We start from the raw sequence: 263959 nt of genomic DNA, 5'->3' as shown, positions 1-263959 counted from the left end.
CCAGGGATAGAATCCCGGGTCACCTGCATTGGGAGCAGCGAGTCTTAGCCACCAGACCATTAGCGAAGTCCCACTCCTTTCCTAATTTTAACACAAAGCAAGGAGGAGAAGATTCCAGCATGAGTGCCTGAGGAGAATGACATTATTCCCCACCCTTAGTATTTGCTTAAAAAAACATTCAATGTTTTTAATAAATTTCAGCTAAACCCAAAGCAGGAACAGCTGTGTTAAGATATTCGGTTTCTTCATGAGTGACACGGAGGCATTATAAATAAGTTCTTTATTATGAGTTTACATTGTGCTTGATACATGAAACACATTTCATTTAAAATATTTAAAATAAGTCTTGCTTATAAGCAATTTACTCTGATTATTGTTAAAATAATGTCCACATTCAAACCTTTCAATCCCAGCAAACCACTGCACACGCTCGGTCAGCAGTGCTTTCTACAGTAGCAGCGTAAACTTTTTTCAGAATAAGGGAATGATTCTAGGTTATCCATGGTGAACAGTGATTAGTTTCTCATGCCACCAGTGCTCACCTCTTGCTCAGATGTGCAAGAGGCACCATGTGTCTCCTTCCTCCCCTGACTTGAAGAGCCACAGAGTTAAATAAAGCTGCAGCGTCACATACCATGCCCTAGACTGATCTTCCGGGGTGTGTGCAGCCTCTCTACCAGTACCCCATCACATGCTGCATCAGAACAGGCCTTGGGCCCTTGCAGAGGAGCCTAATGATCCCACTCGTGGGGGCCCTGCTCATCGCCTTCCTCCTCCTCTTCCTCCGAGTCAGCAGACACCCTCTTGATTCTCTGCAGCGCTGCCTTGATGCTCTTCTCCAGGTCGCTGGTGGGTTTACTGCTGGGGCTCAGGCCAGGGGCAGGGTGGACCTTCTTCAGTTTGACCCCCTGCCTTATGGCAGCCAGAATGTGCTCGTTGACTGAGGCTCGGGGAGGGGGCAAAGCGGGCGCCTGCACCTTCTGCACCTCCCTGCCATGCCTTAGGGAGGCCAGCACTTCATCCATCGACCCTGAAATTGAGTAAACAGAGCAAGGAGTCAAGGAATCATACTCTTTCTCCCCAAAGTGCCAAGACGATTTTGTACTTGTTAAAGGTGTCAAGTCACCCATCAGTTAAGCCATGATTTAAACAAATGGTCATCATCCCATAGACAAATGCTCTGAGCATCTGATATCGGCTATCTGCTAGTATTGGCTCCCTGTTTGAATCCAGGATAGTCTCACCGCTAATATTTAACCTTAACCACTGATTTTCCACTACTTCCTCAAATCCACAGCAACTCCCAGGCACAGTTGAAAGTCACCATACCTCCTGGTTAGCACGGCTGTTTCTGAAGACACAGGTGTTATCACATTTCCAGGTGACTCTGAAGATAGTTATGAACAGCTGCGGTGTTTTAATCTGACCCAGTGTGCATCGATAGCTCTGACATTCTATCTCCTCCATTTCCTTTCCCACTTAAAAATCTTTTGACTGTACCCCGCCGTAATTCTCCAACTTCAGTCTTGGATATCAGTCAGTGATTGCTTGTTCTGTGACACTGAGTGAGTGGGTTTCCACACACAAAAAGGCTTAAAGGAAAACTTGAGTCGGTGAACCCAGAGCGGGTGGCTCTGGCATGTCTCTGTATATAGTGTGTTTTAATTCTACCTACATTATCCTGAGGTAACTTAATGTGCTCTCTACTTTCAAGGGTGTGAAATGCTGTCAAAACACAAATTAGATCAGAGTTTCAAAGCCTTGGTGAGAAGCTATTTTTCACTCTTGGCACCTTGAGCCCCCTGTGGTGGGTAAAATCTTTTACCACCTGCTGGAAGTATGTGACTGTGGCCACTAATTTAGGGATCTTCCATGTGAGACTTCAAGGTAAATAGTCATTTCTAGTTCAGAACTGAAAAGCTATGCCATGGCTAACAAAACACCTTAGATCTTAACCTATAACTGTTATTCCACTTCCCTTCTAGGAGTAATAAGATAGACTTGCACCATCGAGGGCATTTTATGGTGTTAACTCACACTTTCTTATTCTTTCAGTGCAGTGAGGCAGTGTGTGTGTTACGAGTCAGGTCAGGAAACAATGTGTGTACATGTGCTCAGCAGGTAAGTCATAACTGACTCTGCAACTCTATGGACTGCGGGCCGCAGTCCATAGGACTTCCCAGGCAAGAATACTGGAGTGGGCTGCCATTTCCTCCTCCAGGGGACCTTCCTGACCCAGGGATTGAACCCAGTCTGCACTGCAGACAGATTCTTTACCACTGAGCCACCAGGGAATCCCTGGTCGGGAACAAGGCACCCCCACAAAGACCTGCCATGTCCTATTTCTTGTCCAGGCCCGTGAGCTCTCACTTTCATTTACCACAGTGTTGCAGCAAAACCCATGGAAATGGGCCATCTGGTCTCCACTTAGTAGTGTGGACATTTTCATCTGGGCCTCGTTCTAGGTACAGTGAAACCTTAAACTCAGAATGACCAGAATACACATTAACCAGAACCATGGTTGGAACTGTCATATAATTCCCATCATGTCATAGGCCCCTTGTATTTGACCACTTCATTTTACAAAGATTTCCCACAGTAAGGTTTCTCTGACCACCACTCAGACTACAAGAACAGCCCTCCATAGTCTAAAATTCCTCCAAGATAATTCCAAACCACTATTCTGCTTAAGATGTAACCATTTAATTCCAAGAAGGACTCACAGATGCAACAGTGAGCTTAATTCAAAGCGACACTGAAACATATGGCAGAAATCAAACACTGATGTCTTAAGAACCTGAGACAGGGACTTCCCTAGTGGTCCAGTGGCTATGACTCTGAGCTCCCAATGCAGGCGGCCCACGTTCAAACCCTGGTCAGGGAACCAGATCGCACATGGCACAACTAAGAGTTTGTATGCTGCAACTAAAAAGATGCCACATGCTGCAACTCAGTCCTGGCTCAGCCAAATAAATAAATTAAAAAAAAAAAAAAAAAAAAGAACCTGAGACGGGTTGATTCTTGAACAGCCTCAGAGATCCCAAGTCATGTGACCATTAATTGTATAGAGATGTTTCTTCGATTTAGGCTCTGCTAATTTTGCAATAAAAGAGTGACAAGGTAACACATGTCAGAATATTTTAAGATTGCAGAGTGTTATGAAGAGATTTTGGTTTGAAGGTGATGGCTGCCAAAGCTGGAGCCCTCTAGCCACTTAACCACCCCGGGTGAGCGGGGACAGTTGGGAAGGTCACCTGGGCCACTGAGACTGTCTGCAGGGCCTCGTGGGCTCTCAGTGGGCGGCTCACACGCCAGTGGGAGTGGCTGGCCATCTTTCACTGACGTCCCGAAGCGTGAATTCCGATGATTTGCAGGTTGAGAAGAAAAGGGCTGAGCAGGGAGGGGCGGCGGCGGTGGGGGGGGAGGAGGTGGCGGGGGAGGCGGAGGCGGTGGCGGCAGTGGCAGTTCCTCACTTGACGTGGAATGTGTTTGGTCACTGGTTGGAACCAAAGTCGGAACAGGTATGTCTCCAGCACAGTCTTCACGCTCAGGGGTTTTCACAGTACTGACTTCAGACAAGGGAGCACTTCTGGTTTTCCTAGAGGATGGATGGATCACGGCTGTCATCTGAGAAGTCGGCGGGGGTATCTGCTTGGGTAGTCTGTTCAGCAGGTCTGGAGTCACAGGTTGTGAGCGAGAGCTCTTTAGGATAGGCTGGCCTGGACATCTCTGAAAATGAAAAACCATTGTCAGAAACTGGCTACGATCACAAACCATCAACATGCTAGAGCTTTCTATAAAGGACACCCAAAAAGTTTCTTTGTGTGGATCATCCTAATTCACGAAGTGGCTGCTTTTCACTTTGCACAGCCACCCTTGCTACTAAATCTATATATTGAGGAACAAGCATTCATATGCTTTCATATAATACTTTTCTCTGTAATAAAGACATGAAAGGATACATACAGATGAAAACACTCATCATATTTTTAGTATGAAAGATCAGACAACAAATACAAACAAAAGACAGTTGAAAAAATTATGGTGAGTTTAAAGTATCAGGCAGCCATGAAAAATCATAAATAGTACAAAGTCTGTGAAACATCTTTAAAAAAAATGCAGATGATATGGTGTGCAATGTATAACCATGTAAAAAACAGATCTATGAAAAATACCAGCAGTGTAGATCTCCAAGTGACAGTTAAAACAGGTATTACAGATTTCTCTAATGTTTAGTCTTAGAGTAAATTTTGTAATTTAAAAATATTAATTAAAGAAGTTGCAGTCTCACAGGTATAGTTTGCTAAAGAAAAACCTCACCTTACAAAGAACTAATCTTGAGGGGTGTACACCTCCATGGACCAAAAAACTGCAACTTTTACCAATTTAAGGTCAACTCCTTCCAGTTTGTTGATGGATTCTTTCACCTTCATACCACATAAATGTGAAAATCAGGGCTCTGACTAGTTCAGGGTCATGGAGCTGGACTTGGATCCCTTGAATCCCCTCCTGCACAGTGACTCTGCCGTGCTAATCAGTACCCTCTGGAATATGGATGAGCTTTGAAAACATTACGCTGAGAGACCACTCACCATGAAGGACCACTTATATGAAATGTCTACCGTAGGTAAATCCACAGAGACAGAAAGCAGATTAATAGTTGCCCAGACCCAGGGAGGTAGCAGGGAATAGCTACTGGATATGAGATTTCTTTGGGGAACAGTAAAGCTGTTCCAGACTGATTGTAGCGATGGTTGCACAACTCTGAATATAGTAAAACCTTTAAATGGAAGAACTGTATAGTGTGCAACCTACATGCATAAAGTTGCTTTAAAAAAAAAAGATAATGAGAATGAATGTAAATGCCTAGCACAGTGCCTGCCATACAGCAAGGATCAGAGTAGAAAGTCTATCAGGGACTTCCCTGGTGGTCCTGTGGTTAACAATCCACCTTCCAATGCAGGGAACGTGGATTTGATCCCGTCTAGGAACTAGATCCCACATGCCTGGGGCAACTAAGCCCACACATGGCAACTAGAGAAGCCGACTCACCACAGCAAAGACACAGTGCAGTCAAAATTTCACAAGAGAAAGAAGACAAGATGAAGTTGTAAAATATGATGTATTCACTCTGGTGGCCCCTGTTTTTCTTGTTGGTACTGCACTATGCATCTTCAATACCTCATCCCAGACTTTTGTCTGGGAGTGGGTGGTTTTCTCTTTGGGGTCATTATGAGGGTATATGACGAGAACAGGTTTACGCTTTTATGTTCAACAAGTTTAATGTTACTTTAAGTATCTATTTACTTTAAAAAAAAAAAACCTATTCACTTTTGAAGAAAAAAATGTACTGGAGTATAGTTGCTTTACAACGTTGTGTCAGTTTCTGCTATACTGCAAAGTGAATCGGCTTTACGCACACATATAGCCCACCTTTTTGGATTTCCTTCCCATTTTGGTCCCCACAGAGCTCTCAGAGGAGCTCACTGTGCTATGCGGTAGTTTCTCGTGAGCTATCTATTTTATATATGGTATCAACAGTATATATACGTCAGCCCAACCTCCCAGTTCTTCCCACACCCCCTTGGTGTCCGTGTTTGTTCTCCCTGTCTCTTAAACCTGTTCACTTTTAACAGGTCACTTAACTAATGTCACAATGTTTCCTCGACCAAATTTTAAAGCCTTCTTTATTATAAATGAGGAAAAGCCAGCTAGAGCTGAGGGCAATTTAACTATTTTTGGTTTTCCCTGCCAGTTAACAGCAGGGTGAGTGGCAAGGTCAAAAACATCTTGATATTTCTAATACTTTTGTTTTTTATTTATAGACTACAAATCATGGCATTTGGGGAACATTTTAGGTCCCAAATCATCTGTCCCTAATACTTCATTGGGACTTCCCTGGTGGCTCAGACAGTAAAGCGTCTGTCTACAATGTGGGAGACCTGGGTTTGATCCCTGGGTCGGGAAGATTCCCTGGAGAAGGAAACGGCAACCCCCTCCAGTACTCTTGCCTAGAAAATCCCATGGATGGAGGAGCTTGGTGCAGGCTACTGTCCATGGGGTCACAAAGAGTCAGGCACAACTCTATTTAACTATTTTTGGTTTTCCCTGCCAGTTAACAGCAGGGTGAGTGGCAAGGTCAAAAACATCTTGATATTTCTAATACTGTAGTTTTTTATTTATAGACTACAAATCATGGCATTTGGGGAACATTTTAGGTCCCAAATAATCTGTCCCTAATACTTCATATTTTTCTCCCAGGGCAGGTGATCTTCATTTATTTTTCCAGAAAACATAGGAGAAGCGAGGATTTATAGAACTCACCTCTTTAAATGCTCTTAATCTTTGGAGGGTTTTTTGGCGTTCTTGGTTTATCCATTCTCTTTTCTTTTGTTCCTCCTCTTTTTTCTTGTCTCTTTTCTATATTTAGACAAACACATATCTGTAAGCTTCCCAAAAATCTTGAGAGACTGTAACCTGACATTCTTGCCACCCCCCAGCCCACTGTCATATCCGTACCACCACCCCCACCCCGGCTGCAGGGCTACACTGCACCACACCCTCAGGATCCAGGCTGACCAGCAGTGGGGCTCCACTTTGTACAAACTGAAGCCCATGGGTCACATTATGCAAACATAAAACATTTTTCTTCGGCCACTCACCCTCTGAACACTGTGGTGCTGATGAGAATATTTTACTCTTTCTTCAGCCTGTTGAAGTCTGAGTCGATGATTTTCTTTGCATTGATCCTAGGGGAATAATGTAATTTCACTGATCTGTTTTTTTAACTTGGTTATAAATTGAACACTGCATGGCTTTTAATATTTCCATGGGGTAGCATAAAAGGTTAAAAGAAAAAAGCGCTGCGTTTGGGCTGCAGTATGAGGCATTTATTAATAGGAGTTACGGTGTGATTCAGTACGTCTGCCTCCTCCTCAGTCATGTGACATGGGCCGATTGGCTGCTTACAGAAATCCCTTGTTCCTGGTCAGGAAGGTCATGGCTGGGGTGCAGTGCTTTGGGAGATGAAAAAGCAAGTCCTCCAACCAAGTAGAAATGGGAGGACACACAGGCAGCCCCATATCCTTAAGTGGGAAGCGTCCTAAGGATCTGTTTCAGTGCAATTGTTATAAACACATTTCCCCCTAATGTTCTAAATATTTCCAAACATACCTACATAACACATCCAATCTATAATATCTAAAAAATTATATTAAAAACTGTATCATATAGGAATTCCCTGGTGGTCCAGTGGTTAAGAGTCTGCTTGCCAACACAAGGGACACAAGTTCAGTCCCTGGTCCAGGAAGACCCACATGCCACAGGGCAACTAGGGCCGAACACCACAGCTTCCATGCCTGTGCTCCAGAATCTGTGCTCCACAACAAGAGAAGCCCCCATTCACCACAACCGGGGAAAGCCCACTCAGCAATGAAGACTCAGTGCAACCAAAAATAAGTAAATAAATAACTTTAAAAAAACTGTATCTCAAGTATGCTTACCCCTTCTTAGTATGTTACCTTTTTATGTAATCACAGAGTTTTTAAAAATTAAGAAAAAAATCACTCACCAATTATAAGGACTGAAGTAAGCCGAATATTGTCTGACTGACATAATCAATTTAAAATAAAATTAATTTTATCATTTATTATAGCTTCTTAGACGTTTCTACCTATTGTGAGTTTTAAAAATGCCTATGTATGTCATAGACATTCAATCAATAGTTGTTGAAAGACTTAATTAAAATCTAAAGATGGTTAAATCCAAAAGGAAAAAAGAATCTTTTTAAGAAAAAAAAAACTGTAGTGTATTTTAATTGTAGCCACTGATATCTACATAAACACACATGAAATGAATCATTCATAAAAGCCTTATTTTCAAACCTATCTTTTGTAAAAGAAGAAATCCCCCAAAGCCGTGAGCCAAGAAGGCCGCCCAGGCATACCCACCTTTCTGTTCCTGAGACGGGCTCTCCTGGCACAGATGCTGCCCCGCTTTGACTCCAGCTGCTGGCACTGCCGGCTGAGCACGCCCACCTCCAGCTGCTTTCCTTCCTGTAGCCCCATTACACCATCCATGACCGTAAGTTCCTCTGGACTTTCACACGGGTCGTAGTAGATCACTTCATCCTGTTTATCTAGAAGCATATTAATGATTTTTAAACCGTATTTTATTAAAAATGATGCATACTTTGTTTTCTTTTGGCTGCACTGGGTCCTCATCGCTGCGCAGGCTTTCTCTAGGTGCAGAGAGTGGGGGCTACTCTCTAGCTGCAGTGCGTGGACTTCGCATTGCGGTGGCTTCTCTTGTGGCAGAGCACAGGCTCTGGGGCGCTCGGGCTCAGCAGCTGTGGTGCACAGGTTTAGCTGCTCTGCAGCATCTTCTCAGATCAGGGATCGAACCCCTGTCTCCTACATTGACAGGTGGATTCTTTACCACTGAGCCACCAGGGAAGCCCACGCATGTAAGGATATCCAATGTAAGGATAGTTATAGGTTCTTACAATTAACAGATATATATATGTGTCTATGTATACACACACACATGCAGCTTACATAGTTACGTGTATCAGTAAAGATAATTCTCAGAGAAACTTTTCCATGTGATAGAAATACAATTTTAATGGCAACACAGTATTCTCGAATTTAAGCACTCTCTGTTCTCAGAATGTCACAATGTTCCATTATTATCATTTCCACTGTGATGAACATCTTTGAATATAAATCTTTGTATACATTTTTTATTACTTCCTTTGCAGATGAATATTTAAGGCTCCTGATCACTGTTGTCAAAGCACCCTCCTCGAGAAAGGCAACATATGTTCTACCAGCAGCATGTCATTAAGGTGCCTTAATGATATTTAATCTTAATTACGTATTGATTTTTTTAAAAATACATGCTGATTGCAACAAACTCAAGTCCTACAGAAGTACACAGAAATAGAAAGTAAAATTTTCCTCTTTCCTCACCAAATCTTTGTCCTTTTGTTCCCAGAGGAAAATATGAATAGTTTGGCATGCATCCATCCAGACTAACCTTTTTCTAATAGAACTTCTTCCTAAATATGTAAAGTGCTTATAACATGAAGCTAAAGTTTTTTGAATACCTAGGATTATTCTTGCCTGGAAAATCCCATGGATGGAGGAGCCTGGTAGGCTGCAGTCCATGAGGTCGCTAAGAGTTGGACACAACTGAGTGACTTCACTTTCACTTTTCCCTTTCATGCATTGGGGAAGGAAATGGCAACCCACTCCAGTGTTCTTGCCAGGAGAAGGGCAGAGCTTGGTGGGCTGCCGTCTATGGGGTCGCACAGAGTCGGACACGACTGAAGCGACTTAGCAGCAGCAGGATTAAATTAAATGTTCAGGATCTATATGAAGAAAATAACTAAACTTGGAGGAACTTTAGGGAAAACAACAGACTTGAGTAAATGGAGAGACATACCATGTTCTTGGATGGGAAGATTCAAAATTGAAAAGACGGTAATTCTTCCCAAAGTAATCTCTAATGTTAACTGCAATCCCAATAAAAATTCCGAGTTTTTTGGGCTTTTTGTTTTGAGCTTGTCAAAATGATTCTAAAGTTCATCTGGAAGAATAAAGGAGTGATAAGGAGTCAGAAAGTTTTTGGAAAAGTAGATTGAGGGAAGGATTTGCTTTATGTAATAATAGGAACAGCATGGTACCAGCTACTAGGAGCCATTCACAAATCAGTGAAAGAAAATAAGAGTTCATAAATAGATCAAAGCAAGTATGATAATCCTGGATATGGGACAGGTGACAAGTCAAAGCAACAGGGGAAATGTTTTTAAAATCAGTGAGTGGGACTAAGAATTTGGAGGGGAAAGTTTAGATTGCTACCCCACATCAAAATAAGCTTCATCTGGATTAAAGAGCCAAATGTTTTTAAAAGCAAAATCATAAAAATACTAAAAACAAAAGTAAATACCTGTGTAATTCTGGGATAAAGGAGTTACAACACCAAAGCAGAAAGACTGAGAGAGGTGACTTCATAAAGATTAAATATTCCGAAAAAGCAAATGACAGAGCAATGATTTGCAACATAAGACAGATAATAAAGTAACATCTCTAATACAAAAAGGGAATATTCCAAAGAAAAATGGGCAAAGACCATGAATAGGCAGTAAATAAAAACAAATGACCAGTAAACATACAAAACTGTGTTCAACATCACTTGTAAATGAAACAAATGAAAATTAGAAGATGCCATTTTTTTTCCCATCACATAGGCAAAGAATTTAAATGAATAAGTACAGGGAAACATTTTCATCATCAGCTGATAGGAGCATCATTAAGTAGAATGAAATTTAGAAATTAGAAAATAATAGTGGTATGGGAAAATGTCTATCAAATGATTGTTATAGTGTTGTTTTAACAATTAGGTGTCAAAATGTAAAACGTACATTTTGTAAAATGTACCTGATTCCATCTTTAGAAATTTATTCCAAGGAAAGAATCTGTCCTACACACAAAGACATATGTAAAGGAAGGTTCTTCACTACATTGTTCACAACAGTGAAAAGTGGATATACCAGTATATCTATTTAATGGAATACTATGCAGCCATTAAAATTTTTGATTTTATAACTTTTTGAAATGGAAAGATGACTATTATATATTAAATGAAAAAGAGGTTACTGAACAGAATACTCAGTTTTGGTTTAAGAAATTGATAGATATTTCTAAACATTAGCATATAAAAAAGGCTACGAAACTACAGAGTCTACAAAGTATCTCTAGATGATGGAACTGGAGTAATAATAGTTTCCCTTTGTTTTGCTATATGTTTACCAATGAACGTATTATTTCAGTGACAAAAATACTGAAGGGAAACTGTATTAGAAAATTTCAGTATATAATATACAACAAATAATTGATAATATGGTATTTCCTTGAATCTGTAATTTAAACATACCAAGATATACACTGAAATATAAATTTTACCTTTTATAAGTCTTTTAATGGAGTCCAACTGAGTAACAAGCAGTATTTCTTCATATTTTAATATCTCAAATTTAACCTCGTATAATTCTAATTGAACTTCATAATATTGTATTTCTAAGTCATCGACAATGTTTATTTTTTTTTCTTGTTCTGGAAGATCTTCCATCTTGTTTTCATGAAAAAGATAAGAGCAAGTTAAAATAGGCCATTAAAAGCAAACTTTATAAGCATCTGAGTTATTTTCTATTCTGTGAAAGTGAAAGTGTTAGTTGCTCAACTGTGTTCAACTCTTTGGGATCCAATGGACTGCAGCCTGTGAGGCTCCTTGTCCCTGGATTCTCCAGACAAGAATACTGGAGTATTAATGATACTGGAGTGGGCTGCCATTCCTTCTCTGCTCAGTATCAAACGTGAAAAAAGCAAAGAGAGAAGAGACACTTTTCCATTTCACTTCATGGGATAAAAATGCCTTCTTCAGCATTGACCACAGATACTTTACCTCATCTCTGAAACATATGAAAACATTTAGGTTTTGAGAAAATAAATGGCAATGAAGTATTCACAGATGTTTTCTGCTTTAAAGTGATAATGTTATAGGAAATAAAACTGACTATGCTCCTAAGACAAAGCACCTCTTTAACTACTCTAAAATTGTGCTGAAAACATGGCTTGGCTTATTTTCAAGTATATTACCTGCCTTGGTTCTGAGGCCAATTCGATCATCAAGTGACTGACAATATAATATTTCAAAAACATTTTAACTGAAACTTCACGGCCAAACTTCCAGTCTCTAAATTCTGAAAAGACCCTGATGCTGGGAAAGATTGAGGGCAGGACGAGGAGGGGGTGAGAGAGGATGAGACAGTTGGATGGCATCACCAACTTCAGTGGACATGAGTTAAAGCAAACTCCAGGAGATGATGAACGACAGGGAAGCGAGGTGTGCCGCAGTCCATGGGGTTGCAAAGAGTTGGAACGACTCAGTGACTGGACAATAACAACAGAAGATGGTACTGGGGACTTCCCTTGTGGTCCAGTGGCAAAGACTCTCTGCTTGCAATGCAGAGAGCCTGCATTCAATCCCTGCTCTGGGAACTAGATCCCACATGCCACAGGTGAGAGTTCCCATGCTGCAAATAAAGTTCCTACATGCCACAAGGAAGGTCAGAGATCCCATGAGCCACAACTAAGACCCAGTGCAACCCAATAAATAAACAAAATGGTGAAACTTAGAAAAAATTTTTTTTAATTAACAAAATTTTTAAGATAAAAAAGATGGTGTTGGAACAAGTGAGTAAGGATGCTACCTAAAATAAAAGTGTATTTGTAAAACAAAGCTTCACTTATGTTTGTCTTACCTTGCCCTGAATTTCAGCTCTTCTGTGATTTAAACACAGCTCTTTGGCTCTCATGAGTTGTAGAGTCTCCCGGGCTAACATCAGCTTGAGTTTTTCCAACCTGGGAGTTGCTGTGGCCCAGGCAGCCTGGCCAAATCTCTTCTCATCCTGTGCCATCTGTTTCTTCATTCCTGTTGGATTATAATTAATAAAATAAAACATAATTACAACTCATAATAAAAAAAGAAACTTTTTTAAAAAGGAAAAATTCATCCTGAACAAATTCTGTTTATTGCCTTCCATGTTACCGGCAAAACATCCCTTTTAAAAGAAAACTTGTATGTTAGTGATTTTTTTATTGTCACAAAAATAATACATGGTTATTTAGTATAAAATTTTAGATGACTTCATTTAAAAAAAGAAAATCATGAATCTCACTTACTTAAAGCAATTGCTTCTTACATCTTGGTGCAAATACTTCTGGGCTGTTTCTGTGTCTAACTAGACAAACAGGAAGATACAGTTTGACCAAAACAAACCACCAACCCCCCCTCCCCCGTCCCAGGATATCATTCTGCTTTATACCTTGTTTATTTCACTTACTGTATCACAGAATTCTTGCTATTCATAAAAATTGTTATAGAGAATCATGTTTAATAGCTACATAGTATTCTACTTTATGAATGTACTATAATTTAACAAACTGGTAATAAGTTGTTGCTATTTGCAGCTACTATCAACAGTGACGGAAGATTAGACAAAAGCACCTCAATCCAGGGACTTCCCTACCAGTCCAGTGGTTAAGACTCTGCACTTCCACCTCAATGATGTGGCCGAAAAAAAACAATAAACAAAAAGTACTTCACCCAGCCTACAGGACCATATGGTCTTGTCCCTGCCTGTCTGCCAGCATTCTCTCACACCACATTCTCTGTACAGGCAGACCACAGAGGTAGTTCAGGTTCAATTCCAGATCAACACAGTAAAGTGAACACCACAATAAATCAGGTTGGATTTTCTTGTTTCCCACTGCATACAAAAGTTATGTTTACACTGTACTGTGGTCTATTAAGTGTGCAGGAATCTTATGTCTTAAAAAAAATGTACATACCTTAATTTAAAAATACTTTATTACTAAAAAGTGCTAACCATCATCTGAGCTTTGAGCTGTAATCGCTTTGGCATAGTAACATCAAATATCACTCACCACAGATCACCATAACAAAATGTAAAAGTTTGAAATATTGGGAAAATGACTAAAATGTGCAAAGTGGGACAAATGCTGTAGGAAAAACAGTAGTTGCTATTCTTAAAATTTATTTTATTTTTATCTTTTGACTGCACCACATGGCATATGAGATCTTAGTTCCCCAACCAGGAATCGAACCTGCACACCCCCCTGCATTAGCAGCACAGAATCTTAACCACTGGAGCACCAGGGAGGTCCCAGCACTTGCTATTTTATAATAGACTTGCTCAGTGTAGGACTATCACAAACCTTCAATCTGTAAAAATCATACTACCTGTGAAGTGGCGTAAGGTATAGCACCATGAAATGAGCAATGAGATGAGGTATGTCTGCGCTGTGCTCCAGCCCGTGGCTTCCTCATGCTTGTCAAGCTCCCTCATACCAGAGGGCCTTTGTAAATGCTACTCCTGCCTGGTACACCCTCTCATCAATTTTCTGCTCTCTCCACTTCCATTTACCCTTCAGATAGGAGGGCAAATGCCACTTCTCAGAGGCCTTCTGTGACCACTCTCATTGAGTCTCATTTTTCTCTCCTAGGCTCTCAGCGCCCCATGTTTCTCTTCTTCATATGGCTTGTTGCCACTGCCATTTTCCATGTGTTTGAATGAATAATATAATTAAGATTTCTCTTCCCTCATCTGACTTTACAGTGTCTATCCACTCCAGCACTCTTGCCTAGAAAATCCCATGGATGGAGGAGCCTGATAGGCTACAGTCCATGGGGTCGCAAAGAGTCGGACACGACTGAGCGACTTCACTTCACTTCACTTCATGCTTATCCTTATAGTGAATCCTTAGTACCTAGAAAATACAGAATCTGGTGCTTAAGAGGCACTCAAGTATCTTCTGAGTACAATGAAAATTACATGTATCTTAGTATAGCATTTTAAAATTATTACCTGCTAATGCTTCTACCGTTTTTTCAAAATAATTCACTGTAATATCTTGAACAGAGACTATAGCTTCTTCAGCCCGTCTGGTCCATTCTTGGGCTTCCTTCTGCAGGGAAACTATCCTTTTAGGACCCAGATCATCCTCATCCAAGGACTTCTACAGAAAGAAGGGAAAGTTGTATCAGTAAGAGAAAAGAGTCATGTAGAACCATTAGAAAATTGAAAGAAACTGGTCATGTGGATTATTTAAACTACTTTTATTACTACTACTTAGTCAATTAAATTTCATTCACTCATCAGTTCCTTACTGAGTATAAATAAGGCTCTAAGTGCAGCATCCTCTGGAAGACAAAGGGATACTCTGGAGCATAAAGGAAAAAATACCCTACTTTACTTTGTACTACTCGAATAACTTTTTCTAGAAGGGAATACTGTCAAGCTGTGTTTCTCTGTTAATATATATTGTTTGGAGACCTCCCTGGTGGTCCAGTGGCTCACCTGCCAATCCCAGGGACACTGGTTTTATCCCTGGTCTGAGAAGATCCCACATGCGGCGGGGCAACTAAGCCCGTGCAATCACAACACCTAGCCCATACTCTGGAGCCCACAAGCCACAAGAGAAGCCCGCACACCACAACTGGAGAGCAGCCCCCCGCTCACCTCAACTAGAGAAAGTCCATGCATGGCCCAGCACAGCCAAAAATAAATAAATACATTTTTCAAATGTCTTTGTCTTTCAATCAATTTAAAAAATAAATTGGATGTATCTACAATATTATCGAAACAAGGGGTGAACCCAAAGTGGAAACACAGATTGAATCATTAATGCAACTAAAGAAACAGCATGTCATAAACAGTAAATCTGATAAAGTAAAAACGTAAAACGTACCAAAATAGCAAGCTTACATGAAGTTGCAAGTTCTCGCATGTCCCTGAATGGCTGCAGTAAATACTGGAAGAACATAGTTGTCGCAGTGACTAATTCCTGGTACGCTTCATCTTCCTCTCGATACACTTTCATTAATGCTACCATGGTGTTGGCTTTTTCATGCCCTTGAAGCAACTAGAAGGCAAAATGTAAATAAAGTTCAAGTATGGACAGTATAAGATCATACCAAACCAACAGAGCTAAAGAAACCTGAATGTTCCTAACATTAACGCATCAATTTGATTAAACATGAAAATGTTACTGTCCTCCAACCAAAATGCCCAGTAAGAATGGTTAAATAAATCATGGTACATCCACAGTAGGAATATTATTATTGTAATCATTTATTCAGCACTGTGCTTTTGAAGACTGGTTCAGTAATCTGGGCACTTTTATAATAATAAATGGGAGATAGAGGAGGATGTAGAGTTGGTCCTAAGTATGTAGTACATGTACTAAGGACTCAGAGAAAAGGACCTGAGAGAGGATATTTTTCCATCACTTTTTTGACCATAAAGGTATTGTGAGAATGCACTCCTTTTTTAAAACTGCTGAGGGACTTCCCTGGTGGCCCAGTAGTTAAGACTGCATTTCCACTGCAGGCAGCATAGGTTCAATCTCCGGTCAGGGAACTAAGACCCTACATGCCGTGTGATACAATTAAACCAAAACAGACAGACAAACTCATAAAGACACAGAGATGATTCCAAGTAGTTCTCCAGCATGTTGACTCTCTTAATTCCCCCAGGTTAATATTCCCATCAATTCCCCAGCAAAGTAGACTCATTCACAGCATCACAAATGGGGCTCTAGCCTCTAAATAATGCTTCTGAGGCAGGGCAAGAAATAAATTGAGCACTTATAATCTAGAAAAACTCATTTGGTAAGAAACTAATTTACTGCCCAGGAGAAGAGAAATAAAATCAAGTAACAGTATAAACTCCCCACCCCCACCCCTTGGTCAGTACATCCTTAAATTCTTCTATTTCCTTCCCTCCAGTTAAGAATAAAGTAATCTATGTTCCATAGTCATTTTATCCAGGTGATAACAGTAGGATTACCCACCCCCCTCCAAAAAAAAAAAGCAAAAGTTTCCTTTAAGAAAATTAAAACACGTGAAAAAGTAAACTTAGGATAACTGATGTTTTTCAGCCTTATTTCTTAAGACTATTCAGACTTCAAAACATTCAGTTTCACTTTCTATATTCTAGCAATGTTACTAATTGGTCTAATTCTAGAATCAACTGCTTTCCTGTTCTACATATGAGCTGAGTACTAACATTATTACATGCACTTCCATGGATGCAGTGTATTTCATATTTAAGCCCTCACTCCACCCGCATGTTCCAGGTAAACAGGTGAACTATACCAGTGTCAACATCTAGCTTAACAGTATGAACTATACTAGTGCCATAATACCTCTGAATGAACTCAAACTTGGATAAAGTGTATACTGAAAAATAAGTGATTCAACATGGTAAAACTGAAGATCAAAAGCTAACTAGCCTGAAACTGCCCTGTGGTTTCCTCATATTATCAAGTGAAATAAACCCATGAGAAGTGGGTGTATAAAAAGCTCATTCTATATTTAGCTTGAGAGAATATAATTAAGATGTTGGAATGTGGATAAATTGTTCTTACACCTCCCCTTCCTCAAATGAATGCAGAGAAAAATCATTTGATTAAGAACGAAAGTGAGAAAGGGCTTCCCTCGTGGTGCGGTGGTAAAGAATCCGTCTGCAGTGCAGGAGAGGCAGGTTTGATCCCTGGGTGGGGAAGATCCCCTGGAGAAGGAAATAGCAAACCACTCCAGTATTCTTGCCTGGGAAATCCCATGGACAGAGGAGCCTGGTGAGCTACAGTCAATGGGGTCACACACGACTTAGCGACTAAAACAATAAATAGTGAGAAAGGGCCGGCAAGAGGCATGTCCGGGTGTAGCATAGAGAACTCAGTCTTGACTTAGGAATAGTCAGTTCGTTGTGGATATATGAGCCATGTTTTCCTCTGAAACCCTTTTTTGAATCCCCTTCAGTTCTGTAAACTCAGCGCTCAAAAAATGAATCGTTCAATCGCTCTAACAACCTCTTTCAAGCTTAAAACTGCTTTCCTATTGCTGCTGCTCCCAACTGATGAATACAGCTCATATCCTATCGGCTTTCCACTGGACCAAGTCTGTTTTGTTTTGTTGGCCACACTGGGCATGCGGGGGTCTTGGGAGCCAGTGGCCCCATCGCAGTGCAAAACGGGGAGTCCTTTCCTTGGACCACCAAGGAAATCACCTCACCAAGTCTTTCTTACCTCAAAAGCATAGGTCCTAGAAGCCCCTTCATCCTCTAACACATCTTGTCTCCCTTATGGGGCTTTCCCTCATACACGGAACCTGCTTTTGTTTACATCCAGTCCTTGTTATCACTTCCTACACTTATGGGATGTTTCTAGTTTCTCTTTCAGTATTCTCTGGCATTTCCGGTCACAACAGCCTGCTCCGCCAATATCTCCAGGCGAAAGGTTAAAGAGCCTACTCTGGCTCTGAACTGCGAATAAACTTTAACTCAGCCCTCTCGCCAGGCCCCGTGCGGGTTCCTCCGGAAGTCCCCTCGCTGCTGCGCGCCCCTTCCGCGCATCACGCAGATAACCGGAAGACCCCACTCTCGCACTCGTCCCTCCCCAGGCAAAGCAACACGGAAAGGACCCGCGTGGGCCCGGCGGGCGCGTACCTGGCGCAGCCGCGCGCTCGCCCCATCGCGCCGCGCGCGCAGGGCTCGCTCCCGGAATTCTCGCGTGCTCTCGCAGTCCGCCGCGCAGCGTTGGCCCGGGAAGAGCGCGTCGCGCACCGCCGCGCCGCCGCAGCCGTCGGCCGCCTGGCCGAGGTAGCGTTCCAGCTGCCCGCACAGCTCCTGCAGCGCCGCCTCGCCCGGGCCTGCGGGCGCCGACCACACCAGCGTCCACAGCCCGAGCCCCAGGCCCCAGGCCCCGCCGCCGCCTGCGTCTAGCTCCGGCGGCAACCGCGGGAAGCAGCGCTCGAGCGGCGGCCACAGCGCTGCCAGCTGCCGGTGCGCGCCGCGGAGCCCGGCAGCCGAGATCAGGCCCGCCCAACTGGGCGGGGGTGCGGCGGCCTCGGGCTCGGGCGCGGGTTCGGGCCCCGGCTGGCTCCCCTCGCGCCGCCGCCGCCGCTGCGCCGTGCGGTCGTGACAAGTCACGGCGAACTTGCCCTCCACATCATTCCAGGCCACCAGGAAGCGCAGCTGGTGCCGCTCGGGCTCGGCGAAGAGGTCCTCGCGGACCGGCACCCAGCCCTCCAAGCTGTCGGGCTGCTCGTCCTCCATGGCCGCCAGCGGTCAGCGCCCGGCGGGCTCGGCTCTCCAGAGCCTGGTCTCCTCGCACCAGCAGCCGCTGCACAGTCCGGACGGCGTCATTTTTCGCTGAACTGGAATCGGCGTCAGCACCCCCACCACCGCCACCCTCGGCACTTTTGATTGGCTGTCTGCTGCCTGGGAGGCTTCCAACAACGCTTCCGCGATTGGTTGGATGATAGATGGGAGGCTTCGCGACAACCAAAGAAATGGTCAGGAGGTCGCCGCTTGGAATCAACCAATGTCGCAACCTGGTCCTGATCCTGGGATTACCACTCTTGCCTCACCTTTTCCACCTATGTACGCACTGACATTGAAAAAATGTTTGTTAAACGAACTAGTTGTTGTCTTAGCCTCCTACACTAAACTGTGAGCCTCTTGAGAACGGAAACCCGGTTGACTTGGTCTTCTATCATCAGGGCCCTAGTGAATACATCGTTCCTGAGCTCAAGAACGGTGAGGTGTAACATTAAACTTAATAGTTACTTGTTGAGGGCGTAAGTGCCAGGCACTAGGTAGAAGCCACAAGTTTATTGGTATCAATTCAGCAAGCTTTTATGTAATGTATAATGTTTTGGGAGGCTGCGCACGAAGGGGTCATGCCCCCCCAAAAAGAAAAAAAGATACCTCCATCTTCAAATCCTTCCGGCTCCCAACCAACATGTTTAAATACAATCCATGTTCTAACTTGTCATTATAGAGATAAGGAAACTGAGATCCAGAAAAGAAACTTTTCTTGAGATACCCAGACACTCAGGCAATTCAGACACTTCAGACCACCTGGCTACTGAAGACCTGTTTAAGGAGATGGGGTGATGTACTTTCAGCTGGGGATGGAGTGTGGGTTGGAGCTGAACCTGTTCATACAGGGAATAAGGCAGCACTGGTCTCTACCTAGGAAATGTACAGGGTAGACGGAAATACAGTACATGTCAGCTCACATCCTGAGAGAGCTGATAGAGTGGTAGTGCGGTTGGAGGACAGAGCGGGAGGAACAAGAAGCTCAGGGAGCAGGGAAGAAGCCTTTCATCTAAACAAGATTTTCAAAAGTTTGATTCAGGAACCAGTGAAGGGATTGTTGAAGTTTTTGAGCTAGGAAAGCCTGGAATCAGATTTCCAACACTGACCACCCCCCCCCCCCCCCCAGCAAAGAAAAACAGGGCCAGGCTGAAACTATGGTTAGGGCATCTCCCAGCCTGAAGACAATCCCAAGGCAGATGATCTAGCCCCAGGGCAACTAGGACACTCTAGGAAAGTAGCTTGAAGGTAAAATTGCCTCTATCTGAAGGTCCCTCCCTTTAATACCAAAGAAAGGTGGGGCTCTGCTCTGGTTGTCATTTGGAGAGAACCTTTTAGCTGAAGTGATTTATTTTCCCTCAAACTATTTTTTACTGTATTAGCTAATATGATTTACTTACAATTCAGGTCTGTTTCTTCTAAGGGATTCTTAACCGCAGTAGCAGATATAATGGTCATCTGAGTTAAATTTACCCATTCCAGTCCATTTTAGTTCACTGATTCCTAAAATGTCGATGTTCACTCTTGCTGCCTCCTGTTTGACCACTTCCAATTTGCCTTGATTCATGGACCTAGTATTCCAGGTTCCTATGCAATATTGGTCTTTACAGCATTGGACTTTACTTTCATCACCAGTCACATCCACAGCTAGGTATTGTTTTTTTCTCTGGCTCCATCTCTTCATTCTTTCTGGAGTTATTTCTCCATTGATTTCCAGTAGTATATTGGACACCTACCGACCTGGGGAGTTCATCTTTCAGTGTCCTATCTTTTTGCCTTTTCATACTGTTCATGGGGTTCTCATGGCAAGAATACTGAAGTGGTTTGCCATTCCCTTCTCCAGTGGACCATGTTTTGTCAGAACTCTCCACCAAAAGTCCCTTAGAAGAAATGGAGTAGCCATCATAGTCAACAAAAGAGTCCAAACTGCAGTACTTGGATGCAATCTCAAAAGTAACGGAACAATCTCTGTTCGTGTCCAAGGCAAACCGTTCACTATCACAGTAATCGAGCCTGTGCCCTGCCCAGCAATGCTGAAGAAGCTAAAGTTGAATGGTTCTGTGAAGACCTACAAGACCTTCTAGAACTAACACCCAAAAAAGATGTGATTTTCATTATAGGGGACTGGAATGCAAAAGTCAAAAGTCAAAAGATACCTGGAGTAACAGGCAATTTGGCCTTGGAGTACAAAACGAAGCAGGTCAAAGACTTACAGAATTTTGCAAAGAGAATGTACTGGTCATAGCAAACATCCCCTTCCAACAACACAAGAGAAGACTCTACACATGCCATCACCAGATGGTCAATATCTAAATCCAGTTGATTATTTTCTTTGCAGCCAAAGGTGGAGAAGCTCTATATAGTCAGCAAAAACAAGACCAGGAGCTGACTGTGACTCTGATCATGAACTTCTTATTGCCAAATTCAGACTTAAAATGAAGAAAGTATGGAAAACCACTAGACCATCCAGGTATGACCTAAATCAAATCCCTTACAATTATACAGTGAAAGTGACAAATAGATTCAAGAGATTAAATCTGAAGAACTATGAGCGGAGGTTTGTGACCTTGTGCCAGAGGCAACGATCAAGACCATCCCCAAGAAAAAGAAATGTAAAAAGGCGAAATGGTTGTCTGAGGAGGCCTTCCAAATAGCTTGGAAAAGAAGAGAAGCTAAAGGCAAAGGAGAGAGGGAAAGATACATTCATCTGAATGCAGAGTTCCAAAGAATAGCAAGGAGAGATAAGAAAGCCTTCCTCAGTGATCAATGTAAAGAAATAGAGGAAAACAATAGAATGGGAAAGACTAGAGATCTCTTCAAGAAAATTAGAGATACCGAGGGAATATGTCATGCAAAGATGGGCACAATAAAGGATAGAAATGCTATGGACCTAACAGAAACAGAAGATATTAAGAAGAGGTGGCAAGAATACACAGAAGAACTGTACAAAAAAGATCTTCATGACCCAGATAACCACAATGGTGTGATCACTCACCTAGAGCCAGACATCCTGGAATGTGAAGTCAAGTGGGCCTTAAAAGCGTCATTACGAACAAAGCTAGTGGAGGTGATGGAATTTCAGTTGAGCTATTTCAAATCTTCAAAGATGATGCTGTGAAAGTGCTGCACTCAATATGCCAGCAAATTTGGAAAACTCAGCAGTGGCCACAGGACTGGAGAAGGTCAGTTTTCATTCCAATCCCAAAGAAAGGCAATGCCAAAGAATGTTCAAGCTACCACACAATTGCCCTCATCTCACACACTAGTAAAGTAATGCTCAAAATTCTCCAAGCCAGACTTCAACAGTACGAGAATTGTGAAATTGCAGATGTTCAAGCTGAATTTAGAAAAGGCAGAGGAACCACAGATCAAATTGCCAGTGTCCATTGGATCATAGAAAAAGCAAGAGAGTTCCAGAAAAACATCTCAGTCAGTCAGTTCAGTTGCTCAGTTGTGTCCAACTCTTTGCGACTCCATGGACTGCAGCATGCCAGGCCTACCTGTCCATCACCAACTCCCGAGTTTACTCAAACTCATGTCCACTGAGTCGGTGATGCCATCCAACCATCTCATCCTCCGTCGTCCCCTTCTCCTCTTGCCTTCAATCTTTCCCAGCATCAGAGTCTTTTCCAATGAATCAGTTCTTCACATCAGGTGGCCAAAGGAGTACATCAAAGCTGTGTATTGTCACCCTGCTGATTTAACTTATATGGAGAGTACATCATGCGAGATGCTGGTCTGGATGAAGCACAAGCCAGAATCAAGATTGCCAGGAGAAATACCAATAACCTCAGATATGCAGATGATATCACCCTTATGGCAGAAAGGGAAGAAAAACTAAAGAGCCTCTTGATGAAAGTGAAAGAGGGGAGTGAAAACGTTGGCTTAAAATTCAGCATTCAGAAAACGAAGATCATGGCATCTGGTCCCATCATTTCATGGCAAATAGATGGGGAAACAATGGAAACAGTGACAGACTTTATTTTGGGGGGCTCCAAAATCACTGCACATGGTGATTGCAGCCATGAAATTAAAAGGTGTTTGCTCCTCGGACAAAAAGCTATGATCAACCTAGACAGCATATTCAAAAGCAGAGACATTACTTTGCCAACAAAAGTCTATCTAGTCAAAGCTATGGTTTTTCCAGTAGTCATGTATGGATGTGAGAGTGGGATCATAAAGAACGCTGAGTGCCGAAGATTGATACTTTTGAACTGTGCTGTTGGAGAAGACTCTTGAGAGTCCCTTAGACAGCAAGGAAATCCAACCAGTCAATCGTAAAGGGAATCAGCCCTAAATATTCTTTGGAAGGACTGATACTGAAGCTGAAATTCCAATACTTTGGCCCACTCATGCAAAGAGCTGACTCATTTGAAAAGACCCTGATGCTGGGAAAGATTGAAGGCAGGAGAAGGGGACAACAGAGGATGAGGTGGTTGAATGGTATCACCGATTCAATGGACATGAGTTTGAGTAAGCTCCAGAAGTGGTGATGGACAGGGAAGCATTGTATGCTGCATTCCATGGGGTCACAAAGAGTTGGACATGACTGAATGACTGAACTGAACTAGTCTGTTTAATATCTTTTTGTATATATTTTTTAATAATTAATTCACTTGTTGGCAGTGCTGAGTCTTAATTGCTGAACGGACTTTTTCTCTAGATGCAATGAGCAGGGGCTACTCTCTAGTTGCAGCACCCTGGTTTTTCACTGTGGCGGCTTCTCTTGTTGCAGAGGACTGGCTCTAGGGCGTGCGGCCTTCAGGAGTTGTATCACATGGGCTCAGTAGTTGCGGCTCCCAGGCTCTGTAGCACAGGCTCAGTAGTTTTGGTGCATGGGTTTAGTGGCTCTGTGGCAAGTGTGATCTTCCCAGATCAGGGACTGAACCTATGTCTCCTGCATTGGCAGGTGAATTCTTGACCACTGAGCCACCAGGGAAGCCCCTGTATAGTCTTTATAGAATGTTTTTTAACTCTATTTTTTATATTATCATTTCTATTAGTCTTTCTAAATTATTTGCTTTTTCAAAATGAAATTAGGCTTTCTATAATTTTTATTTCATGTGAGGGGAATAAATGTATATATTCTTAGAAAAAATATGGATAAGTATACACCAAACCTAATAATTGTTTCCAGGATGTATGACTGGTATACATTCACTTCATTTTTTGGTTCTTTTGTAGTATTTGCTTTTTTCTAAGTCAAACACTATATACTATTTAAAACAAGAAATAAAGACTTTTTTAAAGTAGCACATGGTAAATATAATTATTATAAAATGGACACATCAGAGATAGAAAGATAAAAGTAATATAACTCAGAAGACGTAAACCTTGCTTTTACTTTGTGTGTGTATATATATATTTATTCAGTTCAGTTCAGTTCAGTCACTCAGTCATGTCTACCTCTTTGCGAACCCATGTACTGCAGCACACCAGGCTTCCCTGTCCATCACCAAATCCCGGAGCTTGTCATCTAGTCGGTAATGCTGTCCAACCATCTTATCCTCTGTCATCCCCTTCTCCTCCTGCCTTCAATCTTTCCCAGCATCAGAGTCTTTTCCAATAAGTCAGTTCTTTGCATCAGGTGGTTTTATACTGTAATAATATTTTGCATACTCTTTTAATTTATTTTTTTTAATTGAAGGATAATTGCTTTACAGTATTTTGTGGTTTTCTGTCATACATCAATAAGAATCAGCCATAGGTACACCCCTGCCCCTAATATTTTGCATAGTCTTTCTACTTTCTACTGTTTCTACAAATATATTGTGGGCATTTTCCACATTTAAAAAATAGGTATCTACATCATTATTTTAATACTTGCCAATACTGAGTTGACATTATTCTATTTTGGTAGAAATAGATTAACTTCAATTTTCTGCCAATAGAGATAACGCTGTGGTGAACCTTCTTGTACATAATGTATCTTTGCATAATTTATTCTTTCAGATTTTTTGCTTTTGATGTTTTATTTGCTTCCAATATTTTTGTTATATAGATACTTGGCAGTAACAATGTTTTTTAAAATAAAATTATGATTAAGATTTCAAAAAGCAGTAGATGTCAAATTCTAAGATCAAATCACCACATTCAGACTTTTAAAGGAAATGATCCAGAACCCTGCACCAGTGGAAAAAAATAAGGGATCAGAGTGAAGAAGAGAGGGCATCTCGGAGGGAGACTAGTGGAGCAATTTTTCTGGAGAGAGCTGTGGTTGGACTGGAAGGGGCAGGGGCAGTATTGGAAATGCTACCCTCTACCCCTAAGCCCCGTGAGGGGTGTTCAAAAACAGGACCCTTCAGAGAGTTTGCTGTATTTCCTGCAGGTGGGCCAATGGTGGCCAGAGGAGAGAGGACTGGCTTTTCTGGTGGCTGAGCTGGTGGAGTGGCTGTGTTGGAAGCGTCTGCATCCCAGAGTTTGCCAGGACCAAGGATGGAGCCTGCATCCCAAGATCCAGATGTGGGCCAGCTGAACCACCGAGCCAGCAAGGAGGCGCCTGTATCCTGCCTGAGAGAACCAGCTGCATGGGTGAGGAGACCTCATCTGAGGAATCTTAGAGGTGGTCCCCCAAAGCCTGGAGGAGGAGTACAAGGGATCCCTTGAAAAAGAGGAGTTCTCAGCCTGGCGGTGGGAACTCCAGGGGAGAGCATCATGGGGAACCCCAGAGATGTAGAAAAGCTCAGAGAGATCTGAGTGTCTGCCCCAGAGAAGCAGAAGCTACCACCCACCCTCGGTGGCATTAGCTCAGATAGGCGCTGCCTTATCACATTATCACCTCCTGTCCCTGGCGAACAAACCAGCAGCTTTGGGAGGAGGTGCAGGGAGAAAAGGCAGATTTCTAGCTGCAGAGGCCTCAGCTGGGGAACGGAGGAGATTTTGATGCTGGCCAAACTAATTTTCAGAGAAGGCAGTGGCACCCCACTCCAGCACTCTTGCCTGGAAAATCCCATGGACAGAGGAGCCTGGTGGGCTGCAGTCCATGGGGTTGCTAAGAGTAGGACATGACTGAGCGACTTCACTTTCACTTTTCACTTTCATGCATTGGAGAAGGAAATGGCAACCCACTCCAGTGTTCTTGCCTGGAGAATCCCAGGGACGGGGGAGCCTGGTGGGCTGCCATCTATGGGGTCGCACAGAGTTGGACACGACTGAAGCGACTTAGCAGCAGCAGCAAACTAATTCTGTGTGTTGTGCTAGGTGCTAAGTCACCTTAGTCATGTCCTACTCTTTGCAACCCTGTGGACTGTAGCCCACCAGGCTCCTCTGTCCATGGGATTTTCCAGGCAAGAATACTTCAGGGGGTTGCCATTCCTTCCTCCAGGGGATCTTCCCAACCCAGGAACTGAACTCACGACTCGTACATCTCCTGCATCTGCATTGGCAGGCAGGTTCTTTTCCGCAAGTGCCACCTGAAAAGTCCAAACTAAGTTTGACTTTTTAATTAACATATTGGACTGTACCTTCCATTACTGAATGGAGACTATGCCTTCAAATAACCCTAGGACTGTGTTACCTAAGAGGGAGCAGGAAGTCCCTGGTGTGCTTGATTTTTATCCTGAGAGAATACATGAGTAAATGTTCAAGGAATTGTGGGAGAAAAGAAGTAAGTTGTGTTTGATTACCTTCAGAGTTGCGCTTGTTGAAAAGACTCTGGATAAAGCCCCTCAGGCCAGGTGGATACCTGGGGGCTCCCCGAAGTCCTCCTCCTCTTTGTGGCCTGCAGCCAGCCTCCTGCCTTTGCTGTGACAGCCCTCCACCCTCTAGGCATAACTAGACATCTTAATCCCCTCCGTGGAGGCCCCAGACTCCAGTCCCCACGGTAATAGAAGTAATTCAGGGGACAGCATGTAACTTCTGCTGGTGACACTTGAGCAGTCAGCAGCGGGCAGGTCTATATTTGGGCTTTCACTCATGGCAGGCCTGTTGCTATTTGCAGCCGGAGCCAGCTCGTGTTACCATCACCTTCACCACTTGTAGAGCTGTGGCTAAAACGGGCAGGGGCAGCTTGCTGGGCACGCAGAGGTCACCAGGAGGGAAAGCCTGCTGAACGCGAATGCAGTTTCTAGCAGTTACCACAGCCTCCCAGTTAAAAGAAGACTTTATGGATCCGTAAATTAGCAGGCAAGTTTTTGTGTAGCCATTCTTCTAATGCAAAATGTTTACTAGAAACCCAGTAACTTAGTGCCACAATGTCGTCCTTCAGGTGGGAAAAGATGTCACCTTAAATTGCAGATGTGTGTACATTGCAGTAAACAATGTGAACATTTCCTGTGCCTTCTTATAGCAAGGATTTAAGAATGTGGCCTCAGTACAGAGCGTGAAAGCCTCAGATGCAGACAGAGAGAAGCTAGTGGTTCTTGCAGGTGTCCTTAGAGTATTTTTAGTGCAGGGGTCCACTTGTCAGAACAGTTTGGAACCTTGAATGTTGATACCATTTGGCTGTGGTATAAGGTTAATAAATACCTTTTATTTTAATCTGCATGTGTATGCTGCCAAACCATAATTTTAAGCTTTGATTCAAATACTGAAAAACAGCATCATAATCACTTTTTACTTGTTATGTATCCCCCCTCCTCCCTTAGAAAGTTTTCAGGTGTAGGCTGTGCAGATTTAAACCATCTTACAAAACTGTACCGCTGGGCACTTCCTGGTGGTCCAATGGTTAAGACTCCGTGCTCCCAATGTAGGGAGGGGTCCAGGGGACACAGGTTGAATCCCTGCTTGGGGAACTAAGATCCCACATGCCACACTGCCAGAATAAAAAAAAACACTGTACAGCTAACACTTTAAAGCAGGCTTCTTTAGCCTTGACTCAGAAATTGCCAGGAGATACATGGGTGAGCTTTTCAAACTGTACACAAAATTATATCTGTGCCCTTATCGGCTACTCTTGGGGAAAGAATTCACAGCTTTCAGTGAATTCTCAGGGATATCCATGACCCATAAAAGGTTAAAAGACTTGTTTTTATCAGGAATTTTCCTAATTAAAGTGCAGGAACACACTTCCTATGCAAAACTTAGGCAAAAGTCTCTTTTTTAACTGCAGATCAATTGCATAGAGTGGAAGCTACCCAACTAATGTATTTTTTAAACATTTATTTAATTTATTTATTTGGCTGTGGCAGGTCTTAGCTGTGGCACGTGGGATCTAGTGCCCCAACAAGGGATCTAACCTGGGCCCCCTGTGTTGGGAGTTCAGAGTCTTAGCCACTGGACCACCACGGAAATCCCTAATGCATTTTTTATAAATTATGATTTATCGCTGTATTTCTCTGAGCCTTGGTTTTGCACTTACCAAATGACGATTTAGTGTTAATATTCCTCTCTCCCCCAGCTCTGAATATTTTGTTAAGAAGTGGAAAGAGTCTAGATATTAAGGGGAAAGGTGAATGCAGCTGTGGGGTGTGTCACAATCCTTCTCCTTTTGCTGCCAAGCTCCCAAACCAGCTTGTGCTGGTTCATTCAAAGGACGAAAGCCGGTGTGCAAGAACTCCTCCTTCTTCTTCTTTTTTTAATCGTTGCTGTATTTCCCATATAATACTTTTATTTATTTGGTTCTTAAAAAAAATTGTTTTTATTGGCGATTTGCTTTGTATATATGTATATATACATATACGTGTGTGTGTATATATATATATATATATCCCTTTTCTCCTGAGCCTCCCTCCCACCCATCCCCGTCCCACCCTTCTCGGTCCTCACAGAGCACCAAGCTGAGCTCCTCGTGTTGTCCAGCAGCTTCCCGTGAGTTGTCTGTTTTACACACAGTAGTGTATATATGTCAGTGCTAATCTCCAGATTCATCCCATGCTCTTCTTCCCCCCATGTTCGCAAGTCCGTTCTCTACGTCTTCATCTCTCTTCCTGCCCTGCAAATAGTTTCATCAGTGCCATTTTCCTAGATTCCATATATATGTGTTAATATGTGGTATTTGTCTTTCTGACCTACTTCACTCTGTATAAGAGACTTCAGGTTCATCCACCTCAGTTCAGCTGACTGAAATTCTTTCCCTTTAATGGCTGCGTGATTTTCCATTGTGTGGGTGTGTGTTTCTTTACACATTCATCCATTGATGGACATGTCTTGACTATTGTGAATAAAGCTACAGTGAACATAGTGCAGATATCTCTTCAAGATTATGACTTCATTTCCTTTGGATCCATACACGAAAATGGGATTGCTGGATTGTATGATAGTTTTATTTTTAATTTTTTGAGGAGCCTCCATACTGTTTTTCATACTGGCTACACTACACTCAGGCCAACAGTGGACAAGAATTCCCCATTTTCCACATCCTTATCCACACTTCAGTTCAGTTCACTCACTCGGTGGTGTCCGACCCATGGACTGCAGTGTGCCAGGCTTGCCTGTCCATCACCAGCTCCCAAAGCTCATTCAAACCCATGTCCATCGAGTCGGTGATGCCATCCAACCGTCTCATCCTCTGTCGTCCCCTTCTCCTCCCGCCTTCAATCTTTCCCAGCATCAGGGTCTTTTCCAATGAGTCAGTTCTTCGCATCAGGTGGCCAAAGTATTGGAGCTTCAGCTTCAGTCCTTCCAGTGAATATTCAGGACTGATTTCCTTGGGATTGACTGGTTTGATCTCCTTGCAGTCCAAGGGACTCTCAAGAGTCTTCTCCAGCACCACAGCTCAAAAGCATCAATCTTCGGCACTCAACTTTCTTTATGGTCCAACTCTCATGTCCATACATGACTACTGGAAAAACCATAACTTTGACTAGATGGATCTTTGTCGGCGATGTAACGTCTCTGCTTTTTAATATGCTATCTAGATTGGTCATAGCTTTTCTTCCAAGAAGCAAGCACCTTTTAATTTCATGGCTGCAATCACCATCTGCAGTGATTCTGGAGCCCCAAAAAGTAAAGTCTGTCACCGTTTCCATTGTTTCCCCATTTGCCATGAAGTGATGGGACCAGATGCCATGATCTTAGTTTTCTGAATGGTGAGCTTTAAGCCAACTTTTTTACTCTCCTCTTTCACTTTCATCAAGAGGCTTTTTAGTTCTTCTTCGCTTTCTGCCATAAGGGTGGTGTCATCTGCATATCTGAGGTTATTGATATTTCTCCTGGCAATCTTGATTCCAGCTTGTGCTTCATGCAGCCCAGCATCTCGCATGATGTACTCTGCATATAAGTTAAATAAGCAGGGTGACAATACACAGCCTTGACATACTTCTTTCATGATTTGGAACCAGTCTGTTGTTCCATGTCTGTTTCTAACTGTTGCTTCTTGACCTGCATACAGATTTCTCAGGAGGCAGGTAAGGTGGTCTGGTATTCCCATCTCTTTCAGAATTTCCCACAGTTTGTTGTGATCCACATGGTCAAAGACTTTGGCATAGTCAATAAGGCAGAAGTAGATGTTTTTCTGGAACTCTTCTTTTTAGATGATCCAGCAGACAGTGGCAATTTGATCTCTGGTTCCTCTGCCTTTTCTAAATCCAACTTGAAATCTGGAAGTTCTCAGTTCACGTACTGTTGGAGCCTCATTTGGAGAAATTTTAGCTTTACTTTGCTAGCATCTGAGATGAGTGCGGTTGTGCGGTAGTTTGATTGAACATTCTTTGGCATTGCCTTTCTTTGGGATTGGAATGAAAACTGACCTTTTCCAGTCCTGTGGCCACTGATGAGTTCTCCAAATTTGCTGGCATATTGAGTTCAGCACTTTCATAGCATCATCTTTTAGGATTTGAAATAGCTCCACTGAAATTCCATCACCTCCACTAGCTTTGTTCATAGTGATGCTTCCTATGGCCCACTTGACTTCACATTCCAAGATTCTGGCTCTAGATGAGTGATCACACCATCATGGTTATCTTGGTCATGAAGATCTTTTTTGTATAGTTCTTCTGTGTATTCTTACCACCCCTTTTAATATCTTCTGCTTCTGTTAGGTCCATACCATTTCTGTACTTTATTGCACCCATCTTTGCATGAAATGTTCCCTTGGTATCTCTAATTTTCTTGAAGAGATCTCTAGTCTTTCCCATTCTATTGTTTTCTTCTATTTCTTTACATTGATCACTGAGGAAGGCTTTCTTATCTCTCCTTGCTATTCTTTGGAACTCTGCATTCAGATGGATGTATCTTTCCCTCTCTCCTTTGCCTTTAGCTTCTCTTCTTTTCCCAGCTATTTGGAAGACTTCCTCAGACAACCATTTTGCCTTTTTTGCATTTCTTTTTCTCGTGAATGGTCTTGATCACTGCCTCACTTATCTCTTGTCTTTTTTATAATAGCCATGCTAAGATGTAAGGTGAAAATCTATTTAAGTCCTCTGCCCAATTTTAAATCAAATTATTGGAGTGGTTTTTGCTGTTGGGTTGTATGATTTCCTTCCATGTTTTAGAAATTAACTCCTTATCATATAGATAGCTTCCAAATATTTTCTCCCATTCCATAGGTTGCCTTTTCATTTTATTGATTGTTTCTTTTGCTGTGCAAAAGCTTTTTGGTTGATGTAATCCCACTTGTCTATTTTTGCTTTTGTTGCTTGTGCTTTTGGTGTATACGTGGAAGTTTCCCCCTATGTGTTCTTCTAGGGGTTCTGTGGTTTTAGTTCTTACATTTAAGTCTTTAATCCATTTTGAGTTTATTTTGATGAGTGGCATAAGATAGGGGTCAAGTTTCATTCTTTTACATGTGATTATCCAGTTTCCCTTGGAGAAGGCAATGGCAACCCACTCCAGTACTCTTGCCTGGAAACTCCCATGGATGGAGGAGCCTGGTAGGCTGCAGTCCATGGGGTCGCTAAGAGTTGGACACGACTGAGCGACTTCACTTTCACTTTTCACTTTCATGCATTGGAGAAGGAAATGGCAACCCACTCTAGTGTTCTTGCCTGGAGAATTCCAAGGATGGGGGAGCCTCGTGGGCTGCTGTCTATGGGGTCGCACAGAGTCGGACACGACTGAAGTGACTTAGCAGCAGTAGCAACAGCATCCAGTTTCCCCAGTGCTGCTTATTGAAGAGTCTATCCCTTCGCACAATGGAATAATTTTGCTTAGTTACACAGACACACAGGAGAGTGAAGGTAGTACTTAGAGCCCCTTCGGACAGCAGGCTCTGATTGCTTTGTTGACCAAATAATGAATGTGGGGGCCTAGGATGGATCATAATCCAGGGAGAAGGCAAAGTGGTGCTTCCATAGTTGTACGACCCTGTTGGCCTTGTTGTTTAGTCGCTAAGTCATGTTCAACTGTTTGCGACCCCATGGACTGTAGGCTTCTCTGTCCATGGGATTTCCCAGGCAAGAATACTGTAGTTGGTTGCCATTCCCTTCTCTAGGAGGTCTTCCTGACCCAGGGATCGAACTCTTGTCTCCTGCATTGGCAGGTGGATTCTTTACCGTTGAGCTGCCAGGAAAGCCCCTCCCTCTTTGACTTTGGGGACATTTTAAAGGAGACCCTGGCTAAAGCAGTCCCTGGCAATGAACATGTTACCCAGGAAGAATTAGCAATCCTTTGGGTCTGTTGTGTGTGTGTGTCCCTGGCTTTTGTTTCTGTTGGGATACAGACTTATCATGAGATGTGTCCTGCTTCCCTTGATGCATCCGTACAACAGGCTGTGTTGATGAGGACATTCCAGGACCATCCAGCCAGGGTCTAGTAGTGAACAAGTTTCTTACCAGCAACCCCAAAGAACATCCAGACTCTCACCGTCTTCACTAGTCCCAGAGCCTCTTGCTTGGTGATGCTGCCTCTGGGAGTGACCTTCATTCATCCCTTCCTCCTCCCAGGAAGTGGCCAGGTGTCCTTGGACCTAGTGGTGGACCAGCACACTGTGGAGCCAGTATCTTTTGCATCAGTCCTGCGTAGTCATTGTACTCAGCCTCAGCAGACATGACTGAAGCAATGTTTACCATTCTTTTCCTAATGAAGAGTTTGGCAGCACTAGAGGATGGGACTGAAGCTTTTGTGGCCCCCAAGTGCTATGTGCCCTGTCCTGGAATTTCTGGAGTTAAATTTCCTGATGGGGATCCACAGCCTAGAAACCAGTTGCCTGTGTGGTATGGGGGTGGTTAGGATAGCAGCATCTTTGTCCCCTGATAGCTGCTGAAGTGACCTCTTTGTGTGGTACTGATGGAGGAGATGGAGGAATAGCATCCTATGGGCGCATCAGAATGAAGGAAGGAAGAGACAAGACCCACGGGAGCTCAGCAGGGCTGCGTCCGTGTGGTCACCTCCCCACTGTCCCCACCGTGGTCAGAGAGGGACACTTGGTTCTTGGGTTTTTGTCTTGCCATCAGCAAAACCAGGGTGACGCCATGGAGGGCTGTGTGAGGGGCTTCCCAGCAGGGTCGCGACCATGATGACTGGGAGAGCGACATTTGGTGCAACGCCTCAGATAAAGCGGGGCTTCCCAGGTGGCCCAGTGGTAAAGGGTCTGCCTGCCAGTGCAAGACACATAAGAGATGGGGTTTGATCCCTGGGAAGATCCCCTGGAGAAGGAAATGGCACCCCAGTGCAGTATTCTTGCCTGGGAAATCCCATGGACAGAGGAGCCTTGCAGGCTACAGTTCATGGGGTCACAAACAGTTGGACACAACTGAGCATGTGAGCACATTCACACAAGCAGTATGACATAACGCATTGCACATTTTGGCAAATAATTATTGAACAAAAGAAAAAAGTAAAATGGAAATGCATTTCTTAATAAAGTAGATGGGACTTCTTTTAAAGTTAATTCGTGCATCCATCGATGAAGATGACATATTCTAGAATGCAACAGAAATTAGTGCCAGTTGTCTTTCTGTTTTTCATTTTGTAGTTGTAAGCACCAAGCAAACTTGTTTACCTACAGAAGTAGATGGAAAATGAAGCTGTTTTATTATAGCAATGTCACTCAATTCTCTGAACTCTTCCTGAAGTGTATGTGAAAAACTACATAGTAATATATCATGAAAAATCATTTTAGACCATGTATGAGATGACACTTGATTAGATCTTCCTTCAGTTTTGTTGAAAGCAAAGAACTGGAAACCACTCAACTTACAAAAAATTTTCTTATCCATTCAATAAATGTCATTCACTCTTTCGACACCCTTTCATTTAGCCCACTGGGGTTTTTTTAATTCCAAAGCAATGAAATCTCACAGTGGAATGTAATATTCAGGATGAGTGAGAGTTATAGCTCTACATTTCCAATAAAAAGATGAAGGGCTATTGTGAAAAGATCACCTGCAGGAAGCCTCGACTGCTGGCTCATTGCCAGGCTGAGCAGCTCTGCGAAAGATTGAATATTATGTTGCACATCTGGAAACTGCTACTATTAAAACTATCCATGTCCGTGTCCCCCTTGGAAAGTCTTAGTGTACAAATGCTGTAGTCTGAAGATCAACAGTTTAACTGCTACCCTTTGGTGCTCAGTAGCTTGATTGCATCCAACTGTTAGAAACCCCATGGACTGTAGCCCACCAAGCTGCTCTGTCCCTGGGATTCTCCAGGCAAGAATACTGGAGTGGGTTGCCATTTCCTTCTCCAGGGATCTTCCTGACCCAGGGATCAAGCCCACATCTCCTGTGTCTCTGCTTTGGCAGGCAGATTCTGTACTACTGAGCCACCTGGGAAGCACAACTGCAACCCTTTAGAGAAGGCCAAATGTGAAAGAAAAACAAAAAAAATAGAGGACGGAGAGAAGTTTAGCAAGAGGGAAAAAGCTTATTTTAGGCTGGAACAGTATAGTAGTTGTCTATTGCTGCATGATAATTTTTTGCCAAAATTTCCTAGCTTCAAACAGTAAACAAATGTTCATTGTCTTGCATGGTTCCTGAGGGCCAGGAATCTGAAAGCAGCTCAACTGCCAGATTCTAGCTGAGGGTCTCTTGTGAGGCCTGATGACCACTCTCAATCATTCTTCCCACAGCAGTTCCCAACCTTTTTGGCACCAGGGGTGGTTTCATGGAAGACAATTTTCCCATGAACTGGGATCAGGGGATGGTTTCAGGATGATTCAAGGGCATAGTATTTACTGTGCAGTTTATTTCTTTTATTATTACATCAGCTCTACCTCAGATCATCAGGCATTAGATCCTGGAGTGCAGTGCACATTATGCCTGTACAGTGCTTCCTACTCTTCTTTGCTCACCTGCCTTCATGCTATGATAAAAAAAAAAATTGACAGTAACAAGTGTTGACAGGGATGTGGAGAAATCAGAGCCTTCATACAATGCTGGTAGAGATGTAAAATAATACAGCCACTTTGGAAAACCGTCTGGTATTCCTCCAAAAGTTAAACAGAGAGTTACTATTTTATTCAGAAATCCCACTCCTTGGCATCTACCTAAGGGAGATGAAACATATATGCACACAAAAACTTGTACATATTTTAGTAACATTATTTAGTATGGCCAAAAAGTGGAGTCAACCCAAATGAAATGGGAAGTGGTGCGAATCAACGGATGACTAAACAAAATATGATATATCCATACAATAGGATATTATTCAGCTCTACCAAGAAATGAAATGTTGACATATGCTACAACCTGGATGAACCTTGAAAACTATGCTAAGAAAGAGGCTCATCACCGAAGACCACATACTATACAATTCCATCTATATGAAATGTCCAAATAGGAGCATCTGTAGAGATAGAAAATAAATTTGTGGTTGCTTAGGGCTAGTGGAAATGAGGGGATGTGAGTCATGATAGCTAATGAGTGCAGAGTTTCTTAATATTTATTTATTTTGCTGTGCCAAGTCTTAATTGTAGCACACGAGATCACTGATCTTCATTGTAGTGTGTAAACCATGCACCATGTGGGATCTAGTTTCCTGGCCAGGGATCAAACCTGGGCCTGCTGCACTGGGAGCTCAGAGTCTTAACCACTGGACCACCAGGGATGTCCCCAGAGTTTCTTTTTGAGGTGATGAAAATGGCCTAAAATTAATTGTGGAGATCATTGCTCGTTTTTGTGACTATGCTAAAAACCACTGAAGTATAGCCTTTAGGCAAGTGGGCTGTTGTTTAGTCACTAAGACATGTCCAACTCTTGTGACCCCATGGACTGTAGCCTGCCAGGCTCCTCTGTTCATGTAAACTATGTATCAGTTAAAGCAAGGGGCTTCCCTGGTGACTCAGATGGTGAAGAATCTGCCTACAATGCAGGAGACTCACGTTTATTCCCCTGGAGAAGGAAATGGCAACCCACTCCAGTATTTTTGCCTTGAGAATCCCATGGACAGAGGAGCCTGGTGGGCTCCTGTGGGGTCACGAAGAGCTGGACACGACTGAGCAACAAACACTAAAGTATTACCAAAAAGTAATATAATGGCAGTTCTGTGCCAAGAAGCAAGCAGGGACTTTATAGTCCAACAGACTGTGTTAACAAGGCTTTCCAAGAAGCAGGCACCAAATTAGAAGTTAGATACACACTGTTTTATTAGGGGACTATAATCTAGGGGACTAGATAAATATAAATAAAACATAGGGGACTATGTTTTATTCAGTTCAGTTCAGTCCAGTCGCTCAGTCGTGTCCGACTCTTTGCGACCCCATGAATCGCAGCACGCCAGGCCTCCCTGTCCATCACCAACTCCCGGAGTTCACTCAGACTCACGTCCATCGAGTCAGTGATGCCATCCAGCCATCTCATCCTCTGTCGTCCCCTTCTCCTCCTGCCCCCAATCCCTCCCAGCATCAGAGTCTTTTCCAATGAGTCAACTCTTCGCATGAGGTGGCCAAAGTACTGGAGGTTCAGCTTCAGCATCATTCCTTCCAAAGAACACCCAGCGCTGATCTCCTTTAGAATGGACTAGTTGGATCTCCTTGCAGTCCAAGGGACTCTCAAGAGTCTTCTCCAACACCACAGTTCAAAAGCATCAATTCTTCGGCACTCAGCTTTCTTTATGGTCCAACCTTCATTTCCATACATGACTACTGGAAAAACCATAGCCTTGACTAGTGGACCTTTGTTGGCAAAGTAATGTCTCTGCTTTTGAATATGCTATCTAGGTTGGTCATAACTTTCCTTCCAAGGAGTAAGCGTCTTTTAATTTCATGGCTGCAATCACTATCTGCAGTGATTTTGGAGCCCCCCAAAATAAAGTCTGACACTGTTTCCACTGTTTCCCCATCTATTTCCCATGAAGTGATAGGACTGGATGCCATGATCTTCGTTTTCTGAATGTTGAGCTTTAAGCCAACTTTTTCACTCTCCTCTTTCACTTTCATCAAGAGGCTTTTTAGTTCCTCTTCACTTTCTGCCATAAGGGTGTTGTCATCTGCATATCTGAGGTTATTGATATTTCTCCCGGCAGTCTTGATTCCAGCTTGTGTTTCTTCCAGCCCAGCGTTTCTCATGATGTACTCTGCATAGAAGTTAAATAAGCAGGGTGACAATATACAGCCTTGACGTACTCCTTTTCCTATTTGGAACCAGTCTGTTGTTCCATGTCCAGTTCTAACTGTTGCTGCCTGATCTGCATACAGATTTCTCAAGAGGAAGGTCAGGTGGTCTGGTATTCCCATCTTTCTCAGAATCTTCCACAGTTTATTGTGATCCACACACTCAAAGGCTTTGGGATAGTCAATAAAGCAGAAATGGATGTTTTTCTGGAACTCTCTTGCTTTTTCCATGATCCAGCAGATGTTGGCAATTTGATCTCTGGTTCCTCTGCCTTTTCTAAAACCAGCTTGAACATCAGGAAGTTCACGGTTCACATATTGCTGAAGCCTGGCTTGGAGAATTTTGAGCATTACTTTACTAGTGTGTGAGATGAGTGCAATTGTGCAGTAGTGTGAGCATTCTTTGGCATTGCCTTTCTTTGGGATTGCAATGAAAACTGACCTTCTTCAGTCCTGTGGCCACTGCTAAGTTTTCCAAATTTGCTGGCATATTGAGTGCAGCACTTTGACAGCATCATCTTTCAGGATTTGAAATAGCTCCACTGGAATTCCATCACCTCCACTAGTTTTGTTTGTAGTGATGCTTCCTAAGGCCCACTTGACTTCACTTTCCAGGATGTCTGGCTCTAGGTGAGTGATCACACCATCGTGATTATCCGGGTCGTGAAGATCTTTTTTGTACGGTTCTTCTGTGTATTCTTGCCATCTCTTCTTAATATCTTCTGCTTCTGTTAGGTCCATACCATTTCTGTCCTTTATTGAGCCCATCTTTGCATGAGATATTCCCTTGGTATCTCTAATTTTCTTGAAGAGATCTCTAGTCTTTCCCATTCTGTTCTTTTCTTCTATTTCTTTGCATTGATCGCTGAAGAAGGCTTTCTTATCTCTTCTTGCTATTCTTTGGAACTCTAGGGGACTATAATTATAAACTATAATCTCACGCTGTTTTATTGTGTGAGATTATAAAGGGGAGAAAGATAGGAAAGACTGGGGTCAGATATGGATAGAAGGAAGGAAGGTTTGAAGAATCATCCTAGCCCACCACACACTCTAGGAAAGGTCTGGCATGGCTGTCAAGAAGTCCTGCAGCCAGGATTTGCCACCAGGGTGGTTTTGTGTCAATCAGAAATGGATCTGCCTTAGTGTCCCTGCTACGCTTTGTCATCGGATGGGAGATGCCAACAGGAAGTGTGTCTTCCGTGCGAATGTGACAGTGACTTTCAGAGTGTAGCTGAAACCCCTGGTCATGGCCCCTATAATTGGATGTCTGCGAGGCTCAGTCTCATGGCCACTACACACACTCAGATTCAAATCCCAGTTAAACAACTTATAGCCATGTGACCTTACTTGCACAAGATACCCTCTGGGAGCCAATTGTTTCCCAGTCTGTAAAATGGGGATAATAGTAGTGGCTACCGCACAGACAAATGTTTGTAAATTTTCTTAGCACAGAGACTTCCCTGGTGGTCCAGTGGCTCAGACTTTGCGCTTCCACTGCAGGGAGCACAGGTTCGATCCCTAGTCTGTGAGCTAAGATCTCACATGCCCTATGGCTAAAAAAAAATTAATTTATTGCCTAGCACAGGAGAAAATACACAGTAAGTGCTCAACATGCAGTAGCTACTACTGATATTGTATTTGCTGCTGTTATTTATTTCTAGATTTTATGCACCTCCATTAAAATAGTAGACCTCATAGTCTATTATAGTGAGTACTCTGTTTATTTTAGTTAGTATCGTATTATAAGTCTTTCCCCAAGGTATCATTTGCTCTCCCTAACATTTTAAAGGCTACATTATATTTTACAGGGTGTACATATTCTAGTTTTTTTATGATTCTCCTAATCATTAGGGCTTTACAGTTTTTATTTTTCAGCTATTATAAAAAAATTTTGTGGTGGACATTTTTATATAGAAATAATGTTTTGTGCTATATTTGAGACTTTTTCTTTAGGGTCCTAGAAAAGGTCAGTCAGGTTAGAAAGTGTGAACGTTTTTTACTTTTGGCTGTGCGGCATGTGGGATCTTAGCTCCTCCACCAAGGGTCAGACCTGCGCCGCGCGCACCAAGCACAGAGTCTTAACCGCTGGGCCACCAGGGAAGTCCCTGAGTGGCGGGAACATTCGCTCTCCAGAAAAGTGGGACTGTGTACATCCTAACCGACAACATGTAAGGGTATTCATTTCATGGGCCCTTCCCCCGTCTTGGGGTTCAGAAGGCAAAACAGCATCTACGTGTTTATTCTCTGTTATTCGTACATGAGTTTACGTGCTCAGTCATGCCTGACGCTTCGCAGCCCGCCAGGCTCCTCTGTCTGTGGGATTTTCCAGGCAAGAATACTGGAGTGGGTTGCCTTTTCCTCCTCCAGAGGACATTCCGACCCAGGGATCAAACTCAAGTCTCCCCCATCTGCTGTGTCTCTTGCACTGCAGGTGGATTGTTTACCCACTGAGTCACTGGGGAAGGCCCTGTTACTCATAAGGATGAACTATTTTCCAAATGGTTTTGTATAGGTAACATGATATGCAGAGGAAATTATTTTGTGAATATTCCTTACTACTGAGATTTTCCTTTTCAATTAATTTACGTAATTTATTTAATAATAATTGCCTGAAACACTTCCTATTATTTTGCCTTTGGGGATTTTTAGGTTTTTAAATGTATAGAGATCATTTGTTAATCAAATCAATTTATGGTTTGTTTGGTTTTTTCATAATTTCTCCTGTCTCTTTTAAGCTTTGGAAGCCCATAGTCCTGTAGAAAGCAAACCTTTCTTTACGGATTGTTTAAAGTGAAACTGCAACTGAGCTGCTCAGATAGTCTGTGTTTTTTTATTATTACTTATTTGTTTGTTTGTTTTTGGCTATGCAGTTTCTTCATTGCTGTGCAGGCTTTCTCTAGTTGCAGTGAGTAGGGGCTACTCTCTAGTTGTGACACACGGGCTTCTCACTGCGATGGCTTCTCGGATCATGGGCTCTAGCGCACGCGGGCTTCTGTAGTTTTGGGGCACAGGCTCAGTTGCTGCGCAGCATGTGGGATCTTCCAGCATCAGGTATTGAACCCGTGTCTCCTGCACTGGCATTCTACCAGTGCCAATTTAGGAAATGCCAAAATTTTTGTTCATAATTTCTCCTGTCTCTTTTAAGCTTTGTTGTCATTGTATAGTTGCTCAGTCGTGTCTGACTCTTTGCAGCCCCCATGGACTGTAGCGCACCAGGCTTCCCTGTCCTTCATTATTCTTCAGAGTTTGCTCAAACTCGTGTCCATTGAGTCAGTGACACCATCCAACCATCTCATTCTCTGTCGCCCCCTTCTCCTCCTGCCCTCAATCTTTCCCAGCATCAGAGTCTTCTTCCAGTGAGTCAGCTCTTGGCATCAGGTGGCCAGAGTATTCGAGCTTCAGGAAGTCCATCCTCCTGCAGAAAGCAAACCTTTCCTTACAGATTGTTTAAAGTGAAACTACAACTGAGCTGCTCAGATGAAATTATTTTCTTAATGCGACGAGTTGAGCGGAGTGAAATAACCATCTACTGCAGCAACCTTCTCAGAAATGGGGTTTTGTGTTCTAGGACCCAGGAGAGCCACTAAGGACTGTCCAGGAAGAGTCCTCCTTGTGCAGAGGTGCTGCCTGGAGCTGTGATGGAGGAGGGAGCTGGGGAGGCACCGGGGCTGGGCAGGTCTGCTGCTTCTAAGGATTTCCGCTTCTATCACATGGATCTGTATGACTCTGAAGACAGACTGCAGATCTTCCCAGAAGAGAGTGCTCGGATGAGAAGAGAAGGTGTCCACGCTGAAATGACCCATGAGCCCATGCGAGGGGGTGTGAAAGGGAAGGCTCTGGGAGACCTTGGAGAGGAAGTGGATGAACTTGTCCATCCCTATGGACTTGAAGATGATCACGAATTAGGGGATGAGTTTATTGAGGAAAACACACCCAGAATAGAGGTTTCAGAATATCCTTCTTATATGATGATGGGGAGTGAGCAGAGAGACTGGAGACTTACTGGTGAGACGGCTCAGGGTGAGGACCTGGGCTTCATGGGGTGGGGCTCAGCAGGCCAGTGCCAGGACTTGCGGGAAGCCTATAGGTACAGCCACGGCCGTGCCAGCGAGGAGTACGAGTGCTACGTCATCCCAGAGGAGGAGGACGAGGAAGAAGCGGCTGACATCTTCTGTGTCACTTGCAAAACTCCAGTAAGAGCATCAGAGAAGGATCAGGATGAACACAAGCAGCATGAGGTGACTCCGCTCAGTAAAGCCCTGGAGAGCGCCAAGGTAAGTAGGCCTGCTTAGGTCTTCTTTCCGTTGAGATTGTATTTGTATCTCAAGTATGTAGGCGGGGAATGAATCTAAAATGCCTTCTACGAGAGAGAAAAAACATGGTGTTAATGTCTTCTTGGGATTTGACAGGATGAAATTCACAAAAATATGTACAAGTTGGAAAAGCAAATTATGGAGATGGAAAACTTTGCAAGTCACTTAGAAGAGGTTTTCATCACAGTGGAGGTAAGAGCACGCTCAGTGACTCCGTCAGATACAGGCAGCCATGAGTGGTGAGTCAGCAGCTGTGTCTGGTATGAATTAGGGAAGCTATTTCTTGGAATGTATGATGTTGATGCAGCTCCTGTTCCCTCACCCCTCTGTCTACCTTCCCATAGCACAGGCATAAACCTGTAGAACCGACTACCTGGCAGCATTCCCTCCCGAACTCTTAGCCCTCATGGGCTGGGTCTTCAGTATCTTTACGTCTCCACTCACACTATCAGTTAGGACTCTTTCATGGGCCAGCCAAAAAGACATTGCAAAACACCCATCCTGTCACTGATGTGTTCTTTTCCTTAGATGTTACCTGTTTCTCACACCACCAGTAAGTTTCTGTGCCTGTCACCAAACATGTCACAGTTCCCTGGGTGTGCCTCGTAGGTGTATCATCTACTGCTGGACGCCAGCACACAACCTAGCCATTGGGATGAGGTAGCCCACGAATGGGACCAGAGGACTTCCTGTGTCCCCTCCCTTCATGTGGGTGCTCTGCCTCTTAATGCAGCTCAGATTGCATCAGTGGGAGCATCTTGTGTGAATGAACTAAGCCCTGGGCTCCTTTCCCATGAAGCTAGACTTTCCTCACCACCCCCAGTCTTGAAAGGGAGGGGAGCTGTTGCACTAATCTCCTATGGAAGACGCAGGGAAGGGACCAGCCCTTCCACATCCAAGCACTGGGTGGTGGGTGATAGGAGGGTGAGCGCACAGCAGCCAGGAAAAAGCGCCCTGCACTCCATGCTGCCCGCTGCGCTCAGTTCACAGTGTCTCCACCCTCTGCAAGGACCCTGGCCTCTTCCTTGGCACTCAGCACTGGTGGGGGTCGTCTACCGCTTCTCCCTCTCTTCAAGCATTCTGAGCAAGTCTTACATATACAGTCAATACTCAGTAAACACTCCCCGAACCCGCAGAGCTCTCCAGGGTTTCCAGTCCAAGTGGGACCAGGAGTTGATAAAGTTTAATTAATATTTCCCATCCATTGTATTCCAGGATTAAATACTGGCACAGCCAGTATCTCTCTGTCTTCCTGCTTTTTCTGATCTATTAGACGGCCCCACCTGGGTTATTCCCCTCCCCCTGCATCTTTTTCTTGGTTGTTATGAGGATCTGTGTGATCCTGATGTTTGTATAATTCAACCATCAAGGAGTGGAGGTGAATGTCATGAGATATTGAGAGCTCAAGAGGGAAAGCAAGTTAGGTAGGACTCTTCCAGGGCAGACGTCTTCACGTTAAGGTCCAGAGTCCCAGTGGCAGGCTGACTCATTATGGTAATGATAATCATAATAATCTTCCAAGTCGGTTGTCATGGTGATGGGAGGTGGCTACACCAGAGGTGGGTGGGGTATGGGGAAGAGGATTGTAAAATGCCACCAGCTAAGAAAGCAATACTTCTTGTTAAGATTATCCCTGGGGTTCTAGCTGGAGACTCCTGGTCCTAATTCCACCTTTGTCCACCTCAGCATCCTGGCAAGAGACAATAAGATTAACAGGGAGGGACCAAAACATCTCTGAGTAGATGCATTTTCATGCCCCAAATGACTCTTCAGTCAACATAAATGCACTGAAATGACAGCTGAGATCGACTGTATCTTGCAGGAGAATTTTGGAAGACAAGAACAAAACTTTGAGTCTCATTACAATGAGATCTTGGAAACACTTGCTCAAAAATATGAAGAAAAAATACAAGCTCTAGGGGAGAAAAAAAAAGAGAAACTGGAAGCTTTATATGGACAACTGGTCAGCTGTGGAGAAAATCTTGACACCTGCAAAGAACTGATGGAAACAATAGAGGAGATGTGTCATGAAGAGAAGGTTGATTTCATAAAGGTCAGTAATGAAGTGAAATGAAATAATGAGCTGGAATGACAGTCATGGCCAGAGTAGGTTAGGTTGTCCCCTCTCTGCCTGAAGGGGTTGGAACCGACTTTCATGGTCCGCATCCATCTGGTTCCACTGGATGTGTAACCATGACAACACATCCCCCATCTCACTGCCCAGCTTCACTGGGTAGCCAAGCAGGCTCGCACACAGCTGACCCTCCCCTCTACCACCGCTCAGCTAACGCCAGAGTCTGTGTTCCTCTGTCCTGGTTACCCAGAGATAGGTGCTCTCACCATGGAGTGGGGCAAAAACAGGACTCTGAGACTTCTCTGGCCATCTCAGATGATCTCTTAGAGGTCAGGGGAGAAAGATGTCCAGGCTAGAAAGGCACCTCCTGTTTCTCAGTTACAAGTGCCACCGCTAGACATCTTAATTCATAAGCTCAGACATGCAAAAAAAGTCCTTAAAATCCTCCTCAATCTGACTCCAAGTTCCCATGCAGCCAGACTGGGAATTTCAATCTCAGCCAGGGGTCTCCTTTCTTTAGCGTCCCACAGGAATATGGGGCAGACATGGGATCCAGGATGTGAAGGAGGGGCCTCTAGCCTCCAGCTGCCAAATATGCCCTTTCCATTGGCCATGCCCATAGTGGTCCTCCAAGCCCCACAGCCCCTCCCTCCTGCCATGCCTGGGGTGAGGGCGGGGTGCATGATGGAAGCTGGACAGCAGGTTGGCAGCCACCGTCAGAGCCCTCAACACTCAGACCATTTGAACCAATTTGTCCACAGTATCACTGTAGCTCACAGACATAATCTAGAACGTGGGGAAAGTGAGATACATGTCTTCTCTGTTATTTATAGTAGTGAGAAATTAGAAACAGCCAAAATGTGCAACAATAAAGTAAACGATGGAGTTCCCATTCGATGAACCGAGACGCAGTCTTTCAAATTGTTGATCCCCAAGACCATTTGTCACCTGGAAAGTGCTCACATCATGTTAATGGGAAGAAACTGCATAGGCGTCGTAAGAGTCGTTTTTGTTTAGGGTGTGGACGTGGCTGATTTTTCTCTTCTACTAACTTCCAAGTTTTAAGATACATTTATATTATTATATAGTTTGAAAAAGAAATTTATTTCCAAAATCAGTTTAATGTTTTTTTCTCTTTCTCCTCCTTTTTAGGATGCTGTGGCTATGGCTGACAGGTAATACTTTTATTCTGACATGTATTTTCTTTTTCAGTTCCTTTTACCTCTAGATACCTGACTAGGTATCAGTTCCCCTTGGTTATATGCTCCCAGGTTCAGCTTTTGTGTCTGCCCCTAAGAGTAAATAGCACTGGCTTTGGAATGACAGTGTGGGCCCACAAGGACCCTCTGGTACCAAATCTTAGAATCTCAGAGCTGGAAGGGAGCATATCGTGAGACTCAGCCTTCAAGCCGGGGTGGGGTTTTCCTGAGCCCCTCCTTTCACCAGGAGGAACAGAGATCCAGAGAGTGGGACTTCCCTGGTGGTCCAGTGATTAAGACTCCGCACTTCCACCACAGGGGACGTGGGTCGAGCCCTGTTTTGGGAACTATGATCCCACATGCCACGTGGTCAAAAAGCAAAAAAGTCAGAGTGTCCCCAGCATCCCCCAACTAAGCCAGGACCCAGACTGTATGCTGCAGAAAGCATGCCAATTATGGAGTCAGACAGGAATTTAAATCCTGATACCCCCATGACCTTGGGCAAGTCCAACCAGTCTAGGACTCACCTTCCTTACTGACAAACAGGGATAGCTTTGTGGGAATAAAATCAGACAATGTCTGTAAAGCAACACAAACAGTGAAGTTTAATAATGTCAGGGTTAAGAGCATAAGTTTTGGCAAAAGACAGACATGGTTTCAAATTCTGCCTCTGCTCCTTACAAACCCTGTGACAGCTGGGAGCAGGTGCAGGAGACTCAGAGCCCCAGTTCATGCTCCTCAACTTGAGGGTACTTGACCGTGTGGAGAGGCTGTGTGTCTCTGGGTCCTGGGGTGGTGTGGAGGTGGGAGCTCCCAGGTCAGCATCTAAAGATCTTCCAGAAGGTGTGGATCTGGGGCTTTTTGGCCCACATCCCCTAGCCCCCCAACCCTCTGATATGACCCTACCCCTTCTCAGAGGTGTAAACCAGCCACACCTATCCCTTCCAGTGACTTCATAGGTCAGTCACTGAAGCATAGGCCAGAAGGCCGCCTGCAGCATTTTAAAATAAGGAAATGAGAGTTCAGCTGGGGGACTTCCCTGGCAGATCCAATGGTTAAGATTCCACATTTCCAATGCAGGGGGTGCAGGTTCATTCGATTCCTGGTTGGGGAACTAAGATTGCACATGCCACCTGGTGCAGCCAAAAACAAAATATTTATTTTAAAAAAGAGTTCAGTAAAGAGGCCCTCATTGCTGGTCGCTAGTGACCCTGGGGAAGAGTATCCCTCCATTCTTGTTAGTGTGTCTTTTTATACCGATAGACTCGGAAAATTCCTGAAAACAAAAACAGATGTGGAGATCTCAGCGCAGCCCGACTTTGAAGACCAGACCTTGGATTTCTCTGATGTGGAGGAGCTGATGGGCTCCATAAATACCATCCCAGGTGCGTGTCTCACCGGGGTGCATACCTGACACCAGTTTCTCTGAGCTTTGAGTTAAAAACTTTCATGGCTAAAAAAAAATCATAAAGATCTAGAAACAGGCATTTTCCCTCACCAGCTGCATGAGCTTCGTGTTTCTGTCTTTATGGCTTGTAAGGGTGAAAACAGAGGTTGACCTTCCTGGAATAAATATCCTCCATCCCTCTCCAGGGTGCCAGCATCTGGTCCCCATCAGCCTATCTTACTCCAAACAAGTATCCCGAATTTTATTTCCTTGAATGTTGTATTTATGTCCCTCTCAAGTGGTTGTTTTTAGCATAGGATTAAAAGATGTATTTTGGAATCCTATGGAGCTGGTGAGAATCCCAGCCCTGCTACTTCCTACCTGTGTGACCCTGGGAAACTCACCTAACCTCTCTGAGCCTTGGTTTCCCTGGTAAAATGGATATAACAATGACTCATGAGGACATGGTGAAAAATAAATGAGTAATGTATGTATATAGCATGTCATATGGTGTCAGGTAGCTCTTAAAAATCTTATTGTGAGGACTCATTTTTTAAGACTGATACTAGAATTTAATACCATCTTTCCTTTCTCATCCAGCAACACCCAGCAACATTTTGGAAAAATGTTTTATATTATCATTTTAGATTTTCCTTCTTCAAAAGACTTTTTTACAATCTTTTAAAAAATTAATTTTTGGCCATGCTGGGTCTCCATGGCTGCGTGCAGGCTTTCTGTAGTGGCAGCAGGCAGGGACTACTCTCTAGCTGCAGCGCACAGGCTTCTCGTTGCAGTGGCTTCTTTTGTGGAGCCCGGGCTCATGGGCTCTAGAGCATGGGCTTAGTAGTTGTGGCACATGGGCCTAGGTGCCCTACAGCATGTGCAATCTTCCCGGACCAGGGATCAAACCCGTGTCTCCTAAACTAACAAGCAGATTCACAACCACTGAACCACCAGGGAAGTCTAGGTTTTTCCTTTATACAAGAGATTTTTTTTTTAATAAAAATGAAATCATCCTGTTTTATAATCTGCTTTTTTTTCCTAGTGAAACATTTGTGATGAATATTATTTTGCACTGATAAATTTTTCTATGACATCATTTTAATAGCTCTATATTTAATCTGTATCCTTAATTCTCACTGATAAATTCTTCTGCAACATCATTTTAATGGCTGTATACCTTAATCCTCAACTGTTGGTGCTGAGATGCTTCTAGGTTTTTCATCCTTATAAACCATACTACAATGAATATCCTTCATTGGAGTCTTGGAGGCCATTCTTAGACTCCCTGGGTTGAGGGGAGATTTTGCTGAGCTGTGAAGTCCTTTAGATGATCTGAGGACGATATTGCCCAAATAATCAGACCGAGTCATTTGGAAGGAAAGGCACTATTGCCTAAGTCAGTGCTTGAGACACGTAGTGGTGGTTTCTTCTCACCTTCCTGTGTCCGGGTCCCAGGCAGACCATCAGCCCCCAGCCTGTATCCAGGGCCATCCCTCTTCTCACTGCCTCCCCGGAGGGGCCTCTTCTTTGCAGGGCATAACAGGGCATCTGCTGTGCATCCCAAGCTACATCACGTGGGGATACAGGTTCTTTCTCTTCTCACTTTTGTCATGTTAGGGGCCTTTCACCCCCTAACCAGCAAGGAAAAGCTGAGTACGTTCCATGAAGTCCTACCTGGTCTGAACAATTTCAGAATTTGAAAATAAGGATGTTCTTGAAAGCCCTGGATGGAAGGAGATGCTGCCATGGGTGAAGAATTACAGAAGACACACAAGGAATGTTTCTTGGATGTGTGTGGGGGTGGGGTAGGAAGAATTCTTAACCCACAGAGAAGAAAAGTATTAACTCAGTAGATGGACTCAAAAGAAGCTGGTTCTGGGGACTTCCCTTGTGAGCCAGTGGTTAAGAATCCGCCTTCCGGGGCTTCTCTGGTTGCTCAGCGGTCAAGAATCCGCCTGCCAATGCAAGAAGCACGAGTCCGATCCCTGGGTCAAGAAGATCCTGCATGTCACAGAGCAACTAAGCCCATGCACCACAGCTACTAAGCCCGTGCTCTAGAGCCCAGAATGCATGACTACTGAGCCCATGCACCACAGCTACTGAGCCCGTGCTCTGGAGCCCAGAATGCATGACTACTGAGCCCATGTGCTGCAGCTACTGAAGCCAGTGTGCCCCGGAGCCTGCGCTCCACAATAAGAGAAGCCCCTGCAATGAGAATGGCCTGAGCACCCGCCACAGCTAGGGGAAAGCCTGTGCTGCAACAAAGATCCAACACAGCCATAAGTAAATAATTTTAAAAATCCACCTCCAATGCAGAGGACACAAGTTTGATCCCTGGTCAGGGAACTAAGATCCCACGTGCATCCGGGCCACTAAGCCCAAGCACCACAACTTCTGAACTGCTGAGCCCATGTGTTCTGGAGCCTGCACACCACAACTAGAGAAGCCCCCATGGCAAAATGAAGACAGCGCAGTCCAAAAAAAAAAAAAGTTGGTTCTGAAAAAGCATAGTTTTTCCAAACCTAATCATCTCTCATCGTAATGAAATCACAATGAAGGAGCCAGTTGTTGCAGGCTGTTTCCCTCCTCTGTTCGCTGTAGGACTGAGGGTGGCGGTGCTGTGGTCCTGGCTGTCCTGCCTCTTTGGATGGCATGGTGGGGTCCAAGGACCCATCCCTCCCTAGGGCAGGACTTGCAAACACCCCAGCCTGAGCTGCTGTCAGCAACCCCGCTTCCCTCAGCTCGTGTTGGGGGAAGTAAGATGGACACAACCGGTTTTTACTGAGGCTCCTGGTTGGGAGGTCTGGCCTGCCACCCGGGCTGCCTCTCCCATCTCTGAAGCCCAAGGGATGCTTTGAGGGATGGATTGTCCTATAAAAGCGGCCGTTCCCATTGGTGCCTCTAAGTGAAGGCTCCTCACTTGTCTTTTTTTTCCTCCCTTTTCCTCTTTTAGCTCCTTCTGCTCCAGTGATAAACCCACAGGCCCCTAACTCAGCCACGGGTTCCTCAGTCCGAGTGTGCTGGAGCTTGTACTCCGATGACACTGTGGAGAGCTATCAGCTATCCTACCGGCCAGTGCAGGACGGCTCGCCTGGGAAGGAACAAACAGGTGAGGTCTGCCAGGAGCAGAAACAAGCTCCAGCATGGGCCCTGGGGAGGCGGTGATGGGGTGAATCTGCACACCTAGCTCCTTGCAGGATGGCTTGCAGGCAGGTGGGCATGGCAGGAAAGGCTCAGAAGGCAAGTTGAGGCCTTGCTGGGGAGAATCATAGGGCTCAGATACGTGGAGCGTATCCACAGCCATCAGATCGGGGTTGCCCTGGGGATGATGGGTCTCTGGCTGCACCATGTGCAAGACGCGTGGGGACACCCCTCCTCGAGGAGGCCCAGCAGGACTGGCTGGGTTCTAGCAGGTCCTGGCATGTAAGGGTGGCCGGGCTTTCCTGGAGGTCACCCTGTGTTGGGAGAACCTGGGGTGCGGGGGGGGGCAGTTAGTCTGCAGACCCCCAGGGGGCCAAGGAGGGCTCTGCAGCCTGGAAGGGCTGCTACTAATCTGACCCACACTCCTAGGTGGAAAGAACCTGGCCTCCACTGCATGCAGTCCTCAGCCCGTCCTCTTCCCAGGGCAGTAGAGCTGGCTGGCGCAGGGTTAGGGCTGAGGGAGATGCCCCCTCTTTGTAGATAAGTCAGTCTCCTGTTGAGAAGGGGATCAGACAGCAGAGGAGCTCCAGCTGAGCATCTGAAGGATCAGGGCCAGCCTGGCTGGGCCTGTTCTGTGTGCATGGGGTCAGAGCAAGACTGTGGGAAAGGGATTCAGAGATCTCCATCCTGTGGATGACCTAGAGAGAGATGAGCGGACACGCGGGGACACCACAGGTTATGGCAGAACCAGAATGAGAGTTGAGTCCGCAGGCTCCCTGCCTGGAGCTCCTCCCCTTGTGCCTATTTATGCAGATAGAAGGCTTCTGAGTGCCAGAGGTGAGGACGATTTGTCTGCCCAGGGATTAGGAAGGAATGGGAGTTCTTGAGAAAAGTAAGTTTAATCCACAATGAGGGAGAGAATAAGGACTAAAGAGGGAATGGGAGGGGAGACTGAGGACCAGAAAGTCAGATCTGATTCATAGTTTTTGCCACAAATCAGCCCTGTTGGCACCCTCTGCAGAAAATGCCATTGTTAGGGGGCTTTGTCCTGGTGATTGATAAAGATCTTTTTTGTGTGTGTTTTGATCACAATTTTTTTAATTTTTAAAGTCTTTATTGAGTTTGTTACAATATTGTTTCTGTTTCATGTTTTGGTTTTTTGGACACGAGGTATGTGGGATCGAACCTGTGCCCCCTGCACTGGAAGGCGAAGTCTTAACCACCAGACTGCTGGGGACGTCCCAGTAAAGATCTTTTCAATGAGCACTTTGTTATAAAGGAACTGATATCAGAGAGTGGGTTAATGACCTGTCACTGCCTTAAGAGTCTGGGCATGTTTAGAGGTGTATCAGTTAGCTTTTGCTGTGTAACAACACCCCCCCACACACACACACATATACCCAACATATAAGCTAAAATGACAAATTTTATGTTCATTCATTTGTTGCTAGGGGCAGGAGAGCAGTAGGGAATTAAGAGGTACAAACTACTATGTATAAAAGAAACTACAAGGCAATATTGTACAGCACAGGGAATATATACAGTATTTTATGATAACTTTAACTGGAATATGATCTATAGAAATATTGAATCACTGTGTTGTACACCTGAAACTAATATTGTAAATCAATGATACTTCCACTTTTTAAATTACATTTATTATTTATTATAATTCTGTGAATTGGATAGTTGTATTAGAAACTATATCCAATTCTATGAAATGGATAGAATTTGTTATAATTCTATGAACAAGACAGTTCTAGTCTGTGCCAGCTTGGGAGGGTCTGGACAGGCTAGGATGGCCTTGCTGTTACGTCTAGGGCATCAGCTGCAATGCTGGGGGCCTCTGTTCACATCATGATCACATTCTTCAGGAGGCTAGCCCAGGGTCGTTTCATGGAAATGGAAGCATTCCTGGCAGGAAGAGGACAAGGCACCCATGCTCCAGCACTGCCCAAACCTCTGCTTGCACCATGTTTGAAGTGATCCCGTTGGCCAAGAAAGTCACGTGGTTAAGCTCAGCTGCAATGGATAGTGGGAAAGACCAGTCCTCTCAATGGAAGGATCCGCAGAGTCTCATTGCAGCGGGGCACGCATACACAGCCGATGGGGATTGGTAGCCAGTTCTGTATCTACCTCAGGGAAAATAGATTATAGTGCAGTGAACTTGGAGCCAGTTGGCCTATTTGGGGGGTTGAATTCCATTTATTTATTTATGTTTGTGCTAGGTCTTTGTTGCCGTGCACAGGCTTTCTCTAGTTGCAGCGAGTGGGGCCTACTCTCTAGCTGTGGTGTGCAGGCTTCTCATTGTAGTGGCTTCTCTTGTTGTGGCTCAAGGGCTCTAGAGCACAGGCTCAGCAGTTGTGGCACATGAGCTGAGCTGCCCTGCAGCATGTGGAATCCACCCAGACCAGGGATCAAACTGGTGTCCCCTGCATTTGCAGGTAGATTCCTAACCACTGGACTACCAGGGAAGTTCTAAGCTTTAATTCCTATCATTTTTCCCCCAGAGGTTACAATGACCATCAAAGAAACATACTGCTCAGTGACAAACCTGTTGCCAAACACGCAGTATGAATTTTGGGTCACAGCTCAGAACAGGGCCGGCCTCAGCCCCACCAGTGAGCGTGCGGTGTACATGACAGGTAAGGGGCCACTTGTAGGACCTTCACTGAAGGGGACCCAGAAGTCTCAGCTGTCTTGATGGGGGCAGGGCTTTGATGTCACTTGGAAGGACTAGAATAGCTTGGCACTTCTTTCCTTTTATTTAATATGCCAAATCTGTATGCCTGATATGGCAGGGACATTTTTTCACAGTTGGTCTCAAAAGAAGATAAAGTACTGCCCTTGGACACAGTTTCACAGACACATTTGAACCATGCAGCCATCCTCCACTCCAGAGATATCTGCAAGTGATTCCCTGGTGTTCCTTTGGGCTGTTAGAATACTGCACATTGAATGGCTTATAAACAACAGAAATTTATTCCTCATGGTTCTGGAGGCTGGGAAGTACAAGATCAAGGTGCCAGCAGATTCAGTGTCTAGGGAAGACACTTCCTGGTTCAGAGTGGCCTTTTTGTTGCTGTGTCCTCCTATGATGGAACTGGGCAAGAGAGTTCATTGGGTTTCCTTGTATAATAAACCCCTTCAACTCTCAGTACCTAGGCACTTCTCGGAGACTCCAGTTATCATCACACTGAGGGATAGGTTTCAACATATGAGTTTGGAGGGGGACATGATTGTCTAGGCTGAAACACCTGGTTTGCCTTTTATTGCACTGAACCTCTTGCAGGAAGAGAGGGGTCGTGGTGTGTGCTGTGTTCTGGAGCACTAGGCTGGATGTGAACAGAAGGGTTGTTCCTCTCTCCGTTTCCCCTGCATTTAGCGCCTTGTCCCCCCATTATAAAAAGCAAAGAGATAAGGAGCTGCGAGGAGGCTGCGCTCATCTCCTGGGAGTCTGGAAACCTGAACCCTGTGGACTCATACACGGTGGAGCTGACCCAGGCAGAGACGCCGGGGGCCTCGGGTGTAACTGAGTGAGTCACAAGGGGTGTTGGCTAGGCACGAGAGGCCTCGACGCAGTGGCACAGCTTAGGAGAAGTGTGGCATCTGGAGAGAAAGTTAAACACAGGAACCTTGATTTTAGATTGCTTAGTTTCGTGAGGAGTAACTGGAATGTTGTGATTGAAGATAAATGACGGATGAGTAAAGAAGTGAATAAGTGGTAAACCTCAGGGTTGCTTTCTTAGTCCAACCAGGGTTTCCCGTTATTCATTCAACAAGTATTGAGTGTACAGATGGTGCCTGGGCACTGGTGACCCAGAGAGAAAAATTCCCCACCCTGACAGAGCTGACAGTCTGAGTTGGGGGAAATAGACAAAAACCAAGAAAACAAATGCTTAAAACACACAGTAGCGTGAAGGGAAAAGATATGCAATGAAACAGGGAATGCAGTGGAGGTGGAGGCTTACTGTGGAGAGAGTGGACATTTGAACTGAGACCAGATGGATGGGAAGGGAGGAGGCCTGAGAAGAGTGGATGCAGGCAAGGCCTGGCTCCTGGGCAGGAGTGAGCTTCCTGCACGGGAGGAACCCAGAAACCCACCTGGCTGGAACTTGAGGAGGAGAAAGAACCAAGAAAAGCAGAAATGAAAGAGAATTGAATTCAATGTACAAAGAACATTGTGTCCCTGGTGGTCAGCTGCCTAGAGGCTCACGTTCCCCTCTGGTTGGCAGAGATCTGGAGGAGTTTACAGCTGGAAGAGGGCTGGACTCAGGACCCACAAGGGCCTGCAGACCCCGCAAATCTACAGCTGTATACAGTGGGGGAATTATGGCTAGGCCTCTGGATTAGAGCCAGGCGGTCCAGAAGCTTGTGAAAGGCAGTCAAGTCCAGGGGCTGCCCTACTGTGCACCAACCCAGCTTTAGACAAATGGAGGAGGAGGGGTTGGTGTCAACTGTTAGGGAGACAGATTGTTCTACACTAAATTCAGGGCTTGGGACCTGGCCATCTGCCCCCGACACCCGCCCCCCCCCCACCCCCCATCCCCAGCCGATTTGTCCCAGGTAGGTTTCATGTGTCCACAACCACATCAGGGCTTGCTAACCTGGGTTATCTACTTCCAGGGATCCTCAGGAGCAGGGAAGGGAGTTCAGTGGTCTGACCCCCCGCCCCAAATGGTTTGGATTTCCTTTGCAACTTGTGCTGATACTTTAAACCTTTTTCACGGGGGGTCATCAGAAGGCTGGTCAGGGACCAAGGTGACCTGGGCAGTGCCTACTCTCCTAGTATAGATCTAATCATGGCATCCCTGAAGAAGACAAAATTCCTTCACTGGCTCTAGCCCCTTCCTGCCCACCAGCTCGCCCTCCCTCAACCACATGGGTTATATTTTATTAACAGCTCCTTCTGCTGTCTATGCTTCTTCCTGCCACAGGGCCTTTGCGCATGCTTCTTCTATGAACGAGAATCCTCTGTTCTCCTTCTTATCCATTTACCTCCCAGTCATTCTTCAGAGTTCAGCTCAAAAACACCTCTCAGCTAGTGTACCTTCCATAATACACCATCAGCTTGTCATGTTACCATCTTATGTTTCGTCCAGTGATGGCTTGAGAAATGCCTTTCTTCTAGACTGGAAGCTCTATGAGGGCAGCGGCTACATTCAGTTTCCCCCAGGGCCCCTCTATATCAGCTCTAGTCAGATTATTTGTTCATAAACACAGATGGAGAGCCTGCTCTGAGCCCAGCGCTGTGCTTAGCTTGTGGTACTTGGCCCCTGCCCTCGGAGAGGCTGTGGTCCTGTGGATTCAACTGCATGCACGCCCCACTGATACACCGTTAGACCCAGACTGAGTGCAGTGCTGGATGCCTGGGACACAGAGTGGGGAGCTTGGAGGGGCGAGAGCCACAGACAGAAAGGATACAAGAAAATGAGAAAAGGGGACCCGACTGGGAGGGAGCACTGAGGAGAGCCTCACTCCTGCCTGTGCCGCTGCTGGGGGTCAGCGGGGAGGGGCTGGTGCTTGGGTCTGTCTGCCCCGGCCCCTCGGTGATGCCAGCGCGCCTCCTCACCCAGGTCTGTTGTGGGCATCCCGACCTGCGAGTGCCTGGTGCAGCTGCAGCCCCGGCAGGACTACACCATCTGTGTGAGAGCCCTCAACGTGGGCGGCCCCAGTGCGAGGAGTGAGCCCGCTACCGTCCATACCACAGGTCTGTGCCCCCACCACACACTCACTGGACCCAAAGATACCCCTTCGTGGCAGACCCAGTGCTGCTGTGACTTCACTGGAAAAACTGATGAACGTTCACTAATGTGAACACATGGCAAATTAGGCTAGGAAGGGGCTCAGGGGCGATCAAAGCCCTGGGGGCCCACTTTACAGAAGGGGGCCACTGTACTTTTTCTGGCCGCACCACCCATCATGTGGGAACTTGGTTCCCCATCCGGACATGGAACCCATGCCCCCTGCACTGGAAGGTGTCTTAACCCAGGGGCTGCCAGGGAAATCCCCATTGTGTAACTCTTTTTTTTTTTTTTTTGATGTGCTTTGTTTTAACCATAATTCAGAGAAGGTTCTACGATCTCCTCCCTTCTCTCTCACTGCCCTCATTGAAAGTTGGATTTTGCTAACCTTTGTCAAATTGATCCCTAGTAATTCCCTCAATTCCTATTCCCCTTGGAAAGCAGATTAGAAATTCCTGTTCACCTGCAGGTATTTACAGCCTCCCAGTGAAGAGCGCAGCCACTGGAATCAGATGGGCTTGGGGTTTGGGGTTGTTGTTATTTTTATGTTTATTTTTATTTTTTTTGAAGTATTTATTTATTTGACTGCACTGGGTCTCAGTTATAACACATGGGGTCTAGTTCCCTGACCAGGGATGGAACCCAGGCCCCCTGCATTGGGAGCATGGAGTCTTAGCCACCAGGGACATCTCTGGGGTTCCAATTTGAGTTCTAGCATCTACAGCTGATGATAGGACCACCCTGCCCCTCTGTTTCCTCTTCTACAAAATGGAAATACTAACACCTGGATACTTGTAAGGTGTGAATGAGATAAGACTCAACAAACTGCTTTGCTCAGTACTAGACACCCAGTAACGCCCGACCCATGTAAACTGCCATCATTATTAGCATGAGGGGCATCACCAGGCAAGGTCCAGGCTCACCACTGTCATACAGGGAGCTAATGCTGGCCATGGGTGGTGAGGCCCGGCCTGTGTAGAGTGCAACGTGGAGAAAGCAGTGGAGTGATTGGCTTGGGGGGGTCTCCATGTGCCTCTCCCCCTTGCAGGCAGCTACTTCCCCCTGGACAAGCACACCTGCCATCCACGGCTGACTGTATCCGAAGATGGGCTCACGGTTGTGCGAAGCGAGAGGAGAGGCCCCCCTAGGGAGCCAGTCCCCAGCGATGCCCACTTTACCAGGTACTGTATCAGCACCTCACCCGAACAGTTCATGAACTCCACTGATACGTGCTGTTATCCGGGTACTGGTGGATTATGACTGATGCAGCCTTGAAAGGGGCCTCAGGCTCTGACTCCCAGAAATGAGGGAGAGCGAGGGGAGGAGGGGAGGCTAGGGAGGGGGAGTAGGGGTCTGACCAATGTCAGAAGGGGAGACATGGCTTCTGAGTGGAGTCCCAGGCTCCCAGAGCAGTGTGAGAACAAGGACCCAGCCCCTCAGTGTGGAGCCCAGAGCTCTCTCTCCCACCGGGCAATGCTTTCTAACAAAACTCCTGGTAAAATACCAAAGCTGGTGGAAGGAATGATGATCATGCAAGCGCAAGACCTGAGGGAGGGGTGTCCATCAAAGATGCGCCCTGTCTGTCTGGATTGATGCTATTTTCAGAACTTAGTACTTAAGGTCAAAATGATGTATTAATACCTTGCTGCTGCTGCTGCTGCTAAGTCTCTTCAGTCGTGTCCGACTCTGTACGACCCCATAGACGGCAGCCCACCAGGCTCCCCCATCCCTGGGATTCTCCAGGCAAGGACACTGGAGTGGGTTGCCATTTCCTTCTCCAATGCATGAAAGTGAAAAGTGAAAGTGAAGTCACTCAGTTGTGTCCGACTCTCAGCGACCCCATGGACTGCAGCCTACCAGACTCCTCCATCCATGGGAGTTTCCAGGCAAGAGTACTGGAGTGGGGTGCCATTTATTAATACCTTGCATGCAGTGCTAAATTGCTTCAGTCATGTCCAACTCTGTGACGCTATGGACTGTAGCCCACCTCCTCTGTCCATGGTTCTTTACCACTGGTGCCACCTGGGAAGCCCCCATTTATACCTTACTTCTTTCCAAATACTTAAAGAAGACTTAAAATAGGGGCCAAGGAACTTCCCTGGCAGTGCAGTAGTTAAGACTGTGCCTTCTAGTGCAGGGAATGTGGGTTTGATCCCTTGTGGGGAAGCTAAGATACCACATGCCTCACTGCCCACCCCCCAAAAGAGGCAATATTGTAGCAAATTCAATAAAGACTTTTAAAGTGGTCCACATTAAAAAAAAATCTAAAAAAAGAGGGGGGGCAAATGTACCCTACTGAAATAGAAAAATCACAGCAGTGGATGAAAAAAAAAAAAGAACATGGCTTAACTTCAAGGGCTAATTTCTGTTTTTAAGATTAAATATTAAACACAGTTCTCAGCAACTTGGTAATCAGGATAGAAAGAATTAATGGTGGGCTGGTCTCAGAGTCAGGAGGATCTTCTAAGGAAGAAAGGACTTAAGCGGCCAGAGGGGCTGCCGATGAACAGCTGCATCTAGCCTCCCTGCCTGCGTCCTGGACTGTCTCGTAACTGTCTCTTCTCTGACGCTGGCTCCTGCTGGCCTTCTTACTGCATGTGTGTTACGCACCTACTGCCTGTCCCCTGGTGGCTCAGATGGTAAAGACCGCAGGAGACCCTGGTTCAATTCCTGGGTCGGGAAGACCCCTCGGAGAAGGGAATGGCTACCCACTGCAGTGTTCTTGCCTGGAGAATCCCACGGACAAAGGAGCTGGCGGGTTACAGTCCACGAGGTCACAGGGAGTTGGACACGACTGAGCGACCAGCACGCACGCCTGTGGCGGCTTGTGGCGGCAGAGCAGCACAGAGTACAGTGGAACCCAGCGTTACCCTTCCTTGCCTCCACCCATTCAGCGCGGGGTTGGCGGGGCAGAGAGGAACAAGAAGCAATCAAGTTCTTACCTGCGCTGAGAAACAAAATGAAACTGATCAAATCTGAAAGTGCTTACTGACTTTTTCCCAATAATTCTTGAGTTGGGCAGCCCCTAATCTAGCAGGTAGAAAGGAGGTCCAAGGAGCTGTACAGAATGAAAGACTTTTTCAGGTGGAAGGGATCAGGAACAAGGAAATTATATTTCCAGGCAAAAAAGGCAGGTTGGCTAAATGTCCACTGGCAGAGGAGTGCATAAAGAAGCTGTGGCCCATGCATACAAGAGAATACTACTCAGCCACTAGAAAGAATGGAATAATGCCATTCGCAACAACGTGGACGGATCTAGAGGTTGTCTTACTGAGGGAAGAGTCAGACAGAGGAGGAGAAATATCATATGACATCCCTTTTATGTGGAATCTAAAAAGAAATGACACAAAATTACAAAACAGAGACTCACAGACTGAGAGAACGAACTTATGGTTGTCAGGGGGTAAGGATGTGGGGAAGGGATAGTCAGGGAGTTTGGAATGCATGTGTATAGACTTCTATATTTAAGATGGATAATCAACAAGAACCTACTGTTATGCAGCAACCTGAATGGGAAGGGAGTTTGGGGGAGAATGGATACAGGTATATGTGTGGCTGAGTCCCTTCACTGTTCACCTGAAGCTATCACAACATTGTTTGTTAATTGGCTATACCCCAATACAAAATTTAAAAAAAAAAATTTTTTATTTTAAAAAGCAAGTTGGCTGTGGTAAGGTTACTTTCCTTTAGGAAAGGTCAGGGGTCTCTCAAGCATATTACCTAACTAGTGTTCTGATTGACTGGTTTAAAATTCCATTTAGGTGAAAGGTAAAACTGTAACTAAGTTGTTGCTTACTGGTGACATGGGGCTTGGCACACAGAACTCCAGTTTGGGCCTGTGGTCTTGTTCATTCAATATTTATTTATTTAGCTGCACTGAGCCTTAGTTGCAGCATGTGGACTGTTAGCTCCAGGGCAGGAATCAAACCTGGGCTCCCTGCATTGTGAGCACAGTCTTAACCACGGGACCACAAGGAAAGTCGTCAATCTCTTTCTTTTTTAAGGAACAAGTGAACCAAATCTTTTTGTTACTCTAAAAAGCCCGGTTGCCGAAAAAGCACACAGAGTGGGCTTGTCTCCTCCTCACCTGTGACCAGCAGTGTACTAACCTTCTTCTGATCTTCAGCATCGGGCAGCTGAGCTTTGAGAGCAAAGGTTGTGCCGCCTTACAAATGAGGCATTTGAACACCTGCCTCCACCCTTCCTGACCACTTACTGACTGACCCTAGCAGTTGGTGTCACTCACCTGCACAGCCAGGCGTGGGTCACCCCAAATGACACATACTTCTACTTTCTAAAATCAGGTGTGCTGCAGTCATGGGAAACCTAATTCCAGTCCGAGGGCGCCATTACTGGGAGGTAGAGGTGGATGAGTGTTTGGACTACACGGTGGGTGTGGCCTTTGAAGATGTCCCCAGACAAGAGGACCTGGGGGCAAACCGCCTCTCGTGGTGCATGAGGCACACATTTGCGTCATCAAGGTAAGGCGAAATCTGGGTACCTGAGATCAAAATGTACTTTGGTAGGAATAGAGGGAGAGGTTTTCACTGGTAATAACTAAGGTCCATGTTATGTTTTCTAAAATATGCTAAGATGTTTCAGGACTCATTTCCTGCCCCTTTCCCTAAAGTCCAGCTAGAAAGAGAAAGCAGCTCTGGGTACTTTTGATAAAATAGCTAAAATTTATGGAGCGCTTATTCTGTGTTAAGCATTGCTCAACAACCTTGCACATACTATCTCATTTGTCTCTCACAGCTGTATTGTCCCATTTACTTGTTTTGGCTGTGCCGGGCCTTCGCTGCTTCCTGGGCTTTTCACTAGTGGCACCGAGCAGGGGCTACTCTCCAGGGCAGTGTGGGCTTCTCATTGCGCTGGCTCCTCTTGCTGCGAGCGCAAGCTCTAGAGCATGTAGGCTCAGTAGTTGTGGCTCCTGGGCTCCAGAGCGCAGGCGTAATAGTTGTGGCACTCTTGGGCTTAGTTACTCTATGGCATGTGGGACTTTCCCAGACCAGGGAGGGAAACTGAGTTTCCTGCATTGACAGGCGGATTCTTTACACAGAGCCACTGCCAACATGGATTCAGGGCTTGGATTCAAACCCAGGCAGTCTGGCTCCAAAGACAGCATTCTTTACCACTAAGTGATTGGTTTTACATTTATGTTCAACTTCAGTGTTACTAAATGAAGTTTGACTTGAAGTCCCAAGTCCAACTTTTTTGGTAGATGTGGGCAGAAGCTTAATGGTTATGATTAATTCTGGTTTGCTTCTGCTGCTAAAAGCATTCTGTCCTCTAATGGAGGAAAATCCACAAGGCCCAGGCCAACAGACACTTCGACTCAGAAGGCCATTGAGTGCAACCTCCCTCCATCTCAAAAATTGCAAAAAATTTTATCACCTCACTCTCCCAGTATCGTGTGTACTATGGGGCCTCTGACCCTCAACTTGCTGAAACCTATTAATGTTTCACACAGTGAAACCTCGATCATGGTTAGTTAAATGTTGCCATGCCCGAGCAAAGGTGAGACCAGCCTTCCTCCTGTAAGGTATTAGGACTAAAATGTGCTCTAAAATGCACTCTGCTAGACCTCAGATCCAGTTTGGAGAATGCAAGAGACACCGTGCACTGAGCCACACACTGTTTTTTAATATTCTGCCTGAAGTAAGACTAAAAAGCAGTCTCCTTAGTTAAGAACAAGGGGCATAAAGGAAGAGTGGGCATCTGTGTGGAGTGGGAGGGGTAAGGCTAAAAGAAGGGCGGGAACACCCAACAGAGTAGGACAGGAAGGGTAAAAAGCTGAACGCTGGAGCAGGCTTGAAGGATGTGGTTCCACCTTGGAAAGATGTCGGTGTCGGGGTGTGTGTGTGTTCACAGTGGAGGACTTGCACTTTTTGACTCAGTCTTAGACTCTGTAGGTAGTGGGAGGGAAAAGTAGAGGGTGACTGCTCAGTTGAGAAAAAATAAGGTGAACTGGGATGGAAATGGGCTGGTTTGCTCCAGCATGTTCTGAAGTGTTCACCTCAACTGTGTGGACCCCCATGCCGGCACACAGAGCTCTTCACGCGTCCATAGTGGGGCAGCGTTAGGCAATTCCCTTGGTGGCATTTGGCTTCAGCCATTTCCAAAGCACACAGGAGAGGCAACCTCCCTTCATGGTGCAACCCTCCCCCGGCAGGAGACGGTGCAACTGCATACAGTACTGAGTGGTGACAGCCCCCAGGTGCCCCACTTGGTTTGAAAGTTTAAGAACGGGATGCCTCACAATAACGTGCAGATTATACAAAAAGGCCCCGTTTACTGCATGAAAGATCATGAAGTTCCCTGTTTCAAATGTCTTTTATTTCAGGGGATTTACACATCTGAACCTTGAAATCCACATTTTTAAACATATGATTTCTATACAAATTTTGATGCAGTATGAGTTTATGACAGTGTGTGTTAAGTTTTCTAGGTTAAGTGGCTGCTCAAAAAGTTTTGAAACGAAAGTTTCTTAGGACAAAGAGATATATAGTTTTAGAAATGGCCTGTTACTTTGATAGTCATTTAATGATAGAAAATAATATAATCAAAGGAGTATTTGAAAATTGAAATGTTCTGTAAATAGCTCATCCACAGAGTTTCTGAAGCTTTGCTATATCAACATTTAATCTTCAGGCATAAGTATGAATTTCTACACAACAAGACGACTCCAGACATAAGAATAACGGTTCCCCCAAAGAAGATTGGTATTCTGTTAGACTATGAAAATGCAAAGTTGTCATTTTTCAATGTGGACATTTCCCAGCATCTGTATACATTCAGCTGTCAGCTTCACCAGTTTGTGCACCCCTGTTTTTCCCTGGAAAAACCTGGCTGCCTGAAGATACACAATGGCATTTCGATGCCAAAGCACGTCACTTTCTATTAGCCCACTCTGCTTGTCTCTCTCCCGTGCCTACCCCTCTCCCAGCCACTCACGCCTCAGCTGCCTGAACTGGGCATTCAATTCACCTGACTTGGATCCTGTGCACTGCCACCTGTGTGAGGCTGTTACTCAGTTCTAGTCCCTGGATCTAAAATGAAGGCTCAAACTAAACTCAAAGGTACTTAAGGCTGTCAAACTGCATTGGTCTATTTGTGTATATACAAAGTATCTCAGTCCCCAAGGCCTGCGGAGCTTGGGGGAGGATGAGGGAAGATTCATGTTAGTGGCTCTGGCTGCCCCAGCACTTGTGACATTTCATTAGTTGGCCAAGAACTGGCTTCAGGCAAGAGGCCATTGGCAGAGAGAACCAGGGAAGCCGTATCTCTTCTCAGCAGCGTTCTCGTTTTCCCAGTGGTCAGTGGCAGTCTGGAGGATGAGGTTTCTCCCATCAAGTACTTTCTAAAAACCCGTTCCTCTCCTTCACGGTATTTATGCCCTCTAATTTTGAAGTGACCTCTGTAATGCCTGATTCCACAAAGGCAAGACAGTGTCTGTCTTGTTCAGCACTTAGTCCCTGAAGCTGAGACGTGCACACTGAGTATCTGTTGAATAAAAGAGCATCTTTTTCATCTACCAACCGCTCTTCAGCCTATCACTGATCTACACGTGAGGGACAGCAGGGCTCATTCAAGCTGCGGCAAAAGACCTACGACGAGGAGATGGAGGGGAGGCAGTGTGACATGAGGGGCACCTGGGGCTTGGTGGCCAGGTCGGTAAAGACGCAACATCCCGCGCTTCCTGGTGTCACACACAAATACTAAATGTGTTGCTTTCACTGTGTACATGTTGGGGACATGGTGTGGGGCCAGGGGGCCCTCGTAGGTCTGGTCGAGATAGACACCAGTAGTTGCAACTGATTCTAGGAACTGACCTATAAGGTAAAGAGAACCATATCTGAAATTGGAAGCCTCGAGTTTGATTGCTGTGTTATAGCCACTTTGCTTTAGGCCCTAGAAAAGTCACACTATCTCCCTGAGCTTGTTTCCCTTTGAACTAAGAGAAAAATAACACTTATGTGCGTGCATGCATGCCAAGTCACTTCACTCATGACTGACTCTGTGCAACCCCATGGGCTGTAGCCCACCAGGCTCCTCTGTGATTCTCCAGGCAAGAATACTGGAGTGGGGTGCCATTTTCTCCTCCAGGGGATCTTCCCGACCAGGGCTCAAACCCACGTCTCCTTCATTGGCAGGCGGGTTCTCTACCACTAGCACCACCTGGGGAGCCCCTTGTCGTAGAGATTTAATGACAGACATGAGAATGCAGAACCATGTATGACAGAGAGCAGATGCACAACAGTCTTTTAGGAGAAAACATCAGCCCGCCAAGTGCAGAGCTGAGCGCTGTGGGGAGAGGGGGTCTCCAGCCAGCAGCTTCAGGGCCTCCTGCCTCGCTGCTCTCCTGCATTCTGAGAGGTCCACGCCCAGCCCTCTCGGCTGCATTTCTGGTTTGGTTCTTGAGTTCGTTTCCGGTGCCAGTTCTCAGAGACAATTTAGTATCATGTCCTGTGGGTGATTCTACCTGGGTCCCATCACTTAGGGTTTTGCGTTAACTAAAAAATCTTTCATGCTTCCCAGTACATGCTGAGTCTGACACAAGGAACCCCTCTTATCTCCTATCTCAAAACCCTGCCGATTCATATAAATAAGAAGTCACATTCTTAAACTCACAACCCAACGTGACAATCTTAAAGCTCCTTACACAACACATCTCTGCCCTACCCTGAAATAAGGAAGTAGCACAGAGATGGCTCAAGTTGCAATTAAAATATGTGTGTGTGTGTATTCAAAAATGGTCTCAGCTACTAAAAAACTACCAAGTAGGAAGTTGGACCTCACAGATCAAGTAAGTTTGAATGCAGGGTTCTTTCAGGCTTTATTTCACATATAAGATAAAATGGATAAAAACTAGGCACGTTTAAGGTTTTAATAAGATTTTATTTTGATCAAGAAAAAATGGTCTACAATTAGCTTTTGACATTTAAAATCCACTTAAACAAGGCAGATGACCAACTTCAAGTATCACAATTACTCAGCATAAAGAAACTTTAACATGTTTCTCATCTTCTACAAGGAAAACAAAATGTCTAGAAAAGAACCAAAACTTTTGTTTTCTGTAAAATATTCTAATTCTTTAAAATGCCAAGAACTATCTACTGAAACTACATTTCAACAAGGGGCAGGATTTACCTCAAGGCCATGTTCACCTGCAACCTGCTGATAAATCTGTTAAAAAACAAAACAGAAAAAGATTAAAAAAAAAAAAAAAATCAGACCACTGTAGCCACCATCCTTTATAATGGGCAATTAAGACAAAAAGTATCAAAATCTGTTCTTTTCTTAGCTTTACCTATATAACTCTTTACCTATATCACCAAATAACTCCTGAGCAATTAACATAAGCTTTGGCTTCCCCACCTTAACAAAGGGGAAAGGGAATATGTAAAACCGCCATAGAATCCTGGTGTAGACTAACAGGGGTTCAGAGATTTAGAACACTCAGAACCTAAGGCACCCTTGTTAGATGAGATTGCGAAGTTGGTTAGAGACTTGGGATATAAAATGACACCGGTTTCTAGTAAAACTGAATCGCCTTTTCTTTGGAGAAGTATTATGTTTAATAACTGACTTCCTGTTGATTCAAACAACAGTTTGCAAGCACTTGTACACATCCAATAAAATATTTCTGAAGCTTGTGCTTGGTCATCAGTCTGCTCTTTCCATCTTCCAGCACGTGTGAAAACCTTACATGGCTCACACACTGACAGCTGCCCCCAGCATGATTCACCATGACGCAGCATTCTGTAAACACTATACTGGTCTCCATCCAGGGAAGTTTAGCCATCTGGAGACTTCCTCGACGCTCTGAAGCCTGCACTACAGGAAGGTCCTCTCCTCCGCTTTCCTAACCAACCTCTCCAATTTCCAATCGCTCTCCTATCAATTAAAGAGTAAGAGTCTCATAGGCTCACTAAGTCTCTCTTCACCCTCACTCATCTCTGTATTTACTACTCCTATTTTCTACAGGAAGATGATGCAAACTGTTATCATTGCTGTTGGTAGATAAGTAGGTCTTGAATTCATTTTGCACACAAGACCTGTTCTATCTACCTTTTCATTTAGGAGGCTAAAAGCAGAGTCAGCTTGACTTCAAGGACTCTATTTTGTTAGTCTCCAGAAGAGCATGACAAGTCCAGCTTTTAGACCACTGTCTTCTAGCATGTCAAGACACTGAGGGAATGGTCATTGATTGCTTTTATAACTTAAAGCTTTAAGAGATTTGAACTCTTACATATGCTTCCTTCACAGCAACCAATGGCTAATGAACCTAAATGCAAGATAACACTTTGTGATTTGGAAAGAGTCCATCAGTCAGGATCTTTTCTGTCAATTAGGAAGTCTCTTGCAAGGAGCATTAACCATGAGCAGGGCACAACTATGCCCCAAGTCAGTAAAATGCTCCCAAATATTTTAGAAATGCTACTAAACAGTTCACGTCTTACTACTACAGAGCTTCTTTTCTGCAATTCCCCAATCCCAGAAAAACACATTAAGCCCAACTTACTAATTGATTGCCTTTTTCTTCATTTTCCCCAGTTTGACAGATTCAGGGTTTTTTTGCTCTATTTCCACCTCACTCAAATCCTGGTGGAATTAAACTGGCATTTATGTGAGCTATGCAAATTCAATTTAACAGCTTGCAGCTGATTAAAACAACATGCAGTCACCCAGACAGAGCCAACAAAAATGTTTTTGTAGTATGAACTTGGATTCTAATCTTGCTGTCTCCCCTGTGCTCATTCCTAAGCTTAAATGTGGGGATCTCTTCTTTGAAAGCCGAAGAATTGATACTTTTGAACTTTGGTGTTGGAGAAGACTCTTGACAGTCCCTTGGACTGCAAGGAGGTCCAACCAGTCCATCCTAAAGGAAATCAGTCTTGGGTGTTCATTGGAAGCACTGATGCTAAAGATGAAACTCTAATACTTTGGCCACCTCATGCGAAGAGTTGATTCATTGGAAAAGACCCTGATGCTGGGAGGGATTGGGGGCAGGAGAAGGGGACAACAGAGGATGAGATGGCTGGATGGCATCACCGACTTGATGGACATGACTTTGAGTGAACTCCAGGAGTTGGTGATGGACAGGGAGGCCTGGCATGCTGCGATTCATGGGGTCGCAAAGAGTCGGACACGACTGAGCGACTGAACTGAACTAAATGTCCTTATATTCAAAAAGACTGAACTGGAGACAAGAATATAATCCACTCACTGGGAAAGAAGCCAACAAACAAATTGAGGTTTCCTAGCTATGCATTTAAACAAAGCAGGAGCTTAGTTTTTACACATGAATTTACTGAGTACATACATTACTTCTTGGTAAAACCATCCTATTATTCTGCCACTAAGAAGGATTTCTACCCATCCAGTTAAGGGGGAGGGAGCAGTGAGAGAAGGAAAACAAGAGACGCAAGATCCAAAAATAAGACTAACGCTCTGGGGAAAACACCTGACAGTGTCTTATGTACAATTTATAATTCAGCCACAGATTCCTGGAAATCTGGAATGACCACCCCCACCCCCACCCCCATTCCCTGTCCACCTGTATAAATGCCTGTATAAAAGTCGCTTCTTAGAAGCACTGCCTAATTTCTCCCTCTCTCAGGCTGATTTAAGTGCCACACACTCACCTCCTTCAGAATACTTAAGTGGCTATACTGCCACCATGACCTACGTCTACTCCGCTTGACTGTAAGTCAATCAAAGGCAAGAACTGTGCCTTCATAATTTCTGAATGATCAAATCATGGAAACAACGGTGTTCTGCTTTCAAAGTGCTCATATACCTGAAAAAAAAAAGGGGGGAGAGACATCAAATTGTCTTCCAAAATTACAAGCCTCTTTATTAGAAAGTGGGTTTTAAATTTCTGCATACAGGCAGGAACAGGGAGAGGGATTCTCAACCTTTCTCCTGTCCCAGTATACCTTGGATGGATTCATATTGCACCTAAATGTACACCACCTCCCTCTTCATTCCTGCTCACTTTTTCTCCCAAAGACTTGTTTAGCAATCCAAAGAGACAGCACTGTGTGGAGAAAAGAATTCTGGGTTGGAAATGAAACCTCACTTCTAGTTTGTCTCACTAACAACCTGTGTTACTTTCAGTCGGCCTCCTCTCAGAGACTATGCTTGAATCTAAGATGAAAGGAGGGGTATGACCTAGACGATCCTGTTCCACCTCTAATACCAAATGATGACGCTGCTGGCCAACTCGGGAAGCTTAAAAATGGCCATCTGTGAGTGTACTTTTTCAAATTAATGCAACAGGCGCTGCTACCGGGAAGGAATCACCGACTCAGAAAGGCAGGGTTCGTATAGACTTTCACGTTACATGACTTACGCAACACAGATCTCGCCCCCGTGAAATTACACCTACTTAAGTCTTTTCTTAAACTTCATTCTGGGTGTGGATTTCTCCCTTCCATATCTATCCTCACGACTTTTCCGTGAGCTATCAAGCTCGTTTTTCAGACGAGGTCGAAAGAGCTGAGGACAATGAGTTAGTAAAGAGACCTCGGTCGCTGGTGGCCTGACCCGGCGACAGATACACCGACCCCTCATCTCTAACTCCGGTTCCCTGCCGCATCCCTTGACGGCGATGCTACAGACAGCCTGCCTACAAGGTACCTGCAGTCATCCGCCCCGCCGAGTGGCCAGAGATCAGCCTTACCTTACGCAACACAAGGAGCCGACTTCCCGGTGTCCGATGTCGGTGGCAACTCCCTTCTCCTTCCTGCAGAAAAGAGCTCCTTCCGGTTTCCGGGGCGCCTGGAGGAAGTCCCACCCCACGCGACAGCGTGAGGCGGTGCGTCGCGTAGAGGCGCCGTGCGCAGGCGCGGAGAATTAAGCTTGTGATACCGTAGGAGGTATGCTCTCCGCTGGGTAGTACAGACCGGAGGAACGCTGGACGGTGGGTTGTTGCTGGGTCCACGGCCGTGGGGAGAAGCCCGGGAGCCATTGAGCTGGGTTTGGGAGAGCGACGTGGAGACGCCATCTTCTCAGAAAATAACCCCCTTCTCCAACAGGGGTCCTCCGTGTTTCTCGCTTTGCTCCACTTGCCCCATGCTGTATGTAGTTTCTCACTGTGTTTCGGCTTTCCGTGTGGTCCCATATCTTGCTTCAGTAATGCTGAGTGTTGGCTGTGCATCTCGCAGCAGTTAGTTCATAAATGCCTGGTAATTCTTGGCCAGTAGGACTGCTGAAGCTCAACTCATTGCTTTACCAGCGACGGGATTGAGCGCCTACGTAGTACTGGAGCGGTCTGTGGGTAAAGGCACTCTTGGGGCCGGGAACGTAAATTAGAAGTTAAAGTTACTGTTGTCTTAGTTTCCTAGGGCTGTCATAAAGAAATAACACATTGGGTGGCTTAAAGCAACATATTCCTTTTCTCACAGTTCTGGAGGCTGGAAGCCAGAAAGACTAAAGGTGTCAACAAGATCATGTTTCCTCTGAGACACTGGGTAAACCCCCTCCCCACTTGCCTCTTGGTAGTTTCTGGTTCAGTTCAGTACAGTCGCTCAGTCGTGTCTGACTCTTTGCGACCCCATGGACTGCAGCACGCCAGGCCTCCCTGTCCATCACCAACTACCATAGCTTACTCAAACTCATGTCCATTGAGTCAGTGGTGATGCCATGCAACCATCTCCTCTGTTGTCCCCTTCTCCCACCTTCAATCTCTCCCAGCATCAGGGTCTTTTCCAGTGAGTCAGTTCTTTGCATCAGGTGGCAAAAGTATTGGAGCTGCAGCACCAGTCCTTCCAATGAATATTCAAGACTGATATCCTTCAGAATGGACTGGCTGGATCTCCTTGCAGTCCAAGGGACTCTCAATCAAGAGTCTTCTCCAACACCACAGTTCAAAAGCAGCAATTCTTCGAGGCTCAGCTTTCTTTATGGTCCAGCTATCACATCCTTACATGACTACTGGAAGAACCGTAGCTTTGACTAGACCAACCTTTGTTGGCAAAGTAATGTCTCTGCTTTTTAACATACCGTCTAGGTTGGTCATACCTTTTCGTCCAAGGAGCAAGCGTCTTTTAATTTCATGGCTGAAGTATCCATCTGCTTTTATTTTGGAGCCCAAGAAAATAAAGTCTGCCACTGTTTCCATTGTTTCCCCATGTATTTGCCATGAAGTGATGGGACTGAATGCCATGATCTTTGTTTTTGAATGTTGAGTTTTAAGCCAGCTTTTTTGCTCTCCTTTTTCACTTAATCAGGAGGCTCTTTAGTTGCTCTTCACTTTCTGCCCAAAGAGTGGTGTCATCTGCATATCTGAGGTTATTGATATTTCTCCTGGCAATCTTGATTCCAGCTTGTGCTTCATGCAGCTGGACATTTCACATGATGTACTCTGTATATAAGTTAAACAAGCAGGATGACAGTTTACAGCCTTGTGGTATTCCTTTCCCAACTTGGAACCAGTCCGTTGTTGCATGTACGGTTCTAACTGTTGCTTCTTGACCTGCATACAGATTTCTCAGGAGGCAGGTAAGGTGGTCTGGTATTCCCATCTCTTGAAGAATTTTCCGCAGTTTGTTGTGATCCACTCAAAGACTTTGGTGTAGTCAATAAAGCAGAAGTAGATGGTTTTTTGGAATTCTCTTGCTTTTTTTATGATCCAGCAGATGTTGGCAATTTGATCTCTGGTTCCTTTGCCTTTTCTAAATCCAGCTTGGACATGTGGAAGTTCATGGTTCATGTACTGTTGAAGCATAGGTCGGAGCATTTTGAGCATTACTTTGCTGGTGCGTGAGATGAGTGCAGTCGTGCAGTAGTTTGAACATTCTTTGGTATGGCCTTTCTTTGGGATTGGAATGAAAACTGACCTTCTTCAGTCCTGTGGCTACTGCTGCGTTTTCCAAATTTGCTGCCATACTGAGTGCAGCACTTTAGCCACAGCATCTTTTAGGATTTGAAAGAGCTCAGCTGGAATTCCATCACCTCTGCTAGCTTTGTTCATATTGATGCTTCCTAAGGCCAATCTGACTTCACGTTCCAGGATGTATGGCTCTAGGTGAGTGATCACACTATCACTCTGGGTCACGAAGATCTTTTTTGTGTAGTTCTTCTGTGTATTCTTGCCACCTCTTCTTAATATCTTCTGCTTCTGTTAGGTCCCTACCATTGCTGTCCTTTATTGAGCCCATCTTTGCATGAAATGTTCCCTTGGTGTCTCTTAATTTTCTTGAAGAGATCTCTAGTCTTTCCCATGCTTTGTTTTCCTCTATTTCTTTGCGTTGGCTTTTTTAAATCCCTCCTTGCTATTCTTTGAAACTCTGTATTCAGATGGATATATCTTTCCTTTTTTACTCGCCTTTTGTTTCTCTTCTTTTCTCAGCTATTTGTAAGGCCTCCTCAGACAACCAGTTTGCCTTTTTGCATTTCTTTTTCATGGGAATGGTTTTGATCACTGCCTCATGTATAATATCAAAAACCTGCACCCATAGTTCTTGAGGCACTCTGTCTATCAGATCGAATCCCTTGAATCTATTTGTCACTTCCACTGTATGATCGTAAGGGATTTGATTTAGGTCATACCTGAGTGGTCTAGTGGTTTCCACTACTTTCTTCAATTTAAGTCTGAATTTGGCAATAAGGAGTTCATGATCAGAGCTACAGTCATTTCCTCGTCTTGTTTTTGCTGACTGTATAGAGTTTCTCCATCTTTGGCTGCAAAGAATATAATCAATCTGATTTCAGTATTGACCATTTGGTGATGTCCATTTGTAGAGTCATCTTTTGTGTTGTTGGAAGAGGGCGTTTGCCATGACCAGTGCCTTCTCTTGGCAAAACTCTGTTAGCCTTTGCCCTGCTTCATTTTGTACTCCAAGGCCAAAGTTGCCTGTACTCCAGGTATCTCTTGACTTCCTGCTTTTGCATTCCAGTCCCCTATGATAAAAAGGACATCTTTTTTGGGTGTTAGTTCTAGAAGGTCTTGTAGGTCTTTATAGAACTCTTCAACTTCAACTTCTTTGGCATTAGCAGTTGGGGCATAGACTTGGATAACTGTGATACTGAATGGTTTATCTTGGAAACGAACAGAGATCATTTTGTTGTTATTGAGACTGAACCCAAGTAATGCATTTTGAACTCCTTTGTTGACTGTGAAGGCTACTCCATTTCTTCTAAGGGATTGTTGCCCGCAGTAGTAGATATAATGGTCATCTGAATTAAATTCGTCCATTCCAGTCTCTTTTAGTTCATTGATTCCTAAAATGTCGATGTTCACCCTTGCCATCTCCTGTTTGAGCACTTCCAATTTACCTTGATTCATGGACCTAACATTCCAGGTTCCTATGCAGTATTATTCTTTATAGCATCAGACTTCCATCACCAGTTACAGCCACATCAAGGCGTTGTTTTTGCTTTGGCTCCATCTCTTCATTCTTTCTGGATCTATTTCTCAACTCTTCTCCAGTAGCATATTGTGCACCTACCAACCTCTGGAGTTCATCTTTCAGTGTCATATCTTTCTGTCTTTTCCTACTCTTCATGGGGTTCTCAAGGCAAGAATACTGAAGTGGTTTGCCACTCCCTTCCCCAGTTTCTGGTGCTGTCCAACAGTCCTTGATGTTCTATGCTTGTAGCTACTCCTTACTCCAGTCTCTTAACTCTGTTCTCCTTATGTTTCTTCTCTTAAAAGAAGGGATGTAGGGCCCGGCCTACTCCAGTATGACCTGAGTTTAACTTACTACATCTGCAGTGGCACTGATTCCAGATAAAGTCGCATTCTAAGGTCCAGGAAGGACATGAATGGGAGTCGGGGAGAGGATTTGACACTATCCAACCCAGAATAGCTGTCAAAGAACCTAAGAAGTAGGCAAGCCAAATACTGACGATCAACAGCTGTAGTACAAGTGAACTCAAATATATTTTAGTTGGATCTGAGAAGTTTTCATGGACACTGGGGCTTCCCAGGTGGCGCTAATGGTCAAGAACGCACTTGCCAGGACTTCCCTGGTGGCTCAGATGGTAAAGCGTCTGTCTACAATGTGAGAGACCTGGGTTCGATCCCTGGGTTGGGAAATTCCCTGGAGAAGGAAATGACAACCCACTCCAGTACTCTTGCCTTGAAAATCCCATGGACAGAGGCGCTTGGGGCAGGCTACTATCCATGGGGTCGCAAAGAGTTGGGCACGACTGAGCGACTTCACTTCAGTGCAGGAGATGTAAGAGACACAAGGTTTCATCCCTGGGTCGGGAAGACCGCCTGGAGGAGGACATGACAACCACTCCAGTATTCTTGCCTGGAAAACCTCATGGACAAAGGAGCCTGGCAGACTACAGTCCATAGGGTCACAAAGAGTCAGACACGAACGAAATGACTTAGCACACACACACAAACACACACACACACACTGAGGGGTGGGTAGAATTTGGATGTGTCATTTGTAGACCTTCACAGCGTGCTTGGCAAACAGACAGCACTGACAAGCACTGATTGAAATGTAAAAAGAAGTTAGGTTAAAGCAGGAGGGATCTTGAATGCAGGCTGAAGAGTTTGGAGTCTGCTCTGTATGTTAAAAGAGTAAATTGAAATGTTTCAGGATGTGGGGGTTGTGCTTTGAAGATTGATTAGTAACTTGAGCCAAACTTCTGTTTTGTTACTTACTCCAGTTTAAGGAGTATTAATCCCATCCTCTGATACCCTGTGCTTTTTCTTCCTGGTGGCCCTGCTCATGCCGTCCTTTATTTCTGAAATGCTGCTTTCAGGCCATGTGGTTTTCACTTGTTGATTTTTTTTTTTTTTTTTTTTTTGGTCATGGAAATTGTGCTGTGATATGAGGTGGGGAGGAGAGTTGTTCAACTTACTATTTTTTAAATTGAAGTATAGTTGATTTACAGTATTGTATTTCAGGTGTACAGAAAAGTGATTCATATATATTCTCTTTCAGAGTCTTCTCCATTATAGGTTATTACAAGATACTGAGTGTAGTTTCCTGTACTTCAGTTCCCTATGTATTCTCTTGCTGTTTACCTATTTTATATATGGTAATGTGTATGTATTAATCCCATAGTCCTAATTTATCCCCCCTCTTCCCCTTTGGTAACCATAAGTTTGTTTTACATGTCTGTGTCTATTTTTGTTTTGTAAATAAAAATGTTTTGTATCATTTTTTTAGATTCCACATATAAAGGATATCGTATGCCATTTGCCTTTCTCTGACTGACTGACTTCTCTTAATCTCCGGGTCTATCCATGTTGCTGCAAATGGTGTTATCTCATTCGTTTTACGGCTGAGTCATAGTGCATTGCATAGATGGAATATTATCTTCTTTCTCCATCGTCTGCCCACGGGTGTTTACGTTGCTTCTGTGTCTTGACTATTATAAACTGTGCTGCTGTGAACACGAGTACAGGGATCTTTTAGAATTGGAGCTTTTGTCTTTTCTGAGTATATGTCCAGGAGTGGAATTTTTGGATCATATGGTAACTCTGAGCTTTTTTAAGGAACCTGCAGACTGTTCTCCATAGTGGTTACATCAAATTTACATTCCCACCAACAGGATAGGAGGGTTCCCTTTTCTCCACACCCTCTCCAGCATACTTTTTGTTGATGGCCATTCTGATCTGTGTGAGGTGATACTTCATTGTAGTTTATCCTTATTTTATATTGTTAGTATCCCCCTGATAGCACAAGCAAGCAAACAAACAACAACAAAAAACACTAGAGACCAAACTCGCATAGGTACAGTCTTCTAAAGTAAAATATTTGCAAATTAACCCCATACTCCATTTGGAACAAGAAAGCATTTATGCACTGATTTAATATTTGAAAATATGTTGCTGTGAATCATTTATATAGTTTAGAAGTTTTAAAAAAACTATATGATCACCTCAACTGATAAATGTTTTCTGAACTAATTTAGTATCTACTTAATACACTTTCAGCAAAATGGGATTGGATAAACAGCAAGTTGATAAAAGGCACCATTGTGCATACTGATGAAACATTAGAGACATTGAAGTCAGGAAAAAACAGATAGCCACTTTCACGGCTAGTGTTTAACATGGTGTTAGATTTTGTAGCCAATGCAGCGAAACAAGAAAAAGACAAGATTGGGAAAGGAAGAAGCAAAAATACTATTTTCAGATGATGTAATTTTTCTTTCTAAAAAATGCAGGAGAATTCAATGACAAACTATTAGAACTAATTAAATGGTTCAGCAAAGTGGCTAACAATATATAAAAACTTAAGATTTTGTTATTTGTCAGTAATACAATAGAAAAAAAGAGTCCATCAGAATACAGTGAACAGAAGATCTACAGTAATATGAATATTATTGAAAGACATGAAAGGTTTAATTAAATGAAGATTTTCATGTTCCAGGATTGAAAAAATTCACTGTTTTAAAGATAAAATTTTATGACAAAAGTTTTTGATACTGTGCCTATTAAAATACTGATAGGCTGTCCAAATAACTGTTTTGCCAAAGTATATTATTTTTTGATAGACTCCTATGTGCAATTTATTGATATTTTATTTAGCATATATTTATTAGATTGGCATGTAGGATTTTTTGGTACTATATTAATCACATGTTGGTATTTAAAATTGTATGAGATCCCTTAAAATAGGGAGCATTTCTCATTTTTTTATGGTCTGAAATAATTGAAGTAACTTTAGAATTATCTGCTCTTTTAAGACATAATAGAAAAATTGATTGTGAAACTATATTGTATGAAACACTATTATATGTGAATTTTAAATAAAGTGTCTGCTCTCTTCTGTGATAATTGAACTACTCATCTTTTCTACTTTTTTGGTGTCAATTATAATTTATACTTTGCTTGGAAGTCATCCATTTCCAAAAGGTTTTTTAAATTAGTTGTCATTATGTTAGACATAGAATTCTCTTATGATTTTAAAAATCTGTTCTGCTCACGTGGTTGTTTCCTTTCTCATTCCTAACCTTACATATTTTTTTCTTTCTTTTTTTCTAAATCAGGCTCGCAAAGGATTTATTTTCTTGAACTCTTCAAGGAATTGGCTTTGGAGTTTGTTTTTCTAGTATTTTTCTGTTTTAGTTTTTGTGATAGTTCTTCTTCCTACTCTTATTCTTCTTTTCTAACTTCTAAATATGAATCTATTTTTATTTATTTATTTATTTTTGGCTGTGTCAGGCCTTAGTTGCAGCACAGGCTTAGCTGCCTTGAGGCATGTGGGATCTTAGTTCCCCCACCAGGGATCAAACCCCCATCCCTTGCATTGGAAGGAGGATTCTCTGCTTGTATTTATTCATTTATTTTTGGCTGTGTTGAGCCTTCATTGCTGTTCTCGCGCTGCGCCAGCTTCTCGTTGCAGGGGCTTCTCATTGTGGGGCACAGGCGGGAGGCCGCAGGGACTCTGGTTGCGCCTCCTAGGTGCAGAGCACAGGCTCAGTAGTTGTGACACACGGGCTTCGTTGCTCCGCAGCATGTGGGATCTTCCCAAACCAGGGATTGAGTGCATGTCTCCTGCATTGGCAGGTGGGTTCTTTCCCACCGAGCCACCAGCGAAGCCCCAGAAGACAGATTCCTAACCACTGAACTTACCAGGGGAGTTCCGAGAAACGAACCGAAGATTCTTTATTTCTTTAAAGTGCCTTCACTTTCAGTCTTCTGTTTTTAATGAAGACATCTTAAAGGCATACATGTGCCTCTGAATACCTCAGTCGAGGTTACAGCCCTCTTCCCTTTTCACCCCGACATTCTCGTTGGTTTTCTCCAGTGTAATAACTATCTGTTTGACTGCACCTGGTCTTAGTTGTGGCACGCAGCATCTTTAGTTGTGGCATGTGGGATCTAGATCCCTGACTAAGGACTGAACCCAGGCCCCCTGCATTTGGGTGTGAAGTCTTAGTAACTGGACCACTAGGGAAATCTTGTGATGACCTTAAAAATCTCTATTTTGATAAGCCTCAAATTAACTCTCTAGTCTTGGCAGTTTTCCCCTGAACTCTGCATTCCCACATCCAGACATTAACCTCACTTCTCCAATTGATATTTAATGCATATCTCAAGCGTCACATGTCTAAAATTGAACTCTTGATTTCTGCCACCCTCAAAACTGCTCTTCCTATAGTATTCCTCATCTTATGATACCAGCATTGACCCAGTCACCCAGGTCAGAAACTTTGAAGTCATCTTTGATGCCTTTCTTTCAAACACATTCTGCATTAAACCTATCAGCAAATGAGTTCTACTTTAAAATACATAAACTGAATCTGATCACTTTTTGTCCCCAATGTAAATACTAACCTAGTCCTAGCCTCCAGCATCTTTGCCTGGATTGCTGGCTGAGCATCCTAACTGGACTCTCCTTGTCACTCTCTACTGCACAGAAACCAGAGTAATCCTATTAAGTCACCAGTCCCTCCCCTGTGCAAAACTGCCCAATGACTTTTCATCATACTTTAAAATAAAATCCTATATCCTTACCATGGGCTGCAAGGCCCTGTGAGATCTCTGCCCAACCCGTCTTCTACCACTGTCCCCCTTTCTCTCCACTTCTGGCTGTATTCCTACCTCTGTGCCTTTGTACTTGCAACTGTCTCTGCCTGGAACCATCATTCCCCTAAAATGTATGTATGACTTGCCCCCTCACTTCATTCTGGGATAGGGTTACCAAATACAATACAGGATGCTCAGTTAAATTTGAATTTCAGATAAACAATGAATAATTATTTAGTATGTATGTCTTAAATGTGAGTTATCTGAAATTCAAATTGAAATGGCTGTCCTGTATTTTTATTTGCTAAAATGCCCTTTTTTAGAGCTTTTATTACTTTAGTTCATAGAAGGGACTACCCTTTCCTGGCTCCTGCCTCAGTTTCGGCTTCCCCACTGTTACCATGCCTTATGGGCCTTCCCCTATAAGGAGGACAGACACCCCTTCCCCACCATGTACTCCACCTGCCTCGTTTTTAGAAAAAAACTGCTGCCTAGGCCTTCCCCAAGTTCAAAAAAAAAAAAATCAAGAGAAGTGAGAAAATGCAGAAACAAAACATTTCAGCAAGACAAAATAATAACAGTCTAGCCATTAAACAAAATCAGGGACCTTTAGTTCTGTCTCAAGGTCTGTAGATAATATTCTGAGCCAAATCCGTTAAGCTGTTTTGCAAACACTGAAACCCCCACCAGGTGGAAGTAGTTAACTGACTGCTGACCGCAGACTAGAAGACTGATGATGTTAACTCCCAATTAACTCACCATCCACCAATCAAAAGAATGTCCAAACTGATTGTGCACCCTGCAACCCCCCTCCCGACCCTGTCTTCAAAAATGGTTCCCTGAACGCCATTAGGGAATTTGGGTCTTTTGAGCATTAGCTGCCCGGACAGACTGCTTGGTTCTCTGTGATAAATGCTGCATTTTTCCTTCATCACAACCTGATGTGATAGATTGGCTTTACTAAGCGTGCAGGCAAGCATATCCAAGTTTGGTTTGGTAAAATATATATGGTATATACACACACACAAATACATATGTGTTTTTATATATTTATATAAAATAGAAGCAGGCAGGATATTTATGTGTATATATATGTGTGTGTGTGTGTGTATATATATATATATATTAGAAGCAATCAGAATACAGAGGGAGAGAGAGAAAACCTGCTTTATATATACATATTTAAAGCCTGCTTTCAGGCTCAATATATGTTTAGGGTTTTTTTTTTTTTTTAGTTTTTTTTTACCTAGCATCTTGGACTTCCCACATGGCTCAGCCGTAAATCATCTGCCTGCCAATGCAGGAAACTCCAGTTCGATCCTTGGGTCGGAAAGATCCGTTGGAGAAGGAAATGGCAACCCATTCCAGTAGTTTTGCCCAGTAGTCTTGCCTGGGAAATACCATGGATAGAGGAGCCTGGCGGGCTACAATTCATGGGGCTGCAAGAGTCAGACATGACTGAACAGTGAAAACAAACAATCTTTTGGCATGTTTGAAACGGGAGATTTCATTTCCACATGAGTTCACTGTGCCATCTTATCCCATAGTTGACATCTCCACACTGCCACTCATTCCATCTGTATTTCTGTCTGAAGTATATCCTTAAAAGTTCATTGAACTTCAGTGTGTGTCTTTTATCTCCATTTCCTGCATAATCTTGTTAAGATTACATATACTGACTAATAACACTGAGGTCTAAATGTGCAGCCAGCCCCTCACACCATGTTTATAACTTCACAGTTTACTTGACAAAAAGAGTTTAGCATATAGCTGGAAGTTTATTCTAATGAGTCACAAGGCGATTTGTGTGGAGTCATGGATTTGACTTTCCATTGGTAAAGATTATATTCCTTCTTTATATATTTCAGGTATCCTGGGAAAGGACTTTGTAGTGGTGAAATAAAATCCATGTTTTATGGCCAGATGAGAGTAATTTAAATATAAAACTTTCCTTTGCCCGCTTTGGCATTCTCTCTTCCCTTTAGTATTTGTTGGGCATCTAGATTAACCAGACCTCCTAAGGAGAGAGTATTCCTTCTTAATCTTGTAAGGGGTCACTGGCCCATGACCCACTGCTTGCTTTATTGTACATTTGGACTGTGCAAGCTATAAATGATATATCACTTGATGTATAACCCTTTGTCTCAAAAACTTACATATGTACTTTCTTACATAATTGAGTTTTCTGAAAAAATGTCTCCAGGCTGGCTGGAATAAAATTTTCCATTTCTTTCTTGGTTTGACTACTGATTTTTTTTTTTTTTCTTTGACAGTAGGTTCCTAAAACCCAGGTCCGCTATCTCTTTGCTTTCCCTTTTTCCCTGCCATAGGTCACGCCGGCCTCTTCACACCCTACCTTTAGGCTGCCCACCTAGTTCTCAGTTTTCAGGAGTGGATGGAGTCAGAGGCCCTATGAGGGCTTTTGCAGTGGAGGGGAAAATGAGGTCTCTTTCTTGAAATGAGGAAGCCCTAGGGTGAGCACAATAAGGCTTGAGAATAGGAAACAAATTATTTCCATCCATGTTAGCGCTGGTCAGCCCTCTCAACAATAGCCAATTGGAAGACAGAGTTTCCAGGACTGGAAGGCAAGAGCCAATCAGATCGCAGCCAGGCGGCCCTTGTCCTCTTGGGGCTTACCTCAATTTCCTGCTGAAGAAGCTTCAGGTTAGCACCAACGATGCTTATCTTGCTCCCTGGCTTTTCTTTCTTTACATGCCTGTCTCCTTCTCTTTAAGCGGTAAGTTTTGAGCACCTCTGATACACCGCCCTTTCTTCCTCCGCTGAAACTCATAGAATTTCAGTGTCATGAAAGAAACCTTAGCATCAAGGTCAAAGGTCTTGTTTTACAGATGGTCAGAAAAACAGAGTGTTATCTCTACTGTCTTACCTGCGTGAGCTTTGTAGAAACTCCCATCATTCGTTATCTGTAAATTTTCATCAGTTTTTGGGTCTCAGTGTAAGCTTCATCTGAGAGCAAGGGAGACATCTTGATGGGAAGAGAAGATGATAACAGGTTTCCTGTATGACGAATATAGGAGAAAACGCTGGGATGCTCCGTGTGTAATGGGTTTTCAATCAATTCAGGACATCTTTGTAAACATCTTTATAAGGGGATCAGGGGGACAAGAGAAAGAAGACCCATTTTAACAACAGGTGCTGCCAGTACTCTGGAAGAGCATCCTTGGGTGAATCATTAAATGGTGTCCTGTGTGCCAGTGATGTTAAGTTAGGGATGTAGGATTTTTGGCAAGTGCCTGCACCTCCTGCACCTCCCCTGGGCAATAACAATGGTGCAACAAACATGGGAGTATGTATATCTTTTCTAATTAGTGTTTTCTTTTTCTTCAGGTAAATACCTGGAGGTGGAATTGCTAGATCATATGGTAATACTAGTTTGTTTTTTTTTTTTTTTTTTTTTTTGAGGAACCTCCATGCTGTTCTCCATAGTGCCTGCACCAGTTTATATTCCCACCAAGGGTGCATGAGGGTTGCCTTTTCTCCACAGCCTCCCCAGCACTTGTATCTTGTCTTTTGGATAGCAGGCATGAAGTGGATCTCGTTGCGGTCTTGATTTGCATTTCCCTGATGATTAGTAATGTCAAGCATCTTTTCATGTATCTGTTGGCTATCTGTATGTCGTCTTTGGAAAAATGTCTATTCAGGTCCTCTGCTCATTTTTTAAACGTGTTATTTTTCTTTGTAATTAACCCCCTTCGAGATATATTACTTGCAAATATCTTCTCCCATTCCATTGATTTAATTTTAGCACTAGCTTTAACTTTCAGTTTTTGCTCTTTGTTACTCTTTCATAGCATCTGTTATTATTTTAAGTGGGCAGTTTTCTCACTCTGTGTGTGTATGTGCACATATGGATGCATGTTCTCTCCTGTTCCCTGAAGTAACTGTTTCCTTTAGGGTCTGTTGTTTCAATCTTTCCTTTATATTGAAAGCTGCTTCAACTGTCTGGGGGAATCTTAACTGTGTGTATTTAAGAATGAGGTGGATGTGAGCTCTCTGTACTGGGTAAGACTTGTCACTGGGCTGAGATGATGGGACAGGAATGCTGATATTCGGAATGTAAGGATGCAGGATATTTTCTATGGAGCCAGTGAATTTATTTAGTGAATAACATTTCAGTGTTTAATGTGTATAAACATCTTGGGAAGTTCTCCATGTTGTTCCTCCTGTCACACCCTCACTCTTGAAGTAGGTGCTTGACTGTAAGGCATGCTGGTAGGAGGGAGGGACCACTGTTTTCATATGTGGATTCTTGGCCCTGTATTGCCCTCCTGGACTCAGCGATTCCTGATACTTCCTAGTTCTGAATCCTTCTAGTGTTCTGTAGGGTGAATTGTGCAGAAGGCAATGGCACCCCACTCCAGTGCTCTTGCCTGGAAAATCCCATGGTCGGAGGAGCCTGGTAGGCTGCAGTCCATGGGGTCGCTAGGAGTCGGACAAGACTGAGCGACTTCACTTTCACTTTTCACTTTTATGCTTTGGAGAAGGCAATGGCAGCCCACTCCCGTGTTCTTGCCTGGAGAATCCCAGGGACGGGGGAGCCTGGTGGGCTGCTGCCTCTGGGGTTGCACGGAGTCGGACACGACTGAAGCGACGCAGCAGCGGCAGCGCCAGCGGCAGCGGCAGCGGCAGCGGGTGAACCGACTTCTTCCTTGGCTGTGTCTCTCACCCGCTACAGTTCCTTCTGCTTTTCCTTATCGAGTACTGTTCCCGCGTCAACTTTCTATGTCCTGGGATTGTTTCTTTTAATTTCTCACTGATGGTTCTTATCCCATTCTTCTGTTTAGATCTTTATGGCTCTTTTTATTTCTTAGGTGTTATTTTAACAAGATCTTAAGAGAGTGAGATGATAGATCAATGTTTTCAGTCTTTCAAATATAACCAGACAATTCTATATCACTGCTTTATAATTCTTACCATTAAGAACAACTAAAAGACCATCATGAATTAACTGGTTTATTCATGCAAGAAATACTAGGATTCATTAAAAATGATGTGACTGCATTTTGGCATCAATAACTAGGCAAGATGAGTATGGGAAAAAGGCAAATTACAGAGCACTGAGTTATAGAAATATTAGATAACATACATGTGACTAAGGGGAAGGGGGAGCCAAGTTATAACAATGGTTAAATCTGAGAGGTAATAGCCAAAGTTATTTGTTTTTTAAATTTCTTTAGACATCTCTGTATCTTCTGAACTTTAGAACAGTTCAGTTCAGTTGCTCAGTTGTATCCGACTCTTTGGGACCCCATGGACTGCAGCACACCAGGCTTCCCTGTCCATCACCAACTCCCAGAGCTTGCTCAAACTCATGTCTATCAAGTCAGTGATGCCATCCAACCATCTCATCCTCTGTCATCCCCTTCTCCTCCTGCCTTCAGTCTTTCCCAGCATCAGGGTCTTTTCCAGTGAGTCAGTTCTTTGAATCAGGTGGCGAGAGTATTGGACTTCAGCTTCAGCATCAGTCCTTCCAGTGAATATTCAGGACTGATTTCCTTTAGGATTGACTGGTTGGATCTCCTTGCAGTCCAAGGGACTCTCAAGAGTCTTCTCCAACACCACAGTTCAAAAGCATCTATTCTTTGGCGCTCAGCCTTCTTTATGGTCCAACTTTCACATCTACACATGGCAACTGGAAAAACCGTAGCATGTTTTTAATAACCAGAATATATGTAAGTCTAGTTTTGAAATAATGACTGTCTGGGTACATACAGTTTTGTGTACATCTTGACTTCCTTAATCTAGGTACCCATATTTAAGTTATTTGTTCAGGAGAACACATTCCTTGAAGTTGTTAATCCATCTTTTCAAATTTCCTTTCCAGAGAGGATGCAAGTACATATTTGCAGCAGTATTTGACAGTGCTGCTTTCCCAGACCCATACTGGAGCCAAGGAATGATGGGTCCTTGGTACAAACTGGTATTTGTACACTTTCCAGAATTTTCCTTTGCTTTTAGCTCTTTTTATGTCAACTTCTTTTTTTTTTTTTTTTTTGGTCTGTCTGATCTATTTTCTTTTTAAAAAATAATTTTATTTATTTATTTATTTTTGGCTGTGCTGGATCTTTGTTGTACGTGGGATTTTTCTCTAGTTGCCGTGAGCAGAGGTTACTCTTTAGCTGCAGGGTGCGGGGTTTCCATTGCCTTGGTTTCTCGTGTTGTGGAGCATGGGTTCTAGGCGTGTGGGCTTCAGTAGTTGCAGCACATGGGCTTGGTAGTCGCAGTTCCCGGGCTCTAGCACAGGCTCAGTAGTTGTGCCGCACGGGTTTAGTTGCTCCACAACATGTGGAATCTTCCCGGACCAGGGATCAAACCCGTGTCTCCTATATTGGCAGGTGAATTCTTTGCCACTAAACTACTGTGGAAGCCCTGGTCTACTTTCTAATGAGTAGTTATCAAAAGGACCACTTTAATATTTGGAGCCCTTCTCTGCTGAGTCTAAAAATGTGACAACTAAAACAAATTCCTGAACTCAATTCATTAGATTTCAAAATGTTTCCCCCCTGGTTGAGGCAGTATAAGGAGGGAACTAGGAATTTGGGACGTGAAGTCAGATTGCCTGAGCTCTGATTCTAGCTCTACAACAACTTAACCATCTGTTAAGGTGGTCAATGAACTAACTCATTCCCTCATCTGTGTAATAAGGACTGTGTGAAAGTATCCATGCAAGCATGGGACACAGTGCTGGTACATAACAAACTCTTGTTGTGTTGTTTAGTTGCTCAGTCGTGTCTGACTCTTTGCGACTCCATAGACTGTAGCCTGCCAGGCTCCTCTGTCCATGGGGTTCTCCAGGCAAGAATACTGGAGTAGGTTGCTGTTTCCTTCTCCAGGGGATCTTCTCAACCCAGGGATCAAACCCGTGTCTCCTGCATTGGCAGGCAGATTCTTTACCACTGAACCACAAGGGAAGCTCTTAAGTTATGTTTATTTTTGTTATCATTGTGACCGTTATAATGCTATGGCCTAAATTGTATTCCCCTGCCAGATTTGTATATGAAGCCATAATCCCCCAATGTGATAGTATTTGGAGGTGGGCCCATTGGGAAATAAAAAAGTTTAGATGAGATCTTGAAAGTGGGGCCCTTGTGGTGGGATTAGTGCCCTTATAAGAAGAGAAACCAGAGAGTTCGCCCCCGACCCCGTTAGTGTGAGGAAATAGCAATGACAGGGAGACCGTCATCTAAAAGCCAGGACGAGAGCCCTCAGCAGGCCCCCACTGTACTGATGCCCTGATCTCAGGCTTCTCGCCGTAAGTACTGAGAGGAAAACTGTCAGGCTCGAATTCCTTACCAATTCTATACCTTCTTTCAAAAAAAAAAAAAAAGTGAAACACAGACTTTTTTAGACCTATTAAAGCTAAAAGAATTCATCAGCAGCAGACCCTCCCTGCAAGAAATATTAAAGGAAGCCATTCAGGCAGAGGGAGAATAGCACCAGATGGAAACCTAGATCTACTCAAAGAATGAAGCACCTCGGCAATGCTAACTACACGGATGGGTGTATGTTTTCTCAAGCAGAACAACCTGTTCTTAGGAAGAGCTAGTCCGTCCTTATGACCCCACAGAACTGAGAGTTAAGATACTATATTTTTCCGATTTCTGCTTGGGATTAGACGTGGATTGTTTCCTCCTGTAGTATAACTTCCTTGACTGAGAGAAGACACTTGGAAAGTCATCTCTGTGACTTTAGCCAACCATTTGTTAGTGCTTATCCATTCCTTCACTAACCTGGAGTGTACAAAGCAGTAGGAGGCAAACTGTGTTCTTAATTTCCCTTCAGTGTTTCACCTCATTTGTTTCTATGGTTATGAAATGAACAAACTCTCTCTTCACTCTGAGATACAAAATTTAGAACACTAGTTCACCAAAAGTTTTAAACATAAAGGTGAACTTGTGATTTGTGGGTTGTATAAGTATCAGGATTAAAAGCAAAATTTTCTGCTTAAACTACCACTTAGACGCAAATAAATTGTATACATGTACTATGAGTTCCTTTATTGATCCCACGATTGTTTTTTTCAAGATTTTCACAGGGTTCTCCATTTCAGCCTCACATATAGCTTCACTGCTTACTTTCCAAACTTCAGTGTGATCTGTATGTGTCTTCATTGTATGTATGAAACATTGAATGTTTCATTTAGGATTATATACAGATAAAAACTCATTATCTTTTGAGGAGATCACATTATGACAATGATCCATGATAACACAGTATTTTAGAGGAAAGATGGTTCTCCTTTATTGGTTGGGCAACCAACCATTTAGCATTCCGCTGGAGGCAGGAAGCAGCCGTGGGGCAGGGAGAGTGCCATAATCCAGACCGAGGGATAGATAGGTGCTCTGTGCTTTTCCGAGGCTGTGGGAGGGGTCAGTTGGTGAAACACCACCGTCTTAACCAGATGCTATGAGAGAAGCCCCACCTGGCCACTTGGGGGGGATTAGGAATGATTATGAAAGACAACAACATTGGTGGTGATCTTCCTGCTTTGAAGATCTCTAAATGTATTCTCATGTGATGACCTTGAGTAAAGTTGAGAGAAGGAGCTTTATGTGTACTAAAACAGAAGTGAAACCTCATAAAGATGTATGTTCTGTTCTCTCAGTAGCCTATCAGCCAAGCAAACCAGTTCCTCTTGTTACTCGTGGGGTGAACTGTCAGAACATCGGGGATCTGGTCTTGATTGTGCCTTTTGAACCTTGAAAAAGACCCCTTAAAATCGTTCTCTCTAAAATGCGTACCTGTCCTTGCATTGAGAGCACCGAATCAGCTAATGGTATAGCATTTTGAAAGAGTATAAGGTGCACATGAGTAAAGAACTAGGGTGGAAGAAACCTTGACTTTCAACTTGTTTCATTTAGGAAGGGAGATTTAATTAGGACAACCCAGTTAAGAGGATTCTTAGGTATCTTTACCTCAATCTGTCTTTTATGTCCCCATCTTTTTATTCTGCCTGCCACTGCCTCAGTTCACAGTCATCTCTTAATTATTCTTGTGTTCTCACCCAGCCACCCCAAAAACCTACTTCATTATCCTTCAAACTGGCCACTAGTTATTCTCTAAAACTTATCTCCACTCAGATTCTCTCCACGATATTTAAGGTCTCTTGCAATGTACTTTTCAGGGTTGTTTTAAACACTAACTTTGTAATGTCTGACACATAGAATTCAGTATATCTGGTGTAGTGAAATAATAACAACAAAAACAGCAGCTGTAGGCTAAAAATTCATTTAAATTCATTTCCTAGACTGAGGACCATCAGTTTTAGTATCTAAAAGAGAATACCTGCAGAAAAATCATTCTTATAAATCCAGAGAAATCATGCTCTTGAAGGCAGCCTAGTGGATGGGGCAGAAGTCGAGACACATGTTTGTTTCCCTCCCCTTTCTCCATAAAGTGCGGATACAGTCCCAGACTGCAACCTCCAAGAGAGGTGGGACCACATGTTTTATTTGTTTTGCTTTCTACTTTTTATTGCCTACTGTGTTAGTGAGTGGGTTCCCTGATGTCTCAGCAGATAAAGAATCCCCCTGCAATGCATGAGACACAGGTAGCATCCCTGGGTTGGGAGGATCCCCTGGAGGAGGGCATGGCAACCCACTCCAGTATTCTTGCCTGGAGAATCCCATGGACAGAGGAGCCTGGCAGGCTATGGTCCGTGGGGTTACAGAAGAGTCAGACACGACTGAGCACACACACTGTACTAGTGAAGGAAAACCAGACCATGTCACCTCAAAATATGCCACTTTGGTATATTGATGATGTTGAATTAAAGGCAAGAGGAAATAGCAGGTATAAGAACACCCTGACCCTCCTTTTCTTTCTGAAAGCTGGAGCTAAAACTCCCATATGAAAAGTACTTTCCCTGTACCAGGAGGAAGGAAGACATTCTCACCACCAGAGGTGGGGAATCTAGGGCGGAAAAATCTATACAGGCAAACTGTTAAACCAACCCTTATCTTCTTAGTTACTTCTTGAATAGGAAGAATTCACTTTTTCCCTGTGTGAGTCTCCTTTACTCTCACACTAGTACCACAGTCACAAAACTTCTGACATCAGATTGTGTGGAGTTTTGCCCACACCAAGCAATTTTGTGAAACCAGCTGCATGTCCTACAATTTGACTCAGTTCTGACACTGTCTAACTGGAGATAGCATCAGATCCCGCAGGTTAAGGGCTCAGCCCCACAAGACTGCCCCCCATGGCAGCTGTCAATCTCAAGTACTAGGTCCCCAGGTTTCCTACAATTTCTGTCTGACTTGCCTATAAATTGGAGCTTCCCATATCCTCCCCTGAATCCACCTTAGATTCAGTTAATTTTCATAATGGTTCATAAAACTCAGGAAAACAGTTTACTTACTATTGTGAAAAATTAATAAACAGAAACCTTAGTTAAGTAGAGTTGGGAAACCAGAAGGGGGAGCTCTCCCGTCCTGTAAAGCTTGTTCAGTTGCTAAGTCGTGTCCAACTCTGCGACCCCATGGGCTGCAGCACACCCAACTGGTCCTGTAATGGTATCTAAGCCTAATAGAAAGAAAGCAGGCTCTTCTTTCCTGGAAAGCACTCAGCCAATGAAAAACCCTGGACTCTGCTTGCTCTAGCCCTCTGAACTTCCTTTTCTTGTCGATAAAAGCATTCTCCTTCCCTTGCTTGGTGGGGATGTGCGTGCGGCTCTACCAGGGTTGCAGACCTTGGATTGCAGTTCTCTGCTGATCCCAAATAAACTCATCTTTGCCTGAGAAATACCTGGCAGTCTGTTTCAAGTCATCACCATGTATCACTTTGTTAAGAGAGGATATGATGAAGGATCCAGGTGAACATCCAGATGAAAGAGATGCAGGGCAAGGTATATGGGAAAGGGCTGGGAGCTTCCATGCCCTCTCTGGGCACCACTCTCTCAGTACCTCCATGTGTTCACCAGCCTATAAGCTCTGTGAACTTGGTACTTCTGGAATTTTTAGGGAGGCTGCATCATGGGTCCAGTAAGTATGATGTATCATTAACTCCATTGCTAGTCCCCCTCCCCTCCCTGAAGAACAGGAGGTGAGGCTGAAATTTTCAAGCTTTTCCTTTAGGGCCCTCCCCCATCTATCCAGCATGGGATGGCTAAACCTCATGGAAAAAACCACAGAACTTCTTGGCTCAAGACATCAATGGATAAATTTCAGAATGGAGCAGCTGGAAATTGAGGGTGGAGTATTCCAGAAAGAAAGTATCTACAGAGAGGGGAATCCCCTAAACCTGCATATAAAATCCCTACAAATCCGTGGATAACTCTACTGCAACCCACTGGGTGAGACTCCAAGGAATGCAGTGGAAAGCAACAGCTGAAGGGGAGTATTTCAGCTGCTGTCAACTGCAAGGGAGATGGAATATGTAGTTTGATTTCAACAAACTTAAAGTGGCTTGGTGAATCCCTTTGGACCATCCACTGAAACTCCATAGGGGCTATTCCTTACTAGACTATGGACTGGGACTAAGGAATATACCCTAATAAAAATGGTGAAACTTAGACTCACCATAATAGAGGGTTGAACCAGAACTCCACAAGTTTGAAATCAAGTCCAAGCTATTAATTTGACAGCTTGCTAATATAAAAATCAATATTCTTCAGGGGAAGATAAAAGAATACAGAATCTGTACAATGTATCATCTCCAGTGTCCAATATACACATTTTTAAAATCCTAGACATGCAAAAAAAAAAGGAAAATGTAACTCAACATCATTAGAAAAACTAGACACTGTATGCCCACACCACCCAAATGTGGGTGGCGGAAAAACCTTTAAGCATTTATTTTGCTAAGTCGCTTCAGTCGTGTCCGACTCTGTGCAGCCCCAGAGACAGCAGCCCACCAGGCTCCCCCATCCCTGGGATTCTCCAGGCAAGAACACTGGAGTGGGTTGCCATTTCCCTCTCCAATGCATGAAAGTGAAAAGTGAAAGTGAAGTCGCTCAGTCGTGTCCGACTCCTAGTGACCTCATGGACTGCAGCCTACCAGGCTCCTCCGCCCATAGAATTTACCAGGCAAGAGTACTGGAGTGGGGTGCCATTGCCTTATTTTAAATATCTACAAAAAACTTTAAGCAAAAGATAGAAATAATGAATACACAGATAATCTTAGAGAAAGGAAAATTATATTTAAAATAAAATTCTAAAACCGAAATTAAGAAAACAATTAAATGAGTGAGCTTATTAACAGCAAGTCAAGGTTCTCAGAAGAAAGAGTCAGTGAAATTAAAGAAATACAGAGACATCTCAGTCAAAAGATTGAAAAAAAAAAAGACATACCAAACAGCATTAAGGTGATGATATTAATTGGAGTTAAAAATGAGAGGAGAGAGAAAACAAGGCAGAAAAATGTCAAGAAATAATGGCAAAAAATCCCTGAATTTGGTAAAGACAAAAACATATGTATTAAAAAATCTCAAGGCACCAGAATGATTTATATATAAAGACAACCATTCCTAGGTACAGTCACAGTCACACTCCTAAAAATGAGTATGAAATCTGAATAGCAAAGATAAACAGTACATGACATGCTGGAGTTATCTTTAATAACTTAATAATAGTTGTCTTTGACTTCTCACTGGAAACTATTAAGGTCAGATGACAGTGGGGGCAAATCTTCAAATTGCTAAAAGCAAAGATTAAATACAGAATTCTACATCCAACAGTATGAATGAAGATGAAATACAGTTACTCTCAGATAAACGAATTCATCCAAGAGAATTCATCACCAGCAGATGTACACCACAAGAAATGCGAAAGGAAATTCTTCAGGCTGAAGGGAAATGATATCAGGGAAAATCTTAGACTTTCAAGAATGAATGAAGAGGATCAGAAATGGTAAATATGAAAGACTTTTCTTCCTGCTTTCTTTAAAATACGGGACAGTTTAAAGCAAAAGTTACGACATTAGCTTGTGGAGTTTATAATGTGTGTGGATATGATGCATATAACAAATAGAGGATTGTAGTAAAGGGACATGTTTGGTTACATGTATGTGAAGTCATACAATATTATCACTAAGTAGACTGGGAATTTAAATAGTTACACTGTAATACTGGAGCAACTACTGAAATATTAATATATACTGAGAGGTACAGCTGTCAATACATAAAATTAAACTCTTAAAAAAAAAAGTTGAATATGCCCAAAGAAGTCGGGAAAGGGAGAAGAAAGGAAGAAATATCAGAAGGGAAAAAAACAAATTCTATATCAAAATCCAACTGTATCAATTATTACATTAAATATCTATGGAACAAATGGTTCGATTTTAAAGGCAGAGATTGCCAAAAAAATAAAAAAGCAAGACTTAACTATGTTCTGTCTAGGAGAGATGCACTTTGAAAAAGATACAGATAGATCAAAAGTGAATGATAAAAGATACAACCACAAATAGTGAGCATAATATCAGAAAAAGTGAAAGTGGTTCAGTGGTGTCTGATTCTCTGCTGTATAGTCCATGGAATTCTCCAGGCCAGAACCTTTCCCTTCTCCGAGGGATCTCCCCAACCTAGGTATCAAATGCAGGTCTCCCGCATTGCAGGCAGATTCTTTACCAGCTGAGCCACCAGGGAAGTCCGAGAATACTGGAGTGAGTAGCCTATCCCTTCTCCAGTGGATCTTCCCCACCCAGGAATCGAACCGGGGTCTCCTGCGTTGTAGGCGGATTCTTTACCAACTGAGCTACTAGGGAAGCCCCATCAGATAAAATAGACCTCAAAGCAAAATTTATCAGCAGAGAAAGGAGCGCCATGCATAACTGATCGTGTGTGTTAGTTTTTCAGTCCTGTCTGACTCTGCGACCCCATAGACTGTAGCCTGCCAGGCTCCTCTGTCCATGGGATTCTCCAGGTAAGAATACTGGAGTAGGTTGCCATTTCCACCTTCAGGGGATCTTCCTGACTCAGGGATCGAACCTGAGTCTCCCACATTGCAGGCAGACTCTGGAGCTTGAGCCACGAGAGAAGCCCATGCATAACCATGAAGGGTCAATTCATCAGAAAGACATAACAATAATCAAATATCTAATAATAGCATTTAACATTCACTAGGCAAAATTTGACAGAATTGAAGGGAGAAATGGACAGTCTCACAATCATAGGTGAAAGTTTTATTCAGTTCAGCTCAGTCGTGTCCGACTCTTCGTGACCCCATGAACCACAGCACGCCAGGCCTCCCTGTCCATCACAAACTCCCGGAGTTCACCCGAACTAATGTGCATCGAGTCGGTGATGCCATCCAGCCATCTCATCCTCTGTTTTATTATCCCTCTATTAATTAATTGAAAATCTACACAAGAAGTCATTAAAGACACAGACTATCTGAGCAACACTGTCAATCACCTTGACCTAACTAATATTTACAGAATACCATACCCTAAATGTACAATGAACATTTTCAAGTGCACGTAGTCTATTCACCAAGAGACCATACGTTAGTCAATAAAACCAAGTATCAACAAATTAAAAGGAAATGAAATCTGTATGGAGTTGGTTCTCAGGGCACTTGGGTACTGACCCTGGAGGCCAGTAAGGGAAGAAGGGTAGGTCCAGAGAGCAGGTACAAATGGCAGTGTCAGCAGAAGCGGGTGCGGGGTCGGGGCTGAACAGGAGGAGGGGAGAGAGGTGGGTGCGGGCCCCGGTTACCCGCTCCAGGCTCCAGCCTTTCAGGTGCTGGCTGCTGCCTGTTCCCAGAGCTGCCAGGAGTGGGGAGGGCTGCCATCAGATTGGCGTAGACGGTGATGCTCAGAACGGGGCCCCAGGGCTTCCTGTTCGGCTCCTTTATCTGCCTCAGGGGCGGACAGCTAGCCTTCCCTGCCCTGGCCGCAGAAGGAGAGCACCTAGCAAGGAACAGAGGTGACTGCTGCAAGGTGAGCTGCTCGAGCTGGGGGCTAGGATTCCGGTGGGATCACTGGGCCGAGAGGGAGAGGATGACCAAAGGCTTATAAGGGAAGGAAGGGGCAGCCCCAGGGTGTGCTGGGGGCTTAAAGGAAGGTCCTGCTCTGTCCCAGTGGGGACCCTCTGGCTAGAGATGACTGGCTGAGAGCAGTGACCCCAGAAACTTGCTTCCCACAGAGGGACCTTTGTCCAGGGCTAGACCAAAGGGGGACAGGAGGGTCTAGAAATTCAGGCTGGACCACAGCCACACTGCCAAGGTCTACCACAAGCCCTGTGCCCGGTGGTAGCACCCCACTGAGTTGAGGTCCTTCAGGGATCTCTGAGGGAAGGGCAGGGCCTGGGGCCCCAAGGAGACTACCTGTCAGCCCCACACCCAGTTGCAGGGCGACTCTCAAAACTGGTCCTCTGAAGTTCTCCGTCAGGGTGAGGGGAGGAAGAGCCCAGGTCCCCAGCGAGAAGCCCCAGTGTGGTGGGCAGCTCTCTGGCCAGGTGCCCAGAGAGCAGGACAGTCTGTCCCCGGCTCTTGCTCTTTACTCCTTTTCTTACAAAGAGAATGGCAGCTTGGCTTAATGAAAGCTGAGGGGGAGGTCAGGAAGAACAGAGAGGTCAGTAATTCCTGGTGGAGGGGTCTGGGGAAGGGGGTGCTTGTGTGCCAGCAGCGTGAGAGAGGCAGTCCTGTACAGTGGTTAAGGTCTTGGGCAATGGAACCAGACCCACCCGGGCTTGAATCCTCATTCCTCCACTTACTTGTTTGGAACCTTGGCAACCTCTCCAAGCCTGTTTCCCTTTCTGTTAAATTAGAAAGATAACAACAGTACCCATTTCATGACATTACTGTTAGGGCTAAATGGTGTTTTAACACAAACTTTATCACAAAATTTTTGGCAATAATCGTTATCATTACAGATGAAGCCCCATGTAGGGACCTAGATCCCCTACCTGAAGGGGCAGCTCCTCATCTGGACCCTGACTCAAGTCCAGGGGCCCAGCTGGTGGTGGCCAAAGCGCCTCCTCACCCAGGTTACCACTGGGGAACTTTCCAGAGGAGGAGTCAGGGGTAGGGCCCTGCTCTCCAGAGCCTTTCCAACTGGGCGACTTCCTGAGCACTCTGGGGCAGGGGTCACAGGGAGGCAGCCCGACTCTGAGGGCCCATTGTTTTTCTCCACTGAGCTGAGAAAGATGCTTTCTCCCCACCCCTCCTGCCCTGATGCCCAACTCTGCATGCTCAGACGAAGGCTGAAGATAAACAAACCCTGCCCGACTCGCCTTGTCTTGCTCACAAAGAGCTCTCAGTGCCTCACAATGGTCCTGTGATGCCCAGTCTTCCAGGCTTGTTATCCCCAGTTCACAGATGAGGAAGTGGAGGCCCAGAGGGAGGAAGTGGCTTATCTGATGTCCCATACAGAGAAGTGGCACTGCCCAGACTCAGTCTCCCAGTCCTGTATCCAGTGCTGCAACAGACTCACAGCACAGCAAATGCACAGCCATGCATCAACACACACACAGACAGCCCCTCGTGCAAAGGGCGCATGGGGAGTGGGGAGAGGTGGGAGGAGCAGTGATTTGGACCCTCACTCCTCACGAGCCAGGGGGTGACAGCTGTTTGTTTTTTTTTTTTCCCCCTTTCCCTAGATGAGCTTCACATCCCAGGTGACTGGAACAGAAGTCCTCAGCTTGTCTGTCTTACCTTTTCTCCAGGTCAGATTCTTGCTGCCCTAGCAGGGGCCAGGACAGTCCACTCTCGCCCACAGCTATGATCTCTGCTTGGCCTGATGGGTATGAGGGGAGTGGGAAGCAAGAGAGGCTCCTGGTGGATTGCAGAAGAGTGTAACCAAAGAGTTGTTCACATGACTGGGTCCTCCCTGTGGTCTCCTGAGATCAAGAGAGCTGGGAGAGAGGACCCCAAGGTCACCAGTCGTCCCAAGCTTTCCTGGGTTCCTGGGTTTTCAATTTTAGAACCTGGAAAGTCCCACACAAACTGCAATGAATTGGTCACAGCTCCCAGTTCAGGAAAATAAGATTCGCTCTGTAATACATAGAGGAGACGGAGACTATGGAGTGGGGCCAGGGGCGAAGGGGAAGGTCAGGGATGAGAGAGGCCGGCCCTTCTTTCACCTCCTTTTCCAGGCTCTCTCTGAGACCAAAGCCTAGGCTCAATTTCAGCAGGCTATCCTCCCAAGTCCCCAAAGCCCTTTGTTCCCAGTAAAGATAGGAGAAACCTGCTCTAAATGTACTGCTCCCTTCCATATAGATAAAAAGAAGGTACCAGGTGACTGATGTTTAGGTCGACGGGCACAAGAAGCAGACCTACATTAAGCTGTGTGCGCTCCAGAAACAAAACGTGTGAACCTGTTTTTTTAAAATTGGAATATAATTGCTTTACAATGTGTTAGTTTCTGCTGTACAATGAAGTGAATCAGCTACAAATATACACATATCCCCTCCCTCTTGAGCTTCACTGCCCCCCACCCCCTCCCCATCCCACCCTTCTGAGTCATCACAGAGCACTGAGCTGGTCTTCCTGTGTTTTACAGCAGGCTCCCACTAGCTTTCTGTTTTACACCTGATAGTGTATCCAGGACGTGGAAACCACCTAAATGTCCAACGATGAATGTGCACCTGTGTTTTGTCTTTTTTTTTTCTTTTAATTCTGAAAATGCAGATACTGTGCCCATCTTGTGGGACTATATTAAGCATCAAATGAGCAGCTGCTTAGTAGATGTTGATGGCTGAGGCTGTGGAGGGGTCTTTCTCTCCCAGACTTGGGAGGAGATGCCTGTCTTGGGTCCAGATCTCACCAGATCGCTCATCTGTTTCTTTAGGACTTCGGCTCATCTCAGGTAGGCATGCTCCCTGTATTGCCTCCAGGGGATGGAAATATAGGAGATGAGTGGGAAAGGGGATCCTGATGAGGGGGTGGGAGTTGGCTGGGGGAATGGCAAGGCTGGAATTTGAGATGAGACGAAACAGTTCAGGAGGTCTCAATGGCTGGAAACTGAAGGATGGCTCAGGGCAGAACTTACCCATGATGCCCAGGCCTCTGAAGATCCTCAGCACAGGGAGGCAGGGGTGGCGTAGGGAAGACAGTCACCCGGGGCTTAGCCCCAAACCAGGTCTCCCTGAGCCCCAGGTGGCCCATCTGACACAATGAACAGCAGAAGGAACTGACTTCTCTTTCATCCCGGCCTGCAGTCGTCCTGTGGTCTGGTTCATTTTTCCTCCCAGGCTGTGACAGGGGCAGTCAGCACCATTAAGTTCTTCTTCTCTGAGGCTTTCCTGGGCCAGCATTTCGAGGCTGTGGAGTTGGAGGACAATGAACCTGAGCTGGGAGACCTCTTCCTATTCAGGCTGATGTCCCCCACTGGACACTGGTCGGGGCCCACGTTGGTGTGTACTGTGGCCATGGAGAGATCATCCACTTTGAGGGTGAGAGGACAGGCCCTGCTCTTGGAACAGAGGCTGCCCATCAAGCCACCAGTGGGTGGGCCTCATAGGGATGAAGACTGCCACCCCCAGCTCATGGTGCAGGTCTCCGAAGGAAGTCGCTTGGGCACCCAGGGCATGGGGCTCAGGGCCATGGGATCCTGGGAGATGGGGGTGTGGGTGGGAGCTTGGGGCTGGAGTCACAGGACCAAACTCAGCTCTGATCGCACTTGACCTGTGATCCTTGCAGGCAAGAACCCTCATGGCCATGGGCCTCACCTGTTTCTCGGCTCCTGCGAAGGCGTTGTATCCAAACAAGGGCAGCCCCCAATGCTGCACTCCCGCTTGCTTTGGCGGGTGCTGCATAGACACGGCGGCATTGACCACATAGCGCTGGAGCGCCAAGTGTGCGAAGCCATGGACACTGACCCGCCTCCCTATCACCCCATGCGCAGCAACTGTGTGCACTTTGCTCAGCAACTGCTGGGTCCAGGGCCCAACCTGGACCCTGTACAAGTAGTCCGAAGTCCCATGACTTCAGTGAGGACGGCCCAGCTACCCACATAGGACCCCACATCACCACTAGAACCAATTAACAACTGTAGCTAAACTATGAGCTTCTGGACAGTTTAGGCCCTCTCTCTCCACCCAGGCCATGTTACTCAAATTGGAGATCCACTTTACTTTGGCATAACCAAAGCCCCCAGAAGCAAACTAGACCTGCTAATTCATCAACGTTCTACTTCTCAGAAATTCTTTTGGGCCCACTCCAGAAAGATCCCCTCTCACAGATACCAGGCACATCTATTTACTTCAGTCTCCTTCAGCCAGGTGCTGTGGTGGTCCTGGTCAACCCCCATTCCCATTCTTCAGCCAGGTGCTGTGGTGGTCCTGATTAACCCTCATTCCCATTCTCCAATGGAACCTACCTAAGCAGTCAAGCCCTACCTTTCCGGGGCCCCTCCATTTCCACCGAGACCCTCCAATTCTGGTTCTGGAGACACAGTAGCCTATAGATCAAGACTCAGTCCTATGGCCCCTTCCACATTCTGAATCCAGGCCTCACCTCCTGAAAAGTGAAAGTGTTAATTTCTCAGTCTTGTCGGACTCTTTGTGACCCCATGGACTGTAGCCCACCAGGCTCCTCTGTCCATGGGAGTCTCCAGGCAAGAATACTGGAGTGGGTTGCCATTTCCTTCTCCAGGGGATCTTCCTGACCCAAGGATCGAAGCCAGGTTTCTGCATTGTAGGCAGATTCTTCACAATCTGAGCCACCAGGGAAGCCCAGGCAAAAGACCAACCCCCCACCCTCACCCCACTCACTCAGCCTGATGCCCCAACTCAACTGGAACCCACCCCCTTCCCCCAGCCCAATCACTACTTTCTCTCTAGATCCAGGCTGCCTTCCCTGGGGGGGTACCTTGGACCTTGAGGGAGGAGCTGGAGGCCTCACAGGATCCAAAAGTCCTGGCAGTTACACCATACCCTAACCCAACCTCCTCCATTCCCCTTCTTTCCTGGGTTTCCGTGGATGTGGACTTGACCGTGGACTAGCTGTGACCTCAGGCACTCCTGGTGGGCAAGGGGCTTCAGAAATGATCATTAAACTATTTTCCGAAGCCAAATTCGAGGTTCACCATTCCCTCTATTCAGTCCCCATCTCTCTACATCTGCATCTTCCGCGCTCTTGGACCAACCTTCCTTAAATTCCATCATCTCTAGGAAGCTGTCGTGAACAACTTTCTTTTACCCTCCCCTCACCCAAGACCCAGCCTTTCTTTCCACAGGGTGGGTGAGAATCCGCATAGTATCTGGCATGAGTGAAGCTCCTAGAGACCGTCCTACCGAGACCGGGTGGTCAGGGATGAGTAATGGCGTTCTGCATCTGCAGACAACTGTCCCAACATCAGTCCAGCAACTCCACCCCACCCCCGCACCCCATCTCCCCACCCCCAAACCTGGAGGTGCATGATCACTTTCAAGGGCTGGCACCTTCGGTACTGGAGGTTGGAGGGATTTCCGAGGCATTGGGGCGGGGCCAGGCTTTGCGGCACCGCCCCTCCTGCTCCCTCCGCGGACACGCCCTCCGCTTCGCGGGAGCAGGTGCCTTTAAGAACTACAACGCACTCGGCCCTGACTGATAAATCCGCGCGCTGCTGCCTCGGCCGCCGCAGATTGCGGCCTCTGCGGAGCCCGGGCAGCGCCGCCAACCTCGCCTGCCCGGCCTGCGCGCTCTTCCCCGGTCCCTGCCGCATCCCGGCAGCGCCGCGTCCTCCCCAGCGAAGCCCTCTGCCCTGCCGCCCAATGTCGGCTGCCCCGGCCTACAACGAAGACAAAGGCGGCTCTGCCGGCCCCGGGGAGCCCGAGTATGGCCACGACCCGGCGAGCGGCGGCATTTTCTCCTCCGACTACAAGCGGTGAGGGAGCCGGGCGAGAGGGGGGCTGGGCCCGGCGCGGCCTGGGAACACGCGCTGCGGTACCATGGACAGCGCCCAGGCCCGTCCGCGGCGGTCCAGGTGGCGCTGACCGGAATCCTGCACGGCCCCCTCCGGCCATGGACACAGACCCTCCCGACCCCTGTCCCCGCTTCGCCCCCCGCCCCGCGAAGGGCCGGCCTGGGAACTGTGAGGGTGGGGGTGGAGGCTGGTGGGGGATGGGCCGGCCAGCTCTGTTTCTGAAAGACCAATCCTCCCTCCTCAAGTGTTTCTCCTGTTGGTGGACTTGGGTTAGAGGGTCTCTGCCTTTTTTCGCTTATGACCCCAAAAGAACGCGGGGGCGGGGTCAGATCTGCGAGCTTGAGCCTGGAGGCCTGTCCAGGAAGGCCCGTCCTAGAATAGACTCAGAGCCTCCCAGGCCTGGCTGCTCCTACAAATCCATTTCCCCTTATTCTGGTCCCCCTGTCCTCATCCCCATCTCTGGGGAGCGTCTGGAGCTCCCACTCCTGCTCCCCACGTTGCCCCTATAATTCAACCCTTCCTTAACTTCCTCCCCTTCCCTTCCACCTTTGGCTCATTCCATCCTTCATTTGTTTATTCGTAAATTCTGAAACAAGCATTATTAAGGGCCTGCTGTGTCGCTTCTCGTTCTAGTCAGTGTGGATGCCGCGGTGAACAGGAGACAGTCTCCTCCTCAAGCCCCTCTAGAGGGGGCACAGGGAAGAGCCTGTGAGTGACAGTGCAGTGTGGTGGGGCTCTCAGAGGGGCGAGAGGAGCTGGTCCCTGGGCCTGGAGAGAAGGGAGTGGGGGAGAACCAAGGATGTTTCAGGCAGAACAAAGAGCTTTAGGCAAGGTGTGGAGATGAAGGAGAGCCAGATCACAGGTTTTGTATGTGCTAATACGGTGTGGCCAGAATCTCTGTCCAAGCCACTGGAATGGCCAGAACTGAAGATAGAGTGATGCCAAGGTGGAGGGAGGGGGGTGCAGGGCCACTGAAGGTTTCTAAGCAGGCAGTAGCACATTTGCATTTTAGAAGGGTCCCAGGCTGGATTGTGGAGAAGAGATCGGATGTGTGCTGGATTCAGAAGACAGGTGAAGGGGTGTTGAAGTTGGATGGGTGGGCATGATGGTGGACTAGGCTATGGGTGATGTCCAGGACTTGGGGGGCTCTTGAGATGGTAGAAGCCACAGACTTGATGATTACCTGGGGGGAAGGTAGTAGGAAGGGGCTGGGAGAAGATGAGGGTAATCTCAGGTTACCAATTCTTGTATTAGATAGAAGGTGATGCCAGACAGGGTAATTGGAAATAAAGATATTACAAGCAAATTTGTGGAAAATAATGTTGAGCCTGGCTTTTGAGATGCTGAGATTGTAAACTCTGAGGTAGAGTCTAGTAGGTAGTTGGATGTTAGGATTTGGATTCCAAGGGATTATTAGTACACACACACACACATGTGCGTGTCCATCCATCAAAGCCACCGAAGGAAGTAAAGATAGCCAGATAACCTAAGTAGCATCTATAAAATGAATTCAGACAAAGCACAGGTGAGAATCCTGAAGACATAGAATAGGAGTGACCAGAGAGCAGGGGAAAGTGTTTCAGAATGACTGAGAATAAGTAAGCCAAAGGCAGGAGGGATAAAATGTTGTTTCAAGAAGGAAGCTGTCAGCAGTGTCAATACCCTCTGAGGTCAATTCAAACAAGGAAAGAAATCGTGCCCCCTGGTGTGACAAAGAGCAGGTCTACCCCTTCCTGCTCCACTCCCTACCTCCGGCCCTGAGAGACTAGTTCTGGCAAAGTCAAAAGAGGAGGGGCTGGGTTCATTTTCTCCAGCATTCTTTGATGAACAATTTTAAACATACAGAAAATTTGAGTGAATAATACAATGAATATATGTATACCCTCCACCTAGATTCAATTCAGTCGTTGTTGCCATTCTGTGGTATTTGCTTTATCTAACCATCGATCTATAAATATTTTTGGCTGACCCATTTAAGTTGTAGACATCATGGCCACTGACCCCAAAATTCTGATCAGCATCTGAAGCCAGATCAAAAGTGAATAGGAGAGTGAAGAGGAGGTAAATGAATAAAACGCAGTGAATGAGAATTTCGCTTTCGAGAAGTATGACTATAGGGACTTCCCTGGTGGTCCAATGATTAGGAATCCGCCTTGCAATGCAGGAGATGTGGGTTTGATCCCTGGTCTGGGAACTAAGATTCCACTTACTGCAAGGCAACTAAGCCCATGAATTACAACTAGAGAGCCTGTGCACTGCAACTAAGATCAGCCAAATGAATGAACAATATATATATATATTTTTTATAAAGGGGAAAGGGAAAGAGCTGCCAGAGGAGAACGTCAGTTCAAGAATGTCTGTTTATTGTTGTTGTTGTTTTTATTTGTCTATTATTAGTCTGGGAGAGCCCAGAGCAAGTTTAACTGCCTTTGGGAAGGAGCCAGTAGTGTGGGAGAGGTTGGAAGGAATTGAAGGAGGCTTCCAGAGCTGGGTGGGAGAACTGGCCTGGCCTCAAGGAGGACCAGCTCTGCCTAGAGGGAAGAGGAGGGGAAAGAGTAGATGGCGACGTTTGAGAGCTGTGGGGATTTTGATCTAAAGCCTTTGTTTTCTGTGAGAGGCAAGTAGTGAAGCTGCTAGGGCAAGGATGGTGGGAATCTGACGAGCATCCAAATACAGCAAATAAAGCCAACCACTCCTGGTGGGGTAGGGGTCTTGAGGACAAGAGGGCCAAGGATGTAAGTGAAGAGCAGTTGAAGTCGTGCGCATGAGGGGCCTCAGCTAGGCATGGAGGAAGTAGAGATAAGAGAATGCTGATAGGAAGGAAAAAATCAAGGACCTGGCCATGGAAAGACAGGTGAGGATCAAGACGGTGGGGGTCAGAGTGGGAAGGAGGCAAACACGACTGTTGAGGAGGAGGAGTTTTGAGGGGGCAGAGGTTCAGCTGTGGCCTGAGGAGGAAGTGAGAGATGCCTCACCTGTGTCTGGATCCGCTCCCCTGCCTGCTGGTCCTCTGCCTGCAGACTGGGACTTGGCTCTGTCCCCAGTCCCTGCCCTCCTCCACCACATGAGTCCTTGTCTCTGAGCAGCAAAGAGGAAACCAGAGCCTCCATCCCGCCAGTGTCCAGTTTCCGAGTTTCGGGGCGGGCCCTCTGGTGACAGGGACAGGCACCCCCAGCTCCCTGGTCAGCTCAGTCTCATTTCGAAGCAGGATCTGGTGTCCTGATGCAGCGATTCCTGCAGCTCCCGGGGGCAGCAGTGAGGCCAGGGGGCAGAGAGGCCGATCAGGAGGCTGCCAGCCCTGTGCTGGCCCCCGAAGGCGGGGCCCCACCCTGGTACCAGGCCCTGCAGCCGGAGGAGCTTCGGTGGCTGCAAGCCCCAGAAGAAGACACGACCCCAGAAGAGTCCCTGGAAGGACCTTGCCCAGAGCCTGGCCAGGGCCAGAGCCAGAGCCAGCCTCTCCGGTACAGAGGAGCCCTCGGACTCTCCCCCGGACAGAGAGGAAGGCCAGGGATGGGAAGCTGCCTCTTCCAGCAGGAACCATTTAAGTCCCACCTCTTTAGCAGGAGGACTGGACTGGCATTTAGTGTCCAGGACGGGGGTGGGCATGGGGGATGTTATGGGGGGCTGAGAGTTTAAGTTGGGGAAAATGAGCTTAACTCCTAACTCCCTGGTAGCTCTGAAGGGAGGAGGACAGTAAAATATTTGAGGATGGAGTAAAACATCTGCCCTTTTCCTCTCCCCAGGTCCTGGCTAGGTGAGGGTTCCTGATGAGCTTTGGAGACAGGATAAGATCAGGATAGTTTGACCACCCTCTCCCATCCAGTGGAGAAGGCAATGGCACCCCACTCCAGTACTCTTGCCTGGAAAATCCCATGGCTGGAGGAGCCTGGTAGGCTGCAGTCCATGGGGTTGCTAAGTCGGACACGACTGAGCGACTTCACTTTCACTTTTCACTTTCATGCCTTGGAGAAGGAAATGGCAGCCCACTCCAGTATTCTTGCCTGGAGAATCCCAGGGACAGGGGAGCCTGGTGGGCTGCCGTCTGTGGGATCGCACAGAGTCGGACACGACTAAAGTGACTTAGCAGCAGGAGCAGCAGCAGCTCCCATCTAGTGGGTTGGAACTTGGGTGGTGAGGGGAAGGAGGACGGTGTATATCACATGAAGTGAGTGTATCTGGCCTCAAACTCCAGGTTTTACCTTCCTCCCACCCCACCTGCTGGCTCCAGTCACCCACAGAGTCCCTCAGGTCAGGCCAGGGCTCGGGTCACAGTGAGAGCCCTGGAGAGGGATCTGACTCCAGGAGATGAATGTTTCATGGCCTTGGAGCGTTGCTGTGTCTCTCTCCCTTCCTCTCCATCTTGGGAACATCAGCCGGTGGAAGTGAAAGTGAGGGACCCAAGGTGGTCTGACCTCAGGTGGGGGCTGCTGTCTGCTAGTGGGCCGCTGACAGTCTTGCCTGTGCTATGTCCCCCAGCCCCTCTCTTCCCCTGAGTCCCCTCTCCTAGGGTCCTGGACCCTCCCAGGAGCCTGGAAGGTGGGTACTAGGCTGGGAGTGCAGGATCAGTGTGGGTACCCAGCACCACCCTGGGTGTGGACACTTGACATGGGCTTGTGGCATCTGTAGGGGAGGTGAGGACGCTTGGGTGTGAGGAAACCTGCTGCAGAGAATTCCTGAAGGTAAAGGGCCCCGGAGTCAGCTCCAACTGGTGCCCATCTGACCCCTAAGGAAGTCAGAGGATCTGTGAGGCTGGATATATTTGATCTTAGAAGCCTAAATTTATCATCAGAAATCACACATAGGAGTCCACAGGCCATTTTGGTGAATGAGATTAGAGTGACGCAGTTTTGTCAAAAAGCTGTATGTGTGCGCGATGTGGGTGGTGTGTGTCTGTGGAGGCCATGTGTGGGTGTGCATGTCTAGATGAGGGTGTGGGGCGGTACAGAGGGCTTGTGGTGGGTGTCTGTAGGCGTTTGCAGGTGAGGCGTGTGGGTCCACAGGTGTGTGGCTTTATGTGCTGAGTGTTTTTGTGGGAAGTGTATGTGTGGTATATGTGTCTTTGTATGTTTCTGTGGGGATTATGGGTGTGTCTGCAGGGGGTTTGTTGAGTGTGTGTGGGTTTATGTAAGAACTATATATATCTGAGGGATGTAAGTGTGTCTTTGGGGGTATGAGTATGTCTCTGGAGTGTAGGTGTCTCTGTGGGGACGATGGGGTGTTGGGGTGATGGGGATCTGCGGGGGTGAGTTGACTGTGTGGACGTGTGTACAAAGGATCCTGGGTGTGTGATGTGCATTTGTGTATTGGGGAAGATGGTGCCCAGTTCTGTCATTCTCCCCACGCCCTCCGTGCTGCCCAGGCCCAGCTAAATGGTCTGTACCTCTGTCTACACCCATCTGTCCTGAGTTCAGCATGCCTAGGACTTGACCACCTGGTTTGTGTTTGGGAGAGGGACGAGGTGGTTATCTTCTGACCCTCACTTGGCCATAGGCAGTAGAAAACGTCCTCTGGTTCGGGGGGACATCTTCCTGAATGGAAGCTGTTCATTCTGTTTTTTTTTTTTTTTAACTGAAGTATAGTTGATTTACAATGTTGTGTTAGTTTCTGCTGTATAGCAAAATGATTTAGGGATACATACACACACAAACATACATATATTTTATTATATTTTTTTCATTTTCTTTTCCATTATGGTTGCTTTTAGGATATTGAATCTAGTTCCCTGTGCTATACAGGAGGACCTTGTTGTTTATCTGTTTATATACGGTAGTTTGTATGTGCTAATCCCAAACTCCTAACTTCTCCTTCCTCCACTCGCTTTCCCCGTTGGTAACCGTGAACTTGTTCTCTGTGTCTGTGAGTCTGTTTCTGTTTCACAGATAAGTTCATTTGTGTCATATTTTAAACTCCACATAAAAATGATATCACATGGTATTTCTCTGACTTACTTCACTTAGTATGATAACCTCTAGGTTCATCCATGTTACTGCAAATGGCATTATTTCATTCTTTTTTTTTTACGGCTGAGTGGTATGGAGGGGTTCTAGATCAATATGCGTGGGACTGGACATCTTCTCCAACCCTCATCCGACAGCTAGCAAGTCCTCTGTGTTCTGGAAGTCATCATCTTTCTACTTTGCTTCCCATCAAAAATGTCTTCACAAGAAACACTTGTAAAATCCCGGGAACATCAGTTTCTTAGCACTCCTCCCGTCTTTTCTGATTTTATCTGTTAAGCACTCGCACATTTCTGCAAAACGCAGCCCTGTGACTAGGTGTCTGTTACGTCAGGTTCTTTCCTTCCTCTCAGCATTTATCACTTACTCATGTCTCAGCATCAGCACTAGTCACACTTGCCTCTTTATGGCCGTTAGCATGCTCTTCCCTCTCCTAGAATGGCTACGTCTATTTTCTGATTTTCTGTTGCTTCTAGGTGTTTCACTTCCATGACTAACTTTGCACACACTGCTTTTTAATTCCTGCCGTTGGTAATACCTCTCCTGGCAGGGTCAAAGCTGTGGGTTATCTGAGTATCATCTGGAAGGTCAGAGAATAGACAGGTCTCCATTCACAGCTGCTCATCGCATTTTGGAGCTGCCTGGACAGTATGAGCGCATCTGTGGTCCTGCCGCTCTGTTAGCTGTGTAGACACACATTTTCCATGAGGTGGTTTCGCGTTTCTCTGCTAACTTCTTTGGCCCTCAGCCGCTGGGCCTCTGGGTATGCTTGGGCAGGTTGTTCACTCCTCAAGGGCACATGGTCAGGGAGTGCCAGACCACGCTCCGCTCACCGACTGGGGAGCAGCTGCTCAGGGCTGTGTCCACCTGAAGGGGCAGGGGCATGGCAGGGGGCAGCCCTGCCAGTGAGTCCTGAATATAGACCCGAAGCTTGTATCAGTACCTTATTTTTAATGTTAAACTTGTATTCACCATATCCCAAATATTTTCCTTTCTGTTGCTATTGTGGGCTGAAGTGTGGTCTGATATGTTGAAGCCCTAACCCCCAGTACCTCAGAATGTGACTGTGTTTGGGGACAGTCTTTTAAGAGGTGATTAAGTGAAAAGGAGGTCATTAGGGCGGGTCCTAATCCAATACGATTCACTTATTATGAGAAGAGGAAACACAAAGGGAAGACCATGTAAAGATAAGGGAAGACAGTCATCTGCAAGTCAGGAAGACAGGCCAGCCCTGCTGACACCTTGATCTCAGACTTCTAGCCTCTGGAATTGCAAGAAAATACATTGAGGTGGTTAAGCCACCCAGTCACTCTGTGGTACTGTTACAGCAGCCCTAGGGAACAAATACAGTTTTGCCTTGGTTTTTTTCTTAAATTAAGTTTATACACAAGAGTTGAAAAAAAAAAACCTAGCATCTTATTACTGATAATTTTATGACCTTGAAAATTAAAATTTCCCCTCTTCCATACATTGAAATAATTTTTAAAAATGATTCATCTACTTTTGTCTCTGGTGGGGTCTTTGTTGCAGCACGCAGGCTTTCTCTGGTTGCGCGAGTGGGGGGCTATTTTTCACTGTCGTGTGCAGGCTGCTCATTATGGCTTCACTTGTGGAGCATAGACTCGAGACTCACAGGCTTCAGTAGTTGCAGCTCATGTGTGCGGGCTGAGTAGTTCTGGCACATGAGTCTAGCTGCTCTGAGGCATGTGGGATCTTCCTAGACCAGGGATCGAACCCATGTCCTTTGCACTGCAAAGTGGATTCTTAACCACTAGACCACCAGGGAAACCCAACATAATTTAACTGTTAAACAAATGTGGGATTTATTTTGGTGTGAAGTACATGTGCAAGTTAAATTCTTTGCTACGTAGCAGTTGTCCCAACAGCATTTGTTTAAGGGGAGGCAAAAGTTTCTTTCTCCGATTGGTGTTAATTGTTCCTAATGTATCAACTTAGATCCATTTGTGAAATTTTTAATCTGGCACCACACAGCTTTTATCATGGTCATTTGTTTTGTGTTTTGAATTCTGGTTAGGTGAATTGTCTGTCATTGTTCCGTTTTTCTCATTTCCATCCCCTTTTGCCCCCAAATTCTCTGGAGTTCTTACCTATTGATTTTTGTTTCTGGATGAATTTTGCAGTCACTTCAGGAAGTCTAACAAAAGGCCTCCCTTGAAATTTCAATGGCCATTGCATGACATTTAGATACTGGCTTGGAGACTAACATTATTCCCCTCCACCAAGTGCAAGGGGTTATTTATTTACATCGTCGTTTACCCAGGACTTCCCTGGCAGTCCAGTAGTTAAGACTAAGCCTGCCAATGCAGGGAGTATGGGTTTGATCCCTAATTGGGGAGCTAAGATTTAACTTGCCTCTCAGCCGAAAACCAAACCTTAAGAGAGAAGCGATATTGCAGATGTTCCTTGGCTTGCAGGTGAGTCACTCCAGTTCTCTGTTTTCACAGTATTCTCCCTGCATCTCTCTCTTCACAGGGCCATCTCCTTAAAGCACGCCAGACGTATTGAGTTAGAGACCCACCCTCCTCCAGTATTAGCTCATCGCAATTACAGCTGAAACAATTCTGTTTCCAAATAAGATTACATTCTGGGTACATTCTTTTTTGGGAGGATCACAGCTCAGCCCCGCAACATTGACTGACCCACATGCTTCTCCCCACCCTAAGTCCCCTGATCTGTATTTTACCACTTTCCTTTGTGGTCGAGTCCTGCCTTCCCTGCCCAGGTCCCTTCTTTCTGTCTGAATCCTACTGATTGATAGCCCTGTCCCCACCGTTGTGCCCTCAGCTGACCTTTTGTGTCCCCACCAGGCACGATGACCTGAAGGCGATGCTGGACACCAACAAGGATTCGCTCAAGCTGGAGGCCATGAAGAGAATTGTGGCGGTGAGGGGGGTCAGAGGGGATCCCTTGGGGGAGGAGCTTGCGGATCCAAGAGCCCTCCTTGGCTGCTTGTGGACCTTCCCCCAGTGAGTGCTGGCATCCTCCCTTCTTGTTCCCCCCCTACCCTGACCCCACCTCCTAGATGATTGCCCGGGGAAAGAACGCCTCAGACCTGTTCCCCGCCGTGGTGAAGAACGTGGCCTGTAAGAACATAGAGGTGAGCGCTACCAGGGAGGAGTCTCCCTCGTCCACCTCCAGGAATAAACCGGAGCTAGTTGGGGATGAGAAAGGGGACAGCCCAGTCCCTGGTCCAGGAAAAGACCCCTCCCAGATGTCCCTGAATCAGACGTGGATCAGCATGATGGGACCAGGGTACCCTGGATGCTTTCCCTGTGGACCACAGCCACCCGGGGTGAGGACATCTCTCAGGACGGGGCCCCAGTCCCTGCTGAGAAACCCCCTCTTCCCCAGGTGAAGAAGCTTGTCTACGTGTACCTGGTGCGCTACGCTGAGGAGCAGCAAGACCTAGCCCTGCTGTCTATCTCCACCTTCCAGCGTGGCCTGAAGGTCAGAGGTCTCCATTTGCCTCCCTGGGGTCTGGGCCTTGATGGGGCTGTATTGGAGGTGTGGACTTATTCACAACCTAAAAGTTGAGAATTAGGTTTCATTAGGTGGGCGTTTTTAGGACTTCAAGCCTAGGAGGCAGCATCTAAGTAACCCTGACAGAACTGCTCCAAGGAGGTGAGGGGAGGAGTCAGGTTATATGGAAGTTTTGCAACAAAGGGCAGGTGGTCTAACATCAAAAGACAGTTGTTAATGAAAGAAAACCAGATAACCCGGGTTAAGGAGTTTGGTGCTTTTCTGTGTGTGGGAAGATGCGAGAGTCTGGGCTCACTGAAATCATTCCTTTGATGTGCACCGCAGCTATCTGCGGCCAGTATCCTGTGTTTTCATATCCTGAGTTTCTCCGGGCTCACCATGGGAAGTGGCTGCAGTCTGATGACTGCTAGATGGCCAGTGTTCTTTCTTCCTGAGGTCCCTCAGGGATCACCAGCTCACTGTCCATGGGGGCTGCAATTGCTGATGACTGTGACATCCTTTGTTTGTCGATAGGGCAGGAAATAAATTCCGTTTGTCAGAGGAGTGGGCCCAGGGAGAGGCCTGAGTGCAGGGGTTGGAGGGTGGGCGTCAGGCTCTGGAGGCCCTTTCCTACCTGGCTAAAGTCAGGAGAGTCAAAGGCGCCTGTGCTAATGGCTGCCTCAACTATGAATCACTTGAGCCCCTGACACTGGCCTTCACCCTACTGATGTAAAGGGATTGAGGCCCACAGCCAGGCAGAAGTCAGCCTTCTTAAGACAGAGTAATGTGTGGGGAGCCCGCTGACCTGGATTCCTCACCTCTCGGTGTCAGAGCCTTGGCACTGGCTGGCTCACCTGGTTTGAGTATCTGCTAGGAACAATGGCTTTGGAACCTTTTCACCTGAAACTGGGTGAGGAGGACAAAAGGGTTTATTGGAAACAAATGAGCTCCATGGAGAGGAAAACCACAAAGCTCACCAAGCTGGAGAGCAGCCTCAGACGTGGAGACTGGGTTTGACAGTCTGCAGAGAGAACATAAAGACAAGACCATTCCATTTTCAATAAGGTTAGTACAGCCAATGATTCCTTGAAAGTAGGAAGAAGTTGATTATTCGGTTTAGCCCCCGAAGAAATAATTGACTTGTCTTAGATGCCCCACTGGATGTAAAATATCCACCTTTAAAGACCTGGATCGGGACTTCCCTGCTGGTCCAGTGGTTAAGACTCTGCCTTCCCAATGCAGGGGACATGGATTCGATCCCTGTACTAAAAACTAAGATCCTGCATGCCCTATGGCGTGGCCTCAAAATTTAAAAAAAAATATATATATATATATAAATTTTTTTTTTAAAGACCTGGATCACTTTTGTGGCAATAAAATGCTCTTTGAGGCAGGTAGAAACTGAATCACTTAAGGGAAGGGACAGTGGGAAGATTCAAGTCCTTTCGTATGCAGTGGAGGCTGACCCCTCACAAACACACACACACACACATTTAAACTGAATATTCTCATCTTTTGTATGTTAGATGCATGCATGATAATCTCCACTGGGTGCTTTTGTCGTTAGGATAAGGTAACTCCAGGGTAAAGAAGTCAGCATCACTATCTTTCTATTCTTTGTCCAATCAGACTCTCCAGCTCTGATTACAGCCATTAACTCCTCTAGTCTTTCCACACGTTTAGTTCTAATTCCTGTGAGAGGGACATTGAAAGGTCTGACTCATCTTTTCCTGTTCAGCTGATTCTGTAGGTTAGCTGAGCAGACTGAGAGTTGACTGCCCAAACTGAGGGTTCACCCCTGGTTCATTCTGCTCTGGCGAGCAGGAGGTGATGGCAGAGTCTGCTCCTCTGAGGTGGGGCAGAAAGCCTGGGCGCGCATTTGTATCTACCATTCTTTCATTCAGCAAATACTTGGGTATCTCTGCTGCAGGAAGGGGGACCCCTTCCAGGGCCCGAAACTGGGCTCTTGTCTAACACTCAGAAGTGAATTGTCCGAGGAAATATATGTGCTGACAAAGCAAGAGATTTTATTGGGAAAGGGCACCCGGGTGGAGAGCAGTAGGGTAAGGGAACCCAGGGGAACAGCTCTGTCATATGACTTGCAGTCTCTGGTTTTATGGTGATGGGATTAGTTTCTGGGTTGTCTTTAGCCAATCATTCTGACTCAAGAGTCCTTCCTGGTGGTGCACGCCTTGTTCAGCCAAGATGGATGCCAGAGAGAAGGATTCTGGGAGGTGGTCGGACAGGTGGTGTCTCCTTTTGACCTTTCCCGAACTCTTCCGGCTGGTGGAGGCTTATTAGTTCCCTGTTCCTTACTGGGACCTCCTGTTGTAAAACAACTCATGCAAATGGTTACTATGGTGCCTGGCCAGTGTGGGGGTTCCAATCAGCGTGCTTCCCCTATCATCTCTATGCCTCACACTGTGTTAGGGGTTTTTGTTTTTGTTTGTTTTAAATTTTTTGGCCGCACTGCAAGGCATGGGGGATCTTAGTTCCCCCATCAAGGATAGAACCCTTGCCCCCTGCAGTCGAAACGAGGAGTCGTGACCACTGGACCACCAGGGAAGTCCTTGTGCTAGGTTATTTTTTAACAAGTCAAAACCATATGCTCTCTCTCTCAGATTGGTTTAATCGGGACTAAAATCGTTTTATAAGAACCATTCTGAAATTTTTGCACAAATTTTTACATTGACCTGAAGTTTCCACATTCTACCCTTTTTAGAAAACCAGAGCTCATTTAGTTCAACTCAGTGCAGTGATTTCTCTAGAACAATAGTCAGCAAACTTCTGTATCCAGCCAGGTGATAGTAGTTTAGGCTGTGCGGACCATCTAGTCTCAACCGTCAACGACTCAGCTTTGCCCTTATATTTTAATAGTATGAAAGCAGCGATGAATGAGTGTGTATGACTGGGTTTGATTTCATATTTTAAAACATATTTGACTGTATCAAGTGTTAGTGGCAGCATATGGGATCTAGTTCCCTGACCAGGGATTGAACCCAGGCAATTGGGAGCTCAGAGCTGCATTGGGAGCTCAGAGTCTTAGCCACTGGACCACCAGGGAAGTCCCTGAATACATTTTTATTTATTAAAAAAGGCAGAAGACACATTTGGCTTCTGGACTGTAGTATGCCAACCTTTGCTCTAGAACATCTCTGACAGGTCATCTCCAGTGGTACAGACCTACTCCTTCATAAGGCAGTTCCGTCTTAAAACAACTACCACTGTTTTTCATTTTTGTTTTTATTGAAGTATAGACAATTCACAATGTTAAATTAGTTTCAGGTGTATAATACATTGATTCAACATTTTTATGGCTAATACTCCATTTAAATGTATTTCAAAATATTAGCCATATCCCCTGTGCTATACAATATATTCTTTTAGCTTTTTATTTTATACATAGTATTAATACTTTGTACCTTTTAATTCCCTACCCTATCTTGCTTCTCCCCACCACCACCACCCCAACTCATAACAACTAGTTTGTTCTCTATGAGCCATTTCTGTTCTGTCGTACTCATTCATTTGTTTAATGAAAACATACCCAGAATATATACCCAAGAGTGATATTGCTGGATCATATGAAAGTTCTGTTTTAGCTTTTTGAGGAACCTCCACACTGTTCTCCACAGTGGCTGTGCTAAGTTACATTCCCACCAAGAGTGTACAAGGGTTCCCTTTTTGCCACATCATCACCAACACTTTGAAGAAGGCAATGGCACCCCATTCCAGTACTCTTGCCTGGAAAATCTCATGGACGGAGGAGCCTGGTGGGCTGCAGTCCATGGGGTCGCTAAGAGTCAGACATGACTGAGCAACTTCACTTTCAGATTTCACTTTCATGCTTTGGAGAAGGAAATGGCAACCCACTCCAGTGTTCTTGCCTGGACAATCCCAGGGACAGGGGAGCCTGGTGGGCTGCCATCTATGGGGTCGCACAGAGTCGAACACGACTGAAGCGACTTAGCAGCAGTAGCAGCAGCAGCACCAACACTTGTTATTTGTTATCTTTCTAAAGACAGCCATTCTGACAGATGTGAAGTGATTATAACTTTTTAAAAACCATTATACTGTGTTGAAACATCTATCACCTTAATTTTAAAAAATTTATATCAGATCCACCAAAGGCATAAAGAATATTATTCATATGTGTGCATTTATTCTTTTACTACTTATTTCTGTATTCCTAAATAATGTAAAATATTGTTATAAACAGCATCTTATATGTGTTCCTCTAAAATTCACTTTCTTTTTGTTATTATTACTGTTTAGGGGGCTCTTCTGCACAATAGTACCAACCTTTTCTGTCAGCCCAGACTGAGACTGTTTGCTTTGCAGCCGGCTAATGTTGACTCAGTTCTGACCGGGTGTCCCCATATCCTGTCTTTATGCAGTTGGTTCCCTGAATCCCCTGTGACGCCCTTCTGTATTTCATTGTTTAGGTTTAGCACAAGATCTAAGCCAGGGTGGATCTGAATCTTGGTTTTGTCCTCCTGGTTTTATGTCTTCTTCTAAGATGTTGGGAGGTATTGAGGGGAGGAGGAGAAGGGGACGACAGAGGATGAGATGGCAGGATGGCATCACCGACTCAATGGACATGAGTTTGAGTAGACTCCGGGAGTTGGTGATGGACAGGGAGGCCTGGCGTGCTGCGATTCATGGGGTTGCAAAGAGTCGACACGACTGAGCAACTGAGCTGGAACTGGAACTAGAAGATGTTGATAAGCTATTCCAACCAGGGCAAGAGACTTATATCCCATGTATCATGTTTCCAGGTTGACACTGATATGCTAGTAAATCTTCCACAAGTATTGCATTTTACCAAACTGTGGATCCACCTAACTGCAGTCAGCTGGTATTTTCCCATCTTGTTAGGAAGGATCTCAACAGCAAAAAAAATTTAACACCTTCTATGTTGAAAGGGCTGTGGTTATCTAGAGATAAAATAGACATGAATTCTGCTCTTAAAATGCTTACGTAGTAAATGAAACAAAAGGCCTACATCAAAAATAGCTGTCTAGGGAAATGCTATGAGAGACCCCCATGGTGCTTTGCTGATATCAAGATATATAGTATTAATATATGCCAGCCTAATTACCCTGGGTGTTCTTTGGAAAGAATGATGCTAAAACTGAAACTCCAGTACTTTGGCCACCTAATGCGAAGAGTTGACTCATTGGAAAAGACTCTGATGCTGGGAGGGATTGGGGGCAGGAGGAGAAGGAGACGACAGAGGATGAGATGGCTGGATGGCATCACCCACTCGATGGACATGAGTTTGAGTGAACTCCGGGAGATGGTGATGGACAGGGAGGCCTAGCGTGCTGCGATTCATGGGGTCACAAAGAGTCGGACATGACTGAGCAACTGAACTGAACTGAATTACCCTACTAAAAAGGAAAGGAGTTTTCTGAGGGGTAACTTCATGTTGAATCCATAATCATTTCCAAATGTTAAAAAAAAAAAGGAAAATAGGTTTTAGCAGTGGATGTGATATGACTTGACTCTAAGAAAATACAGACTCCTGCTTTTAAAATAAGCGCTTTGAAGAACTTCCCTGGGGGTTCAGTGTTTAAGATTCTGAACTCTCAATGCAGGGGGTCTGAATTCCGTCCCACCTGAGGGAGATCCCGCATGCAGCAGCTAAGATGCCGTGCAACCAAATAAAAAATAAAGTAAAATCATGGCTTCATAAGATATTTTAAAAGTAAATAAAGTGCTTTGAAACCACCTTTTCAAAAACCAGTTCTGGAATTTTAGCAAGGATCACCATCATTTTCATCTGTAATTCTGTGGCTCTCCTCTTTCCCTATTCTAGAAACTCACGGTAGCACCTACTCTTTAGTCTTCCAGGACCTCTTCCTTTGCCCACTGTCCTTCGAGATGAACAGTAATTTACATCTGCTGCTGCGCTCATAATCTCATGATCACAGTACACTGTGTCTAAGGCTCTTCTCAGGTGTCTTGTTGTTCAGTTGCTCAGTCGTGTCCGACTCTTTGCAAGCCCATAGACTGTAGCTTGCCAGGCTTCCCTGTCCTTCACCATCTCCCAGAGCTTGCTCAAACATGTCCATTGAGTCGGTGATGCCATCCAACCATCTCGTCCTCTGTCATCCCCTTCTCTTTCTGCCCTCAATCTTTCTCTGCATCAGGGTCTTTTCCAATAAGTTGGCCCTTCCCATCAGGTGGCCAGAGTATTGGAGCTTCAGCTTCAGCATCAGTCCTTCCAATGAATATTCAGGATTGATTTCCTTTGGGATTGACTGGTTTGATCTCCTTGCAGTGCCAGGGACTCTCAAGAGTCTTCTCCAACACCACAGTTCAAAAGTATCTATTCTTTGGTGCTCAGCCTTCTTTATGGTCCAACTCTCACATCCATACATGGCAACTGGAAAAACCATAGCTTTGACTATATGGACCTTTGTCAGTAAAGTAATGTCTCTGCTTTTTAATATGCTGTCTAGGTTTGTCATAGCTTTGTCATAAGTTTGTCAAATTTATGTCTAAGTTTGACATAGCTTTTGTCATAGCTTTTCTTCCAAGGAGCAAGCATCTTTTAATTTCATGGCTGAAGTCACTATCTGCAATGATTTTGAAGCCCAAGAAAATAAAGTCTCTCACTGTTTCCATTGTTTCCCCATCTATTTGCCATGAAGCGATGGGACTGGATGCCATGATCTTAGTTTTTTGAATGTTGAGTTTTTAAGCCAGTTTTTTCACTCTCCTTTTTCACCATCATCAAGAGGCTCTTTAGTTCCTCTTTGCTTTCTGCCATAAGGGTGGTGGCATCTGCGTCTCTGAGGTTATTGATATTTCTCCTGGCAACTCTTGATTCCAGCTTGTGCTTCATCCAGCCTGGCATTTTGCTTGATGTGTTCTGTATACCAATTAAATAAGCAGGGTGACAATACTCAGCCTTGACGTGCTCCTTCCAGGGGTCTGTAGGATGCAGTAGGTGCAAAGAGGAGGGGCTTATACACCTATTCTCTTTTAAACACATGGAGGAAGGGGAAGAAGAGCAGCTTTTGAGAGTTTGCAGGGAGAGAAGACTGAAAGGGTGAACTTTAAAAAGAATATTTATTTTTCTGTGCTGGGTCTTAGTTGCAGCATGCAGGATCTAATTCTCCAACCAGGGATCAAACCTGAGCCCCCTGCATTGAGAGCAGAGTCTTCACCTCTGAACTACCAGAGAAGTCCCTGAAAGGATGAACTCTTGGGAAGGGAGAGCAGGTTGCATTTGCTGACAGTCTCCTCCACCATAAACACAAAGACACCCTCCTGGTCTGCAGACACTCCTAAGAAATGAGGTGCTTCAAGAATTTTAGGCATTCTGAAAGTCTGTCGCTCTCCCTGAAAGTGAAGCAGCCCAGTGCCACATTCAGCCAGATATCAGATTTCTGTTGCGGGGCTGAGTCAGTGCCCTCAGGCAGGGCCCCCCAGGCACCCAGCACCAGCACCTCATCTAGGCTCAAGACAGGAGACAGGGAAGCAAGAGTGGGTGGCAGCCAGGGACAGTGAGTTCCCCTCCCATCAGGGTGCCCGCTGCCCTCCCATGGCTCTGCCTCTGCCACCTCTGCCCTAGGACCCCAACCAGCTGATTCGCGCCAGTGCCCTCCGCGTCCTGTCTAGCATCCGTGTGCCCATCATCGTGCCCATCATGATGCTGGCCATCAAGGAAGCTGCCTCAGATATGTCTCCCTATGTGCGGAAAACAGCTGCCCACGCCATCCCTAAGCTATACAGGTATGCCCTAAGCCACTGCCCATCCCTGGCCTCTCCCACTTTTGAAGGCTGATTTTGTTGTTTGTTGTTTTTAAGTCTTTAGGTGGTTTAAGACAGTTTGGGGAACAGACAGAGAGGGAGGACGTTGGGAGCAGTGGCTCACACCTCTTGATGAATAGGGTTGTGGGGAGAAAGGGGAGCACATCTCCAGCCGGTATTGGGAAGGCTGGAGAGGAAGGAGGGGCAAACAACAGTTTCTCCCTCAGTTTGGATTCTGACCAGAAGGACCAGCTGATAGAGGTCATCGAGAAGCTTCTGGCTGACAAGACCACGGTGTGTATATGGACACACAGAGGTGGGTGGTGGAAAGGTGCCAGGCGACCCCTTCTGTCCTTCCCGTTAATGCGCTTCTGCCTCTGTGGGTTCCCCAGCTGGTGGCGGGCAGCGTGGTGATGGCCTTCGAGGAGGTGTGCCCCGAGCGCATCGACCTGATCCACAAGAACTACCGGAAGCTCTGTAACCTGCTCATCGACGTGGAGGAGTGGGGCCAGGTGGTCATCATCAGCATGCTCACCCGCTATGCCCGCACGCAGTTCCTCAGCCCCACCCAGAACGTGAGTGGCCTGGACCCCCAGGCGCGACCGCGACCCATGCCCTAGCAGAGTGGGTAGGAGCGCTTCCAGGAGGAGGTGTCCCCTGCCCCACCCGCCTGTTCCCTACCCCTCCCACCCCACCCCCAGGAATCTCTGCTGGAGGAGAACTCTGAGAAGGCCTTCTATGGCTCCGAGGAGGATGAGGCCAAGGGCCCGGGGTCTGAGGAGGCAGCCTCCACGGCGCTGCCCACCCGGAAGCCCTACGTCATGGACCCCGACCACCGGCTGCTGCTGCGCAACACGAAGCCGCTCCTGCAGAGCCGCAGCGCCGCCGTGGTCATGGCCGTGGCGCAGCTTTACTTCCACCTGGCTCCCAAGGCAGAGGTGGGCGTCATCGCCAAGGCCCTCGTGCGCCTGCTGAGGAGCCACAGGTGCGTGCCCGCCCCGCCCACACCCCAACCCACCCCAGCCCCGCCCCGCCCACAACAACCAGGCCACGCCCACGGCCCAGCCACGCCTGGAGGGGGGCCGCCTCTCCGCTTCCCCTACCTAGAGTGCGGCGCCCTCCACCCCAGCCCGCCGGCCCCTCCACGCTGACGCTGACGCCAGTCCCGCCCTCCTCCCTCCTCTGGGCCCGCCTCCTTTCCCGCCCGCGCCTCCTGCCCTGGCCCTGGCCTGGGGACCGGGTTCCTCTGCTGCTCCTCTCCGCAGTGAAGTGCAGTATGTGGTGCTCCAGAACGTGGCCACCATGTCCATCAAGCGCCGGGTGAGCACGGGACCCAGGCCTGCCCTCGTGGTCCAACAGGTGGCTCTGCGGGGCAGGGGCGCTGGGGAAGGCAGAAGGGGATGCTGCCTTGGTGGTGTGGAGCATGGGAGGGAGAGGCCCTAAATGCAGGCGGAGGTGCAGGACCCAGATCCCCAGGGTGGAAGCCCTGATGAAGGAAGATAGGGTCGGAGCTGAGGGGGAGGGGAGAGCTGACCGTGGAAGAGAGAGTGCAGGGGCAAGAAGGGAGCTGAGCCCCGGGTGGGGGAGGGTCGCGGGGAGGGGCTGCTCTGGAGGAGAAACAGCGCTGTGATGGCGCTCCCTGGGACCACCGCTCTCGTGCCAGGGTATGTTTGAGCCGTACCTGAAGAGCTTCTACATCAGGTCCACTGACCCCACCCAGATCAAGATCCTGAAGGTGAGTGACGGACAGCCATGCCTGTGGCCTTAATGAAGGGTTAAGGAAAGCACAGAGGGACTTCCCTGGTGGTCCAGTGGTTAAGAATATGCCTTGCAATTCAGGGGACACGGGTTTGAGCCCTGGTCAGAATACTAAGATCCCACATGCCACAGGGCAACTGAGCCTGCTGTGCCACAACTAAGACCTGATGCACCCAACTGAATAAATATGAAAACAAATGAGAGCGCAAAAAGCCCACTGGCACCCTCTGCCCCTTTTCTGCCTCCCTGCAGCTGGAAGTGTTGACTAACCTCGCCAATGAGACCAACATTCCTACTGTCCTCCGGGAATTCCAGGTACTGGCTAGGGACCAGCTTGTAGCCAGAGAAGCCCGTGAGAGTTGCCCTGTAGCTCCTTATGCTCAGTGAGAATCACCTTGGTGGGTTAAATCTTCTCTTTAGAACCCCAAATGGAGAAACTGTAATTTCACGTCCCTTCCCAATGCCTTCTGCCGGCTTTGGGTCCGGGAGTCACCGGGTAATGGATGAGGGTGTCATTCCTCTCCCCAGAGTTTAGTCTCTGGCATGTTCAGTCACTGAATGAGGGGTAACAGCTTTCCAGAAGGTCCCCCTCAAGTCTGCAGAGTCACTGCCGCTGAGTCAAGTCTGAGGGATCACCACCTTCTGGGGCTCACTCTGTTGTGGCCTCCCGCAGACCTACATTCGCAGCATGGACAAGGACTTTGTGGCAGCCACCATCCAGGCCATTGGGCGCTGCGCAACTAACATAGGCCGAGTCCGCGACACTTGCCTCAACGGCCTGGTGCAGCTGCTGTCCAACCGTGATGGTCAGTGTTTGTCTGTCTGCATGTCCAGCTCTGATGACTAGTGGGTGCTGCCTGCATGTCTGACTGATGGCCAGCAGGTATTCTCCTGTCTGGCCAGTGACAATTCGTGTTCATCAGTCCATTGGCCTCTGTTTGTATCCTTGTACCCCTGCCTCTCCGAGCGCCACTGTAGAAGTACAGGAGGTTGAGGAGCGAAGCCAAGGGCCTGGGGGCATTGCAGGTGTGTCTGCCCATTGTGTGTGGCCATCTGACTGTCCTGGGCTCTTTTCCTGTTCCACAGAGCTTGTGGTTGCAGAGTCAGTGGTGGTCATCAAGAAGCTGCTGCAAATGCAGCCAGCCCAGCATGGAGAGATCATCAAACACTTGGCGAAGCTCACAGACAACATCCAGGTGAGGGGGTGACCCCACTGGCTTCCCCAACCCAGGATCCTCCCTGTGATTTTAAGACCCTGTAATTAGGGACTTCCCTGGTGGTCCAGTGGTTAAGAATCTGGCTTGCAAGGCAGGGGACCCGGGTTTGATCCCTGGTTGGGGAACTAAGGTCCTACATTCCAAGGGGCAACTAACTCCGTTCACCACAACTAATGAGCCTGTGCCCTGCAACAAAAGATGCTGCAAGATGCAAGCAAAGATCTCGCATGCCGCAATTAAAGGCCCAATGCAGCCAAATGAACTTTTAAAAAAAAGATCCTCTAATTAAACTGGCCTTAATAAAAATCAGAAAGAAAAAGAAGAAAATCGGGCATCCCTAGTGGGGCAGACAGTAAAGAATCCACCTGCAATGCAGGTTCAAGCCAGGTTCGATCCCTGGGTGGAGAAGATCCCCTGGAGAAGAGAATGGCTACCCACTCCAGTATTCTTGCCTGGAGAATTCTATGGACAGAGGAGCCTGGCAGGCTATAGACCATGGGGTTTCAAAGAGTTCGGACACGACTGAGTGATTAACACTTCCACTTTTTAAATAAAAAAATCTTCCAAACCATTCCTACAGGAAGGTCTTTGGGTGGGAGAAGGGGAAAGATGAGACCATGTGACCCTGGTTTGCCTTCCCTTTGGGGACCCCTTGCTGAGCTCCATCCTGGTGCACATTCACATTTTCTCTAAAGCTCTGGCTCAGGGTGGCTGGTTGACATGCGTGTGTTTTTGTGTTGCGTTGCCAAGTTGAAACATTCAGACAAGGCATTCCTGAAGATTCAGGAAGGATAACATGGCCAGAAAGCATCAAGGGTACAGTGGATCTAGAAAGCCAGTCTTTTATACCAAACTGTGACTAAACTTCCAAGGCTCTGTGTGTGCTCTTGAAACCCTGGGGAAGAGGGGAGATGCTGCCTGAGAAATGCCCACCTAGTATTTTCTCTCCCACCACCTCCCACTCCCATTCCTAGAGAAGCGAGCGCAGACGGGAGGAGTGCTGGCTCCCTTGCAGGCCACATGCCCAGCCTCATTCCCACACCCACCCCAGTCCTGACTCCTCTCCCACCCACACAGGTGCCCATGGCCCGAGCCAGCATCCTGTGGCTCATCGGCGAGTACTGTGAGCACGTCCCCAGGATCGCACCAGACGTCCTGAGAAAGATGGCCAAATCCTTCACTGCCGAGGAGGACATTGTCAAGCTGCAGGTCATCAACCTGGCAGCCAAGCTCTACCTGACCAACTCAAAGCAGGTACTGATTGAGAGATGCCCCTCAAAGCCCTCTGGGCCCCAGAAACGGCCCGGGTGGTGTTCTGTGGGTTCTCACCAGGTAGGCATGAACTTGAGTACCTCTTTATCTTTGTCAGTTTTTTCATTTTGTATTTTCATTAATGTTTATTGGAGTATAGTTGATACACAGTGTCATGTTCATTTCTGCTGTACAGCACAGTGATTCAGTTATACATATATCAGCACCTCGTTCAGGACAGGTGGCTGGTCTGCCCATGTAACCCAGTGTTCCCCAGAGTCCACGACTACTCTGGAGGCCCAAGGGCCCAGTAGAGATAGTGGCCATGTTGAAGAGACTCTTCAGTGGGGCTGTGACTTCCAGTCTGCCAGTGGGAGTGTCCCTACTTGCTGCCTTCGCGATGCTGGGGCCAGAGGGAGGGACCTGCAGTGACAGGCTTTGATGGGAGACCACATGTCCCAGGAGACGTGGTCTGTCCTCCTCCCAAAGCTTGGTGATGCTTCACCAGGCTATGCCAGCGACAAGAGGGCACAAGCCTGGGTGGTATTAGTGGTCATCGTCATTCCCATGGTGAAATATTATGAGAGGCACCGTAGCCAAGAACACGGCTCAGCTAAGCTGTAATAGCAGGATATTAACAGCCTCTTGAGTGTCCAGTATCCTCTGAGATGGTCCCAGGAGACGTTTCTATGAGTCACGTGTAACATGTCAGAGCTCTTCAAGGTGCTAGGAAACCAGGCGCCATGATGGTTCCCACGCTCCCTGCTCTGCTCAGTCAGGCGAGGCAGGGGTTGGCAAAACCACCGCCCATAGTCCAAACCTGGCCCGCTGCCTGTTGTTGTAAATAAACCTTTACTGGGCTACAGCCACGTTCATTCATTTGTTTACCGTCTATGGATGTTGTAGCTGCAGTAGAGTCCATATGGCCTGCAAATCCTAAAATAGACCCTCGGCCTTTTGTAGAAATGATTTGGCAACCCTCAGAGCAAGCAAAGCATGTGGGCCATCCCTGGAGGTGGCGACATCTCTGCTGGCCTGAAGGTGGCCTCCTTGCCATCCCGTGGAGTCTTTGGATGGTGGTGTTTGTGCATCTTCTGTGACCCACGGTGGACAGGGTGGGCCCCAGGGCCTCCAGCTGAGGGGCAGGGCTGTCACATGTGGGGCCTCTTGTCAGGAGCTGGGATGAACAGTGGTCGTGTGGAAGCTGTGAGGGGCTGGGTCTGTGGGTGTCAGTATTCTGGGAGAAGCAGATTAGAGACAAGTTAGAGGGAAAGGCACCATGGGGAAGCCTTGGAACAAATATCTGTGCGCCTCCTTTATGCAAACAGGAGAAAAGAGCAGGTGGGAGGAAGGTCTGAAGAGATGAAGCAGGCTAGGTGGGTGGCTGCTGGGTAGAGGGGGTGTCTGAAAAGCTCAATACCACACCAGAGCCCTGAGCCCCAGCATAGTGATTCAGCATGTTTGCATAAGTCTGGGTGTGCCCACGTGGCTCTTCCCTAAGTTGTCCCTGTTAGCTTCTTGTGCATTTATTTATGACCATAATTAACATACATTTCCCAAGTGCCTACTGTGCCTGGCACTGAGCTATGTCCTTGGGTGATGACAAGGAGCGAGACATGATACTGGCCTTCAGGTGCTCACAGCCAAATAGAGGAAACAGCACAAAATGCAGAGCAGTAAGGGCTGCAGTCAGTCTTCCCTGGTGGCTCAGATGGTAAAGAACCCACTTGGCAATGCCGGAGACATGAGTTCGATCCCTGGGTCAGGAAGAAAGCCTGGAGAAGGAAATGGCAACCCACTCCAGGATTCTTTCCTGGGAAATCCCATGGACAGAGGAGCCTGGTGGGCTACAGTCCATGGGGTCACAGAGTTGGACACAACTTAGTGACTAAAGAACAACAACAAAGGGTATAGTCAGAGTTGGCACAGAGAACCATGGGTACAGACAGCTTAACCCCTCTCCTAGGCAGGACAGGGGGTCCTGGTCCCCATCAGGCCACTCTGAGTAGGCTGTTCAGACAGATGGACCCTCCACACACCCTTCATCCTAAGGCCAGTCCTTCAAGGCACAAGCTCTTTAGAATTGTTCTTGGACTCAGTAAAGAGAGCTTTCCTCCTTCCTACCTTCCCTGTCTTTCTCTTTTCTTCTTTCTCAGCCTGTGCTGAGAGTGGTGGAGAATAGGAATTCTCTGTACTCCAGGAGGGAAGTGTTTGTATGTGCCTAGGGCCATCCTTGCAAAAGAGCAAGGAAGCTCCCTTCTTCCCAGTAAGAGGGTGACATGCTCGACCTGCCACAAGGCCACAGCAATCCCAGCCACTACCGCCTCCCCAACATGCTGACCCCCACTGCATGCCAGACTCTGGCCCAGGCTGAGTTAAGGAGATGACGGATGAGCTCTGCCCTTCTGTGGCTGAACAGATAACCAGAGGGTCTAACAGAAGACGCACTGGCAGAGGTCTTGGAGTGGCAGGATTAGTGAAGGTGACCATTACAGCCACTTCGGGCAACTGCCTGCTTGAATGCTTTTGGTAGGTAGGTTTGCTTTTGTTTGCTTGATGAGATACCTGGGAGGAGGGTCTGCTTAGGTCGTGGTGGGAGCTAAAATCTGGCTTCTAGAGTGAGTGGAAGAGTCTGACAAGTTCTGCATTATTATTATTTTTTAGTTAATAACTTCTTTGATATCATAAAAATAATGCATGTTCATCATAAAATGTTTGGAAAATCCAGAGAAATATTATAAGTTAAATATTTAAATTAGCTATAGGTCTACCACTTAGAAAAAACTAGCATTGGTTTTATATTTTCTTAGGTTTTTTTTTTTCAATTTGGTTTCTAGATATAATCATCCAGAAATTGTACATTTGTACCTTGTTAAATACATTAATCTTTTTGTTTCTATTTCCTCATAATGCCTTATATTTAGAAAGTTGCTTCCTCGTTCACATATCAATTAAAATTTTCATGCATAATTTCCTCCAGACTTTTTTCTCTATTTTTAATCCATTGTATTGGTTTTCTAGTGCTGTGTAATAAATTACCACAAACTTAGTAGGCCAAAACAACACGTTTACTTTCTATTTCCATGGATCGAGAATCCAGGTATGGCCTCGCTGGGTCTTGTATGTGTATGTGTGTGCGTGCACACAGTCAGTCGTGTCCAGCTCTTTTTGCAACCGCATGAACTGTAGCCCACCAGGCTCCTTTGTCTATGGCATTCTCCAGGCAAGAATACTGGAGTGACTTGCCATTTCCTCTTCCAGGAGATCATCTCCACCCAGGGTTTGAACCCACATCTCTTAAATCTCCTGCATTGACAGTTGGGTTCTTTATCACTACTGCCACCTGGGTTGGGTCTTACACAAGGCCTTACTTACAGCTGAGGAACCGGTCAAGTTGGGGTTCTCATCTGGAGGCTGTGTTGGGCAAGCATTCGTATCCAGTTTCGCTTGCCTGATGGTAGGACTGTGGCCCTGGCTTCTCGCTGGTTGTCAGCTGGAGACCGTCCTCATCTCTCTGCCACATGGTCTCCGAACATAGCTGCCTGCTTCTTCAGAGCCGCAAGGGATAAAAGTGTCTAGAGCCAGTCTGCTAGCAAAACTGGAGCTGAATGTATGGAAACAGTCATGGGGTTATATGGTGCCCCTGGTCACTTCTGCCATATTCTGTTGGTCAGAATCCCATTTTCGGTCACGCCCACCCTTGGGAGGGGAGCAAGACTGGGCTTCAGGAGGTGGGATAGTGGGACGGGACCTGGGCATCTGTCCTCCACATCCATCTAGAGCTTATTTTCGTGTAGCATGTCAGGTGTGAATGTATTTTAATTCCTTTTCTTTTTTTGGAGAGCTAGTTTCCCTAGCATGATTTAACAGGTGTTTGCAAGGTAGCAGGTATGTTGGCATAGGTTCTTTTTTTAAAAACAATTTTGCTTCTTTATTTATGGCTGTGTTGGATCTTTGTTGCTGTGAGGACTTTTCTCCAGTTGTGATGAGTGCTCTGGTTGCAGTGCGCAGTCTTCTCCTTGTTGTGACTTTTCTTGTTGGGGAACACAGGCCCTAGGCACACGAGCTCTAGTAGCTGTGGCTCCCAGGCTCTAGAGCACAGGTTCAGGAGTTGGGGCACACGAGCTTAGTTGCTCTGTGGTGTGTAGGATCTTCCCAGAGCAGGGATCGAACCCAAGACTCCTGCACTGGCAGGCGGATTCTTTACCACTGGCCACTGGGGAAGTTCTGGCATAGGTTCTTGAAAAGGCATCGATGTTCCCCACTTAAAATTCTTCCAGGCAGCTGGAGCCTTTGGATCCAACTGGGAGCTTTGTTCAGTTCTTCGTGCACTGGGGCTTGTGTCAGAGGCCTTCTTAAACAGCCTGTGATTCTTGTGCATACTGACTAGGCAAGGCAGGTGTCCTGGGGCTGCAGACTGGATGCAATAACCCCTGGGGAATGGGTCCTCAGTATGGAGCAGGGTAATGAACTATAGGCAAATCCTGCAGTGTTGAGGTGGAGGGACCAGCCCCTTCTTGGGTTGGTTGTTGACGGGCAGTTAAGGCTGTGGACAGATGGATTGAAACCTTGAACTCTTCTTTCCAGAATTAGGCAAGGACTTGAGGGGAGGGAGAGAGGGTCTATGATCGGCCAGCTGGGAAATCCATAGAGTTGGATCACTAGCTGCTTGACAACAGTCAGTGTGGATGAGGACATCTGGTAGCCTTGGCACGCGGGGTGGTGTCTGGTCAAGGAGAGACAGGTCTACAATGAAGTCCATTTTGATGGGGGCATCCTAGGGAAGTGTGGGGTTTGGAGTACTTACCTGTGATGGGAACAGTATCGCAGGCAGTACTGTGCTGAAAGGGTCTGAGCTGAACATGAGGCCGCCGAAGCCCCTGTTGTAGAAGAAGTGGAGTCTCAGCAGCTCTCTAGAGTTTTGTCACAGCAGCTACTCTGATTCTGGGCTAGCATCTTGCTGATGGCCCTGCCAGATTACCTGGCTCAGCTGTGTCCAAGGCTGGATGTAACACCGTGTAACCAGAACGTCAGGAAGACCAGAGTCGGTTTGCTGGTCCCATCCCTCAGAATATCCCCAGACACTCTGGCCATGGTGACGCGGGATGTACATACTTGGTGGATTTTGATCGTCTTTGCGATAGGGATGGAGACCTGGATGGGGTCAGCCACAGAGGGTAGGCGGTGGGAGGGACAGGTAAACAGAGTGCCGGGTCCAGGCACTCTATTTACTCTTGGGCCAGTCCAGGCCTGGGTGCAGCACTGACTGGTCCTGAACCCAGGAAATGTCACTTAGTGACTCTGACTTTCCTCTGGAAAGGGGGCTGTGGGGATCCCACGAGGCAGCGAAAGGCCCCACCAGCGCAGTAGTGGGCACTAGGAGGCGCTCCATAGGTGGTGGCTGCCACTGTCATTTTGTGAAGACAGGAGCAGGGCAGAAGTTGAGGTTTGGGGTCCTGGGCTCTGGCTCCCTTGACTGCAGACTGTGAGCCCCATGTTTACTTCAGCAGACCCTAAAGTGGCTGCGGTTTGCTCCAATCTCATTAGAACCTTCCAGCAGGGGATTATGGCCTCTGAAACCCCTGGGCTGCCCAGGTTCTACTCTGTGGGTCCATGGGGTATGCGGACAGCCCCTGCCAAGGGGATTCCTCTGTGTCCCCCTTTCCCTTTTTGTCATCTGGTTTCCCCTGGGTTGATGGAGTCTAGGAATGGTGAGGTCTTGAAACCTGTTCCAGAACTCAGGGTGGAGAGGTTGGCCTAACCTGGACTAGTCAGTTAGGAGTGGGCCGAAGGCAGTGGGGACCACAAACCTGAGGAAGAATGGCCTCCTCAGGGCTAAGAGGCAGGGTTCCAAAAGGGCAGCCTCTTGTCTTGGCCAAGGCAATTGTCAATGTCAGGGTCAGGGGTCAGGGCTGGGGAGGTGAGGGAAAATGTAGGTCTGACACAATGGAGGAAAGTGAAAGTGTTTGTCTTCAGTCATGTCTGACCCTTTGTGATCCCATGGACTGTAGCCCACCAGGCTCCTCTGTCCATGAGGCAAGAATACTGGAGTGGTAGCCATTCCCTTCTCCAGGGGATCTTCCCAACCCAGGATCGAGCCCAGCTCTCCTGCTTTGCAGGCGGATTCTTTACCGTCTGAGCCACCAGGGAAGCCCTGACACGGTGACACAGTGGTGGGGTTGGAGGGAAAGGTGGGTGGAGGCAGCGGTGCTTGGAGCTGTTGGCTTAAAGAATCTGGTTCTGGGACTTCCCTGGCGGTCCAGTGGTTAAGACTCGGTGCTTCCACTGCTGGGGGCACAGTTTCGATCCATGGTTAGGGAATTAAGATCCTGCATGTTACAGGACATGGGCAAAGGAAAAAAAAAAAGAATCTGGTGGGACACCTCCTGTGTCCCCACCCTCTGTGATGGCTGCTGACTCACCTCTCATGTCCCAGACCAAGCTGCTGACCCAGTACGTGCTGAGCCTGGCCAAGTATGACCAGAACTACGATATCCGTGACCGAGCGCGCTTCACCCGGCAGCTCATTGTCCCTTCGGAGCAGGGCGGGGCTCTCAGCCGCCATGCCAAGAAGCTCTTCCTGGCACCCAAACCAGCTCCAGTCTTGGAGTCGTCCTTCAAAGGTGGGAGCTGAAATCAAGAGGAGCCTTCCTGGGGGAAGGGGAGAATTGGCCAGCACCCCAGTCCTGGCTCTTCCCCCTGAGGTCTCAGTCTTGGCCGGGCACCAGCCTTTGGTGGGCAGGACTTCTTTGCCCCTGGCTGGACCCTTTGCTTGTCCTGTGGCACCCCGGGCTTGCTCCTTCACCCGCTCACCACCACCACTAGCATCATCTCACCTGGTCTCTGCCCTCCCAGGCAGGACGGGCCCCTGGCTCCTCAGCTCTCAGATTCCTCTCTCCAGCCACCTCCCTGAGCAGGCATATCTATCAAGATTTTACGAACCAGTAGCCCAGCAAGGCAGGAAGTAGAACTGCGTACAGAGGAGGGGTGTACGTCGGTAAGGGCCCTGAGAAAGCGGTTTCCAGCACTGGCTGGGCTGTCACCGCAGGTCAGCCCAGACCCCGGGCCCCCGGCCCTGCCTCGTCTCTCAGGCAGGTTTCCGTGGCAAGGGCTCTGACGGCGAGGGGGTGGGAGACCCAGCTGGCTCTTGGACCCAGGAATCTCAGGAGGGAGCTTCCTGCACCAAGCTCGGTTATCTTCTTGTTCTGCTTTGTTTCTGCCCTGGCCCCCTGGAGAAAGGAGATTCAGAGCCATGGGGCAGATGGAAAACCCGCCGGGAGGAAGCAGCGGAGCTTTCTCCTCCCCACACTGTCCCCACCACAGGTCTCCGTGCTGCCCCCTCTGGCTCTGAGCCCATCCCACTCCCATGCAGATGGCTCAGCTCTCCCACGGAGGCCAGAGCCTGACCAGACACGGCTCTTTGCCCTTGGTCCCAGCCTGGCCAGTCTCTTAGAGCTGATACCCTCGTCCCAAGCGGGCCTCCCTCCTGAGCCTGGTGCTGCGGCCACCTAGCCCTCACCCCACCTGCACCGCGCCCTGGGAAAAGCCACACCGGCATTTCTACCCCCCCTCTCCCGGCCCATCTCAGACCCCAGCAGACGGGCCTGCAGCAGCTCTGGGCCCAGTGCCCTCCGGTCTCCTCTGAGGCCCCAGTTTCCCCCCACCCCTCCCTGGCCCCTCAGCCCTGCTCTTGTCAGTCATACAACCTTCTTCCCAGCCTGTGGACCTGCCGATTTGGTCAGGGCTGAAGAGCCCTTAGGGGACACGTCCACCCCCTCTTCCGTCTAGCTAGGATGTTCCCACCAGAATCATTACCAGGCCCCACCCAGGAAACAACCCCCAGGGCATTTCCTCACTACCACTCCTGGCTTGACCTCTCACCCTGTCCTCAGACCGGGACCACTTCCAGCTGGGCTCCCTGTCCCACCTGCTCAACGCCAAGGCCACGGGCTACCAGGAGCTGCCAGACTGGCCAGAGGAAGCCCCGGACCCATCTGTGCGCAACGTGGAGGTCAGCAGGAGTGGGGTGGGCAGGGGTGTGCAGAGAGAGGTGGACATCAGGGAGCCCTGGGGGTGTGCCCAGCCCTCCTGACACCCTCCCCACATGCAGGAAGAAGACCTCTCCCTTATGGAGACCCACGTGGGCCTGTTGGGCGAGTACAAAGAGGTCCCCGCCCCGTGTGCCGTGCGGCCTGCCCTGTGTGCAGTGCTCTCCCCCAGCCTCTGCTGCCCTCTCTCCCCTGCGTGCTGCCCCCCGTGCCTGCCCCGAACTCTGTTCCTTCCTTGTTGGCAGCCAGGCTCTGTGAGCACCACCCCCACCCTCCAGGGACAGTGCCCCTGCCTGCCTCCCATTATTCCCTCTCAGGGCCAGGGCCAGGGCCAGGTGGGGCCCCCAAAATAGCTGGGGTGAAGGATAAAAGGGGCTTTCCTGGTGCCTCAGATGGTAAAGAGTCCACCTGCAATGCAGGAGACCTGGATACGATTCCTGGGTCAGGAAGGTCTCCTGAAGAAGGAAATTGCAACCCACTCCAGTATTGCCTGGAGAATCCCATGGACAGAGGAGCCTGGCAGGCTACAGTCCATGGGGTCTCAAATAGACACGACTAAAGCGACTAACAACTCCTCATCTCTAGGTACCTGAATGGACCAAGTGCTCCAATAGGGAGAAGAGGAAGGAGAAGGAGAAACCCTTCTACTCAGACTCAGAGGGAGAGTCAGGCCCCACAGAATCTGCAGACAGCGGTGAGGAGATGGGCAGGGCTGGGGCCTGTGTGTGCATCTTGTGGTTACCTGTCTGGTGCAAGCGTGTGCTCTTGTGTTACATGGTCATGGGTCCAAGGGAGCGTACACCAGTATGTGTGTTTAGGCACCGGAGGGACTGACTGCATGTCCTAGAAACGTGTGTGCTTGTGTAGGTCTCCATCCACACGGGTCCATCTGTGTCCCAGCTGGTCTGGTTGGCGTCTGACTAGGAGCAGTTCAGGGTGTGGGCGGAGCGGGGGAGGAGGAAGAGGTGAGTTTGCTGCATCAGTGCAGAGTCTGAAGCTGAGCTCCTAGGGCTTCCCAGGAGGCCTGCTCAGAAAAGAGGGAAGCCTGAGACTGTCTCTCCACAGACCCCGAGTCCGAGAGTGAATCGGAAAGTAAGAGCAGCAGTGAAAGCGGCTCCGGGGAGTCCAGCAGCGAGTCTGACAACGAAGACCAGGAAGAGGATGAGGAGAAAGGGAGGAGCAGTGAGAGGTGAGACGACTGGGGGGTTTCAGGGGCTCCTGTGGGAAAGAAGGGCCAACACTCAGCCTTTGTCAGTCTCCTAAGAGCCCCCAAGCCTCCTCCTGAGCTGCAGGGGCCTGCAGTCCTCCAGGTCTGCTCACATGAGGGCCGCAGCCTGGGGAAGCAGTCGGGGAAAGGGCCTGGGCTGGCTCAGGCTGGCCCAAACCTCTCACTGCAACCCAGGTGTGGTGTCCTGTGGTCCAGGCTCCCCACCCTCACCCCGAGTTTTCAAGGCTTTCCCTGCTCTTCTGTGAGGCAAGAAGTGGCCATCCAGGCTGGACCCAAGTCCTGTTTGCCCCCTCTCTTCCAGTGAACAGAGTGAAGAGGAAGGTAAGAAGAAGAAAATGAAGAAGAGGAAGAAGGTGCCAGAAGGGCAAGAAGGCGGCTCATCCTCGGATGAGGGCAGCGATTCCAGCAGCAGCTCCTCAGAGTCTGAGATGACATCAGAGACCGAGGAGGAGCAGGTGGAACCTGCCTCCTGGAGGAAAAAAACAGTGAGTGCCTTGGCATAGAGAAGGGGTTGGCTCATGGCCCAGGGCCCCCTCCACCCTCTGGGCCAGGCCCAGATGTTTCCTCACAGCCCAGCACGGGCCAGGGTACTCCCCTTCCACACTCACACCCGATTTTTCTCTTCCAGCCTCCCAGTAGCAAAAGTGCCCCTGCAGCCAAGGAGGTCTCCCTGCTTGACCTAGAGGACTGTGAGTTTGGGTAGAAGTCAGGGGGGAGGAGGCCTAGGGAGGATGATGTAGGAAGGTCCATGGCGCTCTAGACTGGGTTCCCTGGGGCTTCAGGGTAATGGGAGCAGATTGAATACATTTGAGCCTGAGAGGGCAGCGGGGCAGCCTCCCCAGGTGCAGGGTTGAAGTCAAGGGTGGACATCTCTCTGGAGGCACCAGGTGCCACGTCTCGCTGTCCATGGTGCTGAACTGCCTGCTCCCTGAGCCCTAGGCTCCATGGCCCTATCCAAGCCAATTCCACTTTGCCTCTCCTTTATCATCACGTGCCTCGTATGCCCCACAGTCACCCCGCCCAGCGTCCAGCCTGTGTCCCCGCCCACAGTCGTGTCCACCAGCCTGGCTGCTGACCTGGAGGGTCTGACACTCACAGACTCCCCCCTGGTGCCCTCGGTGAGTGGGCTGGGCAGAAATACATCTCTGTGGTGTGTCCTGTGGTATGCGTTTGTGCGAAAGGGGTGTGATGGAGTGGGTAGCTCTGAGTCCCTGTTTCCGTGAGCACAGGCGGGAACGAGGCTGGGGCTGGCCCTTTTCTGGTGGGTCATTTCCGTCCTTCCCACCCCCTTACCCGATCCCTACCAGCTGCTGAGTCCCGTGTCAGGAGCTGGGAGACAGGAGCTGCTGCACCGCGTGGCTGGCGAGGGGCTGGCTGTGGACTACACCTTCAGCCGCCAGCCTTTCTCCGGGGACCCCCACATGGTGTCTGTGCACATCCACTTCTCCAACAGCTCAGACACCCCCATCAAGGGCCTGCACGTGGGCACCCCCAAACTGCCTCCCGGCATCAGCATCCAGGAGTTCCCTGAAATCGGTGCGGAAATCTCCACCCTAACACAGAGTGGTGGAGGAAGCTCCGGGGCGGGGACAGGGGTGGGAACTCCACGGGTCTGCCTGTGGCTGCTGACAGTGCACTCTGTGCCCAGCCAGGGGCTAGGCTCTGGGAGTATAGAGATGGCATCTGCCACAATCCACGCCCTGGTGGACAAGACAAACTAGGAAACGAGCAAGTCCATATCAGGACAGGAGGAGCTTGAGGCTAGACTGATTCAGCGCTGACTTCAGTGGGGTGAGGGCAGGTGGGGGTGGGTGTCTAGATTTCAGGAAGAAACCAGGAAGAGTCTCCAGTAGCCCAGAAAGCCAGGTTCCATGGAAGGCAGTCAGCTGTGGCAGTGGAGGGGAGAAGAGTCTGGGTTCCAGACCCATCAGGTGATGGGGTCTCTGTCTCCCCCTGCTCCTACCTCTCACCACTGCAGAGTCCCTGGCACCTGGAGAGTCTACCACTGTTGTCATGGGCATTAATTTCTGTGACTCAACCCAGGCGGCCAACTTCCAGCTATGGTATGTGTCCAGCTTGTGGAGGAGCGGGAGGGCAGCTGGGGAGAGGAGGGGTCAGAATAAACGGACTGGAGGTGGTGTTAGGTGGGGAGGCATCATGACCTGGAAGGCATCCCAGGATCTGGGGCCTCACCTCCAGACATGGTGCAAGGTGAGGGGAGAGAAGCTGGCCTGACTCCCTCTCTCTGTCTCCTCCGGCCTTCCCAGCACCCAAACCCGCCAGTTCTACGTCTCCATTCAGCCACCCGTTGGGGAGCTGATGGCCCCCGTGTTCCTGAGTGAGAATGAGTTCAAGAAGGAACAGGGTGAGTGCTCCCTGGGGGTGGGTGGGACGGGTGCTCAGGATCCCCCTCTGGGGCTTATTCAGCTCCACGGTACAGGCATGCTGCGGGAGCCTCAGCTGCTGCACACAGAGGGAGGCCTCGCCCCTTGTACTCCAGCAAAGGCTTCCCAGACCCTCAGACACTTCAGTGAGACTTTGGAGAGAGTTGAGACACAGCCAGGCAGAAGATTCTAGGCCAGGATTCCAGCTGGGGGAAAGCATTATGAGTAGGCATTAATGAAAATTTACAGGAAGCAAGCAGGGGTGCAGTTTGCCTTGGGGCCTAGGGAGTCTTAGCACTGGGGAGTAGGGAAAACAAAGCTGAAAATATGTTTGGTCTAGTTTCTGGAAGCCTTGAATCCTGTGCTAAAAGATTTCAGTCCTAAAATTTCAGAGGTGAAAGGGGTCTCAGAGGTTATTTGGTACCAACTCCATTAACAGAGGGGTGAGGAGTGCAGGTTTCATTTTTCTAGCAGTAGAGAAATTCTTGAAGTTTTTTGAAAAAAGAAGGGGCCAGGTTCAGTCTTGGGCTGAAATCTGGCAACATTTACAGTTAGGACTGGAATTGAGAGAATGTGCTGCAGGAAAAAGAGGCAGAACAGTATAAGTGGAAAGAATCATGGGGCTTCGTGAGTCCTGGATTTAAGTTCTGAACCCGCCACTTGCTTGGTATGTGACCTTGGACTAAATCCTGTGACTAGTTATAAGGCTATTGACATAGATTTGATGAGAGATGGTGAGAACCAGGATTAGAGCCACAGCAAAAAGAAAGAAAGGCTGAGGTAGGGGAGAGGGCATTTGCCGAATGAAAGAGGAGACAGGGACGTTGAAGCTGTCTCTAGAATATCTGGCTTAGAGAGGGAGAATGGCAGTGCTGTTCACCTCGACCAGGGGTTGGCCAGCTTTTTTCTGTAATGGGCCGTAAAGTAAATGTTTTATTTATGTTAAACATTGTAATATTTATTTATTTGCCTGTGCTGGGTCTTAGTTGTAACATGCAGGATTTTTAGTTGCGGCATGTGAACTCTTGATTGTGGCATGCGGGATCTGGTTCCCCGACCAGGGATTGAACCTGGGCCCCCTGCATTGGGAGGGTGAAGTCTTAGCCACCGGACCACAGGGAAGTCTCAGCAAACATTTTAGGCTTTCTGGGTCATGTGGTCTCTGCTGCAACTTGCCTTTGTAAGCCAGGAACAGCCATGGAGAATACATACATGAATGAGTGTGGCTGTATTCCAGTAAAACTCTATCTATGGACACAGACTTGAATTTCATGTACTTTACATGTGTCATGAAATATCTAGCCTTGCTTTCTTTCCCCCAACACTTAAAAAATATTAAAAACAAACAAACAAACAAACACACTGTGGACCAGGCAGGTGGTATGTTGTATTTGCCCTTCAGGCTATGATTTGCCAAATCCCTAATCTAGAAAGAAGAAGGATGGATCAGGCAAGGGAGAGGGGAAGATCTTGCATAGTTTTGGATGAGCTGCTTTTTGAAATATACGTGGGAAATTCAGGAGGAGGTGTTTCATACACAACTAAAAAATGTGGGTCTGTGCCCAGGAAACACTTCTAGGCTGGAGTCAGGAGCAGAGAGGTGATAACTGAAGCTGTGACTATAAGTGAGATCACCCTGAGGGAGAGATGAATGGGGAGATAAGCAGGCCACAGACCTTTCTTGAGGAAAACTTGTGTCCTTCAGGAGAAAAAGGAAGGGAGGGGGAAGAGAAGGAACAGGGTGTAGGTAGGAGGAGGGATGAGGAGATGGAAGTGTGTCTCGGATAGTCTGCAGGCCAAGATGACCGAAGCCCTTCAGGTCCAGCATATAGGAAACTGCCGCCAACGTCAGAGAGCGCGGGTTATTGCCAAGGAGGAGACCGAGGCCAACTGCAGTGGGTTTAGGAGAGCAGGGCTTGAGGAAGTGAGTCCTCTTTGGAGGCCCTTGGAGGTCAACCGTGAAGGAGAAACAGTATTGGCATCATGGCATGTCTGGCTGCTAGGGAGGACTTAGCAATGAGGAGACTTGATAAGGAGAAACTAAAAGTATAGGACAAGAAAATGTCACTAGTGAGGAATGGAGGGGATGAAAGAAACAGGAAGGGTGTGTCTGTTCTCCAAAGGAGAACAATGGAGCGAGTAGCAGAGGGAGGAGAGAGGCTGGGAGAAGGTGGGCAGGGCAGATGGAGGAGCTCACGGGGCTGGGGAGAGCACAGGAGTGCAGAGATGTCAGCCCTGTGGGGCGAGGGGATGCTCTGAAGGCATGGGGACATCATGAGCCTGGGCCATGTTTGGAGCTGTTGTCCTGTGTGAAATCAGGGGTCCACTCATGAGGGCTGCTTGTGACCCCTGGACTCGGGCCTGTCTGGTGAGGACCTACAGCAGCTACCAGTGACCTCTCTGCGAGGAGTCAGCCTCCAGGAGCTGGGGGAGAGTTGAACTTGGGTTGGAGGGTCAACCAGGAAAGACCAAAAGATGTGGGGGCCAGGCGGAGGAAACCTCTGAGAAGTGACTGGGCTCCACAACCACTGGCCACTGCCAAGGGGCTGGTAGCCCAGATGTCTGACAGTGGGGAAGCACCAGGTCAGGCTCTGGTCTGCAGTATGGACAGACCCCGGGGTGGCGGGGGGGAGAGGCTGACAAAATCTCCCTGGGGGCGGACACGGCCCAAGAGGGAAGTAGCCCTTCCCCAAGACTGGTGAGGGAGACCTGTGTAGACCCTGGTGAGAATGCTCAGTGGGCAGACCCAGGGGCACCCACCATGGCCTTCACCCTCACCATCACCTCTGCCCCCAGCAAAGCTGACGGGCATGAACGAGATCACAGAGAAGCTCACGCTGCCAGACACCTGTCGGAGTGACCACATTGTGGTGCAGAAAGTGACGGCCACAGCCAACCTGGGTCGTGTCCCTTGTGGGACATCTGACGAGTACAGGTACTGACTGCCAGCAAGGGGAACGAGATGGGCTCTTGGGCCTGATTGGAATGAGGGACCCCGGGGCCCAGTGTTGAGCCCATTCCTCCGTTCCTACCCCAGGTTTGCAGGGAGGACGCTGACCAGTGGGAGCCTGGTCCTGCTGACTCTGGATGCCCGGCCCACTGGAGCTGCCCAGCTGACAGTCAACAGTGAGAAGATGGTGATCGGCACCATGCTGGTGAAGGACGTGGTACAGGCCCTGACCCAGTGATATCAAGGGCTGTGACCTGTGTGACCCCTTCTTGTCCCTCCCTCATGACATGTAGCCTATTAGCCTCTCTCTCTCCTCATTCCATATAGCATCCGGAGGAGGGGGGGGTCCTCTTTCTCTCTGGTCATTACCAGGCTCCCTTCTGGTCCCCCTCCCCAAGGGTTCCTTGGTGATCTGTACAGAGGGATTCCATTCAGCCTTCCCAGCTTGGTGTAGCTATTTATGTAGCAAAAGCTCAATAAAATATCTTCTCCCTAGAGGCTGGCTCACCTTCCCTTTCTTCTGGGTTCTACCTAAGGGGATTGACTGGGGGGCCAGCTCCCAAGATTGACAGTGTTTGACCCTTGTGAATGACCGCTACTGACCTTTTAGGTTGAAGCCCCAAGATAACCGTGTCTTCAAGTCTCCATGCGTCTCTATGGAAGAGACACCTGATTAGGATGGGGAGGCCAAGCTGGAGGAACTCCTTGGTCCTCTACAAGCCTCAGCAAAGATTCCTCTTCAACATCTGGCCATCCCTTTTGGTTCCTCTCATGGGCCTTGGAGAAGGAGAACTCATAATGTGGGGAATTCCTAAACATAGGTGCAAGGTTCAAAGTATGTCAACTGCATCTTGATGGGCCTAGAGCCCCCACTTTGCTGGGGAGATGACCCAAGGGGCCGTCTTGGAGAGGGAAGAACAGGAGATGTAGAACAGTGCTTCATCAGATGACCTGGGGGTCTTGTTAACGTGCAGATTCAGATCTGTGGGTCTGGAGTGGGGCCTGAGAGTCTGCATTTCTGACGAGATCCCAGCAACCGTGGCTGCTGCTCCACACACACACACTAGAGGAATGAGGTATAGAGCCTCCACCCTGGGACAAGCCTTCCGGGGGTGGCTGTGGGGGTCAGGGCCCTTTCCTGGTGAGGAAAGAGCCTGAGCAGGCAGGGGTTCCTAAACAGATAAAAGGGGTTCCATAAGCATGTGTTCTGCCAAAAACAAATAGAAAGCTTGTAATCAAATAAGTTTAGGAATCACAGATTGAAACACAGTAAGGTAATTTCCCACAGGCCTTCTCAGAGCCTTTACTAAGCTAATGTGCATTGTGCCCCCACTTGCTCTTGACCTCGGAATGCATCTGTCCCAGGACGCTTTGATGGACTGTGTTACAGGAGAAACACTCCGGTGACGGTTGGAGATGTAGGACCTCAGCCCTGACCCCCTATAACCAAGACTTCAGTCCTTTGACCACCCCATCCCCAGCCCTGTCAGGGAAGAGGCCCTGAGCAGGTCTGTTTAGGGACAGACAGGGTGGAGCCGGTGCGGCCCTCTTCTCAGGGAAGAACAAAGGTGGTGTCAGCCCTGCCCCTGCCTCCTGGGACTTGCCGGGCTCTGTGGCACCAGAGGCGCAGCTGGGGCTGCTACCTGTGTGCGAGCCTTGGGGCCCCAGAGTCCCCCTGAGATCACTGTTTTTGTCACTGCAGGCTCTGAGAGGGGACTGATCCACCATTCAGGGGTCACTCAAATGGTGGACTGGTTCTTGCTATGTCTCTAAATCAGCACTGCTCGCAACAGGAGAAAGAATGTGGGGGCAATTTTCTAAGAAATCAGAACAAGGACCATCTGAGAATTCCTTACCAACCTGGACTTTGCAGTGCAGGCCCCCGAGTGGGTTCTGTAGGAACCAGAAGCACAGAAGGCATGTCCTCTGCCATCCCCTACTGAGCCCACAGCCCAGGTTCCCAGAACCTTGTGGAAAGGGAACCTGGGTCTCCAGCCCCTAAGTGAGAGCCCAGAGCCCAGGAACCTCAGTCATAGCCCTGTGCTGGTTCCTCTGGAGCAAGTCCCAGGCTGTGGGGTTAGCAGCAGCAACCCTTTCTGAGAAGATGATTCTCGAGCATGAGATGGCCTCAGGAGAGGCAGGAGAGCTGGGCGTGAGCAGGGAGAGTCTGGGTCTGCAGCTGGTGAGGAGGAGGAGCCCCGCTGGGAAGGCTGGCACCGAGGAAGCAGGCAGAAGCAGCAGTCTTCAACCCCTCAAGGAAAGCAAAAGGGCCCCATTCTGTTCTAGGGGTTGGTCTGCAGGGAACAAATGTTGGTCAGAGGAGAAGGGTGTTGCGCTGCCCCGCCCTCAGCCCAACCTGTGTCTTCTAAAACCCCTAGGTCAACGGCCGAACCTCCCATGGCCCTGCCACGTGGGCATCCCTGAGTGAGTGTCGGCAGGGATGAGCCTCCCTGGTGGACACAGATCAGACATACAGGACCTGGAAGGGGTGCCCTTCTCCCCAGCATATTCTTTCCAATCACTGTCATGTCCTGGATCATGTCACTGATTCAAGTCTGCCACTGTGGCCACAGGCTTCCTGGGTCTCACGTATCCCGTGACAGCAGTGAGGGCAGCCAGAGAGCTGGGCCCAGGACTAGGAGGCTCACATGGGGCCCAGGACGACAGAGAAACCTAGGAAGGGCTCTACTGGAGCTCAGGGAGGACCGGGGTGGGGGCGGAAATGGACAGAAAGAAGCCCAGGGATTGGCACCGAGGCAGAAGGTGCCCCTGGTGAGGGTCGGGTAGAGTATTAGCGAGGACCAGAAGGTCTGAATGTGGTCAAGACCACGGGCCTTGACATGACAATGAACTCCATGAGGGGTTGAGAATGGGAACCCAGTCCAGGAGGGCTTCGAAGCAGTGTCCTGGCAAATGAGTACAAGGAATGGGTGCAGTTCCTGGCCAGGCGGCTGTAGCTGGCTAGCCACGCTGTCTGGGGGACAGATCCATCTAGGGACCCTAAGGAAGAGTGAAGCGGGTGGTGCTAGTTGTGCTCAGGTCTGAACTTACCCCGCCCCAGCCCCTAGGCTAATTCAGCACCTTTTCCTGGGCATCTTGAGAGTCACCTCTTTGGCAGAGTCTTCAGATCAAAGGGAGGGGATGTTGGGTCTGTAACTCACTGTGCCAGGATTTTCCCTGGCTTTACTGGGCCAAGGAGACTTCTGACCCAACCCCCGCCCCCAACGCCTGGCTCCTGGATAGCCAGGGTCCTCACTACTAGCTTCTTTTTTGAAATGCTTATTTGGCTGAGTCGGGTCTTAGTTGTGGCGCATGGGATCTCCTGTTGCCACACGCAGGCTCACTAGGTGCCACCTGGCTTCTCTAGTTGTGGTGCATGCAGGGGTTTAGCTGCTCCGTGGCATGTTGGAGTGTTGGTTCCCTGACCAGGAATCAAACCCGTGTCCCCTGCATTGCAAGGCAGATTCTTTACCACTGGACCACCAGCGAAGTCCCCCTCACCATCAGTTTCTTCCCCACCTCCCCAGCCACAGTCAGGTCCCTCTCCGTCGCTCCCATTTCTACTGTGGCTACACATGAAGCAGGGTGGGGGCAGGGAAAGGCCCGCCTCAGGTACCTCCTTCCTTGCCAAGCATCTGAGCAGCCCACAAGTGATTGGCACTGTGGTGGCAAAGAGGTTGTGGGCTGATAGCCAAGCAGGACTGGGGTGTGAATCATGGAGGGCCTGCTCAGCCCAGTAGGTCCTGTCTCACACCAGCCTGCACCTGGCTGCAGAGCCTGCTGGGCTGGGAGAGCCCCAGCTCAGGAGTGGGCCAGGAGAGCTGCTGGGGGAGGGTGTGCACGGACCGGCGTCCTCAAGGAGATGAGCTGGTCCTCCTTCTTCCGTGGCCCGCTCAGTGTTGTCTCCCAGGGCCAAGAGCAGGATGGCGAGCCAGTGCCTGGAAGGGTGGGGCTCAGGACAGGGGTTTGAAATGTGCGCCTTCCTGGATCTTCCACTGATGGTGCTGCTGCTTGAACCTGTTTCCTCTACCCCATTGTCTCTCCTCTCCCCCCATCCCACTAACCTGTCTACTAAGAAAGAGCACTTGGGGCCTGCAGTTGTTGATTCTGACCACTGGGAACCCCACCCTGATGGCCCCATGACTACCGAGGATGCTTGGAGGTCTCTGGGCCTCGGCACGGTGTGGAGGAAGGTGAGCAATGCTGGGGGTTACTTACCTGAATGGCACCTTCGCCCTGAATGTCACTTCTTATCTGCTGCCAAGGACTCCCTAACTTTAGTCCCTTTTCAGATCTGCCCATGAGTCCACCTGAGTGGTACTTCCCAGTGGTACCTAGAAAATAAAGGTTGCTAACAGCTCAGCAAAATGCTTCTGTCTGGGATCTTCCCAGACACGTGTCCCTGTCTTTGGGACTATGTTAAAAAAAAAAAAAAAACAACTTTATTCGTGGACTGAATAACCCGTGTAATTAGTATTCATATCAAGAAACAGATAGCAGCATTGATATTTCAGTCAGAGATCAATCACAGAGCTCTGAAACGATTCTACCCGTCTGCGAATGGCAGTGGGATCCCAGAAGGCCAGCACAGACTTGCGTCCGGTAATGCCAACACGGCACCATATGCCGCTCTGTGGGGTCCCTGTGGCAGGGGACGAGGTGTGTGGAAATAAGTGGAGGTTGTCTTGTTTTGGCTGAGGGAGAATGTGAGGAAACAGTTCTGAGGAAGGAGGACCTCGTGGGCAAGGTGACCTTGATGGAGGTCTCGATGTGCCAGGACCCCATCATTTGCACCTGCAGAGGGCAGGCAGGGAGACGGTGAGGCACGGTCCTTCTCACTCGGACCAAGGCCAGACGGAGCCCCTGCGCTCCAGGAAACCCCTCAACCTCGGTCTCCTCAGCCATAAAATGAAGGCGAGGGCCCCTCAGGTTCCCGTCTCTCCTTTCGTTGAGACCCTAGGCATCCCCTTACCCCTTTACAAGCATCTCAGGACAAGCAGCGCTCTCCTTCCACTGTGAGAGCCAACCTCTGGTGATCTCTGCTTCCTGGCAATTGCCCCCTGGAGTCATCCCCTCCTGCATCTCATCACAGTTGGTGTGTGTAACTGTAGAAGCGAGAGTCTGTTATTTTGGAGATGAGCTTATGACACTCCCCTCACCTCCATCTTAGCAGCCCCCTGGAGCAGTCCCTGTAAGGAGGAACCGAGTGAGTCTAGGGTGGGTGGAGTTGGGAGACAGATCCGGCTCCAGGCAAAGCTTCAAATGACTGCAGTTCTGGCTGAGAGCTTGACTGCAACCTCAGGAGACAGCCTGAGCCAGAAACACCCAGCTAAGTCGGTCCTGGATTCCTGACTCTCAGAAATTGTGTGAGAATGAGTATTTGTTGTTGTTCTAACCAGCCTCACTTCTGGGTAACTTAACAGCATACACGAATACAATCCAGCCCTCGACCCAGGTCCTAGGGTTTTGGAAATGTCCTCAGAGCAAGCCTGGGCTCCCAGCTCTGGCCTTTGGAGCAAATTTCTACCACGTTCAGTGTCAGTGGTGTGCTGAGGCTGGCTTGGGAGCATCCGCTGGTATCACACTGGCAGTTTGAAATCAGCCACTATCCAGGTGGGGATAGTGGTAGAGAACCCGCTTGCCAATGCAGGAGACATAATGAGACACAGGTTCAGTCCCTGGGTTGGGAAGATTCTCTAGAGAAGGGTGTGACAACCCACTGCGGTATTCCGGCCTAGAGAATCCTTTGGACAGAGGAGCCTGGCAGGCTACAGTTCATGGTGGTCGCAAAGAGTCGGACATGACTGAAGCGACTTACATGCACACACGGTCTTTATGCCACAGAAATTGGTGAATACTGCAAGTCACTCCCCTCCCTGTGGTCAACTGTCAACACTTACCAGCACACCTCTGCCCTGAACTGCCCCCATCCCTGTATCTTCTTAAGCAATTATATTTCAAGTTTAAAGAGTAAGATAACCACCTGTGTCTGCTTACCCAGTTTAAGAACTAAAGCACTCATCAATTCAGCAGATACCCACTGGACCTCGTCTCACAAGCGCTTCCCTCCCCACCTGGAATAAGTCACTGTTCTGAATGTTATTATATCAAGGCCATGCATTTTGGGGTGCTTTCACTACATACAGATGTATTCCTAAACAACATATTGTACTTTGTGATTGTAACGTACTGCCTGTTCAGAAATTTTCTATAAACGGCATCATAGAGTATGTATTCTACATTCTGCTTTTTTTCATTCAATGTTGTGTCTGAGTCATCCAAGTTGATACGATTAGCTTTATTTTGTTTACTTTCACTTATATACAGTATTCCATTGTGTGTGTGTGTGCATGCTCAGCTGTGGAGTGACATCTGATTCTTTGTGACCCCATGGAGTGTAGCCCGCCAGGCTCCTCTGTCCATGGAACTTTCCAAGTTGAGTACTGGAGTGGGTTGCCATTTCCTATGACTAGACCACAATTTATCAAGCCATTCTCCTGTCGATAGGTATGTAAGGTATTTATTTTTGCAACTTTGAATAACACCTATGGGAATTTTTAACCTCAGCTCCTGCCTCTTTAACATGTGGGCAAGTTTCTCTAACACGTTACCCCAGGAGTGGGATTCCTGGTGGTAGCGCAACACAACTGCAACTTAACATGGCCAAATTGCTTTCCAGGGCAGCTGTACTTCACATCAAGACTATTCATGGTATCCTCATTCATCATAGTCCAATTCACATTGCCAATCACCAGGAGAATGGAGAAGCAAATATGGTATATCAATACAATGGAATACCACTTAGGAATAAAAGGGACTTAGCTACTGCTACCTGCATCAACATGGATGAATCTTGTTGAATGAAAGGAGCTAACAGTTTAGATGAAGTCCTAAAACAGGCAGAATGAATCTGTGAGAAAAGTGACTAGAGGATTAGTTATCTCAAGGAGACGGGGATGACGTGGAAAGGGGCATGATGGAACCCTGTGGGGTTCTGGAAGGAGTCCATGCCTTGGTGTGGGTAGTGGTTACCTGGGTGTATATGTAGGAAAAAAGCATCAAACTGGACACCAAGGACTGTGTACTCTGTGCACTCTGTATGCGGGTTAGCCCTCGATTTGAAAAATGTAGAAAATAAAACCCACAACCAAAGTGGCTGAACCAGTTTACACCCCGACTGGCAGTGAGTTTGCCGCTGGGAGAGTGAGCCTTTTCACTGCATCTGTCTGGGGAGTGTGGAATGGTATCCTTCTGTGTTCGTTTGCATTTCCTTGATTGTGGGTGAGTGTGGCATCTTGAGATAGGTTTGTTGGACGTTTGGGCTTCCACTCCTGTCAATGGCCCATTCTCATCTTTTGTCTATTTGCCTCACTGTAGAAGTTCCTACATATTTTGGAAACTAGTCCTTTGTAGATCATATATTGCGAATACCTTTCTCCAGTGTATGACTTTTCAAGTTTTAAACTTGATAACCCAAAGGTTTTAATTCCAATGTGGTCAAAGTTATCAATTTTCCTTTATACCCTGTGCTTGTTCCACATTCACAAATTTTGTCTGTACTCCAGTGTAATAAAAATATTTTCCTAATATTGTTTTCTAAAAAAATTTCCTGGCGACCAAACAACAACGAATTTCCAGGTAATGCCGTATACGTTTCATTTTTAGCCCAATTAAAATTTCCATTTGTATATGATGAAAGCTGGGGCTGATCTAGTTTCTTTTATTCCACTTAAAAGGGCACGAAAAAAACTCAAAAAAACAAAGTGGTTTCTTTTGCACAGAGCTTGGCAAAAGCTGAGTAGACACTATATGCTTACGTTACCTTGTGGTCTTGAATTCCTAAAGGAATCTCCCTTCTGATCTTTTCCAGCCAGGAAAGTTATTTTCTCCCTGCAGTCTCTTTTCTTCTTTTAGCTCTCTGCCTGCTGTGGAGGCACCGAACACCTGAGCATATAAAAGAATACAGGTTCCCTCCTGGTGCATGTATTTAAAACTTAGTCCAGCCAATTACAGTTACACTCAAAACCTGTGTTATAAATCTGGGGCTTGACTGCAGAGATGGTGCCAGGCATAGCTGGGCTCAAAGGCTATTTGTTGACTAGGAGAACGGATAATGCTGCCTGTTTGTTCCTGCTACTTCAGTGACCAGCTGCGGGGACCTGACCAAGTCATGCAATACCTCCACCTCTGCCTCTTTCTGCACCCGACCCTGTGTACTGCGGGCATCTAGTCAGGGGTACTGTTCTTCCTGAATAACCTGCAAGCCTGGCCAAGTCAGGGCAGCAGCCAGGACTCACCAAGTGCATGACTGTAAGTGCATACACCCACCCCTCCTTCAGGGCCGCCACTGAGCTTCGGGGTCAGTCAGAAGGTAGCACACACGTAAGGGTGCTGGACATTTTGTTCTTATCTGGTTAAAGCTTTAGGCTCTGAAGCCAGAAGACTGCCTGGGTTTGAGTCCTCACTTTTCTGCTTCTAACTGGGAGTCCTTGCGCTAGTTACTTCTCTGAGCTTGTTTCCTTGTCTGCAAATGGGTTAAATGGGTTAACGCAGGTGAAACACTTGGAACTGTGCCAAGCACAGATCACGTACTCAGTCAAGTACAAGGTCAACTATATTCTCATTTTACTGCAACAGAAAGTTTTAAGAAGAGGGATTTTATGCAGCAGAAATTTCTGTTCCAAGACACCTGAAAGATGCCTTCCTTTTCTTACAGCTGGGAGTTTTAAAATATGAAAGAGCTCCCAGGTACTGTTGCCTTGGGCACTATTCCAGTTTCCGGTTCTTCTCTTGCTCAGCTTTGGGTCAGGGAAGAGAAAGCATGAGCTGCATGAGGCCCCTGGACAGGCTGGGCTTGATTCTTTGAATTAATGACCAAATTTAAAATTAGGAAGATTGCACATAAAAAAAAAACAAAAACAAAAAACCCCAAACACAAAAACTGCTTTTCCAGCTTGTCTTGAAAGATCTGGCTGGGCTGAGATGTCATTCCTGCACAGCATCCATCAGCTAATCCTCTTTAGATGTAACTGGGGCCTTCCTGGTGCTGCCATACACCCCCAGTCGGCTCCTGTGCTGTAGGCATCTAGGTGTGGCACTCCCTGAGAGGACAAGCAAGATGCATCACCTCGGATGCGTTGCTCTACACTGTTTGTGGGCCAGGGTGGGATTTTTGGGTGGGTTGCTCCTAGAGAAGGAAGAGCTCCAGATAGGGCTGGTGTGGGAGGGTTCCAGGGAAACTAAACCAGGAGGCAGGGAATTCCTGGGCAGCTGAGATGGGGCATCTTCAGGAGGGAGTGGGAAACGCTCAAGCAGCCCCTCTGAAGGGGAAGAGAGAGTGGAGCAGTTTATGGCTAGGGGGTGCCAGGGTCCCCTCTTGCACTCCCCTGCCGCCATCACCTCTCTGCCCAGAACCTCAGCAAGGAGCTCCTGCTGGGAGCTCCTGCACGGGGACATTATACGGATGGAGACTGGCCACCTCTCACTCTGAGTCCTCCTGTGGACTGCCTGCTCCAGCGTCTGTTTCTACCCTTTCTCCCATTTATCCTCCTGCCACCAAAAGCTAGACACTGACTCCCTCCCCTCATCCATTAGATCCAGGCCAGCCTCATCAGCCTGCCAGGAAGGCAGCAGACCTATCTCCCCAACTGCCAGGAGGAACCTTAAGCAGAGTAAGTGCTTTACAAAATAGTATGATGGTAATGCTGAGGTAATACACGTGGAACACTTAGGCTCAACAAACGCCCCATTCCTTTTCTCCCTACCATAGTCCATTATTTCTCCCCTTTTACTGTCAAACCTCTACGAAGTCTGCAGTAACGTCTTAAGAGATCTGATACTATCATTCTCCTGTTCACCATTTTTAATAGTTTCCAGATGTCTACAAAATAAAGGCCCGTCCACAACTAGGCCCAGGCTTGCCTCCTGCGGTATCAGCACGCATTATCCTCTGCCCTGGTCAGAAGGAGCCTCTCTGTTCTGCACTCTTTCTCAGCCTTCGCCTGCCCTTCCGCCTGGAACGCCACCTCCGTTTCCGTACCTGCCCCGGGTTTTAGCCGGGGGTCCGTTCCTGCCCCAAAGACGCCCTCCCTGACCACAGTCTGACCCTCCGCCGGGTCCCTCCTCCGCTCTCCAGGAAGTTTTCCTTTCGCAGTCTGGAAAGAGCGTCGGAAGCGCCTTCCCAGGGAACTACAGTCCAAAAGGGGATCCCTGATGTCCTTGGAACTTTCCGGAATCCCCCGACGCCCGCGCACTCCACCCCCGGTCCAGCACACAAAGCAGCCGGTCTAGGTGAGGGGGCCTGCTGGAACCCGGGAGTAGGGTTGGACAGGGGCGCGTCGCGCAGGCTCTCTCCAAGGAGGGGTTCTTTGGCAGAAAAGGAGCATGGACACCGTAAAGACGACTTTATTGACAAAGCGCGTTGCCGCTCCGTCGCAGGGGCTTGTAAATGGCGCTCTGTAAGGGATGAACTGAGGCCCTAAGAGATAAGGGACGTGATCAGGGTCACTAGGTGAGTGGCATGCTCCACTTGGACCCCTGGACTCCTGGGGCGGGGTGCATGGTGCGGGGTGCCGAGCGCGCCCCCAACTGGGCGCCCGGCTCTGGGTGGGCGGCTGAGCCCTCGGCCCGGCCTGCTGGAAGGGGCGGGGCCCCGGGCGGGGCCGACACAGGTGCTTCGCATCCGGCCGTGGGGGGGTGGGGGAGCGGCTCGGCGGGGCTTTATAAGCGGCCGCGAGTGCGGCGCTGTGAGCGGCTGGCTGCAAAAATAGTGCCCACGTGTCTGCGCGTCCCTCGCCGAGCCGGTCAGCCGCCCGCCGGCCGGTCCGTCCGTCCCGCAGGGCCACGCCATCCTCATGGCGTTCCCACTGGTAAGAGCTGCCCGCCGCCCGCCGGGGCGGGGCTGGGCGGGGCCGCGGTCAGGGCCGCGGTAGCTAACGGTCCGCGCGCAGCCTCGGCCGGTACCGCGGTCCCCTCCTCCCCCGCCCCCACCCGTGCGCGCGAGTCCCGGGCGGGGCGCGGGTCACGTGCCTGCGGGCGTGGGGCCTCGTGGAGGGGTGTGTGGAGAAGGAGGGGTAGGGAGCCTCCTCGTGACTCAGGGCCTTTGGGCTTAAAGGCGCCGCGGCCCTCCGGGGGCGGCCGGTGAGGCCTCCGAGCTGCGCTGCAGACTCCCGTCTGCCTCGAGTGTATGTCCAGACGGGAGCTGACCAGACGGAAGGGCGCCTCCGCGCCCGGAACTTTTCCTTTTCCCGCAGCCGTCGCACGTGAGAGCCGAAGCCACCAGCGCCGGGAGCTCACCTGCCTCGCCACGTCCCACGCGAGCCTCGTTCGTACCCAGTGGGCAGCGGGGGAGGGCGGGGCGAGGCTGCAGGCGGCATAGGCCCTCGCGCTGGGCTTCGGGTCTCGGGAGACCGCCACGACGGCAGTGGGCGCGGCTCCTTTAAGGCGGAGGGATTAGGCCCCTCGTGCCTTCTGCACGCGCTTCCTTGACCCAGGAGGTCACGTGGCTTCACACGTTCGGCTGGAGCTAGAATACTGGGGCAGGGTTGGCTAGGTGGGGTCCAGCACCGGTGGGTGGGTCGACCTGCACGTGCAGCAGCGGAGCTGGGGAGCCGCGCAGGTGAGCTGGGTCCTGGAGGCATAGGCATGGGTCTTGCAGGACATGGAGGTGCCCCAGGCGTGGAGCCAGGCTAGGCCGCGCCAGCCTCATTTTCCCTAACCCAGGCTCTCTAGGTAGCGAAGCGTGCAAGTGACCTTGGCCTTGTCATTCTCCCCTCAGCCCTGGACCGGACCAGGTGTCCAGACTCTCGTCGGGGGCTTGGCGCGGGTCCCCGCTCTGGTCCCGGGTTTGCCTGAGGGGACATCCGGGTTGCTTGGCCTGGCCAGTCAGGGGTTAGGAACGCCTGTGCCTGCCTGGAATCCCGGGGGGAGTGGGGACGCAGACCCAGGAAAGTTTGCTCCCCGTGGGTTGTACCACGTGGCCTCATTCTCTGGCTTTTTCCTCGTGTGGGTGGTGTTTACAGTCAAGGCGACCCTGACTTTTTTGCATCATCCCCCGAGGGTCCAGGCCAGGGTCCTTGTAAGTGGCTTAGTGCCACCCCGGGGACCTAGAAAGCTCGAGCCGACCCTGGGGCTCAGGAGCAGGTCCTGGCGTGCATGGGTTAGTTTTTGGTGGCACTCGGCTCCCTGCAGGCCTTGCCCCCCTTTGCATTTTGTTGCCCTCGGGAGGCGGGTGGGAAGCACGAGGAGGACTTGGGACAGCAGCGCTCAGAGCCCGGGGGTGAGGGTGGGGGGCGGGGATGCGGAAAGCCTGACACCCTCCCCCAGCCGCCCCGCAGGCTGGGCTGGGCTGCGCTTAGCGCTGCGTTTTGCTGGCAGCTGCCTCCCTTGGTCTCCCTGGCTACCGATCAGCCGCCTCGCTCTCTTGCTGGCACCTGAGTACGCGGCTGGCCAGCGTCATGTGCTGCCGAAGGGTGAGCGAGTCGGAGCTGGAAGCCCCAGGTGCACCGCCCACCTCGGGTCTGTCCCCCAGGTGACAGCGCTGACATGTGCTAGCTGGCCGCGGGTGTCTCCTGAGGAGGGTGTGCACCCTTACGCTGAGGTTATGATTGAGCCTAGGGACCACGCTAGGCTAAAAACAAAAATACATGCAAACAAGCGGAAGGAAACCTTGGAAACCTCGGGCTGGCGGTGGTTTTCCTGGTTGGTTGGTTTTGCTCGTAGGTGGAAGAGGAGTGGAAGGCAGTTCTGCTTCTGGAGCTCCGTGGAGCTCTGGGTTGTCGGCTTCCACTCCCAACCCCCACCCCCCAGCCCCCGCCCCGGGACAGGAGAGTTCAGGGCCAACCCTCCTCTGGAGCTTGCCTGGGACGACACTGTGTTCCCAGAGCCCCTTGCTCTAGAGTTTGGCTCTTGCCACGGTGATGTAATCTAAGCTTGAGCAGTGGTCTGGCCGCAGTACATGCTCAGTATGTTAGAAGCAGGATGTGAAGCTGACTGCCCCGTAAGTCACTCTTTGTGTTAACGGTATGGAAATACTTGCTTTCCCTTCTCCCGTGGGTGGCCTTAGGAACTTCTCTCTGGCCAGGCTCCCCTTTGGGAAAGGGGAGCTGTGCCAGCCTGTGCAGCAGGCAGGAGGTGAGAGAGTTGGTGCGTGTGCTGAGGGATCGTGGAAACAGAGCAGCTTGGATTGGGCCTTTAGGCACTCGATGAAGGCAGGGTTCTATGGTCTTGTCTTTGCTGTGATATGCTCTCCAGTGTCTGTGAGGCAGGAGGTGGAGGAAGGTGATCACAGCAGTAAGACTCCAGGTTAATGATAATAGCTGTCTTTGTAAGTGTTTTCATGGGGTCACCCAAGCTATTTATTTTGTTTTTAATCATTAAAATGGGCTACAGACCCAAACCCCTGCAGGGGCTTGAGGTAACATAAATGAGTATAGGGAAAGAAAGAAGAGCAGTGCCCCCTGAACTACAGAGTTTGCTTAAAGGAGAGCCAGTAGCTGGTTGTTGGCTATGCAGAAATGTGGGGCCAGAGTTCATGGATCTTTTGTTTTTTTCCTAGCTAAGCTGCCAGCCTCTTAATTCATAAATGTAACAATTAAAAAATTGAAAACATTGTTATGAATCAAAGTCTCTGAAGGCTGTATTCAACCTGAGAGCTAGTTTGGGATCTTTGTCTCAAAAGGCCTGTTTAAGATTGCCCCCTCCCCATTTTGCAGCTGATGAAACAGGCTTAGAAATCAAATCACAAGGCCACCAAGTGATGAAACTGGTTGTGTGAACCTAGGTCTTTCTGGTGCGGTAGCTCAGCCTATGATACTGTGTGTATTCTAGTATGTTAGAGGGGTCAAGAGGGTTATTGGTAGTATATATTGTACAGAAAAGGTAGTGGTCTATGGGCTGGTCTCATAGGCAAGAGTGAGCTTTAACTGCATTGGAGGGAACCTGGGTTGCTGCGGAAGTCAATGTGGGTCTTCCGAGCATTAGTACTGTGGTGCTGGTGTCAGGAGGAATGTGCTGTGTCTATCATTCCATGATACGTGTCAGAGCAGTTTAGCCGATTCTGAGAGAGCCAGAGGTCTGGAGAAGTCAGGCTCCTCCCACTGTGGGGGTGACCCTCCTAGCCCTCTGCACAAAAGATTGTCCTCTTTCAGGACAGTTAAAATTTCAGCCAACTTTTTCCTCCTGAGAAAAGGTGTATGTGAAATCATATGATTGTTGTAGACCTATGAAAGTAGAATGGAGCTTATTAAATCTTAGCTTTTCTCTCTTAGCTAAAATTCCCGTAATCCTGTCTCTTAGATTCCCAGGAAGAGTTAATAATGATGTTAGCAGTGCATGGTAAAATCTGGAATAAGCTCCTAGGACATAAAAAGAGCTGTTGTACCAGAAATGAGGGGCTGGGGTTTCATTCTGGACAACAGTTAGAATCCTTCTAGCAGTGTGTAAGCCACACTAGCAAATGTAAAAAGATATGTGCCTTTATTTCTGTATCTTATTCCCAAAGGATTTAAACATAAAGAAGTAAAGACCATGTTCAGAGACTTGCCAAAGGGAATTTTTGCATGAGAATGGAGACTCAAATACAAACCAGATAACTTTTTTCTTTTTAACCTGTGATCTGGGAAGTTTTGGGGAAGATGAAAACTTTAAAGTGTTAACCTGTCCCCTCCTGCTGCTTTAGTTACTTTTACATTCCATCCAGCCATGAATTCACTCTTGTGAATCTGGTGGTGGAGGGGAAGGGTAAGATGACTGGAGTAGGTCTGCACTGGAATTTTAGTGTTTATTTGCTAGATAATAACTGTGCAGAGTTTCTTATTCATTGTTTTCAGCTAAATGACTGTTTCCTAAAATTGTTACGTGTTTGTTTAAAGGGCAAGTTAATTAGTGGGTAGTATTTCTGCTTTTAAAGTTTGGGATAGAGATACTTAACAAACCCAGATATTCACATTTAGGTTGGTGTCTTCAGTAGTTAGTGGTTGGAGACAGTAAGAGAATCATGAGATCAAATAGCAAGGTATTTTCTCTGCTGTGGAGGAGCTGTGCTAATCCCATCCTGTTCTGCAAATCTGCTCTTCCTGGGCAGTAGTGTCTAAGCTGTATGGACTCTGGGAAGAGCTTGCCAGAAAGCCCTGGGGTAGGGGATGTGGGATAGAAAAGAGGGTTGGGCTTAGAGGTTGGAGTGGAGGAAGTCACATAAAGAATTTCTGCTTCTCTCTGAATTAGACCAGGAGGCACTGATTGCACCCTTTCAGTATTTGCATTCTGCTGGCCGCACCTCCTTTGCCCCCCACGCTGCTGCTTTGGGAATGCTCTTTGTTTTCTTTCCTGCCAGTGTTGCAGCCTGATTTTAGTTACACCTGCATGAGAGCTTGTCATCCTCTGTAAGCTCACAGATTCCAAATGCTGGAAATTTTTATGTTCAAGATAGGACCACCAAAATGAGGCATTTTTCAATTACAGTAAGCTGGCTGAAACGGTTGAACTTGAAGGTATATATAATAAATAAACATATTTTATATTTCTCATAGGGGAATTATATGATTTCCCATAAAAAGCCATTTCCAAGTTTGAGAGTGTTGATTATACATTGTTGGCATAGTTTTCAGTTTTGTTATTGGGATTTAAAAAGGCTCTCGTTAGGGATTAGTTTGTCGTCTTAATATATTGGTTGGCCAAAAAGTTTGGGTTTTTCTGCAACATCATCTTTTTGGCCAACCCAGTAGAATGCAATTTTAAGTAACTTACTCCTGACTAAGTAGGGTTGAGCTTTGCTTTCAGTGATGCAGAAGAACGCTTAGGCATGTATAGCCTCTGCATTCTGCTTTAGTTTTCAGTATTCCTGTATGGTTAGCGTACCATTTTTGTTTTTGACTACAGTGAATTAACACTCTCTTGTGACTTTTAAGGCATTTTGTGATGACTTTCCTTGAAGTAACTGGAGAATTCCCAGAGGACAGATCTGAAGATTGATTTGTGTGCTAAAAATGGGTCACAGTTGCATCTAGCTGCTGATTCTGGGAGTAACTGGACTTCAGTAGTGCTACTGGTTTCCTTATTCTTGGCCAGCGTAATATGCTGACTACGGTCCCATCCCGACAGGTTTAGCACAGGGTCCTGAAGTCTCCTTTGATGAAGTGTGGAGTACCTCTCCCCTTGTGGAAGCAAAGCAGTTACCTTGAAGGGCAGGTTGGGTTTTTTTGGTGTCTTGACTGAACGCTTAATCTCTTACTGCTTAACACCTGTGCTCTCTGCATTCTGGCTTTGTGCTTCTGGGTCTGACACCATCTGTCTCCTGAGTCTGCCCTTTCTCCTGAGACTTTGTTCTTAAGCTGTAATTTTGGAGTTGTTTTGAAGCTCAGGAAGGGTTGGAGACCTGTCTGCCTCCCTGGTGTGACTCTTGAGTTGACACCAAGCCCAGATGATAGGGTCTCACTACTTTCACGGACAAGGCGATTTAAGCTGAGAATGAAAAGGGGTGATTTCTGCAGTGAGGCGATGATGGAGCCAAAGCTGGAACCCAGGTCTTTCTATTTCCAGACAAGTGTTGTTTCTGGAATTCACACACCATGTCCTTTGCTATGTAGGTCTCTGATTATCTCATCTTACTTACAATTTCCACTTGGTTCCTAAGACTCAATGGCTTCCTTTTCCTAGTTTCTCTTTTTCTGTCTGATCTTTTCTTGTCTTGACACTTACACCACCCCCCCCACGAAGCCCACATTCATTGTGGCTCATTCTACTGCTCATTTCTGTACTCTTTCACGGGGGCCTGTGTATTCCTGTAGCACTCTATAGTCCTGACTGTTTCAAGAACCATGGTTCTGATTAGTCTACTGAGTGAATGTTTTCGTGAGGCATATTAAATGCAGACGATCTCAAAACCGCCAACTTCTTCCCTTTCTTCTCCTCCTGGGGCTAATCTAATTCTGTCCCCTCCAATTACAAGTGCGTTTTTTCTGACTAGATGGTGGTATCCTCTTGGGGGAAAGAACTGTTTGGGTGTTTTGGGTTTTTTTTCTTTAATTTTTTTTAACCCCGAAGGCCCCAGTACAGATGGATGCTAGGTAAATAAATACCTATAGCTTTCCTTCAGAAACCTCTCTCCAGCTCCTGTAACGGTAAAGCCTTGATGTGCCCTAACTCTCGGCCCATGTATCCTTTCACCTGTTCTCCATTCCCGTTGCTCCCACTAATTCAGGTGTCCCTTGGGTGAATATTTTCAGTCTGCTTTTCCTGCCTTCCTCCTTAGTGATTTATTCACAGCTGCCACTCTTGGTGGAGCTACGCCATGCTAATGGCCGTATTGTTCCCCAGACACATCCCTCAGACCCTCGGTCCTTGGGTCTGAATGTGTAGTTGTATCTCCCAAGCTGACTGGTGAGCTCTGGATCAGAGGGCCTTTTCCTGTATCCTTTCTAACCCCCTGCCCACCCCTCCACGGAGTAACTACTGAGGTGTTACTGCTGAAATACCGGAGTTTTAAGATGAAATTCAGACTTCCCTTGGCGCTGTGGGCTGGAGGAGGCTGCATCTGTCTCTGCCGGTCAGGTGCTTACGCCAGCTCCACCGTCCTGCTGCTGTTCCTGCTCCTGGAGCCCTGCCTGAGTTCCGGAGGTTCTCTAGTGCTAAAGCTGCTGCATGTTTCAGAGGAAGCTGGGAACAGCCTTCCCCTGCCTTGTAAGAGGCTCCCCACAGCTTCAGAGTGGTTACAGGGCGTTTCCCTGACCTGCTTTTTCCTGTCCTCCTCTCCTATGTCTCAGGCTGCCTTGTTGCAGGAGGAGGAGGAGATTCGTAGTTTGGGATCCTGATTTGAGTCCTAGAACCTTGTTAAACATTGGCTTAAGGAAAGATTGTCAGTTTTGCTAAGTGTGTCTTGTAATGAGACTGAGAGAGGCTCTATTCTTGTGAAGAACAGAAGAATCAGAAGGCTCTGGGCGGTTGGCGTTAGAGGCCCTGTTCTTGCCCTCTAGTTGAACTGAGCTTCCTTTACTGTCTCTTTTCTCTGGCTATTGAAGGAGTGTCGTCCTCCCTGTTCAAAGAGCAGTTTTGTGTCCTGGTGTCCGTCTTCTCTGATACCTTAGGGACCTCTGGGTTGGTTGTCCCTACCACACGGCTCATCTCTCTCTGTAAACATGGTCCTGTCTCTCTTTCATTCAGAGATGGGAGAGCAGTACATCTTCCTGGTTCAGCAGCCTCCTCCAGCAAGCAGCCTCACTGGCGTTCCTTAGCTTCCTACAGAGTAACCCTCCTCCAGCCCTGACTACCTCACCCTTTAGTCCTCTCTGAAATTCTTGAGCTCTGACATCCTCTGAAACTTTCTCCTCTCTCACATTCTATTTTGGAACTTTTTGTTTGTTTTACCAAGTTCATTGTGCCCTATCGAATCTTATAGATGTTTTCTTGAGCCTTTCAGGATGTTTGCATTCCTTCCGAGATGTTCTTAAAAGATCTTTGAAAAGTGCAAATTTGATCAGCTACTCCATAAGGCAGTGGTTCTCAAGCATTTTCATCTCAGGATTCTTGTACACTTCTTAAACTTTTGAGAGCCTCAAGAGCCTTTGTGTATGTGGATCATACCTGCTAAAACTCACCCATTAGAAATTTAAACTGAAAATATTTTTCTATAGTCATTAAAAAATAACAAATATATTACATATTAACAATTATATTTCCCAAAACAAAAAAAAATGAGAGAAAAGTGGGCATTCGTCTACATTTTTTGCTAATCTCTTTAGTATCTGTTGTAATAGCTGAATTTTGTTGTCTGCCTCTGTATTTAATCTGTTGCCATGTGTCATTTTAGTTGATACGGGAAATTTTGGTCTCACACAAGTATGTAGTTGGAAGAGGAAAAATCTTGGAGGGTTACTTAATTTTTATTGGAGTGTGTGTGTGTTAATTGCTCAGTTGTGTTGGTACTCTTTGTGATCCCATGGACGGCAGCCCGCCGAGGCTTCTCTGTCCATGGAATTCTCCAGGCAAGAATAGTGGAGGGGATTGCCGTTCCCCTCTCCAGAGGAACTTCCCAACTCAGGGACTGAACCCTAGCCTCTTGCATCACAGGCAGGTTTCTTTACCATTTGAGCTATAAGGAAGTCCTTATTGTTGGGATGTAATTATTTTATAATGTTGTGTTTCTGCTGTAGAACGAAGTGAATCAGCTAGATGTATCTCCTCCTTCTTGGACATTTATCTGTGTGTGTATATATGCTTAGATATGTATATCCCCTCCCTCTTGGACCTCCCTCCCACCCCACACCCATGCCACTCACGTAGGTCATCACAGAGCACCGAGCTGAGCTCCCTGTTGCTTTCCAGCAGCTTCCCACTAGCCATCTATTCTACATGTGGTTGTTTATATGCATCAGTGATACTCTCAATTTGTCCCACCCTCCCCTTCTCCCCGCCTGTGTCTACGTATCTGTCCTCGTCGTCTGCGTCTCTGTTCCTCCTCAGCAAATAGGTGCATCTGTACCATTTTTCTAGATTCCGTATATATGTTAGTATACAATATTTTTCACTTTATGACAGATTCTAGATGCATCCATGTCTCTACAGATGACCCAGTTTCATTTCATGCCTGAGTAATATTCCCTTGTAAGCATGAACCACATCTTCATTTATCTGTGAATAGGCATCTAGGTTCCCTGGAGAGGGGAATGGCAGTTTACTCCAGTATTCTTGCCTGGAGAATTCCATGGGCAGAGGAGCCTGGCAGGCTGTAGTTCATGGGATCGCAAGAGTTGGACACGACTTAGCACTTTTTTTTTTCCCCTATGGTAGTTATATTTTTAGTTGTTTTTCTTTTTAAGGAACTTCAGTACTGTTCTCCATAGTGGGTGTATCAGTTTACATTTACCAGTGGTGTAGGAGTGTTCCTTTTTTTCACACCTTCTTGAGCATTTGTTATTTGTAGATTTTTTGATGATGGCCATTCTGACCTGTGTGAGGTGATAACCTCATTGTAGTTTTGATTTGCATTTCCCTAAAAATTAGTGATGTTGAATATCTTTCCATGTGCCTCTTGGCTGTCTGAATGTCTTATCTGGAGAGATGTCTGTTTAGGTCTTCCGTCCACATTTTGATTGGGTTCTTTGTTTTAAGACTGAGCTGCATGAGCTGCTTGTATTTTGGAGATAAATCGTTGTCAGTTGCTTTGTTTGCAGATATTTTCAAATATTTGCAAATCAGTCTTTTTCCTCGTTCTGAGGGTTGTCTTTTCATATTGTTTGTGGTTTCTTTTCTGTGCAGAAGCTTTTAAGTTTAATTAGGTCCCATTTGTTTTGTTTTTATTTTCATTACTCTAGGAGGTGGGTCAAAAAAGATCTCGCTGAGGTTTTTGTCAAAGAGTGTTTTTCCTATGTTTGCCTCTAAGAATTTTACAGTCCAGCCTTATATTTAGGTCTTTAATCCATTTTGAGTTTATTTTGTATGGTTGGGGAGTGTCCAATTTCATTCTTTTACATGTAGCTGTCCAGTTTTCTAAGCCCTGCTTACTGAAGAAACTGTCTTGTCTTCATTGTGTGTTTTTGTCTCCTTGTTGCACATCAGGTAAGCATAGGTGTGCGGATTTATCTCTGGGCTTTCTGTCCTGTACCATTCATCTGTGTTTTTGTTTTTGTGCCAGTGCCATACTGTCTTGAGTAGTGTAGCTTTGTTGTATATGGTATAGTCTGACGTCAGGGGGGCTGATTCTGCCAGCTCCGTTTTTCTTTCTCAAGATTACTTTGGCTGTTTGGGGTCTTTGTGTTTTTTAACAAGTTGTAAAGTCTTTTATTCTGGGGAAAATGTCACTGGTAGTTTGATAGAGATTGCGTTGAATCTGTATCACTTCAGTTAGCATATTCATTTTGACAACATTGATTCTTCCAGTCCCAGAACATGGTATATCTCTTTATCTGTTCTGTCATTTTTTATGTCTTTCATCAGTGTTTTACTTTTTTGCTTTTAGTAGTTTTTTAAAACTACTTGTTTAAAAAGTAGCTGTAAAAAGAAAGTTTTTCACACTAGAAAAGGTAGCGTTTTACTCTACTTTTCTGAGTGGAGGTCTTTGTCTCCTTATGTAGGTGTATTCTTAGATGTTTTCTTCTTTTTGTTGTAGTGAATGGGATTGTTTTCTTAATTTCTCTTTCTGGTCTTGTTAGTGTATAGGAATGTAAGAGACGAAATGATCTTTTCAGTGATCTCTTGGATTTTTAGTGGTATATTGTTTAGCCTCCATGTGCTTGTGCTTTTTACATTTTTTTCCCTGTAATTGATTTCTAATCTCATAGTGTTGTGGTTGGAAAAATGCTTGATATGATTTTAGTTTTCTTAAGTTTCCCAAGACTTGATTGGTGACCCAAGATGTGGTCTATCCTGGAGAATGTTCAGTGTGCAATTGAGAAAAAAGTGTATCCTGCTGCTGTCAGGTGGAACGTCTTATAAATATCAGTTAAGACTATCTGGTCTGTTGTGTCATTTAAAGCTTGTGTTTCCTTATTTTCTGTGTGTGTTATCTGCTCATTGATATAAGTGAGGTGTTAAAGTCCCCCACTATTACTGTGTTACTGTTGATCTCCCCTTTTATGGTTGTTAGCATTTGCCTTGTGTATTGAGATGCTCCTGTGTTGAGTGCATGAATATTTGTTAGATGTTCTTCTTGAATTGATCGTTTGCTGTTAATGTAGGGACCTTCCTTGTGCCTTGAAGTAGTTTTTAAAGTTTATTAATCTGATATGAATATTGCTACTCAGCTTTCTTTGGATTTCCATTTGCATGGAATATCTCTCTTTCCACCCCCTCAGTTTAAGTCTGTATGTGTCCCTAGGTCTGAGGTAGGTCTCTTGTAGATAGCATATATACAGGTGTTATTTTTGTATCCATTCAGCTAGTCTGTGTCTTTTGGTTGGAGGATTTATTCCGTTTACATTCAAGGTAATTGTTGACATGTATGTTTCTACTACCATTTTCCAAATTGTTTTGGGATTGTTCCATGGGTCTTTTTTGGAAGAAGAGAGATTAATAGCCTTTTCAGTAATTATGGTTATTGGTGCCACCAAGTGGTAACTTCTTTGAGGTCAGAGTCATTCTTCAGGGTTCATGGGACATGGGTTCCAGGACCACTGTGGATACCAAAATGCAGACGCTCTAGTTCCCTACATAAAATGACATAGTATTTGCCTATAACATACGCAGTCCTGTAAATGTTACGCCAGACTATCTCTAGATTACTTATAATACCCAGTACTATGTAAATAATTGTAAATACAATGTAAATGCCAATTAAATTGTTGCCACTGCACAGCAAAATCAGCTTTCACCTTTTGGAACTTTCTGGAATATTTCCCCCGATATTTTTACTCTGTGGTTGGTTGAATCTGCAGATGAGGAACTCAGGTATACAAAGGATTGACTGTAGTTGCAACATGAAATCTGAAGCCATATGGATGTTCATGCGGTGTTACATCAAAATGCATTGGTCCCTGTTGTGCTTTGGGTTCTATCTACTCATGTCTGATTTTGTAACATCATTTGACAAATGTGGGTTCACTGAGTAATGTGGTTATGTTGAGCACTGGTTAATAGCATCACCAGTCTCATCAGAAAAGTCTTCTAAAGTATTGAATAGGGTGTTCAAGTGGTAGCAAATCCAGGGTTTCCAGAATTCTTATTTTTTCTCCAAGGCTCTAGTTTTATCATTAGCAACAGATAGTGACAGTTACTTATCTTTTGAGGCTACAGGCTTACTCTGTTTTCAAGATATATAATGTTTGCTAAATAGCCAAAGTTGATAACCATACTGTGTCAGTTGTATTTTCAAGTACAAAAAATGTTTCATGGGGAAAAAAAAAGGCATTCTGTTTCTAAAAAATTTATTTTTGGTTGCACTGGGTCTTCATCTCTGAGCGTGGACTTTTCACTAGTTGCAGTGAGCTGTGGCTACTCTGTGGCTGTGTGTGGGCTTCTCATTGTGGGGACTTCTCGTTGCAGAGTGCAGGTTCTAGGCATGCAGGCTTCAGTAGTTGGTTGCAGCATGCAAGCTCAATAGTTGTGCCTCGTGGGCTCAGAAGTTACAGCACATTGGCTTAGTTGCTCCGTGACATGTGGAATCTTCCAGACCAGGGATCAAACCTGTGTCTCTTGCATTGGCAGGTAGATTTTTACCCACTGTACCACCAGGGAAGTCCTGAGGCTAATTCTTCTTGAAACTCAATCACGAACACTTTTTCTTGCAACCATGATTATACTTCAGTATCAATGAGGGACCTTATACTCGTCCATTTGTCTCATAGATATTAGGACATGTACTCAAGGGTTGCAGTTTAATAAAACTTCTCCTGTTTATCCAAGGAAATTTGTAAATAAATCTGGCTTTTTCTGGGAATTCATAGCATAAAGAATACAGTAACTGCTGCTACAGTTGGTTGGCATTGCCTTGATTCCTGCTAAGGTGCCGGCTTTATCTACTCCTGTTACTTTTGTACCGTCACTGCAGATGTCAGCATAGTGAAAAAAGAAGCTGGTATCTTAGAGTTACAAGAAGTTTTTCTGATTTGGTGGACCTCAGAAAGAATGGGTCCGTAGACCTTACTTTGAGGACTGCTGCTGCACAATAAGGTCAAGCTCCTTAGTTAGCATACAGAGTCCATGATGGTGTGACTTCAGTTTAGTGGCCAAGTTTGAGCCCTGGTCTACAACTCCTTGAACTTTTAGAAAATTGAGCAAGGGAGTTCCCTGGTGGTCCAGTGGCTATGACTCCACACTCCGAATGCAGGGGTTTGGTCCCTAGTCAAGGAACTAAGAGTTTGCATGCTGCAACTAAAACTTGATGCAGCCACATAAATATTTAAAAAGAGAAATGTTTTTAAAAAATTGAGTGATGGCATACTTGCAGTAACAAGCATTAGTTGTTACCGTATGGTTTGATCACCTTTTACATGTTTATGTATTATTTTTATGTATCACACAGATCAAGACACAGAACATTTCTAACACTCCGTATGGTTCCTTTGTGCCCTTTCCACTCTATAGCCCCACCCCATCCCACAATTAAAATACCTTCTGATTTCCTTTGTCATCAGTTGATTTTTGAATTTCTTATAAATGAAATCATGTAGCATGTACTCTTTGAGTTAAGGTTTTTTCCCCCACTTAATTTCGTATCTGTGAGGTTTCTGTAAGATGAGATGCAGTTGTTTTTCCTGTATAGTAAGTACTACATTAGAGATGTGAGTAATTATCCATCTAATGCGTTTTACAGATGTGAGTGGCTTATCTGTACTCAAGCTTATGGATATGCTAAAAAGAGTTAACATGGCAGGCTTCATGGCTGTCATTTGACTAGTGTCTGGGAACTTACATTTTGAGTTCTCACTGTTTGAAGAACTGATAAGAATGATTTAGTGTGCCTAAACTGCACAGAGAATGTGGTTTGTGTTGAATCTCTGCTTTCCTCTTGGAGTCTGGAATTTTGGTACATTACAGACACAGGCTGCCTCTGTGACCAGCCCTCAGTAAAATCCCCAGGCGTCGTGCTGCTTTTGTTGGCAAAACTGGAACGTGTTGTCACAGCGTGTTGCTGGGGAATTAAGTGTGTCCTGTGTGATGTCCTCGGGGAGGAAGACCCTTGGAAATGTGCACCTGGTATCCCAGGCTTCGTGCCACATGCCGCTTCCTTTTGGCTTTGCTCTTTGTTCTCCGGCCATAGTAAGCCTGCCTCACACATGCTGAGTGCACCTAAGTGCTGAGTCCTGTGAGTTGTCCTCCTGAGTCACTGAACCTGGGGGAGGTCTTGGGGACCATAACGTGACGAGCATCAGTTTTTGTTCCTTTTCAGATTTTGGGTGTCATGACTGAAACTGTTGTGACCGTTCTTGTGTGTGCTCTTGTATCATCGATATGGATTCATTTCACGTACAGGAGACTGCGTGCCGTTGCTCGGCCGGGAGTAGTGTCCCTTGAATTTAAAACTGTAGCAGTCATGCACTTCAGTCACCTAAGAGTAGTTCTGGCCTTTGTACGTGTTAACTCTGTCTCTAATGCCCTCCCCATCCTCAGTGTGCCTGTTTGACAAAATGTTTTCATCTACCTCAGTTCAGTTCAGTCGCTCAGTCGTGTCTAACTCTTTGTGACCCCATGGACTGCAGCACACCAGGCTTCTGTGTCCATCACCAACTCCTGGAAATTGCTCAAATTCATGTCCATCAAGTTGGTGATGCCATCCAACCATCTCATCTTCTGTTGTCCCCTTCTCCTCATGCCTTCAATCTTTCCCAGCATCAGAGTCTTTTCCACTGAGTCAGTTCTTTGCATCAGGTGGCTGAAGTATTGGAGCTTCAGCTTCAGCACCAGTCTTTCCAGTGAACATTCAGGATTGATTTCCTTTAAGATTGACTGGTTTGATCTTGCATTCCAAGGGACTCTAAAGGGTCTTCTCCATCACTACAGTTCAAAGGCATCAATTCTTTGGCATTCAGCTTTCTTTATAGTCCAGCTCTCACATCCATAATGACTGCTGGAAAACCCATAAGCTTTGACTAGACAGAACTTTGTCAGCAAAGGAATGTCTCTGCTTTGTAATATGCTGTCTAGGTTGGTCATAGCTTTTCTTCCAAGGAGCAAGCGTCTTCTAATTTTATGGCTGCAATCACCATCTGCAGTGATTTTGGAGCCCAAGAAAATAAAAGGCTGTCACTATTTCCATTGTTTCCCCATCTATTTCCCATGAAGTGATGGCACGAGATGCCATGATCTTATTTTTTTGAATGTTGAGTTTTAAGCCAGCTTTTTCCCTCTCCGCTTTCATTTTTATCAAGAGGCTCTTTGGTTCTTCTTTGCTTTCTGTCATAAAGGTGGTGTCATCTGCATATCTGAGGTTATTGTTATTTCTCCCTGCGCTGTTGATTCCCAATTGTGCTTCATCCTGCCTGGTATTTCACATGATGGGCTCTGCAAATAAGTTAAATAAGTAGGGTGACAAAGTACAGCCTTGACAGATTCCTTTCCTGATTTGGAACCAGTCCCTTGTCCCATGTTTGTCTCTAACTGTTGCTTCTTGACTGCATACAGATTTCTCAGGAGACAGGTAAGGTGGTCTGGTGGTCCCATCTCTTCAAGAATTTCACGCAGTTTTGTTTTGATCCACACAGTCAAAAACTTTAGGATAGTCCATGAAGCAGAAGTAGATGTTTTTCTGGAATTCTCTTGCTTTTTCTATGATCCAACAAACGTGGGCAATTAGATCTCTGGTTCCTTGGCCTTTTCTAAGTCCAGCTTGAACATCTGGCAGTTCATGGTTCATGTACTGTTAAGTCTGGGTTGGAGGATTTTGAGCATTACTTTGCTAGCATGTAAGATGAGTGCTTATTTAACTTACATGCAAAGTACATCATGAGAAACGCTGGGCTGGAAGAAGCACAAGCTGGAATCAAGATTGCCGGGAGAAATATCAATAACCTCAGATATGCAGATGACACCACCCTTATGGCAGAAAGTGAAGAGGAACTAAAAAGCCTCTTGATCAAAGTGAAAGAGGAGAGTGAAAAAGTTGGCTTAAAGCTCAACATTCAGAAAATGAAGATCGTGGCATCCGGTCCCTTCACTTCATGGGAAATAGATGGGGAAACTGGAAACAGTGTCAGACTTTATTTTTTTGGGCTCCAAAATCACTGCAGATGGTGATTGCAGCCATGGAATTAAAAGACGCTTACTCCTTGGAAGAAAAGTGATGACCAACCTAGATAGTATATTCAAAAGCAGAGACATTACTTTGCCAACAAAGGTCCATCTAGGCAAGGCTATGGTTTTTCCTGTGGTCATGTATGGATGTGAGAGTTGGACCGTGAAGAGGACTGAGCGCCGAAGAATTGATGCTTTTGAACTGTGGTGTTGGAGAAGACTCTTGAGAGTCCCTTGGACTGCAAGGAGATCCAACCAGTCCATTCTAAAGGAGATCAGTCCTGGGTGTTCATTGGAAGGACTGATGCTAAAGCTGAAACTCCCAATATTTTGGCCACCTCATGCGAAGAGTTGACTCATTGGAAAAGACTCTGATGCTGGGAGGGATTGTGGGCAGGAGGAGAAGGGGACGACAGAGGATGAGATGGCTGGATGGCATCACCGACTCAATGGACTTGAGTTTGAGGGAACTCCAGGAGTTGGTGATGGACAGGGAGGCCTGGCGTGCTGTGATTCATGGGGTCACAAAGAGTCGGACACGACTGAGCAACTGGACTGAAGATGAGTGCAGTTGTGCAGTAGTTTGAACATTCGCTGACGTTGCCTTTCTTTGGGATTGGATTGAAAACTTTTCCAGTCCTATGGCCACTGCTGAGTTTTCCAAATTTGATGGCATTTTGAGTGTAGCACTTTCACAGCATCATCTTTTAGGATTTGAAGCAGTTCCATTGGCATTCCATCACCTCCACTAGCTTTGTTTGTAGTGAGTGATGCTTCTTAAAGCCCGCCTGACTTCGCATTCCAGGATGTCTGGCTCTTGGTGAGTGGGCACACCATTGTGATTATCTGGGTCATTAAGACCTTTTTTGTATAGTTCTGTGTATTCTTGCCGCCTCTGCTTAATGTCTTCTGCTTCTGTTAGGTCCATACCATTTCTGTCCTTTATTGTGCCCATCTTTGCATGAAATAGTCCCTTGGTATCTCTAATTTTCTTGAAGAGATCTCTAGTCTTTTGCATTCTGTTTTCCTCTGTTTCTTTGCATTAATCACTTTGGAATGCCTTTTTTTTTTTTTTTTTTTACTCTCTCCTTGCTGTTCTTTGGAACTCTGCATTCAGATGGGTATATCTTTCCTTTTCTCCTTTGCCTTTCACTTCTCTTTTTTTCTCAGCCATTTGTAAGGCCTCCTCAGACAACCATTTTGCCTTTTTGCATTTCTTCTTGGGGATGGTTTTGATCACCACCTCCTGTACAGTGTTACAAACCTCCATCCATAGTTCTTCAGGCACTCTATCAGATCTAATCCCTTGAATCTGTTTGTCACTTCCACTGTATAATCGTAAGGGATTTGGTTTAGGTCATACCTGTATGGTCTAGTGGTTTTCCCTACTTTCTTCAATGTAAGTCTGAATTTTTGCTTACCTATCTACTACTCTTGTAGTTGTTACATGTATGTAGTATTAGGCTTATGTGCACGCTAAATCACTTCAGTCATGTCTGATTCTTTGCAGCCCTATGGATTGTAGCCCACCAGGCTCCTCTGTCCATGGGATTCTCCAGGCATGACTACTGGAGTGGGTTGCTGTGCCCTCCTCCAAGGGATCTTCCTGAACCAGGGATCGAACCCACGTTTCTTATATCTCATGCATTGGAAGGCAGGTTCTTTATGACTAGCGCCACCTGGGAAGCCCAGGCTTACAATGTAGCATATAACTTGTTTATGTGCTTATGTTCCCACTGGACTAATTTCTTGGGAGCTGGGGTTGTCTTTATTTATCCTCGGTCCCCAGAATGGCTCCAGGTGTGTGAGAATGAAATCAGTAATTATAATTTCTGGGTCCCTAGGCATCAGGTCATATTGTTCATGGGTTCCTTGTTTTTCGTTCACATGGAATTGTCTCTGCTCCAAGCTTAAAATCCCAAGTCCTGAAATGAGTGGCCAAGAGCTTTGACAGTTTGATCTTGTCTTATCATTTAATAAAGAAATTACAACTTACAGAGGTTGTGATAGAGTTGGTAAAAATACCTATGAAAGGATGATATGGGTTTGCCTTTTCTGTGGTATCTGTATTGAGTGCCTGCAAATTTAGCAGATACCATGTTGGGTTCTGCTTTGATAAAGGCCTTGAAAGAGCCTACAGTTTATCAAATGCAGTGCTGACAATGTATACAGCAAACAGTTTGACAGATGTGACAGGAGCTACAATTATAGTGACCGTGTATTCTTGAGCAGTTTTGCTATTAAATATTTCCTTAGTGTTCTCATAAGCCTGTCCTTGAAATTGTAGTATTTCCTTTTTCAGGAGGAATTTATAGAGCAAAAGGAATATTGGGCTTTAAATGCATCCTGTAGAAACTGAAGGATAATCAGAAAAATAAAGGGAGAACCAGGAAGGAGAAAGTGGTTCCTCAATTAAATGAGCAGAGAGTAGCTGAGGATCAGATCCCCAGAGATGCCAGGTAAAATAGATTTGAAGTATGGGTTGGGTTTGGCAATCCAAGTGATTAAGCACAGTTGTCTGGTGTCTTTTGAAGGGGGAGAGGGACATGCTGGCAGGGTATTGAGGGTTGAGAGGAAGGATGAACAAGAGGTTAAGAAATAGACGTATTTGCTAGATGGTAGAGCAAAAGGAAAACAGTGGTTTAAGAGAATGTTTAAGTGGGTTTTTTTGTTTGTTTTTTGTTTTAAGATGAGAGCGCTTTGGGCATACTTAACAGACTGATGGGAAGGAGCCAGTGGAGGAGAGGGAAGTAAGATCATTAGTGAAGAGGAGGGGGTCTCTTGAGTCTTATGTCTGGTAATGGGTTCCCTCTCTCTGGATGGAGTCAGTTTCTCTTTCTGCAGGTGAGGACCTGCTGCCATGTCTCCTTCGTTCGTGGCGAGCCTTCCTGCCCAGTCTGGCCTGCCTTTCCTTTCCTTGAGTTCACTGTGTTCCGTATCCACTCTGTGCCTGTTCTCTGCCTGTCTGTTATGTTCTTTCTCAGACTTGCTTATTGAAATTCGGCTTTTTCATTATTCTTCAATTTAAAAGTCTGAGTTGTCAAACAATTCCAGATACCTTAATATGCTCCTCTCTTCTGCAGTGTTTTGTACAAACTTGTCTTCATTTCCACTTACCTAGATGACTTTTATTCTTTTCTCCCTCTTATCTAGTTCTCCCCAGGGCCCAGATTATGTTTTATTTATCTCAATAATTTCAACATCTGATGTAGCAGGTTTTTTAGTATCTGTGAAGTACTGAGCTATGCAAAGCTGTTATTTTGTTGGTCAGAAAAGGGAAGATATTGACAGTTTCATACGGATCAAGCTAATAGTTTTATCCCTTACATTCTTGCACAGAAGACTTGAGGTGAAATTTCAGAAGAGAAAGTTTAGAGAAGCATTTCTTAACAACTGTCTAGTCATATCGAAATTCAACCAAAACTGGCTTCGGGTGACCAGTGACAAAAGCAAAACATGGGAACTTGGCTAGATTTACCTTTTCCCATAAGGAATGAATGTAAAGAAGATAAATCAGTTCCTCAGAGGAAACTGGCATTTCTTGATCTTGGTCTGAGTGACACTTTTCTGAGTGGGTGGTCATGTAAGTGTTGTTCAAATTGTTGTAGACGACATCCTTAAAATACTGAGTGTAAGTGCTGAAGAGGTTTTATTCAGCTTTATCATTACTTACTAAAAACTAAAGTCAGATTGCCAAACTACCTCTCAGAACCAGTGTTTTGGGGCTAAGTATATTACTTTCTACTGCTGTATAATAAGTTAAAAAAAGTGTTGAAGACCAGTGTTTTTTTTTTTTTCTTCTTTAACTTTATTTTGTACTGGGGTATAGCCAGTTAACAATGTTGTGATAGTTTCAGGTGAACAGCAAAGGGACTTGGCCATACGTTACACTTGTATCCATTCTCCCCCAAATTCCCCTCCCATCTAGGCTGCTACATAACATTGAACAGAGTTCCCTGTGCTATACCGTAGGTCCTTGTTGGTTATCCATTTTAAGTATAGCAGTGTGTACATGTCCATCCCAAACACTTAACCACCATATAAGTGTGTTCTCTGAGTCTTGAGTCTCCTCCTGTTTTGTAAGTGAGTTCATTTGCATCATTTCCTTTTGGATTCCACATATAAGGGATGTCATATATTTCTCCCTGTCAGGAGCTTCACTCAGTGTGACAGTCTCTACATCCCTCCATGTTGCTGCAAACGGCATTATTTCATTCCTTTCAGTGGCTGAGTAACATCTCATTGTATATGTGTACCGCATCTTAAATCATTTACTCTTTGGCTGTGATGGGTCTCCATTGCTGCATGGTGGCTTTCTCTGGTTGTGGCGCGTGGGGCTACTCTTTGTTTCGGGCCGTGGACTTCTCTGTGGTGGCTTCTCTCTTGTTACAGAGCATAGGCTCCGGGCACTCAGGCTCAGCAGTGGTGGAGCATAGGCCTAGTTGCTCTGCAGTATGTGGTATCTTCCTGGACCAGGGATTGAACCGGTGTCCCCTTTATTGCAAGGCAGATTCTTAACCACTGGACCACCAGGGACGTCCCTGTACCACATCATCTTTATCCATTCCTCTGTTAATGGACATTTAGGTCGCTTCCATATCTTGGCTGTTGTAAACAGTACTGCAACGAACATTGGGAGCATGTATCCTTTTGGATCATGTTTTTCTCTGGATATATGTGCAGGAGTGGGATGACAGGGTCATGTGGTTGCTCTACTTTTAGCTTTTTAAGGAACCTTAAAAAACCATACTGTTCCATAGTGACTGTATCAGTTTACGTTCTCACCAACTGTATAGGCGGGTTCCCTTCTCTTCACACCCTCTCCAACATTTATTGTTTATGGATTTTTTGATCACAGCCATTCTGACTGGTGTGAGCTGCTATCTCATTGTAGTTTTGATTTGCATTTCTCTAATAATGAATGATGTTGAACATCTTTTCATGTGCCTCTTGGCCATCTGTATGTCTTCTTTGGAGAAATGTCTGTTTAGGTCTTCTGCCCATGTTTTGATTGGGTTGTTTGCTTTGATGGTGTTAAGCATCTTGAGCTGTTTGTAAATTTTGGAGACTAATCTCTTGTCAGTCACATCATTTACAAATATTTTCTCCCAATATGTGGGTGGTTTTTTGTTTTGCTTATTCTTTCCTTTGCTGTGCAAAAGATTTTAGTAGGTCTCATTTGCTTATTTTTGTTTCCATTATTCTGGGAGACAATAAAAGATACTGTTTTGATTTATATCAGAGAGTGTTCTGCCTATGTTTTTCTCTAGTAGAAGTTTTATAGTGTCTGGTCTCACATTTAGGTCTTTAATCCATTTTGAGCTTATTTTTGTGTATGGTGTTAAAGGATGATATCTAGTTTAATTTTTTTACATGAGGCTGTCCAGTTTTCTCAATCCCATTTGTTAAAGAGACTTAAAGACCAGGGCTTTTAACTAAAAAATAAGTGATTAATTAGAAAATTTTATTCTCAGCAAAATTTTTACGATGAACAGTTTTGCCAGGGGCGTTGGTGGATTCCTGTCCGTGGAGCCCCGTGGATTCTCGTCAGGAGATAAACTGTGTGTCATTCAGTCAGTCTTCTGTGAATCTTTCTTCTGGCTTTTGAAGACTCCATAACAAATGACTAACAGTGATAGTCTTGAAGTGGTCTGCAGTGTAGATATTTTTTGTTGTTGATTAAAGACAATAAAAATAAACCAGGGATGGTAAAGTTGGCATTCATTGATGACAATTAAATCCCGAACCAGGATTTTGACCTAAAATAATGGCCATTTCATCACCATGTTGATTGTGGGTTATACGGTATGTGAAAGCAAGGCTGGGGGTTTCCAAATAGGGCAAGTCTAGATTTATAGTACCATTCAAATAGGTATAACATTTTGGGATCTTAGTCTTGAACAGGCAAACATAGCTGCATGGTGAGGGTTCAGATTTTAAAGTATTATGAGTAGTAGTTTCAAGCCACAAAGGCAAAAAACCTCCAATTATGTGCCTTAGGCTTCTTGATGAGCTTGACTAGGATAAATTGAAAGAATACTTCTGAATAACAGTGGGGTTGGGAGACATTTGTCCCTAATAAGTTATTGAGTGTTTTAAGGTACTTTATATATTTCTCATTATCACAAAATCTGCAAATAGGTAGCACTCCACTCTTACACCTGAGCCAGTGGAAGCTAGATAAGGTACTGAAGCAGTAAACTTAGTGTTTGTGTCCCAGGGGCTTTCTTTCTGCTTTTCAAAACAGTGATTCACAGTTTGGGGGAGGATTCTTCCTTTGTGGAAAAGGGAAATGCTTTTTTCAGATGGTAGGCTCTTTGCCATCACCCCTTCCAGTTGAGGATTATTGCTAGAGAAAGCCACTGTTTCATGATGGAGGTGTGAGCCCTTTTCTGTTGAAGAGGAGAAAACTGTGACCTGCCGTAAAATAGCTTCTATTAGTAGAAATTCCTAGTGAACCATTTTTTTTCCCCCGATATAAGTAAATATAACTATCAATAGTTTTATCTATTGATAAAGTAGTACTGATAAACAGAAGTACTGTTTTTAAATTTTTTTTCTTGGAGTATAGTTGATCTGCAGTGTTGTGTGTCTTTTAGATTCTTTTCCCATATTGGTGATTACAGAGTATTGAGTTCCTGTGCCATACAGTGAGCCCTTATTAGTTACCTGTTTATGTATAGCAGTGTGTATGTGACAGTCCCAGTCTCCCAGTTTATCCCTTCCACAATCACTTCCTGGTAACCGTAAGTTTGTTTCCTGCATTTGTAACTCAGTCTGTTTAACAACATTTGTACCCCCCCTTTTTTTTTTAGCATTTCACATATGAGCGATATCATATGATATGTGTCTTCCTCTATCTTCCTGTCTCAGTATGACGATCTCTGGGTCCATCCATGTTGCTGCAAATGGCAGCATTTCATTCTTTTGGTGGCTGAGTTAATACTCCATTCATATATGTACCGCATCTTTACCCGCTCTGCTGCTGATGGACATTTAGGTTGCTTCCATATCCTGGCTATTGTGAAGAGTGCTGCAGTGAACGCTGGGGTGCATGTGTCTTTTTGAATTAAGACTTTCTCTGGATATATGTCTAGACAGGGATTACTGAATCGTATGGTAACTCTTATTTTTAGTTTTTTAAGGAATCTCCATACTATTCTTCATAGTGGTTGTAGCAGTTTACATTCCCTCCAACAGTGTAGAAGGGCTGTCTTTTCTCCACACACTCACTCTCTAGCATTTATTATTTGTAGATCTTTTGATTGATGGCCATCCTGACTGGTATGGGGTGATACCTCATTGTATATTGTTTTGATTTGAACAGTGGAAACAGTGTCAGACTTTATGTTTTTGGGCTCCAAAATCACTGCAGATGGTGATTGCAGCCATGAAATTAAAAGACGCTTACTCCTTGGAAGAAAAGTGATGACCAACCTAGACAGCATATTAAAAAGCAGAGACATAACTTTGCCAACAAAGGTCCGTCTAGGCAAGGCTATGGTTTTTCCTGTGGTCATGTATGGATGTGAGAGTTGGACTGTGAAGAAGGCTGAGTGCCGAAGAATTGATGCTTTTGAAGTGTGGTGTTGGAGAAGACTCTTGAGAGTCCCTTGGACTGCAAGGTGATCCAACCAGTCCATTCTGAAGATCAGCCCTGGAATTTCTTTGGAAGGAATGATGCTAAGGCTGAAGCTCTGGTACTCTGGCCACTTCATGTGAAGAGTTGACTCACTGGAAAAGACTCTGATGCTGGGAGGGATTGGGGGCAGGAGGAGAAGGGGGCGACAGAGGATGAGATGGCTGGCTGGCATCACGGACTCGATGGACATGAGTCTGAGTGAACTCCAGGAGTTGGTGATGGACAGGGAGGCCTGGGGTGCTGCGATTCATGGGGTCACAAAAAGCTGGACGCGACTGAGCGACTGAACTGAGCATCTTTTCATGTGCTTTTTAACCACCTGTATGTCTTCTTGAAGAAATGTCTATTTAGATACTTCCTCCATTTTTTGATTGGGTTGTTTTGATATTGAGCTGCATGAGCTGTTTGTATATTTTGAAAATTAATGCTTTGTTTTTCTTTGTTTGCAAATAGTTTCTCCCATTCTTAGAGTTGTCTTTTCATCTTGTTTATAGCTTCCTTTGCTCTGCAAAAGCTTTTAAGTTGATGCCATTTGTGTATTTTTGTTTTTATTTCCACTTCTCTAAGAGATGGGTCAAAGAGAATCTTGCTGCATTTTATGTCAGTGTGCTATGTTTTCCTCTAAGAGTTTTATGGTTTCTCGCCTTATGTTAGGTCTTTAATCCATTTTGAGTTTATCTTTGTGTATGGTGTTACGTGTTTTAATGTCATTCTTTTACATGTAGCAGTCCAGTTTTCCCAGCACCACTTATTATTGAAGTGACTGTCTCTTCTCCATTGTATATTCTTGCCTCCTTTGTCATAGATTAGGTGACCATAGGTGTGTGGGTTTATCTCTGGGCTTTTGTCTATATTCTGCTCCTTTTAACTATATTTCTGTTCTTGTGTCAATATCATACTGTCTTGATTACTGTAGCTTTGTAGCCAGGGAGCCTAATTCTTCCAGCTCCATTTTTCTTAAGATTGCTTTGGCTCTTTGGGATCTTTTGTGTTTCCATACATATTTAAAAATTTTTTTGTTCTCATTCTGTGAAAAATGCCATTGGTAGTTTGATGGGGGGGGGGTGCATCGAGTCTATAGATTGCTTTGGGTAGTATAGTTATTTTGACAATATTCTTCCAATCCAAGAATGTGGTATATCTCCCCATCTGTTTGTGTCATCTTTGATTTCTTCCATCCATATGTTATCGTTTTCAGAGTACAGATCTTTTATCTCCTTAGGCAGGTCTGTTCTTTGGTATTTTACTCTTTTTGATGCAGCGGTAAATACGATTGTTTCCTTGATGTCTCTTATCTCCTGTTAGTGTATGGGAATGCAGATTTCTGTGCATTAATTCTGTATCCTGCAATTTTACCAGATATATTGATGAGCTCTAGTAATGTTCTGGTATCATCTTTAGGATTTTCTATGTTTAGTACCATATCATCTGCAAACAGGGACAGTTTCACTTCTTTTCCAGTTTGGAGTGTTTTTATTTCTTCTGTGACTGCCATGGCTAGGACTTATAAAACTTTGTTGAATAATAGTGGCAAGAGTGGACATCTTTGTCTTGTTCCTGTTCTTAGAGGAAATGCTTTCAATTTTTCACCATTGAGAATGATGTATGCTGTGAGTTGGTCATATATGGCCTTTATTAAATTGAGGAAGGTCCCGTCTAAGCTCACTTTCTGGAAAGTTTTTGTCATAAATGCATGTTGAATTTTGTCAATAGCTTTTTCTACATCTGTTGAAATGATCACATGGTTTTAATTATTCATTTTGTTGATATATTTCACAGTGATTTGCAGATATTGAAAAATCTTTGTATCTCAGGGATAAATTCCACTTGATCATGCTGTATGATCCTTTTAATGTGTTGTTGAATTCATTTTGCTAGTATTTTGTCAAGGCTTTTTGCACCTACGTTCATCAGTGGTACTGGTTTGTAATTTTTCTTTTTTGTGGTACCTTTGTCTGTTTTGGTATTAGGGTGATAGTGAATGAGCTTGGGAGTGTTCCTTCTTCTACAGTTTTTTGCAAGAGTTTCAAAAAGGCACCTGTTAACTTTTCTCTAAGTGTTTGATAGAATTTGCCTGTGAAGCCATCTGGTCCTCAACTTTTGTTTGTTGAAAGATTTTTAATAATTGTTTCAATTTCACTACTTGTGATTGATCCGTTCATATTTCATTTCTTCCTGGTTCAGTCTTGGGACATTACACCTTTCTAAGAATTTTTACAGTTCTTCCAGGTTGTCAATTTTATTGGTATATAGTTGCTTCTAGTAGTCTGTTACGATTCCTTGTATATCTGTGTTGTTAGCCGTAACGTCCCCTTTTTCATTTCTAATTTTACTGATTTGAATCCTCCCTTTTTATTTTGACAAGTCTGGCTAAAGGTTTATCAGTGTTTATCTCCTCAAAGAACCAGCTTTTAGTTTCATTGACACTTGCTATTTATTTTCTTTGTCTCTATTTCATTTATTTCTACTCTGATCTTAAATGTTTTGTTTACTTCTACTGACTTTGGGTTTTGTTTTCCTTTCTCTGGTTGCTTTAGATGTGAAGACAGAGAATTAACTGTTTTTCTTTTCTAGCCTGAGCAAGTAATCCTTCCTATTGATCCATGATTCTCAGTGGTATTAAGGTTTGTGTTCTCTTTTGAGTCTGTAATGTGTCTTTAAAGCTTGCTTTCCTGTCTGTAGTGAAAGTTCAATAAAAGTTGCAAGTAATCTCACTGCATGGCAAAAATGCCACAAATAACAGTGAAATCTATCAGGCAGCAGTAGAAAATCAAGGGAAAATACCCATTTTTGGTTATGGTAAAACATGGATATGAACTCAGACCTATAAATTGATCAGAGTTAAGACAGAATATGCAGAGTAATGGGCCTGTTAAGGGTAGGGATGTATAAAAGGTTTCTGTTTAAAAAATGAGAAACTAAGAATTACATAACTGGATAATTTTTAAAGGATCACTGTATTCTGTGGTAGGTTCAGCTTTTGGACAGTTTGATTTTTTTTATCATGTCTTTAGTCTTTTTTAATTGTTTTTAAATTTTTATTTACACCATGTGGGTGGCATGCAGGATCTCAGTTCCCTTACCAGGGATCAAACCCTTACTTCCTGCAGTGGAAGTGCAAATTCTTAATCACTGGACCACCAGGGAGGTTCCTAATTAAGCTTTTGAAATAAAATGATTACAGTAATTAGGCATGGAAGGGCCTGGGGTCTTCAAAGGAATAGTTGACATAGGTTTTTAGTTCATTTTTCTCCTTTTAATGAGCAGGTAGATTATTTTCTTCAAGGATCCTTGTGGCGGCTTCTAATCCCTTGGTATAATAATAACACTACTGAGAGCCAGCGTTTGTTTATTTGGCACATAGTTATGTGCCAGGTACTGTGTGAACCACTTTATGTGTATTAATTCACAAAAAGCCCTCTGAGATAGTATTGTTACTTTTATCCCTGTTGTACACCTGGGGAGAGTGATACATCTGTTCCTCAGTGGATGTTGCTGGTTTAATCTGCCTATCCTTAGAGTGCTACTGTGGCTAGCAGGCAGTTGGTTAATGTATGTTAGACAGTGAATGAATGAAGCATGTAGCCTTAAGGTGTGCAGATTGGTTATAAATCCTTGTGTTTTAGCCTTTGTAAAGCTGGATATTAACCTTAGAAATCTGCAGTTGTGAAAATGGCCTGTGTCAGTGGATCTAACCCTTCTCAGTGGCACCTCCCTGGAGGGCGTGGGAGGCACAACTGTGTTCTGGTTATCTTCACAGTTTGCAAAGAATACCAACCAGTCTTTCAAGAGCTTGAAAATGATGTGGAATTCAGGTTTGTCCCTTTAAGGCCATGCTGCAGAGTTTATAAAGTCTTAAATGTTTCTGGTCATTCTCATGCTTACACTTGGATTTTAATAAGTTACACAGAATAACACCAGGCTTTAAAATTTTTGTTTTGACGTGTTCAGCTACAGGGTCTTAGGTTCTAGTTTCTTTTGTTGTTGTTTGTTAGTAGCTAAGTTGTGTCCAATACCTTGCAACCCCATGGACGGTAGCCTGCCAGGCTTGTCTGTCCAGGCAAAAATACTGGAGTGAGTTGCCATTTCCTACTCCAGAGGATCTTCCCAACCCAGAATAGAACCTGAATCTTCTGCGTTGCAGGCAGAGTCTTTACCACGGAGCCACCAGGGAGGCCCTACTAGTTTGATTACTTGGACTTTCGCTGTTGTTTGCTTTTGTATGACTTCCCTGTTACACTCCCCAAGGTGACTGGGAATGATAGAAGCGATGAGTCTGACTCCCTTTAGAAGACTGAGTCTGTCAGCCAGTGTTTCTTTGCTTACATTGGATGTGGTGAATGAGGGAGATCGAACAGAGAGGAATGGTCCCTAGATTTCTGTCTCAGGCACCTGGAGGATGGTGGTCTTATTGACTGAGAGAGAGAACACCCAAGAATCACTTGTTTGGGGGTTCAGTTCACTTTTATGTACCTGGGAGTCCGTTTTTCATTCAGTGATGTCTTACATGAGATGTGTGCACTTTTAATGACCACATAGATTGTCTCAATTATTTAAACAACCCTTTGGGTGGTTTTTGTACCACTCTTGATCCTGCCCAAGTCTTTTCCTGTAGGTATATCTTAAAATGTAAAAATAGCAGCTACCATATGCCAGCACCATGCTAAGTACTGTATACATCCCATCAAAAGGTTGGTAGGTACTCTTCCCCATTTCACAAGTGGCGACTGTAGCCCAGAGATTAGTAACTGCCAATAAACGGCAGAATCAAACTTTTGAAACAACTGTATTAATGTATAATTTACATAATTGTAAGGTTCACTTTTCAAAGTACAATTCATTGACCTTTAGTATATTTATGGAATTTTGCAACCCTCACCATGATCTAATTTTAGAATATTTCCATCATTTGAGAAAAGAAACCTTGTACCCTTTAGACACAACTGGCTAACCACCTCCCCACCTCCCTAGTTGAAGGCAGCTCATCTGCTTTAGATTACCTGTTCTGCACATTTCACATAATTGGGCTCATACAGTATGTGGTCGTGTGTGACTGGTTTCTTTCACCTCATGTTTTTGAGGTTTACCCATATTGTAGTATCTATCAGTACTTTATTCTTTTATTGCCACATAATCTACTATATAGGTAGACTCACAATTTGAACCAGGTGTGTCTGGTTCTTAAAGCTCATGCTGCTGCCGTTCTACTTCTATACAAGTCCCATTTTGTTAGAATGTTCTTGCATCTTACATGTCAGTGTTTTTCCTTCTTACTGTTCTCTCAGGGTACCTTGCTGAGAGTTAAGTATGTTAGTATACAGGCAAGAAACTCAAGTCTTTGTTACTGTATCTAACTTGTATTGGGCTATAGAGGAAAAGGAGTTGTGAAGTCTCTATCAACAGGGAGAATAGAAAACCTAAACACCTTTTTTCTGTGTCTAGGAAGAAGAAGCGGGAAGGATAAAAGATTGCTGGGACAACCAGGAAGCACCTGCACTCTCCACGTGTAGAAATGCCAATATCTTTCGAAGGATAAATGCCATATTGGATAATTCTCTGGATTTCAGTAGAGTCTGCACTACACCCATAAATCGAGGAATTCATGATCATTTGCCAGGTGACTTAGATTTGAAACCTTGGATGTGCTAGACATGCACACATTGCTGTTTCTAGGCTGCTTCCTTGTGAAGTCTGTGAGTGACCTTGACTCTCAGGTAGCACTTCACCCCTTCTGTAGTTTGCCTTGTGGATTGGGTCCCCACTGGGGTGAAGACATCCTTTGATTACATGGAAAAAAAAGTAGGTCAGAGGTGAAGACTATTTATATATTCAATTATGAGTTACATGTTACAGTAGCTTTTCTTACAGCTACATTGGAAATATTTTAAAAAGTGATTAACACTTGATGTAACCCAACATAGTCAAAATAGTGTGTGTCAATGTATAATCTGTATAAAAGGTGTTAGTGAGAGATTTCTTTTGTTAGTGTTACGACGTCAGAATCCAATGTATATTTCACATTTACAGTGTAGCTCGGTTCGAATTGGCTACATTTCAAGGGCTCAGTAGCTGCACGTGACTCCTGTAGTCACAGTGGCTGCTGCGCTGGATGATGCCGCTCTTGGGTATTTTAATTGCTTTTAAAAGGCATGCAAGTCAACAAGCATTTGGTTCTCCTGATATTTAGGATGTTCCATAGCACAGTGGAAGGAGAGGGCAGTGTCTCCTGAAGACAGTTCTTCTCAAGGAGGCTTGGTTGTCCCAACAGGGTTTCATGATGTTTTTGTGGGAGCTGCAGCATATTATAGGAATGTTGTTGGCCTGTTCTCTGACTTATTTTAGATGAAAGCGAACATGTTTTTAATTTTTTAAATGGACCTTGAAAATACTTGGTAAAACAGGGATTCTCAGAACAAGGACTGGTAATTGCTGTTTCTTTAGTTGTAAATTGATTTATCTTTAACTTTGCCTTGGAAATAATTCCCACAAAAATGCAGAAGCATGTGAACATAAAGTGTTTAAGGGGGAAGTTTATTAGGAAGGAGATGGCCCCATAGAAATTTATTTATTAAATTGTGCTGGGAGAAAAGTGAGAGAAGAAAATGGGAACTGAGGAGTACGGGTAGGTCTTGCCTCTTCTGACTTCCAAAAAAGTATACGTGTAATGTTTCCTGTTAATTGGAGTAAGCCATGAGCTAACTCTTATTCTTTATTTAGCTTATGTCAAGTGAAAGAGTGAGAGAACCTGCCTGGTTCTATGTGTGTTTCTCTTTTCAGAAAGTTGCATGAATTATATTCCAGTAAGAATGACAGTCAACAGTGACTTAAATCATACTGGATTGCTTCAGACGTGCTGGAACGTTTATGGTTTATAGCACTGCATTTTTCAGCTAATGGCTAGGTTGTTGACCTGAGTAAGGGGAGGGACTCCTGGTCAGTGAGACGGGAGCTTTGAGGTGTGCATGTTCACAGTTGGCCAGGGCACCCAGTGGCCTCACTAGTAAGACCCGGGTTCTGGTCACTGACTGGCCAACCTATAAGGTGTAGACTTCTTGAGCTCTACAGGGGGCCTTCTCAGGGCATAGCTTCAAGAAGTGCAATGGGAAGAGAGCTGGAAGAAACAAGGGAAACCTGGGTTGTAAGGTTGACCCTGGGTAGTGAGCCAAAGTAGAGTGTTTTCCAGCTGTAGGACAGGATGGTGCCAGCCCCAGATGCCTCACAGGGCTCTCCTTGTTGGGGGCTGGTGGGGGTGCTCTGTAAGGAAGCAGTGCTGCAGCTTGAAGACACCTCCCGAAATTGCAGGAGAGATTCTGGTCAAGGTAGCTGGTGTCCTGTGCCCTTTGCACGTACCTAGCCCCTGCTGTGTGGTCAGCTGGCTCGTTGACCCCACCTGAGATGCTGGTTCGGAGTGTGGGCTCTGGATCTTGAGAGGTGAGGCAGGGCTGCTGGCCTGGAGCATTCCGAGGCTTCGGCAGCAGGGACGCCTGTTTACTCGCGGGTATTGTGCAAGTAAACCTGGGTGTGTGTTTTCCATGAAGCACTTTAACCTGAATTTGTAGCTTCTGGTCAGAAGTAATCTTGTTACCTAAGTAGATAATCAGCATTATAGAAACCCAAGAGCAAGATTGGTTGTAACAGTGTTATAACTAGGGGCAGTTTGGTGACAACAAAAGCTAAAGTAGCCGTACAGTGCAATGTCCTGCAGTTGTTAATATGTTTATAGTAGATTACTTAATGATATAGGTGGTCACAGTACCTGAAGTGAAAAAGCGAAGTACAAAACTGTGGTCTCAGGGATGTATATATGCGTAGAAAGACTGGAATGGCAAGGTGTAAATGTAACAGTGAAGGTATAATGGGTAATTTTTTTTTCTGTGTGCTTTTCCCACTGATTCTTCTGTAACAAACATTTTATAATAAGAACAACTTGTTAAAAAAGAGTATTTCTTGGCACAGTGTTTCAGCATTGATATTTGGATTTTGCATAGGTACATTTAATTGTGCAACTTGCTTCATATAGGTACACTTAACTTTGCAATAGTTATATGCTATTTGTTTTTTTTCATTTGAGCAAATGTTTGATTTATCACTTAGAAGGCTTGTGTTAGCTGTGACAGAATTTCATTGCATATAGTATGCAGTGAGAGTCGTATCAGAACTTTGCAAGTCAGCTGGTAAGATGTTACTGGAAAAGTGCTGTGAACAAGGTCCAAGGAGGGAGAGACTGTTGGTTAGGGAGTGAAGAAACACTGGATGGAGCAGCATTTGAAATAAGCCTTGAAGAAGAAAAAGTTACTTCAGTGTAATTGGATGTTGAGTTAGGTTTGTTGTTGATTCTGGATTGACATTGGGGTCCAAAGCTGAGCTTGAAAATTGTCAGATGACCTGTGGTACAGTGACAGTCCCCAAGAGTGGGAGCCAGATACCTCACTGAGGGCTTCCAAAGAGGCCACAGAGCTGTCCCGGCTACCACAGGCCTCACCTCAGCCTTGCCCTGGGCTGTGTAGGAAGACGGCTTGGGGCGGGCAGCCTGCAGGGTAACGCTCTGCCCTCTTGGTGGAGCACAGCAAGGCGGGCGCTGCTTCCGCTGTCAAGCCGAGTGAGGGGAGTGTCTCCAGAGAGGAGCATTTGTGTAGATGGAAATTGCTTCTAAGAAGGAGCACAAGGTTGTTGAACCCCTTGTAAGGCAGCAGACTTGCTGTTTGTCCTTGACTGAGTAAAGGTGAGAGAGAACTTGAGAGGATGACGTGGGGCAGGGAGAGGGGAGGGTGGCTGCAGCTGTCTGAATGCCCCCCAGTTGACGCGCAGGGAGACTCCTCTGGTTCAGGAGACGCTGCGGGAGGCTGGAGTTTTCTGGCTGGTGTTGGGCCAAGACTCTTGTTGTGGGCGGGGTTGGGGTGGGGCTGGGAGGTTAGGCCAGAGCTGGACCCCTCATCCAGGCAGCTCCTCAGAGAGGGTGCCTGCCTCCTCAGGGGCCCTTCCCCGCTCCCTGCCTAGTCCTTTACAATTCTGAGGAAGGAAGGAAATGGGCTGTAAATGGACATGTGATTGAAGCATAAATGAACTGAGGTATTGTTACGTGTCTGTCAAGTGTGAAAACTTGTTAAGATGACATTAAGGGACTTCTTGACTATGGGATGGGCCTGAGGCAGTGTCTGGAGGGAAAAGTTTCATGTTAACTTTGAGACCTCTCAGAGACTGGTTAAAGTAGTTGGAAGCTCAGAAGAGGGATAGATAAGTTAAAAGTAGTTCACAGCAAGTAAGGGGTGGGACTGAAACGCTGATTTAATATTTTTTTATTCTAATCTGATACACATACAGAAAAGTACACATCATAAGTGAAGAGCTCACACTGTCTCCAGCTGAACACAGGCAGGTAACCAGCAATGCAGATCTAGATGAGCTGCCGGCTTTCAATTTAGGACCAAAGAACTGTGTAATTGTAGCCGGATATATTGAATTTCTGACTGAGATGGTTTCCTTTTTTCTGAGAGTATCATCACTAAATTATCTTAAAAGCTGTTCTGAAATAAGTTTTAATATATTCAGTCCCAGCTGACAGGAGACAGTTGAAATTACTCTTGGGAAGTCTCGCTTCCCATGAAATAATTTTTTTTTTTCCTGAAACCTTTAATATATGGCTTTAACAGTTAAATTTTTAACTTTTAGTCTGAGTATAACACTATATTCAGAAAATTATGTATGATATATACCTAAAAATATGATACTTTTACTAGGATAAATATGCAAATTTAGTGAGTTTTCACACACTGAACAAATCTTGTATATCCATTACTTGCATATAGAGATAGAACAGAAGCCCCCGGCAGCCCTACAGTCTCCTAACCAGTGAAGGGTAGACCACTGTGCTAACTTTTAAATGCATGTGTTCTGCCTGTTTCTGAACTTGCATACCTAGAGCCGTAAATGTGTGCCCTTCAGCTGTGAGGTCCACCCATTCACAGCCAGTGGTTGTGGAGCATTTGTTCCCATTGCTGTGCTGTATTCTGTTGTGTGAATATATTCTGGCTTATTCTGCTGTTAATAGACATTGAGGGCTATTCTGAATAGTGCTGCTCTGAACATGTGTTCTGGTGAACTCACTTCTCTTGGGTGTATCCTGGGAGAGTGTTGGCGGGTCGAGTATCTGTGATTTCAGCATTAATGGATGCTGCCAGTTTATCACAGCGGTTGCACCAGTTTACACTTGTGACACACACTGTCAGATGGTTTGGGTTAGTTCTACATCCTCACCAAGGTTTGGTATTGTTTTTTATCCCTTTGACTATTTCGGTGAGTATGTAGTGGCATCTCTATTGTGGTTTTAAGTTTCGTTTCCTTGATGGTTTACGAACTTGAGCATCTTTTCGTAATGTTTGTTGACCTTCGCATATCCTCTTTCCTGAAGTGCCTCTTCAAGTCTTAATACACTAATATTTCTTTAGAACTACCTGCCTTTTTCCTGCTTACCTATAGCTATTTTCTGTTTACTCTTTTATATATTCTACACTATGAGTTCTTTGTCTGATATATATAATAAAAAATCTTTTCTCCAAACCTGTGGCTTGTCTTTATACTCTTAATTGGTATTTTTTAATAACGTAACTTAAATTTTATGGAGTGCGGTTTATCAACTTTTCAGTTATGGCTAATGCTTTGTTGTGTCCTGTTTGAGAAGTGTTTTCCTATTCCAAAGTCATGAAGAAGATATTCTGCATTGCATATAAAAAAAGTACTGTTTTACCTTTCAGTCTTAACATTTGCAACCCATCTTAGATTTCATGTTGTACACAGTGGAAGGTGGAAGGTCAAGGTTCGTTTTGTTCTGCATAGATAGCCAGTTGACCCAGCACTACCTTGGGGAAAAAAATCTCTTTTCACCATACTACTGTCACCTTTCTCATAAGTCAGGCATCTGTATTACATGTGCACGTCTGTTTCTGGAGGCTTTTCTCTTCCATTGTTTATCTGTACTCATGTCTTAGAGACCACAGCTTCCTAGTCGGTTTTGATGCTTGGTTGTAAAGTGTTCTACCTTTGTCCTTCGTGATCCTTGGTTCCTCTTGGACATTTGCATTTCCACATGGTCATGGGGTGGAGCGACATGACACTTGACAAGCTGAATCGATGACTATGTGGAGATGTGAAAGTTTTTGTTTATATTAAAAAATACTTTGTGTAGTTAGAAGAATACCTGTAGCATATAAGCTGTGGTATCAACCCAAAAAGGTCTCCAGAACTGTGCCCCAGAGTTCTTTTCCTTTATACCATATGGTGTGTTTCTATATGTTGTATAATTAAAATTGCTGACTTAGATGAAATCATGGCAGGAATGCTGTTCTGGTGCTTAATTGAATGTTCTCTGCCTCGAAAAATCCTACCCTTATTCAAGAGTGACTTGGTTTTCATCTCTGAAAAGCTTCTCACATGTTCTGTTGTCTGTTTGGCCCTATTAGATGGAGCAGGATCATTCTTGGCTGTTGCAGATTGTCACTGACCCACTATGTAGTGGTATAAATATAAACATGTATATTCTCTTAAGTGGGAAGGTTATAGTTTTGAAGAAAAACATACTTAGTTTGCCCATTTCATAATAAACCTACACGAAGTCAAGTGCAGATTCTGGGTGCAGGTTCCTTGAGAACAAATCCTGGCAGTGCTGCTGACTTGCTCTAACTTTAAAGGTTAAGTTTTCATGACACGGGAGTAGCAATAATACACATTTGTAGGATTTTTGTGACGCTTGAATAAGATGTGTATTGAATACCTAAATAATGCCTGTAACTGCACTTACTAAATGCTGGCAGTATATGATTATGATGGTGTGTGTATATATAGCATCCAGTCATGAGAGCATTGCTGTGTTCATGTATTTTTTTTAATTAAACTTTTTATTTTGTAAAAGAAGCCATCACTGCAGAAGACAGGGTTCAATCTCTGGTTGGGAAGATCGCCTGGAGGAGAGCATGGCAACCCTCTCCAGTATTCTTGCTTGGAGAATCCCATGGGCAGAAGAGCCTGGCAGGCTACAATCCATAGGGTCACACAGAGTCAGACACAACTGAAGTAACTTAACAATGCTGTGATAGTTTCAGGTGGGCAGCAGAGGGACTCAGTCATACTGAGTCCCTCTGCTTAAATCTCTTCTCCCCCAAACTCACCTGGGTCATGTCTTTTTAAAAGGTGGACTTCTGAGTCTTCCCTGGTGGTCCAGTGGTTAAGAATCTCCACTCCCGCCGCAGGGGGTGCAGATTCAGTCACTGGTCAGAGAACTAAGACCCCACGTGGTGCGCAGCGTGGCCAAAAGAAAAATTTTTTTATGTTGAATTCTGTTTGCACATTCAATGTTGATAACATCTAGGATTTTGTTTATTGTGCCAAAAATAAAATTTATCATCTATTTTTGGATGTACAGTTCAGTGATGCTAGATACATTCACATAGTTGTGCAAAAGTCACCACCATTTATCGGCCTAACTCTTCATCTTGTAAAACTGAAACTCTATACCTATTGAGCAGTAATTCCTCATGTTTCCTTCCCCTAGTTGTTGGCAGCCACCCTTATACTTTGTCTTTATGGTTTTGACCAACTTCAAATATGTGGAATCGTACCTGTGTTTGTCTTTTTTGTGATGTGCTTATTTTAGCTAGGATAATGTCCTCAAGGTCTATCCATGTTGTAGCACATAGCAGATTCCTTCCTTTTTCAGGCTGAGTAATACACTCCATTGTACACATGCAGCCCTTTTTGCACATCCATTTGTCCATCAGACAGGTACTTGGGTTGCTTGCATGTTTTACCTATTGTGAGTAATGCTGCTGTGAATGAACATAGGTGTACAGGTATTTCTTTGAGATCTTGCTTTCAACTCTTTTGGGGTATATACCAGGAGATGTAATTGCTGGATCACACAGTAATTTTTTTTTAATTGCCATACTATTTTTCACAGAGGCTATACAGTTTTTCATCATCTCCTAGTGGCCTAAGGGTTCCAGTTTCTCCACACTCTCACCAACACTTTTCTCTTCTTTTTTTTTGATAGTAGCCATCCTAATGGGTGTAAGGTGGTGTCTCATAGTAATTTTGGTTTGCATTCTCTTGTGATTAGTGATGTTTAGCATATTTTCATGTGCTTTTTGGTCATTTCTGTATCTTCTTTGTAGAAGTATCTGTTCATGCCCTTTCTCACTTTTAAATTGAATGGTTTGGTTTCTCGTTGAGTTTTAAGAGTATCTCTCTGTATTCTGGATGTTAATTCCTTATTGGATGTTGATTTGCAAATATTTTCTCCCATTCTGTGAGTTGACTTTTCACTCTGTAGAATAGTGTGTTTTGATGTACAAAGTTTTTACATTTTCATTAAATCTCATTTGTGTATTTTCTTCTGTTACTTGTGCCTGTGAAGTCATATTCAAGAAATCATTGCCAGACCCAGTGTTGTGGAAATTTTGTCCTATGTTTTCTACTAAGTTTCATTGTTCGGGTTTTATATTTTGTTCATTGATCAGCTTTGAGTAACATGGCATTGGGTGAGAGTCCAACTTCATTCTTTTGCAAGTGGATGTCCAGTTTTCCAAGCACCGTTTATTGAAGACTGTTCTTTCCCCTATTCAGTAGTCTTGGCATCTTGTTAAAAGTCATTTGACCATGTCTGCAAGGGTTTATTTCCACACCTTCTATTCAGTCTGTATGTCTGTCTGTCTTTATGCTAATACTGTACTGTTTTGGTTACCACATCTTTGAGGTAAGTTTTCAAATCAGGAAATGTTGACTCCTGTTTTGTTGATCTTTGTCAAAATTGTTTTAAACTGTTCAGGTCACTTGAGATTCCATATGAATTTTAGGATAGGTTTTTCTGTTTCTACAAAAAGTCATTGGGGTTTTGATAGGGATTGCATTGAATCATTTTGAATAGCATTAACATTTAAACAATATGAAGGCTTCCAATTCATGAACATATAGGATGTGTTTACATTTATTTATGTTATCTTTAATTTTTTTCAGCAGTGTTTTGTAGTTTTCATTTACAAGTCTTTTACCTTCTTGGTTAATTCCTAAGTATTTTATTTTTTTTAATGTTGTTATAAATGGTATTGTTTTTGTAATTTCCTTTTCAAATTGTTCATTGTGTCTGTGAATGCAGCTGATTTTGGTGTGTTGGCTTGGTATCTGCTGGCTTTGCTGAATTCATTTATTAGCTCTAACAGCATTTTTTGTGGAGACTAGGATTTCCTGCATATAAGACTGTATTCTCCTCAAACAGATAATTTTACTTTTTCCTTTCCAACTTGGATGCCTTTTATGTTTCTTGTTTAATTAATTTCTCTGGCTGAAACTTCCAATAATATGTTGAATAAAAGTGGTGAAAGCAGACATCTTTGGTTCCTGATCTTAAGAGAAAAAGTGTTCAATCTTTCACCATTGAATATGACGTTTTCTGTGGGTTTTACATATATGGCATTTATTATATGAAGGTAAGTTCATTCTGTTCCTATTCTGTTAAAAAAGAGGGTTTGTTCAGGAAAGGATGTTGAATTTTTAATAACATTTATTTACTTGCTGGAGAAGACTCTTGAGAGTTCCTTGGACTGCAAGGAGATCCAACCAGTCTATTCTGAAGGAGATCAGCCCTGGGATTTCTTTGGAAGGAATGATGCTAAAGCTGAAACTCCAGTACTTTGGCCACCTCATGCAAAGAGTTGACTCATTGGAAAAGACTCTGATGCTGGGAGGGATTGGGGGCAGGAGGAGAAGGGGACGACAGAGGATGAGATGGCTGGATGGCATCACGGACTCGATGGGCGTGAGTCTGAGTGAACTCCGGGAACTGGTGATGGACAGGGAGGCCTGGCGTGCTGCGATTCATGGGGTTGCAGAGAGTCGGACACGACTGCGCGACTGGACTGAGCTGACTGATTTGGTTATTTGGCTGCGTTAGGCCTTAGTTGCAGTTAGGGTGTTGCTTTGAGATCTTTCTTGTTTTTTAGTGTCATCTTTTCTAGATACAGATTTCCTTCATTGCACTGCCTTTGCTGTGGCCCTTAAGTCTGTATGTTGTGTTTTGTTTTCATTTGTCTCTGAATGTTTCTCATTTCCCTTCTCAGTGCTTCTTTGATCCCTTGGTTGTTTAAAAGTGTTACTCAGTTTTTCTCAGTTTGTGAATTTTTCAGTTTCAGTTTTGTTACTGATTTCTAACTCCATCCTGTTGTTGTCAGAGAAGATACTTTGTATGATATCTTTTAAAATATATGGAGACTTTATTTGTTGCCTGAAGTATGGGAAATGTCCCACAGACACTTGGTAATGTGTATTTGTTGTTGGGTAGAATGTGCCATGAGCTTTCCAGGTGGCACAGGTGGAGAAGAACCTACCTGCCAGTGCAGGAAACACAAGATATAAGTAGTTTTGATTCCTGGGTGGTGAAGATCCCTAGATGAGGAGAATGGCAACCCATTCCAGTATTCTTCCCTGAAAAATTCCATGGACAAGAGAAGCCTGGCAGGCTACAGTCCATGGGGCTGCAAAGCGTCTGACACGACTGAACACGCACACACAGTGAACGTTCCATATTTGTCTGTTAAATCTAACTGGTGAATTTTGTTGTTCAGCTGCTGTGCTTCCTTATTTAAATATCTTCTGTCATTTATTCACTATTCTGAGTGGGATATTTAAGTCTCTGACTGTTACTGTAGAACTGTTTCTCCCCCTTTAGTTCTTAGGTTTTGCTTCATGTATTTTGATAATTATATATTTATAGTTATATTGAGGGTTTTATAACATGAAGTCTTTTCTTATCTGTATTAACTTCTTCTTAGTCTGTTTTGCCTGCCATTAGTATGTGCACCTCTGCTTTCTTCTGGTTACTGTTTGTGTGTAGTGTCTCTTTATGTCCTTTCACTTTCCTTCTGTTTCTGTCTTTGGATCTCAAGTGAGTCTCTTGTAGATGAGACCTATGGGATCAAGTGTTATTATCCATTCTGCATATCTCTGTTTTTTGATTGGAGAGTTTAATCCATTTACATCACTTAATTGCTGATAGGGAGAAGACTGAGATCAAATTGCCAACATCCACTGGATCATAGAATAAGCAAGAGAATTCCAGAAAAACATATACTTATGCTTCATTGACCACGTTAAAGCCTTTGACTGTGTGGATCACAACAAACTGTGGAAAATTCTTCAAGAGGAGGGAATACCAGATCACCTTACCTGCCTCCTGGCAAAGCCTGTATGCAGGTCAAGAAACAACAGTAAGAGCCAGACATGGAACAATGGACTGGTTTCAAATAGGGAAAGGAGTACATCAAGGCTGTATATTGTCAGCCTGCTTATTTAGCTTATATGCAAAGTACATCATGCAGAATGCTGGGCTGGATGAAGCACAAGCTGGAATCAGGATCAGAGGGAGAAATATCAATAACCTCTGAGATGCAGAGGATGCCACCCTTATGGCAGAAAGTGAAGAACTAAAGAGCCTCTTAATGAAGGTAAAAGAGGAGAGTGAAAAAGCTGGCTTAAAACTCAACATTCAGAAAACAAGTTCATGGCATCCAGTCCCATCACTTCATGGCAAATAGATGGGGAAACAATGGAAACAGTGACAGACTTTATTTTCTTGGGCTCCAAAATCAATGCAGATGGTGACTGCAGCCTTTAAATTAAAAGACGCTTGCTCCTTGGATGAAAAGCTATGACCAGCTTAGCATATTAAAAAGGAGAGATGTTAATTTGCCAACACAGGTCCACATAGTCAAAGCTATAATTTTTCCAGTAGTCATGTGTGGATGTGAGAGTTGGACCATAAAGAAGGCTGAGTGCCGAAGGATTGATGGTTTTAAACTGTGGTGTTGGAGAAGACTCATGAGAGTCCCTTGCAGTGCAAGGAGATCAAACCAGACAATCCTAAAGGAAATCTACCCTGAATATTCACTGGAAGGACTGATGGTGAAGCTGAAGCTCCATTATTTTGGCCACCTAATGGGAAGAGCTGACTCATTAGAGAAGACCCTGATGCTGGGAAAGATTGAAGGCAGGAACAGAAGAGGACAACAGAGGACAAGATGGTTAAATGGCATCACTGACTCAATGGACATGAGTTTGAACAAGCTCTGGGAGATGGTGAAGGACAAGGAAGCCTGGTGTGCTGCAGTCCATGGGGTCACAAAGTGTCGGACACGACTGAGCGACTGAAGAACAACAGCAAAGGAGAAGACTGACTTACCATTTTTCCTATATGCCTTATAACCTTTTGTCTCTCATTTTCTTTTCTTTTTTTTTTAACCTTGATATAAGGATTTTTATTTTTATTTATTTTTGCTGTTGTTCAACAGTAAGCATCATGGACTTTATTTTCTGTTAAGTTTAAGCTGTTATAATATTTTAAAGAAGAAATACTGGATAATAATATTTTAAAGAAGAAATACTGAATAATCAACAATTTCACCAAAGAAGCCATAGCATTACAGGTCATGAAAAAGTGCCACTCCCTTTTTGAGATATAATTCGAAAACATAAATATTTGAGAAACATTTAGGCTTTTCCTTCATTCTTCATCCTCAAAAATTATAACACTAAAATCAAGAACTATGGTAAGGCATATCATATTTAGCACCACTTGTGTAAAAAGCAAAGGATTTCTAGGTACCACTATAAATAAAACATAAATATGTCTCTTCTATAAGTTCATTCCTCCTTTTTGGGTTTTAGTTAGTAGTCTAATAGTTGGATTTCAGTTCTATAGCAGAAAATGCTGTTCCTACCATTTAATACCATGGGACACATATTAACAAGCTTCCCAGACAATCCGAGGCATAGATATGCAACTGAGTCTGAGTCCCTCCATGTGTAATAGGGAACCTCTCCAAAGACTGACACGTGTATGATGACATTTATATACATAGCTTTACTGTATGTGTGACGACACCATTTATTTACATAGCTTTACTCTCATTTGGTTTCAGGTTTTACTGTTTCAAAAAGTATAGGAGAGGCTGTCCTACCATTGACCTTGAAGAACTTTTCCTATGTCGTACCTGATAGAATCTGATATCGTCGGGTAGGAAGATGTTAATTTTCTGGGGATCTCTTAGAATGTCAACAGCCAAGACCCCAGATATCCTCATGTATGCGTCCTGAAGGGGCAGAGCCAGGAATGACCCATTGTGATCGCTCTTCTTGCGGGAATGGTTCCAGAAGTAGATGTTCCCATGGTGTTGAACTTGGGGGATGTGTATTGGCTTCCCTTCATCGACTACTGTAAAGCTGAGGAACAGGAATATGAGAAAAGGAGAAAGGCACAGAAGAGGGCTTTAGACTAAGCCATGCAGGACACTAGATCAGTCCATCCATAATCATTAGTGTTATATGTCAGAGAAGTGGACTCAGATAAAATTACCAGTTTGGAAAGTCTGACTTGAGAGAAAAATTTTTTTAAATAAGCTTAATAGTGTGTATATCAAACAAAAAGACTGTACAGAAAAAAACGAGGATAGATGAGCCAGATACAGTCAGATTAGGGGGACACAATGGAAAGGGCTAGAAATTAAGAGTGATTATGTTGTTATAATGGCTGCAATATGAATCCAGCTGCTTTTGATTTGGGACTATAAGTGTTATTGGCCAAATATTGCTACAAAGAGATATAATGTCAATAAAAGTTGACATAGAGTTCTTACACTATGACAGGCAAAAAAAAAAAAAAGCTTAGATCATAGCAGAGAAAACATACATAAACAAGATGTTTAGTCGCTAAGTCATGCCCTTCTCTTTCGCAGCCCCATGGCGGGTAGCCTGCTAGGCTCCTCCGTCCGTGGGATTTCCCAGGCAAGAACGCTGGAGTGGGCTGCCATTCCCTTCTCCATGCCTCTCATTTTCTGCGTTCTTGTCCTCTGTGTTTAGTTGGTGTTTTTGTAGTGAAATGTTTAAATTCCTTCTTAATTTTTGGTGTGTAAATTCTGTAGCTATTTTTGTGGTTGCCGTGGAGATTACATTTAATGTCAGAGTTATAAGACTATAATTTGAGTTTACAGCAGCTTGACTTCAATAACATAGAAAAACTTCTGCTCTTTTGCAGCTCTGTCCCCACCCCTTTCCATTTTTGATGTCATAAAATTATGTCTTTATACTACTCTGTACCTCAAAAGGTAAAATTCTTTCAGATGCATTAGTCCCCTAAATTATGTAGACAAAAAGATTGGGAGTTATAAAAAAGTTACAGTAATATTAGTTTTTACATTGTTTTTTTTCCCTTAAATGTATCAGTCTTTTAAATCATGTAGGAAAAGGGTACAGCTACCAACCGTTGTTAATAGCCATGCTTGCTTCTGTGATTGCTGATTTATTTCCCTGTGCTGAGATCTTTTTTCCTCCAGTGTCCTTTCATTTCCCCTTGCTGGGCTGCTTTGAGCATTTCTTACAGGGCAGGTTGGTCACAAGCTCCCTCAGCTTTTGTTTATCTGGACATATCTTGATTTCTCCCTCACTTTTGGAGGACAGTTTTGCTGGATACAGGATTCTCAGTTGAGAGTTCTTTTTCTTTTAACAGTTCGACTCTCAGCCCTTGGTTTTCTGGCCTCAGTGGCTTCTGATAAGAAATCTGTTGATAATCTTATTGAGGATCCTTGTATGTGATGATTTGCTTCTCTCTGCTCCTTTTAAGGTCCTCTGTGTCTTTTTCTCTTAAAAATGTGATTATAATGTGGCTTGGTGTGAGTCTCTTAGAGTTCACTTCACTTGGAGTTTTTTCTTCTGTCATTGTTTATATTCATTTTAATCAAATTTCAGAAGTTCCCAACCATTATCTTTTATCAGATATTCTCTCTGCCTCCATCCCCACATCCCCTCCTTCTCCTGGGCTTCTCAGGATGAATTTGTTAGTCTACGTAATGGTGTCCCACATGGCCCTGGTGTTGTATTCATTTACCTTAAATCTTTAAAGTATTCCCTTAGGTTTTGGCTGTGCTGGGTCTCCGTTGTGCAGAGGCTTTCTCTGGCTGTGCTGAGTCGAGGCTACTCTCTCATTGTGGTGCGTGGGCTTCTCATTGCAGCGGCTTCTTCCATTGCAGAGCATAAGCTCCAGAGGGCGTGGGCTTAGCTGCAGCATGTAGGATCTTAGTTCCCGGACCAGGGATAGAACACATACCCTTGCATTGGAAGGTAAATTCTTAATCACTGGACCATGAGGGAAATCCCTTGACAGTTTTCATTGTGCTATCTGTAGGTTCACTGATTCTTCTGCTTGGTCAAATATGCTGTTGAAACTATCTAGTGAAATTTTCGTTTCAGTTAGTGCATTTTTCAGCTGCAGAATTTCTTTTTTCTTTTTTTCGTTTTGTTTTGAGGTTTTCTTTCTCTCTCTCTTTTTTTGTCCATGCTGTGCGACTTGTGGGATCTGAGTTCTCTGACCAGGGATTGAACTTGGGCCCTTGTCAATGAGAGTTCAGTGTCCTAACCACCAGACTGCCAGGAAATTCCTAGGTTTTCTCTCTCTTTAGTGACATTTCCATTGTTCATTTCACACATTGTTTTCTTGACTTTCTCTACATTCTCCTTTAGTTCTTTGAATATTTTCAAGATTGCTTAAATTCTTTGGCATATTTGCCATTACATCTTTTTCAGGGACAGTTGTACTGATTTTTTTTTTTTCCTTTGAATACTATCCTATTTCTTTGTATGCCTTGTGATTTTTTTCATTGGATGCTGTATGTTTGAATCTAATAATATGATAAGTCTGGAAAATTCTCCTTCACCACAGTTTGCTGTTTTTTTATGATTTTGCTTTGTTTTGGTTATTATAGCCTGCTTCTGTCAAGAATCAGCCTGAGGAGTCTTCTCAGGTGTTTATTGAGCCTTTCCCTGGGCACATGCAGCCGCATTCTAATTTTCCCCATACATGCAGTTGTTTTAGAATGCTGTAGTCTTTAATATCTGGCTCCCATGAGAAAAAGTGAAATATAGAGGATGAAAGTGGGAGGCAAGGTTGGGGGGATGGCACCAACCCATTTGATCTTCTGCAAGCCACTTCAGCTGGAGGCGGTGGGTCTTGCAGCAATTGGATAGTGCAACAACAAGGTGCAAGAATGGCTGCCTACCTGCGTCTGGACCTTTGTGACCAGAAGGAACAGTCAGTGATCAGAGCACAGATCACAGTATTTGCAGGAGACTGTCCTTTTTGCATACTCTTACTCCCACAAACTGTCCTAACTGTTACAGGAACATGTGGGCATAGATGGCTTTTACTGTGCTGAGAGCTGAAATTGACTGAATTTAACAGCAATTTACCATCTGAGTTTTCCCTTTGAAGTTGCAAACCTTCAACAGACTCCAGAGTCCTGAAATAGTTGCATCCTTATAGATTCACCTAGTACAGTTGTTGCCTAGCTGGTGAGACAGATTCTTGGTGCTTCTTCCTCTTCCGTCTTCCCAGAACCCTCCTAACACTTAGGATTTTAGTTGTAGTTTTGATATGTGTGATATGTGTACATGACGTATTTTAAGATTTTAGTAACTTACACTGGTTTCTTAGATTATCATTTTTTACTCGATTCATTTTTGGACTGGTTTGCTTGACTTTCCTAAATTAAGGGTAGCATACTTATTTAAGAAATTGCTAAAACCATTGTACACACTAATAAATTATACAGTACCCACAAAAGTACTACTTTCATTACCAGTACCCCCAAAGACCCCCATGTTTTCCCCAAAGATCGCATTTCCCTTTCTCCAGATGCAACAATTATTTTTGTGTTTTCTTTGATGTATGTTATTCCCATGCCTATAAAACTAAAATGTATCTAAAATTTGAACTTTATTATATGCTTTTATGAAACTCATGTTGCATGCAACTGTAATTTGTTAACATTGATGGCTGTATACAGTATCATGAAATACCTAACAGTTTTCAGTTTTGATGTTCAACATTTAGGTTGTTTCTAGTTTGGGGCTGTTAAACAGTGATGGAATGAATTTTATTGTGCATGAATCCTGGCACACGAGCTCCCTAAGTTTGAGATTCTTTAAAATTAATAGATAATTCCAAACTTGCCTCAGTGAAGCTGTACTATCGTACAGTACTTTCCCACCAACAGGGTGAGTTAGTGCCAGCTGCTTCATACCAGCATCAAGTACTGAAATTATCAACTTTTTTTCATGTAGCTGTTCTTGTGGATGGAGTGTTACCTCATTATGGTTTAAAATTTGTATCTTCCGAATACCTACTGAGGTTTTAACATTTTCATGCTGTTGTTGGCCACTTCAAATACTGTCCTACCGTGTAGTTCTGCAGAGTCGTGGATGCTGTTCTCAGTTGGGCGAGTCAGATGTGTAGGCAGTATTTATTCTGGTGGAGACCTTTGTTGGATACATGCATTGCTAATATTACCCGCATTTGGGGTTTATCTTTTTAGTCTCCTAATGTTGTCTTTTGATGAGGATAAGTTCTTCATTTTAAGATGGTTCCAATTAATTGATTTTTAAATTTTTCAGTTAGCAGTTTCATGCCATACTTCAGAAATCTTTCTCTTTTGAGGAAATGAAGATGTTTCTTGTGTTAATCCTTTGAGAAGCCTTCTTGGTTGACTCTTTGGATAATATTGTGGATGGAATTATTTAAAAATTTGTTTCCTAATTATTTTCTAGTACATAGAGAAAAAGCTTTCTGCATATTACCTTCAGTGAACTTGATAAATTTACTTCATAAACTTGCTAAACACCAGCAAGAGTTTACTTCTAGATTCTTAAGGAATTTTCTATGTACACAAATACGTTGTCTGCAGATTATGAATGTTTTGTTCTTCCTTTCCAGTCCTTCTGCTTTTTTCCCATTACTTATTTCACTGGCTTCGGTTACACAGTAGAGTGTTGAATAGAAGTGACAATAACAGGCATCTTTTGTCTTGTTTCTGGTCTTGCAGGAGGGGTTACAGGAATGGGCGTCTTCAGCATTTCACCATTAAGTGTTAGCTGAAGTTTTTTAGATACTCTTTTTCTTGGCTAAGGAAATTAATTTATTTTTAGAATTTGCTGAGAAGGCTTTTTGAAAGTCATAATTGGATGTTAAATGATTTCAGGTTTTTCTGCATCTGTTCATTTGACTTTTCTCATTCTAAAAAAATATATGTGGGTTTGGGACATTCCTGGTGGGCCAGTGGTTGAGAATCTGCCTTTCAATGCAGGGGATACAGTTCCATCCCTGGTTGGGGAACTGAGATCCCATGTGCTGCAGGATAACGAAACCTGCAACAAAAGATGCCTGCGTGCTGCAGTGAAGACCCAGCGGAGCCAAAAGATTAAAAGTAATTAAAGCCAAAACGAAACACGTGTAGATAACATTTAGAGAAGAATACCCAAGTAAACCCAACTTGGCATTAAACCACGCTTGGAATAAACACGACTTGGTGATTAAGTATTTTATTTGGTCTATTCCTGGAACTGATTTGCAAATGTTGTCTTTAGGATTTTTCTGTTAATGCATTTGAGATCAGCTTGTAATTTTCCTTCCTTAAAATATCTTGGTATCAGGGTTATACTGGCCTCTTGAAACGAAAGAGAAAGTTCCTTTTTTTCCTGTTCTTTGGGAGAAAGTTTGTACAATTTACAGTACTTGTCCTTAAATTTTGGTTTTATTTACGGGGGAAACAACCTGTGCCTGGAGTGTTTTGTTTATTTTTTATTTTTTGAGGGAATGGTTTAAATTATGGGTTCAGTTTTTAACTAAATAAAGAATTATTTATATACTCTGTTTCTTTTAAGTTTTGGTAAATTGAGTTTTTCTAGGAATTTCTCCATTGCATTTAAAATTTCACGTTCATTGGCATAAATTTATATAAAATAGCCATTCTTTGTTTTAAAGTTACCAGTATTTTTTTACTTAGGTATAATTGACATTTACAATGTTACTAAATTTAGGTGTATAACATATTTGATATTGGTATATACTGTGAAGTGATCACCACAGTAAGTCTAAGTAACATATCATCATACATAGTTAAAGAATTTTTTTCTTGTGATGAGAACTTTTAAGATTTATTCTCTTAGCAGTTTTAAAATATGCAGTGCTGCTGCCTCTGTTTAGGCACTAAGTCATGTCCGACTCTTTGCAACCCCGTGAACTGTAGCCCGCCAGGCTCCTCTGTCCATGGGATTTCCCAGGCAAGCATACCGGAGTGGGTTGCCATTTCCTTCTCCAGGGCGTATTCCTAACTGTAGATACCAAGCTGTGCATTACATCCCTTTGACTTACTTTGTAACTGGAAGTTGATATCTTTTGATTTTCTTACTCATTCCCCATTTCTTCCCACCCACATCTGACCATCTCCAATCTGTCTTTGTATCTGTGAACTTGGTGGCAATTTTTTTTTTCATTTTTAGATTCCATGTGTAAGTGAGATCATGTAATACTTGTTCTTGTCTGACCTATTTCCCTTAGCATAATACCCTCCATACATGTTGTCACAAATGGCAAGATTTAATTTCTTTTTTACAGTTGAATAATATTCGGGCTTCCCTGGTTGCTCAAACGGTAAGGAATATGCGAGCAATGTGGGAGACCTGGTTTTGATCCCTGGGTTGGGAAGATCCCCTGCAAGAGGGTATGGCAACCCACTCCAGTATTCTTGCCTGGAGAATCTCCATGGACAGAGGAGCCTGGCGAGCTACAGTCCATGGGTCTCAAAAGAGTGGGACACGACTGTGCAACTAAGCAGCAGCAATATTCTGGTGAATATTCTATTTACATTATATTTATCCGTTTATCTGTTGATTGACCCTTTGGTTGTGTCCATATTTTGGCTCTTGTAACTAATGCTGCAATGAACCTGGGGGTGCACATATCTTTTCAAGTTGTGTTTTCATTTTCTTCAGATAAATAACCAGAAATAGAATGTCAAGATCATATTATAGTTCCAGTTTTAATTTTTAAACCTCCATGTTGTTTCCTGTGACGGCTATGCCAGTTCCCACCTGCAGTGCACAGGGGTTCCTTCTGTCTGCACCCTCACCAACGCTCATTATTTCTTATCTTTCTGATAATAACCCTTCTAACAAGTGTGAAGTGATAACTCATTGTGGCTTTCGATTGCATTTCCCTGGTGATTAATGATGTGTGAAGCATCTTTTCATATACCTTTTGGCCAACTGTGTATATTCTCTGTAAAATGTCTGTTTTGGTCCTCTGCCCATTTTTTCTTAAAAAATTTTTTTTGTTTTGCTTTTAGTTTGCACATATTTTCTATGTATTTTGAACATTAACCTCTTATCAGATATATGATTTGCAACTACTTTCTTCCATTCAGTAGATCACTGTTTGATTTTGTTGTCAGTATATTTACTGACATCTTGACAATGATAATCGGTACTTTTTTTTCCTTTTAGTTAATTGTTTTAAAGATGAACTTTCGGCTTTGAATTTTGTACCCCACGCTCATGTATTTTTATATGTCAGTTTTTTTCTTTTCTTCTTGTTGCTTTCTTTGGGTTTTATCTATTGTTGTTTTTCTAAGTTCTTGAAGTGGACGTACTTGGATACCAAGTTATCTGTGATTGAGATACCATATATAATGGTCGACACTTACATAATGTGTCGACCACTTTGAAATGAACAATTCATTGGTTTTAGTGTACTCAAAAAATTGTGAAACCATACCATTCCTTTCTTAGTTCCAGAACATTTCCATCACATCAAAAAGAAGACCCCCTACCTATTAACATACCTTGGAACCACTAATCTGCTTTTACTCTCCATGGATTTGCCTACCCTGGGTATTTCATGTATGGAATGATGGAATATTTGGTCTTTATGTTGGGTTTCTTTCACTTAACATAGTATTTTCAACATCCATCACCATGAATCAGAACATCGTTCCTTGTTCCTAGTTCATAATATGGACTTGTCACTTTCTTTATCCATTCATCAAAACGACTATTTTCGGTTGTTTCTACTTTTGGCCATTATGAATAACACTGTTAAGAACATTTATACAGAAGTTTTTACATGGAAATATGTTTTCAATTTTTTAGGTATATACCTAGAGTGAGTTTCTGGATCATGTAGTATCTCACTGTTTAACTTTTTGATAAACTGCCAAACTGTTTTCCAAAGCAGCTGCCCCATTCTACTTTCCAACCAGCAATGTATGAGGGTTTCGATACCCTCATCAGTACTTTTAATTATCTTTTTTATTACAGCCATTCTAGTGGGTGTGAAGTTTTATCTCATTGTCACTTTGGTTTTTCTAATGATGTTGAGCTTATTGGCTATTTCGTATTTTCTTTGGACAAATCTCTTTAAATCCCTAGCTAATTTTATTTATTTATTTTTTTACTGTTGAGCTTTGAATTCTTTATATAGCCTAGATGTTACGCTCTTTATCAGATGTATGACTTGCAAGTATTTTCTCCATTCTGTGGGTTGTCTCTTCACTTTCTTGATAGTGTTTTCTCTTCTAGCACAAAAGTTTTTAATTTTAATGAAGTCTGATTCATTTATTTTGCCCCTTTTTGGTTGCTAGTATTTTTGGTATCATATCTGAGACACCATTGGCTGATCAGTGTTGCAAAGGTTTATCCCTATGTTGTCTTCTAAAAGTTTTCTAGCTTTAGTTACCACAGTTAGCTTTATGATCCATTTTTTGTTAATTTTTAAATGTGTTGTAGGATGAGCATCGCAACTTCATTCTTTTGCATACAGATACTCAAGTGTCCAAGAACTATTTGTTGAAAAGAATATTCTTTCCCCACTGAATGATCTTGGCATTCTTCGAGAAAATCAGTTGACCATAAACGCCAGGATTTACTTCTGAACTTGCAGTTCTATCCCATTGATAAAGCCAGTACCACACAGTCTTGATTACTGTAGCTTGGTAGTACATTTTGAAATTGGGAAATATAAGTCTTCCAACACCGAGGTGGCTTGAGGTATTCATGGTCACTTACATTTGCATATGAATTTTAAGACCAGGTTGTTAATTTCTGCAGAACAAGCATCTGAGACTTTGATCTGTAGATTGATTTGGAAACTAGTGCTATTTTAATAGTCTTTTAACCAGTGAGCATGAGATATCTTTAATTTCTTTTCAACAGTGCTTCATAGTTTTCTATGTATGTCTCTGTACTTTATGTGTAAGTTTTTTTTTAATGCTGTTGTAAATGAAATTTTTTCTCAATTTTATTTTCAGATTATTCATTGCTAGTGTATAGGAATAGAACTGTTTTCGTGTATTGATGTTGTGTTAATACCTGCTACTTTGCTAAACTGAATGAATGTTAGCTCTAACTGCTTTTTTGTGGATTCCTTTTTGGACTTTCTTTATCTAAGATCATGTCTTCTGCAAATAGCTTTATTTTTTCCTTTTCAATCTAAATGTCTTATTTAGATTGCTGCCCAGTTGCTCTCCCTAGAACCTTCAATGCAATTTTGAATAAAAATTATAATAATTAGGCATTCTTGTCTTATTCCGGTCATATGGGGAAAGTTTTCAGTCTTTGACCATTAAGTATAAGCTTAGATATGGGGTTTTTGTAGAAGCCCTGTATCAGGTTGAGGTTGTTCCTTTCTGTCCTTAGTTTATGGAATTTTCTAAATCAGGAAAGGGTGTTTTATTTTGTCAAATATTTTTTATGGGTCTATTGAGATGTTAAGTACTTTTTGTCCTGCCACTGCTGCTGCTAAGTCGCTTCAGTCGTGTCCGACTCTGTGCGACCCCATAGACAGTAGCCCACCAGGCTCGGCTGTCCCTGGGATTCTCCAGGCAAGAACATGGGGTGGGTTGCCATTTCCTTCTCCTAGTATGGTGTATTTCACTGCTCAGTTATCAAGTGTTGAATGAGCCTTGCGTTTTGGGAAAAGTCTGATTGGGTCATGATGTGCAGTCCTCTTTACATGCTACCACATTTGTTTTGCTAGCATTTTGTGAAGGATTTATGTGTTTATATTCATGTGTCCTATTCATAATGAAATAGGTCTGATTTTCTTGTGATGTCTTTGTCTACTTTTGGTTATCGGGGCATACTGACCTCATGACTGAGTTGTTAAGTATTCTCTTCCCTTTTTTTTGGGTGGGAAGATAAAGAATTATAACTTGAAGAATTGTAATTGTAATTATGAGGAATTGTAATATCTTTTTAAGCTTTGAAGAATACACCAGTAAGGCCATTTGGCCCTAGACTTTTCTTTGTGGGATGTTTTTTGATTATTGTTCAGGCTGTTTGCTTATTGTAGATATATTCAGATTGCCTATATCTTTTTGTATCAGTTTCAGTAATTTGTGCCTTTGTTAAAATTTGTTTCACATAGGTTTTCTAATTTGACATACAGTTATACAAGAGATAGTGACCTCTTTTAGTTTCTGTAATCCCTTTTTATTTCTTTTAAGGTTCGTAGTAATGTTGCCACTTTTCGTTACTGATTTTAGTAGTTTGAGTCCTTGATCCTTCCCCCTCCCCTCCCCCCCCCCCCCCCCCATGATCAGTCTAGCTTAAGGTTTGTCAATTTTGCAAGTGTTTCAAGGAACTAACTTTTGGTTTTTGACTTTTCTCTATAGTTTTTCTAGTCTTTATTTCTGCTTTAACTTTTGTTATTTTGTCTCTTCTGCTCGCTTTTTGGTTTTGTTTCCTGGCTGTTTTTCTAGTTCCATAAGGCATAATGTTAGGTAATTCATTAAAGGTCTTTTTTAGTATAGGCACTTACGACTATAACTTTCCAAGTATTGGTTTCATTGTATGACTTAATGAATAAATTTTTTTCCCATGTGATTTCTTCTTTGAGCTACTGTCTATGTTTAATTTCCATATATTCATGAAATTTTCCATTTTTTAATTTTATAGATTTCTGATTCTATTGTGTTCAGAGAATATTCTTTGCGTGATTTGAGGCCTTTCAAATTTGTTGTTGTTTTATGCAGTTACATTTGGTCCGTCTTGGAGAATGTTCAGTATCCACTTGAGAAAGCTGTGATTTCTGCTGTTACTGGGTGGAGCGTGCTCGAGATGGCTTTGGTTCTAGCTGGTGCGTAGTACTCACGTATTCTTTTTCCTGCTGATCTTCTGTCTCCTTGTCCTTTTCACTGTTGAAATTGCGCTATTGATGTTTCCAACTATTGCTGTGAAACACCTATTTATCCTATCAATCGTCAGTTTTTACTTCATATATTTTAGTGTTCTGCTTTTAGGTTCATCTGTGTTTATAACTGCTATATTTTGATGGATTGACCCTTTTATCATTATAAAATGTCCTTATTTGTCTCTAATAATAATTTTTGTCTCATGGTTTATTTTCTCTGATATTAGTGTAACCACTCCACATTTCTTTTAGTTACTCTTTGCAGGATATATATATGTATGTATGTATGTATGTATTTCCATCTTTTTACTTTTAACCTGTTTGTTTCTTTGAACCTAAAGTGTTTCCACAGCATATATTTGGATCATGGTTTTCTAAAATCCATTAAGAAAAATCTTTCAACTGGACAATTTAGCCTACTCACATTTAATGTAATTAATGGTAAAGTAGGATATACATCTAGAGCTTCCCTGGTGGTTCAGTGGTAAAGAATCCACCTGTCAAGCAGGAGACATGGGTTTGATTCCTGAGTCAGGAAGATGCCCTGGAGAAGGAAATGGAAACCCACGCTAGTGTTCTTGCCTGGAAAATTCCATGGACAGAGGAACCTGGCGGGCTGAGTCCACGGGGTTGCGAAAGAGTCAGACACAACTTAGCGACTAAACAGCAACGGCAGGGTATGCATTTCACCATTCCGCTGTTTTCCAGGTATCTTGTTTTCTTCTTTCTCTATTCCTCAGTAACTGCTCTAGGTAGATTCCTCCTGGTGTGTCATTTTAATTTCCTTGTCCTTTGTAGTATTCCCGTTTTGCCCACACTTTGTTGCTGCCGGTGGGCTTTCTCTAGTTGTAGAGAGCCGGGGCCACCCTCCAGTTGCAGTGTACGGGCTGCTTACTGTGGTGGCCTCTCGTGTTGCAAAGCATGGGCTCCATGGTGCCTGGGCTTCAGTAGTTGCGACTGATGGACTCCAGAGCACGGGCCCAGTAGTTGTGGTGCACAGGCGTCGTTGCCCAGTGGCTTTGGGATCTTCCTGGACCAGGGGTTGAACTGGTGTCCTTGGCATTGCAACGCAGATTATTAACCACTGGACCACCAGGAAAGCCCTTTTATGGTATTGTCTGAGTTATTTTCTTAATGGCTGCCTTAGAGGTTACAACTAGCATTTGGATTCATGACAGTCTAGTTCAGATTAATAATAATTTAATTTCAGTAGTACAGCTGACCCTGAACATGGATTTAAACTGCATGGATCCATTCATATGCACATATTTTTCAGTGTTGGTTGAATTCTGGCAGTGTGGAGGAGGGCTGAATAGAAGGTACGTGAAGATTAACCCCTGCATTGTATGTAAAAACTCTGTTCCAGTATTGCTGCATTCCCTCCCTCTTCTGTGCTGATGTTATGCAGGTTACATCACATGCATTGTATGCCCATCAACACAGATTTAAAATTACTGTTTTTTTCAGTTATCTTTTAATAAGAGAAAATTTTAAACAAAAATACTTTTTTGGTGTCTTTAGCATTTACCTATGTAGTTGCCTTTTGTGATGTCTTTATTACTTTGTGTGGGTTAAAGTAACTGTCTTGGTTGTCTTTTCGTTTTAATCTGAAGGACTGGCTGCCTTTAGTATTTATGTAGCGGCAGGTTTACCAGTAACAAACTCTTTCTGGTTATATTTAGGGATATCTTTATTTTCAAAATACTGTTTTGTTGGCCATAGAATTCTTGGTTGAGTTTGTTGTTTTAACACTGTGAATATGTTGTCTTACTGTCTCTTGGCCTCCATGATTTCTTATGAGATATCAGATGTTAATCTTATGGAGACTATATGATGAGTTGGTTTTCTCTTACACATTTCAAGATTCTCTTTGTCTTAGGGTTAGGTTCTCTGTGAGTTCATCCTACTTGTTCATTTAATTTCTTGGATGTATCAATTGGTTTTCATCGAATTTGGGATATTTTTTGTCATTTTTCTTCACGTATTCTTCTTCCCCCTTTTTCTGTCCTCTCTTTTTGGGACTTCTAGATTGTTATCCCAGAGGTATCTGAGACTGCTCACGTTTCTTCATTCCTTTTTCTTTCTCTTCCTCAGACTGGATAATCTCAGTGGACTTATCTCCAGATTCGCTGATTCTTTCCTCTGCCTGTTAAGTCCTGAGACTCTGTAGGGAATTTTTCATTTCAGTTGTTGTACCTGTCAGTACCACAATTCCTAATTGGTTCTTTGTATATATATACACATACATATATATGTGTGTATATATATATATAAAATAATTTATGTTTCTTTAGTGGTTTTTTGTTTGGCGTGTCTGCCAAGAAAAACAGAAGAAAAAATAAGAGTTTACTTGCAGTCTTAGTAATTGCAATTTAGGAGACCCAGGTTTAGGTAAAACTGAAAGAGTGTTCCAAAGAAGAGAAGCAGTTGGGACGACAGTGGCAGAAGCCATAGGGCTACAAGGTTGTCAGAATCGTCTAGCGAAAATGGAGATTGGCCTGACACAAGAAAGGAAGCACTAGCTTCTAAGGGATAGGCTGTCTAGAGGGAACATGGGCAAATGTTCTGGATGCCTGTGTTAAGAAAATATGGTCAGAAGGTCAGGTTCCATTCGGGCTGAGGCATGTGTAAGTCGCTTCCTCGGTGGCCTCCGGCACTGTTGTAGACAGCTTCTGTAGCAGTACAAACTCCATATCGGTTTTCCTTTCACAGGTGAGACATTGTTCTTATATTACAGTTTTTCTGCCATTTTCTCCTTTAGCTCTTCAAACATAGTTAACATAGGGACTTCCCTGGTGGTCCAGTGATTAGGACTTCACCTTCCAACGCACAGAGTGCAAGTTCAGAACTTGATTGGGGAGCTAAGATATCACATGCCTTGTGGCCAAAAAAAAAAAAAAAGTAAACCAGAAGCAGTGTTATAACAAATTTAATAACAACTTAAAAATAGTTAAAATATTATAGCTGCTTGAAGTCTTGGTCTAATGCTTGAAATGGCTAATCTAAGTCATCTTTTATTTTCCCCCTGTGAATGAGAAAAAAACATTTTCTTTGCATATTTTGTAAATTTTGAATTGAAAGGGGGACACTAAATTATTTAAATGACAAGTCTGAAAATCAGATTACCTGTGCTCAGAGTTCGCCATTCTCTTTGCTGTTACTCAGTGACTTTTTCTCAGCTAATTCTGTGAAGGTTATTGTTTTCTTTATGTGTCCACTGAAATCTTTTTGGTTATCTTAGTGGTCAGCTAATGACTGGACAGAAATCTTACATGCCTAGAACTGGTCAGTCCCTTGGTCTTTGCCAAGGGGCCCAGAGTGCCTTCTTCACTGAGCCTGACAGCTTATTGACTCTACAGTAGCCTTCACTTCCCTGCTGGTGCAGAGCCTCAAAGTTAATCTAACTGAGAGCTTAGGGCCTTCCAGATTTCACAGGAGCATGCTGAGCTCTTTCAAGTCCCCTGTGGGTATCTTATTCCCCTGCTTTTCCCAGTAAACTCTTTTGGTAGTCCGTTTGCCTGAACTGTTACTTACTACCTGAGGTACCAGATTAACAGTTGCCTTTGATTGTTTGACAAACTTGACCTAGAGAAAGTTTTCTCATTCTTGGTAAGCTCCAAAGACAGCCTAGAAAAATGGAAACTTCCACAGAAGTACCAGAAAAAAACAAGTAATGACAACCTCTGGGAATGGGATTTGAGCTCCAGTCCTGTTCTGCCCCTTCTGGTGGCTTCCGGGATGCTATTAATAATCTTCCCTGTGACAGTGATCTCTTGGTTTTCAAGCCTGCTGGAGAGCTAGGGAGAAGATGGGAATAGTCCAAATTAAAAGGCCACGAAGTGTGCTGTTTTTACTGGGCTTCAGATCTTTTGTAGTTGTGATTTAAATCATGTTTTCGATCCCTGCAGACCTTTGTTTAATTTTCAGTGTTCTGAAAAAGTTCATCTGACAATTTCTGCTGATTTTCTTGTCACCAAGTCCAAGCTCAGTCTTCTTGCCACAAAACAGGCCAGGAATCAGGAGTTGAGGTGTTGAGGCAAGGGATAGCAACTGTATTTGGAAAGCTGGATGTCTGCGAAGATACTGGACTTAAAGTCTGGATGCCAGTTTCTTCTTTGGAACAGAGAAGGGAAGGAGGAAGTAAAGTAAAAAGGCCATGAATCTTGCAAAGTATCGCCTAATTTAGCCAACTTCTGGAAGGGGATGTGTTCATTTCTTCTTCCTGCAGGCACTCACAGGTGGGCAAGGCCAGGGTGTCTCCCTGTGAGCTGAACAAAGGCACTTTAGTTTAATATCAGGCGGAGGGCAGGGTTCCCTGAGGCAGGCCATTATGTATGCTTACAGCTACAGACAGCATCCTTTCAGTGATGAGAGTATCAATAACAAAAGGAAGCAAAGGTTAAAGTGGAAGAAACAGATCCAACATGGAGTCAGGTTTTGTTCTTCCCTGTTACACTGCCACTGCTTTTATGGAGGAAAGACTTTTCAAGAGGTCCTTGCCCTGCCATTTCACTGACATCATCCTGATCATGGACTTTGGATCTTTGAAATACCAGCACCACAGGCTCTACGTTTCCTCCTGCACATGGGTGTAAGTGCATTCTGTGACTTGTGATGTCTTCTAATTCTCATTCAGGTAAAAGTACTTTCCAAATTCTATTGAATATCTTGTTAACCCCTACAGAAATGTGTGGTTTAACATCAGAACATTTGGAACTTTGTTGTATGCTTATTTTAAAAATTATTGTTAAAATATTCGTTTAGCTGCGCTGGCTCTTAGTTGTGGCTGTGGGATCTTTAGTCTTTGCAGCTGTGGGTTCTTCAGTTTTGGCATGCAGACTCTTAGTTGCAGCTAGCGGTTATCTAGTTCTCTAACCAGGAATCAAAACCCAGGCCTTCTGCATTGGGAGCAAAGTCTTAGCCACTGGATCACCAAGGAAGTCCCTTACTGTTGTCTTTTTATGATAGGGTTTTAGCTTAATTTTGCTATGTTCATAGAAAGTCTTCCGTGTGATTCTGGTCTTCAGAATTTGTTGAGACTTTCTTTATGCCCTTTGTTAGAGGCTGTATGTACAGTTGTAGAGAAAGTGTGTTGACCTCATTTGATGCGGTGCTGTGTTTTATGTTGGGCCAAATGTTTAATCTTATAGATCCTTATTTTTGGTCATCTTATTCTGTCAGTTGCCAAGAGAAATGTGTTTAAATTGCTAGCTTTTATTGTAGTCTTGACTGTCTTCTTGTTTTAGGTTTGTTGATTTTTTTTTTCCATTATAGATTTTTGTAGACTGTTAAGTTTCAGAATTGTTCCTCTGGGATTGTCCCCTTTATACTTGTGAATGTCCTCTTCTGTCTCTCATGGTTTTGCCTTAGCATTGTTTTCTTTGATATCTGTTCAGTTGCACAAGCTTTCTTTGATTAGTTCTGGCATGGCATATCTTTTCTCACATTTTTCAACTTGTCAGTAACCTTGTATATTTTTAAGACCTGACTTTGGTAAGCAGCAGTACAGTTGAGATTTTTATTTTTAACTCATTCTTCTAAAAGGTGTCTTAATTGCAGTTTGGGTTTTTTTTAATGTGTAGTTGAACTGTTATACGTGCTGTGCTTAGTCACTCAGTTGTGTCTGACTCTTTGCAACCCCATGGACTGTAGCCCACCAGATTCCTCTGTCCTTGGGCGTTCTTCAGGCAAGAATACTGGAGTGGGTTGCCATGCCCTCCTCCAAGGTATTTTCCCAACCCAGGGATTGAACCCAGGTCTCCTGCATTGCAGATGGATTCTTTACCTTCTGAGCCACCAGGGAAGTCCGAACTATTAGTATACTTTATGCTTAAATTCGTCACTTTTATTGGGTCTTCTCTTTGTACTTCATATTCTTTGTGGCTTGCTTTCTTTTTTTTCCCTCTGTGTGGCTTTCTTTTTTTTTTTTCCTCTGTGTGGCTTTCTTTTGCATTAATCAAGTGTTCTTTATTCAAACTTATCCTTTCTGTGATTAAATATTGTTTTACTGTTCTTTTTTGGCTACCCTAGGGATTACATCACATATCTTTGACTTATTGGTATCTCACAAATTTAGTACTTTCACCGCCTCTGGAAAACGGGAGGACCTCATAGAACTCCAGTTACCTTGTCGCCACAGCTTCTGTGCTGTTGCTACTAGGCTTTTTAATTGTATACGTATTTTTAAATTCCATAAGGAGTTATTTTACATAATCATTATTTACTTCGTCTTGCTCGTATATATTGTTCTTTCATCATGCTTATTTTTCTGATTTTCTGTGCTTTCATGTGGGTTTATTCTCCTGGCTGAGGAACATCTTTTGTATTTTCTTCAGTGTGAATATACCGGTAATGAATTCTCCTTTATTTTCCCTGAAAATGTCTTTATTTCCTTTTTAGACTATTTTTTCTGGTTATAGAACTCTTGCTCGGCGTTTTTCATTCAGTCTGTATAAGATGCTTATCTTCAGGTTTTCAGGATTTTCTTGACAGATCACTCGTTTCTTTCTGAAATCTCTTTTCATCTCCATCTCTTGTTCTGTTTGTCTTAATTCTCCCTGTGTCTTCTCTGCTGTCTCACTCTTTAGTCTACATAGGATATCTTTGTTTTCTTGCTTATGAGTTCTGGGGCTTCTCAGATGTACGGATTGGCATCTTCAGCACTCAGGTTATAGCCGTTATCTCTTCGTGTATTTCCTCTGTTTCATTTTGCTGTCTTCTTTTTTCATATATGCAGCTTTCTCATTCTGTCCTGCTCTCGCCCTCTCTTTGGTTCCCCCCCGCCATTCTTATTTTGGGTCTCCCTTTCATTTTGGACATTTTGGTCCCATGCCCGAGCTTACTCCTTTGGCAGAGCTGTGCCTCATCTGCTGCCACAGCCCACCTTTGACATTTAAGCTTCCAGTATCGGGAGAGGTTTCGGGCCTTGACTTCCTTCTGGTTCATTTTTACCTAAGCTGCTCTCGGGTCTCAGCTCAGTAAATACCATATCCTAATAGACTTGCTGCTGGGACAGGCTTTGGGTCTTGACTTCTCTCCCTTTGCCTCTTCAAGCCTCAGAACCGAAAGCAAATTTTGCTGAATGGGCAGATACCTTCAGAGGATCAGTGATTTTGGTGCTCTGGTAATTTGCTTTCTCTTCTGGATTTTGGCTTTTTCTTTTTCTTTCCAGGATTAGACTGGTAGTTTTCTACTATATTCTAAGATCTACAATAATTTTTTTTTTTTTACTAATTAAAGGATTTTCTATTTTTAGGTTCAAGATAAGTCTGAATAAACTTGCCAGTCATTACTGCAAATTTAATTTGAATGGTTTAAAAATTATTAACCCTTATTTTAATTGTCCTCTGGTACTAGTACTTATTGTGAACAGTTGCTGTAAAGAGAAGTGAGATAGTACAAGTAAAGAGCCTAGAAAGTATCCACCTGAGTGGTAGTGAACAGTGTTTGCAGTGTTCTTTCACATTTCAGCCTGCATTGTCCTTCTGCTTAATATAATTCTGGGAAAACTACTTTGTCTTTGCACCTCGCTATTAAGTTCTCTTGCTCTGTCTTTCCTACCAGTCAGACCACGTACTGGCTTTATTGCATAATCAAATGTTGCCTTTCAGTGTCTCCAGTGGACCTTCTAGTATCTTTCTGGGAATACAGTAATGACTTCGAGTTCAGTGCAGTCGCTTAGTCGTGTCCAACTCTTTGTGACCCCATGGACTGCAGCATGCTAAGCTTCCCTGTCCATCACCAACTCCCGGAGGTTACTCAAACTCATGTCCATCAAGTCAGTGATACCATCCAGCCATCTTATCCTCTCTTTTCCCCTTCTCCTGCCTTCAGTCTTTGCCAGCATCAGAGTCTTTTCCAGTGAGTCCATTCTTCCCATCAGGTGGCTGAAGTATTGAAGCTTCAGTTTCAGCATCAGTCCTTCCAGTGAATATTCAGGACTCATCTCCTTTAGGATGGACTGGTTGGATCTCCTTGCAGTCCAAGGGATTCTCAAGAGTCTTCTCCAACACCACAGTTCAAAAGCATCAATTCTTTGGTGCTCAGCTTTCTTTATGGTCCAACTCTCACATCCATACATGACTACTGGAAAAACCATGTCTCTCTTTGTGACTCCGTGGACTAGACAGTCCATGGAATTCTCCAGGCCAGAATACTGGAGTGGGTAGCCTTTTTCTTCTCATGGGGATCTTCCCAATCCAGAGATCGAACCCAGGTCTCCCGCATTGCAGGTGGATTCTTTACCAGCTGAGCCACAAAGGACGCCCAATAATTATTTTAAAATCTTGTTTTTGGCTTTATGATCCTTTATTTCTTCAAGTATAGGTTTAAGATTGCTGCTTCATTTAATCTGTTGGTTTTCTGAAAATACTTGGTCAATACTGCTTGTAATTTGTATTTTTTTTTCCAATTAAAAAATTTTTTTTTCTGGAGTATAGTTGCTTTACAATGTTGTGTTATTTTCTGTTGTACAGCAGAGGAAATCAGCTATCCATATGATATGTCCCCTCTTTTTTGGGTTTCCTTACCACTTAGGTCACCACAGAGCACTGAGTAGAGTTCCCTGTGCTGTACAATAGGTTCTCATTATAATAATTTGTATTTTAAAATGGGCTTTTATATTAGAGATTGCCCGAAAGTGTGTTTGCAGGTACTGTATAAGTTTACACCAGCCTGCCCTCTGGATGGAAGAATATTCCATAATGGATACTGCATACTTCTGTAAAGTGATCTTGGCAGATATTGATCATTACTAATTTATTAAGGGTTCCCAAATAGCGATTTTCTAATTCTCATGCATTCATTTATTAGCTGATATGCTTTTACAAAAGTAAGCTTACTTTCATCAACTATTTGGTTAACCTGAAAAGATGACCCTGAGAAAAGGCAGATAAATGCTTAATTATCCTTCTCTATTTTCTTTCAAAATATTGCGCTGGTTTTCCAGACTTCTCCAAAGCTGACCAATCGTTTGTTTTTCAGTGTCATTGTGGACTCATGGATTTAGTGTTTTTGTGTCTTGACCCATTGCAGTCATCCTTTCTGGCTCAGATTGTCTAGTGTGTGAACAGTTGAGCTTTTTCACACCCAATAGGATGCCTATAAGAAAGGGGGAAAAAAGACAGGTAATAAAGTTGTTAAACTAGAACTCCCATACATTGTTGTTCAGCTGCTAAGTTGTGTCCAGCTCTTTGCAACCCCTTGAACTGCTGCATGCCAGGCTTCCCTGTTCCTCACTATCTCCTGGAGTTTGCTCAAACTCATGTCCATTGAGTCGGTTATGCCATCTAACCATCTCATCCTCTACTGCCACCTTCTTTCCCTGCCCTCGATTGTATGGTAGTTTGAACATTCTTTAGCATTGTCTTTCTTTGGAGTCATGCATTGCTAATGTGAAATATTACAACTGCTTTGAAAAACAGTGTAGCAGTTACGCCAGAGGTTAAGCATAGAGTTACTGAATGACCCAGAAGTTTGTTCCTGAGAGTAATGAAAGCATGAATCCACACAATACCCCAAACATGGAAACAATTCAGATGTCAGTTGATGAGTGGTGTAACAAAGTGTGGTATATCCATAGGGTGGAATAGTTGCCAGTAAAAAGGAATGAAGATCAGATTCATACTAAAACATGAATGAACCATAGATAGTGTGCTAAAAGTGAAAACTAGTTAAGGAAAACCACATCTTCTCTCTCATTCCACTTATAGGAGATGCCCAGTGTAGGCTAATACAGAAAGAGCTGAATGAGTTGCTCAGGGCTGGGAGAGGTAGGAGGGAAAGGGAGTGACTGATGAAGGGTTTTCCTTGTGAGGTGGTAGAATGTTCTAAATTTTATTGTGATCATTGCACAGCTCTGTGGAAGTACAAAAAACCTTTGAATTGTGTGCTTTTAATTGGTGAATATGTGATCAAGGAGAAAAGATACTTGCATTACATAATAGAGCGTTAGCTTTCTTAGAGTATTCTTATGAATTAATGAGACTAACAACCCTGGTAAAATGGTTGAGACACACATGAAGAGACAGTTCTTTTAGTCAACATATAATAAACTGCACTAGGTGCTATGAATACAGTTGTGAACATCTGTGCTTCTGTAAAGATGTTCTGTGAACTATACATAAATGCAGAAGTATGGTCGGGAGTAAGAGACATAATATTTTGGTTTATGCTAAGTAATAGGGAAAGAAGCTAAACAAGGGGACATGATAAGGAATGACTAGGGGTGGGGCTTAGTGGTTGCATAAATTATTTCCTGATGTACTACTGAGGGAAGGCTGACTCTAAGGACATGACGTTTCAGCTAAAGACCTGAGTGATGAGCCAGCCATGTAGAGAAGAAACTGGACTGATACCAGGAGAAAATCAGTACAAGCAGAGGGAACAGCAAGGCCTTGGAGTGGGTGGATGGTCCTGAATCTGGTGCATGTAAGGGGTGGCAGGACTTGGAGGGTGTGGGAGGTGGTGAAGCTGAGAAGGGTCAGGAGGCTGCCGCAGGAAGTGTGTGTGTGGGCTTGGACTGGTTTGGTGATAATCCAGACAGGTAAGCGGACAGATTCAGTGTGGATTTCAGAAGTCAGTTTAACAAGACTTGCTGATTGCGAGGGAGAATCAGCTTTTTTCTGGCATACTTAGTGAATCATTTCATGAGCTAGAAATTATAGGGAAAATGGGGACAAATAAATGAAAGAATGCTGAATTTTATAAAAGTAAATTAAAGAGGTATGGTAGACCTTTGCCATTCAGTTTCAGAATCTTATCACAAGCTTGAACAATGGTATTTTATTTTTTTACCTGTCAGATTCATAAAAAGTAAAGTTTGCCAAAGCCATGGAGAGATAGTGCTCATGTAGTTGAAAATTTAGAGTGGTTTGACTTTTTGGGGCAATTTTGGCAAGTGCCTTATCAAATGTAAACCTATTGAATCATAAGGTATCTGCACTTATCAAGTATGTTTGCCTGAGAAAGTCAAAATAAATGTGGAGGAATGTTTATTGCCCTTTTATAATTTATGGAAGAAATAACAGCTACTAGGACCAACCTGAATATCCATCAATAGAGCAATAATTATATATATTATCAGTATTATGTTCATAGAATGAACTGCCTGTCACCAAAGAAGAAAGACAGTCTCTATGTGCACATATGGGAAACTCTCCAAAATACATTATTTGGAAAGAAAAAACCTGTGAAATAATATATTTGATGCTTTGTGTACATTAAGAAGAAAGATGTTCACTCATATGTTTGTGTGCATGAAAGAATCTTTGAAAGGCACCTCTGGGCTGGGGAATTTGAGGAAGGAGGTTCTCACTTTAGGTAAGAAAGAAGAATATGAAGTTGTGCATACTGTGACTAATAGCCTTTTTTTAAGAAGATTTACTTTTTTGTTTATTTTTGGCTGTGCTGAGTCTCTGCTGCTGCTTGGGCTGTCTAGCTGCAGTGAGTGGGGGCTGCTCTAGTTGGAATGCACGGGCTTTTCGTTGCAGTGGCTTCCCTTGTTACGGAGCACAGGCTCTAGGGAGCCAGGGCTTCAGTAGTTGTGGCACATGGGCTTAGTTGCTCCACAGCATATGGGATCTTCGTGTTCCAGGGATTGAACCCGTGACCCCTGCGTTGACAGGCAGATTCTTAATCACCAGGGAATCCCACTAATAACTCTTTAAAAATGTGTCTGTTTGGCTGTGTTGGGTCTTAGAGCAGCACACAGGATCTTTTGTTACAGTGCATGGACTCTCTAGTTGTGTCCCATGGGCTACGGGTTCCCAGACTCTGGATTCATAGACCCTGTAGTTGGGGTGTGCAGGCTTAGTAGCTCTGCGGTATATGGGATCTTAGTTCCCCGACCAGGGATCGAACCATGTCTCCCCTGCATTGGAAGGTGGTTTCTTAACTACTGGACCCCCAGGGAAGTCCCACTAAAAGTTTCACAAAATTGTTTTCTTAAAAGAAGGTAGTTCATTTTTATCTAAATGTTCTGTGGTTCTTTTTGGTTTTTGCCTCACTATATTGTGACTTACTTTATCAGAGAGTCATACTCAGATTTTAAATTCTTAAAATCATTCTCTGAATTGATTTTGTAATTTACCTTTGCTGTAGGCAGTTTGGAGAATTCAAGTACAGATACACCCTACAGTCTGTTTCAGTCGTTTAGGTGACTGTCAGTCTGTTTCTACGTATTTCTGGATATTTTTATGCCGTTATGATCGTGCTTTCTATAGTTTATTCTCTGTTCCCAACTCTTACTGCATTCTGATTTTATCATGTGCTGAGGTATGAATTTTAATGTTTAAGTTCCTACTCCATTATGAAGGAATTAATTTTTCACCATCTGCCTTTGTGACAAACATCTTTATAGGTAGATATTTCTCTGCATTTATGAGCATAATTAAGTAGAGATTTTTTAAGCAATAAAATTACAAAGTTGAACAGTTAATATTTTTTAACATTTTGGATATTTTTTGGATACGCTGTCCTTTTATGAGCCCTCTAGCAGATGTGAATGCTTGTCTCACCACATATGCAGAGAAGAAAACTATCAAAATGACTGTCAAATGAGCACCATTGACTATCATACCTTTAATTTTCTGGTTTGGTAACTAGAATTCTTATTTTAATTTCTGTTTCTTTTAAAGTGGAATACAAATTTTTTAAAAAATGAACACTGTAAGTTCGTTTTTCCTTGTTGAATTTCCTGCCGACCTTTTTTTTTTTCTTTTTCTTTTTGGCTGAGCCTCACGGATTGTGGGGATTCTCCAAGCAGGGATCCCAACCCATGCCTCCCGCATTGGAAGCATGGAGTGTTAACCACAGGACCGCCTGGAAAGTCCCCAGACCATTCTTTTTCCTACTGGGCTGGAAGCTACACTGGGCACTGAAAAACCGAACTACCTTAAAGACAGTTGTGATTCCTTCCTTTATTAAGTTAAAACAAGATGTGTCGGTTTTTAATTCATTGTTACCCTATTTCTAATGAATCAAATCTCAGGGAGAAAATGCTTTCAAGTGGGTTTAGACTGGAGATACTCCTTAAAGGCAGCTTAAACTCTGAAATGTTAATGATGGTTGGGGATAGAAATCATTTTCAAGCCATACCTGTATAGTTCTGTATCCCTGTGTACAAAGGTGTGTATGCAGGGGAGAATCCAAATGTAGAATAGCTGTGAAATCAGTTTTAACTATATCCTTAAATTCCTTTCCCCGTAAACGCAAAAGTACAAGCTAACTTGTAAGTGGTACTGTTTATTCTTATGCAGATCAGTTGAGGTTTGGTTTTTACCATCTTATCTATCTGGCTATCCTAGACAAAATGTAGCTTAAGGAACTTTTCATTTTGACCAAAACCCAGAGAGGGAGAGGTCAAATTTATTTAATGTGCCCTTTTAAAAAGGGAATTAATATTTAAAACTAAAGGCTTCTAGGACTGTGCTATAGTTTAAAGTGCTTTAAATCTTCCGGAGTGCTTTGAAAAATGTTGTCAAAATATTTTTAGAATTTTCTTTTTAACCTGACAGAACACAATAATGCTAGCTTGCTAAAGTAGAGGAAAGGCCACCTGGTAAGAACTCATCCTCAAAAAAGGGCAGAGGAAATTACATTGATAGCTACTGTCTATTTTTATTTCTTCAGTTTGGGATGGAGGGAATGCCTCAACTATCTAATATGAAATGTTGTAAATTAGATTAGCAAGATATTTGAAAAGCATAGTTAAGGAAATCTTAACCAACATTCCTGTTAGGCCAGTTCAGTTCAGTCGCTCAGTCGTGTCCGACTCTGCGACCCCATGAATCACAGCACGCCAGGCCTCCCTGTCCATCACCAACTCCCGGAGTTCACTCAGACTCATGCCCATCGAGTTCGTGATGCCATCCAGCCATCTCATCCTCCGTCGTCCCCTTCTGCTCCTGCCCCCAATCCCTCCCAGCATCAGTCTTTTCCAATGAGTCAACTCTTCGCATGAGGTGGCCAAAGTACTGGAGTTTCAGCTTTAGCATCAGTCCTTCCAAAGAAATCCCAGGGCTGATCTCCTTTAGAATGGACTGGTTGGATCTCCTTGCAGTCCAAGGGACTCTCAAGAGTCGTCTCCAGCACCACAGTTCAAAAGCATCAATTCTTCGGCGCTCAGCCTCTTCACAGTCCAACTCTCACATCCATACATGACCACAGGGAAAACCATAGCCTTGACTAGATGGACCTTAGTCGGCAAAGTAATGTCTCTGCTTTTGAATATACTGTCTAGGTTGGTCATAACTTTCCTTCCAAGGAGTAAGCGTCTTTTAATTTCATGGCTGCAGTCAACCATCTGCAGTGATTTTGGAGCCCCCAAAAATAAATTCTGACACTGTTTCCACTGTTTCCCCATCTATTTCCTATGAAGTGATGGGACTGGATGCCATGATCTTCGTTTTCTGAATGTTGAGCTTTAAGCCAACTTTTTCACTCTCTTTCACTTTCATCAAGAGGCTTTTTAGTTCCTCTTCATTTTCTGCCATAAGGGTGTTGTCACCTGCATATCTGAGGTTACTGATATTTCTCCCGGCAATCTTGATTCCAGCTTGTGTTTCTTCCAGTCCAGAGTTTCTCATGATGTACTCTGAATAGAAGTTAAATAAGCAGGGGACAACGTTAATACTTTCATATCATCATGTCTCTTTCCTTCCTTGCACTTGGCTCACATGATAGTTTATCACTTCTGTGATTATATAGTTTGTCTTTACCACTAGATTGTAAGTCCTTACAGGCAGGAGCTGTAGCTTTTTCCTTACTTACTATATTCCTGTTGCCTAGCTAGTGCCTGACTAGCTAGGAGACTAGAGTCTCCTTTAATAGATAAATACATTTTTTTCCCCATTTTGAGTTGCTTTTATTTATTTTTTTACAATAATGTATTGGTTTAGTCATACATTGACATGAGTCCGCCACGGGTGTACACGTGTTCCCCATCCTGAACCCCCCTCCCACCTCCCTCCCCTGGCTTACTTCACTCTGTATAATAGGCTCCAGTTTCATCCACCTCATTAGAACTGATTCAAATGCATTCTTTTTAATGCTCCATTGTGTATATGTACCACGGCTTTCTTATCCATTCATCTGCTGATGGACATCTAGGTTGCTTCCATGTCCTTGCTGTTATAAACAGTGCTGTGATGAACATTGGGGTACACATGTCTCTTTCAATTCTGGTTTCCTCGGTGTGTATGCCCAGCAGTGGGATTGCTGGGTCGTATGGCAGTTCTATTTCCAGTCTTTTAAGGAATCGCCACACTGTTCTCCATCGTGGCTGTACTAGTTTGCATTCCCACCAACAGTGTAAGAGGGTTCCCTAAATACATTTTTTAACCCGTTATTTTGGCAGAACTTAAAGTTGGATAGTATCAGTGTTGATAAAAGGTATTCAAAAATGCATAGGAAATGTTATGAGAGGAATATAGAGTAAACTGTTAATTCAGAGACTAGAATTGAGGATGGAGATGTGTTGTAGGAACATGAAAGTGATCTTTTACTTTTTACACTATTTGTGTGTTGTCTTTTTTAAAAACATAATATGTATGTCCACACTGAGTGTTAGCTTCACCTTGCTCACATTGCTTTACTTCTTTTGAGCCTTGGAATCAGTACCTGTAAAATGGGTTTACTGCGTTCTCCATATGGTATTTTTAAAAATTTAATAATATATTCATTGGTTTTATTTTTTAGATTTAACATGTAAGTGATATCATACAGTATTTGTCTCTCTCTGGCTTATTTCACTTGACATAATGCCCTCCAGTTGTTGCAAATGGAAAAATTTTAATTCTTTTTTATGGCTGAGGAGTAGTCCTCTGTGTGTGCTCGTGCGTGCATACACATCACAAGTTTATCCATTCATCTCTTGATGGACATTTAGGTTGCTAATTTAAAAACAAACAAACATGTTCACAGATGCATGAATGAATAGAGAACAAAGAATAAACACAGAGAACAAATGAATAAACTGGTGGTTACCAGTGTGTATGGAGGGGGAGATAAGACAGGGAGTTAAGACATACAAACTGTAATGTATAAAATAAACTACAAGGATATATTGTACAACGCAGGGAATATAACCATATAACAATTATAAATGGAGCATAACCTTTAAAAATTGTGAACTACTGTGTCATACACCCTTAATAGTGATAAAGAATCCACCTGCCAGTGCACAGGTTTGATCCCTGGGTCGGGAAGACCCCGTGGAGAAGGAAGCGGCAACCCACTCCAGTAAATCTTGCTTGGAGAATCCCATACACAGAGGAGCCTGGTGGGCTACAGTCTGTGGGGTCACCCAAGAGTTGGACAGGACTGAGCATGTACCCATGTGCCACACCTGTAGCTTATATAAGATTGTACATCAACTAAACTTGAGTTACTATATATATTATTCAATGTAAAATATCAACATGTGTTCTATATAGAAAATTATTGAGATTTTTTGATTTTTTTATATTATGTCTTCAAAATGCAGAAATTTTAAAAATTGAGATAATTGATATAACATTCTATTAGTTTTAGGTGTACAGCATAGTGATTGGACACATGTTTTTTGTGAAATGATATGTGGCTTATTCTCATGATATGCATTATATGTTATACTCACCGCTCATCTTGATTTAAACTGTAAGTTTTCATCAGAAGTAGTTGGTATGATTTAGGTGTCATAATGTTGAAAATATAGATTCATGCCTTTAACTTGTACTGAATCATACTGAAAAGTTTTCTGGTAACAGACTAGAACTGCCAGATTTTTAACTTAAATTTCAATGAATTAAAGTTTAGAATTCATTCCCCGCTTGTCACAGCTACTTCTGAAGGGCTCAGTGGCTTTGAGTTGACGCTGACCACTCCAAAGGAATGTGTATGAGGCTGGCAGGACAGCGAGCAGCCTCCCCATCTCCGCCTTGCGGCTCTGCAGCCCAGGCATGCTCCCGCCCTTGGCTCTCTAAGAGAGATCGGCGGCTGCCAGGTTTCCTGTGGGAATGACATTCCATTCAGTGTCCTGATGCTCAGAAGGCAGAACCACAATGAGTATTACGAACTAAGGGATTTGTTATAGAACCTTCTCGTTACACAGCAGAGAAAGGAACGGGATGCTGAAAGACCAGGGTAGTTTGACCAGCCAACTTCCTGAAGCCCTGGTGCAGGTGAACAGTTGGGGCTCACGAGGCACTCCAGAAAGCCAGGCCCCTCCAGCTGCTGGAGTTGGGCCTCTGGAGGGTTGCTAGTGGAGCATCTGGGGGAGGTGGTTGCTGCTGCACCTGGGGCAGTCCTGGGCTCACTTCTGTCTTCAGGGCCTGCTATAAGGCAAGAGGAGCGGAGAACAAGCAGAGCTGGGTGCTGCCAGCGTCTCTGGGTCCGACCCTCACTATGTCAGCGCTGCCGACCCGATGCCCTTTAGCGTTCTCAGCCGCTTCCAGGCACAGTGGGCAGAGCAGCACTTGGACTTGAGAAGTGCGAAGGTGGAAGCACTGCAGTGGAGAGTGGGGGTGGGGGGGGGGCAACCTTAAAACTCAGGCCGTGGAAAGATGCATCTTATGTGATTGTTCTCGAGACTTTCCAGACTCTGCTTTTCCTCATTTAGTAGGGAGTGTAGTGTTTAACTTCTGAAAGGCTTGTTCTTTGTAGTACCATCCCCATCTGCTGGAATATCAGGGTTCTGCCACAAAAAGCCTGAGGCTTGGTTATATCTTGATCACAGGTAGAATCAATCCCGTTTTAGTGTGTGCTTTCCAGTTTCTGAATGTAGATGTTTTTTTCATCTTTTTGACTGAAGAAGAAATGAGTACAGTTAAGGGGAAGAGGGAAAGTATAGCAGTCAAGGATTGAGGCTTCTGGAATCAGTTCTAGATAGGGTGTTTCTACCATGAAATAAGGGGCTTAGACTAAGTAGACTCCAAAGTCTTCCGTTTTTAATATTCTGTGGTTTATTCTAGTTGAATAGGATTTTAATCCTAATTTATATTGTCACTGAACTTCTAACATTAAAGTCTCAATATAGACTTCTATATAGAAATTTTTAATTTTTCAAATTGATTTCTGGGATATTAAGTTTGAATTACCGTACCCTTCTTAATAACTTATACTTTTTTCTGGCTATAATATGTTCACTGTAAAATTTTTGAATAAACCATATATTAGAAGGAAAAAAATCATATATGTAATCCCACTACCCAGTTATAACTACTATCACTATTTTAGTACCTCTCTCTAATATTTTTATAACATATTAAAGAGAAAGCTTTCTGAACGTGCTGTATAGAAATTTGCCTCTTTCTCTTCCTTTTATCTTTCTGTGTCATTAACTTTCTTTTTCGGGGTTACATAGCGTTTTACTTTGTAGATTGATGCATTGTGGGATTCTTTACCTGGGTTCATGGATAGAATTTAGGGAGTCAGATATCTTGGGCAGATAAAAACTTAGATATTTATTGTCACCAGTGTTTACCTGAAATGTAGCATTTCCTCCTAAATGTGGGCGCAAAGTCACAGTAATACTAGCAGGATCTAATTCTTTGGCAATAATAACCATCAGTACGATGATCAGACGTTTCCTGTCTGATTCCTTTACAGTCATTGCACATGCCTTGAAGTGTTTACATTCATCAGTATGAAATTATCACTGCTTTACGTACATTACATCATACTTAGAAGGTATTTGTTCATAGGCTTCAGCACATTGCCAAATAGTTCATAGTACAAAAAGTTCAGAATTTCAAATTGTTAGAGATAGTTTACTTAAATAGGTGTCTACTTTAAAGACTAGTAGAAGTACATTTGCCTGTATCTGTGATTATTTGGACATAGGATGAATCTCTAAAAGCAAAATTTTTTCATCAAATAGCTGTTTTTAAAGCATTTAAGTGCGCATGTTAGGTTACCCTTCAGAAATGTACTAGTTTGCTCTCTTGAAACAACCAATTCTTCTTCTTCTTCTTCTTTTTTTTTTTTTTTTTGGCAGATGGTAAAGAATCCACCTGCAATTTGGGAGACCTGGGTTCAATTCCTGGGTTGGAAAGATTCCTGAAGGAGGGCATGGCAACCCACTCAGTAGTCTTGCCTGGAGAATCCCCATGGACAGAGGAGTCTGGCGGGTTGCAGTCCATGGGGTCACAAAGAGTCAGAGGTGACTAAGCACAGCACAGGGCATGTGCGATCTTACTTCTCTGACCAGGGATCGAACCCATGCCCTCTGTTGAAAGTGTGGAGTCTTAACCACTGGACCACGAGGGAAGTCCCACACAGTCCTTTTTAAATCACTAGCTTTTGTGTTCTCTAGAAGCTGATTCTCCCATGCTTTGGCCACTCTTGAGAGTCCCTTGGACTGCAAGGAGATCAAACCAGTCAATCCTAAAGGAAATCAACCTTGAATGTTCATTGGAAGGAAGGGACTGATGCTAAAGCTGAAGCTCTACTACCTTGACCACCTTATGCGAAGAACTGACTCATTTGGAAAAGACCCTGATGCTGGAAAAGATCGAAGGCAGGAGGAGAAGGGGACAACAGAGGATGAAATGGTTGGATGGCATCACCAACTCAATGGCTATGAGTTTGAGCAAACTCCAGGAGATAGTGGATGACAGGGAAGTCTAATGTGCTGCAGTTCATGGGGTCACAAAAAGTCAGACACAGCTGAGCAGCTGACCAACATTGTTATTGTTTGGCCCTGTAAGAGGTCTCCAATATGATGTAGTGTTCAAGGAACTTCTACAAATCCCAAATTTGAACCAGCATAGCATCAGGGAAAGTAACATTTCACTGTGTTCAGATGTTAGTCACTCAGTCGTGTCCCACTCTTTGCATCCGCACGGACTGTAGCCCACCAGGCTCCTCTGTCCATGGAATTCTCCAGGCAAGAATACTGGAGTGGGTTGCCGTTTCCTTCTCCAGAGGATCTTCCCGACCCAGGGGATCGAACCTGCAGCTCCTGTGTCTCCTCCACTTTAGGCAAATTCTTTACCATCTGAGCCACCAGGGAAGCCTGATTAGGTTATACTGGTTTTAGTATAACATAAAACTAGTGTAGGGGATACCGCATGGACAGCATGTTGTATTCCAGGACTCTGGACTGGGGTCTGGAAAACATTCTGCTTCAGAAGCTCCCTACCAGAAGCCATAAAGTAGGTGGGGCTAGACTTCAGTCATCAGTCTTCTTGTTCTCCACCAGGAAGAAATTAAATTGTCAACTTCAAAAACTATGTATGTACATGGCAGTGGAATCTTGGAAACACCAAAGTGTGAAATTGACATTTTACTGAATAAGTAGGCGATTGGGGCAACGATAATAAGAATAGGGAGGAGCTAGTGTTAAGAGTTGAACTCCTGGTAGGATGGGATGGGTTTAGGACAAAGTTCCATGGGGATCTAACTGGTGACAATGGAATCCATTAATAATTTAATGATAGTAGGAGTGCCCGGTCTTAAAAGATGACTAGAGAATGCATGACACAGAAAAAGTACATAGCATGTGGGGAAAAAAAAAAGGTACAAGTACTTAGGTTTCCACTGTGGCTGGCATATTTGTCTGAATCAGCTTGAAGAGACCAATGCTATTGAAGTTGCTTAGAATTATTTGTTTTCAGAAAATAAATAATTTACCGATAAAGCAAGTCTGAGCTGGGGCATGTGTGAATGTAGACCTGGGTCTGAGAAAGTACCCAGAGTAGGGATGAGGCAGGAGGGTAGGTTGGTCCCTGAGTTATGATACCACCTCTGCCACTTAACAACTTTGGCACTTTGGCCTTGTCTGAGCCTTGTTTGCTCACTAGTTTAAAAAGAAAGAAGGAAGAAAAGATTTAACCTGTGGTGGTCTTCCAGCTCTTTTCCTGCTGACAGGCCACCAGGGACTTTCGTCCAGAGATTCTCAACCTGCCTGTTGCAATTACTTGTTTGATCAGTCCTTGTTGAGGGGCTTGAATTACACAGAACAGTCTTAATTTGCAAATGATCAGACACCTAATTAGAATTAACTTTAGCAGAAAGTGGGATGTGTTGGGAGGCTGCTGATAGGAAGCTCACAGAATAGGAAGGCGTTTTGTCACGACTCTGTTTCTTTGCTGCCTCTCTCAGAGTGGGTTTCATTTTCACCCTCTGCACATTAACACCCTCTGTGTTACCTGAGGAAGGGGCTCCATTCACACCCTTTGGCATCATGAGGTCAGGAAATTCTTCTCTCTCTCCAGTGCCCAGTTAGAAGACCCTTAGGGACGGAGTCTCAGGTTGTCTCGAGCTGTGCCCGTACGAGGAGTGGCCTCTGCAGTCACGTGGAGGGGTTACTGTAACCCAGGTTGGCTCACATGCCCACCTGTGGACCATCACGGTGACGAGTGATGCAGCAGGAAAGGTGGCGTTTGCTGTTAGGACCACTTGGATGGTACAGGAAGAAAACCGTTAAAGCCTGGGGTGTGGCAGGCTTTAAAAGCACGATCTTTGGGGAGTCACGGACTAGGCAGCAGCAGTCTTTGAACACTTGCTTGTATGTATCCAAGTTTAAAAAAACAATGTGTCCCTCAGTGAGATCTAGTTCTCACCACCCACTCCAGTGGTCATTATCTGCACCCCCTCAGAAAAAAGCCAAACCAGAAAATAGTAAGTGTTGGCAAGGATGTAGAGAAATTGAAGCACTTGTGCTTTTGCAGAATGCAAAATGGTATAGCTGTAAATAATGGTAAATAGTATGGTGGTTCCTAAAAAAAAAAATTAATAAACATAGAATTACCATATGATCCAGCAGTTCCACTTCTAAGTATATATACGTAAAAGAAGTGAACTCAAGGATGGAAACACGTTTGTACACTGATATTCATAGCGGCACTGTTCACAGTAGCCAGATGTTGAAGGAAGTAACCCAGATGTCCATGGACAGACAAATGGATAAACAAAATGTGGCATATACATCCAGTGGGAAATTATTCCTCCTTAAAAGGGAAGGAAATTTTGAAACATGCTGCAATATGGATAAACTCTGATGATATTCTGCTGAGTGAAATAAACCAGACATAAAGGACAAATACTACATGACTCCATTTCTTGGAGGTACCTGGAATAGTTGAGTTTAGAGACAGAAGATGGTTAGTTACCAGACACTCGGGAAGGGTTAGTGGGGAGTTAGTGTTTTATGGGTACAGAGTTTTGTTTTGATATGAAAAAGTTCTGGCAGTGGTTAGTGGTAATAGGTGCATAAAAATGTGAATGTACTTAACGCCTCTAAATAATACACTTCAAAATGGTTAAAATGTTTAAATAAAAAAGTTTTAAAAGTACAATGTATACCTTGCATGTTTAACTTTGTATCTTGATTTTCATTGGAAAAAGGTTCTAATGGAATCAAAATCTGTAGAGATTTTTATACTTACTATGTTCAGAAACCTGTAAATTAGCTCTTTAATCGTAGAGAATTTCTCATTATTCCTTTTCTCCTTTATTGTAATTCTAGTCTACTTCTCCCACAAAATTTTATACTAATGAAATGTTTTATATTTCAGTCTTCTGTTGATCACATGTTATACTTCTCTGAAACAGAAATTGTACATAAATTGAAATTTTAAATTATTTCCTGTGACTGAAAGGCTTATAAGTGTTTTGGATTGCTGTGGCCATTGATTGCTAGAACAATTGATTAAGACAATCTAAAGGTTAAAATTTTTGATAAAAATTTTCTTTAGTAATTAGTTATTGGAAACGCTTCTTAATGAGATAAATGAGGCATTTTTATAACTCATGTAATTTTGGATGACTCACTTATTGCCAGAATGACTCAGGATTTCAACACCAAATACATTCCTATTTTCTGTTTTTATAGATCTGTGCCCTATTGAGTAAACTTGTTCACATAAATAAGTAGATGGGACATGAAGGCATTGTTAAAGCAATGTCACTCAATTGTTTGAACTCCTTAACTTATATGCAAAAAGTCAGTCATCTATTTTTAGTCATTTACTTGCCGACAGTTCCATTCATTCCTTCGTATTTATTGAAAAGAAGGAATTGGAAACCATCTAACTTATGAAAGGATTTGTTACTTGAGACATTGGTCATTGAATTTCTCAGTTTGGGGAAGGTATACCAAAAATGCTTAATGGAGATTTCAAATGACTATTGTTATTTTTTTCACTTAGAGACCGTGTTTAACTCAGATTACCTAAAGGATTGAGAAGATTAAAATATTGTTAAATTTAAACTACACCTTTACAAATACAGTTTATTTTAAAACAAAAATTTTTTTTTTGGCTGCAATGTGCAGCTTGCAGAATCTTAATTCCCGAACCAGAGATTGAACCCAGGCCCTCAGCAGTGAAAGCATGGCGTCCTAACCATCGGACTGCTTGGGAATTCCCTTAAAATGCTTTTTGTCTTATCACTTGCTTTAATTATGCTTTTATGTTTTGTCAAAACCTTGGGTCTATAGATTTTAACTTATTCTGCTTATGGAAAATGTCAACTGTAAAATCTGATTTAATGAGTGATTTCTTATCATCAAACCAATTACTTCATTCAGATTTGCTTTTTGTCAGAAAAAGTAACTTCATCCCCCCCCCACCATTTTATTGTGAACATTTTCATGCATACAGAAAAGATGAGTAAATTGTAAAGTGAGCACCCGTGATGCTTATCACCTAGATCCTACGATGAACGTTTTGTCATGTTTGCTTTATGACATGTCTGTTTGTATATCCCCTTAGTCATTTATCAAGTATGCTTATGTATCCCTCTAACCATTTATTGTAGCCCAGGTGGTGCTAGTGGTAAAGAGCCTGTTTGCCAGTGCAGATGTAAGAGACACTGATTTGATCCTTGGGTTGGGAGGATCTCCTAGAGGAGGAAATGGCAACCTGCTCCAGTATTCTTGCCTGGACAAGCCCATGGATGAGGACCCTGGTTGGCCACAGTTCACGGGGTCGCAGAGAGTCAGATATGACTGATGACATGTGCACTCACACAACCATTTATCTGTCCATCTCCTTTTTTGATGCATTTCAAAGTGAATTGGAGACATGGGTATAATTTACTCCTAATATTTGAGTGTGCGTATTGACTCTAATGTTCGGTATTTATTTAGAGGTTCTTTAATACTTGAGTATGCATGTTGACTCTAATGCTTGGTATTTGTTCAGAGGTTCTTGGAGGTAAAACTAATAAGCAGTGAGATGCACAAGGAATGCAGAAGAACGAGTGTCATTAGGTGCATCCTGACAGATGTGTGGGTGAGACTCCCCACAAAATGTACATAGCCATCGCCTCAGACAGGTTCCTCATCCCATTTCCCAATTGGCTCCCACCTCTACCCCTTGGAGGCAACCACCTTGTTTCACTGTTTATTAGCTTTGCTTCTTCCAGAACTTCAAAGAAGTGGAGTCGTACACGTAGGTACTTGTACGTAAGGTTTATTTCACTCAGTGTAGTGAGATTCATCTCTCTTGTTGCATCTTGTTTTAGCTGCAGTCTCTTCTGACTCTTTGCGACCCCATTGACTGGAGCCCGCCAGGCTCCTCTGTCCATGGGATTTTCCAGGCAAGAGTACTGGAGTGGGTTCCACCTCCTCCTTGAGGGCATCTTCTCAACGCAGAGATCGAACCTGCATCTCCTGTATTGGCAGGCGGGTTCCTTACCACTGACCCACCTGGGAAGGCTGCTGTTGCGTGCATCAGTAGCCTATTCCTCTTTATTGCTGAGAAGTATTCTAGCATATATGTGTATATGCCACATTGTATTCTCCTGTTAATGGTCACTTGAACTCTTTCCAGGTTTTGGTGATCATGCGTAAAGCTTCTGTCACTGTCCATGTGCAGGTCTTCATTCTTTTTAGTTGAATACCTTGGAGTAGAATTGCTGGGTCACAGAATTGTATCTGTTAAATTGTATGAAAAATCAGCATAGCTTTTCTAAAAGCGATTGAGCCATCATACAGTAATGTATGGAAGTTATGATCGGCAATACCAAATGTTGGCAGACTGTGGAGCAGTCTTTTAGTTTTAGCCATCTGGGGGTAGTAGTACACAATATGTAGTAGTATCTCATTGTGGTTAAATTTGCATTTCTTTGATGACTAATAATGGTGAGCAGTTTTTCAAGTGCTTATTGTCCAGTTGTGTATCTGTGTGAAATGCCTTTTGAGGATTCTGTGCTCTTTTTTTAAGTGTGCTTCTAAAAAAATTTTTTTTCTTTAACTTTTGAGTTAAGATTTCTTATATACTCTAGATACTTGCCATTTGTTAGGTATGGTTGCAGATATTTTCTACCGTTTTGTAACTTGCATGATTATTTTCTTAATGGTGTCTTGATGAGCAGACATTTGGTAAGTCCTGTGTATCAAAACTTTCTCTGATGATCATTGCTTTCTCTGTCCTCCGTAGGGAACCTTGCTCTGCATCCCCCGACCCAAGCTCACAAAGATAGGCTACGTTTCTTTAGAGAAGTTTTAAAAAGTTAACTTTTAGGTCTCTCTGATTCATACTGATGTTTACAGATGGTGTGAGTTGGAGGTCAAGGTTCATTCCCTACCCCTCAGCGATATTTGGTTGTTTAAGCACCCACCGTTTGTTTAAAAAACCCTTCCCCCTGAATAACCTGAAGGCATGTATATTATTGGGGTTTCATTGAACATGTGGATCAGTTTGGTAGGAATTAGCTTTTTAATAGTACTGAATTTTCTACGTTGTGAACATGGTATATGCCATTTTAAAATTTAAACATTGTTAGTATTTATTTCCAGAAACATTATAGAAGTCGTTTTGAAATAAATTGCAGAATTCATTTGAAGATTATTAGTGTGGTCAAGGCTAAAATAAGCCAGTGATTATACTTTCGTGGTCGGAAGTACAAAGTAAACCTGGTGTCTCTCATAGCTTAATCCGTCACGTGACTTAAAGTGTAGCTGAAATTGTAAGGACGGTTTCCTTGAGCGTCTGTGCATCATGCATTCTCTGTGATTAGCACTCTGGTTAACAGTACGTTGTCTCTTGGAGTTGTGACTGACTCAAGCTTAGCCTTTACAGTTTGATAACCAGTGTAAGGAAAGGTTAATAGTAAGCTGCAGCCTGAGGGTCGGCTTTGATGTGCCAGGCAGCAGGAGAGTGGCTGGGGAGAGTGAACACTGTGAGGAGGGTGTTGAGTAAGAATGGGGTGATTACCTGGGAGAGAGAGACTAGGGTAGGAAGACCATTTTAAACTCTGACTGCTCAAAGTGTGGTCAGCACGTGAGTAGTGTAGGCATCACTTGGGAGTAGGTTAAGAACACAGATTCCAGGGCCCAACCCACACCTGCTGAGGCAGAGTCAGTGTTGTTGATTGCCGAGTCATCCCTATGCCCTTGAAAGTCTGAGAAGCACAGCTTTAGGGGAACATGCAGTCTTCCTGGCGTGCGTGGTCAAGGGCCCCAGTGCAACAGTGGTTGACATGATATTGACAGGTGTCTGACTTCTTGCATGGTGGCTCTTTTGCTTCAGGTTACCAAAATGGATTTACAGAATCGTTTCTGTTTTCCTGATTTGGCAGAAGTGGCAGGGTTGGGGGATAGTCTTTCAAATGGTCTTTTTAGAAATACATTCTCAGAAATGACACTTTATGAGCTTTAAAAAAACTTTTAAGAAAGTAGAGCACTGATTTAAGTAGCCTCAGCTTACTGTAAAGTCAGTTATTCAGAAGAAATCTAGTGGGGACCAGTGACGCAGTGTCCTCTCCTGTTCCCAGGGGCTGGATTTAGAGGCGAAGCTGAGATTTTGTAAGAGAGTTCAAGTATGGTTGCTGTATAGACTGTAATAGTGTGCTTGTCAAAATGCTAAAGAGGAAAAAGAAAGGAGAACACCACTTTTGTGATACTGTTTGTGCAGTGACTAAAGGAAGATAAATCCGTGAGTGGCCTGCTACCCTCACCCGTTAAGCTGTGTTTTTCTGTGTTCTTTACCAACATCTATCGACAAACAACATTTTCACATAGTTATAGTCATGATGTAGATGCAGCTTTGTAGTCTGTTAAGTCATTTAACATATTTCTCTGCCCCCAACCCCTTCTCTTCCCTCCTTATCCATCTGCTTTTCTGCCTTCTTCCTCCTCCTTCCTTTCATCCCATATGTCCTTGACTGCTTCCCTAGCTCTGGTCTCTGGTTCATCCTGAGTGCTTTACCACATTAATTATTGTTCAACAGTGTAAAGAGTTCACTACACTCCTGAGCATCAGTTTCATTTTCCTGCCTCAGTTCTTCCTGGCTTGGTTGGCCCAAACAAACCTTGCTTACCTTCTCTCCTGTTAACTCCTCTGAACTGGATCCCCTTTCCCCTAGGATCAGCTCATGTGGCATCTGCTCTGTGAAGCCAGCTTGTGTTTCCTGGGGGCCTCAGCTGACTTCTTGCAAGCACCATGGGCCTTTATACTACGGATCCTGCACAATGGCTTCATAAATGGAGGCCTGAAGTCACTCTTCTCTCCTTGTTTCACTTCCTTAGTTGCCAGATGCTCAAGAATGATAGTTGCAGAGGACCATGAGCAATGTCATGCCAAGTCTTGTTGGCAGAGGAGTCATCAGCAGATAGACAGGTTCTTAGACTCAGGATGGAGAAGATTAGAGGTGAGGCTGTACTCCTCTTGAGGGCTTCCCAGGTGGTTCAGTGGTAAAGAACCTGCCCGCCAATGCAAGGAGACCCAGGTTCGATCCCTCTGTCAGGAAGATCCCCTGAAGGAGGAAATGGCAACCCACCCCAATGTTCTTGCCTGGAGAATTCCATGGACAGAGGATCCTGGTGGGTTACAGTCCATGGGGTCGCAGAGAGTTGGATAAGACTGAGCATGCCTGCTGGAGAAGGCAATGGCACCCCACTCCAGTACTCTTGCCTGGAAAATCCCGTGGACGGAGGAGCCTGGAAGGCTGCAGTCCATGGGGTCGCTGAGGGTCGGACATGGCTAAGCGACTTCACTTTCACTTTTCACTTTCATGCATTGGAGAAGGAAATGGCAACCCACTCCAGTGTTCTTGCCTGGAGAATCCCAGGGACAGGGGAGCCTGGTGGGCTGCCGTCTATGGGGTCGCACAGAGTCGGACACCACTGAAGTGGCTTAGCTGTAGCTGAGCATGCCTGCATGCCTGCATGCCCTAGAATCAGCCCTTGGGTCACCTCTGCGTTTTGATCCTCTCAGTGGTCATTCTGTTCTAGACTGTGACAAACTTTGGACTTTGGGTCAGTTTACTTGAGTTTTCCAGTTGCTAAGAAATTTGGGCGATTATGAAGAAGGTACCATATTTTCAAGGGGAGATCATTTTAAAATTCTGAACCAAATCAAGAAACTTAATCAGAAATGTTGCAGTTGGTATTGATATGGAAACTTGCAGGCTTCGGGTTGATATAGAAAGTGTTTAAGCTGAGAGTCTTGGTTCAAACAGATTGCCTTAGAAGTAAGTCTCACCTCATCACGTGCTGGTTCCAAGCTTCTAGTATCTTTGGAGTGTCTGGTGTGTGCTTGGCTAAAGATTATAAGGAATATCCTCCAATAAAAGGGGTCAAGTTCCTGCCCAGCATCAGATGTGAGTTTGAGAAGCAAAGACAGGCTTTCCTCAGTAAAGTCAGCCTTTGAATTTCAGCCCTTTCAGCTTACTGAGCATTTGCCCATGTTGACAGTTTACCTCTCAGACTTTCTGTCAATACAGATCGAAGGGGTAGAGAGCAGAGTGGGTAAATTTGGAGAGTTGGGATCATTAGAAAAGCGGCTTTTGGAGTAAAATGTTTCTGAGCACAAATGGCCACAGATAAGAGTGAATCGTGGCCGCCAGTCCACCTAGGACAGCACCTGCTGAACTCGCTGCATGGGTAGAGCTGTTAATGTTTGCCCCCTTTCTGTCTCCAGAGCGCCTTGGTTTGGGTGATAAATTGTATAGTCACCTACTGAAACCAGAATACCAATACAATAGTTGGTGCCAGACACTGTACCAAACACTGTATGTATTCCTCAACAAAACACCTGAGAGGGAGCTGCTTTTGCCACTTTACAGGTGAAAGATGCTCAGAAAGGTTTAGTAACTTGACTGAGATCACACAGTGGCAGATCTTGTGAGTAAAGCAAGATCTATAAAACTTTTAAAGCCACTTCATTTTTCCTAGCCTACCACACTGAAGGTTTAACAGGTGTGCCTTCTGTTAATTGGAGGAACCAGTGAAGGAATTCCACGATGGTAGTGCAAGCCTTTGTCTGAAGGAAACAGTGGGATGGAGAACGTCTGGGTAAAGGTGAAGGTGGTGCGTCAGTGGGAGTGCTGGTCGTCAGGGGAGAGGTATACTGCACTGAGACCTCCAAGCTCCTGCATGGCTTGCAGCCGCTTATTCCTGAGTGACCTTTAATGGTCACTCATTTGAAAAGACCCTGTTGCTGGGAAAGATCGAAGGCGGGAGGAGAAGGGGACGACAGAGGATGGGATGGCTGGATGGCATCACCGACTCCATGGACATGGGTTTGAGTAAACTCTGGGAGTTGGTGGACAGGGAGGCCTGGCGTGCTGCAGTCCATGGGGTCAGAAAGAGTCGGGGTGATTGTATAGACCAGTGCTACTCAAACTTTTAAGTGAATTAACGTCAGCTGGGAATCTTATTAAGATGTAGATCAATTCTAATTCCAGAAGTCTTAGGTGAGGGCTGAGAGGCTGTATGACAAGATTCTGGTGACACTGATTTCGTTGGTTGGCCACGCTAGACTTCAGGTAGCGAGAGCACAGTTGATAGCTAGATTCTCTCTGCGTGAGGCATGAGGTCCCCATAAACACGAAGGCCCTGATTTTAGCCGGGGATGGGAGAAATGAGTGCTTCTAGATGTGGGTGTGCGCACAGTGTGGTGGAAGGGACCATACAGAGAGTTTGTAAGGGGGGATGGGTACTTACTTACATATGGGTGTTTTTAAAGGAAGCATTATGTTCTTATTACATATGGATTATTTTTAAAGTATGTCGTAAGCTTGGGGGAAGGGTGGACAGAGAAGCTGGTGGGGGAGTGGTCTGGGGTGGGGGCAGCGCCAGCATGGGTGGGCTCTTGCTCTACCTGCACAGTGGTGAAGAGGTTTTGACAGACACAGGCTTGGAGCAGGCAGAGTATCTACAGCCAGACAGGAATAACGTGGATGGATGACACAGCAGCAAAGCTCTTTAAAAAAAAAAACCCTCCGAGGGGAGGAGTCCCTCCCACAGACTGGCCGATCTCCCCATCTCGGCTGTGCCTGAGCGCCTGTGGACAGAAGGGGACACTCTGGAGGCTCTGGCCAGCCATTCCTGTGGCTAGCAGCAGTAGCTCCCACTCGGCCCACCTTGTACCCTGTCCCGGGTGGTCCCAGGTGGGCATGATTCCTGCGTCTGGTTGCTTCTTGCTGTAGAATGGCAGAGCAAGCAGGGTCCCTGGTCTCAGTGTGAGCAGCCTGCCTGCCATGTGGCTGGGACCCTCACCATACCCTCCTTTCTGAGGACGAGGCCTTGTGGCTGGAGGTCATGCTGGAAGAGACGGATGGATATAGGAGAGTACGTTGGCAGATAGGAAGTGGCAGAGGTCCCGGAGGTTCTGGGCAGAGCTGGACTTGGTGCTGGGGCTGTGACTGGTCATGGGAACAGGGCTGTGGTCCCGAGCAGCTCCCCTGCCTGGAGAGAGGGTCTGGGTAGCCGGAGGTACCAGGGCCCCTCCTGTGGCCGGTGTGCTCTGGAGGAGCAGGGCCAGGGGCTGTGAGCTCCTAAACCTGGGGCTTCTGACAAGGCGCATACTACCTCCGAGATCGCTTCTGCTGTTTTGGTCTGATCAGGCTCTGTGAGGGGAGTGTTTGTGCCTGCAGTTGCAGGAGGGGGGAGCTGGTCCTGCTATGAGATTGATGCCCACCCTTTTGGAGTGAGGGAACTTGGGAACTGGGAGTAAGTATCCTAGTCAGGGGGCTTCCCTGGTGGCTCAGATGGTAAAGAATTTGCCTGCAACGCGGGAGACCTGGGTTCAGTCCCTGGGTCGAGAAGATTCTCCTGGAGGAGGGCATGGCAACCCACTCCAGAATTCTTGCTTGGGAAATCCCCATGGACAGAGGAGCCTGGCAGGCTACAGTCCATGGGGTCCCAAAGAGTCGGACACGACAGCGACTGAGCACGTCTTTGTCAGGACAGGTCTTACTCTGGCGTTTGGGTGACCCAGTGACTCCCCCGCCCCCTGCCGAAACTGACCCCTTTCTTGGTAGCCAGCTGCTGCTGACAAGCCTGGAACACCAGGTATCGTTCCCCAGGGTTCGAGTGAGCTGTGTTTTCTGAAGCCTGTCCCACCCCTGGCAGTAAACACTGCTGTGTCAGGGTAGGGCTCAGGGGCCACTTGGAGCACACAGATTTTTGCTAGCAGAATTGTGAAGCTTTGCATCGGGCTGCAAAACCAGGGCTTGAGCAAGCAGCTGGAGAGAGTCCAGGACTAGAGTGTTTTTGGGTTTGGGGGCGGAGAGCAGAGGGAGGGGAGGGAGGGGCAGGAGGGCAGAGCTGGCCGAGCAGGCAGCCTGCTGCTTTGGCTCCGCTGTCAGCAGAGAGGACTTCAGTCGTGCCTCAGGCCGCTTGGCCACCATTGCTGGAGACCGGAGGGCGCTGCCTCGCAGCCAGACTTACCAGCACCGCACCCGGACTGTTCCCAGCGGCTGTTGTGCCTTCTCTTCCCTGGGAGGCAAGTCCCCTCCCTGCCGGTCCCCTGCTCCTCCCCGCTCTCTGAGGGGTGATGCCGCTCTCCATTGCACGGCTCAGCCGGCTGATGTCACTGGCAGCGGGGAGCATCAGCAGCCTGATCACATGCTGGCCCAGTCTGTAATGCAGACGGGATAGGGGTGTGTGTGTGGGGAGGGGGCTGTATGGCAGCCGCTCCTGCTTTAACACCCCCAAAAGTGCAGAGGCAGCGGCTGCAGCATCCGGCCAGCTTGGATGTCTAGTCTTCGAGCCTGAGGAAACTATTCTTAATATTATTTATTGTTGATAATCCTGGGGAAACAGCCCTTAACTCTGGGCTTCTGCTGTTTTCCTGTCCAAAGCAGACTTCCAGGACTCAGAAGAAACAGTCACAAGCAGGATGCTTTTCCCCACCTCTGCGCAAGATTCTTCCCGTGGCCTCCCAGATGCAAATGACTTGTGCCTTGGCCTGCAGTCCCTGAGCCTCACAGGCTGGGACCGACCCTGGAGCACCCAGGACTCAGACTCCTCAGCCCAGAGCAGCACACACTCGGGTGAGTGCCGGAAGATGAGCCAGCGGGGGGAGGGGGCGCATGGGGTGTGGAGCAAGGATATCCACAGCAACAGTTGTTCTCTTCCCCTTTGCATCCCCCACCGCCCCCCCATACAACATGGAGCTGTTTCGCAAAAGATGGAAATGCTGGCTGTGAGTGTGGCAGGACAGATGGTGGCTCGTAAAGGCAGGCACCGCTTTCCCACTCCCCCTGACACATTCCCTGGAGTTGTTAGTCTGTACCTGAAGTGGCCCTGAGAAGGGTCCCCAAGGTGATAGCCTTATGCAGAAAAGATCCAGCGAACCCCCTAGTGCCCAGGCCTGCCTTGGAGATGATGAAGCAAAACACTTTTAGGCGGGGGAGGGGACTTTAGGGGCTGATGACTGGATGTCCAGATTCTATTTCCCAGTGGCTTCTGAAACTAGGGAGCTCTGTGTAAAGGATGGGTGGTCCCCGAATCATAGCGAGGGAAGAATTTTAGCCATATGTGAGGCTGGTTAATCCTAGGGTATTGGAATTGGCTTCACATAAGGCTGAGAACATTGATCCTGGAAAAGGGGGTAGGCAGGGTGAGCCGGGTGGAGTAACTCTCGGCTATGGAGGCCTTTTTTCCTTCTTTTTTTCTTTGTGTTAAGGGTGACCAAGTGGATGAAGGAAGAGCCATTCCCCTTAGGGTCCCTTGTCGTCCTGGAAGGATTCGATGGGGACAAATTGAAGGGGGCTTCTTGGCAACCCCTCTAACTGCTTCTCCTCAGACCTCCCACTGCCCATTAATTTCCCTCTCATGGTTCAAGGGGGTGGGTTGGCCAGACGCAAATCCTGGAGCATTCAGGAAGAAATGTGAACTTAAGAAATAACTGTAACTATACAAAAATCTTAAGTATTTTGCTTTATGTGCGTTACACCTTAATAAGGAGCATCTTGGCAGCAGATAATTTTAAATGATGGAAAGCGAGGGTGGGGGCAGCCATTTACCATTGGTGCTGACAGTGGGATTCACAGAGCCTGCTGTCCCCCCCCAACCACCCCCGCTCCAGAACCGGGCAGCAAGATTCCTCTGGCCTCCACCCTGTTTGGTGCAGGTGTTTTTTTAGAATGCTTTGCAGAGGCTAGGACTGTTGTGTCTGTTGGCATTTTGGTGCCTAGTTGTTTTGGTAAATCCCATTTGATTGGGGGAGTGGGGGGGTAGAGGCTGGGTTTGTTTTTTTTTTTTTTTCTCTCAGGTGAGGAAGAGCTTTATCTTAAGTAACTACCTCTGGGTTAAGGTAGAATTTCTTGAACTACTAGCCTTTGGCTGACTCAAGATTTTCCCTGGGCTGGGAAGTGTGGTGTCACTGTTTGGTGTCCCGTGCCTGGATATCTCGGCTTTGAGGCGGTGGTAGTTTGCTTCACATTGGAACCCTGAAGCCGGCCGGAGGGTGGGGGGGCATGTGAACCTGACCTTGTCCCCACCCTCACTGCTGGCTCTGAGCAGAAGACGGAGAGCCCCTGCACAGGAGGTGACCAGTGTCTGACCAGGGCGCCATCCTTCCCTGGCCTCACGCTGGGTGTGGCCCTTCCTTGGTTCTGGCTTCTCTTAGCTACAGGGGCCCTTCTGGAATGCATTATAGCACGTAGAAATGCAGGAGAGGCCAACCTGGGGCTTGGAGAGGTTGGCCTGAAAGTCATTCTGAAATCAGGCTGGGGAAAAAAAAAAAAGCTTGTGTCCAGCCACAGTTTCCTCGGCTTCCCCAGCAACCCACCTGAAAGGCCTGTGCTCGTAGCTCTTTGTCTCTAAAGTGGAGATGGATTTTCTTCCCCACATCCCAAGCACTTTACTTATAAATATGATGTGATTTTCTGCATCAGAGAGATCCTGTACTCTGTGGCCCTAGCATCCATGGGGAACCCAGAAGGTTATCCCAGTGGTACGATTTAAATGGCCCTGGGCAGGTTAGTGTGGGTATGTCTTCCTTTCCGAGGGCTGAGGACACACCCACCCATCCCTGATCCCCACGTTATCCTTGGACTTGGGAGCTGGGGTGATGGCCATCTCTCTTCTTTCCCTGAGCCCTGGGCCTTCTTGGAAAGCCCACAGGAGGGTACTGCCTCCTAGAGTGGGACGCAGCCCTCCCACCAGCCAGCTGCACCCTTGCCAGCGATGCGGGAACATGCAGCCCACATTCCAGTGCCTACACTGTCTTCCCATCTGAAGAGCAGCCAGCTCGGTTTCTCCAGGGAGGGAGGAGGCGTTTCAGCAGCTCTGGACAGTCGAAGAGTCGTCCTTGCAGACAGCCTGGTACCTTGCTGTTTCTGTGAGGAGCACGTGGTGCAGGCTTCTTCCTTGGGCTCTGCTGGGTGATATATTGCCCCATGTGGCTGTTGGCTCACATCTGACCATTTTCTACAACTCTCAGGTTCTGAGCAGCATGTAGGGGGCAAGGTTGGAGGTAGCAGGGCTCTTGCTGGAGAAATCTTGGCTAAATTTGTTCAACACATACTGAGCACTGGCTGTGTGCCAGGCACTGTGTTAGGCACTCAAGGTGCACCAGTGATAAAATTGTTTCCCTTAAAAATGCCCTTGACTATTGAGGGGAAATAGATGGGACTATATACCGAATACAGCATGACAGCTGCTCTGCCCAGGGGCTCCATTTTCTCCCCTAAGGAATTTTTTGACATTGAGGCAACATTTCATTGGATTCTCCCATGGGGACCTGTCTCCGGGGGCTGGAGTCTTTCTGCCTTGTGGGTTTCATTGGCCTGGGGGACCTGCAGGAAGACCCTGGGGTGGGATCTGCTTTTGAGCATTGTGCCTGCAAGGCCAGCATTGGTTGGGGTGTGGTGCTCTGTGAGGCACCTCCCTTCCAGACTGTGCCTACCTTTGAGGCCTCAACTCAGGCTGGGAAGGAAGCCTTCCTGCCCATGAGGGCAAGATGAACGTTAGAAGTGACCCCAGTGACGTGTCCTACTCGCAGTGTCTGAAGTCCTGTAATGGAACAGGAGGGCCGTTAAGGCCCTGGTCCTTAATGTCCTGGGATGGGGAGAGAGTGACTAATCACCGTTTAGCGACTGTTTCCTATGTGAAGTGTGTCACGTGGCTTTAATGCTTTCACAGTCCTATAAAGTGGGTACTATTATTGTTCCCATCTCAAAGATGAGGAAGTAACACTCACAGAGCTGTGCAATTCCAAGAGCGACACAGCTCCCAGAATTTGAACCTGGGTTTCTTTGATCCCAAGCCTCTTGTGCTTTTCTGTCCCACCTGGCTCCTGTGGGCAGAGCCCAAACTCTTGAGCAGGAACACTCACAGTGGGTTGTCTCTGTGTACACCTCCAGGGCTGCTTGGCCATAAGGTCTCCTTTGCAGAGGTCCCCAAGGCCAGGGCACGAGGCAGATGGTTCTGACTCCCTCTTCACCCTGTGTCTCAGCCCGTCAGCTGTGCACCTGATGTGTTTGTCTCCCTGCCTTCCCCCAGTGACTCTTTTGCACGCAGCATTACTCAGCAGGAAGTGGGGTGACTGAGAACCTACTTCAGGGGACCTGGAAATAAGGGCTCCTAACGAATGCCTTGTGCAGAAGCCCAGTGGGCTGACCAGATGCTCAGCCTGAGGGTGCCAAAGGACACGTCCTGTTCCCGCCCACTCTCCTTAGAAGTCCTTGAGGTTAACCTGTTTACCCTCCTTGGTTTCTGTCCCGGCTGCTCACTAGTGAATAGCATGTTCCCTGTGCTGGAGAACTTGCAGGCTCCCCGCTGTCTGCAGGCCAATTGAGCCTGGGGTGAGAGGGTCGTCTTCAGCAATTTGTTCCTGCTGTTGCTCTGCTTCCAGATAACCTTTCTGAGGCAACATTCAAAACAGGGTTGGGTTCCTCCCTGTGGAACATGGCCTTCTGGGCCCAGCCAAGTTCTCCTCACGTCTACCTTGGCTGTCCAGTTCTTCACCGCTCTGTCCCCAGTATGTAGCACAGTGCCTGGTCCTGGTGTTTCAGCAGGTATTTATTGAATGAATGATAAGTGCTGAGTTAATTCTCCGTAATTTTGAACTGCAGAATTCGGACAAGGTCTCTCTCTCTTCTGCCTCCTCCTTGTGTTGATCATCCTGACAGACAGATGGTTCCAAACGATCAGTATCTCTGAGCCCCCATAGCTTTTAGGGCGTGATGGTGCCCTTACAGAAGGTTTCTGTCATACTCTGGACCATGAATTCTGCTGTGGAGTCAGGTAGTTCACTGAGGAATAACTTCCAGTGCAGAGTGGAGGGGGCCTGGAGAAGCACTGTGGGAACAGGACACCTCCCTGCAGAGGGAACTTGAGGAGCTTGGGTGCAGGGGCCAGGTGCTGCTGACCTTCCCTGGGGCTCGAGCAGGCCGTTGCTTCAGGGGATGAAACTTGTCCAGTGACCAAGACTGGGGAAAAAGGCTGTGTTGGGTACCACCTTGGACCTGTGGGATCCAGAGTGGGTGGAAGGAGTTCAGACTTACAAGAGCACCGCCTGAGCTGGGGTGTGATGTGGAGTTGCAGGGTTGGGGTCACAGGAAAAGAGCATTCTGTTAGCTTTCTGTTATGTCTGCAGTACGTGCTGCTCTCCCCGCCTTCCTCCTGTGTATTCGGGTAGATTTTGAGCAGGCAGCCTGGAACCAAGGGTTGGTATAGGGAAGAAGGTTCCAGGTATGCGGCCTTGTGTCTCAGACTAGGGATCTTCCCAGGTGGCTCAGTGAAAGAAGGAATCTTCCTGCCAATGCAGGAGACAAGGGTTGCATTCCTGGGTTGGGAAGATCCCCTGGAGGAGGAAATGGCAAGCCACTCTAGTATTCTTGCCTGGGAAATCCCATGGACAGAGGAGCCTGGCAGGGTATAGTGCATGGGGTCACAAAGAGTCAGACAGGACCGAACAACTAAATAACATCATCATCATCTCAGGCTAGAGATGATGGCTCCCGGTCTGGGTGTCCCTCAGGGCTTCTCCCGTCAGGCAGGTGGCACACAGCTGTGATGGGCTCTTGCAGGCTGAGCTCAGGCTCAGTGTCTGACAGTGGGGACCCCTGTTCCTGGCTGCTGCTGCAGTCAGACTCTGATGCCTTGGTGCTCTCAGGGAAGGCTTCCGAAAACTCTAGCCGTGACTCAGCTGTAAAACCCACAGGAGCTGGCACAGAAGGGTGAAAGTGGAGAAAGTTAACAGTCAGTTTAAAGACACTGCTGCTGCTTTGGCCTTCTGTGCCCTCTGAGGCAGTGCTAATGAGCTGGAGCCCCCTGCCAGGCCCTCTCCTCCCTGTGGCTTCCCTGAGAGCAGCCCTTTGCCACCGCAGACTCCTGCCCATGTGCGGGGGGCCCCAGCAGAGCACACGGTTCTCTGTAGTCACATTTGCAAAATGAGGATCCACCATCCTCTTGGCCACCAGGGCTGGAGACACCTGGTAAACCTCAAGACTTCCGTGTTCCCTGAGTTGTAGAGGTCAGGGTAGGAACAGAGCAAAGAGATCAGGGCCTTGGCCTTGGTCAGAGCAAAGAAGTCAGAGTCACTGGAAGGTGACTGGAGGACACTCCCTACCCAACCCTTAATCCATCTAGGTTAACATTCGACCTTGATGGAAGTGCTCTGCCCTGTGATGGGGAGTGGAGGTTGAGATCAGTCACTGGCCTATAGGATAAGGGAACTGTCACTTCCACTAGATTTTAGGTTGTACGGCTTGAAGAGAATGCCTTTCCAGTAGGTACACTTTATACTTAAAGTTAGGAAGACATGCTGGCTCCTTCCATCTCGATTGCTGGCTGGTGGGAACCAGTGCTGCTCACTGAGCATCCTTGTAGAGGGGAGATTTGGTCTCATGGGCCGAGGTGAGGTGCCACCTCTCCGAGGAGCCCAGTGTCTCTGCTGCTCTCCTCCCTTTGATCTGTAGATGCTCAGAGAGCTGTCTGGCCAGGTCCTTCATGAGATTGGGCTAAAGGCGACAGGCCACCACAGAGCGTTGGACCATGAGTGACAGTTTCCGGAAACTTGGCTCCTTCTGTGGGTGGAAGGAAATATCAAACCCGCTAGAAAATCCTTGCCTCTTGATACTAGGTTTTCTTGTCTTCCTCGTATCTTCTAGTCAAACCCCTCTTTTCTTGGCCCCTTCCAATTTAGTATTTGCAGGCAGCTGATGTGAGGAGGTGCTGACAGGACTGGGTGTGTTAATTCTGGTACACGCTGACCTTACGTGTTAGTCGGATGGCACTGCCCCCTCCCCGGCTTGCCTGTGTAGCTGGTATAATGTTCAGTGGGGGCTCTTCCGTGATAGTTGCTTCTCAGTGTAGAAGTGTTTTTTCAGTGGCTGTGAGGATCCCAGGGAGAGTGACCCGCTTCAACCTGTATCTGTATAATTCTCTTTGGAGAAAGTATTTGAAACTAGTGGAAGGAATATTGTCACAAATTTGATATGTCAGGTAACTCTTCTTCTCTCAACCTCTGTTTTGGTGATGGGCAGGGTCAGGATGAACTAAGTAAGGTTTTTTCCTCTAATTCCGAATTGTATCTAAGGCAGTACTGTGTCCTTAAATGGAGTAACCTTGATAGGAAAGTGCATAGCCTCAGTGAGCACACTGCTCCTGGGGATACAATACTGCCTTTCTTGCAGCGCTGTTCGTGCACGCATTGATCGCCTACTTTCTGCCAGATGTGGACTAGTTACTACTGGAATGAGTGGTGAAGATGGGCCTTTGGTGTGCTTGGTAGAGAAGGCAGAACTCTGTGCCCAGGTGTGCCTGCAGATATCTATACAGGTGTTTCTGAGCCTTTAAACAGCTAGTTTAAAAGACGATTTCTCTTATAGGCAGAGGCTCCACAGGTACTCAGTTGCTGTTTGTCCCCTTGGGATTCTAGTCCCAGTTAGTTGTGCTTGATTTCCCTTTTCTGGTCAGATCAGTTGCCTTGAAAAAGATAAAGTCAAATGATAATTGATCCTGTCATTAAAAAATTTTTTTTGTTTGGAAATTCCAAATTTACAGAAAGTCACAAGTATAAAAGTTATACAAAATTCTTTTATTCGGATTCTCCTGTTGTTGACGTTTACCTCATTTGCTTTATCATTTGCAATTCTTTCTTTATATAATTTCCTTCTGTACCGTAAGGACTAGAGATGTTCTAAAATACACTGACATACAACAAAAGCTATGGACGTCCGTCAGCTTGGAATTGATGAGAGTCCTCGTTAAACTCATGCTCTCCCTGCTCACATTCCGGTGTTGCCCAGTGACCCAGTGGTGTCCACACAGCATTTTTCTCTTCCTTGTCTCTTAGCAGTTGTCTGCCTGAAGCGTCAGGCCCAGGCTCTCTCTGTGTTTGCTCCATATGGGGTGTGAGCTTACAGAGTCTCGTCGTGGACGTTTCTCACAATGTTCAGCTGGCTCCTGGCTGTCACGGCTCCTGAAACTGTTATCGCAGTCCACGCCAGTCTTTTTAAAATTCTCTATTTGTTCCTGGTTAGACCTCTCTCCCTCTTTCATCTCCCCCGTAACGTGGGTGGCAGGCTAAGGAGGGGGGTGTCTGAGAGATCAAGCTCCCTGGGTCATGTCATATGTAGCCACCTTGGTTTCTTTTTTCCTCCTGGATGTCAGTTGCTGTTGTGCTGTAAAAGCTGTATTTGAATAACCCACAGTTTTTTTTTAAGTCAAGCAAAGAATTACTTAGGAAAGGTTTAGGGGTGTGGTGAAGGGGAACTGATTAGAAGCTTGAAGTAGCAAGCCTCGGGTTTTTCTAGATTAGCGCTTCTCAGACTTTAATGTGCACACCAATCTCCTGGGGATCGTGTTAAAATGCAGGTTCTGATTCAGTAGGTCTGGAGTGGGGCCCAGGATACATTTTTAATGAGTTCCTACAGCAGCAAGGTCCTAGAGAAGTTTTAAGACTTGGATGATTTAGATCCCAAGGTACTGACCTCTGGAATCCAGAGATAGCTTATCTGTAGTTGATGGTCTTAAAGAAATTTGAACAAAAGAGAAGTGTCAGGACCAGATGATGTAAAGTCTGGAGTATTAAAAAAAAATAAAAAGTAGTGAGTGGTGTGTTGCCGAGGATAAAGCAAAGAATCGGAAAGGGTTGTGTCCCACTCTGCCACTCACCGCCTGACAGACTCACTGTAAACACTTGACCTTTGAGCCTTGGTTTCCTTCTGTTGAGATGGGGTAATAATACCTAGTTCTCAGGACTCAGCTTAAGAGTATTTATGTAAAGTGGTTCTGACTCGGTATCTGGGATATCCTAGATGTACAGGGAGTGGAAGCTGCTATTAGTGAGTGGTCGGAGCTTCCTTGAACCTGGTCCAGATTGTCGAACAGACAATTTGACCATGAACTCTGAGCCCTTAAGGGAGTGGAGTTCATTAGTGGCCATCATCGGTCGTCATGCCATTTTCTTCTTAGACAGGCTTATTATCCAGTTGGAGTGTTACAGACATAATCTCTAGCTTTGACATAGGAATTTGACAAAGCCTCAAGATATCTTTGTGAGCATGTCAAAAATATTTGTAAGCTAGTTGAGGTGGATGGGTTTGTGATTATTAGATGCATCAGTAACAGTCGTGAACACAGATTAACATGAATGAGAACTGTGGTCTACACTGGCACGGACATTGCTTTCAAACACACCTTTTTAAAATGTTAGGTGGAGACAATCACCAGAGTCCATATTTCTCATCCTCAGTGACCCCAGACACAAATCATTTGGGCCTGACATCTCCTCAAGTATTTTTCTGCATCCTGCTTCATGCCGTTTTTCCCTCGACAACTCTTGGAGCGCTCTGCGGTGCCACCCTTTTCTGGGATCAACAAACCGCCCTTTATCTTGTTTGTCCCTCGGGGGTGGATGGATGGTTTTTCCCTTCAGCATGATGTTTTCTTGGGTGGAGGCTTCTCCCTCACAGTCATTCTTTCTGTCCTTCTGACCAGTTCCCCAGTCCTTTACCTGCTCTGAGGAGCTCAGTTACGTTTTAATCCCAGGCCTGCTTGTCGCTGTGGGTCCGTCCAACAGTGTAGCCTGCACACAGCCACCTCAGCCACCTGTGATCACACAGGCTGGCGGCACCACCCTTGGGACGCAGTCTCCTCGGTCCCCTCGCCCTGCCCCTCCCGTCTGCCCCTCGCCCCTCGGGTAGCTGGCAGCACGTGGCCACTGCTGGCTCTCCATTTGCCTCAGGCGTCGTTCGCCCTTGACGCATGCCCGTGCCTTCCATCCTCTCTGTGGCTGGTCCATCAGCCCCTCAACGGACGCGTTTCCTCCTCCACATTCTTTTTGGGAAGACCCCACAGCCCCGGGTCTACGCAGGTTCCTGACACTGCCTGTGCGAGCCGCCCATGTCTGCCTTGACCTTCGGCCTCGGCCGGGTGCTGGCTGCTGGCCCCGTCTTCCCATGGTCCCTGGTCAGCCCCCTTGGCTTGTCCCCACAGCAGCTGCCACGTGTCTCCACCCTCCCTCAGGAGGAAGTCTAAACTCCCTAATCTGGCTTTCAAAGCTCTCTAAGATGTGATTGTTACCTCTTCATTCACCACCATAAACTTGTTTCTGCAAAATGTGAAGAAAGATGAGGCCCTTCAGGGCAATGGTACCACTTTTAAGACCAACACACGTGACCTGTATTGTCGGAGAACTGCCAGTTTTCAGGATGCTTTCTGTTTGTTTGTTCTTTGCCACATCTTGCAGTTCCCAGGAAGAGCCTGGAATAAATCTTCACACCGCCCACCCCCCTACCCTCTCAGCATGAATTCCAGGGGCCTGGACTTTATGTGTCATTGAGACAGGGCTTTGTCAGGCATATTTGAGAAATTTGACAGAGATAATTTCTGATGGGTATCAGAATTCAAGCGTGAGAGACACTTGATTTCAGTATGCAGCTAAGTGCTTGTGCTCAGGAAACTAGTTAAAAGAATGTTTCCTTGAAAAATGAAGTCTTTAAGTAATAAACTCCCCAACACACATACACATTAGACCGGCTTCCAGCCCTCCTGAGTGTTGGCCAGCATGTGGAGGGACTGATTGTCCACCGTGCTGGTGGGAAGGTGAACCGGTATGTCTGCTTTGGAGGACGGTAGGACAGTTTCTTTAAAGATTAAGGATAAATACAATAAAATAAATAAACAAACACATCCGAGACTGTTCCCTGCATTTGAAAAAAAAAAGAGTTAAGGATACCCTGCCTTCTCTTGATCCTCTCTCTCTGTGGATCAAGTTAAGGATACACTACCTCTCTTGGTCTGAGAGGGACGCATGGTTGGCTGAGGGGGGAGCGGGTCGATCTGATCCTGCACAGATGCTCCGTGGTGATGCTCCGTGGTGAATACCCTGGAAGCATGCTTTCACTTTGACTTCATGCTTGCAGAGGTTTATTCGTGCCTCCTGAGGCCCACTGCAGCCCCAGCCAGACACTCAGACGGGCTTGTACCCCGAGAGGAAACCAGCTCAGGTGACCTGTGTCTCACTCAATTGCTAGTGACTAATTGTGAGGTGGAGCCACTCACAGCCACTGTGTATTGAACAGTTTCACACGTAAACACGTTATTTTGGTTTCACTTCATAGCCTTTTTGAGGGGAGTTGTTTTCCCCTTTCTGCGGATGAAAATAAAATAATGAGAGTAACGAGGCTTCTTTCTCACCTCAGTGCCACCGTACCTCTATGGCCAAAGCCCTCTCCCACCCCCACCCCCCCACCTCAGTGGATAAAAGGGTGTTTTGCTTTGCTTTGGATCCCTTTTCCCCAGGGCCAAGTGTGGGAAAATGCCGCTGTCTTCTGCTGTCCACTTTACCTCCCTTATCGCTCCTGGCCTCGGATTCACTCTGTTTTTTAATGTTTAATATTTAAATATTTATTGTGCACTGGGCTCTGCTGTGCTGAGCGCTTTCCATCTGCTATCTTAATTACTGACCCCTCCTGACCATGTTATGAAGCAGTTGGTATTCCACCCAAGATGCCATGAGAAAATGGAGACTCAGAGCTTCCCAGAGCAGGCAGCTAAATGAAGGTGGTATCAGGCTCAGCCAGGATTGCTGTCAGCTGAAGCAGCTCAACCACAACATCACTGCTTCCGTCCTAAATGTTGGAAGTCCAGGGTTGTCTGGGAGAATCTGCATGGGCTGGAATTCTGCGCACAGGAGCCTCTTGGATGAGATGGACGCTCATGCTCTGCCAGACTTCTGGGGCATGGCATGGGATTCTGTTTTAGCTACGTAGTGTTAGAAAGGGCAGGGGGTGCGTTCTTCTGATAGACATGTTGGCAGGCAGCAAGGAAGGAGTATGGTTTGGGCTTCCTAACTGTGCTGACGGTGTCCCCTGTGATGACATGGGCATGTGTATCCAGACATTGGTAGTGGCTGTCACGAGGGCCCCCCAGTGGCACAGAGTGTCCCAAATGCTACTGACCCAGGGACCTGGGTCTTCAGAAAGCCATCCTCTTCCTGCCTCTCATTAGATACCCCGGGTGTACATCTGCTCGTTACGCTCGTCACTGTGGTTCTCTCAGGCTTTTGGTGGTCCTGCCTTGGTGTGTCTTGCTCTGGGTGTAAAGGGAAAGCTCTTGTCTGGGAAGAAAACTAAGAGGTCATGAGACTTTTTTTTTCCCCCTCTCTTCCTAGTACTGAGCATGCTCCATAACCCACTGGGAAATGTTTTGGGAAAGCCCCCCTTGAGCTTCCTGCCTCTGGACCCGCTTGGATCTGACTTGGTGGACAAATTTCCAGCACCCTCCATTAGGGGACCGCGCCTGGACACCCGGCCCATCCTGGACTCTCGCTCTAGCAGCCCTTCTGACTCGGACACCAGTGGCTTCAGCTCTGGATCAGATCATCTCTCAGATTTGATCGTATGTAGCTCACTGGGGGGTCGGTGGGGAGGGCAGGTGAGCTTGAGCAGGTGGGGTGCAGGCTGCGAGGTGGGGTGGTGGGAGGCACTAGGACTTCTGAGCCTCAGCAGAACGAAGGGTGCCCTGTGTCCCCACTCCTCCCTGTGTGCAGCACGCTCGGAACCTGAGCTGAGGCCTCTTCACCAGTTGCTCCAGCAGCTGTTAGGAAACGGTTTTGAGAGTAAATAGGGGAGTCCTGGCGGGATTCTGAAGTGCAGCTTGTCCCCTAAGGGTGACCCTAAATGGTGACCACGAGCAGGTCCCTTTGGTTCTCTGGCTGCCGTTTATTCCCCTGTGAAGATTGGGCTTCCCTGGTGGCTCAGCTGGTAAAGAATCCACCTGCAATGTGGGAGACCTGGGTTCGATCCCTGGGTTGGGAAGATCCCCTAGAGAAGGGAAAGGCTACCCACTCCAGTATTCAGGCCTGGAGAATTCCATGGACTGTACAGTCCATGGGGTCACAAAGAGTCAGACATGACTAAGCGACTTTCACTTCTCTTCACAAAGTGGAATTAGAGATGCTCCTAATTCTGTTCATTGCTTTAGATGGGGCTCAGTCTTAGGAATCTGCCTGGTAACCAGCTTTAATATTGATACTTTGAGATTTTTGTTTAAAGAATTTTCTCAGATCCCTGCCCCAAAGGTTGATTGAAGGGATATGGACAGACAACTCACACAAGAGGAAATAGAAGCAGTATTTCAACTTACAGGAGATACTTTATTGAGTAATTATTTCAGTTTACGTCTTGATAATGTGTATATTTTTACCCACTTAAATTAGTAGAATTTAAAGGCTTGACACAAGTGTGTAGTGAAGCTTGTGTTCTCACACGCTTTTGACAGAACACAGAACCTTCATAGAAAGGATTTTGACATCTCATGTCTAGGAATGTGACCAGAGAAGACACACAATAAGAAACTACCCCTTAAAGTTTTTATTTACAATCCTGAAAACCTGGAAGGCATCTAAATGTTTAGCAGTAGGTGGAATAGGTCAGTGAAGTGTACCTTGTTCCCTAAAAAGAGTATCATAAATTAACTAAAAATGGTTATGAAGATTGGCAATATGAAGGAAAAAACTGAATTGGGGAGAAAAAAAATTTATTTAAATTATAAGAGCAGCTGCTCTTAAAAATGCATAGGAAGAAAGTCTAAGAAAATGTATCAAATACTAAATGGAATTTTTCATAATTTCTATAGTATAATTATTACTGTTATAACACCTGTCATTTAAAAACCTCTGTCTTCCTTTTTCCTTCCCTAGTCAAGCCTCCGAATTTCCCCTCCCCTGCCCTTCCTGTCTCTGACGGGGGGTGGCCCCAGAGACCCTTTAAAGATGGGGGTTGGGTCCCGGATGGACCAAGAGCAAGCTGCTCTGGCTGCAGTCACTCCCTCCCCAACCAGTGCATCAAAGAGGTGGCCAGGAGCTTCTGTGTGGCCGTCCTGGGACCTCCTCGAAGCTCCCAAAGACCCCTTCAGCATAGAGAGAGAGGCCAGGCTACACAGGCAAGCTGCAGGTAAGTGTGGGCGTACACCTGCGGTGGGGCCCGAGCCCTCGTTCTCGGGGCAGACAAGTGAACTGTCCAGAAGAGGACTTGATTGCATGGTGATGAAGTCTCTGCATCTGCACAGAATGGTCTGTTCTGAGGAGTAAGTGCTAATGGGGACAAACTCGGGAACGCCTTTGAGTAGGAGCAGAGAGGGAACGGGATGACCTAGAACCACAGGGCCATGCCACTTAGCGTTGGGATCCATCTCTGACTTGTTCTCTTCCATGGAGATCATGCACTGCTGTTGCTTTTGAGTCTTTTCCTGGGTGGATGCTTCAAGAGAAACCCTGGCAGTGCCTAGAATTTTGTCTGCCTCCCCCCCACCCCTCCCCATTCAGAGCTGTGTGAGGCACAACCCACACCGGAGCCTCCTTCCCCAGGACTTTCTGATTGGGATCCAAGGAATGTGTGCGTTGTCCGTTTGTCCACCTCCAAGGTAACGGATGTCTGTTGCCATTGCTCCCCTATGAAGTAACTTTACCATTCTTTTGGGTGAGGCCATTATATTGACTTCTATTTTTGTTCACAAAATATTGCTGATGGTGCCTAAATTTCCTGCTGTAGCAACACATTGGACCTGTGCCTTTCAGAGAGTGGCCTTCCGTGTCATTGTCCTGAATGAAAATGACGGTTCATTTCACTGGCTGTGCAGTCCAGTTGTGGAGGAGGAGAGTAAAATAGGCAAGGACTAGTTGGGCTGCCCTGAGGTCAGTCTCTGACCTTCAAGGGCACAGACTGAATGGGGACAGGATTGAAGACTGGTACAATAGAAGGCTGGACTGGTCAGTTACCAAGAAGAGCAGGGACTCTAGAAAGTTTAGGGCAGGCCAAACAGAAGATAGTTTCAACTCTATACAGCAACAAGGGTTTTTTAACTGAGTGAGAGAAACTTTAGAAGAGGTTTGGACAGGGTTTCTATTTGATATAAACAGGAAGCTGAGGGATTGGGAGAAAATCTCTTATCCTACAGTGCTGGCATCAAGAAGGCCCAGTGTCTCCTTCGGTACTGTAAGGATATGTCTAGAGATGGTGTGGAATGGTTCTGACTTGGAGCAGTTGTGACCACATTCTTGTCTTGCTGGTGGTGGTTCGTACTGTCAGTGTCCTGACTCCTGTGAGTGGTGAGCTCACGGGGCAGACAGGAGAACCGAATGGTGTTGCTTATTTGAACATTGGCAGAGAAGGTCCATTTGGACCAGGAAGCATTTAGGATGTTGTATGAAAAATTGTCCAGTTTGCTTTCCAGTACAGGCGTACCTTGTTTCATTGAACTTCGCTTTATTGCACTTTACAAGTACTGAGTTTAAAAAAGCACAGTCGCTCCACACTGCTGTGTCAGTTTCAAGTGCATGCAAAGCGATTCAGTTAGAGAGGTGTACGTGTCCATTCTTCCTCAGGTTCTTTTCCCATTTAGGTTGTTACAGAATGTTGAGCAGAGTTCCCTGTACTATATGATAGGTCCTTATTGGTTATATATTTTAAAGAGAGCAGTGTGTACATGTCAATCCCGAACTTCCAATCTATCGAGATTGCTTTTTTTTTCCCTAACAAATTGAAGGTTTATAGTGACCTGTGCTGTCAGATGATGGTTAGCATTTTTTAGCCAATAAAATGTTGAGTTTTTTAGACATAATGTGGTCACACACTTAATAGATGATAATATAGTATAAATACAACCTTTATATTCACTGGGAAACCAGAAAATTTGTATGATGAGCTTTATTGCAATGTTCATTTTATTGTGGTGATTTGGCACAAAACCCTGCAGTGCCTCCGAGGTATGCCTATAATTCTAAATTCAAATTAATTGGTATTGTAAACAGTGACTAGATAAAACTGTCTTCCGGTTAGTGTATCATTTTATGGTTGAAAATTGCTCAGGTTGTGATTGTTTTCACCCTGCACATGTGGTTTGCCATTCCTCCCAGTTTTAGTGGAGAAACAGAACTGGTAAATCAGGGTTACCACACTGGGCTGACAGGTTTGGGGAGGTGTCCGGTTTCTTGCCTTTCAGAGTAGTCATGAATGTTCTCCCAGCAGCCAGGCTGGGGGGCTGTGGGCTGTCTCTCCTTCCCGAGCAGGTTCACCACAGAGAAGGGCAGTGCCTTTGTGGCCTCTCTGACTCCGGTTTCTCTTTGTCCCCTGCCAAAGCTGTAAATGAAGCCACCTGCACGTGGAGTGGTCAGCTCCCTCCCCGGAACTACAAGAACCCCATCTACTCCTGCAAAGTGTTCCTAGGAGGCGTCCCTTGGGACATTACGGAAGGTGAGCTCTGAGTCCTTCTCCTTCAGGTGTTGAAGGTGGCCCTGTGTTTCCAGAGGATGAAACTTGGCCTTGAGGCCAGGCCAGGCACTGAGCCTCTGCCCGGGCTCAGGGTGTGACGGGAGCAGCTGTGGGGGGAAAGGCGCCTTCACAGAGCCTGCACGGCTGCTGGGCCTGGTGCCCATGCGTATCACCGGAGACCTAGGGCCAGTTCGGAGCTGCCTGTCCAGGGAGACAAGCGACACTGATGGCCCTGTGCTTGTGCCGTCCTGGGGAGAAAGGTGCCCAAGGGTCTGCCATTCTTTCCATCTCTTTGCAGCTGGATTGGTTAACACCTTCCGTGTTTTCGGCTCTTTGAGTGTGGAGTGGCCTGGTAAGGATGGCAAGCACCCCCGGTGTCCTCCCAAAGGTAATATGCCGAAAGGTAATGCAGACATGGTAGGAGCTTTTTCTCCCTCCCCAGTATCTGACTGCACTGAGGGACGCTGGGATGGCACATGCATGCTGGTAATGTCTGGGTGTTCCAGAGCACAGAGCTCTTGGCACTTCTCCTCACCCAGCACGCCCCTCTGTTCCTTCTGAGCTAACGTTCCACCTGTCCATCCAGACTCACACTGCAGTTGGGGCTGCCTGGAAAAGCCCATGCACACCTCCCTCCAACCTGAACCCCAGCAGTTCGTGTCCTCTCAAAGCAAGGTGTTTGCCTTTCCTGCCCAGTGACGCTGTCGCCTGACCTGATTCTGAGATCCCTCTGGAGTTAGCAGGAATGAGGACCAAGTGTCTGAGTCCTCACTGGTCTGAAATGAGATTCCCTCCCTGTAGAAAGGAGCAGGTGCTATTTTCACGCTGCCCCATCTTCACTGATGAACCAGTGATTGAACTGGGCTTTTAAAGAAGTACCTTCGCCCCTGCGCCACAGACCCGGTGTCGCTCCTTCCCCCAGGAAAGCCAGGCTTGCTGATGTGAGCATGCTTTGTGCTGTGACGTGAAGAGCTGTGTGGTGACGATGGGACCCTCTGTCCTGCCGTACCCACCCTTCCCTTACTAGATGGGAAATGGTGAGCATCCCTCCCCCCATTGGAAGTAGGACACAAATGTGTCTTATCCATATGCTATCTTTCTTGGAGGGAAAAACCCAGCAACAACACCCTGCTGTAAGTCCCTGGCTGAGGAGTAACCCCCCGGCTGAGGAGTAGCCCCCGCCGAGGGGTATTAATGCAGTCTCTCCTTCCCTGGCAACAGGGTACGTGTATCTGGTCTTCGAACTGGAGAAGTCTGTCCGGGCCTTGCTTCAGGCTTGCTCTCATGACCCGCTGAGCCCGGATGGCCTGAGCGAGTACTACTTCAAGATGTCCAGCCGGAGGATGCGCTGCAAGGAGGTGAGCTGGTGCAGAGCCCTTGCTGGATCAGGGGCCTGGCTGTGAGGAGGCAGGCTTCATGGGGAGGTGGGTGCGCAGGTGCAGGCGCGAGTTCCTACTGAGATGAGAGGGCTGCTCTTCTCACCCCGCGGTGAGTGCAGCAAACACTCTCTGGTGTATTAAAGCCGCCGCTGCCACCTCTGGGCATTAATGGTCCGTGTGTGTTCCTGCTCATGGAAGTCAGACTGTGTCCCAGCTCTCACTCTCCTTTCTACTCTAGCCAACGCTTCTTCCTAAACCTCTTCTCTCAGAAATGAGATGGACTCTGCTTGGTCTTAACATCCACAGTTGTTCCTTCTAGTCCTGCCCTCCAGCTGTGCCTGCTGACCTCCCAACCTGTGGTGGGTAAATCCCTCTGTAGCCACCTCCCCCTGCCCCGCCCCACCCCGCCCACAGTGGCTTCGGTGCTGCCATCCAGGGCTTTTTCAGGACGTGGCTCTCTCCATCTAATTCTCTCGCCCTTCGCGTCTCTGCTGTGTCAGCCTTGTGTGCGATTGGCATCTTGAGCCTCAAGCGAGGAGCCATCCTTCCTGGGCCTCATTGCGTGTGCTTGGCCCCTGCCTCAGGATCTCTAAGTCGGTTTGGTTGGAGCTTGAGACTCTCCACCTTAACCAAGTTCCCCAGGTGGTGCTAGTGGGTGGTGTTTGAGAACCACTTGTCAAAGAAAGTTCTAAACTCAGGAATCAGTGTTACTTTTAAAAATTTGATAATAGAGTGTATTTTGTGATACTGGACTAGACAGTCAACACCTCTCAAACTTCACTTCCTCATTTATGAAATGGAAGATTGAGATGCCTGTATTAGTAAAAAGGTCTGCAGGTGCCAGGGCTTTCAGGATTGGAGGGTGAACAAGCGAAGCATAGAAGATTTTGAGGACGGTGAGGATGGTGAAGGTGCTGTCTTGGGATATTAAAGTGGTAGATTGTTGTTCAGTCGCCCAGGTATGTCCAACATGCCGTTCTACAGTTGCCAGAAACCCCACAGAGTTACAGTGGGAAAACAAACACCAATGATGCAAACCATGGAGTTCGGACAATGATGCCAGTGTAGGCTCCGGGATCGGAACAAATGTACCATTCCAGTGCGGAACATTGAGAGTCAGAGAGGCTGTGGAGGCAGTGGGTATACAGGAGCTCCCCACTTTGAGCTCAATTTTTGTTGTGAACCTACAGCTGCTCTAGAGAGAGAAGTCTATTGAAATCTGTAGGGTAAGGGGCAAGATGCCTGCTTCATCGAGATGGTCAGGTTGGATTAAAATACGAGATCCACATTACAGAGCTGACCCTTGGTTTTACAGATGTTTCCTGGTGTTGGTACGCATTCTGTCCTCTGGCTGCCCACAGTGACCCACAGCTTCCCTACCTTCTCTCCTTTCTTGCTGCGTGAAGCTCACACAGCCATCACTGCCTTCGCAGTGAGAGGCTACCACGGGCCCTCCCCACTCCAGTGCCCCTGCAGACGCCTTCCTGCATCCTGGCCCCATCTCATCACCCGGCAATGCTGCAGCATCCCTCTTGAGGGCATGGACTGTAGGCTGCCCTGGTTCTCATCCCTCTCTGACACTCTCACCTCCCTGTGTCTCCCCTCCATAGTAGTAGGCATTTGACGCCCCCTCTTCTTTCCCAGTCAGACAAACTACTCACTTTCGTGGCCCTCCTCTTGCCTTCAGCCGAGACTCACCTCTCTAGTCTCATGTCCCCCTTGAGTCCCACCATTCTGCGGGGCCTTTCTTCAGGATATCCTGTGATTGTGTACTCTGACGCTTAAGGAGGAGACTTCCCTGGTGACTCAGTCAGTAAAGCGTCTGCCTGCAGTGCAGGAGACTTGGGTTCAATCTCTGGGTCGGGAAGGTCTCCTGGAGAAGGGAATGGCAACTCATTCCAGTACGCTTGCCTGGAAAATCCCATGGATGGAGGAGCCTGGTAGGCTACAGTCCGTGGGGTCGCAAAGAGTCGGACACGACTGAGTGACTTCACTTTCACTTTTCACTTTGGAAAGCTTGGTGACACCCGTGATGTGATAGTTTCCCATGGCAATGGAAGAAACAAGCTGGGCTTTTGCATCTTCAGTGAGATCGGCTCCCCATGGTAATGAACTTTTGCCAGGGTCTTATTCGAAGGCTACCTCGGTCTGCAGCCCATCAGTCCTGATTCTTCTCGTTTCCCCGCCGTGCCCAGGTGGCCTGCCTTCTGCGTATTTCCCTCTAGAAGAACACCCTTGGTCGTGGCCTGCTCTGTGCCCAGCTCCCCAGGCCTGCCCCCAGTCCTCAGCGCCTGTCCTCTGTACTGCTGTACTCTGCCCTTTGCCTCCTTGCTGGTTTTCTGCCTCAAATCTCTTCCTGCTTCGAGACCTTCTTTTAAAAAAACAAAACAAAACTTCACAGACTAATCTTCCAAGAACAGTTACTGATCATCTGTCAACCCACTTCATTCTGGAGCCTCCTGCCTGCTTTGCCAGATTCTGTTCTAGGCTCAAGCGGTTCAGAGGCAGAGGGCACGGTCTGCTCCTGCCCTGGTGTCTTTCTGCTCTGCTGAACCACAGTGACCTGTATGTGACGGTTAACCCTGCGTCTCTCCGGCTATCCCACTGCTCCTGTCCAAGCCCTCTGATATGCACGTTAGGCCAGTAACCATTCCACACAAATACCTTAAGGGTCCCCACCCTCTGTCCTTCAAGCTCCTGTCCTGTCGTTTCTCTGTGAGCCCTTCCTGTCCAGGGACTCTGGACCGTGCTGTGTGTTATCAGTGCCCACGGTCCTTTGTCGGAACCGCACTGTTGAAGGTCGTGACAGAGGACCAGGATCCTGGGTGTGATAGTTCGGGACAGTTCTTACTTTTCAGGATGACTGACTACTGTTCTACCATTTGTTGTCTTTGCACCACTTTGGACTCACGGCCTCAGTGAGATTCAGGTCTGGCTGTGCTGGGGTTTAGGGTGCCTGGGACCATGTGGGGCTCAGCCTCGCGTCTGCAGCGCACGCCTCCCCCTGCGGGAGCGCCTCCCCCTGCGGGAGCGCCTCCCCCTGAGGGAGCACCTCCCCCTGCGGGAGCACCACCGTGGCTTCCTGCCAGGACTGACACACCTGTGGGTGCTTTCAGGTGCAGGTGATCCCCTGGGTCCTGGCCGACAGCAACTTTGTCCAGAGTCCCTCCCAGAGGCTCGACCCCAGTAGGACGGTGTTCGTGGGTGCTCTGCACGGGATGCTCAACGCCGAGGCCCTGGCCGCCATTCTCAACGACCTATTTGGTGGTGTGGTGTATGCTGGGATTGACACAGATAAGCACAAGTATCCCATTGGTGAGTGTCCCACTTCTGTGTGGGACAGCTGGGCGGCCCCCAGGGTGTAGACCAAGATTGTGATGCTCTCCTATGGGAGTGGAGGCGAGGCCTGACCCAGGCCTGCTCATCAGCATATTCCAGCAGTGTAGCATCTTTTTCTAGATACGCCACCAGTACTGACCTCTCTGTACCCACCCCTCTCCCCCCACCTCCCTTGAAGGGGAAGAAAGTTGATAGGAGCCCTATAGGAGGTGATAAGAGGTACAAACAAAACAGGAACATTGGCTTGAAGGTGAGCATTCACAGCCAAACCATTCTGAGACAGACAACAGGTAATACTTTATTAAAAAGCTGGGACTTTCCTGAACTTGCCTGGTTTCCTCTATTCAGAGGCCTTGAAAAGTGGTCTTGTCCAGGGTCAGAGACGAAGCCAGGCTGAGGCAGGACTCGGGGTGACCCAGGCAGCAGAGTGTGGTCACAGCTTGCGCTATCCTAGCGGAGGGGAGTCTGGGGGCCTGGCCACTGAGAAAGGTCAGGTTCCCAGTCGTGACAGAATCGTCTCAGTGCTGGGGCTTGGAGGTGGAACAGAGCCTAGCCTTCCTGATCAACACTGGCTCCCCTACCCTCATGCACCGTCTGCCCAAACACAGCGTGTCTGGGCAGGAAGGAGCGCTGTGTGCTTGTCGCAGTGGAACTGCACACTGACGATGGGGACCTCAGCCCACGGGGACCTCAGAGCCCGCGGGGCAGAGGCGGTGCTGGGCAGGGCGTGCTGCTTCTGACGCCCCTGCCTGGCCTGCCTTCAGCTGTGCTCTGCCTGTGTCTGGCTTTGCGCTCTGAACTGGAATAACCACACCTGTGGGCTTGCCCACACACAGGTGTCTTTCCTGCCCCAAGGGGCCACTCCTGAGGGGCTGTGCCACCACGGTCTGCAGCTGCAGTCTGACGTGGTGCCACCAGCTGAACATGACTCTGAGGGCTTGAAACGTGCTAGTGCCACCTGTTGAAATGATGATGTTGGGTTAAAGAAAAAATATTACTGAAATTAATTCCCCTGCATTCTTTTCATTCATTCCACTACATTCCTTAGAGGTGGCTACTGGGAATCGATAAAGTCACGCGAGTAGCCCGCGTTTATGTTTCTGTTGGGCAGTGCCGAGCTGATCTAGGAGCAGGCTCTCCTGAGTGTTGACACGCGGCCTTTGGGAGACTTGGGCTCGAGGGTGAGTTTCCCGTCTTCCGTAGGCTCTGGTCGTGTGACTTTCAACAACCAGCGCAGTTACCTGAAAGCAGTCAGTGCTGCTTTTGTGGAGATCAAGACCACCAAGTTCACCAAGAAGGTGAGTGGGCTGGTCTGCACCCTCTTCTGGGCCATCTGAGAGGTCTGGGCAGCCACCACTCAGGGCCAGCCCAAGACGAGAGCTGTGCCATGCTGGCTGTGAGCCAGGCTTCCACCGACACACCTGAGGGTCAGGGTTGAAGGTGGACCTGGTCTCGGTTGATGAGAGCAGGTGGGAGCCTCAGCATGGGGTCACCTTCCTTCACTGTGGTCGTTGACCAGCATTGTGAGCTAAGCCGACTTCCATCCTGACCTGCATCCTCTTGAGTGCTTGCTTTTTGCTGGATGATTGCTTTGCAGGTCAGGTTTGCCGAGAAGGCCAGGCAGTAACGTGTGGGATTGCCACGCTGTGCACAGCCAGCCTGGAAGATGCTGCAGTGATCTTGTCTCTCTCGAGGATCTCTGGGTCCTCTGCCCTAGTTCTTTCTGGGCCCCTTAAAATAGGAACCACCTTGTGTTCACATAGGTGACCCATACGCACCCTTCTCTTGTGGCCCCTCTGGGCTCCCCATGAGAAGCAGCCCCTTAGTGATCCTGCTCTGCCTTTGTCTGCAGGTTCAGATCGACCCTTACCTGGAAGACTCTGTGTGTCATATCTGCAGCTCCCAGCCTGGCCCATTCTTCTGTCGGGATCAGGTGAGTCCCCTGGGCACTTGAGGGTTTACAGAACCCTTTCCCTCAGTTAAGCGTTGTCATGTCACATTCATCACATGGAACGCGGAGGTCTCAGGTTCCTCATGGTTGTCTTAGAGCACAGCAGAAGCAGCAGTGATGTTTGACCCTGAACTGTGGATAAAGTGCATGGAGCTGAGTCTTGGTGCTGTGGCCTCCCCGTCCTGGGGGTGCTGTGCAGTGGGGCACTGCTGCTCACAGGTGGTTTTGAGGATGACAGGGACCCGGGCAGGTGTGGTCAGCACTACCTGTGAGCCAGCCAGGGCCTGCTGTTCTAGCTCTAAGCCCTTAGGTTGATTCTTCCCTAGGCAAGGAGTCTGTCTCTATTGACTTCTGAATCTCTGGGCTGTTTCGGTGCTGCTGCCTGGTTTGTACCCAGTTGTCAGAAGCAGGCAGAAAGCAGCACAGCAGCTTTGTTGCATGCTTCTGGGTGGTGGAGCACAGATCTGGAAGTGTTGGACGGAGCTTCTCGTCCTCTGTGGTGTGTCTGTGTGTTTACCACCTGAGGATCTGTATCAGTGCACAGTCTGATTCAGCGGTTTGGAGCATGGCCTGAGACTCGCTGTTTGTGACAAGTCTCCAAGTGGTGCCTGTGTTGCTGGGACAGAAGTAAGGGACCTGGTCAGATACTAGCACCGTGTCTGTACTTGGAGCTGTTTTTGCAGTGGTACTGTCACTCGGGTTTGGAGTCTGAGTAGATGGCAGTTAAACTGAGGCTGCAAGAGGAGGATGTGAAGTAAGTGTGGGTTGCTGGGGGGAGCTTGAGATCCGTGTGAGTCTGATCAGCCTCTTCTCGCAGGCTTGTGTGTGTCAGTGTGTTTCACAGATGGTCCCCATTTTCAGATACCTGGAAGTTAGTGGCCTGCCTGAGGTTACACAGCCAGCAGGAGTGAGGGGCTGGGCCTGAGATGTTGGCCTATGTGCGCAGTCACCTCTCCTCACTGAGGAGTGACGACGTCACTGAGTGTGACGACGAAGCCGTGCTGCCTGGCCTTAGGGCCTGGAGTCACTGTCTTTGAACGCTCTCCCGTATTGTGTGTGGCCGTGTGACACAAGTGCTCCACAGGAGGTAGGACGGGCAGGGACTGGAAGAGCACCTGGGTGCTCAGAACCGAGGAGAGGAGCTGGCGTGGCCTCTGCACACTAGGAGCCCAGCGTGCGCAGTTGCGTCCAGGCACCCGTAGACGCCGGTCACGCCTCGTGTTGGGGACGAGAGGAGTCCCTGGGGCCAGCTCTTGTAACCCCACAGAAGCCATTAGGAGTGCCCACGCCCTCCCAGTCAGAGCAGGCAGCGCACGCAGCCGCCCCCCGGCTGGTCTGACACAAGCCTGGCTCCTCTCCTCTCTCCCCTCGCAGGTGTGCTTCAAGTACTTCTGCCGGAGCTGCTGGCACTGGCGGCACAGCATGGAGGGCCTGCGCCACCACAGCCCCCTGATGCGGAACCAGAAGAACCGCGACTCCAGCTAGAGGGGCCTGTGCGCCCAGGGCCGGCCGCCTCCGCCGCCGGCCCACCCACCGGCGACCAGGGAGCTGGCTTCCCGCGGACAAGGGAAATCGTAGTCACCTTTGCACTTGCTGAGTCTGTCTTTGTTTCTGCACTAATTAATGCACAATGAGTTTTGTCGGGTTTTGTTTTCAGAGGGTGTGCCAGGGCAAGGACCCTCTGGCTCGCCCTCCAAGCGACTCTGTAGTTTTCCCAGATTTTAGTTCCTCATTTTGCCGATGAAAAGCAAAAAAAAAAAAAAAAAAAGAACTACGTGTCCAGAAGGTATTGACACGACGCCTACATCTAGGTTTATTTATTAAAAGCGCTTTTTTACATTCCTTGCAATACTGATGGTGATGATGTGCAGGTCTCATTGGTTTCATTCTTGCAGTTGCCATACAGTGCCTTTCCATTTATTTAACCCCCACCTGAACGGCATAAACTGAGTGTTCAGCTGGTGTTTTTTACTGTAAACAACAAGGAGACTTTGCTCTTCATTTAAACCAAAATCATATTTCATATTTTACGCTCGAGGGTTTTTACCGGTTCCTTTTTACACTCCTTAAAACAGTTTTTAAGTCGTTTGGAACAAGAGATTTTTTTCTTTCCTGGCAGCTTTTAACATTATAGCAAATTTGTGTCTGGGGGACTGCTGGTCACTGTTTCTCGCAGTTGCAAATCAAGGCATTTGCAACCAAGAAAAGAATTTTTTTTGGATTTGAAACTGGACTGGATGAATGATGTTTGAGCGGCTGCTGTATATAGTTTTAAAATGGTTTATTGCACCTTCTTAAGTTGCACTTACGTGGGGGGGGAGGGTTGATAGAAGTTTTTAATCACAAAGTCACAGGACTTTTTTCTTTTGTAACTGAGCTAAAAAGGGCTGCTTTCTGGTGGGGGCAGATGAAGGCTCACAGGAGCCCTTTCTCTCAGAGGGGACAAGTACCCTACCCTGATTTCCTTCGTTTGAGAAGCGTATGAAGCAACAGTTGCAGTCGACTGAAATGCTACTGGAATTTGAAAACTTGACTTTTTCTTTCTTCTTTCCTTCCTTTTTTTTTTTAAAAAAAAAAAAAAAAAACTACTTGCCCCTCTTTGGGAAGCTGTGTGCCAAAGAACCAGTGTCATAACGCCCCTCCTCCCTCCTGCTGAGCTGACGTTGCATTGTTGCATATCCCAGCTACTCTGTGGGTTTCGTGAAGCTGTGTGTGAAGTCTCTACCTCATTGTAGTATATGCAGGCAAGACTGCACTCTCCTACAGGTGTGTGGAGTAAGCTGTGGTGTAGTTGTTTGGCACATAATAAACACGTTGCAGCAGAGTCCCGGTTCCGTCTCTGTGTCTGAGGTGGGGTAATGGGAGCAGTGAGACACTTGGGATTTCAGAGTAAAAACTCGCATTTCTTTGCATCTTCTATAATGGGCGGGATTCCTGCCCAGGTTAATGGAGGGGCCATGAGGGGACCTGCCCCTTTAAGTCATTCTTGTTCACTTCGTGCACCTTGAAGGTGCCTTTCTGGTAAGTGGGTACCTCTGGTCCAGGTATGTAAAAAGGCCGCACAAATAAACTTTCTGGGGCTCTTCTTGGGCTTTTCAGTGGTGGTAAAGAACCCACCTGCTAATGCAGGAGGCAGAAGAGACACGGGTTTGATCCCTGGATCAGGAAGATCCCCTGGAGGAAGGCATGGCAACCCACTCCGGCATTCTTGCCTGGAAAATCCCATGACCAGGGGAGCCTGTCAGGCTACAGTCCATGGGGTTGTGAAGAGAAGAACACGGCTGAGTGACTTAGCAGGCAGGGGGCTCCTCTTCTCATCATCCTAGACCCACCTTGGAGGGACCAGAGGCTAGTTCCTTGGGGGTCGGCACAGGCCGCTTGTTCTCAGCTCCTCCTGTGCGCCTCAGAGCTTTCTTCTTGGGAGGCTTCCTATCTATTGGAGTCATCTGTGCTGACCCAGTTCTTCGCTGAACGGGAGTAGATTTTTGCTATTCTTTGGGCCTATCACCTGGACTATTACCTCACAGGCTTCCAGGATTTATTAATCCTGGTCTACTGATGATTTTTTCAGGTAGGTCATGCCTGAGCCCAGCTGCTGGAGCAATTTCTGGAAGATTCCATTTTAGTCATTGGTGGAGGGAGCTCTGTGTGCCAAAGCATCCTTTCCATGAAGAGATGCAAGAACTCACTGTCGTCGTGGGTGGGGAGTCCTGTCAGCCAAGGCGCGGCTGGCTGCAGCCTAATCTGAAGTTTGCTGGTAAACTCCTGCAGCCCTCTCGGAGCAGGGGCCCTGACCGCCCTTCTGGTGTCCTGTCCTGTTCAGAGTCATCCCTTCTCCCCGTTAATCTCATCCTGGTCCACATGCTGCTTTCAGGGCACGAGCTTCCTCCTTCAGCCTTCCATTCCCAGTCAGTTTAGAGGGACTGACTGGACTGTCCAGGTGTTGAGGGATGAGGCACACAGCCTGATGCCCCTGACCTCATCCAACCTGGGCAGCCCAGCCCTTCCTTAAGTCAGGTGAGGGCCTGGAACCCACTTCAGCAGAGGTGGAGAGAAGGAGCAGTACTCCTGAGGCTGTTGTGGCACCAGCGTAGTTAGTAGGCAGTGCTGTTGGCTTCAGAAGGACTAGGTTTGAGGATGGGTAAGACAGGAACAGTCTGAAGACAGCAGTGGTGGTTGGAGAAGGTGCCTTAGTTGGAGGCACTACAGGTGAACTGGGCCCAACAGGTAAATATTTGAGAACGAACTTTGTACTAGGCACTGTTCAATGCAAAACGCAGCTGTCACAGAATTCATCCCTAGCTTAGAAAGCTTCGACAAGTCACTGTGACATGTGCTAAGGAATGCTAGAGCAGCATTAAAAGGATAGCAGTGCTGGACTGTCGAAAGAGCAAGGAGGTTTCAGAAAAACAGCTATTTCTGCATTATTGACTATGCCAAAGCCTTTGTGTGGATCACAATAAACTGAAAAATCCTGAAGGAGGTGGGAATACCAGACCACCTGACCTGCCTCTTGCGAAACCTCTATGCAGGTCAGGAAGCAACAGTTAGAACTGGACATGGAACAACAGACTGGTTCCAAATAGGAAAAGGAGCACGAAAGTCTGTATATTGTCACCCTGCTTATTTAACTTCTATGCAGAGTACATCATGAGAAACGCAGGACTGGAAGAAGCACAAACTGGAATCAAGATTGCCAGGAGAAATATCAATAACCTCAGGTATGCAGATGACACCACCCTTATGGCAGAAAGTGAAGAGGAACTGAAGAGCCTCTTGATGAAAGTGAAAGAGGAGAGTGAAAAAGTTGGCTCAACATTCAGAAAACTAAGATCATGGCATCCAGTCTCATCATTTCATGGCAAATAGATGGGGAAATAGTGACTGACTATTTTGGGGGGCTCCAAAATCACTGCAGATGGTGATTGCAGCCATAAAATATGTTTACTCCTTGGAAGGAAAGTTATGACCAACCTAGACAGCATATGGGCATTGCCAACAAACATCCATGTAGTGAAGGCTATGGTTTTTCCAGTACTCATGTATGGATGTGAGAGTTGGACTATAAAGAAAGTTGAATGCAGAAGAATTGATGCTTTTGAACCGTGGTGATGGAGAAGACTCTTCAGAGTCCCTTGGACTCCAAGGAGATCCAACCAGTCCATCCTAAAGGAGGTCAGTCCTGGGTGTTCATTGGAAGGACTGATGTTGAAGCTGAAACTCCAATACTTTGGCCACCTGATGCGAAGAGCTGACTCACTTGAAAGTACCTTAATGCTGGAAAAGATTGAGGGCAGAAGAAGGGGATCGCCGGATGAGATGGTTGGATGGCATCACCAACTCAATGGACATGGGTTTGGGTAGATTCTGGCAGTTGGTGATGGACAGGGAGGCCTGGCATGCTGTGGTTCATGGGGTCACAAAGAGTCGAACAGGACTGAGCGACTGAACTGAAGTGCTAAAAAAAAATGAAAAAAGGATAACAGTGCTACTTTTAATATATAAATTGGAGGAAAAGCCCCTTTGATAAGGTGACATTTGAGTAAAGCTTTGGAAGTGAGATAATCATTTCCCAGTTGTACTTGTGTCTCCAGCAGGCTACAAGGCTGACCTTGGTGGGGACCTGGTGCGCAAGGCCATCCCCTACCTTCTCACTTTTCCATACTTCCACGCGCTGTCCCCGTTCCCCGCTCCCCCCCCCACCACGCCCCCAACATACACACACCGCCCCTGGCACGTGTGGAAGAGATGCACCTCTCCTCCAACCCCTTGGGGGATCCAACCACTATAGAGTTCAGTCGCTCAATCGTGTCCGACTCTGTGACTCCATGGACTGCAGCACGCCAGGCTTCGCTGTGCATCACCAACTCCCGGAGCTTACTCAAACTCACGTCCATCAAGTCAGTGATGCTATCCAACCATCTCATCCTCTGTCGTCCCTTTCTTCTCCCGCCTGCAGTCTTTCCCAGCATCAGGGTCTTTTCCAATGAGTCAGTTCTTCGCATCAGGTGGCCAAGAAAGTATTGGAGTTTCAGCGTCAGTCCTTCCAATGAATACTCAGGTGAGGTGAGGTGAAGTCGCTCAGTCGTGACCGACTCTTTGTGACCCCGTGGACTGTAACCTACTAGGCTTCTCCGTCCATGGGATTCTCCAGGCAAAAATACCGGAGTGGGTTGCCGTTTCCTTCTCCAGAATACTCAGGACCGATGTAGAAGCAGTGGAAACCACTGTTGGAAGGCTTTCAGACACCAGCCTAAGACGACCATAGGCAGGGCGGAGCGGCAGAGCCTTGCCCAGCAGGGGGCGGATCAATAGCTCGTTCTGCCCGCTGGATGCAGACCGGCCGTCCACATTTCCGTTCTATTTTGCCTCCGCCCCGCTAGGGGTCGCTGTGGAGCGCTGGAGTAGGCTCAGCGCGTCCCAGGCTAGGCGGAAGCGGCTTTCTGGCCTGCGCTTTATAGGTCTCTCTTGTGCTTCCTGTTTCCTCTTTTACCAAGGACCCGCCAACATGGTAGGTGTTTTGGCTCTAAGTTGGTGCACGCCAGAATCGTCCTCCATCCGTCGTTTCCCTCAGCTCCCAGCCCGTAAGGAGGCGCGCACTGCCCTGTGAGGCTGAAGCCTCCATAGGTTGCTGGTTTCCGCGTTGACCCCTCGCTCCACCGCTGCCCGGCCGGGCCTTTACTGTACCGGGCTCAGCCCCAGCCCACGAACCCAGCTCGGGTCAGGGTGTGACGCCGCGCTGTTTCCTGGAGCGGGGTGGTCCTGGCTCGCGAGTGACCCTATTTTCTCCACCCGCAGGGCCGCGTTCGCACCAAAACCGTAAAGAAAGCGGCCCGGGTCATCATTGAGAAGTACTACACGCGCCTGGGCAATGACTTCCACACCAACAAGCGGGTGTGCGAGGAAATCGCCATTATTCCCAGCAAGAAGCTTCGCAATAAGATCGCAGGGTGAGTCGAGTCTGAGTTCGGTTTCCAGGGCCTCCGTGGCCCCGCGGGTGGGTCCTGGGAGCTGTGCATTTGTGGGGGTTTTTGGTGAAGTTGTCTTGTGTTCACGTTGCATCGATACTTGGCTGTTTGACTGGCAATGGCGCTTGGACGAAGTTAGCCCCAGTTGATCTCTGGAAGAGAATATTTAAAGACCTACTTGATCTTCTGCTGTATTGCGTAAATTGGAACTCGAAGGAAAGCAGATGAGGGTTGGGAGGGATCGCGAAAGTTTGTTGGAGTATTTGGTGGTTTTACAAACGAACGTGAATATAGAGGACAGCCATGCCTGCATAAGGAGCTGAGTGTAGAGGTTCTGTGTATGTAGAGGATTCCCAAGATGACGCCTCTCCCTTCTCACTGCGGGTAAAGAACAAACTCCTACGTGCACATCCAGAGGTGCTGTGTACCGTGGGGACCAATGTGTGTTCTTGGGCGCTTTGTAGCTACGTCACACATCTGATGAAGCGGATTCAAAGAGGCCCTGTGAGAGGTATCTCCATCAAGCTGCAGGAGGAGGAGAGAGAGAGGAGAGACAATTACGTGCCTGAGGTAAATTTTCTGGGTCTTATTCTGGACCTCTGGTTCATCTTGAAAGATAGAAGGAGGTCTCTGAGAACCGTTTCAGGTACTTGGTTTCCAGGGGGACCTCAGCTGCATCTCCATAGACCACCCCACCCCCCTTCAGCAGCTGAGCTGTGCTTGTGGCTCAGTCACCTCCGAGTCTTTGCGACCCCTTGGGCTGTAGCCCGCCAGGCTCCTCTGTCCGTGGGATTCTCCAGGCAAGAATAGTGGGGTGGGTTGCCCACTACACTTCCACAGGGGATCTTCCCGACCCAGGAGTGGAACCTAGGTCTCCCACATTGCAGGCGGATCCTTTACCATCTTAGCCACCAGGGAAGCCCATAAGCTGCTGTAGGTGCCTGTAATCTGTGAATACCTGCCTATATGTTGTGTTCCACCCTGTTAGGACCGTGTAAGTTCTGTACACGAGAACCTTGCATTACTGATGACTTCTTAAGGTTTTTTAAACACTGAATTTGTGGGAGCCTATTGTATCCCCTCTATGCTTCACCCCTCCCCCAATTTTTCTTCCTCATTTAAGAATATTGGAGAAAAGGCAGGGAAGGTGAGAGATTCTCTAACTCATTACTATTTGGGGCCGGCCTTGTTTCTCCTAGGTCTCAGCCCTGGATCAGGAAATCATTGAAGTAGATCCTGACACTAAGGAAATGCTGAAGCTATTGGTAAGTGTTTGCTGAATTTCTGAAGTAGGGTTTCCCTGGTCACCAACGATCAGTAGCTCTCTGCTGTCTGTAATACCACGGGGTAACACTTGTTGAATCTTTAAAATATGTCAGATAGTCTCCACATTTTCTATATGTTGTTTTCCTCACTGTATCCTATGAGGTACCTCCTGTCTACGTTTTATAGATGTTGGAGCGGTAATTTCAGGTTAGTGGGTGGCAGAGGTGGGACTCCATCCACACTTCTAACCACTAAGCTAGACTACCTCCAGAGGGGGTTTAGCTGGTTGCTAAAGGTCGAGTTTGCTGTGCATGCGACGATAACTCCCAGGTCTAGTGACCATTGCTCTTCTTGCTCTTCTGTGTCCACATGCTAGCCACTCACATGAGCTCTGGTTTCATTTCTGGTGCTGACAGGGCACTACTTGAGTGGTTCAGCTGTTTTCAGCACACTGATAAGTGTCTCTTCTGTGATTTATCTTAGTACTTGTGCATTTTGGTGAAAGCATGAGCTTCAAAGTCCAGGGGGCAGTTGATTTCGAGCAACTTTATTTTTCCCTTTTTTATGATGATGAGACGTTTAAATAGTAGCATGAATTCCTATATACCTACCACCCAGCTTCAGAAAAACATCACCAGTACAGCTAAAGCCTGTTACAGATTATTTTCTCCTGAAATAACCACTATCCTGGAATGTAGCTTTTTATTTTCAATGGTAAAATTGATCTTTGAGCATGAAGTGAGGAATTAATTTCTGGTTATGTGGCAGGACCTTGGTTTCACTGCTCTTAGATGGAGCCAGCTCTGAGGCAGGCCCTGCCCTTGTCCCACCACTCATCTTCCTGGGCCTTCACAAATGCTGACTGCATGAGTGATGCATCCTATCTGAGACCAGTCCTGAAAGTGAAGGGGCACTGTGTTAGCCTTAGAGCAGTATTCTTAAAGGGACAGATTTTGCACCCAGGGGACATTTGGAGATACCTGGTCACAGCTGGGGGTACAAGTAGACTTGTGGGTGAAGGCTGAGGATGCCGTTAAAAGTCTTAGAATGCACAGGACAGCTGCCTTGTGACTGTTGGGGTGGCGGATCCTTCAGATGGAGTCCACCCCCTTGTGAGTTTACTGGTCTGGGGTGGGAAGAAAGCTGTCACTTTTCTGCGGGGTCCCAGCAGTCTGACCCAAGCTGGAGGAGCTGGTGAAGCATAGCCTAATGGTGGTACTGGGACGCTGGACACAGATCTTGCCAGAACAGCCACACTAAGCCCATTTTTATCATTACAGGACTTTGGCAGTCTGTCCAACTTGCAGGTCACTCAGCCTACAGTTGGGATGAACTTCAAAACACCGCGTGGAGCCGTTTGAGTCTTTCTGCTGTGCTGTAATATTTTCAATAAACCTCGGACAACAACCTTGCCTGTGTCATCTGTGTGGTTGGGTCCTGGTGGAACTAAGGACAGGAATTCTTTCTCACGGGAGAAGTGTCCTGCAGAGCACCTGTGGGCAGCGCCCATACAGACAGTGGATGCCTGAGAAGGCCTGGTCCTGGCAGGTCCTGCATGCGCTCTCTGGCTTTGGGCAAAAGTCAGGAGATGCTTTTCCCTCTTTACCCCATGTGTCCTGTGTGTTTGAGCTCAGCCTCTCCTGGGTACATGCAGTTCGGGTTAGTGAACCTTCTTGTCTTGAAAAGGTAATGTTCCCCACATGTATGAGGGTTGGGTTTTCTGGGGATGGGAGACAGAATGGGTGTGGAGCACAGGAGACTTAAGTGTGAATGGATGTGTGTGTGGAAGGATCAGTGAGACCATGGGATGTGTCAGGTTAAGGGAGGCAGAGCTTGCTAGGTGCATCTTGGGAGATGGTTCTGAGCTTAGAGATCCTGCTGAGGCAGTGGGTCCAACTGTGTGGTGGAGAGTGCTAGGTTGGGCTGGTGCGTCTTGTCAGTTTCCTAAGAACAAGGACATTAACAGCTGTGAATGAATGATCGTAATCAGGAAATCCACATGGATATGATAGTGCTACCTAACCCATCAGTTAAATTGCTCAGTTGTGTCTGACCCCATGGACTGCAGCATGCCATGTTTCTCCATCACCAACTCCCAGATCCTGTTCAAACTCATGTCCATTGAGTCAGTGATGCCATCCGATCATCTCATCCTCTGTCATCCCTTTCTGCCTTCAGTCTTTTCCAGCATTAGGGTGTCTTCCAGTGAATCATTTCTTCGCATCAGATGGCCAAAGTATTGGAGCTTCAGCATCGGTCCTTCCAGTGAATATTTAGGACTGGTTTCCTTTAGGATAGACTGGTTTGATCTGGCAGTCCAAGGGACTCAAGAGTCTTGAACCCCACAGTTCAAAAGCAATTCTTTGGCGCTTAGCTTTATAGTCCAACTCTTAGATCCATACATGACTGCTGTAAAAACCATAGCTTTGACTAGACAAACCTTTGTCTCTGCTTTTTAATAGGCTGTCTAGGTTGGTCATAGCTTCAAAGGAGCAAGCATCTTCATGGCTGCAGTCACCATCTGCAGTGATTTTGGAGCCCAAGGAAATAAAGTATGTCACTGTTTCCCCATCTGTTTGCCATGAAGTGATGGGACTGGATGCCATGATCTTAGTTTTTTGAGTGTTGAGTTTTAAGCCAGCTTTTTCACTCTCCTCTTTTGCTTTCATCAGGAAGTTCCTCAGTTCCTTTTTGCTTTCTGCCGTAGGGGTGGTGGTATCTGCGTATCTGAGGTTATTGATATTTCTCCCAGCAATCTTGATTCCAGCTTGTGCTTCATCCAGCTGGGTGTTTCACATGATGTACTCTGCATACAAGTTAAATAAGCAGGGTGACATTGTACAGCCTTGACATACTCTCCCAATTTTGAAACAGTCTGTTGTTCCATGTCCAGATGAGTGCAATTGTGTGGTAGTTTGAGCATTCTTTGGCATTGCCTTTCTTTGGGATTGGAATGAAAACTGACCTTTTCCAGTCCTGTGGCCACTGCTGCATTTTCCAAATTTGCTGGGGTATTGAGTGCAGCACTTTAACTGCACTCATCTCACACACTAGCAAAGTAAGGCTCAAAATTCTCCAAGTGAGGCTTCAACAGTACACGAACTGAGAACTTACAGATGTTCAACATGGATTTAGAAAAGGCAGAGGAACCAGAGATCAAATTGCACATTGAGTGCGGCATCATCTTTTAGGACTTGAAATAACTCAGCTGGAATTCCATCACCTCCAGTAGCTTTGTTTGTAGTGATGCTTCCTAAGACCCCCTTGACTTCAGACTCCAGGATGTCTGGCTCTAGGTGAGTGATCACACCATCGTATTGTGGTTATCTGGGTCATGAAGATCTTTTTTGTATAGTTCTTCCAAGTATTCTTCCCACCTCTTCTTTATATCTTCTGCTTCTGTTAGGTCTATACCATTTCTGTCCTTTATTGTGCCCATCTTTGCATGAAATGTTCCCTTGGTACCTCTAATTTTCTTGAAGAGATCACAGGTCTTTCCCATTCTATTGTTTTCCTCTCTTTCTTTGCACTGATCACCAAGGAAGGCTTTCTTATCTCACCATGCTATTCTTTGGAACTGCATTCAGATGGGTATATCTTTCCTTTTCTCCTTTGCCTTTTGCTTTTCTGCTTTAATCCATAGTCCAATGTAAAATCTTGCCAGTTTTCCCAGTAATTCCTTCCAGTTTTCCTGGTTGAGGATCCAACTCAGAATCACTATATCTACTTTCCATGTTCTTTTCTTTGCATGTCTTTCATGGTGTTTTTGAAAAGTGTTGGCTGACTCCTTGTAGAATGTCCTTCAATTTCAGTTTGATGTCTTAAACTTAGATTTAATTTAGGGTTTGTTTTTTTTTTTTTAAATTTTAGAAATACGGGTGGTCTGATTTAAGATTTTTTGAAAATCTTATGGTGTGGAAGTGACAGGCATTCAGTAGAAACCACTTTAGATAACAGTTTTTTTCTTTTTACAGGTTAGGATGGTGGTTTAACTCATGACTGGGCAGTGGCAGTGGGCCGCAGCTCCCAGTCAGCTTATGTGATCTCAAAGCAGCAAACACACTTCACCATTCTGTGGTTACGCATTCTGTTTCAGTACAGTGTTCAGTACATGAGACTTTCAGTCACAAATTCGAGTCTGACTGCGAGCCCATGGACTGCAGCACACCAGGCTCCTCTGTTCCCCCGCTACCTCCCAGAGTTTGCTCAAACTCATGTCTATTGAGTCGCTTATTCTACCTCTGACCGTCTCATCCTCTGACGCCCTCTCCTTTTGCCTTCAGTCTTTCCTAGCATCGGGGTCTTTTCCAATGAGTAGGCTTTTCTGTATCGGGTGGTCAAAGCATTGGAGCTTCAGCAACAGTCCTCGTGACTATTCATGGTTGATTTCCTTCGGGAGCGATTGGCTTGATCTTGCGCATATGAGAGAGAGCCAGTGCTTATAAAGTGGACTTTGTCGTAGTTGATTTGGCTCAACTGTAGGTTAATGTGTTAGTTTGTTAAAAACAGTCTCAGGTAGGGATATTCAGCCATGTCTGACTCTGCAACCCC

The 263959-nt window shown here is 45.6% G+C and overlaps 6 protein-coding genes, 2 long non-coding RNA genes and 1 other non-coding gene across 27 annotated transcripts; 6 read left to right on the top strand and 3 right to left on the bottom strand.

Moving 5' to 3' along the window:
- Positions 1 to 263: 263 nt before the first annotated feature.
- Positions 264 to 18867, bottom strand: WHAMM (WASP homolog associated with actin, golgi membranes and microtubules). The gene is given in 12 exon segments (XM_069560393.1): positions 264 to 1030; positions 3255 to 3435; positions 3438 to 3497; positions 3499 to 3729; positions 6325 to 6420; positions 6663 to 6749; positions 7950 to 8137; positions 10965 to 11130; positions 12323 to 12492; positions 14450 to 14600; positions 15333 to 15506; positions 18092 to 18867. Coding segments are annotated over 12 exon segments (2412 nt in total). The 5' UTR covers positions 18701 to 18867; the 3' UTR covers positions 264 to 731.
- On the top strand, positions 18145 to 64017 carry FSD2 (fibronectin type III and SPRY domain containing 2). Its single transcript, XM_069560394.1, has 15 exons — positions 18145 to 19183; positions 25074 to 25276; positions 26685 to 26869; positions 40681 to 41386; positions 41522 to 41617; positions 43248 to 43478; positions 44652 to 44674; positions 45962 to 46083; positions 49042 to 49197; positions 51740 to 51874; positions 52615 to 52765; positions 54806 to 54939; positions 56022 to 56154; positions 59278 to 59454; positions 61625 to 64017. The coding sequence occupies exons 4-15, from the start codon at positions 40751 to 40753 to the stop codon at positions 61875 to 61877; spliced, it is 2247 nt and encodes a 748-aa protein (XP_069416495.1). The 5' UTR covers positions 18145 to 19183; positions 25074 to 25276; positions 26685 to 26869; positions 40681 to 40750; the 3' UTR covers positions 61878 to 64017.
- Positions 63851 to 67754, bottom strand: LOC138423949 (uncharacterized). The gene is made up of 3 exons (XR_011250535.1): positions 67662 to 67754; positions 66622 to 66776; positions 63851 to 64159 (listed from the first exon to the last, which is right to left on the bottom strand). It is a non-coding gene; the product is annotated as an uncharacterized lncRNA (long non-coding RNA).
- Positions 64985 to 65111, bottom strand: LOC138424028 (small Cajal body-specific RNA 15). The gene has a single exon (XR_011250602.1). It is a non-coding gene; the product is annotated as a small Cajal body-specific RNA 15 (non-coding RNA).
- A 26-nt stretch (positions 67755 to 67780) lies between the features above and the next one.
- LOC138423940 (uncharacterized) lies at positions 67781 to 96401 on the top strand. Of its 2 annotated transcripts, XR_011250531.1 has the most exons (8): positions 67781 to 67901; positions 89125 to 89296; positions 90233 to 90307; positions 91218 to 91325; positions 92986 to 93051; positions 94016 to 94193; positions 94546 to 94779; positions 95027 to 96401. It is a non-coding gene; the product is annotated as an uncharacterized lncRNA (long non-coding RNA). The 2 variants fall into 2 exon arrangements; XR_011250532.1 differs by lacking the exons at positions 91218 to 91325; positions 94016 to 94193; positions 94546 to 94779; positions 95027 to 96401 and having other exon boundaries at positions 67786 to 67901; positions 92986 to 93969.
- A 668-nt stretch (positions 96402 to 97069) lies between these two features.
- LOC138423708 (AP-3 complex subunit beta-2-like) lies at positions 97070 to 107376 on the top strand. Its single transcript, XM_069559974.1, has 5 exons — positions 97070 to 97193; positions 106018 to 106093; positions 106233 to 106307; positions 106562 to 106657; positions 107329 to 107376. Exons 1-5 carry the CDS (start codon positions 97081 to 97083, stop codon positions 107374 to 107376), a joined length of 408 nt encoding a protein of 135 aa, XP_069416075.1. The 5' UTR covers positions 97070 to 97080.
- A 6894-nt stretch (positions 107377 to 114270) lies between these two features.
- On the top strand, positions 114271 to 133764 carry LOC138423707 (AP-3 complex subunit beta-2). The gene is made up of 22 exons (XM_069559973.1): positions 114271 to 114415; positions 114661 to 114727; positions 114826 to 115008; positions 115135 to 115418; positions 115699 to 115753; positions 116097 to 116168; positions 116444 to 116506; positions 116865 to 116997; positions 117278 to 117387; positions 118486 to 118662; positions 125096 to 125282; positions 126552 to 126670; positions 127293 to 127401; positions 127773 to 127896; positions 128237 to 128420; positions 128564 to 128624; positions 128947 to 129053; positions 129243 to 129471; positions 129914 to 129998; positions 130203 to 130300; positions 133116 to 133254; positions 133357 to 133764. Exons 1-22 carry the CDS (start codon positions 114330 to 114332, stop codon positions 133505 to 133507), a joined length of 2823 nt encoding a protein of 940 aa, XP_069416074.1. The 5' UTR covers positions 114271 to 114329; the 3' UTR covers positions 133508 to 133764.
- A 10162-nt stretch (positions 133765 to 143926) lies between these two features.
- CPEB1 (cytoplasmic polyadenylation element binding protein 1) lies at positions 143927 to 253998 on the top strand. Of its 18 annotated transcripts, none has more exons than XM_069559997.1 (12): positions 143927 to 144137; positions 173012 to 173186; positions 228636 to 228827; positions 240407 to 240633; positions 241937 to 242189; positions 244374 to 244487; positions 244804 to 244893; positions 245727 to 245863; positions 249001 to 249199; positions 250427 to 250521; positions 251076 to 251156; positions 252549 to 253998. In XM_069559997.1, the coding sequence occupies exons 1-12, from the start codon at positions 144123 to 144125 to the stop codon at positions 252657 to 252659; spliced, it is 1689 nt and encodes a 562-aa protein (XP_069416098.1). In that variant the 5' UTR covers positions 143927 to 144122; the 3' UTR covers positions 252660 to 253998. The 18 variants fall into 18 exon arrangements, with proteins under 18 accessions (XP_069416098.1, XP_069416099.1, XP_069416100.1 ...); XM_069559998.1 differs by having other exon boundaries at positions 143929 to 144137; positions 228639 to 228827; XM_069559999.1 differs by having other exon boundaries at positions 143929 to 144137; positions 244804 to 244857.
- Positions 253999 to 257285: 3287 nt separating this feature from the next.
- RPS17 (ribosomal protein S17) lies at positions 257286 to 260815 on the top strand. The gene is made up of 5 exons (XM_069559992.1): positions 257286 to 257685; positions 257973 to 258124; positions 258607 to 258712; positions 259342 to 259407; positions 260689 to 260815. Exons 1-5 carry the CDS (start codon positions 257683 to 257685, stop codon positions 260767 to 260769), a joined length of 408 nt encoding a protein of 135 aa, XP_069416093.1. The 5' UTR covers positions 257286 to 257682; the 3' UTR covers positions 260770 to 260815.
- The last annotated feature ends 3144 nt before the right edge of the window (positions 260816 to 263959 follow it).

The sequence above is a fragment of the Ovis canadensis genome, chromosome 18, assembly GCF_042477335.2.
Source record: "Ovis canadensis isolate MfBH-ARS-UI-01 breed Bighorn chromosome 18, ARS-UI_OviCan_v2, whole genome shotgun sequence".
In the NCBI taxonomy this organism is placed as follows: Eukaryota; Metazoa; Chordata; class Mammalia; order Artiodactyla; family Bovidae; genus Ovis; species Ovis canadensis.
Note: the sequence above shows the minus strand (reverse complement) of the source record. Positions and strands in the feature narration are given on the sequence as shown.

Excerpts from the sequence above, each read along its gene's own strand:
- LOC138423708 (XM_069559974.1), top strand. The coding sequence starts at position 97,081 with ATGTCGGCTGCCCCGGCCTACAACGAAGACAAAGGCGGCTCTGCCGGC. Across the intron at positions 106,094-106,232 it reads CCATGAAGAGAATTGTGGCG|ATGATTGCCCGGGGAAAGAA; the intron begins GTGAGGGGGGTC and ends CCCACCTCCTAG. Across the intron at positions 106,658-107,328 it reads CCTTCCAGCGTGGCCTGAAG|GCGCCTGTGCTAATGGCTGC; the intron begins GTCAGAGGTCTC and ends GGAGAGTCAAAG.
- FSD2 (XM_069560394.1), top strand. The coding sequence starts at position 40,751 with ATGGAGGAGGGAGCTGGGGAGGCACCGGGGCTGGGCAGGTCTGCTGCT. Across the intron at positions 41,618-43,247 it reads AGGTTTTCATCACAGTGGAG|GAGAATTTTGGAAGACAAGA; the intron begins GTAAGAGCACGC and ends TGTATCTTGCAG. Across the intron at positions 49,198-51,739 it reads GCCTGGGAAGGAACAAACAG|AGGTTACAATGACCATCAAA; the intron begins GTGAGGTCTGCC and ends TTTTTCCCCCAG.
- LOC138423707 (XM_069559973.1), top strand. The coding sequence starts at position 114,330 with ATGATGCTGGCCATCAAGGAAGCTGCCTCAGATATGTCTCCCTATGTG. Across the intron at positions 116,169-116,443 it reads CCCAGATCAAGATCCTGAAG|CTGGAAGTGTTGACTAACCT; the intron begins GTGAGTGACGGA and ends GCCTCCCTGCAG. Across the intron at positions 128,625-128,946 it reads CCTGCTTGACCTAGAGGACT|TCACCCCGCCCAGCGTCCAG; the intron begins GTGAGTTTGGGT and ends TATGCCCCACAG.
- RPS17 (XM_069559992.1), top strand. Across the intron at positions 258,713-259,341 it reads GAGACAATTACGTGCCTGAG|GTCTCAGCCCTGGATCAGGA; the intron begins GTAAATTTTCTG and ends TGTTTCTCCTAG. Across the intron at positions 259,408-260,688 it reads AGGAAATGCTGAAGCTATTG|GACTTTGGCAGTCTGTCCAA; the intron begins GTAAGTGTTTGC and ends TTATCATTACAG.
- CPEB1 (XM_069559994.1), top strand. The coding sequence starts at position 144,455 with ATGTCCAGACGGGAGCTGACCAGACGGAAGGGCGCCTCCGCGCCCGGA. Across the intron at positions 245,864-249,000 it reads GGAGGATGCGCTGCAAGGAG|GTGCAGGTGATCCCCTGGGT; the intron begins GTGAGCTGGTGC and ends GGGTGCTTTCAG. Across the intron at positions 251,157-252,548 it reads CATTCTTCTGTCGGGATCAG|GTGTGCTTCAAGTACTTCTG; the intron begins GTGAGTCCCCTG and ends CTCCCCTCGCAG.